The 238,771-nt window shown below is 41.7% G+C and overlaps 1 protein-coding gene across 2 annotated transcripts; it reads right to left on the bottom strand.

The window, feature by feature from the left end:
- Positions 1-1,787: 1,787 nt before the first annotated feature.
- Positions 1,788-221,364, bottom strand: REV3L (REV3 like, DNA directed polymerase zeta catalytic subunit). 2 transcript variants are annotated; one of them, XM_074990718.1, is made up of 32 exons: positions 220,957-221,358; positions 128,814-129,003; positions 116,884-116,958; positions 115,593-115,753; positions 108,768-108,864; positions 92,242-92,336; positions 91,497-91,601; positions 85,815-85,899; positions 85,559-85,707; positions 84,882-85,007; positions 80,104-80,338; positions 77,259-77,401; positions 71,766-75,972; positions 69,427-70,400; positions 68,723-68,805; positions 68,035-68,160; positions 62,745-62,937; positions 60,333-60,444; positions 49,675-49,790; positions 40,341-40,459; positions 39,839-39,957; positions 31,945-32,086; positions 30,929-31,173; positions 29,347-29,455; positions 28,298-28,504; positions 27,516-27,625; positions 25,279-25,393; positions 20,069-20,206; positions 18,914-19,104; positions 16,927-17,173; positions 14,306-14,515; positions 1,788-2,935 (listed from the first exon to the last, which is right to left on the bottom strand). In XM_074990718.1, the coding sequence occupies exons 1-32, from the start codon at positions 221,093-221,095 to the stop codon at positions 2,795-2,797; spliced, it is 9,504 nt and encodes a 3,167-aa protein (XP_074846819.1). In that variant the 5' UTR covers positions 221,096-221,358; the 3' UTR covers positions 1,788-2,794. The 2 variants fall into 2 exon arrangements, 1 of the variants encoding a protein (XP_074846819.1); XR_012645066.1 differs by lacking the exons at positions 1,788-2,935; positions 14,306-14,515; positions 16,927-17,173; positions 18,914-19,104; positions 27,516-27,625 and having other exon boundaries at positions 20,071-20,206; positions 220,957-221,364.
- Positions 221,365-238,771: the final 17,407 nt, after the last annotated feature.

Raw genomic sequence — 238,771 nt, 5'->3', positions numbered from 1 at the left:
AAGCACCAAAGTTGCCTGATACTATTTTTTTTTCCACCTACTGCTGCAGCTGGTCCTGGCCACTGGCAGGATGGATGGACATCTACTTGCAAGTTGTTTTGTTTTGTTTTGTTTGTAAAAAAGATGTCAAAAGGAACTGAACGAATACTTCCTAAGAGACTTTATGGAAGTCTTTTGCTCAAGTATACTTACTACTTTCCAAAGTAGGTCTGTGGTGAAAAGTGGGTTACAATATATTGTCTGTACTTACCTGCACACAATGAGACATTTGAATCACTGAGAATCACTCCTAATTTTGTATTGCAGGTGCATTTTGAGAAACCCAGTCTTGAATGAAACTAACACGACACCAGCAAGCTTAGTCCATTTTTGATAACTGGACTTTTTGATGCCCTTTAGGAAATGATCAATTTTTTTTTATTTTTGTACATCTTTGGTTACATTATGGCCAGAGCCATGTCTGTTTTGAAATCTGTGCTCCTCTTGCATTTTGAACAAGAGATAACAATGACTTTCAGAAAATGTTAAAAATGTCTCTCTTTGGACAGCCCTGACAAAGGATTTTAACAGTCTTCAAATATGTTAGAGATTGGTGATCAATTGTTCTTTAGGTCCACTGTAGGAAGGACAAGAAGTTTCTAATGTGAGAGTAGTTCATCTCTTCAGATACATACAGGGCCCCACTCTGCAGGCCAGGTTATTTGCAGGACATATTCTGGCAGCTGGCTAAATTGCTTTCTCCTGTCTGTGAATGTTCAGAAGGTCCCAGTTAGGCTTTTTTGTGAAAGATGGACACAAAATGCCAGTTTAACTCCGAGTCCTCTATCTTGGCAGTGTGAGGGGTCAGATGACCAGGTGAAGGCAAATCATAAGTCCTACTCTGTGGAGCTATTTCACAAACAGAACACCACTTTGTTTTAAAGCAGATGTTTGTAGGACAGCTCTATCATTTCAGAGTAAGGGGGAGAGGAGTCAGGGACATACTACAGCACCAGACCTAGGTGGCTGAAACCATCATGTTGTTTACCCAATTGGAGAGGAGGATTGTAAATCACAACAGTACGAAAATGAAAACAAAATAAAAGTTTGAAAACAAATGATTTGGAGAAACCAAACTTGTTTCACTGCAGAAGATAGAAGATATCATGGTCTGACCTGAAGGATGGACTCTTTGTCTTGGACTGGAGCCTCTAGCAGTACCTGCTGATATCCTCCACCAATGAAATTTGGAGGTAATCAACCATTAGAAATGAATGAGAGGAGAAGCTGTGCAACAGAGCGTAGTCTGAAAGACTAAGTTATACGCGAACAGAAGTTATGGATTAGATGCACAGATTACATGGTGATATTTTTTGTGACCTGGATTATACAGGTGATCAGACCAGATGCTAATAATTGTCCCTTTATAGTCTTGAAATCTATCAATCAATCTATGACTTTTCTAAGCAAGTATCTTCATAGCTAAGTACTGACACAGAAATAACATATGGTAAAATAATTATAACAGCTTCCTATCACTGCAGTACTTGTAAATAATGTACTCTTCATTACGGATTTTAGGACAGACATTAAAAATATGACCATGAGGATTTGTAAACAGCAGCTTTCTTGATTTTTCTCTAATGTAGCTAAGCATTAAAACTGTATGAAACAGTATTATTGATTTGACCCAATATAAAAAGTCAGGTCTGCTAATTACCTTGTCTCTTTCATTCAGCACATACATGTTATCAAATGATGCAATTATTTGAACTGCAAATGTGTTATGTTTAAAAAATACATATCAATTTACCATTTTGCATATTTTATTCAATTTTAATATGGTTTTCATTATTAACTCCTAAAACAAAATGATTTCCAGTTTAGAAAACAATGCACTGACCACATAATTCCTTTTTCATTTTATACAGTTATACAAATATTCTAAATACACATTTTGTCAAGATGATGGCAAATAAGATTTAACTGTACAGTACATAAGGAAAGAATATTTTAAGCATATTTAGAAGCAATAGAAATGTCTATACAAAAGAAGCAAAAATGGAATAAAATTTCTTATATTTAAAGTATTGCAACAGTCCCACAGGTTTGTAACAAAAATGTCTTTGCACAGTTCCTCACAATGCCCCATTAATAGCTAAAGCAAGACAGCAATTTATAGAAAATAATGTTTAGAAATGCTACACAATACTACTGTTTGCACAGTTTGATCAAAATAACAAATCTACTTGGAATCAAGCAAAACTTAGGAGGAAATATACCAACCAACTTTAAAATTATCTGTATAAAATTCATTGCACATTATTTTACTCAGTTGTTTGAAAAGTAAAAAAGTGTATTTACAAAATATTTTGCAGCCAAAATTATAAAGTGAATGGATATTATATCTATAAGTAACACGTCTTGATACTGACAGTTCAAGAACACACACTAATGGTTTCATTGTTTCAAGAGGTTTTCAGTGCTTCTTCCACAGCAATCCACCGGGAAGTAAACTTGACTTCTACTTTGAAATGGATTTACAGGATGTTACACATAGCTATTTCAACATCTGCATTATAAAACAGTATGTTAAAAAGGTGAAATAATGAAGGAATTTGTACATCTTAAAAAGTGAATAGATCAGTAAGTGTATTTCTCAGTTAAGGTAATTGTTCATTATTCTTCAGATAGTAAACCAACAGCTAAAATGGAAATCTTGGACTAGATGAACATTGAAAAAGCACCATGCACAACAGTTTTAGTGTAGTAAACACTGAAAAAATAGCACCTAGAATCCTGTAACACAGATCATTTAAAACTGGTCGAGTAGTTGTCGGAGATACGGAGCCTTTGATAATTCTCGACTCACTCTGGATAGCTTGAAAAGTACTGGACAGTTCAGAGAAACGCACTGGATCTGTTGATCAAAGCAACCTGTACAGTTCTTGCATATCTAGATACATTAAAGAAAACAGGTTCTTTTAAAATACATTTAATAATAAAGTGCTCTTCTAAATAAGCATAAATATGTCTCAGATGAATCTTTTCCATTTAAGTGATTTTAGTCTCAGTTACCAGCTTGAAGTCCAATCAACAGACCAGGTAAAGCTCTAGCAGAGGCAGAATCCCCAAAACACTGTTCAATTCTGACACAAAGGGATCAAGAATAGTTGTAGTCCCCATATCATCACAGTGCCTCAGATTGTCCAAGTGTCATTTGCAACAGTGATGTTGACCTCAGCATGAACTGGACTGAAACCACAATGACTAGTTACACATCTCATTTCCCAAGTTCCATTACCATCTGGCGGTACATGAGAGAATAATTAAAAATACATGACGAATTAATTTTATACTATCAGGATATGACTAACATATTTATGATGAAAAATACTCTACCAGTGAGGACTTGAGGAATATTGGAAATCGAAGTTATTTCAAACCGTGATCATATATAAATAACTATCACCCCTTTTAGTGTCTTGCTGCATAAAATACAGGTGTAATCTGAGAACAACTCTGTAACAGTAGGGGCAAGCTGCCATGGTACTGCCATGCAATCTCTTGCTAATGCTCCAATTAAAAATCTTAACTCATTCACCACTCCTGTTTCTATTAGCTGTAACCCTTCTCCTCTTCTGTCCCTGTTTCCCTAAATCTGTTTTCAAATACACATTAGCTTCCTTTTATATTTGATCCTTACTGCATTCATTTGACTCTATAATTTAAACTACTCTAAAAATCAAAGAGAAACAACTTCCTTCATTCCCAAAAATGTATTTAGCTTAATCTCTGTAGTATCACCAAGCTCAGTCATTTGTTAGGGCTATCCACCCCCACTCATGAAATTCTAAAAGAATAATAAATGTGGGTTATTTGTCTTTTGTTTTTTGAGCTTCTCAAATTCTTGTGTAAAGCTGCTCTCCATAACCTCAAGAACTAAAACATTAATTTTTTTTTTAAAGTTGATATTCTCAAATAATCACATGACTTCAGGAGGTGACACTTAAGATGACCACCAAAAATACCACCAAACTCAACAAAATCTCACAAGTGGATAAAACATGGTCTACTATAATTCACCAGTGATAGCAGCAGTTGGGACAAAGGGATGAGCCCCTATGGTGCTTGCTTACGCATCCTCCCAGAAGTCAGTTAAGTGCTTCTACACAGAACATACAGAGGACTAGATTTTTCACTCAATCCTATTAGAACTGGGAACCAGCAACCCTCTCAGGCAGGTGTGCATTAGCGGTCAAGCTCTGAGGAAAGGAAGGTAAAACAACTACAGAAACAGCTGTAAGCAAGCTGACTCAGGACATTCTCAATGTGATTTTTCAAACACAGCACTGATGTAAATCCTTAGAGATTGAGGACATTTAATACAGTGTATTAAACTGTATTAAATAGTTTTAAGATGATTCACACTAGTTCTTTATAAACACAATTTAATTGAACTCTGGACAAGAAAATAAACTATTTGAAAAACAGTCAAGCCAATTACTCATTTCAGTTTAATTATAGTTTGGATCAATGTTCTCGCTAATCTTTTCCATCCAGATGCAGAATTTATGTACACTGCAGCTTGTCTGAATATGCACCACCAGCAGAAACAAAAATCCTAGCTGTGGGTACTCTGCTAATCATCCGGACAACATTTAAATCTCTCCTCAGCGGCTGCACAAGCTTACAGGACACTGGTTTGGATATGGGCAATGGTTTTTAAACTGAATTTTATCGATTATGCTAAGGCAGTACTTCCCAAATGGTGTTCTGTGGAACCCTGGAGTTCCACAAAGTTAAAATAAAGGTTCAGCAAGAATATTATTCTGCAGCTCCCTGCCCTGTCATCTCTGAAACAGTAGAACTAAATTTAATTGTTTTAGTGGATAGCAGGGTGGTGGGAGCAATCTGGCTGTTAAACCAACTGACGTTAGTTCCATTATTTCAGCAGCAGCAGGGCAGGGAAATGCAGAGACCCCCTCACTCGCCCCACTACCTGAGCAGCCACACTCTTCCGGTGGGCATGGCTTGGTTCACTCCTCCCAGTGGAACACCTCCATGCCAGCCTTCCTTCCAATGGGAGCACAGGGCCACACAGCATAGGCTCCCCTGGCAGCTCCACAAATGGGTTACTCCCAGGGGCCAGTTTGGGGTTGAGGTGAGTTAATCCTGGGGATGGGGGTTTGGGGCTGAGAAGGGTTAAGCATGGAGGTGGTGGAGCAGGTTTGTGGGAAAGGGTGTAAAGCTTGGGGTTATGGGGGTGGATTTGGGGGTGAGGTAGGTAAAACCTGGAGGTCGGGGTGGTTTGGGGGTACAGGCTGGGAATGGGGTTCTGTAGCCAAATAAAATTGGGAATCACTGTGCTAAGGTAAGTTATGCTCCAGTCGAGTTCAGTTTTCTTGTTAGCTTTGCTATGTGTTTGTTCCTTACAGTAATAAACATTTCTGCTCTGTTGCTTATCTTCTGTCAACGACTGGAGACATTTGTGGTTAAAGTAAAAGGAATGCTCTCAAGCAGGTACAAAGTGCCGCCAAGGACCTGTCCCTCAAGGGAACCCAAGTGTTTAGTGATGTGACAGAGGAGTCCCTTTGTCCGCTAAAAGACTTCCCACCAGACACAATAATTGTCTTTCCCTACCTGGACAGTAGGCTCCTGAAGGGTCACTCATTTGTCAAGGTAGAGACAGCAACCAGCAAAACCCTATCTCTATTCCTTCCACTCACTCGGTCTCCGCCCTGTTGACTAATGTATGCTGGCTAGCATATAAATATATATCATATTAATGGTATGTATTAACCACACCATATAAATATGCATTATTCACTAATAACATTAAACACAAATATTGTTACAGTGATATAGCCTAAACTGGCTTATACAATAATTCTGTTCACTTACGCTAAGTATCTCATAACAATTTGCATTAGCTACGTCAGCATGAGGACATATAACAGGGGTGGCCAAATGTACTGGTCCACTGAGCTGCATATGATGATCTTCAGAAGTTTACAGATGGGACATGGCTGATGGAGCTCAGGGTTTTAACCCTGTGCAAAGCGCCCAGTCCTGTTGAAACTTCAATCCCCGAGTCTCTCTTCCATACCGAGCAGAACACCAGCCTTGTGTAAGACAGAGGTCCTGAGTTTGCCACACATGCAGCTCACAGCCAGTTTGCCTATCCCTAATATATAATTACTTTCTTATAGCAACAGAAAAGGAGTTACCCTCACAAACCTATGTCTCTGGGTACAGGCCTAGGAAATACCTTTGCTCCTCTTAGTGCCTGGAATGCATATGGGTCAGAACAATGGAAAAAGGGGTATACCATGCTACCAGAATCAAACCAAGTACAGTAAGGTCTCAGACTACATGAGGGTTCTGTTCCACGCACCCTCGCGTAAACCTCGATTTCACATAAGTAGGGATCCAACTTTTTCCCATGCAGAACACGTGTTCTGCAGCCAGGGAAGCAGCAGAGAGGTGAGTCCTCAGCTGGGGGTGGCAGCTGGGGAGAGTTAAGTCTGGTGGTGGGTTGGGGTTGTAGGGGGGTGAGGGGTGGAGCTGAGCTGGAGCTGTGCGCAGGTGGTGAGCTGGGCTGCAGGGGTGGGATGGGGAGTTGAGCCGGAACCAGAGCCATGAGTGGGTGGTGAGCTGGCAGGGGGGTTGCACCGGAGCTGCGCAGGGCAGAAGTGGGTGGCTGGGTTGGCGGCTTGTGAGCCAGGGGGATTGCACTGGAGCCATGCAGAGCAGTGGGAGGGAGGCAGGCGGCTTGTGAGCCACCAGGGTGATCACATCAGAGCCGCACGAGGCGGAGGGGAGTGGGGGAGGCGAGCGGGCGGCTTGTGAGCCGGTGGGTTGCACCAGAGCTGCATGGGGTGAGCGGGGAGGGGGGCTTGTGAGCCGGCAGGGGGGTTGCACTGGAGCCACGTGGGGCAGCTTCAACCAGAGCCACTTGCGGGTGGTTTAAACCGGGCTGGAGGGGTGGTGGCGGGGGGTGAACTGGAGCCATGTGAGATTGGTGGTAAGCCAGAGCCAGGCATGGGCATGTGGGGTGAGCCGGAGCTGTGTGCAGGTGGTGAGCGGAACTGGGGGGAGCTGCTCTGGGGCCATGCAGAGCTGAGGGGGGTTGAGCCCGGGCAGGGGGAGCAAGTTAAGCAGAATTGGAAATCACGGTACACGGTTTACAATAGGAATCAGGGTCAGACGTGTAAGAGCAGGGTCAGTTTGCATACTCTGAGACCTCACAATAAAAAGCTGAGTAATTGAAGCCAGTTCCGTATGACACATCTAGTACCTTTTAGTAGCAAGCAAGTAGAGCATAAAAATAGAGGAATGTAACTTGGAGGAGCACAGTTTCTGTGTATGGTGAATCTAACACCTCTGCGTAGGACTGTTCTTTGGAGACTGATACATAAAGAATCTTTTTTTTCCCTGTACCATATTAATAAACCTGACATAGGTTATTTGGTTTCCTGAGTATATTTTGCAACAAACCAAGTGTGGTCAAACAATTCAGTACACAACTGATCAAAAGCCACAACATGGGAAAGTCTAAATTCATACCCACTCAACAATTTCACTTCAGTGAGGCCACTTTCGACACTTCTACTGCCAGAGCATGCTTGCTCAAGGACATAACTTCTGTGCCAGGAAAGATAATGGAGCAGGTAATTAAAGAAATCATCTGCAAGCATTTAGAAGGTGGTAAGGTGCTAGGGAACAGCCAGCATGGCTTTGTTAAAAACAGATCATGTCAAACCAATCTAATAGCTTTCTTTGATAGAATAACGAGCCTTGTGGATAAGGGAGAAGCGGTGGATGTGGTATACCTAGACTTCAGTAAAGCATTTGACACGGTCTCACATAATACACTTATCAATAAACTATGCAAATACAACTTAGATGGGGCTACTATAAGGTGGGTGAACAACTGGCTGGATAACCGTACCCAGAGAGTAGTTATTAATGGTTTTCAATCCAGCTGGAAAAGTGTAACTAGTGGGGTTCCGCAGGGGTCTGTTTTAGGACCGGTTCTGTTCAATATCTTCATTAACGATTTAGATATTGACATAGAAAGTACACTTATTAAGTTTGCAGATGATACCAAGCTGGGAGGGGTTGCAACTTCTTTGGAGGATAGGGTCATAATTCAAAAGGATCTGGATAAACTGGAGAAATGGTCTGAGGTAAACAGGATGAAGTTTAATAAGGACAAATGCAAAGTTCTCCACTTAGGAAGGAACAATCAGTGTCACACATACAGAATGGGAAAGGACTGCCTAGGAATGAGTACAGCAGAAAGGGATCTAGGGGTTATAGTGGACCACAAGCTAAATATGAGTCAACAGTGTAATGCTGTTGCAAAAAAAGGAAACATGATTCTAGGATGCATTAACAGGCGTGTTGTGAACAAGACACAAGAAGTCATTCTCCCACTCTCCTCTGCGCTGGTTAGGCCTCAGCTAGAGTATTGTGTCCAGCTCTGGGCACCACAGTTCAGGAAGGATGTGGAGAAATTGGAGAGGGTCCAGAGGAGAGCAACGAGAATGATCAAAGGTCTAGAGAACATGACCTATGAAGAAAGGCTGAAAGAATTGGGCTTGTTTAGTTTGGAAAAGAGAAGATTGAGTGGGGACATGATAGCAGTTTTCAGGTATTTAAAAGGCTGTCATAAGGCAGAGGGAGGGAACTTGTTCTTCCTTGCCTCTGAGGATAGCGCAAGAGGCAATGGACTGAAATTGCAGCGGGGGAGGTTCAGGTTGGACATTAGTAAAAAGTTTCTAACTGTCAGGGTGATCAAACACTGGAACGAACTGCCAAGGGAGGTGGTAGAATCTCCATCACTCAGGATATTTAAGAAGAGGTTAGATAGATGGCTTTCAGGCGTGGTCTAGAAAGTGCTTGGTCCTGCCATGAGGGCAGGGGGCTGGACTTGATGGCCTCTCAAGGTCCCTTCCAGTCCTACTCTTCTATGATTCTGTGATATTCATGATAGGAGACTTCCAGGCATGCCAGAAGACTGTAGCCTAGAAGTAGTGCATGTCTACTGTGGTAACTGAGGAATGTGCAGCTATGCTAGCAATATCAAGCAAGGCCTGGAGAGATGCCTGGAAATTGTCAGGCCTTCTGTTAGGAGGACTTGAAATTGTTCCCTTTGATCCCGTGGCAGGCATTCAACGAAAGATGAAAACTGTATAACCATGGCCATCGTAGTGCTACTGGATACACTCTACGGTGCCTTTTTGGAGGAGGGCATCCACTTGCTGTTGGAGAAGACAGGATTGGCAGGGATCAGTCCTGAACGAGGGTGGTGAGTAGACAAAGACAGGAATTTCATTGAACAGAGCAAGACGGCCCCAAAAAGCAATTGTAGTGGAATCTGAAGGGCACGGGGGGGCTCATGGTTCTCATGGAAGGAGTCAAAAGTTCTAATGGAGGCTGGTTGTGGAAAGGAAGTGTGGCTGAGATAGTGGCAGTGAACTGTTGTGAGAACAGTATCAAGAGGGCTCAGATTGGTGCTGTGGGTATGGCAGGGATGGGTTAGGAAAGATGAATGGTGCCCCATGTAGGAGCATGGATATAGAGGCCCAGCAGATGAAGGGTGGCTCAAAAATCCAAAAGGGAATAGAGGAGTTCATCAGTTTTATCACTGAAGAGCTGTGGTTGTCAAAAGGGAGGTCTTCAAGTATGGTTTGGACCTTCTTCTGCAAACTACCAGATTGTAGCCAGGAGTCACAGTGGAGGCCTATTGTGGAAGCCTGGAAGGTGAAGGGCTGGGAACTAATTTGCTCTCCTTCATGAGCCACTGGAAAGCCTGTGGGCCAGAAAAGCTTGGAAGTCTGCAATCTTAGTATGGTAAAGTCATATTTTGCCAGCATGGCCTAGAAACTGGCAGTGTAGAACTGGCGGCCCATAGAAGTAGAGCCTTTGTTACAAATAAGGTCAAGTGTCTTCCCTGCCTGATCCAGGTGAAGTGGCTGATGCAGGCATGTTCTATGTTTGCCTGGACCATGAAAGAATTTGGAGGAGGATGGGAAAACAAAAAGTCCATACCCTCAGCTGGCACAAAATATCTGTGCTTAAGCTCAGGAAGCTGGAGAGCACTGGGTGGAGGAGGGCATTGTGTAGTGGCAAGGCAGCATGGGAGAGTCCAGAGGGCTGCATAACATCCAGGAACTGATCATGAGAGTCCTGTACATCTTCCACAGGGAGGATGACGGCAGCTGCCATGTGGCAGAGAAGGTTCTAATACTGGGCCATAGTGAGGTAGATGGGTGGCAACAGGGTTCTGAGTTGTCAGAACAAGTTTCTGAGAAGGCTTGGTCCTGTTTGGAAGACCTGTCAGATTCTGAAAATAGACCTGGTAGGGGCTGGGCTGTCGTTGCTGGTGGAGCCATTAGGGAGGATGGAACAATGAAGGACAGTCCACACACAGGAGGAGCTCGTGGCTGGAGATGGAGGATTAAGAATAACCTGTAGTGGGGAATGCTGAGAAGAGTCAATGAAAGGTAGCAGCTGTCTGGATTTTGGAATTGTGGGGGGACAAATGTCTCAGAGTGTGAGGGACTGAGTGTGATCAGATAGTCCCAGTGGTGCGAACAGCCCCAAAGATGACGACAGCTGTGCAGACACTGTGGCTGCAGGCAGTGCTGTCAGAGCTTATGTTTATGCTCCCAACAAAGCTTCAGAGAAGGAGTCTCAGAGTCAATGCGTGACTTCTCACCCAACGTGGCATGTCTCAGGGAGCTAATGCCGCAGTTAGCAGTGTTCCCTGTCAGGGAGCCACCCTTGTGCTCACCAGTGTGCTTCATATGCACATGATGAGATTTGGGTGAAGGTGTTTGTGCTCCTGGTAATGAGCAGGAAGGGCAGGAGAACTGTCTGCTGCTGGTGCTGGATCAGAAGACGTACACGCCTGCCTTGTTTCTTCCATGAGGAATTTAAGAAGACAAAGCTCCCAAGCCTGGGATGGAAAAGATCAGCAGATGGAGCAGTGACTGGTTAATATGAGTTTTGCCCAAGCAGTAGAGGTAATGTTGGTGCTCATCACTTTCAGAGGAGGGAGGACATGAAACAAAGTACTTAAAACCAGCCTAACCATGTATAATGCCTGGGCTGGGGGAGAGCATCTTGCAAGGGAAGAAGTCCAAAGGGTAGAAACAAAAACTACCTAAAAGCAGTTACCTACAATGATGAAAAAAATGCACAAGGCAAAAAGGAGAAAAATGCAGTACTTCTAGCAAGACAGATGCACTGGGGAACAGGAGTTCTGATTCTTGCCATGCAGCAGTGAGAGGGAACTGGTGAAGCATTGACCCATGCCGTTTTTTAAAGTCTCAGATGTGCCAGACACACAGACGGGTCAATTGACACTACTATGAACAGTTCACTCTGGCACGTATGAGGAGCCACATTTGGACTGCACATAGGGACCATCTCTCAAGGAAGAAGGTGATGTTTCTTGTTTCCCATTTGGCTCTTGCTCTTCTGTAAGGTTCTGCTGTGGAACAGAAGCTAAGGGCAGCAGTTGTTGCTCATGAAATCCCTCTTATGAGATGGGATCCTGTAGAATTAGCAGCCATAAAGGGCCCATGCATTCCAATAAGCTCAATGATAGGCAGAAATGAAGGGTAGAGAGTCCCAAGGTCTTTGCCAGGGTTGCCTTTCCTTCTAGAATATGCCTCTTCAGGATGTCCTTCAAGGAAGGGAGGAGGCAGGTGAAGGAAAGTGGAGGAAGCTTGTACAACCATCACACCGGAGTCCTCCCATAACCATTGAATGAGCAAGTGGTGCTGGTACGCATGGTCAAGTCAGTTCCAAGGCCTAAATGGCATTCTGTAATTGCGGTGGCACCAAAAGTTAGTAAGTGGATGGCTAGTGGGCTGAAGGATATTACATTAGTTCTGGTTAGAAATGTCTCTCTGCACTCTCAAGTTTGTGTGAGGCTGGTGACAATGTTGGTACTGGGGGACAAGTCACCTCTGAAGATGGTAGGATCAGAGGGTAAAGCAAAGTTTTGGGGAGGGAGTGTCCCTCAGTAACAGTGATACAGATATTCAGGATTCCAAGGAATCTGTGTAACAGACCTTAGATCAGCACAAGGGACTCTGACCTTCAAGAGTCAGTATGCTGGGTAGTGGAGATGGTACTGAAGTGTCATCAGTGTGCCCTTTGTGCCTGGCTACAGAAGACTATAACAATGACAGTTTTGGCAAGGCCCTGGAATCCTTGTGCATTGAAGGGATTGGGTCTGGTGTTTGTGCCACTCTAGATTGTTTATCTAATGGCTTCTCAATATACAGTGGGTGACCTAACGTACTCCTGTGTCCACACCCCAGAAACTACTCTGATAATCTTTGTACAAAGTATGCTTTATGAAGTATCATCTGAACATCCAATCTGCTAGTCATTACTGTCCTACAAAAATGCGCATGGCAACATTCTATGTGAAGAAGTGCATGGTGTTATTGAACTACGGTTGGCAAAGAGTTCTGTCTCAAACAAAGGAACGCGTGCTCTGTCTAATCTGAACGTAAGTAGTAAACAGAGTCATCAAGCAGAATGGAAAACAAAGGACATTTAAGTAGGTAAGGAAAAAGCAGATGGGAACATTCTTCCATACAGACTCTGTCTCCTGAACCTCAGATGGAAGTAATTCTGAAGAAAGGGACTGACACTATAAAAAGAAGGGACAAACATAACATTGCTTACTGTCACAGCAGAGACAGCTACTGGGGGTCTCTGAGCAGCTAGAGACAAAGGACAGGGGGTGAACTGGATCCTGCAGATCTCAGAGAACACTCCATGGACAGGAGTTTTAGTCTGTTCTTCTTCAATTTCTTACAGCTACTTTTAAAACCTGAGCAGATTTTTTGGAGAGGATGAGAATCTGACCCAGGCTGCAGGTGCAGCTCCAATGACTGTCACTGTGGAGGAAAGAATATGGCAGGTCCAGTGGGGTTAAAAGCCCAGGGCTCTGTACATAATCTGTTCTCGAGGCTGTGGATCAGTCAAAGGAAGAAAGGAAAGGTATCTGCCTCCTCCAGCTTGAACTGTGCTAAAACACACAATCAGTAGCAAACTGCTCAGCTAACTGTTGCACAGCATAATGCTCCATCTCAAGCTGCAGATGGCTGAGAAGGACCTGGAGTAGTGGTGGATCTGCCCCTCCCTATATGCCCTGGTACCAAGATTCAGTCATCAAAGTTCACTGTGGGATTCACTCAAATTCCTGCAGGACCACTTCATACCATGTGATTATTACTTCCCTGAATCAATGAAATTTTAATCTGGAGGATCAGGTTTTGAGGGTGAGGGAGATGGGAGGCAGAGCTTGCTCTAAGACTACCCCATGAATAATTATCACTCCCAGAGTGATCACAAATCTTAGAGCTTTCAAAATGCAATATAAAGCTCACTTTGTCGAGTAGCGTGTCTGTGGATATTCCCTGCCTGGATGTTCACAACCCTGTGCACTCTTAATTGGAGATTTTCAAGACATATTTAAATTACACTCTTCACTTCTGAGGTAAGTTAGACTGGAACTATTTGATTTACTAAATGTACCTACAAACTGAATGTTTAGTTTCATCCAAGAAACTGGATATGTTTTGCATGGGGTTCCATAAATTTTGCCATTTTCTCCGTAAAAATTCTAACATTCATGATCTTGTACAAGGAAGAATGGGGGTGAAAGACAAACTTCTTGCTGTTCTTAGCACGTTGTTCTTCTGTATTGTGCAGTGTCAGGCTACTGTCTAAAAGGGTGTTACATGGAGGAGAGAAAATACCTTAACCTCTGATAATAGGAGAAGAAGCAATGGGCTTAAATTGCATGAAGACAGATTTAGGTTGGACATTAGGAAAAAAATCCCATCAAGGTAGCTAAGCACTGGAATAAATTGTCTTGGGAAGTTGTGGAATCTCCATCTTTAACAATATTTACGAGCAGGTTAGATAAACATCTGACAGGGATGCTCTAGGTGGTGCTTGTTCCCGCTGTGAATGGAGGGGACTGGATTCAATGACTTCTCAAGGTCCCTTCCAGTTCTAGTATTCTGTGACTTTATAGTGTCAGATGCTATGTAAAAACATTAGCCAAAGAGACAACTTTGATGCAGCTGGATTGTGCTTTCTGTTTCAGTATAGTTTCAAAACTTGAGTATTTTAATGTGAAAGCACACCAACTAAAATTTTGCCCTGTGATCTTTAGACTCAGGGTAAAAGGTTCAGACATTTTTCAAGTTAATTTTGCATCTCTGTGTTGTGGGCAGCTGACCAAATGATCAATGACAGAATTCTGCATCTGCTTTATTCCTACCTTGACCAGTTGATCCTGCTTACGTTCCAGCTCTCGGATTTCTTGGTTGAGAATCACTGCTACATGCTGTGGCTGGCTTCTGCACTTATTACAAATCCCATGTTGTGTCAGTTCGTCACATATAGGACAGTGTAACGTAGTGAAATACTGGGAGATCGTGCTTTTTCGGCCTTCCAGCTCAGTGCGGGAACTGCAGGCAGCTCTCTGGATCTATAAAAAAATTTCAGAGTTGAGGAACTCTTAAGTGGGAAACTGTATTTATGCCTAAGTCATTTGTCAGATTTTTAACGTGCATAAATTTAAGCAATGTCTGCAGAGCACAGGCTCACGTGTTATTACCCAAGAAAAACTGCAACTGTGTCTCTTCATCTAAAGTATATGATTTACCGTTAATTTCTTCAATATGTGTTAAGTTACATAAACAGAGACCACCCAAGCTCAGCATGAGGCACCAGCAGACTCACTAACAGAATTACATGCTAGACATAGTCCTAGAGGCGGGGTGGGGGAAGGGACTCACATCTTGCCAACTTACATTCACAATTCATTTTAGTTTGTATCTTACAAAATTTCTTCTTAGGTGCTTGTCTCTCATGGCTGAAATTTCAATTGTTCTTATTTTACATATGAGACAGAATTTAAAACCTAACTGTAACATGTTGAATAGAAATAAATATTTTTTCCTCCTCTTCGGCGTTCTGCCTCTCCCAAGTTTAGTACCCAAGTACTAACAATGCAATTCCCTGTTATGCTGTTTTAGCCCAAACTCCCAGGGATACATTAAGAGGAAAACAGGCTATAGGCTGCACCAAGATGCTAGGTTTGCTCTTAAACATTAGTGTTGCCATGTAGCTGGCACTCTTCCACACGACAGTGGGCTGGACAGGTTCTTCTGCCTATTATAGCCCTCCCCCAAGACAGATTTCTATGGAGTTTGGTCTTCACCACCTCCCCTCACCACATATACGTAGCTCACCACTCTGAGGGAACTCCTCCCAGCCCCTCAGTCTTGAATAAAGTAAGCATGCGGCAGACAAGACTACTGCCTCTGCCGCCTCTAACCCAACCACTGACACAGAACTTATTTCTTTGTTATGGAGATAGGGAATTATTGAAAGCTGTGCTGTTCAGTATACATTAGGGTGGGATATGAAGAGGTGAACTACAGATGATCCTTGTAGTGAGTGTACTAAAAAGCCAGGAGGGAACACTTATTTACCACATGGTAGGAGAAACTAGAGTATACTGAAAAAACAAGGGGAGTTTGAATGTTTCTGGTCATGACAAGGTCTGATCTCTGGGCTCCAGACAAGGTGTAAAATGCACCAGGTGCCACAAAAGGTGAGGAGCAGCCAGTTGTTATAAGAATGAAGATCTTCCCCACTACCCAGAGAAAGCACTAGGACAAGTTTCCAAGGGCCTTCTTGTCGCTGTGGAGCCAGGAGTTCTTCTGGAGTAATCCACTGAAGGTATTAGTTTGCGTGAATCTCACAGTGAGTTAATCAGGACAAGAGAATGAAGCAGAAGAGGAAGGTCGGCTTATATGGACACGATTAGCATAAAGCACGACTCCTGCACATGTTTAATAATCATTCTATTAAGTGACAATTAAACAATACAACCCAGTACAGAGGTGAGCCTGTCTGTTTATGTTAAGGGTAAAGCTAACTTTCATATCAGCACAATTTCTTACCTTCCCTATTGTCAGCAAAAATAAAACAAATCCACCCTAAATTTCAATTACTACGTCCCAACCCAGGAGAGATTTTCTTCCCTGAATATTCCTGGGCAAATCACAAATGTTTCAGAGACATTGAAGTTAACATTTTCTGTCATTCAACTTCAAATATTTTCTTTTTTTGTATGTCATCATTCCCAAAACATATTGACGTAGAAAAATAAACTTTGCTTTCCCCAGAAAACCAGGTAAGTCTAAGAGTCTTTCATAGGTTTTGAATGAATACATGTACAGGTTGAACCTCTCTAATCTGGAACTCTCTTGTCTGGCAACATCTGTAATATGGCAGGATTTTAGTTAGCTGGATGACTACTTATAATGGGTGTGTAGCCAAGTTTTCCGTGGTCCCATAAGGTTTGTTTCCAGCCACCAGTCCTGGCTCTCAGTGTTCTGTGCTGTTATTTAGCTCTTATTTACCCCTAAATGTCTTCTAAGAGGCCAGTAAGCAGTGAAATCTTGGTAATGTGCTAGACATTATCGACCACCTGTGGGCTGGCAAATTCTCTTGTCCAGCACAGGTCAGGTTCTGAGGGTGCTGGATTAGAGAGGTTCAACCTATAAGCATTAGGAGAGAAATTTAAAGGGTGAATGCTAGACCAGATCCATATCCAGATATATTATAAATTTTGGAAGAAGCCAGGAAACACAGATAATGAAATGGATAGGACCAGTCTTGAGCACAAAAGAGTTGCAACCAAAACTAATTTTATTAAATTAAAGAACTGCAGAGAGGGATCCGTGATTTAATATATATAACCAGGCATCAAATTATTACCTTGTAAAATAAATTACCCCTGTTGTCATCTCACAGAGAGTTCTTTGTTTAAAAAAGAGTAATCAAATCCAAGTATCACACAGAATGAGTGTTATCTGACATGCTTACCCTGGGCAATTCATGATACCAGCTGAAAACATCTATGCCAATTAGCGAGAAGATTCTAGCCAGGGGTGGAAGAATTTGTTTGGTGATGTAGTAGGTGGCATTCAGCCTCAGGTTGGCATCTTGTAAGACCTCAATGGGCCGCCTCACCAATTGTATGAGAGGCAATCCTGGCATGCCATACACAATGACATAGGGTACTCTTTCCCCAACTCGTGGCTCAGAACGGCGGTCGTATGCAAGCATCCTCCTATTTTAAAAACAAAAGTCCTCACAATGTATCTTCAAAATTAAATACTCTTAAGTGAAACAAATAGGTATTTAAATCAGAACACCCAAATTTGACCCAGCCAAAGGTCATCTAGACGGCGCTCCTGAAATCTGAGTTCTGCACATAGGCAGGATAAAATTATGCTCCATGTAGATCCAAACAGCTCCACCTCCAGAATTAATAGGAGGGTGGCCACAGGTCATATTTGGTTTCCAGGTCACCTTCTGACTATCTCCTAAATTAAAGAAACACTTTACAAAAGAGCAGCAACTATACTAAAATGAGAACAAATGTCCATAATACAAACAACTTTATATTCTTGAGCTAAAAGCAGGGTTTGCTTTCAGGTATCCATTTTATTTTATGAGGAAAAATATGGCCTTAAGTTTAAGAAATATTGTGCTGAAGATTGGGAAAAATTTAAGTGTTTGGCAAAATATGTTGAATCAGTTCATATGCAGCTGACATTTAATTGACTAAAAAACCAGAATAGTAAAGTACACACTAAAAACAAGTGGCATGGCACTGATGCTTAATATCAGAATCTATGGCAGAAGAGAGGCTTGATAGTATTAAAATGAGATAATTCACTAGCAACATTTTTTCTACAAAACTAATCTACTGCTAGTGAGAGACACCAAATGAGCTCAGAGATTGAAGACCTTTACGAGCAAAATAGTCAGTAACAGCATAGGTTTCACTATACTGCCTTGATAGCAGGCCTTGGTCTTGACTTTGAGTGATAATCTCTAGTAGTTAAGAAGAAACTGAGTTTCCCTGACTATTCTGAGACCACCAACTAGGGCTAATAATAACAGTTACAGTCATCTGTGATGTAGACATCTGTAGGGTAAAAGCTTCCAATGCATATTATGGTTTGTGTTAAGACCCCCTTCACATCATTCCTAAATTTCATAGTCTGGTATGAGGCCTAACTATCTCATAACATGTATCATGGTTCACAGGCAGTCAGTGTTAGTGAAAACCTGATGTCTCTGCTCTTTATCATACATTACAGGCCTCAACAAGGCCACAAACAGAAAGGGTGCCTTATCGTCTAAAACAGATAACTAAACCAGCAGCAGCTACATTCAAGTTCTCAGAACTAGGCTAGAAGAACATTTTTTCTCTCTCTCTACCCAAACACCTCCCACTGCTGTCAGCCTGGACTCAGAGATATAAAAGTATAACAAAATATAAGAAACTCTATGCTTGCCATTTACCTTTACTTTTTTGTTTTAAATCCCTAGGTTGCATCTTTGCTCATACCTATCTGGGAAGATTCACCATCACTCCCTTGACCTCACGATTGGAATTTCATTCTTTAATTAAACCGTAAAGTAGTAGTATCTATGTGTTAGACAAACGTTATTTGAGCTCTGGATGGATTCATTTGTGTAGCCTGTTAGATTATTGGCTTATTGTGCTCATTTCGTCTTGCTGCTAGCGCCTATCCAGTTGCTTCTTTCTGCCCATTGACATCCTATATAATCAATTGTAACTAATTGCTTGACAGTGCTCCACTGAGTCCTGATAGGCAATATGGCACTACAACTGCTGTGCATAATAAACCCCCCTGCTTGCTGCATACATGGTATCCAGACTTTGTTTCCAACAACATCTGCCCTCTGAGAAGCAGGTTGAGAATCTCAACCAGATGCACAAAAGATTAAGAAAACAGGTGAATACACAATCAGCACTTTAAGGCTTCTTATTTACCTTGTTATTTCTAGGGCTGGTACGCAAGATCCAGGTCTGTAAGCAGAACTCCCTCTGTATTCTTTTGCAAAGATTAAATCTTGCATGCTGGCTTTGCCTTCTAATAATTTCATGCATTGATTCTGAACATATTGTTTGATTTGACTTATGTCACGTGTTTCAAATAGCAGCTTGATAGAACGCTCTAGTATCTTCAAAACAAAAGGAGAGACAAGAAAAATCTCTTTTCTCATTCAACATTAGTAAAAGGAGTTTGATAGGAAAAGGAATAGTTCATAACATATATTCAGTATAACTTCAAAAACATTTGTTTAAAAAGTGCCAACTTTTGTTTTTCTCTAAGAAAAACCTGAATATATTCCATCTCTTTTTTTTATTTTCAAAATCAAAGATAACCTTAAAAAGAGCACAATAATACATGGAATTTATATGACATGCAGCAAATGTCCACTACACTATTTAGAAAGATTCTTAATTTTGACATAGAATGTTACATATGACACCTTTCAGTAAGTCTCCTCTTCCACTCTTTAAAGACGGTAAAAATTGTATCATACAGACAGCTGTTTCTCAATTTATTTGAGGTTAACGGTATTTTACATACTACCTTTTCCTTTCTCCCAATACATTTTTCTTATGAAAGAATTATCCTTCACTTACAGAGTCATCAGGAAGGAGTGTGTTGTGCGAATAGACCATAAAATGTTTTGGTCTTCATCAAAAGTAGGTCATTAGAAAGATTTACAGAAATGTTCAGAGGGTAGTAGACAATATTACAAGTATTCTGTTGGAAGTGGCTACATAATTGTTTCCATTCTAAAGCCCCACCTTTAATAACAACTTTTGGTATTTTCACATTTTTAGGCACACATTTTCCATGCCTTGTATCTGTCTGAAGGTCTTTTCCCTCTAACAGCTGAAGAGCTTTTCAGTATGGAAAGAGAGAAAAAGATTCTCCCACTAACAAAAATATTCTTGACAATTTTCTCTCAGCAGCTCTACAGAAAACAACTGCTTTGGTTAAAAGATAAAATATCTCACTGAAACAACCATTACTGAGGAAGGTGTTTCCTCATTTCAGAGGAAAAGATTTTTTTTTAAGACTGCAGTGGAATAACATACTGTATTTGTAACTTAAAAGAATGGGTATTTTACCTTGGAAACAGCAGGACAAGAATCTCTTCGAACTGTCTCTATGCCTTTTGCATCAAATACTGGGTCTTTTTGCTCCAGTGTTTCATACATGTACCCCACATACCTCTTCTTGGTTTGCAAGACACAAGGCAAATACACCTGTAGTGTTAAAAACACACAGCCTCTTTATACTGTTATTTATTGGCAACGTAACAGTATTGCATGTTTAGTGGTCTTCTTAAAGGATTGTTAATTTTGACATTTTATCTTTTGTTTCCTCACAAGAGCAAATAAAGTATAAGTTAAAGGGATGTTAAAAGTCCACAGATAAAGAGCAGGTTCAGGTGGTCATTCACGCCTCTTACCTTATAGTCTGTCTAGATGTTGCCAGATGTGATATGCAAACTGAGGATTCTATAATATTCAGGCACACAAAGTCACACGCAGTATAACGATGGCAGCCAGCATCCTGAATTCTCGCTATTCTAGTCTCAAAGAAAGGTTACTTATCATGCAGTAATTGACATTCTTTGAGATGTGCAGTCCCCTGGGTATTCCATTGTGGGGTGCACGTGGTGGTGAGACTGGAAGATATTTCATTTCAACTATTTTGTGGTCTGTTCTTGTGCCCCACACTTCCTCATGCCCCAAACCAAGGCATAAGAGGAAGCACAGATGGACCGATTCTCCAGTTCCTTCTCTATTGGAAATTGCCTCAGGAAAGGTGGTGGAGAAAAGGGGAAGGATAGGTAGTGGAATACACATAGGGACCACATAACCCAAAGAACTTCAGCAATTCTACAAGGTGAGTAATCTTCCTTTCTTCTTCAACTGATGTATATCCACGGTGGATAATTCACAAGCAGCACTATTGGAAGAGGAGGAGGAGCGCACAGACTGCAAGGATGTTGTATTACAAGAAGAATTTTCTGAAGAAGTTTGTATGAGGGTACAAAGTCTAGTAAAGTGATGCATAGAATCCTACATTGCAGCTCTAGAGACCTCTAGGAGACAAACAGCCTGAGACAGTTTGAGTGGGCACTCACACTTTGAGGGATGGCATTTCTGTAAGCTCATAGTAAAGTGGGATGCGCACCAAAATCCTTTGAGAAAGTCTATGTGAAAAGATTCATCCACTCAGCAAGGAAAGGAAAAGTCTAGGAGATTTCTCCAATGGTTGTGCCCCTGTAGGTAGAAAAGTAAGATAATGGTACTTCCTGTATTCTCTGGTGATGTAAGATTTTAGGTAGGAAAAACAGTATGTATCTGATCTGATTAAAGTAGAATTTTAAGGGAAACTTTGGAATAAACTTGGGGTGTAACATCCAAAAAATCTTATTATTTTGGAAGACCATGTAGGAAAAGTCTGCCATAAGAGCTTCAAATTCACTTAATCTTCTGGCAGAGGTGACTGCGATCATGAAGACTCCTGCATAGATAGACGGAGAGGGAGCATGAGGCTAGAGGTTTGAACAGAGCATTCATGAGGGTGGACAATGCTAGATGGAGGTCTCAAGTTTGCATAGGTTTTAGTATAAGAGAAAACATTCAGACAAGGCTCTTCAGAAATCTCACACTTGTAGAGTTGGAGAGTTTCCTACTGGAGAAGGAGAGACATTAATAGATGCCAAAGGGAAACACAACAAACTGAGAGATAGACTCAAATATCTTTAGAGAGAGGAGGTTGTCCAAGATGGTGATATTCTCAATAGGTCACTAAAGGTATCTAATAATGCTGACACCAAATAGAAAATAGACATTGTAGCATAACATTTCCTCAGTGAGATTTTCCAGCTACACCTGAGCATGGAGTTTACCACCTACACGTGTCCTTACTTGTCATACACCAAATAGCAGACTATTAGACAAAAGCATGATGGGTTGGGCTGGGTGTTCTTTTATTGTCCCAAGTCATCAAGTTCAGAAATAGAAATACATGGTCAAGAAATAACTGACAGTTTGTTCTTGATTTTCTTCATGGCAAGTGGGAAACAGATGGGGAAGCATGACCCTGACCACTAGACTAGGAATGTGTCATCAAGCTGCTTAGGAACAGTAGGTTGGGCATCTCTTGTTCTCTTGGGACAAAGTTCTGTGATGGAAATCCTCACTGCTGGAAAATACAATGTAACACCAAGTTGTCAAGTTTCTACTCATGGTCTCTGGAGTAGTGCTAATGAGACTGTCCACCAAGGTGTGCATTGCTCCTGGAAGGTGAACTGCCAAGAGGGTGACTTGGTGGCTGCATATTCTAATTTGAGAGTTTGACTGCCCCTGTGCAAAGGAGTGGACTTTGATCCTCCCACTTTGGAGATGCAGTATACTGTAGTCATATTGTCTGACATAACCTGAACATGCACAACACAGATGAAAGGCAGGAACCTGTGGAAGGCCTCATGTACTCTTTGCTGTTTATATAATGGAGATACATGTCTCCTAGAACTGGAAGGGACTTCAGGAGGTCATCTAGTCCAGTCCCCTGCCCTCTTGGCAGGACCAAGCACCATCCCTGACATCTATTTGCCCCAGTCCCTAAGTGGCCTCCTCAAGGACTGAGCTCACAACCCTGGGCTTAGCAGGCCAATGCTCAAACCACTGAACTATCCCTCCCTCAATGTTTGTTGATTTGAAGCTTGGATTCTTACTGGGTCCTCAAACTTCAACCACATTTTTGTCTAGATGTGTTCCAGCCCAGAAGAGATGCATGCATAATTAATACCTTCAAGGGTGGAATGGGAAATATAGGGAACCCCAATGACAACAACTTGTTTCATCCACCACATAAAAGATGCCAGAACACGAGGGAATCAAGATTCTTCTCTTGTCTGGACTGTCTCTGCTTGGAGTGTAACCAAATATGAAGCCCCTGAAGTTGAAGCCTTGCAAAAGGTGCCACATAGGTGCAAGAAGCCTTGTGATCTAGTAGGACTGCCCTGTTGTCTGAGGCCTCAACAAAACTCAGGGCTTAGAATCCATCCTGGGGTAAGTATGCTTTGGCTGTAACTTTATCCAAATTTACTCCAATAAACCATACATAAATTATCATGGACTTTTCTGGGTTTACTTGGAGTCCTAAGGGTTAAAAAAGGCTGAGAGGGAAAGACCCACAAACTGGTATGACCAGCTTATGGGCAGCTGGTCATCAAAGTAGGGAAATACTGGGGTGCCATGGTGACACAAATATGCCACCAGCATGGATGGCACCTTTGTGAAAACCTTTGGAGTTAGAGAGCCTAAAAGTAAACACTTTGCATTGACAACTGGTTTAGACCACTTGCATAGCGCAGGAACCTCCTGTCTTCCGGGCGAATGTCTTTATAGAAATAGGAATCTTTCAAATGAAGAGCTGCCATGTTTGTTTAGAGAGGGCATTATTGAGGGCAGGGTGATCATTCTGAATCCTGATCATATGAAGATATTCAATTGTTTGAGACTCAGATTGCGTTTCCAGCCTCCCTTCTTTTTGCGAATGAAGAAATATCTTGAATAAAAGCCATCCCCACCTGGGCTGAGGATGGACTCTCTAATTACAGTTGTCAAGGAATGAGAATCTGCACCCTCAGCTGAAGCTTGCAGGGATGATCTAGCTACCATCTTATCCTGGTTGATGATGACCTGGAATTGTGTTCTGAATTTCTGGGTTAGTTTGTCAGTGAATACAGAAAAATTATAAACAATAAAAATTATGTTACACACCAAGGCTGAGAATTCACAAAGTGGAAACATATGCTAGCTGGGGTGAAATTTACAGTCATTCTCAGAGGAAGGAGACCTAGGCTGGTGCACTCTGTTATGCTCAGTGACGGCCTGATGTACTAGGGAGTTCATGTGCAAAAAATGACAGCTCACCTCTAAGATGGTGACTGTTCCCTTCTTTGCCTGGCTGGTGCTAGGGCTGGGCCAGCTCCTTCAATGATCAGTGCTTCTGGAACACTGTTGGCATCAAACAAGTTGGATCTGTGTTCCCCGTGAGCTCCTGATACATCCATACCAGAGCATGGAGTCTCACCAGATTTGAAGAGTATAAGGGAAGAAGTCTTCTTCTTAGATGAGGAGTAGAGAGGATTTTTACTGCTTTTCATGTGAGTACTTGCTTTAACCCTCCTCTCATCTGCTCAGCCTGCTAGTCCTTAGCTCTGTCCAAAGCTAGGGAGTAGTATGCTTGGTGGGGCACTTCTTGGCACCTCTGGCTGGTGTGCAGGTAGTCAGCTGGAACTTGCAAGACCGCCAGGTTCAGTGTCAAAAGGAACAACAAATATTTCACTTGCAGGGAATGTCAGACTACTCAAGCAGTATAAGCAAGTGCCATGAAAATCACCAAGCAGGAGCTAGGAGGTCAGGCTGCACAGGGCTTGAGTTTGGGACCTTAGGTATTGTATGTATCCCAAATGATGGCAGAAATCCCCCTACTTAACTACCTAGAAAATGTCAGCTCCAGGGGGGAAAAAAGACCAAATAAAACCAAAAAACAGCAGCATTTGAAGCAAGAACACTAGTAAAGCTGTGGACATGGGAGGGATTCATTCTGAGATTACAAGAGATAAACAGACATTGGAGAAGTGATTGATCCGTGCCTTCCTTTATGCCCTCAGCCTGGTGCAAAAGGAGGTGCAGGGTACTGGCACGCACAGGCACTGCTAATGAAAAATCTTCTGGTCTCAGTTGCATGGAGCACCTGTGCACCCCACAGTGAACTACGCACAGGGACCACTTGAACAACTAGACATAACATTTTACTGAACTGTGCTGTCTCTTACTCTCTAAAAATAGTTTAAAATATAAATGAAAGGACAATCTTATAGTTGCCCTTGAACTTCCAGAAGAACTCCCCATTCAAAATATCAATGCAAGTGAATGAGACACATACATGAAAACAACAAACTTCTACTAAAAACATTCTCCACTGCTCTTTCGGATGTGCAATTTTGATCCATGTTGTATTAAGGAACCAGTTCTCTATGGGTGGTTGGGTTGGGCTTTGGCTCCTACCCCCCCACTTTTTTTTTTGGGGACTCAACATGTCGAAATTTTCTCTGCAGACTTCCTCTGACAACTGCAGGACAATTAAATGCAGTTGAAAGGAATGCTGGTCATCTCCTCAAAGAAACACCCAAGATTCTGTTAAGTCACTGATCAAAATCAAAACCTTACTAAACAGCTGAACCCCTAATATGTTCAAAGCAATAACATTTTCTAGCCATATATTGGGGTAAAATGTACTTTCCTTTTACCTTTTCAAATTTCAATTTTACTGGTTTCGGGTTGGTAGCTGTTACAGCTTCAGCAATTTCTTGACCAATCTTGAAAGACTGCTCCTTAGTGGCTCCTTTCAATAGTACAAACATGCTAAAAGGATAAAAGTAGAAATAGGAAGTAAGGACACCATTCCTTCAGCATATATCCTGGAATAGGTTTATAAACTATAATATAGTTGCCAGTACAAACTGAATCCCTCTAGTCTAGCACCCTTGGGACCTGACCCGTGTCGAAGAAGAGAATTTACCAGACCATGGGAAGTCAACGCTGTTTACACATTACCAACACTTCCATTGCTTACTGGACTCTAAAAAGACATTTAGGGTAAATTACAGCTAAATAACAGCACAGGGCCGGGACGGATGTTGGATTACAGACGTTGCCAGATGAGAGAGTGCCAGATGACCTAGAGAGGTTCAACCTGTGTCTTGATTAGGAAACGGGGTATATGTGATTAACAAAATTCACTGACATTGTCCACCAGTTTACTTATTCAAACATACTCAACTTCTCACATCAGTCTCTTCTCATCCATCTTTCTTTAGAGAACTTCATTTCTTGCCTCCCTCACTTGTAGTGGTCTATGCCTCTCACTTCTTCTACTGAAGAGACTTCTACATTTCTGGCTTCAAGACATGCAACCCAGCCCCATGCACCATGACATCAGGAACACAAAATTCTACGCTGCACTTGGGATCTGAAAGGGCTAGGCTATGTGCTAGAAATAGCACATTTTATATGGAGGAGGGATAATGGTACTAAATAATTTATTCAGCTTGAATTTAGAAGAGAAGTTGCTGTGCAGAAGAGATCAAGTTGGAATGGTACTGGATGGCTTGGTGAGATAGTCCTTATATGGAGGAGGATACTTTGTGCTCCAGAAGAACTTAGCTTTTTTAAAGAAGCGAATCTCTAAGCCCTTATGGCTGTGAAAATAACTAGATTAAAAAAACTGTACACCAGATGTAAACTGATTTATTTGGGGTTGGTCCTGGTTTGAGCTGGTTGGACAAGATAGCTTCTGGAGGTCTCTTCCAACCTTAATCTTAAATGATTCTATAATGCAATATCATCTGCAGATGACCTGACACAATACACGAGCAGTATGAATGGTCATCTTTACTCAATGCTCAATCTGCAATTCATGGCATTTCATTTTGGTTTCTTGTTTCAGTGGGCAGAACTTCAGAGGGAATAAAACCTTTTACCTCCATCTGACCTTCCCTATACAGACAGAACACAAATCACCAGAATCTAAAAAAAGCAAACCATTAGGAAGAGCACCCAGATTATGGTTTGAATGCTACTGCCTTTACAAATATGCTGTTTTAAATGCCCTCAAATGCCCTGCCCTAAGTATAGTATTAGATAGATATGCTTGTAGCAGACTTTGTCTCCCTTTCCTCTAAGGAGAAAGACTGAATATTTAAAAAAGTAACAAATGCTTTAATTATAGAAAATGTGCATAATATCTTTAAATATCAGAAACACCAATACCTATATGCACGTAATAAAGAATGCCTACGATAACAAGCTAGATCATGTCTCACGCCTGCCTACAATGGCTAATGTTACTGTGCTGATCATGAGCACTATATAAAACAGGAGAAGATCAGATACTTTTTATGTACCAAACTGCAGTTTCCATCAGCGACTGGAAGGGTTATCTCCTCCTGCTCACTTTCACTGTTAAAATGAACAAAGGTCCTGAGCAGAGGACTGTCATTATTTTATATAAGAAAAGCTCCTTCAATTACCATAATGAACTTGGGCATGTTGAGAGATTTATGGCCAATTTTTCTTTATAGAAAACCAGTTAGAAAACCTACTGCTTAATGTGTGTACTAGCTAATAGGACTCATCTTAATTTGTATTTTAGTCTTGTATTATAGGACAATTAATTATGCAGTGCAAGTTGGTTTTATTTAAAAATAGAGTGGGAATACTTCATGGAGGGTAACCATTAGATTCAGATCACAGAAGCACCTCAAAGGCACATGATTCAAAGGGAGAAGCTCAGGCCTGGATAGTTTGCATTACACCAGTTAGGAGTTATATCAACAGGGCTGTGATCCTTTTAAGAGGGTGTACTCACCAATCCTGCTCTAACAGCAGTAGGTGGGAACCTGAAGACCTGTTAGCTAGATGATGGTGATAGCTTCCTCATGTGGAAAGGAAGAACATAGCATCAGAAAAATCAGCTATTAATTACCTGTCAGTATCACCATATACAACCCGAGCTCCCCACTTTTTTGTATCATTCACCAGTTTTATAGCTCGCTCCAAGGTCTCTCTGGCTTTATGGACAATACTATCCCCAACCTGCAAATAAAGATATACTGAAAATATATGTTTTCCTGCTGCATTCAAAACAACCACCATGTAAATCAGAATCACTCTGAATCCACCTCTGTATTAATGTAATTGTGCAAAATAAACAACTGCACACAATGTATTCTCAGATGCCTAGCCTAGTTTTAAATGACTCAAGAGATGGGACTTTCCCCACTTCATTGGGAGATTATTAAACAATGAATAGCCATTTCTGTGCGGTTTTCTCCTGATCCCTGTTTACATTGTCCTTAGCACACTTTTACCCCAGTACTTCAAACTGTAGCTTCTGTGAGCACTCTACGCATGCCTCCTCCTTCCTTGGTACTTAAATCTTTCAACTTACTCTAGTTTTTGGATTGCACTGTTTTGAGAGAGGCCTGAAATAGCTACATTTAATTGCTCTACTTCAATGATTTGAACTCCAGTCGAATCTATTCTTATGAAACTATTAATTTTTAGTGTTTTATCACTACAAAATGGATTTCAAAATATTAAGCTCACAAATAAAACTAAGAGTTTTTTGCATACTTTAAAATTAAGAGCAGCACATATGGTATTATGTAGATTAAAGGTATGTTTCAAGAAATTACATTATCAGGTGCTGCTTTATAAACAGCGTCTTTCCTAACTCCCGTTTCCATTTTCTCCTGCACCCCTTACCTCTATGCATGGCATTCGTCCAGAAAAGTTAGCAGCAGTGTAACCAAATGTGACATTAGCTATCAGTTTAAGACCCAGCTGACGCGCCTCGAGCATTCGAGTGATAGCTTTATCATGCTTGTAAGCCTTTATTGACTGCTTCACCATTATTCTAGTCTTCAGGATTTCTTCCAACATTCTTGGCAACACACCCTTTCTTACTGAAGGCTACCAAAAATGAATAAAAAGAAACAAAATGTTTAAAAAAATCCAAATGAAACAGAAAGCAGGAATTAACAGTTAGCTTTTGATATGAATATACATTAATAGTAAGGTGTTCCAGCCATCAATACTTTGGCTGACTTTGCCAATACACTTAATAATCTGAAAGGGAGGGAATGTTTGTTGTGGCAGTGTTCATTTTTTAAAATTGTCAGTGGACAATGTGATATTGTGCACTTGCATTTTTATTTAAAAGATTGTATTAATTGGGATGAGATTTGAATATTTAACTACCTTTATTTATTTGTGCACACATTTAAATAGTCAGAAACTCTTAAAACTTTAATAGTCATTGGAATGCTTACCACTTAACTTAAAATTTTTACATTAATTATTTTTCTTGGTGACAAGCTGAAGCACATTGAGGCCATAAGTGTACATTATCTATAGCCATCTAGGACTACAAATAAGAATGGTTGACTTCAAACTGATTACCTTAATCTCTAAAAGCACAGGCGTTTTTGAGCAGCAGCAGAACTGTTATACAAACGTAACTGTGATTCCACTATTAAGAAGTAGCATCAATAAATGACTGAATAACAGCATGGCACGATCAGCAATATAACTTCAACACTACAGGAAATGAGCCTTTCCTGAAATCCCAGTAAAAAGTAAAAATATGGCAACTATCATATTTATTTTCCTGAACACACAATCACACTGCCAACGACAGACTGACAAACAGAAAAATATCTTGTCTGTTACTAAACCAGCAGTATGTTTAATCTTGGACTAACCAACAAATTAAAAGTGAAAATGTCTGACACTGTGCAATGAAAACTTATTACCTTGACAAAAGCCACTCCATTGGGTGACACAGTGATGTCATGCCGAAGCTGATAAAGTAAGTCAGGAGGTACTCTGAGGGAGGTACAGCCAAATTTAAACTCATCAAATCTAGTAAAGAAGAAAATTGAATTAGGACACAAAACAATCAATCCATTTACATTTGAAACAAACAGAAGTATGAGCCTACACTAAAATGTTGGTAGTACCAAGTTAAATGGTACGGTGACAGTCACAGATTACTATGTACAAGCCTCCCGCAGTTTTAAGCAGGGATAGTAAAACAGTTAAATGTTAAGCGCACTGGTAAGCAGGAGTGGTATACTTAATGGGTAGTCGGCCCCCACTGCTGACCTCCAGTAGTGGCAGCCCCAGATGTGGAGGGGCCAGTGGTAGGATCCCCCTGCCACAGCAGGAGCAGGCAGCAGGCCAGACAGTGAGCCCAGAGTTAAAACAGTTAAACAACCATTTTAACACCCCCAACTTAAATAATTAGACATACACATCTCCTAGAACTGGAAGGGACCTTGGGAGGTCATCTAGTCCAGTCCCCTGCCCTCTTTGCAGGACCAAGCACCATCCCTGACATCTATTTTTCCTAGGCCCTAAATGGCCTCCAAACGGATTGAACTCACAACCCTGGGTTTAGCAGGCCAATGCTCAAACCACTGAGCTACCCCCCCACACGCTTAAAGTTCCTTAGTTACAAATGACATTCTTTCAAACCAAAGGCACAATGTAGGCTCAAATTCTACACCGAAACTAATTTATTAATTTGTTCCCATGACACCCTGGGGCCAATTTCTTATAGGCATATGATCTTGACCTAAATTCCTCCAGACATTGCCTGTACTTTATTGAAATAATCTATGTAATCTTTCTACAAATTGTTTAAGATTTCAAATTAGAAACCTGAGATATCTTATATCGCACCTGGCCATCATTTTAAATATCGCCCAAGTCTTCCAATTACTGTCCCACAAAACATTTACAATTAAAACAAGCAGTAGTTTAAAAATAATCAACCATTTTGGTTTAAGAATGAAAATATACTGTGCAGAATAATTAATAGTCCTTAGATATGGACTGGTAACATATTAGTAAAGAAAATGACTGCTTTTAAATTAATATATCACCACATATCCTCTACATAAAAAGGAGGAATATTAGCTCCATCTGAAAAATGTCTAACTTTAGATATTACCTTTTTAATTTCTCACACTAAATAAAACCTTTGACTTACAGTGAAGTATGGTGGCACAAATTTTATATTTTATGCATACATACCTATGGTTATGGCAACGTAGAGATGAGACCAACAAAATTCTATCTGCCAGCTGATTCCCCCAATACCATCAGAGCCCAATTTTCAAAGAATAACTGTTACAGCATAGTGCTCATAATTGCATAATTTAAAAAAAATTATTGGTAAAGCTTAGCACTATTTTTACTGTAACCCTTTGAGGCGCTATTCACTCTCAACTTTGATGATCTTAAATGGAAGATGAGGAGTTTCAGCACCTTACAAAAGATGCTCAATCTCTTGCAGGATCAACATTTATATAAGCAAGAAAAATAACTTACTTTCCTAAGTTCTCAATATGTCCAAGGCAGGTTGAAAAACAGTAATTATATGCTATCACAATGGAAGGGTATAGTGACTGGAAATCTAGTACAAGAACAGCGTTACTGTAGAAGCGGGACTCTGGTTCCATTATCAGAGGAATACACTGTGGGGCTCTCATTTGAGCTCGCTGCTGTACACTAGGAGTCACAGGGATATAATTCATTGGTTTAGCAATCCGCAGCATCATGGACTCCACACGATACTGCAAAACAAAATTTAATATGTGGAACAACTATAGTTAATATTGCTGAAATGAAACATACATGCTAAGTATTATATCTATATGAATATGCAGATGATCTGTGCTGCCCTTAAACCAGAGATAGCAAGTTTTCCAATAGAATACAATTAAATGTATGCTTTTCTATCATATGTTGGCATTGTTTCTTATGTTTCCATATCTTCTAGGGATAAGAACAGAAAACTCTGTACTTTTGATGTATATATGTTAGCTGCAAAATGAATGCCCAAACCAATACATAATATACACGTGGTTATGGCCACTCCTGATGTGGTTTATTTTTCTTAGGTTTAAAGACAGCTGTGCAAAAGCAACAAACAGGATGGCTCTGCAGTCACATTTATAGATAGTGTAGCACCTATTGGTGCCTAACAGTAGAACTGTCTCTAAGCAGTATCTGTTATCAGTCCTCCCTGTCCTATCAGTGTCTCTGAAGTTTTGAGGCTGTGCGTGTGTGTGTGTGGGAGTGCCATTCGCGCTGCGCCCCTCCCCCAAAGCATTGCGCTCCCCAGTTTGCATACCCCGGTCTATAAAACTTTATGTTCAGTGTGGCCCACTTAGTGCTGCTTTTGAATTTCTGTTCTTTAGTTTAATATTTCAACCACTGTAATGCACTGCATAACCTTCTGTATTTAACTAACAATCCACAACTGAAGATAAGTATACAGAAGTCACACAAGCATTATGCATAATATTTTCCTTCTCAAAGGTGTCAGGAAAGTTCAAACTTACCTGTGAACCTCTTGTTAATACATGCAAGAACTGAATTCCAAAAAGTCTTGCCATTTCACTGGTTCTACCAATCAAGTCCAGTTGTTCCAACATTTGGAGATTCCCACGTACATGGCTAATGTAGTAATCTACCATTTTCCATCTGTGAAAACAAACACCTAGTTTACAAACAGCAGGGAACTAAGAAATAATGATTATATACAATCATTGCTGTTTAACTTAAAAATGTATATGAGTGTGTGTTACAGATGGGAATCATGTTCCCTTGTTTCACATAAGACATTTATACTATTTTTTTTCAAAATCATGCAGCACACCAACTTGCTCCTATGAATTTTAAGGCTTCCATAGATTTTGGTTTTGCAAGTTGCTGCTATAAAGACAATCTCATGTTCTCTAAAAGTAGGTACATTTTTTAAAAATTATATATGCACATTATATATTTCCTTTTGCCCTGAGAGAAGAATTTTAGATTTTGCCTGGATAAATGCACGTGTTTTGTCAAGAGAAAAGAAATCAAGAGGCAGTAAACATAGCTAACCTAATTATCACCACCTTTGTTTTCGAGGCCCTGACACAACTGGGAAGTCTGGACGTCAAACTAATATTATATTTTAACAAGCACCATGTAGTTTAAAAGTAACTCTACAAGTTTACAGTGTCAATTTAATTTACAATCTACAATAAAGCTTTCTATTTCTTGCCCAACCAAAATGTAGTTAAGTTTTAAAGAAAGCATGATATGTATGTCAAGGAATACATTCAAATCAGTACCCTAAATAATATTAAGAAGTGGTTACACACTTTGTGCAGTAATTGCAATTCAAGTTGTGTACCTGTATTAGTGATCTATCACAGGTATGCATGCACCTTTCAAGCTCTTGAGTGGAGAATTCAAGTTGGCAGCATCTGTCTTACCCTGGCATGCATCTTATGCCTCTATATCCAAGAAACTGAGGCTATATGAGGGTGTGTGGGGCTGAACCACCCTCAGTGCCTTTTCCCCCCAAATCTCTCTTAAGGAAGAGTCTAAAGCAGAGTGGAAATAGGGTATGTTGCAGAGCACTCATAGGATCGCACAGTGTACTGAAGCCCACTTAGAGGTAAATATGTCAGGTACTGGTACATTTTTCAGTGACGTAAATGTTGCCTGCAGCAATGAATGCCTGTAGCATCATAACAAGTGATAATAGTCAGTAACCAGCTTAATATCTGAGTAGAGCTCGAGGACCCCATGGATCCATGAATGAAGCAAAGAGCCAAGGGCACTTCCTCAATTGTTTAGTCCTATCTAAATAAAAGGCCAACGCAATTCTAACAGCCAGGGCATGTAAACAGGATTTCTGTAGATAACTATGTGGCTTCAGGAAAAATACCGATATATGGCGGATCTGCCAAGAAGGCTCTGATTTCCCTGGTCCTGTGGGCAAACATGATGGATACTAAAAAAGACAGGTTGCACAGATAAATGTAAGAGAGAACAAATTAAAATGTCTGTTTTAGAAAGTAATCAAATGTCAGGTTGAAATCCCTGGTCAGGATAGGGTTTCTAATCTGTAGAGAAGAGATGAGATGAGAATAAATGAGCAAACACAGAGAATCCTTCTCCCAAAGGATGAAACGATGACATTGCAACCAAACTAACTTTAATTGAACTCAACGATAATCCCAATGTCTTTACATCCAACAGAGCGACTAAAAGTGGCACTAAATCAGGGATGAGGTAGCACCGATGACACCAATTGACGAATCTTTCAATTTCTGAAGTTAAATAGCGTGATTGATGTCTGTCTACCATTCAGCAACCCCTGTCATACTTCTGGAGGGCAAGAGGAACCTAACTCTGTGAACCTCTGAGAAGCCACATCTTCAGGCAGAGAATCACTAGGATGGGATATAGCACACAATCTGCATCACGTAACAGCAAACAAGAAATGATTGGACACTTGAACAAGAGTTGGACACACCGATATGCGCAGTGTAATGATAACTCTGTCTCTGTCCCATATGATATTGTTCACTACACACAGTGTCAGCAGTGCTGGAAGAAATGCATCGAATAAGCCCTTCCCCTCCAAGATAGCAGAAAGGTGTGTTCTGAGAAATGGTGGCCCATACCCCTAATTCCCTTTGAGCAGAAAGGAGGACACTTCCTGTTCCTAGATGTAGCAAAGATCCATCTCCGGCAGTCCCCGTTTTTGGTATATGATAGGGAAAACTCGAGTGCCTAGTTCTCATTTGCGGTTCTGTGAGAACTGTTTGCTGAGGACATAGGCTGTGGTGTTCTGAACTTGGGAGACTGACCAATGAAACCGAGATCTGATGAGGTATGCACCAATTCCATAGTTTCAAGGCTTCAGCATACAGGAAGTGTGAAGGTGCTCCTCACTGTCTGATAAAATACATTAACTATGGTGAGTCTGACTGATTTGCTCTGTTGAGGGGTAGGATATTCAGAAAAGCATCTGAGCCCCAACACATTGATGACAGACTGGTTTCTTGAATTGTCCATCTGACCTGAGTTATGAAGGTTTTGAGGTGGGCTCCCGAAGCGGGTCTTTGCCCACGAAAGCTTATACTCCAAAATATCTTATTCTATAAAGGTGCCACAGGACTTCTTGTTGTTCTTGAAGATACAGACTAACACGGCTACCTCTCTGATACTTGTCACCATGCAAGGCACTGCATTTAGCCGTACTGAATGGAAATCCATCAACCTCATGAAAAAACTTGCACAGATACAGACAGACATCATCTTCCTCTCCAAATACAAACAGAAGGACATCATACAAAAGGACCGACGGTGAAAAACCCACTGAAATCAACATACTACACAGATTATAGTGAGAGATTGTTGATTTATGAGGGTCTCCAGATTTGAGAGCTCTCTTTTGATGTTTTCCTGTTTGCTGTACAGGATCCTGATCAGGTGGTTCTTCAGTTTCTTAGAGTGTGTGTGGCACAATCTTCCACACAAACCTCCACATGGCTGGACTTTACTAACACAAGATAGGAGATTTGCAATGCACATTTCTCTTCTCTACAGAAGAAAAAGGACTGTAAACTATCTAAACTCCTACTTTCCACATGGGGCTACAATAGTGGTATCCCTAACTCACCCAGCAATATTGTTGATTTATCCAACTACATTCTCAGCCCAGCAGCAGAATCTGCCCTTTCTTGGAGACTCTCTTTCTGCTCCAGCACACCCACAAACTTGATACAGTTCTGTGGTGATCTGGAAGCCTACTTTTGCCATCAAGGACTACTTCCAACATGACACGGAACAGCGCACTGACCCACAGGTACCCTTCCACCTACGGTACAAGAAAAAGAATTCCTCATGGAATCCTCCTCATGGTCGAAATGACAAACTGGACCCATACATAGAATGCTTCCACCAACATGCACAGGCAGAAGTTGTAGAAAAGTGGCATTGCTTACCCCACAACCTCAGCTGTGCAGAACGCAATACCATTAACAGCCTCAGAAACAACTCTGACATTGTCCTCCAAGAGGCTGACAAAGGAGGCACTGTTGTCATCATGAATAGGACAGACTACCAAAAGGAGGCTGCCAGGCAACTCTCCAATACCACATTCTACAAGCCTCTGTCCCAGGATCCCACTGAGGAATACACAAAGAAACTACAGCATCTGCTTAAGACCCTCCCTATAAAAACACAGGAACAGATTTACACAGACACACCCCTTGAACCCAAACCAGGTTTATTCTACCTGCTACCCAAGGTCCATAAACCTAAGAATCCTGGATGCCCCATCATCTTAGGCATTGGCACCCTCACCACAGGATTGTCTGGATATGTGGACTCCCTACTTAGACCCTATGCTACCAGCACTCCCAGCTTTCTTCGAGATACCACCAACTTCCTCAGGAAACTACAATCCATTGGTGACCTTCCTGAAAACGCCATCCTGGCCACCATGGATGTAGAGACCCTGTACACCAATATTCCACATGAAGATGGACTCCAAGCTGTTAGGAACTTTATCCCTGATCAGACGAAGGCACAAATGGTGGCAGAGCTCTGTGACTTTGTCATCACCCACAACTATTTCAGATTTGAGGACAATTTACACCTTCAAATCAGTGGCACTGCTATGGTCTCCCGCATGGCCTCACAGTATGCCAACATTTTTATGGCTGACCTGGAACAATGTTCTCTCAGTTCTCATCCTCTAGTGCCCCTCCTCTACCTGCGCTACACTGATGACATCATCATCATCTGGACCCATGGGAAGGAGGCGCTTGAAGAGTTCCACCGTGATTTCAACAGTTTTCACCCCACCATCAACCTTAGCCTGGACCAGTCCACACAAGAGATCTACTTCCTGGACATGACTGTGCAGATAAGTGATGGTCACATAAATATCGCCGTATACCAAAAACCCACAGACCGCTATGCTTATCTACGTGCCTCCAGCTTCCATCCAGGGCACATTACATGACCCATTGTATATAGCCAGGCACTAAGGTACAATCGTACTTGCTCTGATCCATCAGACAGAGACAAACATCTACAAGACCTTTACCAATCTCTCCTCGAACTACAATACCCATCTAAGGAAGTGAGGAAACAGATTGACAGAGCCAGATGGGAACCCAGAAGCCACCTGCTACAAGACAGGCCTCGTGAGGAAAATAAGAGAACACCACTGGTCATCACATACAGCCCCTATCTAAGGCCTCTCCAATGCATCATCAGTGATCTGCAACCCATCCTGGAAAATGATCCTTCACTCTCACAGACCTTGGGACACAGGCCCGTCCTCACCTACAGACAGCCTGCCAACCTTAAATTCTCACCAGCAACTACATATCACAACACAGTAACTCGAAACCTGGCACCAATCCCTGCAGCAAACCTCGCTGCCAACTCTGCTCACACATCTACACCAGTGAGATCATCACAGGACCTGACATCAACCACACCATCAGGGGCTCCTTTACCTGCACATCTACTAATATAATATATGCCATCATGTACCAGCAATGCCACATTGCAATTTACACTGGCCATACTTGACAGTCTCTATGTACAAGAATAAATGGACATAAATCAGACATCATGAACAGTAATGTACAGAAACCTGTGGGAGAGCACTTCAATCTCCCTGGACACTCAGTAACAGATTTAAAAGTAGCAGTCCTAAAACAAAGAAATTTCAAAAATCAAATGGAGAGAGAAATGGCTGAGCTGCAATTTATTTGCAAATTTGACTCCATCAACCAAGGATTAAACAGAGACTGGGAGTGGCTGGCCCCTTATAAAAGCAGCTTCTCTGCCCTGGGTGTTAATATCTCCCCATTAGACTCTGACAATGGACCACATCCTCCTGTCCGATCTGACTTGTTTTTTCCTCTTTTGACACATACGACTGATAATGGGCCATTGCCACCTTGACTGAATAGACCTTGTCAGCTCTGGCCCTCCCTTTTACTGGGACCCCACTCTTTAAATAACCCTCTGAAACCCCATCTCCACTCATGCATCTGATGAAGCAGATCTTTGCCCATGAAAGCTTATGCTCCAAAATATCTGTTAGTCTATAAGAGGACTTCTTGTTGTTATCTCTGTTGCTGCTAGTCAAAGGAGAGAATTACATTCTTGTCTCAATAAAAGCTCCTGAGAGGAGTCCCTGAAAAGGGATGGTGGGATGAAAAGGGTGGGAGTGACATAAAATGGATGCAAGTATCAGAGGGGTATCCATGCTAGTTTGTATCCACAAAAACAACTAGAAGTCCCGGGGCACCCTACAGACTAACAGGTTTTTGGAGCATAAGCTTTTGTGGGCAAAGTCCCACTTCATCAGATACCTCTGATGAAGTGGGTCTTTGCCCACGAACACTTATGGTCCAAAAAATCTGTCAGTCTGTAAGGTGCCACAGGACTTCTCGATAAAATGGATGGTATATCCCAATGTGACTAGTGATTTGTAGTTATCCTCTTCCAAGCATTTTGGAAAGAGGCAAGGTAAACTCCAAAGTATGGAAACTGGGCTAATGGGCAAAGCTATAAATCCAGAACTTCTGGAAGATTTGAACCCTTAGCCAATTCATCAGAATTGTTACAGGTGAGTGGTTGTGGAAGGTGGTGCTCTTTCTTGGAAACTGATGTCTTTAGGGTGTGTGTGTGGGGGGGCTGTCATTAGATCTATGGAACTCAGAAAACTGAGCACGACATGATCTCTGGGTAGTCTGTGACCCACTAAACCTTTTCTTATTTGTAGGGGGTATATAGTCCCAGGGACTCTAAAGTAGCCATACAGTCATTTAGTGTGGTCTAGGACTCATCTGTGGTTTCTGAGAACACTTTATAACTGTAGAAGGGGAAGTCCTCTACGAGTCTCTGTGACTCTCAGAAACCACAGATATGGATCAGGCAGCAGTGTCAGAAGCATTTAAATATGTTGAAAACAAGTTCCAGTTACCAATTAGGTCTCCAAGACAACAGACTGGAATTGGTTGCTATATTCTTGTAGAATGTGCAATGAGTCTGCTAGAATTTTTAACATGACTGTCTGATCATTTGTGATCTTGAATTTCAGGGTTGCTGATGAATTCTGTTCCTTGTCATATGGGGTAGACAGAGATGTGTGGCCGACTCCACTCACCCACATCAACCATCCGTACAGTACAGTGGAGGGTGAGAGAACAAAAATGTCAGAATTTCTAGGGGACATACTTATCCTTCCATTTCTGTGATGGAAAAATAGTGGCAGCTGTCTGCCACAGTATCTTAGCTGGATCTAGATAACATCAAGCTACAAAGCATTGCTGAGTAGAGTCTACCCAGCAGTGTAAAATATGACGCCTTGCCCTCTCTGAAAGGAATTCCAAAAGCGTCAGCTACTCTCTTTGTGAAGTCTTGAAATTTCTAAAAATTATTGGCTGTGGACAATCACACAGGCAAAATCACCTCATCTCAGGATGGGGAGGAAATATTTATTTGAGAGGCAGTCTCCATATCTGCCCAAGCTTCCCGAAGCCAGCAGTACAAACACTCATGTCCAGAAGAGATGGGCATAAGAATGGAGGACACACAGAACACAAATGGCCTATCCTCCATCTCAGCTCATGCCTTCAATGACACTCCAAGAACTGAACTAAGGGGTTTTTGTAGGGGAGTCCTAACCTGAAAGGAGATCCAGCCTGTGAAGTTTACTGTAGCGTATGGTGAAGAAAACCTTTGCTTTTAAGTTTTATTTAGCTTCTGAAGTTAGATACTAGCTTGCGTTCTATATATCTTATTACTATTGCCTAACCAGCGTATCTGGATTAAAGTGTGTGGGAAACTCTGTTTGGAATAAGGCTGGTGCATGTATCACTTTCCTTTGATGAAATCATGGACTCTGAGTTTACATATTCAGTAGTGTGCTGGACTATACAACAGATTTTTGGAAAACAGGGCTGGAATCAAGAATTTTCAGGTGTTGCCCTATATACAATTCATGAATGAGTGGTCAGATCACTCAAGCATTTAGCTGGGAGTGAATCTGTATGCTAAAGGCTGTGTGAACAGATCACAAATGGATATTCTTAAAACAAAACAGTGTAAAAGGCACCCCAGGCTAGAGAATTAAAGGGACACGGTTGTTCAAAGGACCAGAGTGTACTTCAGGTAATGGCACAAGAATAAAAGCTGGTTAGCAGAGATAGTTCATTGTAAGTTTTTTAATAAACACTGTATGCTAAATTAAGCACTCTACAGTAAGCAATACAGTGCACCGCACCTATACGTATATTTCAAACTTGCAGCTCACATTGTGGTCTTACTTTTCCTAGAAACAACATAAGGAAGCCATATCACAGTAAGTTGATAACCTTGCTAACAAATATTCTCATTGAATGATCTGATGATCCATTACATTACCTGTAGATATCGGTCTTGTGGTCAAACCAATCAGACAAAACTCGAGAGGTAAACAGAGGAAAACGCTGATGAAGAACATGAAAACCCACATTTTCAAATGTGTAGTTAGTCAGAGTAACCTAGAAAACACAAGAGATTTGAGAATTATTTTATTGTTTATACAATGTTTTCCTCTCAGAAGACTCCTAAAGCTCTTCACAAACTTTAGCAATGGATTTATGAACTACAAATAGGAATTCGTTATCACAGAAATGCAGGTACCCACTAGATAAAATCCTAGGAAATGTTTTAACAGTCCCCTACAATAATATAACTATCCATGACAGAAACAGAGGAATATATTTCTGCAGATGAAAGTACAGGTGGTAAACAGACAGCAACTAACAAAATGGAACTTGCCCAGGAGTGAAGTTACAACAGGGACCTAGTGAAAAGGATAAACAGTGATGGAATATGACAGCTCAAAACAGTTTTCAAAATATATTAACTTATATTACTTTACCTCATTTCTCATCATTCTCCAAAGATTTAGGATAATTCGTCCAACAATATTTATTTCACTCATTGTATCTGACCCATATTCATCTTGCTCAGCTGCAAATCTGTTCTCTTTCTTATCATCTAATGACATGAAAAGAGGATACATTTAGACAACTTATAATATAGTCAACATGATCGTAAGCTATTTCTTTGAGATTCTAGGAGCTCCTTATGAAAACAGCATGAATGCATTTAAAGTGTGTAGTAGCAGAACTGCAGTTCAAAACCTGAGCATGTGTAGGCAAATTTTACATTATACTTTTTCATTACTAATCAAATAAAATTTTTAGTTACAAAAAAAAAATTGTTAAACCAAACTCATGTCCCCTTAATTTTTCCTCTTGTATATATGTCCATTTGAGGCAATTGCTTAGTCTACTTTTATTGAACTGACCACTGAAAGGTTTTGCTTTTAAGGAAAATACATTGGATCACAGTTGCTGAAATGTTTATTGTTTTTGATACTGTGCTATAAAAAGGAAGACCACTCCCTATCCTCCTGGGCTCGTTCCTGAGAAGAAGTCTTGTACTTGGATTGAGGGTGAGAGAGAGGAGGATAAATGAAAGCTCTTACACTGTGAAAGTGAGAAAGGAGACGTAAGACTTAGTTGTTGCAAAGGGAGGGAAAATTAAACAAAGATTGTGCAGCTATAGGAAAAGTATTTTAATTCTTCATACTGTAGTCATCACTCTATTATGGGGAGTAGTAACAGAGCAGAAGCCGTGCTAGTCTATACACTATCAAAACAAAAAGCAGTCAAGTAGCACTTTAAAGACTAGCAAAATAGTTTATTAGGTGAGCTTTTGTGGGACAGACCCACTTCTTCAGACCATAGCCAGACCAGAACAGACTCAATATTTAAGGCACAGAGAACCAAAAACAGTAAGCAAGGAGGACAAATCAGAAAAAGATAATCAAGGTGAGCAAATCAGAGAGTGGAGGGGTGGGGGGGAGGTCAAGAATTAGATTAAGCCAAGTATGCAGACGAGTCCCTACAGTGACTCAGAAAGCTCCCGCCCCGGTTTAAACCATGTGTTAATGTGCCGAATTTGAATATAAAAGCCAGCTCAGCTGCTTTCCTTTGAAGAACGGTGCAAAAGTTCTTTTTCAGTAACACGCAGTCCTTTAGGTCATTAATAGAATGCCCCATTCCATTAAAATGTTGACTAACTGGTTTGTGGATCTGGAGTGTTTTGATGTCTGTTTTGTGCCCATTGACCCTTTGTCTAAGGGAGTTAGAAGTTTGTCCAATATACAAAGCATCTGGGCATTGTTGGCACATGATGGCATATATGATGTTAGTTGAGGAGCACAAGAAAGTGCCCGTGATTCTGTGAGTAACCTGGTTAGATCCAAGGATGGTATTTCCAGAGAAGATAGGTGGACAAAGCTGGCAGCGGGCTTTGTTGCAGGGAAAGGTTCCAGGACTGGTATTCCTGGGGTATAGACTGTGGCTGTTAGTGAGGATCCTCATAAGGTTGGGAGGTTGTCTGTAGGAGAGAACAGGCATGTCACCCAGGGCCTTCTGGAGTGTGGCATCCTGATTAAGGATAGGTTATTGGTCTTTAATAATTCGTTGCAGTGGTCTGGGGAGAAAGGCAAGGTGACTGAGATAATATAGTTTATTGGACCAACTTCTGTTTGTGATGATACATATATATATATATATGAAAGATGACATCCTTACTCTTAATTTTCTTGATTCCTTGAGATGCTGCAGCATCACAGAAGAGCAGAGTGTGCTTTTTGTATCTTTTCTAGCATTCTGTTTGCTCTTTAATGGCAGGGCCATAGTTCTGGAACTTTTTTTCTAAAGGTTGTACAGGGATGTTTTGAAAGTTCATCCTAAATCATTTAGTATCTCAACAGGTAACACTATACTATATGATACAATTTGGGGAAATAGTTCTAAAAATATGAAATATTTTAAAATGGTATCTGCTCCATCTGGCCTTTTAAATTATTGCAATAGACCAAAGAGCTCTCTGGACATTTTCCCCACAGGTCTGTATGTGTGACTACCCCATTTTTAGATGTTCGTTACATAGCTCTGCCTCACACTATTAATTTATCAAAGATCGCCCTACAAAGTATCATATCAGCAAAGAAGAGAACACTTTTTGCCAAATAAAGCACACAACATTGGTATAACAATTATCAGATTTCAGCATCTATTTCCTCAAGCAGTTATAAGTTTCCCCTTGAATGACTTTCAAGAGACAATTTATTCAATATGTTCCACTTTGAACATCCAAATGTGATCATAGAGAAGACAGAAGAGAAAAATTCGTACACTCCTTCAGGGCTTCCTATAAAAACAACACAACATAAAACAACTTATTCAACTGCTCACTCTCTTCCATGTCTCATCTCACTCAGCAGAAATGCAACAAATAAAATCCACTTCCTACTGAAAAACTTATCAATAAAATCTAATTGATAAAACTTGTAAGCCACTGACAAAACTTAGTAAGTCTTTCATACACATTATCAAAATGAACGTGCTCTTTTTACTCTCTTTACTGCTTCAGACTTTTAGGGAGGAAAAATAATGATCTCCCTCGCCTGACCAATTGTACAAGAAAATTAAGGCCATACAAGCCATTAAGGTTATCGTAATTAATTTTTCTGTCCACTTATATGCAGGATTTCCACCAAAGCTAGACCATATCTAATACTTTATTGTCTAACATTTTTCTAGCAACAGAGAGGTAGCCATGTTAGTCTGTATCTTAACAAAACAAAAAAGCGGTCATGCAGCACTTTAAAGACTAACATAATTTATGGGATGATGAGCTTTCATGGGGCAGACCATTCTATTTCCAGTACAGCACCATCTTCAGATCTGAAGAAGTGGGTCTGCCCCTTGAAAGCACAACAGCTAATAAATTATTTTGTTAGTCTTTAAAGTGCTACATGACTGCTTTTTTGTTTTGTTAACATTTTTCTGTAACTATCAACATTTTACATAACATGTTCTAGTCTATTTGTTTTCTCTAAAGTCAGCCTGATCCAATAACACAGTCTCTCTCACAAGCATTATCAACATCTCTTTTGACAGGTCTGAGTCCCTCCATTTCTGCAATATGCATCAGACAACATGCTAACAATATAGAAATTTATTCTGCTGCCATGATAAAGCTACAGAAGGCTCAACAAGTGATGAGCTACAAAAGCCTACAGAACTTCCACAGCTGGCACCTAGAGAAAACCAATATGCAATGAATAAATCTCCAGTTACACATGTACCAGACTCAGTCAATGGGCAGCATCAAAAAGAGGAAAAGACATTTACCTTCTCCATAACAGGTGTCTTCCAGGCTGTCTTGCTTGTGTACGTTCCATATTTGGAGTTTGTTTGCCACATACAAAAGTGCCAGAAAATTTTTTCCTCATTCGTATCCATAGGGGACCAGCTCTGGAAAACCATGATGTGGTACCTGTATGGCATGGTATAAGAGCTGTTGCTGACTCCCCTTACACATTCAGTTCCCTCCTGGTGGAAATACTGACAGCGGGGAAAGGAAGGTGAGTCATGGAATGGACATGAACAAAGCACCTCAAAGAACACCAGTTATGAAAAAGGTAACTGTCTTTTCTTTTTGGAGCACTTGTTCATGTCCACTGCACGTTTGGTGACCCCCGAGCAGTACCAACAGAGGAGGTTAGGAGTTCTGGACATCAAGTTGATAACACAGCTCTGCCAAACCAAGCATCATCTCTGGCTTTGCTGGGTAATGGCATAGTGTGCAGTGAAAGGGTGAACCAAAGACAATGTTGTGGCTCCACAAATGGGTACATACGGCAGGTAAGTTGCCAAGGATGCCTTGCACTCTCGCTGAGTTAGCCTTTACCAGAGATGGTGGTTGGACCTGCATCAGCTCATAATAGTTCCAGATGCAGGAAGTGATCCAGCTGGAGCTCCTCTGAGAGGAGACTGGGAAGCCCTTCATCCTGTCTGCTGTTGTGATGAAGAGTTATGTCAACCTATGAAGGGTTTGGTACATTCCAGGTAAAATGGCAAGACACATTGGACATTCAGGGCATGTAGCTGCCTCTCCTCACTTGTCTTGTGTGGTTAATATGGAAGAAAGACATGATCTTCAGCAGGAAGTCAAGATGGGGTCATAAATGTACCTTGAAGAAGATTGTATACAGCAGTTCCAAGGTCAGGGCTTTGCTGACACTTGTCTGATCAACATCACCACAAAAGGAAGGCAATTTTTTCATGATAGATGAGACAGAGAACAAGAGTCCAAGGGACCTGTGAGCCTAGAGAGAACCAGACTGAAGATCCATTGTGGGACAGGATCCCTAATGGGAGAGAAGAGCCCTTCAACACCCTTGAAGAACCTGACCGACAACTTGTGTGAGAACACTGATGTACCTTCGATCAGAGGATGTAAAGCCAAGATAATAGGTAAATGAACCTTGACAGAAGAGAAGAACAGGTTCTCATTCTTCAAAAGGAGAAGATATTCCAGGACAGACTACAGAGGAGAATGTGTTGGGGAGATGCTAATCTTAGGCACCCAGTGTGAGAACCTTATCCACTTTGCCAGGAAAGCTGTGCTAGAGGAGGGTTTACTACTCTCCAAAAGGATCTGCTGTACCGCCCTGGAACAGGCTTGCTCCTCCAGGTTCAGCCATGCAGCATGATGTGAGATTGAGGGAGGCATGGCTGGAATGCACAAGGGGAGTTCCCCACATCTGGAAAAGCATCTGGGCCATTTCTGAATACATCAACAAATTTCTCATGGTGAGAGCACAGGGACCTGCTGAGGTGATCTGCCAATGTCTTCCTGATGCCAGTCAGTTGATAAGTCTCCAGATGGATTGCATGCTGGATGCAGAAGTCCCATCAGCAGAGTGCCACTTGATCAAGAGCCTCCAAGTGAGTTCCCCCTTGCCTGTTGATGTTAAACAAGACCACCACGTTATCCATCAACATGAAAACCACTCAGCTGGATAATTGTGGAAGGAAGATGGTAAAGGCTAGATGAACCATCCTGATCTCCTTGATGTTTATATGCACCATCTCTACTGTAGATCATGTACCTTGTGTCTATATCACACTTACATGCGTTTCCCACTCAAGATTTGAGGTGTCAGATATCAATGACACCAAAGGCTGCAAGCTGTCAAATGGGTCTTCATCCAGAACTATCCTCTACTGCAATGTGTTCAATATCCTTGGGGGGGAAGGGAAATGACCTTATCCACGTGATCTCTGGATGTGGCACAGATCATAGCCAGCCACTGCTGGAGGAGTCACATCTGAAGCCTCATATGGTAGATGATATATGTACACATTGTGATGTTGCCCAGCAGTCATAGGCACATGCAGGCCATTGTGAGGGGAAATGTGAAGACTCCAGCAATGAGGTTCCCCATCGTCTGAAATCTCTTGTGTGGCAGAAATGCTCTCGACCTCATGGACTTGAGGACTGCCCTGATAAACTCTAACTTTGTACAGGGACTAACATTGATTTGTCTTCTTTTAATCAACAGACCAAGACCCCTGTAGGTGGCCACTAGCAACATGATGGCATTCTGGACCTGGAGTGAACCGCGACCAGGTAGTTGTCAACAAAAGAGTAAATCAGGGTACCCTGATACCTGAAGTAAGCTGCCATTACTGATATACATTTCAGAAAACACTCTCAGTGCCACTGTCAGGGTGAAGGGAAGCAATGGAAATTGGTAGTGCACAGAGACCACCACAAAGCACAGACACTATCTATGACCTTGGAAGATTATTATATGGAACTTTGAGTTCTTCAAGTAAAGGGCAGCATATCAGTCTCCTGGACCCAACAAAGAGATGACAGGCCAGGAAGATCATGTTGAGCTTTAACTTCTTGAGGTCTTGCAGGTCCAGGATGGGCCTCAGGCCCCTTTGGCATTAGAAAATAATGTGAGTAGAACCCTTTGCCTCTAAGGTCTGGGGGAACTTCTTCAGGGCCACTGGCCTGCTTGGCTGCAAGGGCACACTGTTGGCTCGTACCCAGCCTTTCATCCACTATAATCCCTAGGTCCCTTTCCACTATTCTACTGCTTAGCCAGTTGGTCCCCAGCCTCTAACAATGCTTGGGACTCTTCCGTCCCAAGTGCAGGACTCTACACTTCTCCTTGTTGAACCGCATCAGATTTCCTTTGGCCGAATCCACCAATTTATTCAGGTCACTCTAGATCCTATCTCTACCCTCCAACATATCTACCTTTCCTCCTAGCTTGGTGTTATCTGCGAACTTGCTGAGGGTGCAATCCAGGCCTTCATCCAGGTCATTAATAAAGATGTTGAACAACACTGGCCCCAGAACCAACCCTTGGGGCACTCCACTTGAAACTGATCACCGTCCAGATATTGAGCCATTGACCACTATCTGTTGGGCCTGAGCATCAAGCCAGCTTTCTATCCATCTTATAGTCCATGTATCCAGTCCATACTTCCTTAACTTATGGACAAAACTGTTGTGAGAGACTGTATCAAAAGCTTTATTGAAGTCAAGGTATATCATATCCAGGTATATCACTTCTTCCAGGATGGCTTGGAATGACTTCCTGGGATATTCTGAGAGGGAATTAATGGATTTGGGTACAGATTTCCAAATGTCAAAATCATCCTGGCACAAGAAGGCCTGATGATTCACCACCCTTCACTGTGGGCTCAATGAAAAATAATCCTTTCTCCCAAAAAGGTCCAGTTTCTTTGCCTCCATTTTTGGGACTAGCTCCTGGCTAGCCTTGTCTTTCCCATTTCTTAACTGCACTAATGAGTTCAGAGCTGGGTGGGTACACAGATATTCATACCTACTCATGTGCACACAGTATTTGCACTCCACCCACTTTAAGATTGGAGGCAGTGATGAAGAAGCCTGTCAGAGGTTCTTGCTGATCTTAGTCACCTCATCATGAATTGGCAGTGCGATCCTAGCTGGGGCTGCTGAGCTGAGGATGTTGAAGAAAGTATCCGAGGGCTCCTCTAGCTCCTCAGTTATTAGACCCAGCTTCAAGGATCTCCCTCTCAAAGGCTCCTGGTGAGTTTTAATGTTGTACTGGGGCACTATTGGTGGACACCCCACGAAAGCCTGAAACAGGTTGAGGATAACATGCTGGTACATCAGGAGTTCTCTCCTCAGTGATTTGATTTGTCAGGCCTTCTTCCTTCATTCAAAGTATAGGGGTGGGAAGGGGTCTCTGGTACAGTGGCCTCCACTTCTGACAGATGGAAGGCTGTAGCTGAAGGTTTGTGTCCCTTGGCAGTGCTACTAGAAAGACCAGTGCCAAGAATGGAGGACCTTGACATGCCTGTAAGGGTTACTGGTTGGACTCTGAGGATTGGAATGGTAGGCCATGTTGCAGAGAAGGGATCATATCAAAATTGACCAACTGGGATTTCTAGGTGGGTGGCAACACACAGTGCTTAAAATTTGGTAGCTGGCAACAGAGTTCAGCGATTTGCGATGGTACCCTTGTGACTGACACTGAATTCTTCTTGACTGGTAATGTAGAGAGTAGTGGGAATGTAGCCAAAACCTGGATGTCGACAGTGATGCTGGTGCAGCGACCAATATTGATACGATGGAGTCCAGATGGAGATTTTTGCATGACTGGCATCAAACTGACAGGGAGCTGCAATGATGCTACTGGTACTGAGGCAGGTCTACACCACCTTGCCTGAGACTAATAATTAAAGCCCTTAGAGTGATGTCTGGAGTACAAAGATGACGGCCCTGACTAATTGGTACCCCTACACCCACAATGCATTGGCTCTGGGTGGGCACGCACTGGTAGGACATTCCCTAAGGAGGTGAGCAAAGGTGCACTGTTGTGGACAAACAGGGCAGTCTAAGGTCAGGCTTACCCCTGACTTGGTTGCTGCTATCATCAGTGTGGGCAGCATCAGGAGGAAGAGGACATCCTGCGCTGTTTACAAGGCCCCTGGGGTCAACAGCATCTCCAGGTGCTGGACTCCCAAGTCACTGACCAGGGTGGTAGGCATGTCCCACAGAGGACTAACCCACTGAAATGCAGTTGAAACCTGGGTCCCACTAAGAGGAAATGAACTGCCCTTCATGTGCCTAGGCTCACCTCCAGTCCTTTCCTTGCCTTTGTGGGCAAGAGAGAAACCTCTCCCACACTACTACTTTTTACTGGCTGGTGCTAGGGAGGCGGATCTCTGCCTATCCAATGATGACATTGGCAAAGCACTCCACATTGAAGTCACAGTGCTGTAGGTGGAGTCCAATTGTGACTGCTTTTGTGACAGGGTCAGTGTCAACTCCATAAGGAGAGCTTTAAGCCTGATGTCCCCTCTTTCATAGTGAGAGACTTAAAGCTGTTACAAATATGACACCTGTGGCTGACGTGAGGTTCCCCTATGCACTGTAAACAACTGGCACAGGGGTAACTAACTGGCTTACGTGTTTTACACCAGTCACAGTTCTTAAACCTGGGGGAGTGGAGCTTATGCTGTCCCAAGACTAAGTCCCATTCTGGGACACTAAACTTCTAACTTAAAATGCATGAAGGGAACTAATAATAACTACTTACAACAGAAATTTTGCAATGAACATCCCTGGGGAGAAAATTTTTCCAAATCAAAGAAACCTTATAGCACCATCACTAGTAATAAGGAAGAACTAAGGGTTGGGGGAGCCAGTAGTGTCTTATATACTGCATTATGTAGGGACCACTCAAGGGGGCTCTAGAGCCAGTCTCCTGCAGATACCAGTGAGGAAAAACTTCTGACATGACTGCATGAGGTGAATACACACACTTAACATACAATGGACATGAGCAAGCGCTCGAAGAACCCAGCTTTCCCCTTTGCTAGCTGAATTTATAGGAAAGGGAAGGAAGAGTTCCTGGTCCTGGAGTACATGGAATGAGGCAGAGGGTACTTGCTAGCTCTCCACTCAGTGGAGTAGAAGAGTAGGTCCTAGTGGGAGGAGTACAGACTACTGTAGACCCTGGAAACAAAAAGGAAGGGCAACACGGACAGGATGGGAGAAAACAAGTGAATACAGATGGAATCAGAACCCTGTACATTCATACAAGGGAGGACACAGAATGCTGTGGACAACATTCAACAGTATAGGGTTTGCAGGAGGTGCTTCATCTGCATAGTTATTTCCACATTTACCTCCAACTTTGGGACCAAAACCCATAATCCAAACCATCACTGAAGAAAACGAGTATTTCCCAATTTTTTAACTTTTGTGGTTGTACCTATGTACCTGCATAACAACAGAAAACCACCAAACAAAAAATAATCTCTATGATAACCTACCTGGTACACGAGAGATCATCTGGCACAAATCAACACTTAGTGCAGCAGCTCTCTGTAAAAGGTAACCCCACGAATGCATTTGGACTTCATATCCTAACATAATATCTGGGTCATATCTAAAAAAAGGGAAAATCAAAATAAGCTTCATAAGATCAATACTTTTTTTGTGGGGTGGTATGGCAACTATAGTCTTGGACCTGCTCATGAAGAAGTCAACAACAAAACCACCACTGATTTCAATATGAGCTTGGTCTGGTTCTTCACTGAACACACACAAAAATCCTAGAGCTTTAATAAGTAAAACGATTTTTATTATAAAAAATATTTTGACAAAGTAATTGCTAACAATTATTTTAAAAAAGATAAAGAACTTAATATGGATCTCACCAGGTTTTTGGTATGCAATATTCTATTTGACAGTAGGTAAAATTTGACTTCTAGGACAAGACATGATAGTAATTAAGTTGTGGCCCATTCACTTCAAGAAATTTGTTGTGAACAGTCTGACATAAACAGATGAATATGGCAAAGTGGTTCTATATTGTTTTCTTGAGAGGAAATTAATCCTGAATTGGTCTAGAATTTTGGTGCTCAGAGTAAAGGAGAGAAGGAAAGTTTTGCAGCTAAACCCCACAAAACTAGATCTTAGGAGATCAGAGTTCTATTCCAGGCTTTGCTACAAACTTCTTGTGTAAGTGTAACCTTTTGGTACCTGGAAGTTTAACCTTTCTGTACCTGTTTCCCCTTTTGCCACACGCTTCTCCCACCAGGTGCAGGCAGTCGGCACTCATGTATGTGCCCCACCTCTGGTGGGAGGAGCACCTGGCAGCTCCAGCGGTGGTGACCCCAGCTGTGTCCAGCAGCCCCTCCAGCTGCCCCAGCCATGGTGGCAGCTCCTCCAGCCCCAGCAGTGGCTCTAGTGAGTTGCCACCATTTATTTGGGGGGCAGGAGTAGCTGGGGGAGCCTGGCTGGGGAGGGCTATGGTGAATACAGTAAACCCTTCAAGATTTAACAGATTTTTGGCATTAATGGACACCCCTTCCTTCATTATTCTGTTAAACTGAGTGTTTACTGTATTTTGTTTAATTGAACTCTGAGCCAAGTCTCAACTACTTCAGTTGTGAAGAACAGTTGGATACTTCAGAAAGTTACTGCAAATCCCTTTGAAGTAATTAGTCTGAGATAACATCTGAACCTACTATCTTTGCATTTGTAAGCTTAGTTGGACTCTTATGCAAATGGCTACAAGTGCTACCTGCAATATCCTATGCATACTAGTTTTGTAAAAGCTATAACACCTGCTACATTATTCTGTACAGTGGTGACATTGATTTGATTTTGAGACAATTTATTTTAAGTTTGTATTCTTGTTTTACATTTTCTAACAGTTCAGAGGTGTGCTAAGAGTTAAGATAAGATCGTTAGCACTTTGAGATGACAGCAGTTACAGTTTGCCCCTTGTATTTAATAACTGAAAGTTCTTTGCTTTCAGACTTAGGAAAAGTGGATCAAGGTGACTGACTTCTGATCTTCTTGACTTGCGATATTTGGCTTGCAATGAGTGGTAAGAAAATAAACCTACTTGGAATTTCTGCCGAGCAAATGGGTGAAACTAGCTTGGAGTTCCTTACAAGACCAGAATCATATGGTAAATGAGTTAAGGCCATTTATTGCACTGGAGAATGTAACAATCAAGGTTCCAAAGTTGTAAATATATTCCATGTAAGCATGGGGAAAAAATATTTCTTTGCTGGTCTTAAATAATGATAAATTAAATCTTACAGAATGACCAACCTTCCAATTAATTCTTGCATTTAACTATCTCAGCAGTAGGATAATTAGTTACTTAGTCTAACAGGTTTTCTTGAAGTAACTGCGGGCAATTCATTACATTTATTTTCATATTTGAACACTGGTGTCGCATTGTTGAAACTGGGAAGGGCTATAGCTTTCACCCAAATCACTTTATGTTGTGATAAAGACAGGCTACACTGGCAGATCCATACTTGGGTGAAAAATTTCCAGGAAGCATCCAGATATTCCATTAAGTAACATTCATTTCCTCACCAGTACTGACAAATGAAGATTTCATAGATTTTTTTTCCTTGTACGAGTCAAAGTGTTACTTTCCTAACAAGTGACCCAGACAAATTTCAATGGGCCACTTACACTATTCCTGCATACACCCATCTTTTGCTACAGTCAGACACAGTATTTTTCTTAACTTTTTGTGCTAAACTGTTCAAATTTGCATACAATGTTAAAAAGCTGCTATGTGTCAATGTAGAGGAACTATCTGCATATCAAATTAAAATCAGTGCTTTGGGATCTTTCAGAATAGAAGTTGTTAAATGAAATAAGACAGTGCTAGACGTCTTTATTTCACTATGAAACTTTCATGTATGTCCCATAATTCACTAATTTTTTTAAAAAATGAATGTAGTTTTTTTTTTTTAAGTACATTTATATTACATACAAAAAGCCCTGTGTTAAAAGGCTTATTTAAGTTGGAAAGTCTAACACTCAAAAGTTAAGAAATGCCAGATTTGCTGTTATCTGTGTGACCTTAATTCTGCCCTATGGTGCATTCACAAACTGACAATGTAGATAAAATAATATGATCAAGTAACTGAAGAAAGTATCATCAACAAATGGAGGAAAGATGAAGCAGTGATTGCATTGATAGCCTGCTATTCAAGAAATCTGAATTTAAATCCCTATTTGGGCAAGTCACTTTGTGTCTCTGAAAATCAGTTCCCCCCCAGATGATGGTACTTTGCTGCCATCATGGGGTGTTGTAAGGATAGATAAATTTAAGAGTGGTAATGTGCTCAGATTCTACCCTAAGAGGGGACACAAATACCCAATATAAGTAATGCATATGAACAACAAGGCAGAATTAACTATCAGGTGAGCAACAAGCTGGCATTTCTGACCTTTTGAGTGTTTGACTTCGCAACCAAACACTGATCTTTCAAAGTAAACATATGCATGCATTTTTCTAAAAGAATATGGTAAAAACAATTTCTACTACCAAAATGCTGAATCATCAGTGCACTTCAGCATGCCTGGGTACTACCACTACATGACTACAGATCTTAACATGGAGCAGGAAAAGTCTACTACCTCAAAGGGGAAAATAGGCTGTGGTGCAGCTGGCTGGTGAGGGAGTAGCCTAGTCCAAAACTCTCAATTTTTCAGTGGAAAGACCTCTTAATGTGGAGTCCTCAAACAACAGCATGGGCTATAGGGGCTAAGTGCTGAGTCTTGGGAGAGAATAAAAGTGCTAGCTCAGTTCTCTTTTCTTACTTTTCCCCTGCTACAACTGTGCAGGCAATTCCCAGGAGTACAGTGATGGCTGCTGCCCAGCAATAGGTCTTCTGCAGAATGCTTAGGTTAGATATTATTCTCATAGTTGCCAAAATCTTCCTGATAGGTGAGGGAAGGGAAACAGACTTTTTAAGCAGTTTACATCTCAGCTCAATGGTGTTTAAGGGGAGAAAGAAGAGATATCTATCAAAGATATTATCTAAGTTATTTGATAAAAATATCAAAAGTCCGCTATAAAGAGTTGAGGAGTGAGCCCCTCACAGAAAATCCTTTATAATAGAAAGTGCTACATAACCTAGCTGTAGTGATCACTACCATGCTCCCTCCTTCAGAAAACATCTAGGCTATGTCTACACTGGAGGGTTTTGTAAACAAAACAGGCATTTTGTTGGAAAAAAACCACGGACTGCCCACACTAAAAATGCGTTCTGTTGACATACTGTTTGTGGACAGAACTCAGCACTTTTGTTGACAGCCTTCTGCCTCTCCCCCATGAGGCAGAACACATTTCCTAATAGAATTTGTCAATGAAAAAGCTGTGTGGATGCTTCGGGGCGGGGGGGGGGGGCCCTCCATTGACAGACAGGGCTTCTGGGTCACCAGGCAGCCCTGTCTGCTGTGCTTACAGTTGACTGTTCTGTCAAGAGAGCGGCTCGGCAGTCCGGCCGCTCTCTGTTGACAGAGTGGATTGCTTTTTTGATCTGCTTTGCTGTCTGGCTGTAAATCTGTCAACAGAAGTTTTGTCAGAAACATCTTACAATAGTAACTTCTGTTGACAGACCACTGTAGTGTGGACATAGCCCTAGCGTAAAAGTGATGGAATGCCAATGGATCTGTTATCTATCAAATCAGATCCTTTGGTTGCCTTCATAGGTTAAGCAGCAGAAATATTTTCTACTTCATTGACAGAGCTGAATGGTTTTTGTGGAATTCTGAAATACTCGTTCCTTTTCTGATTATTTTTAAGAGTTTAGATTCCATTTACTTTTTGAGAGATTGTGTGTACAATCAAATACCATGGCTTCCTGGCTGGCAGATTATGTTTGAGAGCTTTACTGGTTTTGCAGACAGATTAGATATTTTCGGTGTTTGGCTCAGTACGTGCCATTAGTCTGTCAACCTCATATTCACTGCACCTTAACCATTCCCTGGAAACAAAAAGTTCCTTTCATCAGCAGAGGCGCCCCTACCTACTATTTTTGGGAAAGTAGTCAAGTAATTCCTTTGATTACTGATAGAGATAAAAAGGCTGGCTATGATGCTGAAGAAAATTTCTCTCATCACATTTACAAAGAAAATAATTGAAAAAAGCGTCGCCCATAGCTCATGCTTTAATTGCTCAGTTTTACATTTCTTTTTCATCCTATTTGCTCACTGTTTCACACGGGATTTTGTCTTATAGTTTCAATTCTCAAAAACTCTTGTCTTCCTCAGTAGTCAAGCTACCTTATTAAGACACATGGTATTTGGGCCACTTCTTGCACCCTCTAAAAACTAACAAGTTACATTAATTGGAAGCTGTTGATGGGGGAAAAAGTGAATGAGATGGTCGGCATGTATGCCAGAACACATTAAATCATCTGAGGCAGGCCAGCACAGAGTAAGTTCTGGTTGATATCACTGGCAAAATAAAAAGGGGGACACCAAACCATCTTGCATGTTATTGCCAACCTTTCTGCACAGATGGAAAACAACATTTGTACTGTCAGAATTTCAAAATGAAATATTAGTAACAATCCAATCATCCTTTCTACAGAGAGAAGAAATATGATCATTTTCTTCTCAAGACAGCAATGTTTACTCTGTACTAGTTTTCCTGCTATTTCATCTCTTCTTTCTTCCCATTACGTAATAAACATTTGTCTTAGTTTCAGAGAATTATTTCTTCTCTTCCTTTTTTGGGGGTTAAGTTTTTCCTGACTGCTCTTTTTAACTCCAGCAAATACTGAAGCAAATGAAGGACAGAGTACAGGCCAGACCTACAACACAAAGAAAAAGATTGCTCTTTGGGTCTGCAAAATAGTTAGTGGACAGTAACTGCATAACTGAAAGCTCTGGGGAGCTTTTGCCAGTTATCCTTGGGCAACAAAATTCAAAACTGGTACTGGAAAGCAGAAATTATTCTTTGAGAATCAAAAGAAGTGATTTCTGTGAAGTTTCTTTAAGGCAGATGCACGGAATTTTTCCTCCTTGCAACTTGATGTTAAATCTTCTTGATCTTCTAAACTGGTGCTAAGGCCCTTACGAAAAACAAGTATAATATATGCTTAATATGAAAATTTGGTCAATTCAATATTTATGCAATCATTTACATGTAAAAGCACTATGGACAAGATTTAAGGGCTAAGAGTTACTGTTTATTACGGCAAAACCTGCCATAATTTTAAAAAGTGACTTTTCCATACAGTCTTCAAGCAGACTGAGTTCCCATATCCGGGTATATTATACTTCATACAGTCCTTCAGAAGTCACTCCCTGTTTTCTCACTCTGGGAGAGGAAGGGCGGGAGGGGCATATGGCTGGTGGATCATGCAGCAGTGAATTCACTAACTCTCTCCATGCTCCTTCCTGATTCCCTTAACTCCATGTTAGGCAGAGGAGTATGCATTCCTATGTAAACTCCCCAAATCCTCCCATGTAGCACAACAGTAACTTTTCCATTGTATTTAGGGACCTCTTTACCTGCATCAGAGAGGCAGCATTAGTCTTAAATGTGCAAGAATGAGGCCCATAACATTTACTTTCTCTTTCATGGGAATCCATTACTCCATCAGGCCTGAGAAACTTAATTTTTTTCATTTTTTCCAAGTGTTGAGGCAAAATGTCTAGCATTTTTAGCCCTCCCTTATCTTCTCTAGAAGCCTGCTTTAGAACATCTTCATGAGTTCCATAAAGTTTGGGAGGGGCTTCTTTATAGCTGATACCAGTCTTCATGGCACATTTTACTACTAAGACCTCATTTTTGCCTGAGCAGCATCTCCTCGCTATTGCAGCCAACGCGACAGGTCCAAGAGAGAATGCTCCACGTGAGAGTTCCCTCCCATCCCAAGAGTCCTCCTAGCAATCCAACGAGGTCCTTAGCAACTCCCACTGAGGTTTTTTTTTCAGTTTCACTGTGTCTATTCAGAGACAGTTTTTTGCATCTCCTGCATGCTAAATCTCATGTTATTCGATACCTTAATAACCTTTTAGAGGAGTATTTGTTGGTTCCCTTTACTCTCAAGTGCTTCCCTTTAGTTGTTGCCACAAAAAGTTAAGCCAGGCAGATACTCCTAGTTGTGAATGTTCCTACTCTCTTCAGACAGATCAAGCTCCTGCAGTCTCTGAGGACAGCAGAAGTCTGCAGTAAAAATTACATTTTGCCAAGAAAAACTCTTCTGTAGCACCCTTAACATGAAGAAACGAGTGGCTGAAGCTCAAAAAAGACATTACTTTTTGGAGGACTGTTGAGGTGAAACTTCAAGTTTCTAGAAAAAAAATTTGAAAAATGAGCCAAATGTTGATAAAATTTCACCGAGTCAATCTGTGTCTAAATGCTAGCACATGCTTCAGGTCTTTTTGCCAAAGCTTTCAGTAATACCAAAACTGTAAATAGTAGGGTGCTTTTGCCCACAGTGTCCCAAGAACAAGAATGAACAAGAGAGTGTTATGCCAGAGAGGAACCTCTCCAACACAGTGAACCCCTAGCCACTTCGAGTTTCCCTTCCCCTTGATGGAACAGTCAAGAAATTCTTTACAAACATGGGCTGGTTTCCTTGTAGACAGATGGGCTTCTCAGTATTAGGAGAAAAAAAATCTCAACACATTTTGAGTATCACTAATTTTTCTGATTTCCTTTGCCATAAGGCCTTGTGAAACCCAAAGGTATTCTAGATAGTATCTCAAAACCTCTATCTTTTGGCATAATTTCCCAGTTCTAACGAAAGAGGATTTGGTTTGTACTCCAACTTATTTGGGGTTATTGAGAATATGTGGGAATTTTCAACATAGAAACACTAGGCTCTATGATTCTAGAGAAACATCCAGAATTTCTTATACGCCATAGGCACCAAGAAGGCTTATCTTCAGAAGTCAATATGCCCTGTCCTTTTAAAACGTCAATGCTTTACCACCAAGAACAATCACTATTAATTGCAGGCAGTCCCTTTCAGCTTTTCATCTGTTCCACAAGCATTTACCAAACTGATGGCTATCTTGGTGATCAATCTGATTGAGGGTATTTAGTTCTTCCACTGCAGATGAACTATTGGCATACATGCAATTGTATGAGTCTTCAGCTCATTACAGAGGTTGAATTTTCTAGAGCAATACCTGAAATGAATCTATAAAGAGTTCCTTAATTCCATCACAAGGGCTCCTAATTCTAGGTATTGCTTTTCAAAACTGATGTTAGACTGGTGGGGTTGCCTAAAGAAAAAAACTAAAAAATATTAGGATCCAACTCATTTATTTTTCTGCATTCTATAGTTTTCAGTAAACTAATGCTTCCAACTAGTCTTCTGGGTGATGCATCACCTTCATAATTGTCTGATCAGGTAATGGAACTCTCAAAATCCATGGAAGAAATCTACTGTCAGTCTAAACTAATATATGTTGAGCTTCTTCTCCTGCTAGAGACTCCCTAGCCATTTGTTAAGGGCAAATCATTGGCAGATCCAACAGGAATCTGTATGATGAACAATTGATTGTTGAGATGGAAAAGTCAAAGGGATTTGCTTAAACAGAAAATGAATGCTCCTTTGTTCCTCCCCCAGCCCCAGGACTGCCAGCCTGGCTACAATACCACAGATCTACAAACAATAGGGAATGCCTCACCCTCCTTTGATAAGTTCTTCCTGAGTTCATAATTAATCACATGGAAAGTGATGAAGCCACCATGGCTCATTCATAATCTCCACAGCAGAACAAGAAGCAAAATCCTAAACAGAGGTCTTAAAGATTCTACTGCACTAGAAATATCTCAATATGTCAGACATCAGGAGAAAGACTAAGAAATAAGCCAGCTGATTTAGTTGCTGTGGGATAGACCTGGGAGATGGAAGTTGAATTAGTAAATTGTTGGTAAGTTGAAGATGGTTCTTTCCACAGGGAGATTTGTTTACTGTGCAGTGCACCAGGAAGTTAACACATTTTGTTCTTGACAGTGGCACCCGCAAGCCTACTGAACACATGTGCTGTAACTCCTGTTGTCAGGTCTCCAGAGTTATGCTCTTCTACAGAGATAGTCAGAAAGATCAAAAAGTCATACTGATTATTCTATTTCTGTATAAAGCACCTACAGTTACTTAGAATGATGCAAAGGTCAGTACGCCAGCCAGAGATTTTATCAGCGTCTTGGAAATTAATTCACAAAAGCCTTCTCTTTCACTCAGATCTTGAGATTCAGAATTGTCCCCTAGATCCCAAATTGGTAATGTAATATGGTCTAGTTGATTTCCTCTTCAAATCCAAGAAATCCTTCATCAGTTGATCTTGCTGAGGAGTCAACAGGAGAACTCTGAGTTTGTGGTGCACTCAGCAGAACACACTAACACTAATACATTTTGAAAAATTTCTCAGTAATAAGCATTTTCACTGAAGTTCCCTTTGCGCCCCAAGAGAAACTGGTAATCTTAGTTCACCTTCTTCTCAGTTCAGCAAGAATATTCGCTCTCAAGCACCTTCACTCCCCCCACTCAATAAAGCAATAATTCTAGAGGCCAATGACTTTGTATACAACTCTCTCCAACCCTGACTTCCATTTACTCTTATTGATATTCTGATATTCCTTCTGCCCAAAGTCTACACATGCTGAAAAACAAGAGATGCATGCAGAGGACGTATCTTCAAATTCTATTTGCTCAGAACTACACTATAGGGAATTTGATGCCTTACTAGTATAAGTTGGGGGAGGGGAGATGGGACTAAAAAGGATAGTATAAGACATCAAAGTTCTGTGTGTGTGTGTGTGTGTGTGTGTGTGTGTGTGTGTGTGTGTGTGTGTGTGTGTGTGTGTGTGTGTGTGTGTGTGTGTGTGTGTGTGTGTGTAAAAAAAATAGATGCTTTCTGAGGATAACTTGTTGGTTCCAACAGGTATACTAGCAGAGGAGAAAGTGATAGAGCTTCTTACGGAAAGATTTGCCTGGCAAATCTGGTTGTTGGCACATGCTTTCAAAAAGCATTACAAAATCAGAGTCCTTTCTTCATCCAAAGCCACTTTCAGATGTGCAAAAGTTGAGTCTTCCCTTGGTGGTGCTCTTCATGAATAAATCAAGACTGCTAACTGCAGTGTTGTCTTTGATGTGTTGTTTACATGATGCCATTTGATCTCTTTTTAAATTTCCTCCCAATTCTTTGGGGACTTTTTTGTTTTTTTAACACTTCTTGTTACTTCCAGTGGCTTCCCAAGGCAGATGGAGCACCAGATTTCCAAGAAAGATAAACATAAAATTTATTTCCTTACCAGTAATTTTGTCTTCTCTGAACAGGCATCCGCTGCTTTGTCAGGACCCACCCTATGCTGGTTGCTTTCAGCAACTCTTTTTGTATTCTGGCTTCATGGGGTTGGTCAATGTCACTCTCTTCAGAGGTTTTCTGGTTGGAGAGAGAGAGAGAATTGCAAATGTACTCTGCCTAGTACACACTTTGTCTTCAGAATGTACTCCAGCCAGATGATTCAGTGTTTAGTGTGCTAATTTTTCCTTCTGACCATGACTTTCGCAGCTTGGCAGTAGGGCTTTGCAGAAGATGTGCCTGAAGTCCCAAGGTTACACCACAAGAGGGTGCTGTAAAAACAGGCATTGAAAACTTGGAAGAGAACAACCAAGCAGTTTTCCAAGCCTAATAGATCAGAGGATTCCCATTCAGAGAAGAAAATTTATGGGTAAGGAAACTAGTCTTTACAGGTTATGCTAATCTGTCCATATAAATGTTTGTATGGAAAATATTTTGCCACAAAGAACCTCCAAAACTTCTTCCTATCTTAGGGTTTTCTATGGTTATCATCAAAGTACTAAATAATTTAAGAGTTCAAGACTGAAATGTGTACGATGAATTCTGGGATTACAAGGAAATGTTATGAATTTACAAGATTATTGATATGGGTGTTTGGGGTGGGGGTTTTAACTTAGCTTACTAAGATGCTACTTATTATGCACCTGATATAAGAGGAAAGAAAAAAACAGATGTGTTTATTCCACAGACCACCTTGTTTGTCCATTCTAGAAATAAAATTTTGGAGGGGAAAAACAACAAAAATCAATGTTTGAGCAACTGGCAAGGGCTAAAAGAACTAAATCTGTTGAACCGTGCCTCAAAAATAATATTAGATCACACAGAGATATGCTACCTTTTTACAATATTCACTACTTCCTGGAAAAGAACTTTCTCATCAGCAGCATAAGTGACTTCTAGTCCTGTAACTCCAGATCTTGTGAGCAAAGGTGCCTGGTCTCTGCTACCTAGAAAGCAAATAAAATAATCATCAATTTTTAGAATAAAGTCCACAACTCCAGTCTCTCTTATCCTTTACAATAAAACAATCATTCAAATCCATGGAATAGAGAAAAATAATTTGTCTCCATAAAGTATGTTCATATGTGTCTTAATATCAGTTAATACTACTAATGCAGTTAATCATCCTCTAGATGATTTTTGTCCTTAAACGTGGCTTTTAAGCATAATATTTCCTTTTTTTCACTTTGCAGATTGCTCTATGATGGAGAAAAAAAATTATAGAAGTCATAAAGATAAACCAATTTGACCCGAGGAAAAACATCACCATTTCATAACTACAAGTCAGGCTACGATCTATATTTGAAGAATAACGTCAAACAGCTGAATGACAGCTTATGTTCTATATTCTTCATGCAAAATATCTATATATTAATTAACTATATTACACTTGTTTAGACTGGGTCTTTACAGAGAGCTTTGAATATAAAAAGCCCTGTGCAATACAGCACACACTTTAACACACCGAACTTTCCACAGACTGTAGAAAATAAAAATAACCAATCAGAAAGGAAGTGTCATGGAGCAGATCAACAACTGTGTCTTCAAAATTCCCTGACATAACAGATCATAACATCTCTGATTAAGCGAATGAACTGGAGCTTTAAAAAGAGCTAAATACAAGTTGAATACATTAGACCACATCAGCTCAAAATAAAAATTCTGTGCATTTCAGAACTAATTAAAAATTCAGGCTGTCACTTGAAATACAATAATGTAAAATGATGTGCAGCTAAGTCTCAATTCACTCCTCAAAGAGCTCAGCAAGCTCTTCACTAAGAAAACAGTGAGAGCATTTACCAATAAAAGGAAAAAAGATTATCACAACATTTAAATGAACTATCACTAAATACATTCTGCAGATCGGGAGGTCTGATTTTCCAGCTTACTACTAGTCTTATTCACAGAGAATTTTCTTCAAAATTTTTCAGAACAGTTCCTAAGGAGCCATAACAGCTCCTTACATAACATATTCAGTACAATGATGGAGCTAATTAAAAATGCTAACAAAGAAACAAATACCAGAATAAGCTACATTAAAAGAAATATTAGGGACATCACCTAAATCTATTCCTGTAATACCTTAACAAAGAAGCAGGTGAAGGATGGAACTGTTGCCTTAAGATTAAATTTCTTCTTTATTGGCAGGTTTCAGGCTACAACTTTGGTAGACAGTATTTTGTGGTTTAATATACAGCTATATTTCTACTTTTTAAAACATTTCCCAGAATAAATCTTAAAAGAAACAGGACTTTTTTTTGATAGCCTAAACCAGTGGTACTCAACCTTTAACAGCTGGAGAGCCACTTCACCATTAAATGGAGTTGTAGAGCACCGTAAAACCAAGTACCAACATTTTGATCCTTGTGTCATGATGTATCCTAAATGTCTGATGATGATACAGTATCACATCATCAGCACATATTGACACATCATGACCTAACACATCATCCCCTCTCCCAGCAGCACACTCTCTCTCTTGATCCCCTCCAGGCTGCTTGGAAGAAGAAGTAGGGGGGATCCTTCCCCATTCTGCCCCCCGGCTGCTGGGTGGGAGGCGATCTCTACTCTTACCTGTGGGGGGATCCCAGCAGCTCCTTTTCTTTCCCCCTTTGGGAGGGAGAACTTCAGCGACTCCCACACTGCTGGTCCATTTGCTCAGTGCTCCCCGCGCTGCCTGATAGAGTGGAGCGCCGATCAGATGCCTACATTGCGAGAGCCGCCTGTAGGGCCATGAAGAGCCACATCCGGCTCTAGAGCCACAGGTTGAGTATCACTGGTCTAAACAAAGCCAAAAAGGTACAATACAATAAGGGCCCCTGTTTAGATCCTGAAAGGATCAGATAAAACCACAAATATAACCTTTAAGTAAAATATTAAACATACTGTCTTGATTTAACATTTTCTACTTGAAGCTAGCCAGAAATTTCAGCAGGACACTAAGGCAAATTTTCCTCTTTACACCTCTAGAACACTGCAGGAGCTTTGCTCACAAGTATATGAACACAGGTCTGCCGCATACATGTATCATATCTGTGGTTTACAACCCATGTGATGGATCAAAGGAAGACATAAGCAGGAAATCTCTACCTAGGCTTAACATGTCATTTCATCCAACAGTCACAAGAGGAAATTACATGAAATAAAATAATAATTTAGAACCACACTTGCATCACTGCTTGCTAATGCTTGATTTTTACAAGATACAGATTTTGATGAAGTACTCTAAGAAAAAAGAAATAGGAACCTTGGCTTGAGTTTGTTCTGTCTTTATCAATCACTATAGCACCAGTGATCTCTCTTTTATCGGTATTTGGCAGTGCTGCGTCAGATGAGATGCAGAAGAATAGAGCACAGATAGGATCAAATTCAGGGTCTGGCTCCAAGTCACGTCTGGTTCGAGCATGTAACTCCATACTCATGAGTGTAAGATTTTGGACCTACATAAAAACAAAAATGTAAAGTTTGCTCTTTGCAAACAATTACATTTCACACAGTTTACAAAGAAGCATAATTATTCATACAAATACAATCATTATTAAAAAAAGGGTCTAATACATTTATATAAACTACTTACACATGACAGGTAAAAAGAACAGCTAATCATACATTTTTAGAATAAAAAGCAGTCAAGTAGCACTTTAAAGACTAGCAAAATATTTTGCTAGTCTTTAAAGTGCTACTTGACTGCTTTTTGTTTTGATAGTGTATAGACTAGCACGGCTTCCTTTCTGTTACTATTCAACATTTTTAGAATAGTTTTTTAAATGATTGTTTTGTGCAAGATTACCTGTAGACAACTGTATTTTTAAACTTGGAATAATAATCAAATATTGTATGTTTGTTTTCTAAGAGAGATTGTCTGCTGGTCCTTTAAGCCTTAATTAAACATTTCAAGTAACACCACCAAGAACATGAAAATTACACAGTCAAGAATATTAAACTATAACACTTTTTACTTCCATGCCATTTTCCAGCAGAGAATCTCAAACAGCTTCATACATTTATCCTCAACATTTTTGTGCAAAGTACCATCTCATCTCCATTTTTAATAAACAGGGAAATGGGCATAGATAGATTAAGCTACTTGGAAAAGAATTCACATAGAAGTTCTAACAGTATGAAACAAAATGCCTGGGACCACAGGACAATCCTTCCATTCAGCAGTTCAATGGATATACACAGACTTGGTAATTCTACATTAGAACATGAATTTAGGTTTATTTCATGTAGTTTTTTTGGCATTTTCTTTGCAGAACATTTTCATTTAAATAAAAGAAAAGCAGTCTTTTTGTTAATAAATTCCTTGCTCATCCCATATAGGCAGGAATCTGGCTTTTAAAAAAGAAAACAAAGCTTAGATGTTTTGGGGAAGAAAAATACCCTTTTTATTTTTTTTCTCTAGAATGTACAACAGTTAGCATCCAAAAGACTCTCAGACTCCCCCTGCCGTGTTGCACTGGGTATACCCATGTGAGGGAGGATATGAGAAGATACTGGTAGTATTCCTTTCTTTCATAAAGGAAATTAATTTCAAGTAGTAAAAAAGTCAGTTTGATTGTTTGAAAATTAACAGGTTAAAAAACTATGTAAGCAAGAATCAGAAGACTGACTTTGAAGTGAATCTAGGAGGTATAAGAAGATCAGGACAAGGAAGCAACAAAGTATATGACGGAAGAGGCATATACTTTCAGGGGATGGGGAAGTAGCAGAAGGGTCGGAGGTAGTGGGAAGAGGGAAATCTACAACCAGAATTCTTCCTTTCTATTCTCTGTGCCTTTGAAATTAATGCACCAAGTCACACTTCTTAGCACTTAGATATAAAGATTTTAGGCTTAGCAATACCTACCTATATATACATACACACATCTGAACTAGCAGATACAACTACAGCATGTGTCTATCAGCAGACGTAGGAAAACAGTACATTTGAAATATTTTCTTCAAAAACTGAGAAATGAATTTTATTTATAAAAGTGAAGACTAAAATTAAGCTGAAATGTGGCCATGGTTTGCCAGGACAGTGCAACAGTGCTCAGGATTCCTGATGTTTCTTGAGTCCTATCTCATAAATCAGTCAACAAAAGGGAAATAATGTTTTTTTCCCCCCAGTAAGAAAGTTAAACAACCTACTGAATCAAATTGGATTGTTGATTTTATTGGTAATACTTTTTGTACAGTACAAAGTATCTAGCCCTTCAGGTTATGATCCTTCAAACTTTGAAATAAAACAGCTCTGATTTTCCAAGTAAAGATCATTTAAATGTGAAGTTTTGCCTAAGAAGATTATTAGAGTAATTTAGCATCCATCAAATGTATTTGATAAGTTTCAAAGGGTATTCCCATCAAAATAAGACTGCACGATCTGATGGTACAAATAACTGAATATTTAATTTTTTCTTTTTGACTACAACTCAACATAGGAGTTAAAAAGAACAGATTATTTGGAATTCAGAAGCTCTACTGGTGAAGATCTTGGTGACAAAATTGAACATTTTCCAAAAGTTTCCACAGAATTTATCAGATTTTTGGCAGATTTCTAGTGGTTCAGAATCATAAGGAGAATTTACACATTTTATATATATACAAAGGCAATTTACTCCTTATATAGTTAGACTTTTAAGACCAGAATGGACTATTTTGATCATCTAATCTGACATTCTATGCAATACCAATTACAGAATTTTACCCAGTAATTTCTGCATCACTCCCATCACTGATTGAACTAGAGCAAAATGAAAGGAGGAATCTTTAATGGTTAAGTATCCCTGTATTATTGTCTCTAAATTGTTAACGGGCTGGCAGTTCATTTAATTTTTGACATAGTATCTTTAGAGGACAGTAAGCTTCAGACTTTTTAGCCAAAAAATTAAAGAGTCTTTAACAGCTCTTCACTTGTGTGAGCTTTTAATTCACTCAAGACATTCCTTTACTTCCTAAAGTAATCAGCAATTTTGGATGCTGCAATTAAATATTTATTGAGTACAATATTTTTAACTAGTTGGATACTTTTTTAGATAGAACACTGATTATTTTTCAAATATTATCAAGCTGTATTTTAATTGTAACATTATTTGAATTCATACAAACAGAAGACAATTCCATCTTGACTCTGGATTGATATTTTATATATTATCATAGCATCTAGGAGCTTTAGTCATGGAGCAGGAGCCCATTGTGGTAAGTACTGTAGAACAGAAAAAAGGGACAGGTCTGGCCACAGGAAGCTTACCAACTAAGCATAAGACAACAGAGAGACACAAATGGATGAGGAACTACATGGAGGCAGCACAGTAAGCAGTGATCTCTGTATACCAGTGGTCTAACCATTAAGTTTTTCTGCAAGAATCGTGGTAAAGGGGGTTCTGAGAAAGGGTATGAAGGTAGATAATAAAGTAGTTTGAGGGATAGCATGGGAGAAAGCACGAAAGTGCTTGTTTGAAAATTTAATAAGTGGGTGATGGAGACTGGCACCAATTAGTTAATCAGAAGCAAGTGTCAATATCTCAAGAGCAAATGGGACATGATAGGGAAAGCCATGAAAGCCTGTGAAAGTGAATACAAGAAGCATATGTCTGATGGAATAATAAGGAGGAGGTGAGCAGTGAAGGAATGCAAAGAGGGGGATAATATTGGTTAAAGTGACAAGACAGAAAAATTATCTTTGCCTCACAATTCTGAATGGATATAAGCAGAGCTTGTCTGCATTTGTCAAGGCCAGACAGTAGGATGCCGTAGTCATCAAGATGCACGATGAGAACCTGGATGAGAGTGTCACTTTGTAGAAAGGCTATAGCTTGGAAATGTTATGCAGAAAAAACTGACAAACATTTAGACAATCAGGATGTGAGGACTTAGAGAGAGGTGTAAATTTAAGATGATGGGCAGGTTACAAGCTTGAATGACAGGCAGGATGGTGGTGTGGTCCACAGTAATTGAGAAAGTAGCTAGTGAGAGGACTTGGCAGGAAAGATAAGAAGGTTCTGTTTTATCCATGTTGACCTTGAGCTGATGTCTAGACATCCACCAGTAACTGTGAGACAGACTGAGACTTTAGTTTGGACAGGAGACAGGTCTGCAATAGAGGTGGTAGATTTGTGAGCCATCAGCATACAGCCAGTAGTTGAAACTGTGTTTACAGAAGATTGCTACTGAGGCAGGGGAGAAAAGAAGGATATCAAAGACAGAGCCCAGCAGAACCCCACAGAAAAGTTGGAGGTGAATAAGGACGCCATTCCTAAGGACACAATGAAGGCCATGAGGTGCAACCCACTGCAGCTGTCAAGAGATAAATGAACTATAACCTTGCACCTCCCCCACTCTCTCCAGCAACGTTTCCTGTAAACTCAGTGCTTGGGCGGCTGCCCAGGAGAGACTCAGGTGCCGCCCAGCTGATTGTCAGAGCACCCACAGTTGGCAGCATGCATTTCTATTGGTAGTGCACACCTGCACAGGCCTCAGTACAAATAATGGAGATTATGCTGAATAGGGATCTTTACCCTTTCCTTCTCACTAAGGGCCATATTAAAAAAATATTCAAGAGAGAAGTGTTATTGTTCTGCATTCTGAAACTGCTCTTCTTTGTAATCTCGGACTAGCCATAAAAGAGGAATAATTTATTTAAAAAATAAAAAAATTCTGAATTGTTTTTCTTATGTCAGAACACCTAAGATTTCTGTAACTGAATAACTATTGCCTTTACTTTGTACATTTGACAGCACTCTGTGTATTTTCTGTTAGTCAGCCTCCCTCCTGTTTTTGTGTGTGTCTTTTATAAACAACGTATAAGAGGAAAAACAGTTTTAAAAAGCGTAACAAATTCCCAGATTTGTGAAGTGTGTCTACACAAAGTTATTTTGGAATAACAGCCGCTATTCCGAACTAACTTTGTGTGCATATATACAACGCAACTGCTTTTTTGAAATAATTTCAAAATAGTGGATGTTTTATTTCGACTTTGGTAAACTTCATTCTACAAGGAATAGCTGTATTTCAGAATACGGACTTTATAGACAAGGAATGGGCCTATTTCAAAATAAGCCACAGCGTGTCCAAAGGCTCTATTGTGTTGGGACACTCTATTTCAAAATGGCTGAGCGCTATTCAATACACAATTTGAGCATGGATGCACTACTTGAAAATAAGATATTCCAGAAAATCCCTTTGATATACCTTATTTAGAAATAATGCTTCTGAGTTGATATAGCCTGAGGATGGAAGAGCTTTGCAATATTTAACACTACTTTTCATTTGTTAGTTTTCAAGTTAATAGTAGCCCTTTAAATATTTATGATTCCTCTATTGTGAAATAGGAATAATATTTTGCCAACAAGGTGTTGTGAGACTTAATTTAATGTTAGAACTTTGAGCTCCTCAGATAGAAGCTACTACAGAAGCTTTATCAAAGATTAGAAATACCATATTCTGATTAACAAGGAAAGAAGTCAACACTATTTCTTCCTTCAAATACCACCCTCCTTAAATAAAATTATAAAGAATGGATAAAGTAATGCATCTTATGTATTGGAGCAAGTTACCTCATGTAAAGCTTTTGCTTCCTGAAGGTTTTGCACACTGACTTTAAAACCATAAGAGTTGTTTAAAGATGGTCCTTCAATCTGAGAAGTTTCTTTCTTTGGGGCATTGAGAGCAGCAAATTGATTCTATTCAAAGAAACATGTAGAAAAATGATGAAAATCTACAGATTACTATATTTACTTTTCATTCTTTAGATTTCTCTTTTCCCATTTACTAACCTAAAGTTAAAAACTCCTCTACAACAGTTATAAGGAAACTTTCTCTTATTTCTTGTCAACATGACGAATTAGGGTATGGCTATAAAGTAAAAAAAAATAGAACAAAAGAAAACAAACTCTCCACAGCAGTGAGTCTCAGACCCTGAATCAACTGATTTGGGTTTGTATTATAGGGCTAACAATAATTGTATGTTTGCAGCAGGGCTGGCAAGGGCTCCAGCTCTGACCTAGCCCAAGCTTCCAGCCACTGATATGGTCCCATCCCCTGCCCTGATATTGCAGGTCCAGCCCCAGCCCCAGCCCCAGGACTTTCTGGTACTGCAACATCCGTGGTCTGGCTGTATAAGAGAGTACCGGTTTTAAGAGATTCAACCTGTATTTGCACATGGACTATTTTTGCTTACGAACTTGAAAGGGCACTTGAACATAATCTAATAAACATGAATCTTTGTTTTCAATTCTTATATACCTTCACTTGCGTTGTTAAAAGCACTCTTCTAAGAGTGTCAGAGTTACTTCCTCTCCTATGACTCAATTTCTGTATCTTTGGTTCTGCAAAAAATACAACAAATGCAAAAATTATTTAGTTTCCCTCAAATAGTCTCAGAAAACAGAACTACCTAGCAGAAAGGAGAAAACTCCTTATTGAGTATATTGGGCATAAACTGATCACCTCCAGTCCAAAAGAACAGCTCTGATAGCATAATGTGCCTTTTACAAAATATTTGGCACTGTACAAGATGAAAACTAATGGTTATGGTGATGAGACTCTTAGAATATAAATAGAGAAATATATTAAATTTTAATTTCAAAATAAGTATGTTTGAAACACACCACTTACTTAACGGCTCAAAATACTCTATAATTAATTACAATTATGTTGTTTATAATTGTTTTGTTTTAACCATGGCTTTAGAATTCAAATGCTAGCCACAGTACCACACTTAATGATATTCTAACATTCAAATCTTAATTCATAATTGAATAATTACTTTCACTGGATAAACACTGGTGAAATATAAGCCTTTCAAAATAAAAATGTCTCACTTGCCCTTCATGTAGAGAGATGGTTATCTTTCAATTATTTCTAAGTACATTAATCTCTTTCCCTATTATTTGCAGGAAATATTTTTGTGCTCTTCTTGTTGCACCTGGCTTAATTAATAAATTTACCTGTTGACAGTGGAGTAAAATCAAGAGCTTCAGCTATTCTTTCTTGACATTTTCTCTGTACAATGGGTGTGCTATGTAAGCAAACTGATTCAGAATTTCCAGCACCTTCTCTGACCACAAGTGGAGATGTGCTGAAAGGTGCCCGACCTTCATCTTTGACATGTTTCTGTATGTTTTCATTGATTGCTGCCTCATTTTTTTCCATGGGAGACAAAATTATATTCTGAGTCTGCCAGTCTGCATCTTCGAAACTAGATTGTTTTGAATCTGGGGATGCTGCTTGTTGCCAAGGAGGAAGCACTGGAGAATCTGGTGAACTATAATTGACATAATAATCATCATCCTCTTCTTCTTTATCAAGTTCTATTGCTGAAGGAGCAAGCAGCAGTATCCTGCTTTCAGATGGAGTTTTACTGAGGTCTACAGTATTTGCAGAAATTTGTACAGAGTTAATATATTTATCACAAGTTTCCTTGGTCTGTGTTAGTGTAGAATCTGCCTGTGCAACAGAAGCATCTTTTGTAGGCACAAGAGGTCTGCTATCTTGCAGGTTAGGTAAACTGAAATTCTTGGCTGCTTTTACCAGTTCAGTAGGCTGATTTTCAGGCAATGCTATTGATCTGAAATTTTCAGCTGCTTTTTCTGTATCAACAGGCTGAACCTTAGGCAACTTCTTGACATGCTCATACTCTTCTTTGGCACGAAGCCACAACTGAACTTGCTGGCGACTTGGTGCACATTTACAAGGCATAATAACTATTTTTTTATCTTCACTAGTTTTATGGCTATTACTTTCTCCTTTGTCAGCAATGGAATGACAATTACGTGGTGGTGACCCTGGTCTAGGATTTTGAGTCATTGCTGAAAATGCAGTCTTCCAGAGGCGTAATCCTTCCAATGAGAAATCTCCCTCAAACTCAGGCAGATCATTTGGAAGCCTAGTTTCTACTGTGAGAAGCCGTCCACCAATCTCCCTGTAAAGAGAATATTTTAAGCTATTATTTTGCCCTAAATTCATTCTTTCCAATGGAGGGATTGGAGTTTCTGAATTGCGCTTGGTGTTCGAATAACCTCTTCCAAATGCTACCTGCTTTAACTTTTATCTTCCATGCTACATACCTTGTGAAAATTATCAACTTTTCAACAGAGGAGTGATGTAGTTCTATCCAGAGTCTATCAAACACTCCTGAATTACCAAGAAAAATCACTACAGAATGAAGACAGTCACCTCTTTCCCTCAGACAGAGCATGCCACCTCCACACAGCTCTCAGCCCCTACTTGTTCAAGAACCTGGAAAGCAACTAGAGTCTCTAACATCATGGTGAGTAGTTCAACACAGCAAAAACCACTGAAAAGGCCATTTCCCCCCCCACACTCAAAATTAAATTTTAACTGCAAATATATTACTGCTGATGAAGACTGTAGCTTGGTGTTTTGGGGCAGAAAATATTAAAACATGATATAGTTCCAGGAAGGAAGTAGAAACCCCATTTGGTAAAAGAATCACAGCTACAAGATCACTTAACTTTCAGGTCCTGACGTAAAATGCCAATGAATTTCAGGAAGAAGCACTACTAGTATATTTAGTATAGAATTATAAAGGCAACACACATGCAACTTCAGCACTGTGAGGAAGCATCCCTTAGGACACTGTGAAGGTATGATCAGTTTCACTACTTGCAGATATCATAGAATGGTCAACAATTGTCATCAGTTAAAGGTGTGAGGTGTCTAGGCACTTGTCAGAATCACAGACAGTTCTCAAGATAAAAGCAAGGAAAAGTCCTGATGGTTACAGTTTCTAAAGCAGGGATTGACAACAAGCGGACTGTGGGCAAATTATGCACCACCAGACATCTTCAACTGGGCTGCAAAAATGTTTTTATTTATTTTGATTTACATTATTGTGAATGTGGTGAGGAAAATGTTTGGCTTCTGACCCCTGACTATCTTGATGAAGAAATTTGGACCTTGGCAAAAAAAAAAAAAAGACCAACTAGCCATGCTTTGAAGCAAATCACATGGCCAAATGTTTTCCTTCACAAAGGCAGAAAGTCAGCTCGTTCCTCCTTTGAGCATCACTGGGGACACCAAAATTGGCTTGTTGCATTAAAGTGGATGATGGTAAGGGAGGAACAATTATTTTATTTAACTGGAGATTTAAAAAAATGCTTTGAAATTTATATTTATCCTTCAAATCTTTTATACATCTGAAAATGAAAACATTTCTACATTCAGCTAAAATTATTTTTAAAAATACATAATATTAGATTTAACATAATTACAGATATAAACACACACAAAAATGCCTCGCAGAAAAAGTTTATAGACAAATTACCTGGGTTTTTCTGGTACATCAGAAGGATTGCTGCAAAATGGCTCTTGATAAATTGTTTCTGCAAGATCATGATCCAGCAAAGTTGCCATGATTTCTTCTCGACTTGGTGGGGACATGAGAGGTTTAAGAATGTGAGCAGTACGAGGGGTAAAACTTCCATTCTTTGACTGTGAGGGAGAACTAGTTGATCTTGGTGAACTATCAGGAGTTGGAGTTAACCCTTCATTGTTTCTTGAAACATACAACTCTAAATCTTCAGAAGCTGCATCTACAGGCTCACCATCCGGAGAAGACAATACGGAAGTAAAAGAGGTATTAACTGAATCAAGTGGTTGACACGCTTCAAAAGTGGATTCCTTTCTAGTGCAGCTTTGAATGAAGTCTGAACAGCTTGGCTGTGGAAGGCTAAGAAATACCTCTTTATTTACTGGATTTCTATTCAACTTGAATTTCTCATTTACATAGTCCCCTAACTGCTGCGTACAGAAAATATCAACTGACGAGTTAGTTCGAGAAACTGAAGGATGAACGTTGTTTCTCCACTGACCATGGCGATGGCTCTCATTGTTATCTATAGAGTTTTTATCAAACAGTTCAGGGCTGAGAGCACCAGATGTTATCCATGTATTTGGGTCTGAAGAAAGATGTTTTTCTCCCTCAGATATTTGGCTATTATGACTGAAAAGTTCATTTTCTGCTGTTTGTCCAGGAAAAAGATCCTGAACTGCATCACTCAAAAACTTCTGTGGCAGACTTTGATCTGCTGGGACAAACTGACTTGCAGAATACAAACTGCAAAATCCTGTCTGTGCTATGGTATTTATATCAAAATTGTAATTATGGTCTGGTGACAGACTGTCTTCAAGTGAGTAACAGCTTTCAAAGCCTGGGTCTGAAAAAATAACAGGGCTGTCATCAGATACAAGATGGTGAATCTGATTAGTGTTATGTTGGTTTGAAGAATCCACTTTTAAAGATTTGGGTGTTTTTTCTTTAGGTTTTGTATTTCTGGGAATGCGAGACTTTCTTGGTGATGTCACTGACTGTGATCTTTTAATTGCTTTATGCTGTTCAGGAGAGCTAGAAATACTTTTGTTTATCTTAGGTGTAACTGGTAATGGCTCTTGCATAATACCTGCATGTTGTGCTTTTTGCTGTCTCTTTTGTAATAACTCTTTTAGAACAGCTAACCCAGACTGTCCTTCACTGAATGCTGATGGTGTCACTACAGTCCTGTTTTTACACTGGGGGATAGTTTTTGTTTGGGAGGTGGCTTCTGACAAAGACTGATGTTTTATTTTTTCAGGTTTAAAATGAGATACACCAAAAATAAATCCTCTCTGATTTTGCTCCCATGTTAGCGGTTTCACTGGACTCCTCAAAGATGTAACAAAACAGTTCTTAGGCAACTGAAGAGACCCATGGTTTTCTTCAGATGATTTAATTATAGAAGAATAAGGATCAGCATGTTTTGACGCTTCAGGTAAGCACACAATCTGCTGCTGATTACTGTCTTTACAATGCAAAAAATTAGTGGTATGCAACTGATTTGTCTTCATTGTATCTAGGAAGTTATGAGTTTCATTTAATTTTCCAGCTGATGACAAGTAACCATTCTGGGAATTTACAGTCTCGTCTGTCTTTGTAGATGTTCTATCTTTAGACATACATACACTCTGCGTTACCTGAGATGAATGGTTAGATGGGTCAAATATATTACTCTGGATCAAACTAGATTCTTTCATTTGAAACGCAGCATTTTGACTCTTAGACCTTTGGGAGTTCATTTTTATTATTTCCTTTCCAGGTATCACAGAAGTAGAAATGATAGAGGAATGAAGATTTTCTCGTGGAGTAGACAAACCTTGTAAATCCACAGACTTATCAGTTTTCAGCAATGGATGAAAATAGCCAGATGATCCTCCTTGTACATCAGCTGTTGAGGGGAACTGTGCTGATGGTAGATGTCCTGTTGAATAGCCAGTTAGAGGAACATCTTTCCGAGTCAAAAGTGGTTGTAAGCTGCCAAAGGTGCGAGTAATTTCAGGCAGATCTTGATGTTTCCGCACAAATTTAATTTCTGCAGCGGAATCAGTATTTCCTTTTTCATCTTTAAATGTCATACATTTTCTTGATGACATTTTTTCAGCTATTTTTGGTCTCTGTTTTGTCCTAGGTTTCTTCTTTACATCATTTGCTGTTTTATTAGCCTGATTAATCTTGTTCCTTCTCTTAGTAGCTACAGTAGCAAATTTCTTTTTACATTTTTTAACCTGAGTTTTTCCTCGACTATTTTTTCCTACCTTGGAATTAAGAGTCTTGCCAATGTACATGTTAGGACCCTTAATAAGTAAAGCTTCTTTGTTTAGTTCATTTATAATCTCTTCTGCTTTTGGGTCAGTGGGAGACCAGCAGCGAGGAGGGGATGCATTTACTGGGCTTATGCTTCTCTCAGAGAGAAACCCTAATTTAGACATAACATCACTATAATGATAGTCACAGTCATCAGCGTCAGCATTATAAGATGGTGAAGGGGGAGAAAGGATTGCATGAGCTCTTTTTCTGAAAGATAAAGTTCTTTTAATATTTTTACTACTTGCTTTTTGTGGTTTTCCAACTTTTTTCTTAGCTGACTTATGCTTTGCTTTCCTTCTATGACTTTTCTTTGGTGTTAGTGGATAAATAGGATATTTGGTTGCAGGAGAATCAGGAACTTTTGGCCAAAAGTCCTTTAAAGGCGCAAGCTTTTTATATAGCTTCATTTTTTCTTCTGTAAGTATCACTTGTTCCTCACTTGAGTCTATTTTTCCTATTTTAACAAGCATATTTTTTCTCCCTCTAAATCTGTTAATGATAATATATTTGATAATAACTGGTGGCAGTTTTTTAGAGAGTTTTCTACGTTTTCGAGACTTCTGAGACCCATCCAAACTTTCACCACTTTCCATTGGCTGAGGTAGATTATGTTTTGAGTTCTGCATGACAAAACTTGATTCACTATCTTCGGTCTCATAATTCACTTTTCTTTTAGTTCGGAGTGTATATTTATTTCCACATAATCCAAATGACTGTTCTGTTTCGAGGGATCCATCTCTAAACTGGCAGTCCACACAATTAGCATTAATTGTAGGCATTTTGTTTTCAAAAGCACCATGAGGAACTTGAATTAAATCATTAGGCAGTGCACTATCTTTGTCAGGAATGCTACTGCAAGCAACATCTTGTGTATAGCAGCTTTCATTCATGGACACAATATCATTGACACCTGGAGGCTCCTGATGATTGCTAAGACCCAGTTTCTTTTTATTTAGCTTTAACCTGGATTGTCTGCTGCCTTGCTGTAATTTATATGTCACAGGAGCTAATTTTTGTGGTCGGTTGAGACAATTAGAAAGGACAACACTGGGAAAGAACATATAATGTGCTGCTTGTTGACTGAGGCTTGGTTTTTCTGTCTTATGCTCCTGAAATTCTTCATATCTAATTTTAAGTTTATTAAGGCTATCTTCTTCATCAGTGCTATTTTCAGCAGAACGCCCCACAGTTCGATTCCCTCCTGAGCAAGACACTAATTCACATTTTTCTGTTAACGCTGAAGAGAAAAAACTATTTATGCCTGTGCCGCTGGATTTTTCATTTGCTTCAGAGGACATTTTATTTTTTGAGTGGCTTAAATCTGAAAAGCTGAATGAGTTTTTACTCAACACACTATCACTAATGTGGCAGTTCATATGCATAAAAGAGGCATCTTTCTCTACCTTTCTGATGCTGGTGTACTTCCTACTTGGTATCTGTCTGTTCACTGATGAAATATCTTCTTCATATTCAAAATTATTATTTTCACATGAAGAAACTGGGAGAATATCCTTCTTATTACTTTCCTTATGAGAATTTTCAGAATGGGCACCATTGCTGAATGACGTTGGACATTTTGCAGTATACATGCTTTCTTTTGGGAGAGAATGGACTGAAAGATCAGGTCTTGTTTCAGTGTTGTTTGGTTGTGAAAGCTCTTCTACTAAATCTTCATTTTGCAAAACATGGGAAGAAAGGGCACTTGTGTGTTTACACTGAACAGTAATCTTAGCAGAAGATGGGGGTTCTAGCGTAGTGGCATCTTTGTGAAACATCGAGGTCTTTACAGACATTTTACTTGTTGCAATTATGGAGGAGTGAGTTCGAGAACTTTCATTATTCAAAGGATTGTCTGGAATGGAAGACAAGAAATAATTTTTACTTTTTTCCCCCTTCTCATACAAAATATCTGCCTTAAGATATTAGCAATTGTAAAAAGGTACTTTCCTGAAAGAAACTCCTATAAAACTCCAAATCATATTCCATTTATGGGCAAGATTACTATGACTATGATTAAAGCTATGTTTTACTTATAGGTATTTTTGGTAAAAGTCATGGACACGGGCAACGAACGAAAACTCTTCGCCTGTGGCCTGTCCATGACTTGTATTATATATATATATATCTAACTCCACTGACTAAATGCTGGGTGCATGGGGGCAGGCAGCTGGGCAGTAGTCTGGTCCTGTGCCGCTGCTGGAGGAGGGGCTGGTGAGCTACTTACTGGCTCTGTGGCTCCCTCAAAGAGGTGGTCTTTTCCTTAGCTCCTAGGTGTACGGGCGGCTGGGTGTTCCATGTACTTCTCCTGCTACAAGAGCTGGCTAGGCAACTCCTATTGGCTGAGAGTTGCAGGGGCAACACCTGCATGCCAAGACAACTTGCTGAGCCACCTGGCCATACCTTCACCTAGGAGCTGACAGACATGCTGCCACTTTCGGGGAGCTCCCTGAGGAAAGCACTGCCTTGGACCTTCATCCCTGCCTGCACCTAAACTTCCTGTCCCAAGCCCCCTCTCACATGCAAATTCCTGCTACGGATTGGCAGAAGGGGTTAGGGTATGTGCAATGATTTGAGGCTGCCCAGTCATGGCTAGTGTGGTCAACCCAGCAGCTACCTGTGCTACTTAGGTAACTCCCAGCCACACTGGTGACTGCAAAAGTCTCAGAATCCGGGAGTAAACAGGGAGTCTGGATTCTTTCACATGGTTACTAAATTCAATGTACTTAAAGTGAAATCCTGGGACAATGAAGCAGTCAAAAGAAAGCAGTAATTTCTATATTGTGCATGCACAACAAAAATTGAAATAGAAAGATCCATGTGGTAACTGGATGACCTTTACCCTCTCCATTCAGACAATTAGAAGACCCTCTTATGTTACGCAGACCATAATATAAAAGGAAAGCAGGAGAGGAAAAGGGAGGTATAGTTGGGAAAACCACAGGTCTTTTATGCTGAATCAATTTATTAGCCAATTTACAGTATTTAAAGGCCATTTCCAACAATGTGTTGAGAGCATTTCCCTCTCACTGATTTGGGAGTAGAGGGTAGTCAGATCTTCCAGGACTGACACATGGATCAGGAAACTACTTATGTTCCGAGCAGTATCTCCATTTTTCTAGGAGTCTACCATTTACTTACCACTATTTTCATCTGCAGTTCCATCTAACTGAGGTATAGAGAGATTAGCTAGAAGCAAACTGTTACCACTCCATTCCATTTCTTCGTCTGAAGATGACTCCTCCTCGTCACTTGAGCTTCGATTCATATTTTTGCTCACTGACCTAAAGAAAATGAAGCAACTCTGATAAGTGCAGCATCTTTCAAGACTGCAAAAAACCTCTAGCTATAAAGAGTTATGGTGGTGAGAATGTATTTTCAGAGATAAGAGAAAAGGCAAATAAATTTGCTGGATATTTCACTTAGTCTATTGTTCTATGGTGTTACTGTGATGTCCACTATCATACTGGCAGTCAGGAAAAGGTAGACAAGATCTGTGACACCTGAATGATAGTGTTGTATCATAATGATTCCAATTTGACAGTGCTTGACAGGAACTGAAATTCTGAAGGAAACTGAGTGGTCTGTGTGAGATGACCTAGTGCTTTGTCTAACTTTCAGGAAGCACATGCTTACATTTATGTAAAAAACCCAGCAACTTTGTTGGATTACAAACATAATTATTGGCACACTCAATGAGGTATAAGGCATGAATGGTCATGGAGACTGAACTTAATTTTATTTCTAGTCCTCACCAGAACATTATGTGGAAGACTGTATTGTCAATGCTTATGATACATGTATTAATTAATGGCTTTTTTTTGTTTTTTTAAATAAAGCCACTAAGGCTACCAAACCAGTATTTTCCCAGACCCGAAAAAGAGGTCTGTGTAGCTCAAGAACTTATTTCTTTCATCAAAAGAAGTTGGTCCAATAAAAGATATTACACCTCACCCACATTTCCTCTCTAATATCCTGGGATATTAATAAGTACTAGCATAAGTACGAGTATAAGACAAAAAAAAGATGGGGGTGGGGAAAAAGAGTCACAAACATTAAGACAGACACAGGGGGAGGGGAAATGGGAAAAATCAGAAAATAAACAACTCAAAAGCCCTATGTTAGAGAGTTTTTTTCCCTTGAAAATACAGTGGGACTGAAATGAAGAAGTTGTAGCTTAATTATATGAAATGCTATCTTGGTGGCTTCAAAACAGAAGAAAAGAAAAAATGATGACAAGCAACTTAAATTTTTATGAAAAAAAGGGATACAAAACTTACTAAAAAACCTTTTAAAATTAATGTTATATACCAGAATGGCACTATGGGTTACTAGCCTGAAAAAAGTTAAATCTGTCCACTGAATCTTTTTTTTTGGTACTAATATAACAAAGTTAAATATTTTGGATAAAAATCTTTCCTTATTTTGGATATCACTAATTTCCATTTTCCTTCTGACAATACTTTGAAGGAGCAAAAAAGCATTTGTGTCTAAAAAGTATGGGAACTGGTAGTCAGGTATTCCAAGTTTTATTCCCTTCCCTACTACAGTTGTCCTGCATGATGATAAGAAAAATCACACTCTCTTCAAGCCTCAATTCTTCCATCTTAAGGAGGGCCACATCCTCCATGACTGAACTGACCTTGTCAACTCTGGCCCTCCTCTTGACTGGGACTCCCTCCTTTTCATGATCCTATAAATTTAGGCCCTCCTCTAGACCCACTCATGCATCTGACGAAGCAGATCTTTGCCCACGAAAGCGTATGCTCCAAAATATCTGTTATAGTCTAGAAGGTGCCACAGGACTTTTTGCTGATCTTAAAAATAGGGATCTTAATTATTTCCTACCTCAGAAGATAGTTGTTAGAATTACTATATTAACGTTTAAGAAGTGTTTTGAGTTTCTTGAATGGAACTCAAACACTCAAAGGCCTGACCAGGACTTGGGTGGGAAAATGCTGGCTATAATTTCCTTTAGGAAGCAAAATAGGTCAATACAAGGTGCTCCCAGAGTCCCTTACCTTAAAAGGATCTGACTACTGCTGGTAGTCCAAAAAAGAAGTGTGAACCTTAAGATTTAATCACTGACCCCAAGATGTACGGCAACACATGGTGCTACTGCTGGACTGCCAGGTCAGTCTTTGCAAATGTATTTCCTAAACATTCACTCCAGATACATCAAATGTCAAACCTACATAGTACGGCTCTAAAGACGGATTATAAAGGAAAGAACGACAGATCAGAAACACAGAGGCTACATCTACACTTACAAAAAACTTTGAAATGGCCATGCTAATGGACAAATCAAAGAATATTAATGAGGGACAAATGAATATTCAGCGCCTCATTAGCATGCCACCAGCCTGCCGCAGTTTGCTTGCCCACAACTCATCTACATGCTGGTTCTCGAAAGGACTCTGACAACATCGAAATCTCCTTATTCCCATTAGCTGAGTAAGAATAAAGAATAGGAATAAGGGGATTTTGATGTTGGCAGTATACTTTCAAAAAGGACCTCCATGTAGATGAGGCATGGGCGAGTGAACCACAGCACTTTTGAAGTGCTGTGGCTGGTGTCATGCTAATGAGGTGCTAAATAGTCATTCTTTGATTTAGCCATTAGCATGGCCATTTTGAAGTTTTTTGTAAGTGTAGACACAGCCAGAAAGAGGAAAAACCTACCTTAAAACAGGTTCTCGAAAGCAAGATTAGAGGCTTGGCTAAAAAAAAAAACCCACATATAAAACTGATTATCAAGTTCCACTGCTTTAAGAGCCACAACTAGCCTGAGATCTGCCTGAAGCGCTCAATACTAAATAGGAGTCCCTTCTGTACGTCAAAAGTAGTATGAGAGTATTTAAACTCACTTCACTTCAGAGTTGCTCATTCATAGGATTCGAAGCCATGAAGAAATATATTTGGGAAAAAGCATAAACTTTTCTTTAAAACAAGAGGAAAAAGCCATTCTTCCATGTTAAATACACACCTTGTTGCTCCGTGTTCTTCAATGCTGCTGTCCCATCTTTGGGACATTAGCAAACTGAGTTCCATCTCCTCCTTTTCAATTTGTGGTTCATTTTCTTCATCATCACTGTTCTGAAGGTTTCTATAGCTTCCAAGAGAATGATTCTGAGATAATTTCCTGTGGCCTCCCATTTGATAGCTGTCATCCTCCAAGCCAGCCAACAGGTGTATCATGGCCTGATCAGAAATACTGTCCACTGCAAAAAAGCCCACACAAGTTTTTTCCTACATTTTACCTGTAAATAATTTTTTTAAATTTCTAATAAAATAGCTTCAGAATACAGTTCCCAACAATTTTTAATCAACTAATTAGGCAGTAATGGCAATTAGAGGAAACAAATTACAGCTCTTCTCTCAGCCACCTTATTTTCCAGTTCCCCATTTTACATCATCCTCCCTGCCTGACAGGCTTCAATCCTGCCAGCCTTATACCTGTTCCTTAGATTCCTTCCCTCCTGCTCCAATTCTACTAAGTTCACTCTCATCAATACTCCTTTCTCGCCAGTTTCTTCTGCCTTCTCACACTTGGCAAATGCTTCATTTCTGTAGCTGAAGCCAACTTTTTTTGTCTCTCCTCTAAAGTGGCTTTAACTCTCTTGCCTAGTCAATTCCCATGCCACCAACTGCAGAGATCTGTTTTCTACTATTTGCCATTAATCCCACAAGCTATTCCCTTGATCTCATTCTTCTTTCTCTCCTTCCATCCCTTGTTTTCCTTCTTATCCCATACCTTTAAATGTTCTTACACCTTTGGATGTTCTCTGCCTTCAACCACAGAATCATAAAAATGTAAAGCTAGAAGGAATCTCTAGAGGTCACCTAGTCCAGCCCTCCACACTGTGGCAAATAGTAGTATACCTAAGACCACACCTGTCAGGTGTTGTCTAACCAACCATTCTAAACTCACAACGACTGGGATTCTACTACCTCTCTTGATAACCTATTGTAGCCAGACAGAATCCCCCTGCTGTACTCCATCTTGCCCCTCTTAGGTGCCTCAGAGCACAAAGGACAAAAGGAAACAGCACAGTCTTTGATGCCTGGAAGCAGAGATGTGCTAATCTCAAGTACAGTCTTTGATGCCTCAGAGTACAGATGTGACGCCTCATCATGATCCTGGACAGAAGAATTACATAGATAAGAGGGTTAACAGGCCAGCCGATGACCACAGGGCCTCAAACTGCCCTTGGCTGGTACGCCTACACATCGTCCCAGGAGAGGAATCTCATGCCCATACAAAAAGAATGTCCTGTCTTAATGATTTAGTTATCTCTGTCTTACAAGTGTAAATTAAGTTGCAACTCCCTTGTAAGAGCTGGCGTCACAAAGGCGAACCAGTACGATTGGCATCTTTAGATAAGGAAGGGTTTACGTGACCCAAGGGGTATAAAGATGGGTCCGGCAGTCCACTCTAATTGAGCTCCAATCACCTGAACCTGCCAGTCGGGTAAGGTCATTGCCTCCCGAGGTCCCAGGGGACGCCCGCCTCGTACTCTTCTTCCTGAAGGACTGAGTGAAAGACGCTGGCTACGCCAGAGTCAGAGAACGCAGGGGTGAGAATTATACCTGCAGTGTACTTTTGTGCACATTTAATAGTAAGAGCTCTGTAAGCTAAGGTGTTTTGTCCTTAAATGTGTAACTTGCATTTGTAATCTAATTGGTATGCCATATGTATCATCCTACTAGTAGTTAAGATGATAGAGCAATAACCTTGTAACCGCTAAGATTCTTATTTCTGCCTTTTAATAAATAGTAACCATTTAAGCTTCAGCCTGACTCCTTCCAGTTACTGTAAGTCGGCCGAACACAAACAAAGAACCCTACCTGGTTTGGCTACATTAGCATGGTCAGTGGTAAGGTGCAGTAAAAGCTGAGCGCTGAGTCATGTCGCCTCCATGGGACAGACTCCTGGGGTACCTGTCAGCCACCCTGGTTGCCCGCTGCATCTAGCAGTTAAAGATTCAGGTGAATCTCTAGGGCATCCGTCAGCCACCTTGGCTGCCCGCTGCGAAGGGACTGCAGGTCCTAGCAGTTAAAGACTCAGATGTAATAAGGCTCACAGACCACTCATTACCCAGCCATCGGCTAACAGAATCTACATCCTTAACTGTTCCTATAGTGCCAGTTTTGGGACAAAATAAAACCACTTCAGTGAGAAATAAAGGACTTTTTGTGACAAAGTTAAAATGAAAAAGTATCAGCGTGGATTCTGCCATTCGTTATATCACCACAACTGGCCTCCTCCAGTATCCCACAGTGCCTGCCTTGACTGCTCTGCACACTGTTTTCAACTCATTTGCTCTGCAGGCATGTGCCCTTCCCTTTAAAGCTTCATGAAATTCTGATAGCTCAGCTTGCTTTGGGAACAAATAGCAAATCCATAATGTAGAGCTCTGGGTCTCCTGCACTACAAAAAGAGGCAGGCAGGCAGGCAGGCAGTGGGAGTGAGTGAGTGAGTGAGTGAGTGTGTGTGTGTGTGAGAGAGAGAGAGAGAGAGAGAGAGAGAGATGGGTCTCCTGCACTACAAAAAGAGGCAGGCAGGCAGGCAGGCAGTGGGAGTGAGTGAGTGAGTGAGTGAGTGAGTGAGTGAGTGAGTGAGTGAGTGTGTGTGTGTGTGTGTGTGTGTGTGTGTGTGTGTGTGTGTGTGTGTGAGAGAGAGAGAGAGAGAGAGAGAGAGAGAGAGAGAGAGAGAGAGAGAGGAACTGCTGTGCTGTGCAGAGTCAGGAAGGGAGATGGGGACTGATGTTGGAGGTGTCTCCTCCTACTACCTAAGAATTAGTTGCTTTCAGAGACTGAAACAGCATGCCAACATAATCACTCTCCGCAACACACATACTCTCTCACATACAACCCCGGCGCTGTTTCAATCTCTCCCTCTGTCCCACTCCCCACTAATCCCTGTCACTCCCTTCCTTCCCACTTCATTTGAAAATCAGTTGGCAATCCAGTAGAATCCCATGGAACAATGGGATTGAGCAACCTGCCTCAGGTGTCACTGTACCTGCCCCACCTGCACTGCTTTACGCTGATGTAGGGGATACTAGTGTGCATGCACTCTGCCAACACAAAAGCAGTTTAGTTAAAGGATTTTAAAGTGGCACAACTTTTGGTGACAAAACTTTACAGTATAAACATAGCCATAGCCTTCTTTGCAGCTGCACCACTTTGTTGATTCATATGCAGTTTGGATCCACTATAACACCCAGCTCCTTTTTAGCAATACTACCATCTGGCCCGTTATTTCCTATTATTTATAGCTGTGCATCTGATTTCATTCTTACTCAATGCTTTGCAGATGTCTGTATTGAATTTCATTTTGTTAATTTCACTTCAAATTCCTCTAATTCAGGGTTTCCCAAATTGTGTCCCCTGGAGCACTGGTGTTCCACATGATGTGAATAGGTGTTCAATGAAAAAATTTGAATGTTTTTCCTTCTAAAATATTAAATATGAAATTATATGTGTATCAAAAATAATAAGGTATTTGAATTGTATTTAGATTGTAGGGTATACTAATATTTATAATGAATTTGGAATAGTATAATTGTTGTTATGCGCCTCATGCCAAAACAATCAGCATTGCTTTGGATTGTTTCAACACAAACTGTGTTCAGAGAAAGCAGGTGATGCTGCACCTGATATGAGGATCCAACTCTCCAGCATAATTTCTAATGTTAAGCAGATTTGTGATCAAAAGATGCAAAAACACTTCCAATTTAATAAAACTATCCAATGTTACTTATTTTTATTTTCCAGTAGTTTTCTGCAAGAAAAACAAGTATATAAAAACACAAAATTTAAAAACATAACTAATCTGTTTTGCATTTCTTTTTCATAAAAATACTCTTAAGCTTTAAGGAAGGACAAACTTTGTCCTTTCTGTTTTTGTACAAAAGAATGACACTAGCCATCCTTCTTTCAGCTGTTTTGTTTTGGGTTTGTATTTAATTTTTATATAAGTAATTATAGGATTGCTAATCATCCTTCTATTAGAAAAACATGAGTTGTTCATTCAAATATTTTTCTCTTGTTAATTTTTGTTCTTTGTAAAATAAAAGACATCTAAAACCTAAATAGTTTAGATCAACTTCTGAGCATTACCTGCAGCAATTTTTCAGTATTACCCATCCTGGCAATCAGCATGTATGTGTTCCATCAACATATTCCAAGCCTAAAAGTGTTCTGCGGCCAAATTAGTTTGGAAAACATCATGTCCAATTCATCAAGGTCCTTTTATATCCACTTATATTGGGGGGAAAAAACCTGACCTCTCCATCACTTATCTTTCTGACCATCAGCCTCCAACACCTCTAGGGATCTGGCCTGTTAAAGCAGCCCATGAAGAACAGCGGGCACAAAATAGGCAAAGGAGAGAATGCACAGGTCAGCCAGACCCCTTTTTTCTCTGACCCAAATTTTGGGTCTCCAAAATCTATTTAAGCATCCCAAAACTCTTAGCAACACATGAATTAGGAACTCCTCTCAGCACCTTTAGTTTGTTGACCTGGAAGATGGCAGCTTGGATTAGACCAGCAACAGCAGCAGAGCAGTCTATACAAATCAACTGGATTGGTGAGTGATTACAGAAAGTGATACTGAAAGACAACATTCTAAACTGCAAACTGCTTCAGACAAGAAATGTGTCTTCCTCTGTGTTTGACACAGTATTAAATATGCTCAGGGAATGCAATGGTTGCCAACAAAAAAAGAATGTACTATTAATGTCTTGATTATACTCACTGAAAACAGTAGTTTGATTCAGTCTCTGAGACAGTGGATGAAAATTCTGACTATTTTCCATGATGTTTAAAATTGCTTCTTCATTAATAAATGCATCCTCTTCTTTATTCGTATAGTTATTAGGTTCTTTAAAAAAAATCACATGAAACTCAAAAGGAATAATATTACATGAATGTTTCAATATGAAAGCAAAACAACTTTAAAAAATCAGTTTGTGGCTATTAACCATTCAAGTATTTACAAATTATTGTGTAACACTTATAAAGTTTCTGTGGTTCTCACAACTATAACAATTTTGATCCACAAAATGTCTTTGTGGTGATTCAAATCCTCACATATTGGGGTCAGATTTTGTGACTTGTTTCACATTATTTGCGCTGCTCAGAGAGCACAAAAAAAAACCCCTAGCTCCCCAGTCAGGTGTATTACTGACAGTGAGTGGACTCAAGTGCATGTAGAGAGATGGCACAGCTGGCTCCTAAGGAACCCTGTTGTAGGGTTTGCTTTAATGGAGTTACACACTAAAGTAAGGAAAATATTGTTCAGTTTAGGAAGTCTATAGCCAAGAGCCAAATTCTGCTCCAGTTAGTCATATAGTAGCTTCAATAGCCCAAATACGAAGATGTGTAAGGCAAACAGGATTTGTCTCTTAAAATAACGTAACTGAAAATACTCACCTGTGTCCAGCTTCTTATCTTTGTGCACTTCCACCATATTGGCAGGTGAACATGGAACTGCTTTAGGAGAAAGAACCTCTGAATGTAGAGTTAACTCAGCAGAGAACTCCTCTGATCCATTACTGTAATCCACTGATCCTGACAATGTTCTATTTAATTAAAAAAAATAAAAAACAAACAAACAAAAAAACCTTTAAAATGACTATTCATGTTAGCCCAAAAGGTTATAAATCATGGAAAATGGGTGATCACTTACACAGAGAAGTCATTTTGCTTGAGGATTTCCTTAAGTCTCTTTTGAAAGATTTTTTCACTCTCTGTTGTTGGCACAAATCCACGATCTTTAAGATTTAAAAAAAAAAAATGCTGTTATTTGGAGGTGTTATTCTGATTTATTGACACAAACTGACTTGTGTAGGACTGCTAGGTTGATCACATATTAGCAACTGACTAAATAATCATTTGAAAAAATATATTTGCTTATAATCAGTTCAAATTTGAGTATGACAACAGTGACTAGAAGCCAAAGAAAAAGAGCACAATAATTTCCAATGCAGCCATTACCCATAGGGGAATTCTGCACCATTACACACATGCAAAATTAAGGAGCCACGCATATCTTTTATTTGTTTGCACAGAAAAAAGTTTTGCCAGAAAGTTGCAGCAGTTCTGCAGTTTTCCCCACCAGAAGATGATGATGTGGTGTTAAAACAGAGCAGCTTCCTCCCTCTCCCTTTGTCCCAGCAAAAAATAACTCTAGATGGGACAGTGGGTGCAGTTATGCCTTTTTGTATACTGGAAAGCATTGTGGCACTACAACAGAGCAACAGCTCCAAACCATCTAGGACTGAGAGCCTGCCTTCCTCAAAAGTCTGTTCAGCCAAGTGAGGAGACAGAGGTTATGGCATGGCAAGCTGCTAGTTCTGGCCTACAGAACCCTCAGCCAGTTCCCCACCTGCTCTGCCCGCATTCTGCATGCAAAAAAGCCAGCTGCTGAGTTCCGTGAACACTTTGAGTCTGGGGGAGGGGGAAGAGGCTTCTCATACTGCCCCCACACTCAGGAAAATCTTGCAGTTTACACTGGCAGTTCCTGGCCAACAGGAGCTGCCTGTTTGCAAGACACGTAGCATGTGAAATACCCTTCCCCCAATCCCACAGCCTTCAGTTTATAGCCACACATAGTCCCTGCAGCTGCTCTGAGCACGTTGGGGGAATGGAAGGCAATAACCCTAGCTAAGAAACCTGCTGGGGTGCTGACAGGGAGTTGCCCAGGTAAGTGCCTCCAAGCCAGAGGCTGTCTCTGGCATCCCAGCCCTTCCCTCCCCCTCATCCCTCTGCCCTCTTTCTTGCATCCCTACCCCACGTATCACAAACCCTCGGCACCCCTGCTTCTGCAACCACACCCCTTCCCAGACCCTGAAATCCCCTCTCACACTCCTGGTCCAGGTCACAGGCACCCTCCCAGACCCTGTACTTCCCTCCTACACCCCTACCCCAGGTCAGAATTCTCCCCTGAACTCATACAACCTTCTGGACCTAATTCATCCGAGGCTTCTGAGGGAGTTGGCGTATGTCTTTGTCAAGCCCTTGGCCATTATCTTTGAAAAGTCATGGAGATCAGGAAAGATTCCGGATGACTGGAAAAAGGCAAATGTAGTGCCCATCTTTAAAAAAGGGAAGAAGGATGATCCAGGGAACTATAGGCCGGTCAGTCTTACATCAGTCCCTAGAAAAATCATGGAGGGGCTCCTCAAGGAAGTCATTTTGAGGCACTTGGAGGAGGGGAAGTGATCAGGAATAGTCAGCATGAATTCATGAAGGGCAAGTCATGCCTGACCAATCTGATTAGTTTCTGCGATGAGATAATTCGCTCTGTGGATAGGGGAAAAATCAATGGATGTGATTTATCTTGACTTTAGCAAAGCTTTTGATACAGTCTCCCATAATACTCTTGTCAGCAAGTTAAAGGAATGTGGATTGGATAAATGGATGGTGAGATCGATAGACAGCTGGCTAGAAGGTCGGGCCCAGCGGGTAGTGATCAACGGCTCGATGTTGAGATGGCAGTCCGTTTCTGGTGGAGTGCCCCAAGGTTTGGTTCTGGGTCCTGTTCTGTTCAACATATTTATCAATGACCTGGATGAGGGGGTGGATTGCACCCTCAGCAAGTTTGCAGATGACACTAAGTTAGCGGGAGAGGTAGATATGCTGGAGGGTAGGGATAGGGTCCAGAGTGACCTAGACAAATTGGAAGACTGGGCTGCAAGAAATCTGATGAGGTTCAATAAGGACAAGTGCAGAGTCCTGCACTTGGGCTGGAAGAATCCCAAGCATTGTTACAGGCTGGGGTCTGACTGGCTCAGTAGTAGTTCTGCAGAACAGGACTGGGGAGTTGTAGTGGATGAGAAGCTGGACATGAGTTAACAGTGTGCCATTGTAGCCAAGAAGGCTAATGGCATATTAGGTTGCATCAAGAGGAGCGTTGCCAGTAGATCCAGAGAAGTGATTATTCCTCTTTATTCGGCTTTGGTGAGGCCGCATCTGGAGTACTGTGTCCAGTTCTGGGCCCCCAATTATAGGAAGGATGTGGATACACCGGAGAGGGTCCAGTGGACGGCAACCAAAATAATTAGGGGGCTGGAGCATATGACCTATGAAGAAAGGTTGAGGGAATTGGGACTGCTTAGTCTGCAGAAGAGAAGACTGAAGCGGGACTTGGTAACAGCCTTCAACTTACTGAAGGGAGGTTGCAAAGAGGCTGGAGAGAGGCTGTTCACAGTGGTCACGGATGGCAGAACCCGGAACAATGGTCTCAAGTTGAGGTTGGGAAGGTCCAGGTTGAACATTAGGAATAACTTTTTCACTAGGAGGGTGGTGAAGCATTGGAATGGTCTACCCAGGGAAGTAAAGGAGTCTCCATCCCTGGAGGTGTTTAAGTCTCATCTCGACACAGCCCTGGCTGGGCTGATTGGATGGGTTTGGTCCTGCTTAGGGCAGGGGGCTGGACTTGATGGCTTTTGTAGGTCTCTTCCAGGTCTATTGTTCTATGATTCTATGATCCCAATCTCTTTCCCCTAGCCACAACTCCCTCCTTCACCCCAACTCCATCCTGTGCCCGAATCCCTTACCCAAGTTCCCTTCTGCACCAACCTTTGTCTCAAATCCCCACCTCCTCCATTAATATAATGTAAGAGAGCAGCCCTTGACCACTTACCAAATTCTTGGTGTGCTCCCCACCAACAAAAATTATTGCTAACCCCTGTGCAATGGAGAGACAGACAGTATGGGATCGCTGTAGGTTCAGATATGGCTCACAAGGGCTAGTGGGAGGGGAGAGACTGGGGCAGGGACTGAAGAGTAGTGGAGGCACAGGACCACAGGTAGGAGGGATGTGACGGGCCACATGGTGACAGGGAAGGGAGTACAAGCCACATGGGTATGAGATGAATGGGTATCTGAGGGGGATGGAAAGAAATATGTGGACAAGGAGTACAAGGACACATAGGGGCAGAGGCAAATGTGCCTGCCTGAATGGGAGAGGCAAGGGATCAGCCATGGTTTGCACAGGAGAAGCTCCCTAACAATCTCTCTCCAAAAAACCTGTTCCAAACTTTTCCCCACTCATATCCAACAATCCTCCAAGTTCATACCCAGGGCCCTTACCAGCAATTACTTCCCACTCCCTCAGCTCCTTATTACAACCAAGTCCCCTAAGCTTTTACACTGCTTCTGCGGGGTGCAAGAAATACAGTTTTGTCTTACAGTTTAAATTATTACTCAGAGTTCTGTATTAATATATATATAGTAAGGAATCTATCTGTCAAAAAAGAAAATCCTAAATTTTTACTGTTGTTCGTATTGTTACAGATGTACTTTCTCACAAGTATTTTGAAATAAATGACCAAAAATAACTAAATAATGGTGTGATTTATATAATCTATGAAGAACTAAAATGATTAGGGAAACAAAGATACTGTCCTAGCAAATGCCATGCATTCAGCTTTGAAATAAAGATCATACAGCTGTTACTAACACTATACAGAGAAATACTTTTAACAGGTACTATTTGTAGGAAAAACTGTTTTGTATTTTTAAATGAAGTACATCTCAACTAGGGTAATTCTCCATTGGCCATATTCTCCAAGTTTACAGTTACACATCATCAGCATTGTCACAGTGTAGCAGATAATTTGAGCCTCCATTTCTCTCATTATAATAGTTCTAAAACATCACCTCCTAGAGCTATAGGGCTCTTTTCAATGTACATGTATACATAGGAAATATGTGCCAAACATACATAACTTTGGAATTTTCACCAGTTAAGCCTCCCTGCAGTTTTTAAATAAGTAATATTAATTGTTTAAAAGGGCTGTCAAAATTAAATGATAAGTAAGAACCACAAAGTCATTCTCCTTTAATTGAGGCCATTAAGGACTTTTAAACAGGCAACTTGAAAATGTTTGTTTGGAAGATGACTCTCTTTTTAGATGAGACACACATACACAAAAAGGAAAGATAGGAATACTAATAACTATCTCTAAAGTAGATTAGACATAGATGTTTTTCATTATACAATCCCCCACACCAAAAGAAAGAAAAAAAATTACAATTGCAAAGTCATGTACTCAAAAGTTAGGAAATGCTAGAATTAATAACAAGAAGGTTGTTCACGCAACCTTAATTTGAACCCCTCATGTGTATGCATTACAGTACAGTCTTTAATCACATCATAACTTTTTTTCCTATAGAAACCCCGACTCATTTAATAAACAGGTTGGAATTCTGAATTCAACTGAACTCTGAACATGATTATTTTTATCTTCCTCATTCCACAGGTGGTCCCATGCATTGTTTAACATGTCATCCAAACCCGGCACTCAATGCAAAATTATTAATTTTGTCATAAGCTTTTCTACAGTGCTTTTGCCCTTCTATCTTAGCTCTTTAATATATTCATGAAGCTTCCTTCCCAACACCATGTGAGGTCAGGTGGCATTACTGTCTATGTTTTAAACAGAGGGAACTGAACTCAGAAATTAAAACCAACATTATAAATATTTCTACTAATCTTTGGTGCCCACTTTGAGAAGTCCATGACCTAATTTTCTGTGTATTTACCATTACAATACTTTATATGCTCAGAGAACAACTCCCATAGACCTCAGTTGCAACTGTGAGTATTCAACAACTCTGCAAATCAGACCTTGTGTGTCTGAAGTCAGGCACCCAGAAGATGAGAAGTACAATTAATGGCCCTCTATAATAATGTTCATGTATGTGACTTGCCCTTTATCACATATGGCCTATATGACAGAGGCAGCTACGGAATCCATTCCTCCAGGGCAGCATTCAGTTGCCAAAACCATGAGACAGTCCCCTTCTCTTCTTGCAGTCTCGTATCTCATTCAAACACCTCAAAACTTCTGCAAAAAGGGACAGGGATTCTACAAAAAACAGTCTCAAACACTACATAACCCTGATTAATTTCAATTTTCCCTGTGTGATTAATTTTTAACATGACCAACACAATGTATTAGCCTTGTTCTGAGAAACAACTATACTTCACCAAAAATATCAGTCTTAGGCTGGGCCTAGGAAAACATCAGTCCAAATGGGCTGACAACAATATAAGCAACTGAATACACGGTATTATAAAACGGAAAGTGTCAGGCAGCCTTAACTTTATTATACACTGCATAGACAACCAACCTGTTCTGTGTAAAATACATTCTGTTGAATTAACATTTTCAGTCACGTTTTCATAGTTTAAATTAAAAATATAATCCAAGCATTGGATAATGCGCTTTCAATAAAAGGGAAACAAGAAGTCTTAAAAAAATCTAAAACTTGATACATTAACTTCAGCTCTGTATCCTACTCACTTCTCCTATAAAAATGTTCCACAGACAAATTGCACAACATTGTACACTTCGTTTACCTTGTGAATCAGATGGACTAATCTGAGAAGATTCATTCTTCTCTCTCCTGCGCTGCTTCTCATCTTCCCATATAGCCTGCAAACCAGGGTTCCTGCCAATCTGGGCTGGAAAATGCCAGAAGACATCGAGGAAAGGTTGTCAGGGCATAGAAACAAATTCCTTTAATAATTCTGACAATGACATATTTTTCTACTAATAGCTTTTGCCACATCAGTCCCCTGCTGTTCACTGCAAGTCATCCCTTGCCTAGACGTATTAGTATAATGTAAAGTTCTGGCCTAACTCCCCTATTTATTTCCTTGTAACCCTAGCTTTTGAAGACTCTTACTACTAAGTGTGTGGACAAAAAGACAGCTTCTTTTGGCATGTATGCCAATGTTAATTCAAAGGTCATCAAGCAAGAAGTGGAAGAAAAAAAAACCCTGGAATTTTACATTCCCCTCTCCCTTAAAAAAAAAAACAAACAGGCCAAAAATGCCTCCTGAGCCCCATTACCAAGATTCCCTACTAGTTGTGGGATGTTTGGCTATTCTTGTGATCACCTGCTTTGTCCTCTAATTTCTGTTTTATACGTCTTTTTTATCATAAAGTACTGCTGCAGATAATGAGAATATCTGAGAACTTCATTATTTATATTGCATGCAGTATATCAGGGTCTAAGGTTCATTGTGCTAGGCACTATAAAAACATGACAATATAAATCCTTTCCCTGTAGAGCACTATGCAGAATAATTAGCAATTCACCTTCAACATCCAATCGATTTAAAATATCAGCAGCAACTGCATCCACCTCCAATTCGCAGGTACTCTGTGGTTCAACACCTTCTAATATTAAAGAGCTGCAATGAAATAAATATCACACTATCAAACAGGTTAATTTTATAATGATTATTCTTGTGAAAGTTTTAAAATAAAACTCTCTTTCCTGGTGTGGCAAGCAAAATACTTGCAGGGAAAAATAAATATGCTAATTCAGTCCACACAACTATCAATTACTATTGTCTTTCATTATGAGCTTTTAAATCAACATACGTGTACCTATTTCTAATTTGAAGACAATCAGGTCTACAAATACAGATGCCATGTTCGGGAAGGAAGCGGAGGATGGAAGCGAAGATGTCACTTCTAAAACACTGTAGCAGTGATACATTTAAGTGGATTTCAAATGTCAAAATAACTGAGCATACAGTTGAACAGAATTTGCTTTTAACAGAATATTCTTCCTGCTAATTCCCTTCTGGGCTACAAAGGTCACCATTGTAGAATAGAAGGTAGCTTCTTTTCATATGCAGATTATTTGGCAGTGGAGCAGACAATAAGCAGCTCTCATTTTGTCACCTTTCATCTAGAGCAGGGGCAGGCAATAATTTTTGATGAGGAGGCCACTCCAAGATTTTGCTAAGTGATCAAAGGCTGCACTTTTCTATGTAGAAGGTGCGGAGTCTGGGTTGGAGGTTGGGTGCAGAAGAGTGCTCTAGGTAACAGACTGGGGTGCAGGACAGAGTGTGGGTTCTGAGATGGTGTTTGGTTGAAGGGGGTTGTCACCTAGGGAAGGGTATTGGGGCAGAGGAGGATTTTGACTTGGGGGAGGGATGTAGGAGTGGGTGCAGAGTCTGAGAGGGAGTTGTGACCTGGGGTCAGGGGAGGAGGGTGAAGAGGGTTGCTGTGGTGACCTCAAGCAAAGGATTTGTGTTCAGGGTCTTGGAGAGGATATGGGTGCAGGAGACAATTCTGTCCTGGGGGAGAGATGTAGGAGAAGTGCAGTGTCTGCGAGTGAGTTGGGATGCAGTGCCAGAAGCAGACTTTGGCTAGGAGGTGTTTATCTAAGCAGCCGCTGGCCAGCATCACCCCAAGTCAGGCTTTCTTGCCTGCCAGCAGCCCCAGTCCATTGGCTGTTCCATTTTGCCTTCATTGCCTGCACTGCTCCTGCCCCCCCCGCCCCCCAAGAAAATCTCTCAGCTCTCACTGGCCAGTTTCCATCCAATATGAGTGGAGAGATTTTGCTGTGGGCAAGGTCAGCACCCGAAGCTCTCCCCTCTCCACAGACAAAGGTCCAGCCACAGGCCAAGTTAAAAGGCTTAGTGGGCTGGATCTAGCCCGCCCCGCGCCTCTGTCATCAGTTTGGACAGAATCCATGTTGCTGTAATCTAGGACCTGGAAAGGAATTAGCAGAAAGAAAGTTCACTTTCTTGGCAACAATTCTGTACTGAAAAAAAATACATAGGGACTGGTTCAGCATTTTCCATTAAATGTAAAGAAAAACAATGCAAAAGATGGCTTACTCTCCAAACCCCATATAAATAAATTCTTTGTCTCGGTAATAACAACAGAGAGAAAGCTGTGCTAGTCTATATACTATCAAAACAAAAAAGCAGTCCAGTAGCACTTTAAAGACTAACAAAATAATTTACTAGGTGATGGGCTTTCATGGGACAGACCCACTTCTTCTGATCATAGCTATACCAGAACAGACCAATATTTAAAGCACAGAGAACCAAAAATAGTAATCAAGGTTGACAAATCAGAAAAATATTATCAAGGTGAGCAAATCAGAGAGTAGATGGGCAGAAAGTGGTAGGGGAAGTCAAGAATTAGATTAAGCCAATTATGCAAAAGAGCCCCTATAGTGACCCAGAAAATTCCCATCCCGGTTCAAACCATGTGTTAATGTGTCGAATTTGAATATAAAAGAGAGTTCACAGCCTCTCTTTCCAATCTGTTGTGAAAATTTCTCTTCAGTAAGACGCAAACCTTCATGCCATTATCAGAAAGGCCCACTCCATTAAAATGCTGACTGACCGGTTTGTGGATCAGGAGAATTTTTATGTCTGTTTTGTGCCCATTAATTCTTTGTCTAAGAGAGTTTGAAGTCTGTCCAATATTCAAAGCATCTGGGCATTGTTGGCACATGATGGCACATATGATGTTAGCTGAGGAACATGAGAATGTGCCGGTGATTCTGTGAATAACCTGGTTAGGTCCAGAGATGGTCTCTGCAGAATAGCTATGTGGACAAAGCTGGAAACGGGCCAACAATCACAGTCGATACCGCAGGAACACCAGTCCTGGAACTTTTGTTTGCAACAAAGCCCGTTGCCAGCTGCTTTGCCTTTTGGAAGAGAGGGGCTGAACTCTCCTTCAAGCTTGAACCTTTGCCCTGCCAGTGACTAAGGCAGATACCTGAGTCTGCCAATTGACCATCACCAGCAGCTGATAAAGAGAGAGGGGAAGGATCAGTGACTCTGTGAAGAGTGGCACTGGGGAGCCAGAGACTGGTGCCCTAAGCAGGAACAATCCCACACCAGAGGAATTACTGCTTGGGAGACTGCATAGGCAATAGTGGTCTGTGCTGTGGTGATCCATGGGAGGAGGCCTGATGGTACTGTGGGCATGCAGATCAGCATTGTGACTCAGGTGTACTGTGCAATGCAGGCAGGTATTTTGTCATTAAGGACCAGACTTCTAACCAGGGACCAAGACTGAAGTGATGAGGACCAGCATCTATGGTCCGGGCATTGTGTACATGCCACAATTTTAAGGGGAGGTCTCAATCAGCTTGCCCACAGATGCTGGGGCTTTGGCTGGATTTGTCACTTGACATGGCATCTGTGGTACTGGTTAAACTGCTTGGTCTTTGGCCGTCAGACCCGCTTCGGGCATGGAGTACCATACTAAGGGACTTTCAGGAGTTGCTGGTGGGTCTCAAGCTGCACCAAGAGGTCCAATGGTAGTGGTACTCTCAAGTAGCTCCAGGGTAGATATGTGGCCTGACACTAGTGGTCTGCCTGAAGCCTCTCTTTTCTGCAGTGTCAGTGAGTCCACAGCCTCCATGGTGAAGGCCCTTAAGTGGACATCCCAGTCCTGAGTTTGTGACTGAAAGGTTTTGCAGATCCTACTCATCCTTTCTGTGAGACTCCCCAAAACACTTTAAACTGCTTTTACTGGGGGTTAGTAATGGGTATCAGCCAGCTGCATGATAAACATTGCTTAAATCTAGCAGAATAGTGAAGCCCTGCTCAGTAGTGAAGTCCCAGCTGCAATTCTAACTCCCAAACTACGACTAACACTTAAATTAAAGGCATAAGTACCTATCATCTAACAATAAAGGAACCAATGGGTTGTAAGAACTGCTAACTTGCAATGCAAGACAAGGCACTCCAACCAACAGTAATGGGTCAGAAGAAAGAACTGAAAGGTCCTAAGTTAGGCAGCATCTAACATACCAGCAGCATTCAAGGATGTGCTACAGCTGACGCTATGGCTACCACTAAGGGAAAAATATGCTAAGACTATGCACGTGGCTTGCACAAATGCGCATGAACAAGTAATACAGTTACCTAAAATTTTTTTTTGAGATTTCAGCTACATGTGACGTTTATCTAGCAATTACAGAAGTGCTCTACATTTTCCCTTTAAACAGAGTGAAATAGAAATTGCAGGTCTGTAACTTCTTGTTTCAAATACAGAATTCCTAATGGTGCTGAAAAGGATGTCTTCCACACTTAAGGTCCATATCAGACTTCAGCATAATTGTTGATATCATCACTTTAACAATGCTACAATGTTAAAGATAAAAGTAATGAATGTAACATTTTCCTTCATTAATTTCACTAATATTTTAAAATGAAATGTAAATGAATTTTCACCATTTTACCTAAATTTTTGTCATGCTGATATGAGTATCAGTATCTTTTCTTATGTGGCTACTATGGATGCTAATTAACAAGTTATACTGTAGCATTCAAGATTAATGTTTCCCCACTGGATTTTTATATGAGTTGTAGTAAGTATAGCAGGACTATCAGTCTTTTCAGAACTTTGTAAATTAAATGCAACAGTCAAGTTGCCACAGATCTGTTTATTTGGTAGAAGATGAATAAAATGAAGAGGAGTGAGGAGAGACTTCCTGTGGTTTACCTAGACTTAACATCAGCGTATGCAATCCAGTTTATTCTTTCATGTTACGGTGGTTTAAATATCAAAGAAAAAAAGAGTGCTTTATTGCAATCAAATGATTTACAGTCTTCTGATTGTTAAATTATTTTAAAAGATGGAGACAGATACTTGATTGTCATACTGCCAGCATCAAAAGGGGTCTGTTTTCATTCAGCTCATTGTTGCTAATGGAAGGGGCAAAAATAATTGTTAAAAAATCTTTCCCACCTATTCTGGGATGTTGCAACTCTGAATTTTAAATTATCCCCCAATTCTATATTTAAAGTTATATGTTTTGATTATTGTGCGCATATTCTTTCAAAGCTACATATAGTAGTCAACATTTTGGTTAAGGCAAAATACAGCAGGGTCTCAACATTCGTGAGGGTTCCATATTGAGAACCCTCAAAAATGCTGCAGCTTGCGAATATGATGCCCGGCTGCCAGCACTCTTGTCCGGGGCCCTGGAGAAGCAGCAGCTGCTGGTGCTCCTGCCCAGAGCCCTCGGGGAAATGGCAGCTGCCGGCACTCCTGCCTGGGGAAGCGGAAGCTGCCAGCACTCCTGCCCGGGGCCCCAGGGAAATGGTGGCTGCTGGCACTCCTGCCCAGGGCCCCAGGGAAGTGGCTGCTCATGAATAATTCACAGATTATGAGACCCTACTGTACATCATACAGCTCTTCTAATCAGGCTGACTTTATAATCAGATATAGAAATATCCCTCATCAAAGGCTCTTAAGCAAAGTAAACACTCATGGGAAAAAAGAAAAGGTCCCCTCATGGAACAATAACTGCTTAAAAGATAGAAAACAAAATGCAGGAATAAATGCTCAGTTTTCAGAATGGGGAGAAGTAAATAGTTGTGTCCCGCAGGCACCTGTACTGGGATCAATACTCTGACATTCATAAATGATCTGGAAAAAAGTGTAAACAGTGAATGGAAAATTTGCAGATGATACAAAATTACTCAGGATAGTTAAGTCCAAAGCTGAGGACTGTGAAGGGTTACAAGAGGTCTCAGAAAACCAGGTTACTGTGCAATAAAATGGCTGAAGAAATTAAATGCTGATAAATGCACTTTGGAAAATATAATCCGAACTAAACATACATGATGGGGTCTACATTAGTTGCTACTACTGAAGGAAGAAACCTTGGGGTCCTTGTGAATAGTTTTCTAAAAATATCCACTCAGGATGCACTGGCAGTAAAAAAGCTAAGAGAATGTAGAAACATTAGGAAAATGACAGATAAGACAAAAAATATAATGCCACTATATAATTCCATGGAACATCCACACCTTGAATACCGAATGCAGCTCTCATTGCTCCACCTCAAAATAAAGGTTTAGTAGAAATGGAAAAATGCACAAAGGGCAAAGAAAATGATTAAGGGCATAGAATAACTTTTATATGAAGAGAGATTAAAAAGACGGACTGATCATTTTAGACAAGAAATGACTAAGGAGGGACATGATGGAGGTCTGTAATATCATGAAAGGTTCTGCAGAGCATGAACAGGAAAGTGTTACTTACCCCTTCACATAATAAGCCAGGAATCACACAATTAAATTAATAGGCAGTAGGTTTAAAACAAACAAAAGGAAGTTGTTTTTTTCCCTCCTCACAATGCACAGTCAACTTGTGGCATCTGTTGCCAGAAGATGTTGTGAAGGTCAAAATCATAGCAGTATTCAAAAAAAGAATTAAGTTCATGGAGGATAGGTCCATCCATGGCTATTAGCTAAGACAGTAACGGATGTAATCCCATGCTCTGGGTGTCAGAAGGTGAGAGACTGGATACCAGAGAATGGATCACTTAATAACTGTCTTGTTCTGGTCATTGCCTCTGAAGCATCAGGCACTGGCCACCACTGTTGGATGACAGCATACTGAACTAGCTAGACTGCAGCCCTGATCAAATATGGCCATTTTTATGTTCATGTTAATAAGACATACTTTCACTTGAAGGGCTAAGCACACTTTTTTGCAAGACCTGTTATACATGCAATCACTAGATGGTGAACCAAAGTAGGTCATTTATCACATTACCACTAACCCAGTAAACTGGCTATGAAATCTTTTGTCAGATAAATTTAAATGTGTGGGTAGAAGTGCTTCTTGGAATCTGAGTGTAACTCTCTAAGAAAATAATTAATACAATTGCCGCTACAGAAAAAGAACAGGAATTTCAAATTTAAGATTGATGCTCTGTCCTTAACTTGGGTTAATGGCAGGAAAGGCCCTTCAGAGTTCATAATGACGCAGAAAAGGCAGAATCAATCAATAAATATTATTGTTCTGTAATTAGAAAGAAGCTGGATGATGTATATCAACTTACAGTGATAAATGTTTCCCATTCCAAAAGTAACTAGGAAGCATGCTAATCAGAAAATGCTGAGGTTACACATTTTAAAATATGGAGAACTGAAAAACTTACACCAAGAGGTTTAAAAAGTGACTGGATAGCACATTTATCCATTGATGTTGATATTTAACGAATTTTAGAATACTTAAGTAGCTCCAGAGAGTTGGAAAAGCCTAGTATTTTGCCAACTTTTAATAGGCGTAAACAGGATACCTTGTATAACCAGGATGGATGATTTATATCAGAGTGAATAAATCATTTATTTTAATCATGAGTTCAAACAGGAAGCAGAAGGCCTTGATTCACATCATTGGTTTAAAACTTGTTTCACATTCACAGTTTTTAATTAGTTTTCTAAAGAAGTGAGAGTCTCATTGGTTGGCAAGGATGCAGGCATGCTGATTTGCCACAAATATAGTCTAAACACCTTTATTAAACAATTATGTAGTTTAACATACTTTTATTCAGACTCAATTTTTAAACCTTTTTATTATTCTAAAAATGGTCAACGGGGATTTCTTTTTACTTGTGATTTGTGTCAAGTTCTTTTTGAAAACTGAAACATACAAATGCACAAAACAATATTTAAATAAAAACTATCATAATGTGCTGGATACATAAAAAAGTTTATCAAAACATATTTTACTTTTAAAGCTAACATTTCTTAAACAATTGAGGTAACATATGTAGTTAATTTACTGAACTGCAGATACAGAGTGCTATGAGAGCCTCAACTGAGAGACTGTTCTTCATTGCCATTGCCATGTTTCCTGTTGGCAAAAAAGTGTCTTCTCCCTTAGTATATAAGATAAAAATTTGAAGTAGGCCATGATATTGCTAAGAACCACTGTTCCAAAATGGAGTCTGGTAAGTCCCCCCCAACCCCAGCCATCTGGGGAGGGCATCCCAGTTGATGTACAAGTCCCGAGGCAGCCACATTCTGGGAAGGGACTCTGTGGGGAGGGGAACTGGACTATAGTTAAAGAGTTACTGACACAATTCTTTCACTAACTTTTGCTTCGATCCTGTATTGCCCACTTGCTTTGACTCTGTAGAGATAACATGAGTGATCATGTCCCTATGAAGATTACATCAGGATGCCAGACAAGACATCACTGCTCTACCCATCAGTGTATTACAGACGAGATATCACTTTATACATCGATGTTGGGGACTGCATTCTTCAAAAGGACTTGTTGTTTGTAGATAAAATGTTCTGTAAACTGTGCACAGAAATTCTTTGTAACTCCCAGATTGTTTGTTAATTCACATGGATTGCTCATTGATTGGTCATTGATTATGCTCATTTCCTTACTGTCTGCTCCTATCCTTTCCTCTGTCTATCAGATCTATATATAACCAATCACAACTTGATGCCTGTCAGGGCATTCTGAAACTCAACCAAGTTCAGAATCACTCTGCCAGCTGGTTGTAATAAACCTTTGTTGCTTCACATACAGTATCCAGACTTTATTCCAACAAGTAAAAGTGAAGTCTTTGAAACAAAAAAAAGACAGTTCTCTGTTCTGTAACTGTTCTTCAACATGTGTCCATTCCACATTAGGCACACGAGCTGATCACATTCACTGGTGCTGGAAGATTTTCCCCCTGGAGTGGCACCAATATGGCACAGTATAAAGAGGTGCCACACACTCCTTCAGTCCTCAGTACTAATTATCTAGGCTAAGCAACATGTTCCACATTATATTTAGCTGTTATAGTCAAAGTACCTTTCCTAGACCTGAAGAACAGCTCTGTTTAACTAGAAAGCATCTCTCTCTCATGTATGGCAGCTGAGCTAATAAAAGATATTGTCTCACCTACCTTGTCTTCCTAATATCGGGAACCAACATCATTGCATAAAAGCTATTTAGCACATCAGCAAACTGTGGTTCCAGCTAACCACTCAGCTAATGGCTTCCACCAGTTCAATGACTGGACTCTACAAAACTGTGACAGAAAATGTATTGTTTGGGGTTTTTTATTTAATTTAACATATTTTAATAAATTATTGTGTGGAGTTTAGGCCTTAATACAGGTTATCATCATTTCAAAATTAATTTTAAATAGATTTTTGAAAAGAAAAATGCAATTATTTGAATTTAAACAAAATTTAAAAGTAATGAATTTTTATCATTCCTGTGAGTAATGATAGGCTCATTAGCTTGACATTAATCTCAAGAAAAGCATGGAAAAATTGATAAGATATGTAGTCAGTAAAGAATTTCAGGTTGGCAGAATAATTCATGACAATCAATGCAGTTTAATGGAAAATATGTCTCACCAGACAAACCTGATATCACTTTCTGAAATTGTAAAGTTGGCCAAAAATCATTTATTTAGACTTCTTGAAGGCATTTGATTTACTACTTAAAAAACTAAAAGCATACAAAAATCAATGCAGTGCAAATTAAATTTATTTTGACTGGTTAAGTGAAATTGATTGGAACAAGGTACATAGAAATGTTTTGGATTCACTATCACTTAAAGTCTTTAAATCAGGCATGTCCAACCCGCAGCCCGCATGCGGCCCTGGACAGCTAGTAATGCGGCCCCACAAGATCGTAAACTTTTATTATGTGATTTATATACATTAACTATATTATATATTTTATATGAGGCCCCAGACAATTCCTCTTCACTCAGTGCGGCCCAGGCAACCCAAAAGGTTGGACACCCATGCTTTAAATCAAGACTGGATGGCTTCCTATATAGATATACTTCAGTTCAACCACAGTTTCTGTGTTTGATGTAGCTATCACATGATAAAATTCTGTAACTTGTATTATGCAGGCCACAAGAGATGATTGTAATATTCCCTTTAGATCTTAAACTCTATGAACCTGTGTGAAGAATAGAAGGTTTGACCTTATTATGGATTTTTGTGGCTGTTTCCATCAGAAGAATTTTTAAATGGAAAAATTTGCTATTTACCTTCATGCCACTCTGGGTGCTCAAAATAACTCAGTAATCCCTGTCCAACTGAGATTCCCAATGAGAGTCTTGGGAAGAAGGAATATAAAGAACTAACAGTAAATGGTAAACCAAGTTGAGATGAACAGTTTCAGTTTCCAAATATTTTAAACTTTAAAATGACAGCCTGGTGCTGCATGTTACACCATAAGGGAGCCAAAATTCATATAGTTAGCAGAGAGTTTGTTACAGACAGAAGATAAGCAACAGCTAAATCTTCAGAATTCCATGATGAATCTAGGTTGCCTTCTGTGCCTCAATTTTATTTAAGCATGACTTTCTAGTCTAAAGCAGTGGCTATGTATCACAGACCATGGCATTTCCATCTTTTCTATACTTCAGTGTATGTTCTAGGGATGTAAAATCCCATTTAATTAGTTAACCGGTTAAACATTAAGTTTTACTGGTTAACGGATTAAATGGAGGGTGGGAGCCGATGAGGCTCCATCCCCCATAGTCTAACTGTAACCAGTAAGCCTCACCTGTTTAGGGTGAGGCTTACCAGTTAACCTTTAACTTCCCTAGTATGCGCATAGATAAAGGAGAGCACCCTAACTTTAATGGGATACTAAAAGCTTTATACTATCCTCACAAATAAATCCCATTCAACATACCTGGATCAGTCTGTGATTATCTGGACTGACACAAGATTATCACAATTTATATTAAACTCAAAGCTGTAAAACAATTTTCCAGATACTTACACTTCCAGAAAAATTAGAAGTCCAGGGACAATTGTTATTTATCTATTATCATCCACACACACAGCCAGCAGCAAGGACTGAAAATGCTCGCTGATCACTCATTCAGAACCACTGCTTAGAAAACTTCATTAGGTATTGAAGCATACATAATGGATTGGCAAACTTTTTCCAGTTACAGTAGGTTGTGAAATATTGGATCCTAACATATTTCTGCATCTTCTATTTCCATTTCTCTTTTTCAAAATGTACAGCATTGTTGGCTGCCAGTTAAATTAAGCTTCAATATATTAACATTTTAAAGAGAGGATGCGTGTCTTTGCACTAGTTCCCCTGGCATAAAGTCTAAAGGTTTCTCAAGTCTATTGCTGCTGTGACTGTACACAATTCCTGCTTCCATAAGAAACATTACAACAGTGCACCTAAATTAAGTGGAGAATATATCTAACTATTCTTTTCTCTCCAAATCTCTCCACATTACACAAATAGGACTTTGTAGTAACTTATTCTTCATGAGGCATCAACAGAAGCATGAGCCTCAAAGCATCCCCTCAAATGACACTAGTCTTCTGTCACAGTTCCCACATCTACCAAATACTAACTTAAAATCTTGTTGAAAAACTGTTACGTTTCAGTAGATGACATTCCATAACAATTTTTCAGCATCTTTAGCAATATCCATCCTTTAAAATAAAATTATTCTGATCAATACAGTGTGAAAGACATAACTTTTCTGAAATAAGTTGAACATCTCTAATCTGGAACTCTCTTGTCTGGCAGACAAACATTTGTCACATGGGCAGCCAAGTTTTCCGAGGTCCTATAAAATTTGTTTATGGCCACCAGTTCTGGCTCTCAGTGTTCTGTGCTGTTATTTAGTGCTAAATTACCCTTAAATTTCTTCTAAGAGCCCAGTAAGCAGTGAAAGTGTTGGTAATGCTGCTAGACAATATTGACTAGCTGTGGTTCTGGCAAATTCTCTGGTTTGGCACTGGACAGGCCAGATGAGAAATTCTACCTGTAATAAACTTCCACAAAACCCTGGAATTTGAGATTAATGTTTTACCACTGTTTGAAATCTAGGTGTCTATATATTTTAAAATGGCATACAGTTTTAGCAGTAACAATAATCAGGATAGATAGTGTCCATGATAATTTGAAGGGGAGGCTAATTTATGATAGAGACCAGTGTGACACTGTTTAATCTCTCTCAAACTATCAGAACTAGAAAGTTAAAAACTAGTTGTGTAAAGCAGCACTTCTCAGCCAGGAGTGGGGAAATGGCAAAATGAAGGGAAATAAGGGAAAAGCAAAACCTGTAATATCTTCATTGGGTTCACATATTATGCCCTCTGTTGTCAGTTGGAGACATTATTATAGCAAACAGTTCTGCTTTAAAACTAAAGAAAGAAATTTGTTCCACCAGCATGAGGAGTACTTTGGAAAAACTACATCTGGAGCAGAGAATTCACCTTTTTTTGGCCATTTGTAGACTTCTGATAGCTGAAGCCCCCCATGTTTTAAATGCCACATTTCTTGGACAGACTGACTGATGATTAAAACCAGGAACTACTTCATTTCATTTTCCTGTGGCTCAGAAAATGTGAAGAGCTTCGAGACGCCTTTCCAATCAATTCGCCAAATTTCTGGAAGAAATGAGGTTCTCTCTCGTGCCAGCTACAAATCAGGACTGTCAGTTCCCTGGGTTCCTGAAGTTCGGATTCCTCTGTAACCTTCTTGAAGGTATCCCACTTGGGCCTGAGGGTTCTAACAGTCAGCTTTCTTCAGACAGGTTCCCACAGTCCTCTCACTTCAAATAAGGGACTTAGGCTGCTGAATCCTGCAATTCCCTGCAATTATCTCTGCAGGCCTGACTGCAGCACAGATCTTTATTTCAGAACCAACATTTCTGTTCTGTTTAGGGCAATGACATAGTTAGCCCATGATCAGCTAGCTTTCATAAAGCAAATTATTATTTTTACAGACCAAAGCATTTGAAAGATAATGGTTTAAAAAAAAAACAGCTTATACAGGCATAGATTATTGCCAGTCATCCATCTTCCATATGGAAACTTAGGCAGGATTTAAACTACTTTACATGGCCTGCTTCTCTTGGTCATAAGTCTAATGTAACAAAACAAAGCAGCAGAAATGCAGCAATTTAAAGACTAACAAAATAATTTATTCGGTAATGAGCTTTCGTGGGACAGACCCACTTCGTCCATCCCACGAAAGCTCATCACTGAATAAATCATTGTTAGTCTTTAAAAGTGCTACATTTCTGCTGCTTTGTTTTGTTGGAGTACAGACTAACACGGCTACCTCTCTGCTACTAAGCTTAATTAAAGTTCTTGGATTGAGGATGTGTGAGCCTCTTCCTGAAGAGGGCAGTCTCTTCACATAGGTTACAGTGCTTTGTATACAGGCCTCCTGAACCAAGTCCAACCAGTATATGCTATTTCTACCAGGGTGTAAGGAAAGGGCAGGAGTGACACTTCCACAAACATGTTAAATATATGTGGGATTGTGCATTAATTATCCAGCCAGTGCTGCAGGAAACCTTTTAGCTCTCCTATTTACTCAAGAATACAATCACAAAATAAAGATACATTTAATATTTATAAAATGATACAATAAGTATTAAATATTCCATGTCTCTACAGCAGTGGTGGGTAACCTGCAGCCTCTCAGGGTTCTATGTGTGGCCTGAGTGACATTTTTATTGCAACTGCCATACGCAAGGTTGCCAGATTACACTGGTTTCTATCCACAGTTTTTTTTAAGTAGTGTTATTATGAAAGTGACATGCATGTAAAGCAAGGGCATGTGGAATGAGGTGCGTGCTGACTGCACACAACACAGACTGTGAGAGCCGTGTGCCCCCTCTGATCCAATCAAAGGGCTGCTACGGTTCAATTGGCACACCCCACAAATTCTAGGCATGCAAGCAGTTAGCAAAACTACCTTATCCCAGAAGAATGTCTGGGTTATGACAATCTTGTAGCCCACTCTTGTGTCTCACACACTAGCTTAGGTTGTTTTCATCTAATGTACCTGTCAAATGGACAATGATTTAGGCTGCAATCTGATTAAAATGTATAAGAATGGATTCACAAGAAACAAGCTGAACTGGCTGAGAACTTTCCCATTGCTCTCAATTTATAAATGTGTGCCTATAACAACTTTAAATCTGGATATAGCCACTCAAACCAAGTCTGTTTCTGGATGTTAAATTTGAACCTGGAGGCCATACAAAGCAAGACAACAGTCACCTTTGCAATCCATTTCACATTCAAAAGTAGTAGTCTTCTGAAACGGGAGTGGTGTTTTTGTACTTCCAACACTGGGATTCTGGGTCTGCTCTTGAATTTGCCATGGAGTTCTCGTGTTACATAGACAAGTCAATTAATCTCTCTCTGCTTCAATTCCCTGTCTGTAAAATAGTGATACTACTTCTGCCTGCCTGAAGAAATGTGATGTACTCCACTATTTTAGACTATGGATGTCCTAGAATTCTCAGACAAAGACTACAATTGACAGCTATGCTGTTCTGGCATAATGGAACTCCCTGCAATGGATGGAGCTCATCTGTACAAGAGACAGAGGTTTTTTGGGACAATCACAACACCGCTGCAAGCGCAAGGCAACTTTCTTTTACCTTGCCTTCACTCTAAAAATAAACTTACAGTAATGTTTCTATTTAAGAAAAATCAAAACCTGAAACCCCACCAGATCAAGACACTTCATTGTACACCATTCTCCTCCAAGGGAAACTATGAGAGAACAAACATGACAGATATTATCATGCTGTTTAATGCACTACTGGAAAGTGCTCAGATACTACAGTGATAAGTGCATGCTGATGACCAAGAAAAACTTATGGACTGGTTCGTGCCCTGTATCTCACTACCACTCATGACTGAAGCTATAATTGCAAGGAATGGTAACACCAGAAAAGTGGAAAAGAAAGCAAGAGGTCAACATTTGAACATAGGCTCCATGAGTTTTGTAAGGAAAAAATAACAATTACCTCCCATCTCTGAGGCAGAAGAGCCAGTAGTTTGAAAAACAGGACTTTCAGTTGTAAGGATCAGAATCACGAAGTCACGTACAACACCGTATTTGTGGATTGAGGTATTGATAACAACTTGTCTTCGTTCTGACTGACTCATGGAAAGACTTACTAAATTAATGCTCTTTTAAAACATATGGAATAACTCTTAAACCTAGTCTCATAAATGAATGTGTCACTGGAATTGGATCTCACTCATTTCTGGACTAAACATCGAGACAACGAGCAATAGCTTTGCCTTTCAGCACTCTCTTGCTAAGGGTTCTGCCTTTAGCTTGGAGCAATGAAGTGGCAGACCCAACACAAAGGAGGAGTATTTCTCTCCTGTTGGAAATCAGTGAGAGCTACTTCTGTACCAACTCTCAGAGAGATTTACTGACCTACCACCAGGACAGCAGTATGTCTCACATGAGGAAGTTGTATTTTCAACAATGCTTTATAGCTGGCAAATCTGATATGCCAAATGACTAAGGAATAAACCTTATGTTTCACATGACTGGGGTCTAATTTTAAGTGTAAATGCATAGGTTCTAGTCTTGCAATGTTGGCTAACATCACATATAAAAGCCTTGCAGCACCAATGATTCCTTGGTACTGACTGCCCAGATACATGTCCACTCCATAACAGAACCACACTTCAAGTGGATCCAGAAAACTCCTTTTTGGCCTAGTACTGAAAGTTAGTTTTGTAGTAGGTCAGTAATTCAAAGTGTCATCTAGGAGCAAGACAGATCACCAAGACAGGAAATTGGATGAAGTTCATGCTGTTATGAGGTAAAAACCCAAGTTGAAGTCTTTGGCACACAAGCGGGAATAAGCCAAGTCACTGAGAAATCCCAGTATGGACCTCAACAGCCATCCAGGTACAGAGCCATTCTGACCTTAGATTTAATTGTGAATCCCTGATGATGCTTAACACAGACTTGCTTTAGGAAGACATTTTTCAACTGACAACGCTAGACTCATAGTACCACAATTGGGTGGCAGCACATGGTTCACCAAAGTCAAGGAAACCGTTAGTACTGAACTTGGGTCAAACAGGACTAATATAGTGTCTGTTGTGCAAACTTAACCCAGGCAAGTAAAAGTCATACAGAGAATGGATCTCTAAAGTTGATGTTGGACTTACAGGTGGCCAGTGTTACTCAGCAAAACCTAAGAAAGCTCATACATCAACAGGAATGTGCGGTGACTTCCACTTAACTCTGAGGCTGTACAGATAGCCACCTTTCTTCTAGAAGGAAAGCTGGCTAACTATAGATAAAAATATCCCTCAAATGTAGAAAAAATAAAATACGATGAGACAAGTATTGAGAACACCACATCTGATTTCAGCTCATTGTGCCTTAAGCGATTAGAAGGAACTGAAGAGAGGTTAATGCCACTCCTTTATACCATCAAAATCCTTCATCTAGTGAGGAGAGAGGGATGAGTGGTACCAAAACAGTTCTCACCAGAAGATTTTGAAGCTCACAGCACATGTACCTTGATCCACAAGAGTGGCAATATGCAGAAGCCACTCAAAGAGGACTGAAAGAAAAGGAATTACCTCAAAATGTGAGCAGATAAAGACCCGTGAAATAACTGAAGGTGGCTGAGAGAATGAACCTACATTACATAGCTCTAAAGTACAAGGTATTTTCCACACTCTTTCATCTTCCTTTCTTGGAGAACACACAAATACACACATTCCTGCAAAGCTTTTGCAACCATTTTTACCACCGACAAAAACTGAGAAACTCATGGAAGACTGAAAAAGAGTGCAAGAGATTTTAAAGCTGTGAATGGTTGCTGCTGTCTACAGGAAACAGAAGGTTAGTGTAGTCTGATAGTCCACTGTTCACATTACTAGAGTGGCTATTACAAAATTTGGATTTGTCAATGTAGAAGTAAACACTCTCTGAAGCAACTTGTTTTTATTTGCTCTTTAATCAAATGCCAATAGCAGGAAAGTTTAAATTAAATTACATCTAAACTTCATATATGTATTTCAAGTTTCATGCTACAGTGAGTTTTTATAACCAAGTAGCAGAATCCTGAAAGACGGGATGGTTAAATGAGTCCTCTTCATGAAATATTAAAAGTAACACATAATTACTAATTTCTGCATTCTGAGATAGTGCTGGAATTCAGAGGTTATTCATAGATTAATGCATTTAACTGCCTATACTTTTCTGTCTTCTCTACAGAGTGGTATATTTAAAAAAAATTGTTTAAAAATGCTGACCTTGGTATTTCATCCTCTTCCCAGCGAAAAAAGGTTCCAGTAATGGAATTTTCTGGCAAATGATCTTTGTAACATCCAATTCTATTTAAAGTATTACCTAAAATATAAACATACAATGAAGCATGTGAGTTTTTAAATATTTCATATTTTTATTTGGACACTCAATTACCCTTTAAAAGTTATAGGTTTGCACTAAGAATACAAATGCTATAAATGAAGGAAAGAATGCTTTATGACATGTGTGACATAGGCTTCAGAAAAGAACTATAATACCTTTTAACTTACTAATAATTTCTCTATGCATAGATTCATGTGCACACCCCCCCCCAAAAAAAAAAACAGCATTCAGAGCATACAATAACATCATTAAAATTAAAAATGTAAATAACTTTTTTCTTTTTAAGTGAGCTTCAAGGGAAATTATTTGTCATCTCTGATCTAACCTCCCTAAGGATCCCCAAGAGCCTGGGGCCTCAGTCAAGCTCCCAATAGAAATCAGATACTAGATAAAACTCTAAACATTACTTAACACTTTTCATCTTTCTTATTCCCTGAACTGAAAGAGAATACACAATGTCTTCCAGATGTGGCTTCCATAACAGTAAGTAGAAATCTGCAGTGAAAGCAGATGGTGTAAGACCTGCAGATAAAGAAAGGCCTGTATAAGTCTGTACAAAGGTTTCAGTTTAAGGAACTGTGCTCTAGGGTCAAGCTGGGGAAGTCTCCTCTGAAGATTTACTACCTCCCCTGTGGTCTCCTTTTGGAGCTTAACTCTTCGGAGGAAAGAAAGATGAAGCATACATAGGCAGTGCCACTAGAAGAAAGGAGCCTAAAAACAGCAAAAACAAACTCCAAAAAGGTATGTTAGTGATCCAGGAAACAAATGTCAGTCCCTTGGCTAAATGAATATAAATACCTTTGCCCCTCAAAAAATTAGCTTAATATTCACCATGCATCATTCAGAAACAGCTTAATACACATTTTTGAATACACACACACAATAGGACTCAATAAGCATTTGTGTGTTTTAAAGGTATAGTGCTGAACCTGGTAAATAACTATTGAATAAACTTTTTACTTGTAGAGCAGGTACAGGTTGAATATCCCAAAACTGGGATTCTTTGATCTGGGCTGGGAGACTATTAAGCAGAGGGACGGTGGCTGGGAGTCCTGCTAGGCAGGAGCCTACCAGCCCTACACAGGGAAGCTCGGCAGGGCCTTTGTCCGTGGGGCCGAGGCCACATTAGCAGCCCAACCAGGGCCACACTGGCAGCTCAAGAAGAGCTGAAGCTGGCGCCCCCGGGGGCAAGACTGGGGTCACATCCAGCCACAGCTAGAGCCAGTGTTCCCTGGGCTGGGACCAAGTCTAACAGCCTGGCTTACAGATGGAGCTGGGGCTGCGGCCAGAAGCGGCTGGAGCCAAGGTCGGGGCTGCATCCAGAAGCTCAGCCATGGCTGAAGCCAGTGACTCCAGGACCGGGCCAGGGATGTGTCCAGCTGCCTGGCAGGAGCTGGAGTGGACCTCTTCAGGGCTGATAGCTGGGGAGGCACTCCAGGTTACGTCCGTGGTCTGGGGCCAGGAACTTGGCAGGGGGTATGAGGCCTGCTGGGGTTGAAGATGGGGAGGCTGGAGGAGAGGGAGCCAGCAGGTAAGAAGCAGAGCTGGCTGCATTATGGAGAAGCAGGCTCAAGGGCTGGAGACAGGGACCTCCCTTCATCCAGCAAATTCCCTCGTTTGGGACTGGTTAGGTCCTGAGGGTGCTGGATGTGGGAGATGCAACCTGTGCTAGGAAAAACAGTATATTATTTTTAAAAGGGCTCCCCAATCACCTCTTACCACTCCTGGAATAAAGTCTACCCCCTACAGCAATGCCAGAGAGTAAACCCCTAGGTTTCATGGCAAACACGTAACTCAACAGTTGATATGACATGGAGTACCTTCTCCCTGCCACCACAATATACCCATCTGAGAAGGAGGGAACAGACATACATGCTTCCGCTAGACATACGCAGGCAAGATCTGAGAATATCATCACATTGCCCTGCACCATGGAGCTATATTTAGCAATCAAACATCCAAAATGGCACAGTTGCCTGAGGTGCAGCAAGACTGCCTGTGTACTTCACCCATCTTGGTTTGATCCACGATTAGGTACAGGACTGACACTGTATTCACTACTCCCTGTCAGGACTATTCTCTGTAGTACTACCCACAGGGGACAAAGAAACAGGCATGTGCTTCATTTGCCCACACCCACTCCCCGCCAGCAGCCTGTCGGCATTCAGGAAGTAGATCTCTCACATTTCAAGGTAGGAGTAAGATTAAGAGGATAGCCAGACAGTCATTTTTGTTCACCATTCCAAGTGATTGATTAAAAAGAGCAGACATGGTAAGGAGCTGAGAGGTTAGGCAGAGCCTGTCTGAAGCAAGAGACAGAGAAAGATCAGAGCCCAGAAAACTTGCTTCCACAGGCCATAAATCTTTCAAGCCCCATTACGAGCCAGTTGAGACACATGCACAGCTGCTAATGTGATACATGCCATGAAGTGCCATCAATGTCCCTCTGCCATTTATATTGGCCAGACCAGGCAATCTCCAAGCCCAAGGATAAGTGGACACAGATCAGACATCAGGAGTGGTAACATACATAAACCTGTAGCGGAATAGTAACAGAGAGAAAGCCGTGCTAGTCTATATACTATCAAAACAAAAAAGCAGTCACGTAGCACTTTAAAGACTAACAAAATGATTTATTAGATGAGCTTTCGTGGGACAGGCCCACTTCTTCAGATCATAGCCTTACCAGAACAGACTTAATATTTAAGGCACAGAGAACCAAAAATAATAATCAAGGTTAACAAACCAGAAAAAAATTATCAAGGTGAGCAAATCAGAGAGTAGAGAGGCAGAAGGTGGGGTGGGGGGAGTCAAGAACTAGATTAAGCCAAATATGCAAAAGAACCTCTGGACATTCTGGAGACACCATCACTGGACCTAACCGGGTTATTCACAGAATCACAGGCACATTCTCATGTTCCTCAACTAACATCATATATGCCATCATGTGCCAACAATGCCCAGATGCTTTGTATATTGGACAGACTTCAGACTCACTTAGACAAAGAGATAATGGGCATAAAACAGACATAAAAACACTCCTGATCCACAAACTGGTCAGCCAGCATTTTAATAGAGTGGGCCATTCTGTCAATGACAAAAAAGTCCATATCTTACTGAAGAGGAATTTTCACAACAGATTGGAAACAGAGCTTGCTGAACTCTCTTTTATATTCAAATTTGACACATTAACACACGGTTTGAACCGCCGTGGGAATTTTCTAGGTCACTATAGGGGCTCTTTTGCATAATTGGCTTAATCTAATTCTTGACTCCCCTTCTCCACTCTACTCTCTGATTTGCTCACCTTGACAATTTTTTTCTGATTTGTCAACCTTTATTACTATTTTTGGTTCTCTGTGCCTTAAATATTGAATCTGTTCTGGTATGGCTATGATCTGAAGAAGTGAGTCTGTCCCACAAAAGCTAACATAATATATCATTTTGTTAGTCTTTAAAGTGCCATGACTGCTTTTTTGTTCTGTAGCAGAATATTTTAACTTCCCTGCACATTCAATAATGGCTACTTTTGACTCCATTCTTCCACAAAATAATTTTATCACCCAATTAGAGAGGGAAACATCTGAACAAGAATTGAATTACAAATTTAGCATGATTAATATAGGCTTGAATAAAGATCTTAACTGGTTAATGCATTACAAGAGCAATTTCCTCACCTTTGGTATTCACATTTCTATATCATATTCTATGAATGAGGCACATCCACCTTAATTCACTTCATTAGCTGGTCCTACTAATGATAAATACCATTTTTTTTTCTCCTGCTGCTATATATACCCTGGATCAATGTTCCCTCTAATTTATTCCATTGAGGAGTGGAATAAATTTTGTTATGTGCACCAAGGCATGTGCAGATGTGCACCACCAGGAGCAATACATGCTGCTGGCTGTGGGAACTCTGCTAATCAGCTGGGTGGCACTTGAATCTGTTCTGGGTGGCAGTTCAAGAGCTCATCTTACAGGCAACACTGCCCTGGATTCTGTAGTTTCCATTCCCACTCATCTGATGAAGTAGGTTTCACTCATGAAAGCTCATAGCCTAAAAAATTTGTTAAGTCTCTAACATGCCATAGGACTGCTTGTTGTTCACGAGATCTGAATCATTATGTCTACACAGCGGCATTATTTTGGAATAAGCTATTCCAGAAGAGATTTTCCAGAATACCTTATTTTCAAATAGCATGTCTATACACAAAGGCTGTGTCTACACTACATTCCCGAAGGGGAATGCAAATGCAGCCAATCAGAAACGCAAATGAGGCACTGATTTACATATGTGCCTCATTTGCATAATGGCTACCACTCGCTATTCTAGAACAACAGTTTTGGGGCAAAAAACAGAGTAGATGGGGTTTATTCAAAAACAAACCCCATTTTTGAAAGAACCCTTCTTTCTGAAAAATATGAGGAAAAAGGGTTCTTTCTAAAACGGGGTTTGTTTTCAAATGAACGCCATCCACACTGCTTGGTTTTTTCTACAAAAAGATCACTTCCATAACAGTGAGTGGCTACCGTTATGCAAATGAGGCACATGCTATGTAAATCAGTGCCTCATTTGCATTTCTGATCGGTTACACTTGCATTCCTCTTCTGACGGGAATGTAGCGTATAAGCAGCCAAAATGCATCTTGAAATTGTGCTCAGCTATTTTGAAAGAGCATGTGCACTAATAGGATACACTGGGTAGGGCTGGATCCTCCTATTTTGAAAAAACCCCTAGTCCCTGTCAATACAGCCCCTATTCCAAAATAGCTATTTTGGAATAGGTGATATTCCGCATAGAATGAGATTTACAGAACTCTAAATAAGCGGCCCAATATTTCAAAATTATTTTGATATAGTGGTTCTTCTGTGCAGATGCTTTCAAAGTTATTTCAGAATAGCATCTGTTATGCTGAAATAACGTTGCTGCGTAGACACATCCAGTGTGATTCTTCTCCCGCACACACACACATTTAGACAGGTAAAAGGGAGGATGGAAGATGACTGTACTCCTTGCAACATAGTTGCCTGCCTCTAAGAAACTCTTTTGCTCTTTCAGAAGAAAGACACTGCCTGATCCTGCTTCTCCCCTATACCTACCAATGACTGGATATAGGGCCCCAAAGATTTCTTCCCTGAAAGAGTTTTTCTCCTTAAATGACCTGCAGTCCCCTGACCTTCCATTGCTCCAGACACATAGAAGAGCAAGAGGGTAGAATTATTCCTGAGCATGGAAAGGCTAACTGGGTCACAAGAGCTTTTTAGATATATTTAAAACACATGTCTATAAGGGACCTCGGGGGGAGGGGGAGAGTGAGAGAGAGAGAGTGTGTGCGCGCGCGGTGCTCTCTCACTCTCTGAGGGTGGATAAGTGATGTGCTTTTTTAAAAAAATATTTTTATTTAAAATTTTATGTTGTTATTTAAACCATGATTTTGCTTTTAAAAATAAACTAATTTAAAGTTAAAGCATAATTTCATACAAAATATGTCCAGGCCTAAATTCATTATGCTCTCTTAAAACATTCAAATAAAGAATATATAGGCTGAATCAAAGAGCCTTTAATCAAATGTTTGGAGTTAAAAGCTGCTTTTAAATATACAGAAAAAATCAAAATACTGAACTTTTAAGGTCAATCTTCATAAATACAGCACAATAGGTCATGTACTATATCAAGGCTTGTTTTCTTTAACAAAAATGCATTTTACATACTGTTTTGTGTATTTAATTAAATTCAAATTACCATTCTATTGCAGCTTGATATAAATCATGAGCAAAAAGTTAATTGTGTAGTAAATAAGCAACATATCATTCACTACTTTCTAGCATTCTAAAATGTATAATGAATAATAATCTGAAAATATTAAGCTATATAACTATAAAAGCTATATAACCTTTTCAGTATAATAAGATGTACCAAATCTTGTGTAAAGGCTCGATTCAGTTGTAAATGAACACATTTTAATCGCTATATTAACTAATGAGACTGTGTGTTTCTTTAGAAAATAACTGAAGTACAAAGAAAAGAATGACCTGAATTATTTAAATAGAGGTTTTCTACTTAATGATTTTAAATGCTTTGATTTAAAAATTATTTAAAATTTATCCAAGTGTGTGCATGTGTGTGTAAAAATAAAAATGGAACAATGATTTAAAAATCACATGGTTGTCTATTTATCATTTCTGATGCTAATAATCTGTAATATCTCTTTTCACTCATTATTTTGTCACTGACAGATAAACATACAACTCTACATTTTTGTTTACGTAATGCACTAAATATGGACAGTATTTATTTTGCTACATGGCACAATACCGCTGTCATTTTGTTCCTCCTCTTCTGCATCCTCATTAAAATACTAAAATTGTTTCTATCACATCATGTATTAATCACTTGCAAATTATACTTTTATGTCACAGGAATTCAAAGTTACAATAAAGTACAACATGGCAAACAGATCTTTCAAAAGGAGAGTTGGAATTATCTCCCTTTCTCAGATATCTCTGTCACATTTCAATCTGGAGAAAAGAGCAGTGATATAATCCTCCACGTTATAAAAAATTCATTAAATTTTTTGTCAGAGAATAACAACGTAGCCTATCTATAACTTCATGAATGGGCACTACAATAAAGAATAAACCACAGAGGTTTGAACCTACAAAACAATTATTTATGATCTAGCCTTGAGAAATAAACACCTTACTTCTTCTCTTTGCCTTTCTGAATTTGACGGCAGCCAGGTTTATTAAATTCATTCCATACAGGTTGTAGTCTATGAACAGCTGCAGGAGGTAGGGAATATGGGCTTCATGAGGCTGGTAAAATTTATTCATTATGGCTCCACCTTGTAGAAGCTCACACACTCTAAAAACAAATTGAAATATGTTGAAAAGTTTATATCATTTTATTGTTTTTTTATCAATTAAAATCACGATAAATATTTACGAGTTCTACAATATATTTGATTTTACTAACATTATAAAAGCCACAAACATCTAAGTTTTAACAAATGTCACTAAGAAAACTGGTCTGCCCTAATAACAATTTGGTATCTAAAAGTAAGTGCAGAGGGGCTGTATCCATCCAATTATAAAAATCTCTATAGAAATTTATAACAGCAATGAACGGTCCCGTGGCACCTTATAGACTAACAGAAAAGTTTTGAGCGCGAGCTTTCGTGAGCACAGACTCTGTGCTCATGAAAGCTCATGCTCAAAACTTCTCTGTTAGTCTATAAGGTGCCACAGGACCCTTCATTGCTGTTACAGATCCAGACAAACACGGCTACCCCTCCAATATAGAGATTTAGTATCCTAGCACACAGCAATAGTTATGTAGACTGATCAAAGGCCCAAAAGTCCATGTAAAGCTTTCTATTGACCTCAGGGGCCCAAGGACAATTGGATACCAACTCATACCTTAGATTTTAAGAAGGCTAATATGTAATACCAAATATTGCATAGGTCAAAGGGATTTTGGTTATACTATAAAGTTGAATTTTCTGGGGTTTGTTCAATTGATCTCAATCTTAATGTTGCACTAACTGGTCTTTGCATCTAAGCACGTTACGTAACTGGGTTATACCAAATTATCTGACTTTTCCAGACTTTCAATTCCAGAATTTAAAACTTCACATCAAGCATCATGTATGAAAATTCAGCTGAAAGAGCATTACGTTAAATTCAACCCTGTTTAAGCATAGATACAACTAGGATGATTTTGACTGACTATATTTAAGTCTGCCTAAACAATTAATTTCAGCTACTTTTCTTGTTTTATTTCCCTTGAATAAGCTATTCTTCAAAACGACACCCATGCTTAAAATTAGATATATGCTTACATACTTTGCTGAATTGGGGTAATAATCATATTCTTATTAGCTTAAATTCACATGCTTCTTTCAAATGAAAATACAGGGACGTTCTCTCACCTCCCTTTGTCATTCATAACCCACACTGAAAGCTGCTGATAGTTCTATGTTACTATAGACTCACCTTTTCACCATTGCAGGATTGTACAGATAGATCTTCATAAACTTTCCTTCTTTTTCATGATAACCATAAAAAGGCCTGCAGAGCAATAAAACAAACAAAAAAGATTACTGACTATATTGTAGCAATATGCACACATAAAATCCTTTTCCTAGTTTGTTTTCCTTTTTCCACTACAGAAGATACACATCTTACATTTTACATGTCTGCTGTTTTAGTCACAACCTATGTGTATTTATTTACACTTCTGAAACTAAGCAAAATTTTCATTTAGAATTAAGATTAGTCAAGTGCAAACACTGCCAAAACAATTACTAAAATCCAGAAAACTGATAGTTAAGATAATATTTGCACCCGGGACAATCAATAGTCATGAGTCCTGACTGCTCAAAAACCATTTTAATCCCTGAACTAAGCATTGTGTTTCAGCTCCAACACACAGTAATCCCTATGGGACACAACAATTTCTCAAAATCTTCATTCCAGCTTAATATTTTAGGTTCCTAAATTGAAACTATGTTGATCTTTAAAATATCTGACTCCTGCTGAGGTTAGAGTTAGGGTGCGTGAGAAAGGGGAGAGGATTAAAGATGTAAAAGAGAAGTGGCACATATCATCCCAAACAGCAATTTGAATCCAACAAACTTGGTTAGGTTGGTCAACCTAGAAATCCTGTTCCGTTTGCCAGAAAGAGAAGCTGCCAGCTTTGGTTTTGAAGCACTTTGGATGGCAAGTGCCTCTTCCTCTCCGCTTTTTGGGGAAGGAAGAAAGGGAAACAATACTGGGAGGCAGACTGGGAGCTTTATTTATTTATTTTTTAGTTGTGGGTAGGTTACACAGGAAGCTCAGGGAAGATGGAAGACTGAGAATGGATGAAGAGCCCAACAGTTGAGGGGACAGGGACAGAACACACTGGGACTGATAACTCTAGGAGACTGGGAGGCAGGATACTGAGACAGGAAGCCCCAAGAGAGAAACTGGGATTGAGACACACAGTGTCAGGGGGCAGGAGGGGGAAGACTGGCACTCTGAAAAATAGACCAAGACTGACTGGGTAAGGGATATGGGGAATAGGATGAAAAATCTGAGATGGAAAAATAGAGACTGGGACTGTCTGCGTGAGGGAACAGGAAGAAAAGGCTGGACAGAGAGAATTGAGATGGGACACAGGTAGGAGGGATTGTTGGCACAACAGCACACTATTAATCCAGAACCGAGAACTGAACACAATATTCCATAATATCAACATTCCTTTGCTATCAACATATAGCTGTGAAACAAACAGGGGAAGTGTGTCTTTGACCCCCTGTAGTATAAGCCGTCCAACAGATGGTAACGTATTACTTCTTTCTGTTACTCTGTTTCCTCAAGTGAGAGAGGTCTGTGGGATGAATTCTAAAGGTTCCAATCCTGTTCATGACCTATTTGGATGTCAACAGGACCCCACATGATGGATTTGGAGTTTTTCTTCAGGTTTGTTTTTTTTTTAATAAAACTTAGAGAATTACATTCAAAAATTAAACTGATATTGCAAAATTAAGCACTGAGACATTAGGAAATGCCTGAATTAATGTCACCTGTGCAATTTTTATGTGGCCTTAGTGTGTGTATGCATTATGATACAGTTTTACTCACACAATCACATTGTATTTTTCTCCACAGCACTCCTGTCTCATCCAACATACAAAATAGATCATGCTTAGAGGAGGAGTTAGACTTGTGGAGTGAAGGAGGCTGCTGTCTGAAGGAACCCTGCATCACCAGGTGCAGAAATTGGTGAAGGTGTGCAGTGGATGAGATAGGGCAAGGTTTCCCAAACTTTATATAGTTGGGACCTGTTTTTTTTCCAATATCTTTTTTTGCAGCCCAAAAATATAAACACATAAAAAAGAATGAAAAATGAATAAATTTTCACTGTTCATTATTTGTTCATAATAATAATAATAGTACATAGTGATAATTTGTATTTTCAAAGGACTGGTATTTCTTTTCCCCCAGGGACCAGTACTGGGCCGCAGACCACACTTTGGGAAATGCTAAGATAGGGAATATCTGTAAGAGAAAAGATGGTTCATGGTTAAGGAAGTTGAATGCCACCATGGGAAAAATGGATTCTATTCCTCCCTTTACCAGTTCTTGTGATGTTATGCAAATGATGACTTTTCATAAGTGACCACCTCCAGTGTATGCCTTATTTTTGGGGTGCCCAACTTGCAACTCTGGGGCCTAACTTGCTGGAGGCCTCAGCACTCAAAAATGCAACTTAAGTCAATGAAGCTGTAAGTGCTACATAATGTTTACACGCTCTGAAAAAGCAGATCCTCAGCATTTCTAATTTTGTACACAAACTTAGAGGACACTTTTCACCTTAAATGCTCTGTGCCTCAGTTGCCCATCTGTAAACCTTGGGCTAATATTGCATAATCTCACTAAAGTGTTGTGAAAATAAATTATTAATGTTTGTGATGTACTCATTGAATACTCACATTGCATTGTAAATCTGGCTAACTTGTCCATAGTGCACTACACAGACCTTCCAACTCAAATCTATGGCTTTAGTTACAATGCAAAACGACAAGGCTTGGAACCAAATCTCTGTGGGACTTGGGTTCTGACTCCTTCCACCTAGGCCCTGAGTGGTTCTTGACACAAGTCAGACTAATTTGTGCATGGACAGAACAACAGCTTGAGCTCAAACCTGAATCAGAGCCCAGGTTTATTGTGAAGTGTTGTCATACGCTAACAATTCTGTTTTCTGAGCAGGGTGTGATCTCTGCAGGGTAATAACTTGGACCACATACTGAACAATGAAAAAAACACCAGATTGACAACAAATACTTTTTTAGTAAACACCATCCATCCGGTACACTGAATAAGGCCAGGATCCTATGGAAGAACTAGAACTAGAACTAGATCACATAATTTAATCTTGTTGAAGGAACAAACAAGAGAACTCAAAAACTATCCTCAAATCACTTGTTATACAAAAGGGCCAGTTTCTTCAAGGACACAACAAACTTCTTCCAGAAACTCTGCAACATTAACAAACTCCCTCAGAACAGTATTCTTGCCACTATGGATGTTATCTCCCTAAACGCCAACATCCCTCACGGCAGCATCACTACTTGCCTTGAACATCTACAAGACAATGAACAACATATAGGTGTCCATCCCAGACATTTCCAAATCATCCATTTAATCTTCTCACATAACTTTACATTTAACAACAAACACTTTATCCAAACAATGCTAAAGGCTGTCATTACTAGGATGGCTCCCCATTATGCCAAGCTCCTCATGGGCTACCTTGAAGAAGAATTTCAGGAAATATGGACCATAAAACCAATAATACACCTGAGATAAATTGATATTTCCATCCTCTAAACCAGGGGTCAGCAACCAAAACAGCAAGAAGAGTCATTTTTTCCTATTAGGTTAAAAACTCAATAATGCAAGAGCTGCAATGCATGTGAATAAGAGACCATCCTTAATAAATAATGTAAAACCATAATTTTTATAATCCTTATTTTAAGAACAGTGCACACACAATGATTTGTAATGCAATACGTGTTTACTGCAGGACATTCACAAACTTTTTACTATTCTATATCCTCACACTTTACATGTGTGTGTTTGTACCGTCTTCCTGATTTTCACTCCCAAACAAACCTTCTCTCTCTGGAGGACACTAGGGGGAGTTACCCAATGTTTTGACATCATATATTGTTTGATATGTTTAGATATGGCTTTTTCATTTTTGGTCTATTAGAGGGTCACCATTTATCAAAAAGAATCAGGAGGGGCTTTTGTTTTTCTTTATCTCCCCCTACCACCCACACTTTGCAATTTTAGCACTGGGAGGCACAAAGAAGCCCTGAAAGAGCAGAATGCAGCTACGGAGCCGCAGGTTGCAGATCCATGTTCTAGACAGATGTCCTCATCTACTTCATGCACTTCTACTCCAACCAGCACCTTCCATCCCTTAAAATCTCCCTAAAACATTCCCACAAGAGCATTAATTTCCTGGACACTATGGTCAACTTCAGCAATGGAATTCTACAGGCAACTATATACAAAAAAATATATCATCATGCTCACCTCCAGAGATCCAGTAATTTCCCTAGACACAGAAATAAATTATCTACAGCCAGGCATTCAGATACTATAAAATATGGTCCCAGGACAAAGTCTGAAATACATATCAAAGACCATCTTCACAAAAGAAGGGCATTTCAGAATAGCAGAGCATAGAATGGTCCATGCAAACACTGTGAGGGAACTTAGTTCAGTACAGGGTAAAAAAAAGCCCACCAATTGCACAGCTGTAATTGCCACCTAGCACCCCATTTTGGAACCCATACAGGCTACGAAACAACTACAACCCACACTTGTCAGGTATCACGTCCTGAAACAGCCCACCAACCACATCATCCAGCTCCCCACAGGCCAGGATATTCCAACTCAAACAGCACCAGACCCCAGAGGCTACTCCTGGGGAAATCTACACCACTGTGCATGTTTGGTCATGGAGCTAAGTTATGAGAGACAGATCAGGGCATATGGAGCTGGTGGAGGGTCAGAAGGGCTAGTAGGGTGACAGCACTGAGCCAGGGGCTCAATGAGAGAGGTGCTACAATGCCTCAAAAGGGCGGGGGAGGTGCTACAGGGCTATACGGGAACAGTGGATTGAGGGTTTAAGAGGCACATGTGCCTGACTGAATGGGAGACACTGAGGATCAACCAGGCCAAGGTTTGTCTGGGAAGGCACCCCAACATCTCCTTCCCTCGTCTCCCCCCACCTGAACTAAATAACCTGCCATGTTAACTCCTGGGTTCCTTCCCTCGTCCTAAGCTCCCTGTCATTACCTTGACTCCTCTAAGGCTTTGCACTGCTTCTGAGGAGTGTGGAAAATAATAAGTTCTTGTATTGTAGTCTAAATGAATGATTCAAACATTTGTATTAGTGTGTCTAGTAAGGAATCCACTTGTAAAAAATCTTTTTTTTGTCTGTATTGTTACACACATACTTGCCAACAGGTATTTTGAAAGTGGAAATTGGCATGATTTTTTTTCAAATAAAATACGTTATGAAGAATTGTAAAATAGTGTACACAGACTTTTTAATATTTTGGTGAAGTCCCCCAAGGAGTAAGCTGCAAAACCTGAAGACACGTCTCCACTGCAATGATGGATCAATACTTCCCAAAGCATAACTATCAAAGTCCATGAGTCCTACCATACCTATTATAACAAATGATATATTGCAATCAGTGCACCAAATGCCCAAAACACTACAAAACCACACAGACAATCATTACACTCCCAAATGAACTCTCACAGAGAAATGATAAAAGAGAAAAATACCCTCTCACATGTGGATGAACATTTTTCACAAAGCAATCATTTCATCTCTGACCTCTTAGTATCTGTCCTCAAAGGAAATCCACACAACAATTTTAAAGGGTGAGGCTGAGAACTTAAATTTGTAACTCTCGTACTAGGCAGTAACAACCATGGATTCAGACACACTGATTTTATGACATTATAATACTCTGTAATGTATTAACTCTCCTTCTTTCTGTGATTGCAGAGGTGTTAATTGCCCGTTTCACTTTGCATGGTTTCTCGGTAAATGTGTTAACTCATTATGTTAATTAGTTCCACCCTGTATTTGTAGGCATGCAGCAATTCTCCACACAGGAACATATTTCTGGAATTTAAAAGTACTGCCCCTAAACACACCCACATCATATAAAGCTGATTTCAGGAACGTTTGCATGAGGTATGATGTGCTGCTGTCAAATGTTGCCAAAAGCCTCCAGGGGAGGTACAACAACAGTACCAAAATAAGAGCATCATTTTTTGCAGAGTTTCAGAAACGCTGCAACATTACTATGACTTCCTGTTTTAAGCTAATTTCAACATTTTCAGTGGGCATTTATTGGTAAAAGCTACCAATATATTAAATGTACTAAAAGATTTGTATTCTTTTGGAAGAGCGAGCTTTTATTTTCCCCACCAGAAATGAGGAAGCTGTTTAGCTTGTGACAGAAGTGAAGAATATTAACATTCTGAATTTTACTAATTTGAAATTTTTCACATTGCATATTACTAATTTTCAAAATATATCATAACTGATGTAAGTTTTTTAAATATTTTTCAATTGAATTTTGGTAATCCGACCACTGTCTCATTGAAGATTCTGCGCCAGGAGCAGGAGACTGTGTGCCTACAGCTTGTGCCTCATAGGGGGTAGATATAAACATGAATTCCTACTGTAATATTTCTTTATCTATAAGCTTTCGTACTTATAATGTACCATATAGTCTGCACAGTAGAAGGCTTTAATTTATAATTGCCTAGGCACGCAGTACTAGCCTTTGCAATATTCTAACCTTAAAAAAACCCTGAACTAGATTTTTACTTTCAATGACACTTATATGCAGGTCAGCATTAGGGTTAGAGATGGCAATATACACCTTCCTATTATAAATATTCAAATGCTATGAGACAAGGAAGTGACCTATAAAGTAATGAAGATGAAGTCCTTAAACTAGTCCTTGCCTTCAGGGTAAGGGCTGAAGGGCGTGTTACAGCTCTTACCAACCATGTTACCTGCAATATGACAAACCCATTTGACCCCAATATACACCTAAAGGTGCTTATCAGTAAGACTGCAAGTCTGTCAGAGAAGTCAAGGATTCCATGACTGTCCAGAACCTATGTGACTGCTACATCATCAACCCAGCTGATCCAAGAGGTGCCCCAGCCTGGGGCCAACTGCACTGACCTCTGCTCAGCAACCCCAGACAACTTGATATGGCATACACAAGGACAGCAACAGTCCTGGGTGCTGTCCCAGAGCAATGCATTCTAGCAGCCACAGCATGCCAGGCCACCTCTGGCCCCCAAGAGCAGCTCTAGTGCCTCTGTCTGCCTTCCTCTTCTGCAAGCAGCAGTGGGGCAACATGCCACTCTTCTCACCACTCAAGCAAAACAGCACCATGGAGCATTTCCTCACTGTCCAAAACTGCAGCAAGGTCCTGGAGTTGCCTAAGCACCTAAGATTTGACCAGGAGTACTTAGAGCACAAGTGGTCAGGTCACAGGCTGTGAATTTTTGTTTATTGCCCATGACTTTTATTAAAAATACTCATGACTAAAACATAGTTTTACTTGTCAGCATATCTATTGTCTTGCATGAAAACGTTAGCTGCATAAGCAGCTCTCTGAAAATAATATATGTTAATGAAGAACAAATAAAGAAATTTATGATCAGGTGAACTTGATCATGAAGAGACACATAGGTTCTTCTGCCTAGTCCAAAAATTTGGCATCAAAACATTTGCTGTGATGGCCATCATCAAAATTATAGTATGAAAAGGGAAGGACAAACACAGCAATTGTTAGCGCAGACACTGTTTCCCACACAGCATTGTCCTTAATAAGATACTGCTAGGTTGGGCAACGTGATTACTGCCCTTCATCATCCAATAGGACCTGTGCTGAAGAAAAGAAAGCTGAATTCTGGCATCAGCCAAAAGTTCAAGTTGGAAGAGTCCATGAGTTAGCTAGGAGCATGCAACAAAGAAACCACAGTGTGAATCACAGATGCCATTTGTCATACAAATGAGAACTAGAGACAAATTCCACACATTTGATACCAGAGGCAGCTAATTTTGTAATCAAAGTCTTGAAAAGTATGACAACAGTAACTGCAAAAACTGCAGAGACAGTGCCTGACTGGATCTGAGCCTTAATGCAAAAAAAACAGGATTTTTGGTGGACATCCAGTACCTACCTGAAAAAAGTTTCTAAATGTGGCATCCAACCAGAAGTCACCTGCAAAATTCTTCTGTGACTATACGGTTCAAAATGTAACTGAGTGGACCTCAATCAACACAAACTTTTTATTGGAGGCTTTTCCAACAGCGAAGAAGTAGTCTATCACCAGTAGAGATGCTGAAGTCACCAACATGCTACTACATTCTGTATGTACTAGTGTGCCTTTTGAATCTCTTGGTAGCAAAGGAACTACAACAATTAGGTTCCCTGATACAGATATATTGGTCCCTGCTGTTCACTACTTTCCAAAAATGGAAAATACAGATAACCCATGGGTTGAAAGAGGCACTATTACCAGATGTCACTTCACGCATTTGCTTGCAATTTGTAATGCACCCCACCTGCCTGACTTTAATATAATTCCTGCTAGACATGCATTAACAGGATATGCCTCTGTCCCATCCCTATTTGTTAGTTGTGCTTAATGTTGACATCTAATAAATTATATTGCTAATCTTTAAGATGCTATAGGGCTCCTTTTTTGTTTTGTGAACATACAGATTAACACAGCTACCTCTGTCTAAAATAAAGTTAATTGATTCACAGATCTTGCCAAAATTGGGAGAGAGCAATGGACATGCTGCTGTTTCCTACAAGGAAACTGGCAGCAGTGCACTATGACAAGAAAGAGATAAAAGGAGCTCTACATAGACCAGAACCGGTTTTGATTCAATATGGCCATCAAAAAGGACAAGTCACCAGCCAAATCCCACCATGTGAGGTCAGTTTTGAAGAGCATGTCAAAAGAGCATCTTTGCAAACAAAGATATGGTTGTCTTCAAATATAAGTAAATCAGATACTGGATCACAATTGCAACTTGGATTGAAAGATGTGATTGTGAACTATGCCCTGTATTCTTTAAAGGCATACTTTGATCTGAACTTCTAGAAGTTCTTAGTTGTCCCTGTATCTTTAGGGGTCATTTCACAATCATGTGGATTCAGAACACCCTGTACTCCACAGAACTGTGTACCTGGCAAAGTAAGCCTGGTAAACAGATGCGCTCTCAAGAGAAATCTTAATGATGAACAAGATGATTATAATGTTGACTAGAAATGTCAACAGGACTAGACCATTTCAATGATAGCAGTACAAATTTATTATTAGATTTTGTGTTATGCTTTAGATTGATGTGATACTTTAGAGGTCACAAAAATGTCCAATGTTATGTCTTAAAAGAAAATAAAATCTTTAAAACACTAGACATGAACGCAGACATTGCAAAGTGGTCAATTAACATGGTGGTAGTAGCGCTGTTTAACACCATTTCTACAGTGACAGCACCATTTGACAGCTCCACCTCATATCACATCTTAAAGTAGGCAAAACAAGCTTTAAAATAGGTCCAACTTACATGTGCGTAGAGAGGGCACATGAATAAGTATAAGATGAGAAAATTGAAACTAGCTTAAGTTTGGTTAAATAAATATGTGTCAAAGAATGTAACGTGTTTTAATGCCAGAAGGAATAGAGTACTGAGAATGTCTGGTTGAAAAATAATTAATGAGAGAAAATTTCCTTAAAACGGTCTAACTGATAATGATGACTGCAGATGGTTTTAAATAAAACAAAAAGAAGCTGTCATAAAAAGAGTCAACATGAACCTTCCTATTCCACATACCACCGCTAAAAAAATTAACCCTGTGTGAACTCAGGTGCAATGAAAAAGTGTTGCTCAGCAAGCAGGACGAGACTCAGGCCTTGGGAAGAGAGGAAGTTTTAACTCACATGGATTAATACTGGCTTTTTTTCTTTTTTCTGATTTCAGTAATTGGCAATCACCTCACATGTTTCTTAAAGGTTTATTAAAGGTTATAAATGTTAAACTCTAAAAGGGTTCAACACTAATACCTGCCAAACCAAGCTGAAGCCAACCAATATGTGCCTAAATACTTCTGATATTAGCCTATTTGTGTTTTGATCAACAGCTTCTAATGGCTTAGTTACTGTTTGGATATAATGAATTGCTTATTATTGGTCTGTATTGGAAATGAGATTGATCTGATGAAGTGGCTCTGTCCCGTGAAAGCTCATCACTGAATAAATCATTTTGTTAGTCTTTAAAGGGCCACACTTCTGCTACTTTGTTTTGCTTATTATTTAGGCTTTTTATACATGCTCTGAACAACTGCAAAAATATCATTCAGCCTCTGAAATTAATAAATTAATTAACAGTTGAATCAGTGGTGTGGTAATGTCTTGAATAAATAATAACTCCAACAGTACATTATATTAACCAAATCAGTGGTGTCTGCGACCTACCCGTTATCTGACACAGCAGACCTGAAGAAGAGCTTGGTGAAGCTCAAAAGCTTGTCACTTCTATCAACAGAAGTTGGTCCAATATATTACCTCCTGAATCTTGTCTCAATCGTGTAACTGAAGACTGTTTCACAATGCCTAAACTCAAGGAGCCAAACTGTCTTCACTAAGCTACTCTGCTCAGTTTTCAGCTTTGGCTCCTACTCTCCAGTGATTGCCTTCTGCTGAAGAAACCACAGATAATTTGATCCTTTTCTATTTATAGTTTCACTGCAGCTCACAACTTTCTCACAGCAACAGATTTAGTTCTACTGCAGCCTACGTAAGCTCTGAGCGGCAACAAAGGCACTCTACCCAGTCTGCAGAAGAAACCTCTGAAATTGTCAACACGGGGAAGATTATTTTCATAAGTATAACTGCTATGAACTAGATATTGTCAAAACTGCACATCACTGGCTGGCAAGGTTAGTGTTGAACACTTTCAAAAATTCTGTCTTTTGTAAGATTAAAGCACAGATTATACATAAACTTCATATGTTCATCCACAAAATCTTCCTGTTCATTATAGATGAGCAAATTTTTCAATCCCTGCTTATGCATGTCAAATAAATAGTAAGAGAATCCTTAAAATGTTAACATCTGATGACAATATTCCTAGCAATTCTTGTAGCAGCAAAAACCTGCACTAAACACAGAGAAAGCAAACGCTGTTATCCTGGGCCATATATCGATGTCCCAGGACTCTGTTTCAAGGCTTGGGCCAGCTTCTATGTCTGATGATCAAGCATAACATTATTAAAGAGTTATGTTTTCTGCAAGAGGAAGCCTATGCAGTGCAAAGAGGAGAAGCCTGAAGAACTGCTCCTGCAAAAGACCTATTGCCAGAGGAGATACAGGAAGAGACTCTCAATATCAACTGGATGGAAAGGCCTGGTTGAAGAAACCTAATATAAAAGGGAAAAACCCAGAAACCTATGGGGATACCAAACTTATATCTATATATGATCCACAAACATGGTCCATACATATCCACAGATTTGCAGGGCTGGAAATTTAAAATTTGGATCTGCATCCATCCATGATCCACAATTATGACCACCTGATATAAAGTAGATATGTGCAGATATGCAGGGGCCTAGAAAAGAGCAAGAGACCTAAGGGTTGTCTTTACAGAAACCCCACATAGATGGACTTAAGTTCTGATAAGAAACTAGAACTACTGAGCCCAGCAGGAGGTTGAAGGAACAGCAGCATTTGGAAAATACTGGCTTAAAAAAAAAACCCAACCAAATACAATACTGCTAAACAATACTGCTAAACTGTTAAACTGCTAAAACAATAAAGGGAAAGTTTTCTAAAAAGCAAGAAGGTGACTGTTTCTGTGCTGGTTTCATTTAAATTAAGATCATTAACGGCAGCAAATATAGCACAGTCCTTTGGGGGTGGAAGGGAAGGAAAGCAGCATTTTTCTTCTCCATAGTATAGTTTCAAAGCTATATTAAGTCAATGTTCCGTTGTAAACTTTTGAAAGAACCTTTACATTTTCTTCGGTTATGAACATTTAATAGTTACAAATAACTTCCATTCCTAAGGTGTTCATAAATTAAGTTCCACTGTATGCTAACATTAAATTGTTATTTTATTACAGTTATGTTATTTTAATAAACTAGACCCAAAGAAGGAGTATTCTTAGATGTATATAAGCATGTGTAGTTAATGGTGAGTTCAAGGACAAACTAAGGCAGTGGACCCGCCCAAGACCAAACCAGATACTTTGAGCCTTTTACACAAATAAAATTAACAATAACATATTGAAAGTCACTTACATTCCAGATACTAATGACACTTTGAACACATGTTGAACAGTAGAAGATGGATTGCCTAAAGCCACATTGAGTGCTCGGTCAATGCTGAATGCCACCTGATGAAGATAGTGTTCTGATGGCTTCCCATAAGCATCATATGGCACATAAAGATAAGGAAAGATACCATGTAAATGGAGACAAGTCTTCTGACCTAGGAAGAAAAGGAAAGTCAAATTTAAAAGCTTTTACATGTAATAACAGATGTAAAAATATTCTGCGCAATAATCCAACTAACATGATTATGAAATCCAAACACTTGGGTTATCAGATGTCTCAAATGAAATCAAAGCTATAATGTAATGTAAGTCTGGATTTGCAGCATCTGTCTGTTTAATAATCAATAAATGGGGAACCTTCTGCTTAAAAAATAACTTACTAACTGTAAATTGAGAATTTTTTTGGAAAACAGTTAGCTATCAATTAAACATTCTGTTCCACATCATTGTTCAGGAAGGTATGGGTTCTCCAATGAGGAAAGAATATTTTTCCTGGGCTTTCAGGAAGAATTATTTGACAAGATAAACTCAGAGAAGCTAAAAATAAATTCTTATATTGACTGTCTCTATAATTAGTATTTTTCCCGAAGAGTACTACAAAATATTCAAACACACCTGGAACTTGATGCAGACAAAAAAAAGACAGCAATTCAACCATCATAAGGTATAAACTCTTTTAGAGATATCACAATGTTAAACAAGTAACCAAAGAAAAATCAATCATGGTGAGGCTAGCAACACAAAAGTATTTCCACTGAGAGATCTTCACATGACCAAAAATCCAATGAAAACTCTACTTAAATATTCCAGATTTGTTTCTCCAAAAAAAAGAGTGTTCATTAATCTTCTCTAGTATCAATATTAATTAAGTCATATAACTGATAAGAAATTTTTGAAAGCTCTGAAAACAAAAAAATTGAGCCTTGTTGAAAGCTGTAAAAATCTCTCTTTTCCTCAAATGATTCAAAGGTTAGATGATAAAATATTGCCATTTGAGAACCTATAAAGCCACATCTGATTATAAAGTTCTGAAACTCATTCTGTGGGTTTGAGTTTCTCTCTAAAATAAAAAAGTAAATCTCTCATATCTAACCCTTGCATACACTTTAAGTTATTCGCCATTTATTTTTAACATTGTACGTTAAAAAAAAAAAACTTTCTACAAACCTATGTATTTGCCCCTCCTTTATCGAAAAATAGAACAAGCAGTAGACAAACAATAGTTCTCTGCTTCTCAGAGTGGAATACTATAACATGAGGATAAAAGATGTCTGTCAGTGTAACTCTATACTGTTTTGTTGGTATCACTTCTGTGGAAAGCAATAAACCCTATGCCCCTTCATAGATTTTTTTTTCCTTCATATCAAGATTGCTAACAAAGATTTATATTAAAGCTAGTTGTGATGTTAACATTGAAATGTAACTGTAATTAGAAAATGGATGCAAACAAATTATTTGTTTCACAATCTTCTCAACAGCCATAACAACTGTGGGAAACGTCTCAATTGGGCTGGATTTGACTCTATCATCTTCAGATGAAACACTCTTTATCCCCTTACTGATTTTTTTTTAATTTACATTAACATGATTAGCTCCACTATTCAGGATTTGTTTTTATAAAGTCAACTTATTTATTAAAGTAAAGCAAGAGCAATACAGAAGAGATTAAGTAATATGAGGAATGTCAGCTATATTACACATACATTCGAGGACTAAATTCTGCTGTTACATTGGTGTAATCCTGAGGATTTTCTTGGTAGCAACAGAGCAAAATTACAACTGTGAGCAGAATTTTATACGCTACTCGTGTATTCTCAATGCCCACACATCACTGTGATTTGTATGCAATGTACTCAGGTGTCAACTGTCCTACCATATGAATACAGCAAGATAATACTCAAAAGAATAAGTAATACCAACATTATTACAACAAAAGATCTCAATATCCCACGCACCCTCGCATAATCCAAATTTCACGTAAGTCGGGGTGGTGGTGGTGGTGCTTTTTTCGCCAGTGGAATCAGGTTCTGCAGCCAGGGAAGCAAGAGGAGCACCTGGAGCTCCTTTTTGAATGATAAGTCCTGGGGTTGGGGGCGGGGGGTAAGCTGGGGAGGATGAAGCCTGGTGGTAGGCTGGGGGCATAGGATGGGGGGCAGGGGGGTTAAGCCTGGGGTTAGGGCTAAGGCTGCAGCTGTGGCTGAACTGGAGCCATGTGCAGGGGGATTGAACTGGAGCCACACGCTGAGGGTTTGAACCAGGGCTGGGAGCACCCGCAACTGCCGCTTCCCCAGGGCTTTGGGCAGGGAGTGCCCCCAGCTGCCTCTTCACCAGGGCTCCAGGGCCAGGAGCAGCCATGGCTGCTGCTTCCCTGGGGCTCTGGGGCTGGGAGCGTCTGTAGGTGCCACTTCCCTGGGGCTTGATTGCAGCGGAGAGGAGCTGCCCCCCTGATGGGGGGTGAGCCAGAGCTGTGTGCAGATGGTGAGAAGGGTGGGCGGGGGGGAGGTGAGATTCTGAATCACACTTAACTCACGTTAATGTGAGTTAGGTGCAACTCGAAATTGCGCATTTCAAGGGTTTCCTGTATTGAATTTGGTCCATCCTGGTAAACTATCTGAACATCTTTAAAAAGAATGTGTTTAATTTTTGATTTCTGTATAATATGCTTAGTATTAAATAGTACCACCACAGCAGTGGAAACAGAAAATAAATAATCCTATTTACTAACCCTAACTCAGAATTTTTCAGATCTGAAGAAGTGGGTCTGTCCCACAAAAGCTCATCACCTAATAAATTATTTTGTTAGCCTTAAAGTGCTACAGAACTGCTTTTTTGGTTGGTTGTTTTCTGCAGATACAGGCTAGCACTGCTACCTCTCTGTGCCTACAAACTTTGTGGAAAATAAAAAGGATGTTATAAATATTTTCAAGTGGAAAAATTCACTGCTCTGTATTTTGGGGTAGAAGTAATTATTAGCAGGGCATGCACTATGCGGGGGGGATGATGCTCATGTACATGACTGTAGTTGACCTGGGCTTTAGAATGTTGTAAATACATGTTTGTTTGTTTTCTTCACTTGATAGGACAGATCTTGGACTTGGTGGTGAATATGGGGACTAGAACTATCCAGACGTATGTAGGGAAAAACAAACACAGCAGGGCACAGATTATCAAATAAATTGCTGAATGTACTGGAGACATTTTTTTTAATTCCAGAAGATGGAGAATGCTTCAAGGGGAGAGGCTTCTTCCATATTTGATTTTGACAGATAGGGAGGAACTGGTTGAAAATTAAAAAATGGAAGGCAGCTTGGGTGAAAGTAACCATGAAATGACAGAACACATGATTCTAAGGACAGGTATCAGGGACAACAGCAAAATAAAAACAATGGACTTCAGGAATGCAAACTTCAGCAAACTCAGGAAGTTGGTAGATAAGATTCCCTGGGAAACAAGTCTAAAAGGAAAAGCAATTGAAGGCAGATGGCAGTTTTTCAAAAGAGAAATTATTACAACTATGAGAACAATTTATTCCACTGCATAGGAAACGTAGGCAGTAGGGAAAGAAACCACCGCAGCAAAATGAAGAGATCTTTGATTACCTAAAAAGTAATAATAAGAATAATAATAATACAAAAAGTGGAAACTAGGTCAAAATTACAAATAAGTATGTAAGGGCCAAATTAGAAATGCAATGGCAAAAAAATGAGTTGAATCTAGCTAAAGACAAAAGACAATAAGAAAATATTCTACAAATACATTAGAAGAAAGAGAAGAATCAAGAACAGGGTATGCCAGTTACTTAATAAAGTTTGCCTTCCTGAAATCCATTGTTTTTATTTTACTGTTACCCCTCCAGGTCACTGTTACACAAAGTAATTAGATTCCCTAGAAAGCAGTTCCTAGAAAAAATACAATCTATAAAATCTTTCTTTGGGCAACTGGATGGGAACCAGGAAAGTCTGATAAAAGTAGGCCAGATATTGATAGGGCACTCAAGTAGTCTCCCAAAAGCATATGAGAAAACCAGAACACTTGAACAGCTAAAAAAGCTATTATGTTCAGATATGATCTCGTAAGAATGGGCTATCCACAACATGGGTTATCCATGAACTTCTTGTTAAAGATTGATCTTCAAAAAATATTACTGGACTGGGTTTGAGACTTGGTCCACATTGTTGAGAAGCATAGGAAAGCACTGGCAGAACTATTAAATTAGCACATGGAGGGAGAAAACTTACAATCTTTGGGAAGCCCTCTGCTAGTATTTAGAGCCAATTTATCTGATGTGTGTTTTAAAATATGATTTGGAAGGCTTGAAAACTTTGAAAGAATGCTCTGTTCCAACAGGTCTAAGATTTTTTGAGGGATTTTTTTTCCCTTTCACTTGTCTCCAGCATCTTTTCCACTGTATTCATGAATGCAGCCTGTTTTTTGGTCACAATACACAGCACATTAATAAAGGCTTGAACTAAGCCCCTCAGACACTGAAGAGCAACCCTAGCCTCATAAGATACTTCTCAGCCTCAGTTATAAAACTACAACTTCTGCAGCAATAGCCTTCTTGCCACCCATTCAATTATTTGTCCTTTAAAGCAGTGGTGAGCAAACCTTTTACACTGGGCCCCACTTTTCATCCCTGCAATTAGCAGGGCTCTCCCAACCCCTCTAATGTAATCCAAACCAACGGAAATTTCAGTTATGTGCATATGAAACAAAACCCCTTTAGTATGTGTAAGAGAATAAGTATGTAGAATGTAAAAACTTCATCAATCAATATATAAATGTCAATACACATACACAAAACAGGAACATATTTCAACATTTTTAATGAGATGGATGAGCCTGAGACCCAGCAGCCATTCGTGCTGCGCCCCGCCCTTATGAACTTTCACACACACCCCCCCAAGGGGACCACCCCTGACTTTGCTGATCCCTGCTTTAAATGAATGTTTATACAGGTTGCACCTCCAAAAACAGGCAGTTCCTGGTCTGGCAACATCCCTTGTCTGGTAGGATGAGAGATGCTCCTGGACCAGGGGCTGCGGCAGGAGCGCAACCCAAGCTGGCCTCCTGGCAGCTCCACAGTGGACAGAGGGCCATATCCAAATGTGGCATCCCCCAGAAGCACTGCAGGCAGCCATGGTCGGGTAGCCAGCAAATCAGCGTCCCCTGGCAGCCTCGTATAGAGCTGGAGTTGTAGTGATGGCATCCCTTGGCTGCCCTGCGCAAAGCCAGAGCCAGTGCTGCAGTGATGGCATTCCCTGGCAGCCCCACATGGAGCCAAAGCCAGAGCCTGGGCACCCATGTCCCCTGGCAGCCCTGTGCTGAGCCAAGCCAGGGCTGCAGTGCTGGTGTCCCCCAGCTGCCGGGCACACAGCTGAGTCCAGAGAGCCTGCTGCTGCAAGACAGCGGGAGCAGCCAGGGATTGTGGGGTGGAAAGCATTCACCTCCCCTGGTCCAGCAAAATCCCTTGTCTGGGACCACTTATGTCCCAAGGGTGCCAGTCCAGGGAGGTATAACCTGTACTGCGATTTAAAATGCGTGGGTCTGGCCTGTGCCAGACGACTCAAGCTAAAAGTGACCGAGATGTTCAGACTTGTTCAGATGTTAATTGTGACCGAGATGTTCAGACTTGCACTGGAGCCCAGATTCTAGGACCCTGTGACGTGGGAGAGTCTCAGGGCCTAGGATCAAGCCCAAAGGCCTACATTGCTAATAAACAGCTTGTTAGCCTGAGGCAACTGACATGGACCAGCCACAAGTAACAAAAATGCAGACTTATTCCAAGAGACATGTAAATAACGTTTTTCACGTATTTATTTTTAAGTGCATGTACAGAAGCAAGGAATAAAGAGTGGTAGTCTGGGAGAAGAGTAGTGGTGGGAGTGAGCGTGAAACCTCTTGATTGAGAAATAATGCTTTCTCAGGCTGAAAGTGCCACAGAATCCATCTACATTCTGTGGTCTGTTGGTACATGCTGATTAACTACATACACTAGACTGCTCAGCTGCGTTGGTAAGAAAAACAACCAGAAGCTTTGACAAAGGCGGGCTAAATTAGCCTACTCCGGCCTAAGGAAGGCCAAATAGAAAACAGGCCATCTGGTACCAATAAACTACAGTATGGGGCTAAATCACTCTGTTGCATTCCATGAAAAAGCAAAAAGAGGAACTTCATTAGGACACATGGAGGAGTCAGAGGAATGAAGGATTAACTAGCACAAGTGGGTCAGATCATTCTGCTGAGAAAATGGAAATGGAAGAAGGAAGAGTTGGAAAATAGCAGGCTAGGCCACAGAGCACAAACCCACACCTGAAAGCGAGCGAGAGAACAGGGACTGTGCACAGATGTAACGGTAAGTATGGAGAAGATGAGCCATTTGAGCATTTTTTTTAAACTGTGCTTTTGGTTTAAGAACCTGTGGGAGTAAAAGCTGCCCTGAGAGGTAGCATGACTGACAGAACCTTACTGGAGCAATTTGGGCAAAAAATAGTAGATTACTGCGGCACTCTGAAAGGGGTGAAGGTGGTTAGAGTCCTGCACCATGTTTTTTCTTTTTCCCTGCCTTTCTGATTTACCAGTCTCCTGGAGGCAGAGCTGGATGCCATATTTCACCGCAGTCAAAACAGGAAAAAAAAGCCAAGGAATCAGACCTCTGTTGCATCCTAAACTGGATAGTTAAGTCCAAAGCAGACTGTAAAGAGCTCCAAAAGGATCTCATAAAACTAGGAGAAAGGGCAACAAAATGGCAGATGAAATTCAATTTTGAGAAATGCAAAGTAATGCCTACTGGAAAACAGAATCCCAACTACATGTATAAAGTGAAGGGGTAAACTAGCTGTTATCACTCAAGAGAGATCTTGGTGTCATTGTGAATAGTTCTCTGAAAACATCCACTCAGCTTGCAACAGCAGTCGAAAGGGCAAACAATATTGGGAATCATTAAGAAAAGGGTACAGAATAAGACAGAGAATATTTTATCACCTCTATATAAATCCTTGGTACACAGCACCTCTTTTATACTGTGCGCAGATGTGGTTACCTCATCTCAAAGAAGATTCCTATTAAAGTAACCTTCCTTTACAAACAATTCTCCACTCAGTATTATTTCCCCTTGTTGTAGGCTGATGCATTAATTCCTTATCTTCAGATTGAAAATATGTACCTTTGCTTTTGTTATCTGGTTTATTTTCTGCCATATCTTTCTTACACCCCAGGGAAAGGTATATCTTTTAAATGAAGACTGGTGCACATACCTTCTAAAGGAGAAAATAATTTTATCCAAGTTAAATGACCACCCTGAAATGGAATTGACAGTATAGCTTAAACTGATGACCAGCAAGAAATAAATAGTAATCAATGTATGCAGTCAAAATATACTTACTGCTCCTGTGTATGTTACGGCAGGCTAAAGTTTTTTTCATGCTGTTGGTTGAAAGCACACAAATATTCCACCCAGGTACTGAGTGAAAACTGCAGGATGGAGGGGCAAGAAAACTTTCAATAAGATCAATTTATTATTTAAAAGTGGCAAAAAAATGACAGGATGCTATAAATATCAAGACAAGTTAATTATTTTTTAAATTATTTTGTTAATATTACCACATATAGTTTTCAATCTGCTTTAGAGATTTGGACATGTAGCCCCTCCACCACGTAATTCTTTGCTGCATCATGCAAAACACTCCACCTATGGGTAAGTGATTGTGCACATAGAAGAGCAGCACATACATTTATACATATGATTAGGGGTATTACACTGAGCAAGTGGTATATTGTAATATAAAATTGTCTCTAAAACCAAAATAACCTAAACTAATAAAATCAGTAACTGTACATTTTATTTTGTTTTCCTACCCCAAGTCCTCCTGGCAGGAGGCACTAATCACCTGAACATTTCTTGGAGTACAAGAATCTTCTTACTTTCCCTTAAACATACTCTACTCTCAGATCACTGAATCAAACCTACTATCTTTCTGGCTGATGAGGATGGGACATTTTGTGCACAGTCAATCATTGCTCTTAAGACAAACAGAAGTTAATTTGAGAGAGAGCTTAGCTCCATATCAGGAGCTGCCTCTGCGGCCCTCCATATGACCTGTGAAGGAGTAGACGCGAAGAAGAAAGAATGGATAGGAAACAAATGTTGAGTATTGATTTTCCACAAAGTAGCAAATTGTATTGCTACTGGACAAACAGATTTCCCTCGTTTTTGTATTTTAAAAATTTGGAAATGTACAATACTGCAACTTAAAATGCAAAACCATACTTCCATCTTTTCTCCCTTCCTTTTTATTACATTTGGGAGTGAGGTATTGTTTTAAAGGCAGCAGAAGTCAAGAAGCAGTTTCAAATTTTGAATGTCCTGAAAGCAGTAGAGTTAAACTAATAGCAGGATAGATAATACTAGGAAACAGAGTAGGCACTTTGATGCATCATCATCCAGTCAGTTACAGATACATATTCAGAAAATACCTTTCAAAAAAAGGAAGGAAGGAAGGAAGGAAGGATGCAGTGGCTCAAGAGCATGGATACCAATCTCAAAGTAGACTCCTCAAGAAGCAGGGCATAAGCCACAAATTGGCTGCAAGATTAGATTTCATCAAGCAATTATAAATACCCAACAGCTTTAGCATGGAATCACACACAATCTCCCCTAGTTGGGTACTCCCATTTGTCTTGCCAAATGAGCATATCTGTAAAACAGATGGTCCCTTACACCAAGGATTACACCAATATTCAGGTTACACCCACTCCCAAAGAATGAGACGCTTCAAGCAAATTGCACTTTAGATCTCACGCTCTAGACAATGCAGATAGCCACTGTCCTCATAAACTAACAACATTTATTTACTAAGTTAAAACTGATAAACATATATATACACAAATTAGTTCCAATCTTAAATTTAAAAAAGTAACAGAAGCTTCTAAATTAAACAAGCAGTGTCTCTCCTTCCAAGGTAAGCAGAGGAGATCTTTTGCTTTTGCCTAGTAATCCCTACCTCTCAGAGTCCAAGCAGCATCAAGACAAAGTTGTTCAATATTATTGCGGGAGGGGGTTACTTCCTTCCCTTCTTTCCTGCAAGATTAGCTGATGGGAGGAGGGAGAATAAACAACAACGTTTTGTTCTCTTTTATATTCCACTCTAGTTGGTCTGGTGTTGATGGGCCTTCCTTGTCAGACAGGACATAGCCCCTTTCCTTCAAGACCAGCATGCTATAATAGTTAATTTGTCCCCCTCCTGGCTGGTAATTTACAGTTACAGAGCCTTACAATGCAAACGTTCAAATATTTCACAATATGAGATACAGATGTTCTAAGTGAGATTAATATATACAACTCACAAGCATTCAATAAAGCCTAAATACTAAACATAGTCTTATAATTCTTGTACCTGTTTCAATAATATTCACACACAGGTGAGCCAGCTTGATTCCAACTATTATTTGTCTGTATTCCATGGAGGCACAGGGCCTTGGCATGAGCCAGAACCTGATCTGCCAGCATCACACAAAGTTATAAATGCAACATTGTTGCAAATGAAATGCCATGTGGGCTCAGTCCCAGGTCTGAGTTAATGGCTAAATCAAAGACAACCAAATGAAAACAGCTGTACGCATGAAACAAACATTGTACCTCTGCTTCTTATGCAGCGTTAGAAAATTGTAAAAGCTTTAATCCAACACCTAGACAGAAACATCTTGCAATTTATTAAGTAAAGAACTAGAACAAGGAGTTTGCATTTTCAGTTAGTGACTATGTAAAGAGTCCAAGATAAGTGTGCTACAAAGAACACCATTCTTTGAAAAAAGAAAGACCAGAACAGGCAAAATGCCATGAACTCCTTCAAGTGCTACCAAAATGCAGACTTCACAGAAGATGAAAAGACGGGGAATGGATACATGATTCAAGGTGAGAAAATGGAACATCATATTCAAAAATTAACCAAGAGATGAAAAAGGTAGGAATTCAGCAGGATCGCAAAATGTAAAGAATAAAATAGGAACACTAACTGTATTACTAAAAGCCAGCTTCAAATGCATTCATTTACACATTTTCAATGTTAACAAGGCATTAAAATGAAATTTGAAGTGGGAGATACATTTTAACATTAGTCATTGTAAAGACAGACGATTTCCATTTTTGGAAACAAATGTTAATTTTCAAAGGGGCTGAGCATGCACACCATCAGTGCAGGGAGGGATTTTTCTTCTGGAATGGGCATGAGGGTCTTTAAAAGCTCAAAAAGGGAAAGAACTGGGTGGAGCCTAGAGGATCTTACTCAATGAAAGATGAAGACATGAAGGTATGTGGGAAGAGATAAACACTAGAAAAACACAAAAATAACCTGTTGGATGAAAACAAAATTGAATAACAATACTGCGCCCCCCTCATCATGCTGGGGTTGTAGATATTACCACTACAAATCTTTTGACTAAGAAGCCTGCTAATGAATAATTAAATGGGCGCCAAAATAAAACATTAAATTAAAATATGATTTATAATCTCCCTTCTCTCTGAGGGGGAAAAAAGAGAAGAAGAATCATATTAAATAAAAAGGTAAAAAGTGTACATAAAATGCAGTAACTCCAAACTTCGCACCCTCCTACTTTGCGTTGTACCTGTGTTACACCTCTGCTCCATTAAAAGAACATGCTTGTTTAAAGTTGAGCAATGCTCCCTTATAACTCATTGCTCTCTCCACTGACTGCAGAATTCTCCAGAAAAGCAGTGACTTTGTAATGGAGCTCTGAACTTGTAACCAGGAGAGAGGGGCAACAGCCAACTCATCAGCTCCCCTACAACCCCAGTGGACCTCACAGATCAAATCCTCCTAATTCCTTACTCCTCCCTGCCTCCTGGGGCAGCAATCAGCTGCCCAACATTCAGGGGGCTAAGGAGGGAGTGGGGAAGAGGGAGGATTCAATATGCTCTGGAGAAGTAGAGCAGAGGTAGGAAAATATAGGCCTGGAGTGAAGCGCGGACAGGGGCTGAGCACTTGTCTGCAAAGTCTGCAGCAGAGCCTGTTCTTGTGAGGGAAAGCTGTTGCAGGTGTTGCTCAAGACACTTCCTAGCCTCTTTGCCTGACACAGTGGGTTGTGTCTGTGTGGGGTAAGGCAGGGGCAACTAACAGCTACGGTATGTTTGTAATCATACCACAATACCTACCCCCCAGTAACTGACAACTGATTTGTGGCCCAGCTTCCATCCTCCTCCCTGCTTTGGAATAATCACTACTACGATGCTTGCAGGGCCATCAGCCACCTGTAAAGCAGCTGTGGGAGGTGTGCAGCAGTGGCCCTGCCTTGCTGTCTTGCAGCTGAACACAGTTTTGTACACAATGTTCCATTCCTTCCTCTCTCCCACTCTCTTGTTTGAGGGGAATAAGAACACAGGAGATGGCAGCCCATGAAAAGCAAGTTACAGTAGCCAGTAGTGGAAAGAGAAACTCCTTCGCCAACTACATGAGTGCCTGGCAAACAGGCAGCAGGGTCGCTGTCTGGGTTACTGACCTGCTACAGGCTGCCACTGGCTGCCAGACGGGGGCTCAAACATGGGGAAGCTCATTAGGGCTGGATTCAAAGCAGCACTTAGCACAGATGCTTCCTCAAAGCAACTGGGATTACAAAGATAGGCTGGGTGCCCTGAGCAGAAGCACACTGCTGGGGCAGTGCCCACACGGGGTGATGCTCACATACCAGGGACAGCTGGGAAGGCACCTCCCCTGACCAGAGGCTTGGCTAGGTGGGAGGGCATGCTGTTGCATCTGCCTCTGAGAAGCTGCTTGAGGTTATTCATTAGGCTTAACTGGGTGTACCCTGCCTCAAGAACTTGCAGTAGCTACAGCAGGAGTGGGGCACCTTGACCTCCTCCATGCTCCTCCATCCCACTTCCCCTGTGGCAGGGTCCACACACTGGGTTGTCCGGCAACAAGTGTGCTGCAGTTCTGGTTCTGTACGGCTGTCATAGGCCAAGTTCCTGCCTGGGGCAGTACCCTCAGCTAGATCCCAACAATATACCTGATAATGAACTGCAATCACCTTACATTCCCCTATGCCTCTTCATGCACTCAGCAGGGGGAAGGGCGGCACAGCCCTAAGAACATTATCCTCCTCCTCTTGCTACTGTATTATATTGTTTAAAACATTATTTGTATTAAACTGCTTGTTTAAATTGTTTCTAACTTACACTGTTAATGTATGTAACACTTTTTGTCTTGCAAAAAAAGTTTCTTGGAACCTAATACCCCTCCCCACTTTTACATTAATATTTATGGAAAAATTGGAGTAAGGGGACTTCGAAGTTGCCCCAGCACTTCGAAGTACCAGCAGGTGCGCTGCAGCTAGACATGTGCTGGTACTTCAAAGTTGCTGCGGGGGGGAATGTTCTTAATGAAGTGTTGCCTATGCATGGCAGCACTTCATTAGTAAACTCCCAACACCCTAATTACCATCCTTCCTTTGAAGGAAGGTGGTAGTTTAGACAAGCCCTTATAGTCACATATTTCAGGAATGCATCTACAACACTGAGGAGTAACTGTACCTTGTAATCTAATTTTTTTCAATAACATACTCCTATGTTTCCACTGCAGATGGAAACAAATATTTTGCTTCTATAACACCTTTCACCCAAGGGTGATAAATGCTTTAAAACTGTTAATCCTCAATAGCCGTTGGAGATATATACAATAACCATTGAGCACTCCTACAGATGGAAAGTTTATGTTTAAATCCATTCATGTTACATTAAAAAGGGATGAAAGGAGAGGAAGTTACTCACCTCGTTCAGTAATGATGGTTCTTCAAGATGTCTCCCCCCATGAGTGCACCACTCTGGGTGACTATAAAGCAGTAGTCACACTTTGCAGGTGGGTTTGGAGCCCAGTAGCAATTATAGTCCACAGACCTGCTTGAATGGAGGAAGCAATAGAAGATGAAAGAGCATAGTGCTGTGCAAAGGTGTTGCTGGAAGATCATGTCACCACCTTGCAAATGTCCATAAGGGGTACGTTCTTGAGGAAGGTGGTGGCAGAATGTACAGTCCTGGTAAAATGGGCAGTGACAGCACACGGAAGGTCTTTCTGGTGAAGAGCGTAAGAAGTGTGTATGCAGCTGGACATCCACTTGGACAGCCATTGAGATGAAATGGGATGGCACTTGGATCACTCCACAAAGGAGAGGAAGAGCCCAGGAGACTTGCGCCAAGGCTTGTGTGATTGATGTAGAAGGCCGATACTCGATGAATGTCCAGAGCATGCCACGATGCATGCGCAGGATCAGAGTGCAGCTTTGGGAAGACTACAGGGAAGTGAATCGTTTCATTGACATGAAATAGAGAGGGAATCTTAGATAGGGCCTTAGGATGAGGGCAAAGAGTGATCCTATCCTTGGTAAACACCATATAAGGAGGTTCAGCCCTGACCCTACTGGCCAATGTGATGGCGACTAAAAATCAGACCTTTAATGACAGATGGAGCCAGGAACACATTGCCGGAGGTTTAAAGGGTGGCTTCATTAGGCAGTTGAGTACATGGTTAAGTCCCAGAAAGGGACTGGAGGGTGTACTGATGGAAAGGTGTTTTGCAGACCTGTCAGAAAGCATTGGTGATAGGACGCATGAGGCAAGAGATCCCAGCCTCCACTCAGTGGAAGGCTGCTAGTGCTGTGGCATGCACCCTGACAGTAGTGAGGGCTAGGCCTGACTCACACAGGTACAGTACGTAGGACCAGAAGGCAGAAAGGGGTGCTATGTGAGATGGCATAGTGTGATTAGCACCCAGCTACTGAAAGAACTGTGTCTAGTCCCAGAGGTTGGACTTATGGGTTGACTCCCATTTGCTGTTAACAAGAACCCTTTTTACTCCCTCAGAGCATGCAGTTTTGTCATCCTGGAACCATGAAGCAGCCACACATGGAGGTGCAGCCTGAGTGGATTGGGGTGAAGGGCTCAGCGGGGGGGAAAGGGATACAGAGTCATCACTGACAACCTGTAAAGGTAAGGATACCATATTTATCTTGGCCACATCAGGGCCATCAGGAAGAGATGAGCCTGAACCAGCTTGACCTTGACCAGAAGCTTGTGAATTAAGAGAAGCAGAGGAAATGCGTAGAGGAATGGCATGTTGCATTTGATGGAGAAAATGTCCCCGAGGGAGTGCCTCCCCAGACCCAGGTCGCAAACAGGTCTATGCAATGCTGGCCCCAAAGCTGGAACACATGATTGAGGGCTACTGTGTTTCTCTCTCACTTGTGGTGTTCGCTGAACAAGCAGCTGAGGACATCTGTGGTCATGTTCGGTACCCCAGGAGGTATGTAGCCACCAAAGTGATATGGTGCCAAAGACAACAGGTCCACAGGGATGGAGACCAAACCCCACCATTACGGTTGATGTCATACATGTAGATGATGTTGTCTGTCAGGACACTGACAGCCCTGTGAGCAAGGTGCTGACAGAAATGATGGCAAGCACGGCAGACTGCCCTGAGCTGCAGTAGATTTATTGGGAGTGCTTTCTTGGTGAAGAACCACTTGCCCTAGACCCTAAGGGAACCCAAATAGGCCCTGCCTCACATAAAGAAGGCATCCATGGTCAGGGTAATAGAAGGGGGCAGTTAGTGGAACAGCACCCCAGCGAGAACATTGTCCAGACATATCCACCACTAGAGGGAGGCGAAAATGCGCAGCAGAATGGCTACTGGTTTGAACAGCGGGTCCCTGGCCAGGGCACAACATGTGGCCAGTCAGGACTGGAGACATTGCATGTGTAGTCTAGACAGCTCGACCAAATAGGTGGTGGCAAGCATGCGATCCAGAGACTTTAGGCACACACACACACCGTGATGGTGGCAGACAGTTGCACCACCAGGATGAGGTTGAGCAGGGCTTGGAATCTTGGAACAGGAAAAGTGGCCTTGGTGGTAATAGTGTTTGTGTGGGCCCCGATGAACTTTAGAGATTGCAAGGGTTGAAGCATGGACTTCTTGTAATTTATGTGGAAGCAAAGGCTGAGTAGTAAAACCGTTATGACCTGTACCATGCAAAGTGCCTCTGGAAATAAGGCAGTTGTCCAGATCCGGGAAGACAAATAAGCCTGTGATGTCATAGGTGGGCAGCCACAACCACCAGAGTTTTGGAAAACCCCCTGGGTGCAGCTGAAAGACCAAATGGAAGGAACGAGTACTGGCAGTGGCAGGACCCCACAGTGAAATGAAGAAAGGCCACCATGAGCAACACAGAAGTAAGGGTCGCAATACTCCATATAACAACATTATGATGCCCCTGTTCCTTTTTGGGTCAGGACCCCTGCAATAACAACACTGTGAAATTTCAGATTTAAATAGCTGAAATCATCAATTCGACAATTTTTAAAATCCTATGATCATGAAATTGACCATAATGGTGTGTGAATTTGTTAGGACCATACTTACAGGAGAATTAGGTTTCAGTATTTTCCATATAAATGATTAAATATGAGATTATGGCATCTAAATACATTACTGCTAACAGAAAATTTCAAAGGCTACTTTGCAGAAGCAGATCTTTTACACACTAAGGCTCTGGATCCTATGTGCTTAATGCATCTGCTGAGAGTTGTCCCACTGAAGCCAATACTGTGGACAGGTAAAGATGTGTGCGTAAGACTTAACAGGATAAGAGTCTAACTGGATCTTCTATGTTGATACTTGTCAGTGTCTGCCCATGTCTGATCCATTAACATTTTTGATATCAGTTAGCTTACTACTCAGAAAATTAATTCCTGCTTCTATTTAATATTTACCATGTGAAAGTAAGAATACCAGTAACTTTCTTTGCAAAAGACAGAAGACTCCCTAAAAGAAATAGCTTTTCCTTTTCTTAATGTCTTCAATCCATTCGCTTATCTCTAAACCTCTATTAAATATGTGTCTCCTGTAGGACATTAATGGTCCCTAACTCACATTAATGCACTCAGGGACTAATCAAAATAAGGCATAACTTGCCTTCCTGAAAGCTGAATATAAATCAGCCACATTAACAGTACTCTCTCAGTTGCAGACAAAACAAGGACAGAAGTTTTACTTTTAAGTTTGTATCTGCTACCTCAATAACACCAATTGCAAAATAATGAGTATTTCCCTTCTGCTCTTGACTAACAGCTAGCATTAATAACGCAAAAGTTGCTAAGAGAAGAACCAGTCTAATATCTCTTGCTAACTTTTATATCTATTTTAACAACAAACTGAAATGAAGATTATTTGTATAACTACAAATAGTAACAGAACACAATTTTTTTTATTTGAGTATGTGGGAACTTCGAAGTTTAACTGAAATTTCAACAAATATTTTGAAATTTTAAGTCTTCAGGACGGTCATTCTAACATGTAAATAAAGCATGAAATGCAAATTAACATGCAAAATTACCATTTCTGTTTCTTTACTTTTATTACGCCAGAAGAGATGGGATCCTACTTTTCAAGCCTTGAACTCTGGGCATTAGAGACAAATTTTTTCTAATCCAGTCTATAAAAATGATTCTAAGAACTCTGGGACCAAAGGACTGATCCACTGAAGTCTAGTAGCTACTTACTACATGTTGGGAGCAGAAATGAAGATCAGACCAAAAAAAATCAGTCCTCTGCACTTCCTTTGCATCATCTGACCTTTGAAAAGCATTATGGCTGATAGAATGTTTTTCCTAAATAGCTGGGCTCTCCAACTCAAATCACTTAAAGGCCTATGAAGTGATCTTCTCTTCTGTGTGAAAGTGGTTATCCAAAAGCATAAATAATTTAGCCTACAGGCCTGAAAGATTTAATTACAGATGGAGCTGGTATCTAAGCCTATAATTAAAGTTTGCCTAACACTTTCATGACAAGTGCTTACAACTCTGTCACAAAAAAACTTTCCAACCACCAGGTGACTGCCTCAGGCTATTTAAAAAACAAAACAAAAAAAGTTTAGGTGTAAAAGATTCAGCCATTTCTAAGAACAAGAATTAGGGAAAATATGATTGTTTTGCCCACATTAAAAAAACTCAAAATCATTTTGAGAAACTCTAGCACTTCCATGCATTGGAGCAGAGACTAGAGGTTTAGCTGGGATGTGCTTTTGGCCATTGGACTGCACATATATCAAACCCACAGAATGACTGAGCATGCCCCATTAGCATGCTGCAGAGGCACAGAAGGATCTTTCCCGTAATTGTTCTTGCCAGCTCCTGGAGAACAATGCAGAGCTGACCATCAGAACTAAGAACAGGGAAACTCTCTCTTGTGTTCCCAGTAGCCCCATGCTGGTATGTAAGTAGCATGGTAAAGGAATAAGTCTTAAGCCCTAAATATCTGAATTCAACATAGTTTTCTATTATTTACGTAAGTAGCTGCAATGAAATGTAAAAAGTAAAATCATTCTTTTAGAAAAAGGAACTCAGCTGTAACTTTAGGGTCATGTCTACACTACAAGGCTACGGCCACACTATGAAATAAAGTTAAATTTATTAAAGTCGACTTTGTAACACTGAGTTTTATAAAATCAAAGTTGAGTATCTGCACCTCCCCACAAAGTCAACTTAGTGCATCCCCACTAAATTACCAAAGTTCAACTGTTGCAGCAGTGCATCGTATGAACCTACCCAACAGTTCTCTCAGCCCCATTGCTTTCTGGGGTTTTTTGCTGGTGCTCTATGGAGGAAAAAAATGCCCCATAAGTGGTTGTGTGATGTCATCTTCCCACACTGCACTGACCTCATTCTCTTCCCTTTGAAAACCAAATAGCCATTGTTCAGAAGTCTCTTTCCGTGATGAAACTGTTTGAGTTATTCACATTATGAACCTTTAAACCAAATGTGTCCTGAGAGCACACACTGTCATCTTCCCAGACTGCATTGCTTTCAACAGGAGGGGAATGGGGGCAAACAGCCATTTTTCAGAAGGTACTAAGGGAAAGCAGGGAATCCCATGGGAAAGAAAAACATGACTAAGCCATGTCAACAGGTGTTCAACTAGTTTTCCCTGCCAGTGAAAGAACACCAAACACTGAAGAATCTGGATCCATGTGAATGAGGAAAGACTTAATATTCACAGAGAAGGAAAGTAGGGAATCCCAAGGGAAAGAAAGCCAAACAGGTGGTGGGCTTCAGAAGCTCAAGCACTCTTTGAAAATGTGCTTTGGGAGCACATAGCTGACTGTGCCACGTGAACAGGCACCTCTCTGTTTCCCCTGGTGAAAGAACACCGTTCACAAGGCAAGGAACCTTCAATCCCACATGGTTATGATAACTGTGGATTAAAATCAGATCACATGAAGAAAGGTGGGGGTGGAATCATGTCAACAGGTACCTCAGTGTTCCCACAGTAAAAATGCAGCAAACAGGCCACTGTTGAGACTGTGGCTTCCCGAGTGGCACGCTTTGGGAAGGGAGAGTACTGGAGCAGTGTGTCTAGGTGTGCGTGGGTTAAGCTCCCAAAATAGGTGCACCCAGGGGCCAGACCCCTAACTAAACTCAGCTGGCAGGGGTGAGCTAAGGCTCCCGTTCACATGGTGCAGTCACCTGGTTCCTGATTAGTCATCCCCACTGGCGTGTGTGGCCTTACAGGGGCCAGCCAGCCCCCGAAAATCTCTGCTGCAGGAGAAGCCATGCCCCTGAAGACAGCCCCCAAAAATATTTCGCACTGTGGTGGAACAGGGTCTAGCCACGTGGTGTGGTGGGGCAGGAGCTAGCTTACTATCTGCATGGTGCCTGTGGGGGGAGGGAGGCTGCCCTGTATAAATGTGAATCACAGAAAAGAAGTTTTTCGGCCTCTCCTACAAGCATGACTCCCACAGCCCAGCCACTGCGTGGTGTGGTGGTGCAGAGGCTGACCCGCCGGCTGCATGGTGCCTGGGGATGGGTGGGGGGCATGGACATGCATTAGGAGAAGCATGTCCAGCAGATCTAGAGAAGTTATTATTCCCCTCTACTCGGCACTGGTGAGAACACATCTGCTCTCACATTGTGCTGTCCCAGGGGAGGCCCCTGCACTCATCAGAAATGGTGCAGTGTGGTGCTGTTGGTGAGTGCAAGGGGGATATGGCTACACTGGGGTGTGTGCTACGCGTCTTTTATGTAATCAGGACTACATTAACACTAACTAGGTATCCTTAACCGGTGTCATGAGTGTCCACAGCTGGCAGCTAGACAGCAACACTTTGGTACACTGCAGTTCGCACCCCACACCCTGAGACAACCGAAAGAAAACAAGCTCCCTTAAACAAGCTTCCAGTGTATGTGGGTTCCAGTGTACTTGCAACAAGTTTATTAAACAATGACCTGCCATGTAAAAGGCTTAAGTGCTCCTGCAGAGACAACTGAGATTAATTAACTAATAATTAACACCTGTACTCAAATAGAAGGCATATCTTAAGGGATATGTATTACAAAATATACATTGGAAAATCAAGTGTCTTCATTTTTGTTAATCAACAACTTTTTCTTAATTTCATTTGCAGCTGATTTAATCAAAATAAATAAAACTAGCACTACTCAATAGTACTACTAATCTAATACTACTAACAGAGTTAGAAAGGCTTATAAAGATTAGATGTCCTCCTTCCATTCAACTGACACCAGCAAACAAAGACCTTTAGACATCTGCACTTTTTTTTTGTTTTTTTGTTTTTTTGTTTTTGCAAGTACTTGGATCCTGAAACAACTGCCAACACCAAGTTCTAGGCTTCCCATGAGGTCATATACACAGATTTCTGGACTTCTTTGCCCTCTGATGAGAGGAACACATCTAGTCTCAACTCCTCAGTAGTGACTGGAATATTAAATTTACTTGTGGATATCAGAACAAATACAAATGATGGGCTTCCAGTGCCAGAGGCCAAGCCAAAGAGCTGTGTGGATCCATAAAAATATAAAGGATAGCACCATTACTTCTATCAACATACCCGTTTACATGCACCTCCAATTACTTTTGCCCAAGAGACCACCAGAGATAGATGTCTGATCAGAAGCTGAAAGGACAGCAGTACATATCTGAGCCAAATCACATCTTTTCTATGCCAGAGTACTAAATGGATAGCCAAGAAGCAACAGAAAATAATGATGAGATATTATCCAGTGAGATTTTGGTGCTATATTAATCAAGCTACCTTATTTGTGCAGAATAGAAGCCTGGGGAATTTTCTTTTGTATTCTGATTGAATGCTGCCATGTCTGTCTGGTAGCTTTTATGCAACACCTTGTATGTCTGACAAGTCATCATTCTTCCTCCCTCCCACCTTTCTCTGCTAAACTGAGCTCTAAAAATACCTGAATACCTAATACATCACAGCCCCCAAGACACATGGGTTAGTCTCAGTCACACCACCACATGGCCAGGCACAAAAAAGATGTGCACACGACCAGAAATGTTACAATCAGCACTACATCATATTAGAAGCATGTATATTGATAGAGAAAATGTGGAAGTATATCCCTAACAAAGGCATTTAGTTACAATTTGATCATTGCACTGAAAAGCCTGTAATATTTCAAGCACTGCATCACATGTAATACTAACAAAAAGGTAACTCAGGTTATACATCTGCCACTGAAAGCATATCAAACTCCAGAACGGGTACATAACACATGCACTGCATTGAAGGCTATAGATAGTACATATTTTTTAACTGTGAAATGCTATTTACTTGAAGATGTGCTTTTTGAACATCAGGTGAAATAACAGCAGCTCTTTGGTAACAGACTGTAGTCAAGTCTGGTGCACAGCTTACAAGACAAAGCAAGTTTCCCTGAGACCATAACACTAAGATTTCCTTCCATTCTAGCAACCTCTCTGGTAGAACCATCCTGGAAAACAACACTGTTGCATATTTCTGTGTAGCTTAACCATCAACATCTTGAACTTTAGGGTGGTTATCCTCCAAAGTTGGGAACTGTTGCTAACATGTAACTGCAGTTAGTAAAGTGCCCTACGCAGTCTAAACAATCTCCTACCCCACAAGCAATCAAAAAAGGAATTAGAAAAGATTCGTTACACATCCTATTTATTTAGGAATTAATTTTAAATTTATGCTAAGATAATTAGGGAAATAAGTTATTAAAATGGAGAAAACTGGTGAGAAGAGCATTTTCTTCTGTTGTCATGGTGGTCACATTTGCCATTAGAAGTTATACTAAGGCTCCTCTGTTTTATAACACCTGCCTGTTTTAGAGTTGCTATCTACTGCTGAATTCCTTGCCAATTTTGGTAGGAGAAAAAAAGAGTAAGGAGGAAATGTTCAGTAAATTCATGTTTGGATCTAAGCAGTCTGCCAAGAACACATATGAATGGAGAAAACTGTTCATTGCCCATATGCAGGCGCGCGCGCACACACACACGCACACAAAGACAGAGCAAAGATAGAAGTTGGCAAGGAAGTAAATTGATCAAACACAAAAAGAAAAAAAGATATGGAAATGAAGCAGAAGGGACTGAATATGAAGAAGTAGTAGGCTATTTTGGTAAATAATGCTGTAGCTTATTTCTCTCCTATCCCAACTCGATTAAAACCAGGTGCTGCATCCAGTGAACAGAGTACTGAGAGCCCTGTATCACTCTCACAATCACAAGGGAAAGGTTGTTCCTCCCACACAATTCCATTCCCCAAGGTAAGGAATACTTTGTATGACAACCTACAGCACAGAACTACCCCAGCACACACATTTGGGCCAAACCAAATGTACTTGGGGGGTGGGGGTTGACTCAAGTTGGGCCAAACCACGTTTGCTGGGGGGGAGGGGTTGACAAAGGAACCTGCTTTTGTTTGTGGTCTTTTAGGCATGCCATAACTTGGAAATTGTTTCAGGTCCTGACTTTGCCTCCATGTGAATATGTCTTGCATCTCTCTGCTAAATACACTGTGCAGATGATGACTCCTGGAGTGAGAGGCATTCATTGGTAGAGTACTCCAGGAAGCAGGTAAAAGAGCTGAAGGCAGCATAGTGTGCAGGAATATGTGGACTTAACCAACAGAATGGAGGACCTTAAAAGTCTAGAGAAGACTATAGGGGCACTGGAGAACTGAAAAGAAAAAGCAGCTGCTCTTTCGGGAAAAGAAGGGCTGTTTGTAGTGGCTCTCCACTTCTCACCTAGAACCCATTTCTATCCAAGAACTTGTACTGGCAACAGGAGGAAAAGAATGCACCCCAATAGTTTATGAATAGGAGCCGCCTGCCCTCAAGATTGGCAAGCTCACAGCCATGACCCCCATGAGGAGGTGATAAAGGACTGTGGTGATTGGGGACTCCTTTCTTTTGGATAGAGGGGCATCCATGTGTGGACTTGACCTCATGACCTGGGAAGCACGCTGTGTGCCAGAAATCTGCATAAGAGACATTACAGAAAGGTTGTCAATGCTTATCCCACCCTATGCCCGCTATCTCATGCTGCTCATCCACGTGGGCACTACAGTTACTAACAGGTATGACTGAGCAGATCAGCAGTAACAGGGCTCTGGAAGTGAGGGCAAAGGAGTCAGGGTTCAAGCTGTGTTCTCTTACATCTTCCTGGCTAAAAGACTAGGCAGGAGCAAACACATATCAGAGATTAATGCTTGGCTGCTCAGATGGGAAGACTCTGATTTCCTCAACTACTGGATAGTCTACTAGGAGGACTGCTGGCAAGAGTTGGACATCCACTTGCCAACCTAGTGAGGATGTTTTTAAATGGATTAAAGAGGGCAGATGACAAAAACCCAGAGGAAGGTATGTAAAAAGGTGACATTAATAGGGGGCTGGATGTTGGGGGATGAAGGGGAAGGGGAAGGGGAATGTTACAATAAGGATCTTAAGACCAGAGTGAAGACAGTGAGGGAATCTACTCAACATCTTAGATGTCTAGATATAAATAGTGGCAGTATGCAGACTAAACAAGAACTGGAAAAAAAAGTTAGTGGTCAATAACTGTTCTTTGAGGTGTGCCACATTTGTGTATTTCAATTTACGTGCCTGTGCACCAGTCCACCAAGCACTTTTACCCAAAGCAGCTGTTGGGATGGCGCATGTAACCCTGCATGCTTACTCTACATGTCTAAAGCATGAAAGGGAGCAGCTCCCCAACCTTCATCAGTTCCTTCGGGACAGAAGGCAGCACATGGAATGACTCTGAAACAAAGAAGAAAGTAGGTGGGTAATGAAATGAACAGCCATTACTGAACAGGAACATAACAGCTTTTTGTATTTCTCATAGTTGTATAAGTCTATTGCACTTTATGCGACTCATGAGCAGTCCCAGCTGCAGTAGGGTATGAGTCAGCCTAAATAAGGACTGCAGCATTACTTTCCCATACTGAGTATCTTCTCTAGAGACCTGGGAGAGTGTGTAATGGGCAGTGAAAATATAAACGAAAGACCAAGTGACAGCTGTGCAAATGTCAGCAATGGGAACATGACCCAGGAAAGCAACTGAAGCTGCTTCCTCTTGATGAATGCATTAAAACCCTTTTGGACAGAGTACTGTAGCAATGCCCACAGCATAAATGAATGCAGGAGGAGATGTAGGAAGATATCTTCTCAGAGGTAATGGATGTTCCCTTCACTCTATCAGCAACACTGTTAAATAACTGAAAACTATTCTAAACGCCTTGGCACTCCTCAGGTGAAATACCAGTGTTCTGCAGACAACCAAAGCATAAGGTTTCTTCTTAACTTCGTGAGAGTGAGATTCAAAACAAAGGTTAGTGAAGTATACAGTCTCATTCACATAAAATCTGAAACCACGTAGGTAAGAAATTTTGGGGTGAGGAGACAAGACAACTTTGTCCCTGTGAGACTCTGTAATGAGAGTCACACATCAAAGCCTGATAGTCTAATTCTTCAACCAAAAGTAATAGCTACTAAGAATGCTAACCTCACTGAGAGATGAGACAAGCACAAAGTCATAGGTCAACATGGGAGTCCCATTAACACCAGGAGAACCACATTTAGATCCCATGATGGCACTGGATCTCACAGGTAGGAGAAGTCTGCCATGACCCTAATAGGCATAGGGGTTGCAGAAGCCTGGAATGTTAAAGTGTCAGCCAACTGTGAACCTAAAAAGTCCACTTTTTATTAGCTGAAGCAAATAATTCCAAATAAACTGAACAGAAGGACCTGAAAAGGAGATATCCCTTTCTTGGGACCACACTGAAAACACATTCCATTATATAATCTAAGCACATTTGGTGCAGGACCTTCTGCTATTCAAAATGACATTCTGTCCTGCAGCAAAACAAACAGGTTCCTGACCATTTAATCATTGAACAACCAACCAGTAAGGTGCAATCTAAAAGGGTCAAGATGCAGAGTCTGCCCATCATTTGTGAAACTATGTCCTAGACCTGAGCAGGATTGTTGGATATCAAATAGAGAGGTTCAAGAGCTCCAAAAGCCAATGTTGATGAGACCAGGCTGGTAATCATGGAATCATAGAACACTAGGACCGGAAGGGGCCTCGAGAGGCCATCGAGTCCAGTCCCCTGCCCCGACGGCAGGACCGACCACTATCTACACCATCCCTGATAGACATCTATCTAATCTGTTCTTAAATATCTCCAGCGAGGGAGATTCCACAACCTCCCTTGGCAACTTATTCCAGTACTTGACCACCCTGACAGTTAGGAACCTTTTCCTAATGTCCAACCTAAACTTCCCTTGCTGCAGCTTAAGGCCATTGCCTCTTGTTCTCTCCTCAGAGGCCAAGAAGAACAAGTTTTCTCCCTCCTCCTTATGACACCCTTTAAGATATCTGAAAACCGCTATCATGTCCCCCCTCAATCTTCTTTTTTCCAAGCTAAACAAGCCCAATTCTTTCAGCCTTTCTTCATAAGTCACATTCTCCAGACCTTTTATCATTCTAGTTGCTCTTCTCTGGACCTTCTCTAATTTCTCCACATCTTTCTTGAATTGGGGTGCCCAGAACTGGACACAATATTCCAGCTGAGGCCTAACCAGTGCAGAGTAGAGCGGTAGAATGATTTCTCGTGTCTTGTTCACAACACACCTGCTAATGCATCCCAGAATCATGTTTGCTTTTTTTGCAACAGCATCACACTGTTGACTCATATTTAACTTGTGATCTACTAGAACCCCTAGATTCCTTTCTGCTGTACTCCTTCCTAGACAGTCTTTTCCCATTCTGTATGTGTGAAACAGATTATTCCTTCCTAAGTGCAGCACCTTACATTTATCTTTATTAAACTTCATCCTGTTTACTTCAGACCATTTCTCCAATTTATCTAGATCACTCTGAATTATGACCCTATCCTCCAAGGTAGTTGCAACCACTCCCAGCTTGGTATCATCTGCAAACTTAATAAGCGTACTTTCTATGCCAATACCCAAATCATTAATGAAGATATTGAACAGAACTGGTCCCAAAACAGACCCCTGCGGAACCCCACTTGTTATGCTTTTCCAGCAGGATTGAGCACCATTAACAACTACTCTCTGGGTACGATTAGCCAGCCAGTTATGCACCCACCTTATTGCAGCCCCATTTAAGTTGGACTTGCCTAGTTTGTCAATAAGAATATTATGCGAGACCGTACCAAATGCTTTACTAAAGTCTAGGTATACCACATCCACTGCTTCTCCCTTATCTACGAGTCTCGTTATCGTCTCAAAAAAAGCTGTCAGGTTGGTTTGACATGATTTGTTTTTTTACCAAACCATGCTGGCTGTTCCCTATCACTTTACTACCTTCCAAGTGCTTGCAGATGACTTCCTTAACTACCTGCTCCATTACCTTTCCTGGCACAGACGTTAAGCTGACTGGCCTGTAATTTCCTGGGTTGTTCTTATTCCCCTTTTTGTAGATGGGCACTATATTTGCCCTCTTCCAGTCTTCTGGAATCTCTCCTCTCTCCCATGACTTTCCAAAAATGAGAGCTAACGGCTCAGCTACCTCTTCTATCAGCTCCTTGAGGATTCTAGGATGCATTTCATCAGGCCCTGGTGACTTGCAGACATCTAATTTTTCCAAATGGTTTTTAACTTCTTCTTTTTTTATTTCAAAAACTAACTCTACCCCTTTTCCACCAGCATTCACTATGTCAGGCATTCCTTCAGACTTCTCTGTGAAGACCGAAACAAAGAAGTCATTAAGCATCTCTGCCATTTCCAAGTTCCCCGTTACAGTTTCTCCCTCCTCACTGAGCAATGGCCCTACCCTGTCCCTGGTCTTCCTCTTGTTTCTAATATATTTGTAAAAGGCCTTCTTGCTACCCTCTATGCCTGTAGCTAGTTGAAGCTCATTTTGTGCCTTAGCCTTTCTAATTTTACTCCTGCATTCCTGTGTTATTTGCCTATGTTCACTCTTTGTAATTTGTCCTAGTTTCCATTTTTTATAGGATTCTTTTTTTAGTTTGAGATCATGCAGGATCTCCTTGTTAAGCCAAGGCGGTCTTTGCCCATATTTACTATCTTTCCTACACAGGGGAATAGCTTGTTTTTGGGCCCTTAATAATATCTCTTTGAAAAACTGCCAACTCTCCTCAGTTGTTTTTCCCCTCAGTTTTTCCTCCCATGGGATCTTACCTACCACCTCTCTGAGTTTACCAAAATCTGCCTTCCCGAAATCCATCATCTCTATTTTGCTATTTTCCCTCCTACCAGTCCTTAGAATTGTGAATTCTACGATTTCATGATCACTTTCACCCAAGCAGCCTCCCACATTCAAATTCTCGACCAAAATTAAAACTGCACAATCTAGTCTGAGCTTGTCCACCAACCTCGGTACCATAATAAAGTGGGGAGGGCATAGAAAGTAACAGTAGAAAGGCATCCATTGCAGACCCTGGACTGTGACCTGCCCTGGAACAGAACAGAAAATGTCTCCGGTTCCATTTTTGGCACTCCCTGAAAACAGCTTTATTATAGCTGGTTTTGGGGCACATTTGTGACCTCTACTGTATACTCTGCTGTGATGGTCTTTTAGGAGGTTCTGAGAACCAGGGAGACAAAGTTCTTTAAGGGAAATTTTGTTCTTGACACAGAAAGACCAGAAAAGTTCATACTTTTGTTGGCAAAGAGGGTCTGGCTCTGATTGATGAGGTAACACCCTGCAGCCAGCAGTGCTCTTCATAAGCGCGTGTACAGAACAGCCTGTGATGTTGAGAAGAAACACTCAACATACCAGCTCTCTTACACTTATGTGGAGGGAAAGCTGATGATCTAATCAGACACCTTTAATGAGAAAGTTCCCTACGTAGGCTAGTCAGACAAGAAATAAATCAAGTCAGGCTTGAGCAAAGGGAACTCTGCTGAAAACAGTGGCACGGCACATCTACTAGACCAGGGAGACTACAGACAAAGGTATATATGTCAACATGTCCCATGGATGATTAAACAGACTTTTGACAGATGTTAGCCAGCTCTTCATGACTCCAAGGTGAAGTCCGAAATGACATGTCATCTAAGCAAACTGCTAAGGAGTTTCACGAACTCCTTGCCAGAGGACATTGTGAAGGCCAAGACTATAACAGGGTTCGAAACAGAGCTAGATAAATTCAAAGAGGTTAAGTCTACCAATGATTATTAGCCAGGATTGATAGGGATGGTGTCCCTAGCTTCTGTTTGTTAGAAGCTGAGATGGGGCAAAAGGGACTGGATCACTTGATGATTACCTGTTCTGCTTATTCCCCCGGGACACCTGGCACTGGCCACCGTGAGAAGGCAGGATACTGACCTTATATTAAATGGTTAACTATGTCTAGTTGTTCAAATGAGGTGAAAGTCTCTTCACCTCTTCTTACCTATCACAACTGAGAACCTCACCTTTGCTCTCATACATTAAGAGCTGGTAACATGAGGCACTCAGAAGCCTCAAGTAATTTCATCCAAATGCATACTCTACAGACTGTAATGCTATTCAGGGCAAAGTTAAAGTTCCTTTCTCCTGTCCAAATCCCTATGCAAGCTTCATAATGCAGGAGAACAGAAGGAATGATAGATTGTCTAAAATGAGTTGGCACCTCAATGCCACTAATGTGTACATGTGACTGGGAGCAAAAGCACTTGTACTCTAGAGCCATGGCATATCTCCACTATGAATAGCCCCTGCTGGGGATTTTCCAGTACCAAAAACTCTTGAGCCACTGACTGGTAGTAACAGGAGAGGACAAGGTTTTAGATGTCAAGCAGCTTGTATTCTCCACAGGGGGACTCTCCTTTCGGTGGTCTGGCACTGCATCAGTGGATGAAGTCTGAATAGGCATTTGAAAAAATGGCTTTCCACGTGCTTAAGGGCTGCAGTCACTGTTGGTCAGCCCAGCTTTGAATCACCTATTTCAACAGTCCATGCTATTTGGATGAGGTTAGAAGCAGAACTCCAGCAAGTTAAGATACTTAAAGAACAGGTCATACAGGAACAACTGTTTACAATCCTGCTCTGCTTCCTGGAATAGCTGCATAAAGATCACACTGACTTTGGTTCTCCACAGTGTGATTCAGGAATGCTTGGAAGCATGCACTCCACTGCACTAGTATCAAGTTATTCATATCAAGGGTAGACTGGATTTCAGCATACGTCTGTATTGCCATGTTGGCAGACAGCTCTGTGTAAATGGCATAGACTAGCAAGAACCAGATAAGTTATGGGATATAGAGGGAAGACTCAAGGTATTTAACCTTAAATTGTCACAATTTCCCTGCGTTAACATCCCATATTATCCAAAATAAGCATATAGTCAAGTAGCAGTACTTACCACCTGATATCCACTCAAAATGCAATGCTCTTCTACCAATAAAACACAGTATTGTGTAAAACACAAATGACGTACAAGCAAAGTAGTTTAATCCTGTGTACGCACAGTTATGTAGCTTCACCATCTCTTTTGTTAAATAGATTTTAATACCAGAAGGAGTCATCAGATCTCCTGACCTACTATATAATGAAATTTCATCCAGTTACTTCTGTACTGAGCCTAATAATTTGTGGTTGACTAAACCAAATTCCAGAAAGAGAACCAGTCTGTCTTGTTTAAACAACAAGTTTAAAAAACATCAAGTGATGGAAAATCTACCATTATCTTTAGTCATTTGTTTCAACAGTTGATACCTTCACTATTTAAAATATATACCCTTTGCTAATGTGACTGCTCTGGTTTTAACTTCCTGACATTGGTTCTTGTTCTGCTTTACTCTGCTAAAGCACCCTTTAGCACCTGGTATAGCTTCCTGTGAAGATACTTACACTCCATAATCAAACTATCTCACCATGTCTCTTTGATAAACTAAACAAATGGAGCTCAAGTCTCGTGCTGTAAAGCATTTTCTTTGTCCTCCAAGTAATTTTATGGCGCTTTTCCACAGTTTCAAAAAATAGGGCCATCAAATTTGGTATTCAGCATCCTTTAACAAATGTGGATAGCAGAACTGTACACAGTAGTCCTATATCAGACTCAACAATGCTGTATATAGAGGAAGACTATCGCCCGCTTATACATTAAATAAGCCTTTTTTGTTGCAGCACTGTACTAAAAGCTCACTTCAGTTACTTACCCCTATGTTTCCTAAATCTTTTTCAGTCATTGCTTTCAAGGATTCACCACTTCATGCTGTATATATGGCTTGTATCCTTTGTTCCTAGATGTATGACCTTGTATTTGACTACATTAAAAGAAAGGTTACTCACCGTAGTAATGGTGGTTCTTCGAGATGTGTCCCCGTGGGTGCTCCACATTAAGTGTCCCCGTGGGTGCTCCACATTAGGTGTCGGGCTCGCCCGGCGCCGCAGATCGGATCTTCCAAGCAGTTTCTGCCAGACCGCGCATGCGCCGGTGCGCGTCGCTCCCTTGCGCGCTCCTGGCCACGTGCGCGATCCGGTCCCCGCCAGTTCCTTGACCAACCGCCTTGGATGCTCCTGCAAAACACTAAACAGAGATCCGAAGCGGGGAGGATGGGCAGGTAGTGGAGCACCCACGGGGACACATCTCGAAGAACCACCGTTACTACGGTGAGTAACTTTTCTTTCTTCTTCGAGTGTCCCCGTGGGTGCTCCACATTAGGTGACTACCCAGCAGTAACCCAAGATAGGAGGTGGCTAATCGGATTATGTGCAGCTTGTCCCCGAGAGGACCGCTGTCGAGAGACAGGTATCCTCTTGGAATACCCTGTGAAGGGCGTAATGTTTGGCGAAGGTGTCATAGGATGACCAGGTCGCCGCTCTGCAAATGTCTTTTAGCGCAACGCCCTTGAAAAAGGCTGTTGAAGCCACCACCGCCCTAGTGGAATAAGCCCTGGGCGTGGCCAGTAAAGGAGTCTTTTTGAGTTCATAGCACATTTTTATGCAGGACACGATGTGCTTCGAGATTCTCTGCGAAGAGAGACCTTCTCCTTTCGATTTGGGAGCGATAGAGACTAGGAGTCTATCCGTTTTCCGGAAGGACTTGGTCCTGTCTATATAGAAGGCTAGCACCCTCCTCACGTCCAGGAGGTGTAGGCGCGCCTCTTTGTTAGAGTTATGAGGCTTTGGATAAAACGAGGGTAAAATGATAGGTTCGTTAATATGAACTCAGAAGAAACTTTAGGAACAAAGGCTGGATGCAGCCGTATGGTTACCGCCTCCTTGGAAAAAACAGTGCAGGGTGGCGTTGCCATAACTGCCGCAAGCTCGCTCACCCTGCGAGCTGACGTGATTGCGAGAAGAAAGGTCGTCTTTATCATAAGGAAGCGGAGGGAAACCGTGGCCAAAGGCTCGAACGGTGGTCCCGTTATCGCATTAAGCACCAGGTCCAAGTTCCACGAAGGTGGAAGCGGTGTCCGAGGGGGGTATAGGTTTACCAACCCTTTGAGGAACCTGGTAACCATGGGATGGGCGAACACCCTGTGCCCTTCCTCTTCGTATCTGAATGCCGAAAAGGCGGCAAGGTGGACCTTTAACGAGGATAGTGAGAGTCCTCCTCTCTTGAGGTCCAGTAAATACTCTAATATCACAGGCATAGGCACCGAAAGGGGGGCTAGCTGTTTGGTAGAACACCATGCCATGAAGCGAGTCCATTTCTGCTTGTAAGTCTTCCTGGTGGAAGTCCTCCTGCTACTTTCTAGGACTTGCTGCACTTCCTCCGTACATGTGCTCTCTAGGGAGCTGAGCCGTGGATTAACCACGCTTGTAGTCGCAGGCCTTGGGGGTGCGGATGCACTATGGACCCCTGGGCTTGCGTAAGCAGATCCGGCGCCACCAGAAGGGGCATCGGTGGCCAGTCCGACATGCGCAGGAGTAGGGGGAACCATTGCTGTCGATCCCACGTTGGGACTACTAGGATCATTCGGGCTCCTTCCCTCCTGGCTTTCTGCAAAACTTTGTGGATCAGCACTGTGGGAGGAAAAGCGTAAAGCAGGGGGCCCCTCCAGGAGATCGCGAATGAGTCCCCCAGGGACCCCCGTCCCAGTCCTGCCCTGGAGCAGAATTGTGGGCACTTCTTGTTGTGTTGAGTAGCAAACAGGTCTATCTGGGGAAAACCCCATGCGTGAAAAATCGGTCGTAGGAGATTGGGACGGATCTGCCACTCGTGCATGAGTGCAAAACGCCTGCTCAGCTGGTCTGCCTTCACATTGTGAGCGCCTGGTAAGTACGAGGCTTTCAAGGTTATATTGTTGGCAATGCACCAGTTCCACAACCGGACTGCTTCCGCACATAAAGCACGGGACCGAGCTCCTCCTTGCCGATTTATATAAAACATGGTGGAGGTATTGTCTGTACTGATCCCGACTACTTTGCCTTGTATATGGTCTCTAAAGTGTCTGCAGGCGTTGAACACTGCTCTGAGCTCCAGTATATTTATGTGCAGCGATCGCTCCGTGGAGGACCACAGCCCTTGCGTCACCTCTTTGCCCATGTGTGCTCCCCACCCTATGAGGGAGGCATCTGTAGTAAGAAAAACCGATATTTGTGGTTGGTGGAAGGGTACCCCTGTTAGCAGGTTCTTGGGGTTTATCCACCATTGCAGGGATCTGCGCACCTCTGTTGTGGGCGACACCACCCTGTGAACGGTGTGTGCTGCCGGTTTGTATACGCTCGCCAGCCAGTGCTGCATGCTGCGCATGTGTAACCTGGCGTTCTGTACTACGAACGTCGCCGCTGCCATGTGGCCCAGCAGCTGTAAGCACGTCAGAACCGGCACCGTAGGGCTGAAGGTGATGACTTGCACAAGGGAGCCGATGGCCCGAAAGCGAGTCTCTGGTAGATACACTCTCGCTGTAATAGAATTTATGCGTGCCCCTATGAACTCTATGTCCTGTGTGGGGTCTATCTTTGATTTTGCCAGATTGATAACCAGGCCGAGCAAAGAGAACGTGCCTGCTATGACGCGTATCATGCGTAGTACCTCCTCCTTCGAGGCCCCTTCGAGTAGGCAGTCGTCCAGATACGGGAATATAAATACCCCCTGTCTGTGCAGGTAGGCTGACACCACTGCCAAGGTCTTGGTGAAGACTCTGGGGGCCGAGGAGAGGCCAAACGGTAGGACCTTGTATTGAAAATGTTCTTTGCCTACCATGAACCGGACGAATCATCGGTGAGCCGGATGGACAGTTATGTGAAGATACGCGTCTTGTAAGTCGAGGGCTGCGAACCAATCTCCATCGTCTAGTGCCGTAAGGATGGAGGCGATTGTGATCATCCGAAAGCGTTGCTTGCGCAGGTACCGGTTGAGGCCTCGAAGATCTAAGATGGGCCTCCAGCCTCCTGTCTTTTTCTCCATGAGGAAGTACCTCGAGTAGGACCCTCTCCCTTGCAGTTGCTCCGGCACTCTTTCCACTGCCCCTATGAGCATGAGATGGTCTACCTCCTGCTTGAGCCTCGCTATGTGGGAGGCCTCGGCGGTGGGAGCGACTGGAAGGGGATGGCGTACCCCGTGGCTATGATCTCGAACACCCATTTATCTGTGGTGATCCTTTGCCACTGGTCATAGAATGGTCAGAGGCGATGGTGGAATAACCGCTTCGGATGACCTTGTGCGATGGTAGTGATGGCGCAGCCCTGGATCTGTGTGTCAAACTTGTGGCCTTTGGCCCTGCCCCGAAGACGCACGGCTCTGTTGGGAACATCGCCTGGGAGTTCTGTACTGCTGGTGCTGTTGATGTCGCCCTTGCTCGTAACCCCTGAGGTACTGGGGACGCTGTTGCTGGTACTGGTACCGTCTTTGTTGAGGGTAGTACTTTTTCTTTCTGTATGGAGGGGTGTAAATCCCCAGGTCCTAAGTGTGGCTCTTGAATCTTTACTGGAATGAAGGACCGAGTCAGTTGATTCAGCAAACAGCTTCTGCGAGTCGAAGGGAAGATCGACTACATTTGCCTGCAGGTCCCTCAGTATACCCGAAGTCTGGAGCCAGGACTCCCTTCGCATCACCACTGCCATAGCTGTGGAGCGTGCTGCTGTGTCCGCAACATCCAGGGCGATCTGAACTCCCGTCCTCGAGGCCGCGTAGCCTTCTTGCACGATGTCCTTGAGCACCGGTTTCTTGCCCTCTGGAAGTGAGTCCATGAGGGAGGTTAACCTAGTGTAGTTGTCAAAATTATGGTTCGCTAGATGCGCTGCGTAATTTGCCATTCGCAACAGTAGAGTGGAGGATGAGTAGACCTTTCTGCCGAACAGCTCTAGCTTCTTGGCATATTTGTCTGTTCCCCCTGTCTTGAATTGAGATGTCTTGGATCTTTGTTGCGACGACTCCACCACCAAGGAATTTGGTTGTGGGTGGCTGAACAGGAACTCCATGCCCTTCGCCGGCACAAAGTATTTTTTTTATCCGCTCTCTTGTGGACAGGCAGAATAGTCGCAAGGGTCTGCCATATCTTAGTGGCGGACTCCAAGATTGCATTATCAAGCGGTATTGCTATTTTGGAGGAGGCCGGAGGTCTCAGATTTTTGAGGAGCTTATGGTGTTTCTCTTGCACCTTTGCTGTCTGGATGCCTTGCGTGAAGGCCACCCTCTTAAACAGCTCTTGGAACTGTTTGAGATCGTCCGGAGGATGGACGTCCCCCGGGGCCGTAGCCTCATCCGGGGAGGAGAGCGAGGAACCACTAGGGTACGCCTCTCTGGACCCTTCCGGTTCCTGTTGGTGATGGTACATCCGCTCTCTGGAAGCTTGCAAGGGAAAAATCTCGGGGTTCCATAACGAGTTCCCCCTGAGATACTTGAGTCTCTGTCCCCGTTCGCGATTGCCCTCAGGGATACGGGATCGTCTGTGGGGATCTTTCCCTGGTAGATTGCTGGTGGTGTCTATGCCCTGCATGATAGGGGCGACCATGGCAGCATGGGCACTGCTCTTGGGAAGGTGACCTAGACCACTCCCTTGGTGCATACCCTCTGCAGCTGGGGGAGCGAGATCGTCGAGAGACCTGGGACACTGGAGAGAGCGATTTGTGATAGTACTCCAGCGGCTCAAACCCCAGGAAGGGTTAAGGTGGTCCCAGCCAGGGTGAGGCTGGTTGTAAAAATGGAGACGGGGGCTCCGGGTAGGCTAGGGGGGACCCCTGCCTCCTAGTTGGAGTCTGCAGCATGAGCGGAGGGCTGAGAGAAAGCACTCTGCAGCCCTGTCTGGAGAGGGGCTGCGGTGCCTTGTTTTGTGTGCAGCCTTCCCCCTCACTTGAGGGGGTAGCTCCGCCCCCCGACGTGTAGGGGATCTCGGCCCTGTCTGCGCTGTGCTCGGCACGCTTGTGGGCGGTGCCGCACGGGCGGTGTCCTCCGGTGCCTGCAGGCTGCGTGCCTGCGCGCTCTGCACCGCCGGTTCCCCGGGGTCGGTGCCGCTGCTTGCGGTGCCGCCGGTACCGGCGCTTGTTTAGCCGCCGCCCTGCCTGCGGTGCGGGGCGGCTATTTGATTATCGGAGGCTGAGCCGCCTCCACGCGGCTCTCCATGCCGCCGCCGATCAGCTGTTGCTGCGGCTGGGGGCTGTGCGCTCCTCCCGTCCCGCTCGCTGTTGCTGCCGGCAGGGATCGGGCTGGGGAGACTTTCCTCCGTTTTTGCGCTGATGGGGTGAGGGAGGCGGCTTTCCTTTTATGGGCCCCGGAGGGTCCCTCCTGCTGCAGCCGCTCCGGCACGTCTGGCTGGAGGGCCTTGTCAAAGAGCAGCATTTTAAGCCGCATCTCCCTGTCCTTCCTTGCTCTGGCTGTTAATTCTGCACAGAAGGAGCATTTCTGCGTGACATGGGACTCCCTCAGGCACATTATGCAGTGACTGTGCCCATCAGACGCTGGCATTGCCTCTCGGCAAGACTCACATTCCTTGAATCCTGAATAGGACATTGTTGGTGAGTCTTTCAGTTGTTAATGGGGGTACTTAGCACCTTCTCTGTGCTGTTTTCCCCCCTCTCCGATAGCCTGCCGCGGCAGGAGGGCTAATGGCCCTAGGCTCCTGGCCTCCGGTGCTCCGCTTGTTACTAGGACTGGACTGAATGCCATCCCGCTTGTTGTTTCTTTTTTTTTTTTTTTTTTTGAAAATAACAACTGGCTAACTTAACAGTAGCCTAAGAACTTGAAAACTTTAAAGAAAAACAGTTAAAACCATTGAATAAGCTAACCTGGCCGTAGCCTAGTCGGATTCCGTCTGCAGCCGACGGTGGTTAAGAGGAACTGGCGGGGACCGGATCACGCACGTGGCCAGGAGCGCGCAAGGGAGCGGCGCGCACCGGCACATGCGCGGTCCGGCAGAAACTGCTTGGAAGATCCGATCTGCGGCGCCGGGCAAGCCCGACACCTAATGTGGAGCACCCACGGGGACACTCGAAGAAGAAGGTCCCTTCCAGTTCTATGAAATGCGTGTACATCCACATGTATGTTTCTCTTTCTTCAGTGATAACAGCCAATTTTTTGTTTTTGTCTGTAGAGTTGGTATTATGTTTTCCACTATGCAATTCTTTGTGTTTATCAGTCATATATAACTTGTTTTATTAAGAAAACACAATACACTGCATGAGATGTATGTAGTATGAGAACTGCCTGTTGATGTAAGATTCTGTATCAGTTTAGAAGATATGCACAACACACACACCCCTCCTCTGCCACTGTGTACAGGGGCTGCCCCAGACAGGCTGGAACCCCTCACCCAGCCACCTCCCCTTTAAGTGGCTGGTTAATTAAACAGGATTTTACATCCTTAGTAAACACAGAGTCATAGAATATTAGACCTGGAAGGGACATCAAGAGGTCATCAAGTCCAGTCCCCTGCACTCACGGCAGGACCAAGCACCATTCCAGATCATCCCTTACAGACGTTTATCTAACCTGATCTCAAATATCTCCAGCGATGGAGTTTCTACAAGAGTGGTGGGCAGTCTGCATATGCGGCACACTGGGGCTTCCCCTGCAGCTCATGGACCCTTGGCTGACTCCCCACCCCCACACACCTCTTATGCACCAGGACACCAAAGCCCCACCACTTTCTTGCTCCACCTCTGCCTCCCCCAACACTTTGGGAGCACAGGAATCACCTGATTCATGCTCCATACCACCTGTTCCCTCTCGCTTCCTCAGCTGGAATTCTGCAAATCATCTGTTTATGGCTGTTCCAGCTCTGGGAGGGAGGTGGAAGAGCAGGTCAGTGTAAGGCTCTGGTGTCCCATGGCATGACAGGCATGTGGGGCAGAGGGAGGCATGGAGCTGCAAGTGGAACCCCAGTGGGCCACAGGCTGCTGCTGCCCACTGTGGTGAAGGAGAACTACTTATGCAGCCCACTCATGATTGCTGATTGTATGTCACTGTTCTACAACCTCCATCAGCAATTTATTCCAGTGCTTAACCACACTGACAGGTAGGAAGTTTTTGCTAATATCTAAACTAAATCCCCCATGCTCACAGACTCCGTTCCTTCAACACCTGGTGCTGGACTATGCATGTGAACATCTTCACAACTCTCTTCTATTTCTGTGGCAGATCTATCTGGAAAGAATGGCAGAGTTTAGCAGCAGAGAACCTCCCTCTTGGCAGTCACTCAGTAACAAGTAAGACACAGTCATGTCACCTTCCTATTTGTGAGTCTGTTGAAAGCTGATCAACCCAACTCCAGAGCTGTAGATCTTATCACAGAAGGAGCAAATGCTGGTAGCTGTAGGAGGGGCACAACGCAGTTTTTGATGCTCCTTTCTCCTTCTCCACCTCTCCTTGTCTGCACTGCAGCAGGACCTTTCAAACTGCTCCACACCCTCATGGATTACCCTTCCCCCACTTGAGATGATCTTGGGAAAGGTTCCCCAAGTGTTGACACCGATACTGCACTTTTTTCTGTGTGTGCCTTCAGTATGTTCTTATATCACTTCTGCTGGCCCCCGACGCTCCTCTGTCCTTCCTCCAACTCAGAAAACAGAATCTGTTTTGGGAGATGCTGATTAGACATCCAAACCATGTGGCCAGTCCAATGAAGCTGATGACGAATGATAATATTCGACTCTTCCAGTATGCTAATGTTCACATGCCTTTCCTCTCAAGAGATATTTAGGATTCTCCTGAGGCAGTGTTGATGATATTATTCACGTACCTTCAAATGATGCTTGTATGTTGTCCAGGTTTCACATGCATACAGTAGTGCTTGAACAAACATGACATGTTATACAAGGAGCTTTGTCTTGGGATAAATATCCCAGTTCTTGAAGGCCCTTTGTCTCAGGCAGGCAAAAACAGAACTTGCATGGGTCAGATGATGCTGGATTTTCACATCAGTGTCGACTTTAGTGGAAAGATGGCTCCCAAAGTATGGGAAGTGCTCCACATTTTCCAGCAGCTCTCCATTGACTTCAATAGAAGGTACATGAGATTATCCCATCAGCAAGGGTTGGTACAGCACCTTGGTCTTTTTGATATTTAGTTCCTGAGATTGAAAAGCTTCCTGTTCATTCTAGAGACAATCTTCACACAATCTGGAAGCTTGCCATCAATGAGGTAAAAGGTCATGGGGATGAAGATGAAGAAAACTGATAGGACAATGATGCAGTATTGTTTGACCCCCACTTTTTACCTCAAAGGGGTTGCTTTGGGATCCGTTGTTGCTCACTACAGTGGCAGTCATGTTGTCGTGAAGCAACCTCAAGATGCTAATTAATTTTTGGGGCAGCTGACCTTTGAGAGGATGGTCCACAGGGTGCTACATTTGACTAAGTCAAATGTTTTGGTCAGGTCAATGAAACATATATAAGGCTTGGTTTTGTTCATGACATTTTTCTTGAAGTTGCCAGGTGGTGAAGACCACGTTCTCTGTTCCCTGGAATGGTCGGAAGCCACACTGGAATTCTGGGAGAATTCTTCTGAGTGTGCAAACACTGCAAATAGGGATGTAAAATCCTGTTTAATTAGTTAACTGGTTAAACATTAAGTTTAACAGGTTAAGTAATTAAATAGAGGGGAGAGCGTGCAGGTAGGGGCTGCTCTGTTTTGAGCACTCCAGACACTGCCCGGCCGCACTGGAGCAGACTACTCCAACCCACTTCAATTCGTCATAAACAGTAAGTCTCATCCATTTAGGGGGAGTCTTACCAGTTAACCGTTAATATCCCTAACTGCAAACTGTTATGCGGGACCAATGATTAGTAACCCTCTGATTGTCAGGAGGCAGAGTGCCCTTATGGCTTTGGTAATTATTCTCTTTGCACACACTTCCATCAACATTCTCTCAAGCTTTTTTATCCCAAAGCATATGGAACATTGTAAGAGATCGTCATTTCAGCCGTTCTTAGAGACGTCCTCATTTACTATTCTACAGATTTGTTTTTGCTGCATTTAACCTCAGTCTAGATGCCTGGGCTAGCTTATATCAAATGTGAGTACCCACACTGCAAAGCCATACACGCTCCTTACCAGAGCTGTTGCTACATAATAAGTGCTGCATTTAAATATGTAGCCATAAAGACTTCCCAATGTTCTCGGAACAGCTCATTTTAATGCCATTAATCAGTTGTTTTGCAATGGATTGTGAGAGAACTCACCTGCCCTTTACCAGGTCACTGTCTGGAAGTGATCTTACTCCAATAACTCAGTAAATCAAACCACTTCTGTCTTAGCATGGTCTCTGGATATCTGTCCATGCCTATCTGTTCCAGCCATGACAAGATATAGATCCAAGTCAGGACAATTATCTGTTCCAGCTGTTGGCATTAATGTAACTTATTTCAGCAACAGGAAGCAGATGCAAGGCATGAGACATGAGAGAATTTCAGCAGAAACTCGTTGCCTGAAGAGACAGTGGCAGGTCTTTCTGAGGAGACCACACAAGTCGCATATGGTCATGCAAAAGCGGGGACAGCTGATCAGGTATTAATAGCTGCAGAGTCTCCCAGGCAGCTCTGGGAAGGGACCACAACGCATTCTGGTGGATTACGTAATCACACAGATTTGATATGACCAGCACTGGGTCCAAAATTTCATGCAGAGATAGGCCATCTTTGTGAAGCTGTGCTCAGCCCTTCAGCACCAGAACACACAGTCACCATTCCAGAAACAGATTGTTACAGCCACGTAGAAGCTATCTACTACAGGAGGATGGCTGATCAGTTCAGTTTTCACAAGTTAAATGTCAGTGCTGTGGTGATGGAGGTTTGCAAGGCAATTATTGCTATTTTCTCATGTGTGGTGAACATTGCTACTGTCCTCAAATTGCAGGTTTTGAGTGGATGGGGTTCCTAAACTGTGCTGGGGCCACCAATCGTGCCCACTGTCTCCTCCATCTCCCTCCTCACCTGAAAGGATAGAGGACATACTTCCACTCTGCAGAAGCAACTGGTAACAAATGGGGCCACAAATCTAGCACCCGTCAGTCCTAGTTATAGATTCTCCAGCAAAAAGAAAAGAAGCTAAAGTATGGTCCATAGTTAGTTTTTGCATCTGGTTAATATTTTTATGCTGCTTCATTATTTAGTATGACTATGTATTATGATATTGCTTTTATATTTAGTGTATTTAAGTATTTACCAAAAGTTCCTAATGTTTCATAAATCTAAAGAAATGAAATACAAACTTGTGTTTAGTTTCAACTTAGCAGATGACGGCCAGCAACCAACAGCAGCCCACCTTGTAGGCAAGGAATACTGAAATTTGCACCTGTTGGACTTACCAGTTTCAAGTAGGGGCAAATGCAACAGGTGAAATAGTATTTTTTTTCCTATCTACAGTTGTGATTTCCACAAGTACAATTACACTGATAGCAGAATTTCAAAGTATACACAGAGCCCAAATCTGGTATATTAGAAATTGACCAAGTTGTTTTGTAAACAAGAGGTGTAGCTGAACCTGCTTTATCTAATGCTTGCTGCTAAACCATATTTAGCACTGGTTCAGCTTCACTCATCCTAACTGACAGCCACTATCAACATACAGTAATTTTCCCAGTATTAACAAACTCAGAGCATACAGGCTGCAACAGCTGTTGCTGTGCACCTCTTTTCTTACCTGAACATTGGAGACATTATACTGGGAATGGAAGGAAGGAGAAAAAAAAAAAACATGTTACAGCTCTGAAGTGAAGGGAGAATGACAATAGCAGAAACAAAAAGAGAAGGAATTGCCTGCTAAAGTTTTGGAAGCATATCACCACGCCCTTCCATTTTTAACTCCCAGGATGCACGGCCATAGTCCCAGGGACTTCTTATGATAACTTTCCTTCAAAGAAGAGTTGGATGTGACAATGTGGAATTGGTTAATTCTGCTCTGAGCTAGCTAAGGGGTGGGGGAGTGGAATCAAACATTACATAGAGCTTTTTTAATCACAAGTTTAACGAAAGACAAAGCCCTAGATTTATTAATTATAGCTTTGAAAGTGGTTCAGAATCCCAAAAATTATCTTATGCAGCTTCCCCTCCCTACCTGACCAAAACACTGGCCTACCCTATCTACATAATGCCGAAACATCTCAGAATCTATTTAAGGGGGAAAAAAAAATCTCGGATACCATCCAAAGAGAGATGGCTGTCCATCGTGATTTTTGGTACAGATGCTGATGTACGAGAAGCAAAAACACCACACCAAGCTACAAGATACCAGGTGTATTCTTCAGAGCTGACCGGAAAAAAATCTATCTTCTTACTTGTAAGATGACCAAGCTTGAAGTGGCTTAAACTAAACCCCAGTTGCGTGTCTTTTTTTTTTTTTTTTTTTAAAATCACTCTTCAGTTTACAACACAAAAATTATAGACACAGTTGAGACACTGGTTTTATGTCTCAGTATAAGAATCTAAGACTATGTCTACACTTACCGGGAATTTCGACGACTGCTACACAATTTTAGGTACATCAACTGACTGCCTAAAATCAATTTTGCAGCCATCGACATAGGTCCCTGCCCTTACTGCAGAATATCAACGGGAGCACTCCTCCCACTGACATTCCTTAATCCTTGTGGCTTGCAATGAGTTCTGGGTTTGATATTGGTCCTGGAAAGTGCCGTTTCATGCATGCACAAAACGTCGTCCCAGAAGATCGAATGCTATATCTCACTAACCCTCATCCCTTTGTCCTGTGGCTGTGTGAACATTAATTGTACGCTTTACCATGGTTTCTGGCAACATCCGTTAATGCCTTATGTTTAACAATCTGTTCCAGCTTGCATTTAGCAGGGACACTCTGCTGATAGTTGGGTTTCTTGTTTGTGTCTTAGTTAACTCACTTTAAGCTTGTTCATCTTACAAGTAAAAAGATGGAACTTACTGCAGAAGTATTCATGATATAGCACTCCAAGTACAAGAGAGTACAAGTATGCTGAGAGACTACTGTCTCTGCTTGCTGCAATATTTGACCTTTGCCCTCTGACTAAATGTCACATCAAAAGATGTGCATAAGCGTCTGCACAACTAGACAGGCTGTTGTGTGTTTCAATCATCCCCTGATCTCCACTCCCCTGCAATGTCTTCTCTTAAAACGCTGTGTCCCACCAGTGTGTGCTGATTTCAAGGCTCCAGAAGCGGCTCTCCAGTGCAGCCAGCAACTCTGCATTCCTACTCTCCAATCCTTCTGTGCGCTCCAAATCAGGATCTTCTCCTCCTCCCAGTTGCTTTGTCTAATAAAATACTGCAGAACACTTCTTGAAGTGGCCATAACACATTGTGCAACAGCTTTAAGCTCCTCCAGATCCATGCTAGTCCCTTGTAATGGCAAGCATCAGAGGCAGGCTTTGGAAAATGACACCAAAATTCCTTTGTCAGTTTTTTAAACTGGGTGGGAAGTGAGGGCATTGTACTCCACGATGATGACCTCAGACACCCATAACCACTTGCGGATCATTTTTTCCCCCATAAAACACAGGCACAGAAACCCAAAATGTAAAGGGGCTCCAGGAACTGTGGGATAAGTACCCACAATGCACTGATGACATAGTCGAACTTAGCAAAGGTAATGCAGACACACTATGTTGACTTTCTGGACATGCGTGGACATTCACCATTTACTTTAGATTTTAATAAACTGAACTTCATTTCCTAGTGTAGATATGCCCTTAGTTGCTGAGAGCTCTTCTACAGGACATACTGCAGCAAGCACCAGAGATCAACTATTGTCTTGCTTCCAGTGCTGCTGCTGTGGCACTGAGCTGCAGAATTAGTGCTGGGTGGACTCTACGTCCAAAGTCCTTCCTTGGCCCTACTTCCCTAATGGAGGCCAGAGTGCTCCACACCATTGAGCTTGGCACCAGGTTCTGCCATCATGAGATAAGTTGTGATCTCAGTGCAACCTCTGAAAGGAGCTCTTTCAAATCAAAGTCACACTCCCTTTTTGTCCTGGGACACAATTCTTTGTAAATCTTGCACCGTTCAGTCTGATATACCTCCCCCAGACACTTGAGACAAGTGCTGTACAGGTCACCCACAGGCATGAGCTTATGGAGAGACGTACAGAGTTTGAAGCCTTAGTATTGAGGCATACCCTGAGGCCCCCCCCCGGGGGGGGGGAAAAGAAAATTAGGGTGGAAGAGACTCTCCCCAACTCTTAAGTAAGCTAAAAACTATGCGAAACACTTAAAAGCTATCAGCACTAAACTATCTATAGGTTAGGACAGTGGTTCTTAACCTGGGGTGCATGCACCCCTTGGGGGTACTTGATGCCCTTTCTGAGAGCGTGAGACATGCCAGATTTTCTTAGAAGGCAAATCATCAAAAACAAATTAAGCACAAGCATGTAATTACAATTACTTTGTTTCATCAAACCTATGTATGACTTCAGTTAGCCGTTAACTGTTAGTGTGGCGGTTACAGTTTACTTCCACAGCATAACTCAGCAACTCTCTCTGAGTAGTACTTGAGTATTTTTGTATGCCTACTGTACTATTATTTGTGGTGAGCAATAACAAAACTATTTTACATATATTTCATATACATTTAAAATTGTATATGCCCCATCTCCATTTTTTATTTCTGATAAGGGGTGCAAGAACATATTTTGAGAACCAAAGAGGTGCAGGCGACAGTAAAGGATAAGAACCACTGGGCTAGGAGAACAAGGCAAGTATCTGCAAGAACAAGCCAGCACAACTCCAATGAGCATCACTGGCAATGGACTGAGGAGGCATGAGGTTGGCAGGACCACATAGTGGACGTCAGTAAGGCGCCACTCCTGGGAGCTCCACAGCCAACCCTATGGGTGCTGCTAGGAGAAAAACTTTTTGACGACTGTGTGCGTAACACACACAACTAACTGGAATCCAGCATGAGCAAGTACTCAAAGAACGTTCAGTTCTGGTGTGAAAATCAAAAATGCATCTCATTATTCAGCTAGTGTGTCTCAGATACAATATTTTCCTTGTGTCTGGGGGAAGGATTTTGTCCTTAGGAGCAGCAGAAAAAATGGGATGACAGGCAGCAGTGATCTTATTCAGCTTTGCAAGAGGTAGTTCATAACTTCATAACCCAAGCCCTGAAAAAGAAAGGGCTCAGGGCACGTTATTTATTGTTTACAGCTATGAAGAAGTCAGTCACCAGTTCACCAAATTATACTTCATAAATCTTGGATTCCATTTCTCTTCAGGCAGATTATATACAATGATAGGACGCTAGTCTTTATGAAAACCCCATCAGACATGTCACTATCAGGACATGTATGTTGGCCATAGATGAAACATGGCTCTGAGCCCCCAGTGGATCATTTTATTCCAGCTGGTGGATGCTGAACTCCCTCTCTATTTCTAGTATCCATTCCCTGAACTGAATTAGGAAGCTACATTTAAATATGTTTTTCTGTATTTACCGGTTGAGACAGCATGAAACATACAAAGTAGAGATAGATTTCTGCCAATCGATGAGATACAGTGAGATTTGATGCATATACCAGAAATTACTAAAGCAGTCTCATGTGACCTATAGCTATACAGATCAGAATTTCCTAATGGGAAATAAGAGCTGAATTTTTGATTTTGTGACCTCATTTGTTTTCCATTATGGTCATCATCTACTGCCTTTAATTTTTTTTTTAACTGAGATTTTTTATCTGACGATACTGATTCTCAGCCCCAGATTTATTATTTACTTTTCTATCACCATCTATATGTCCTTAATCTAAGATACTCCGGAAACAATACCGCTCCGTTTACTTCAGTATTAAACCCTGGTCAAAAACTTGTCCAGAAAAAGATACCTATATTTTCTCCCATTTTTCCTTAAAACAAGTATTACTACTATGAGCCTGGAAGAGACCTTGGGAGCACATAAAATCAAATAATAATGATCTAAACTGGAAAAAGAAAACCTGACATTTACATGCAAAACAAAAATATTTTCTGTGGGACAGTCAAAATGCAAACATTTTGAAGGTAAATATACTTTAAGAGTTTCAGATACAACCATCCCTTTGTCCTTGATTTTCTGAGATTAGAAACAGAATGGGGAGTAAGGCAGGGGTGTTATATTGCCTCCCAGCAGAAGTAGATAGGAATTTTCAGTCATGTCATGGCATTTCTGCTATTGCTGGGACTGGGGCAACACTTATAATTCTGGTATAGGTAACTCTTTTGCTCAGAAACTGTAGTAGCATGGCATTACTTGGGTTGGCTGTGAGTTCTGCAGATAGCTAAGGCAACAGAGGACAGTTCCTAATCTCACTTTAGCACCCTGTCTTTGTTCTACTTTCTACACACAAAGAGGTATTTTCTCCTATTATACTTTAAAGATTGTTTTAACTTGCCATATTGAATTCCCTTCTATGGTCTGTGTCAGAAGGTGGAGTTTAAATTAACTTTTCCAATGATTCTGAATAGGCTCAGCTTTCCATAAAGTTTTTCACTGTATTGTTAAGATAACTAGGAATTTATATGCCTGAACATATAATGTCAAGGGTAAAATTCTACGTATTTACATGAAATATATCTGTATCCCACTTTCTTTTTCAGAGAGAAGTCCCCCATTCCCAGCCCCACTGCAGAACGCACACTCCCAGCCAGAGGCCTCACCCTCCCTACAGCACACCCCCTTGGCCCAGCCTGGAGACCCCTTCTGAATCCCTAACCCTTCACCCCCATCCTCACCCCTACCAAGAGCCCCCCACCTCTCCCAAACTGGAGCCATCTCCTGTACCACAAATCCATTAGCTCTACCCCAGAGCCCATACCCAAACCAGAGGCCTCAATCTCCTGCCCCAGCCTGGTACACTCTCCTGCACCCTGAACACCTCATTTCTGACTCTACCCAGAGCACAAACCCTCAGTCAAGAGTCTATGCCCCCTCCTGTGACCCAAGACCTGGCCCCAGGCTGCTGAAAGTGAGGGAGTGAGGGGAAGAGTGAACAAAGGAAGAAGAGGGGGTTGCAGGGGAGCTCACAGAAGGAGCAATGCAGGGATGTTAGGTTTTGTGGGATTACAAAGGTGACAACTCAGCTAGAAACGTCAAGTCCCTGGCCACCTGAGAAAATATCACTACAGAAGGAAAATGCAGGTATGAGGTTAAATTAGCACTGGAAACTTCTGGCCTTATAAAATGGAGGCTGGCAGGGTGGGGCAGGAAATAAATTAAATGGCAGGACAAGTCAAGAAGTTGTTGACTGCCTGCCTATTCTTCCGTGTCTGGACTGCTGTCACTTTCAACCTTCCACAACTATCTCCTGAATGTACAGGGAAAGTGGTCAGGGAGGATGTGAAGGCGAGGTATGGCCTGGCAACCTGAAACAGAAGCTGTAAACAATAATAATAACCTGGACATTAGAAAGCAACAGCTGGCAATGACAGCCCAGTAGTTAGGACAGGAGTCAGCAACCTGTGGCTCTGGAGCCACATGCAGCTCCAAGAGCTGCCACCACTAACTTGTCTTGCGGCTACGGAGGCTGCTGCCGCTTAAACAAAAAACTAAATTCAGTTGCCCACCACTGAACAAACTGAATTTAGTTTTTTATTTAAGCGGTGGCAGCCAGAGCCGCTCAGCAGTTTAAGTTTAATCTCAGCAGTTTTGTTTAAGCTGTGTCAGGGAGCCCGGAAGAGAAAGCTGGTTGGGCAGAGAGCTGCCTCATGTGGGTGGAAGTCTAAGCTGAAAGGAGAGTTGTGGGAAGGGTGGCCAAGCCTATCCCTGCCGGAGCCATGCAACCGTGTCGAGGAGGAGGAGGAGACAGCAGGGACAGGGGGCCACAGGCACTACAGCACTGCGCGCACTGAGGCACAATAAGCCTGGGGGGGGGGTTGAAGCTCAGAGGGGCTAAGCCTAGGAGAGGGAGGAGAGTCTGGGGTTCAGAGGGGTTAATCCTGGGGTGGAGGGCAGATTTGGGGCCGAGGCAGGTAAAGCCTGGAGGTGGGGTAACAACTTTCTAACTGGTGCAAATCATTGTATGTGCACTGTCTTTAAAATATGCGTGATAAGCACTGCTTTGACTTCATTTATTGAGGACTGTCTCATGCTCATGTGCACTGCGGCTCTTGAAGGATTGATTTTGTAACTGAATTTGAAAAAATGGCTCTTCTCGCTATTTAGGGTGCAGACCCCGGAATTAGAACATTGCAATCCACAACAGCAGCTGGTAACAACAGCTCAACATTTTCCAGTCTTTTAGAGTGATAGGAAATCTCCAACCCTCTGTTATGGCTTCCCAGAGCATATGAAGAGGTATATATAATCTTTCTAGGGCAGCTGCACATCTCCTATGAATAATTTCACAAAATTCAGTACCCACTGCCTGAAAGTCTGTCTTCCGTGTGTGTTTTTTCTGATATATATTTTATTATTTGATACACCCTCTTTGATTTGGAGTGCCGGCCTTCCTCCCCACTAAGAAAGAATTCCATGTATATGTGCATGTGCAGCTACCTAGGGGAATAAGCACAAGTTTGGGCTTTTCTGCACTTAAGTGCCAGATTGCACTCTGTTGTGGCGAGCAGGGGAACAAAACTGAGGTTTATCTGTAGGGCTTACTAAATTCACAACCATACAAAATGTGTCATGAATCATAATATCTGGTCTCCCACCATAAAATCTCTTCTTTTGTGAGCTTTCAACCTATACTATGCAAATTTCACAAGGGAGACCAATATTTCTCAAATTGGGGGTCCTGATCCAAACAAGTTGTAGGAGCCTACAATATCATTTTACATGGGAGGGTCACAGTATTGCCACACCTATTTCTGTGCTGCCTTCAGAGTTAGGTGGCCAGAGATCAGTGGCTGTTGGCCATGTCACCAGCTATGAAGGCAGTGCCCTGGCAAAAGCAGTATAGAAGTAAGAGAGGCCACAGGGGTGGGAAGGAGCTTGGCCACTGCTGCCCCCTGTGCCAGCCCTGTTGGTAGTCTCTGAGGCTGCGTCCCTCAGAGGGACAGGGTGCCAATGGCGGGAGAGGATAACTGTACTTTTATCCTGTACAATCCAGCCAGAGTGTAACTCAATTTATGGTAAATTTCAGTTAGCCAGAATTGAAAGTAATTACTACCACATACATGAACAGTGGATGGGTTCAGATGTGTCAGGTTCTTTTTGGTGGCCATTTTTATGAAGAGGTTGGTAGTTTGTTATAGGTGTTATGAATTCTGTAACTTCTGTACGACACTGTGTAATTTAAATCAGCTCGCAGATTCTGGGATGGAAACAAAAATGTAAATCAAAATTATTCAGTGTAATCCCAACTAAAAAAACAAACAAACAAACAAAAACCCCACCATATGAATTCAGAGGCATGAAAAACAGCACTATGTAATAGTCACTGTCACAAAGAACTTCCTAATAAATTGAAAAGTCTTATTAGGGGCTCCAATCCTGAGATTCCAGTCTCTCCAGAATGTAGCTCCCACTGACACAGAGATCAATACACATATGAAGGTACCATGTCCATACTTGATCTTAAAATTATAGTAATAAAATGGGGCTTCTGTAACACATTTGTAGAAAATATGACAGATGGTTCAAATTTTGGAGGTGCATCCAAAGACCCAGCCTTCCAACAGAGTTGTGGTTGCTCATTACCTCTGGAAAAAATCAGACTCTGAACTTCTAGAATCACGGTAATAACTTTTAGATGGTCAGTGGAACAACACACTTATTTACATTAACCAAGGTATATTTAAAAATAGTCTCCAAACCATCAAGAATTATACCTGCTAACAAAGAATGCCTTACATACAAAAGAATCAGACCATTTAGAAATTGTCTCAGCCTTAAGATTATTTTAATGAAGTTTCTTGTTTTTGCTGCTGTTTAATATCAAGGGATCAGGATTTCTCAGTTCAAACAACAAAAACAAATACCTTTTCTCCCACTGGAAAAACCAAGAAAATTACATCCATTTCTAGATAAATATTAATGTATTTCTTGTCTTGCTTCTATGGTGAAGAGCTCATTTTCCTTTCCTTTTTATTTAATACTGTCAGAGTTTGCGGCTTTTAAACAGATACTGAGTTCCCCTCTCTCATGTCAGGCTATTTCCTCAAAAATAAACCTGCAAATGCTGAATTTTACTCATTATTTTCCATGCTGTATACTATATTTTAAATCATTCACCAGAAGGTTGTTTATTTACATAACTATTTTGTTTTATACTTTTTATAATAGAAGATGAAATATAACCAAAAATTCTACGCATTACAAGCCCCTTTGGAAATAGTGTTTTGTCTAAGTCTGGATCCCATTACCTGGAAATAACACTAAACTTGCAAAACAATGATAAATGCAAGTGTCAGCAAGAAACAAGAAAACCGCTCTCATTCTTTATGCTTAATTTCAGATGTAAAAAAGTTCAGGAGTGACAGACAATATAGTGTCCAACTGCAACTCAGCAATTTGGAAAGCATTTGCATTTCCTGAATAGAAAAGGAACCACTGATTCCACTATACAATGGCAGTATTTTTCACAACAGATCTGAATTTGCTATGTTCTTGAGTAACTCAGAATTTAACATACTAACCAAGAAAGTACCCCAACCAGATTTACTTCTAATTTTCATATGAGTGTACCCAGAAACTATCTGCCAGAAAAACAACTGGATCATGCTACTGGCTCCTCCTTATCCTTTTGTCTGGCTGTTCTCCAGTATCAACTGAGAGATTTTCCTGTTCCAAAAGCTGGTAGCTGGTCAAACGTGAGGTCAATGAACAAAACACTTTCTTCCCTGTAAAAGTGTATTGTACCATTTTGAACGATTCTGTCGATCGACAGAGATCATCATAAAGCATCCACAATGACCTAGTTTCTACTCTCTATATACACCCATATTCCTCATGTTTCAGCTTCTGAATTAAGAGTGCCAGGCTGAACACAGACTACATCTTTAAACTGTGTGCTTTTAATGGGATGCATGCAGTATAAAGCCCCTAGTAGTAATTTTCAGCACTAATGCAAGGTTTTCAGATTCCAGTCTACAGAGCAAAAAGCCCAACCACAGTCTATTCATGGACTGTGAAACTACTACAGATTGAACCTCTGTAGTCCGGCACCCTCAAGACATAACAGGTGCCAAATGAGAGAATTTGTCGGACCACAGGAGGTCAGTACTGTCTAGCTTCATTCTAAGGAGACATTGAAGGTTAAATTACAGCTAAAGAGCAACACAGCACACTGAGAGCCAGGACTGGTGAATGTAACTAACCTTATGGGACCACAGGAAACTTGGCCACACCCAGGGGTCAGCAACCAAAAGAACAAGAACCACCATTTTTTTATAATTGGTAAAAAATCCAGTAATTCAAGAGCTGCAACGCTTGTGAATACAAGACAATCCTTAATAGATAATGTCAAACCATACTTTATGTAGCCCCTATTTTAAGAACAATGTGCACACATATTCCACAATGCATTGCACATAAAGGAGGAATTATCCAACATTTAGAGATCACATATTTGCTATTTAGATATGAGTTGTTCATTGTTGGGCTTTTAGACATTCACTGAAATATCAAAAATAATCAAAAGGTTTTCTCTACTTTGCAGTTACAGCGTCAGGAACCACAAAGAAGTTCTCAATAAGATGCATGTGGCTCTGGAGACAGGTTGCAGACCACTGGCCACACCCATGATAAGTGGACATTCAGCTAACTAAAATCATGCTGGATTATGGATGTTGACAGATAAGAAAATTTTAGCTTAAAGTTGCTGCTAAAGCAAAGTAGTTTTAAATGCAGCCAATACACCGCTCTTTTAGGTTATCCCAGAGGGGACAAGTATAATGAAAATCTTTAGGTGTCAAAATGCAGACTTCCAGCATTCCTTACTGTACAAATTTCCAAAATGAATTTCTTCACTGTTGCCTTGTTTTTAAGACTCTCAAAAGAGGACTAAAAGACGCAGCCAATTTTCAACTTTCTACCTTTATATACTGAGTTTGCAAGTGAAAAAATCCCAATCATATCACAAATGAAAAATATTTCCACATGCACATTTGGTTAAGTCAGATGGCTAAAACATTTTTACTGGAAAAAATATCTTTGGGCAAAGTTTCAGACCAAGAGGAGTTTGAGAAACTTACAAGCAACTAGATAAGTGATATTGCAAAGGAAACCGTAAATCAACCACCAGGCCCCTAAACTGAAGACGTTCACCGCTGATTCAGTACCCACCAGAACTCCAACCTTTCCAGTAACACATCACACTTCAAGGAGACAAAATTCCACGGCAAGCCTCTTTTCTCAAACGAATCGATTGCTCATAAAATGTAACATTTACTTACATTTGCTACAGTTAGAGTCTTACTAGAAAGGTTTGCAACATAGTATACTCACCTCTCCCTATACGAACACAATTGGTTTTCAACTTTCTGTCCATAGGCAAAAACTCATAAGAGGGACACTAAATTCCCATTAAAATACATGTAAAAGTCTCTGATTCATTCCAAGTACTCGTAATTCAGTAGAGAGGAGAGGCAGTGTGCTGTGCTTCTTTTGAAAGGTAAGTGAACTTTGGGTTGGGGAGCGTGGAGTAGGAAAGGGTTAAAGACTGGGGCAGTTTGAGGCCATGAGCAGGTGGGAGGGTTAAAACCTGGTGGTGGGTGGGTCTGTGGGGCAGGTGGGGGGTTAAGGTTGCTGCAGATTGGGTCTGTAGGGTGGATGCTTAAGTCTGCAGCAGGTTGGGTCTGTGAGGCCGGCAGGGCTTCAGGCTGGAGCGGGTTGGGGCCGCGGGGCAGGCTGGGGGGAGAGGGTTAAAGCTGCAGCAGACTGGGTCTGTGGGACCAGTTGAAGGGGGGGTTCAGGCTGCGGCAGCTTAGGTCTGCGGGGCCAGCGGGGTTTCAGGCTGCGGCAGGTTGGGTCTGCAGGGCCAGCGGGGGAGTTCAGGTTGCTGCAGGTTAGGTCTGCGAGGTTGTCAGGGTTGGTCTGCAGGGTGGGGAATAAGGCTCATATTAGCCGGGGGAGTTCACTCGTCTAGTGAACAAAGGCAGGTATGTGTATCCCTCATTTTAGCACGTACTCATAAGTAAAGTACTCATTTAACAAGGGATAAGTGTAGTGCATGCAACAAGCTAAGCAAGGATCAAATGCATTGTTTCAAATCCACCACAGAATATACCATCTTAGACACTGAGCATAGATCCGTTTTCAAAATCTGCTCAACACTACGGTAGGGATGTTGAGTAAATGAGTAACTACCCAAAACAGGGTCCCCTCCCCGCCAGCCCACTGGAGACAGAACACAGCATTTAAGTTGGTGTCCCAGATCCAACAGGCTCCCTCCGTCCTGCTTGCCACATCAGGAAGTGGGGACAGGCTCCCCACTAGCTCACTTGGGCCAGGAAGGAGCATTTCAGCTGCCTCCTGGTGTGAATGGAGTCCTGGGGAGCTCTGCAAAGAGCTACAGAGAGGGGAAATGGACAAAATTTCACAGCACACTTGGGCAGTTCTTATGCCACACTGGTTGAAAACCACTACTCTACCCTGTCCTACTGAAGTCTTTCCTATAATTGCAACTTCTTCTGAAAAAAGTCCTCTCATTGTAGAGAGAACATAAAATGAAAAAAGTACAATTTGTTTTTATTTGTTTTCTAAGTGGTAGTATGATATTTGCTAACTACACTGCTCACTAGGCTATGTCTACACAGCAGCATTATTTCAAAATAACTATTCTGGAAGAGATCTTCCGATATAGTTTATTTCCAAATAGTACATCTACATACAAAATGCATATTGAAATAGCACTCAGCTATTCTGAAATAGAGCATCCACACACAATAAAGCCTAGTTCAGAAAGAGGTTCCCGGATTTTGAAGTAAGCTGTCCAGTATTCCAAATTTATTTCAAAATACCGGTTTTGCTGTGTAGGCACTCGCAAAGTTATTTTGGAATAGTGGACCTCAGGCCTCATCTAAACTAGGAAAACAGACAGCATTTGAAAACAATGGCCCTAGCTTTACTGAGTGCTGCAGGTGAAGTTAACCATTACAGTGCTAAAAACAACAAAAAGTCTTGTGGCACCTTACAGACTAACAGATATTTTGGAGCATAAGCTTTCGTGGGCAAAGACCCGCTTCTTCAGATGCATGAGTGTGTGTGTGGGGGTGCTTTCAGAGGGGTATTTAAAGAGTGGGGTCCCAGTAAAGGGGGAGGGCCAGAGCTGACAAGGTCTATTCAGCAAGGTAAAAACATTGATGACACTACTGTGATATTGATAGAATGAGAAGAATAGGGCTATTCTTTAGGTTATTATAGAGAGTAATTGTTAGACTAGTGGACAATACTTTCAGATATAGTATCAGAGAGGTAGCGATGTTAGTCTGTAGCTTCGAGAACAAAAAGAAGTCTTGTGGCACCTTATAGACTAATGGACATTTTGGAGCATAAGCTTTTGTGGGCAAAGACTTCCATCTCCTTGGACACTCAGGCCGTGTCTACACTAGCCAAAAACTTTGAAATGGACATGCAAATGGCCATTTCAAAGTTTACTAATGAAGCGCTGAAATACATATTCAGCGCCTCAATAGCATGCGGGCGGCTGCAGCACTTTGAAATTGACACAGCTTGCTGTCGCACGGCTCATCCAGACGGGGCTCCTTTTCGAAAGGACCCCGCCTACTTTGAAGTCCCCTTATTCCTATGAGCAGATGGGAATAAGGGGACTTTGAAGTAGCTGGGGTCCTTTCGAAAAAGAGCCCCGTCTGGACGAGCCGCGTCAATTTCGAAGTGCTGCAGCTGCCCACATGCTAATGATGCGCTGAATATGTATTTCAGTGCTTCATTAGTAAACTTCAAAATGGCCATTTCGATGGCAATTTCAAAGTTTTTGGCTAGTGTAGACGTAGCCTCAGTAGCAGATTTAAGGGCAGTAGTCCTGAAACAAAGAAATTTCAGAAATCAAATGAAGAGAGAAATCTCTGAGCTGAAATTTATTTGCAAATTTGACTCCATTAACCAAGAATTAAACAGAGTCTGGGAGTGGCTTGCAGCTTACTAAGGCAGCTTCTCTGCCCTGGGTGTTAATATCTCCCCATTAGACTCTGACAATGGCTCATATCCCCCTGTCTGATCTGACTTGTTTTTTCCTCTTTTGATACCCACTATTAATAATGGGCCATTTCCACCTTGCTGAATACACTTGTCACTCTGGCCCTCCCTTTTTCTGGGACCTCATTCTTTAAATACCCCTCTGAAACTACCCCCTCACTCATGCATCTGATGAAGTGGGTCTTTGCCCACGAAAGCTTATGCTCCAAAATATCTGTTAGTCTGTCAGGTGCCACAAGACTCCTTGCTACTTTCAGACACAGTAATTTCCCTTTCTTCTGTCTAGGTGCATTACATAACACATGAGCTACTTTATCCTAGTGGAGGGTCTCAAACTCATGGTCCGAAGGCCATCTGTGGCTCAGCCAGTTCTGCAATCTGTCCCTCATGCAGCTGCCAGCATGAAAGTTCCTCAAGCTCTGGGATGGCGTGGTCTGTATCCTTCCCCCAAGCCTAGTCAATGCTCTGCCCCACCTCTTCCGACCCACTCTTACCTCTTCCCTCCATCCACTGCATCCTTTTCCCAGGCCTCCTCCCACAGGGGACACAGCCTTGATGGACTACTGCGGGGGCCTGGCTTCTGACCCAAACAAGATTTGTAGTGGGGGCAGGGGGCAGTACTGCTACCTTATTTCTGTACTGTTGCTGGTAATGGCACTGCCTTCAAAGGTGACCAACTGGACAGCTGCTGGGCAGGAGCCTGGTTCCAAAAGCAGTGCCATCCTTATTTCTGCGCTGATGGTGGCATTCTGTGGTGGTGCCACCCTTATTTCCGCTCTGCTGCTAAAGCAGCACTGCCTTCAGGTTCTGAGCACCTGGCCAACAGCTGCCGCTCTCCAAGCAGTGCAGAAATATGGTGGCAACACCACACGATTCCTAAAAATAACTCTGCGACCTCTCTGCAGCTCTTTTTTCAGTCAGGACCCCTAATTAAGAAACACTGGTCTCCCCCATGAAATCTGTATACAGTAAACCCCTGCTTTATCCAAATTTGGCAACTGGGGTAAGCCAGGGGGACACTGCTGCTAGGGAGAGGGTGGCAGGGAAGCCCCTCAGTCCCCAGGAACACACCTGGTCAGTTTCCTGGCTCTGGCAAACAGCAGAGAGCCAGGAAACCGACCAGATGCTGCTATCCCTGGATCCCAACTCCCCATGGCTGAGTGGGAGCCTGGAAAGTGATCAGGTGCTGCTGTGCCTGGCTCCAGGCTCCCAGGGTCCCGGAGGAGGTGGAGGGAGAGGTCCTCCTCCCCCGACTTACATGAAATTTGACTTATGTGGGGGCTGCGAGGAATGCAACCCCGCATAACTCCAGGTTTTACTGTAGTATAGAGTAAAAGCTCACAAAAGATCACATTTCACGAACTGTAGTTGCCCTACACATGCACATCGGGGGAAATTCAGGGGAAGAGTCAATTGCAGTAGATGAACAGAAGCTAGGAGGAACAGACACAAACAGCCTCAAGCAGTACTGCAGCAGGGACCACTGGATAACAACAAAGTTAGTGGTTTTTACAGTTTTGATCTGACATTTTCTCCTGTGTTACCTGGCTGTTTGTTCCAACTCTACTCTGCAGGCTTTACCTTAGCTTCACACCAGCTGCCCTTTATCCTCCTTTTCTCCCTGCATTCCCATGCCCTATCCACTGTACATACCACTCCTTTCAGTATGTTGTTCCCATTTCTTTGTTTTTAGCTAATCCCTCATATCAAAACCCCAACCAAAAATTTCAGAGCTAGCATAATGTTTACAAGCCATCACTTTATTCACTTTACTTATTTGTTAACTATCAGAGAGGTAGCCATGTCAGTCTGTATCTTCAAACACAACAAGAAGTCCTGCGGCACCTTATAGACTAACAGATATTTTGGAGCATAAGCTTTTGTGGGCAAAGACCCGCTTCATCAGATGCATCGTCTTTGCCCACGAAAGCTTATGCTCCAAAATATCTGTAACTTATTTGTTGTACAGTAAACTCTTTGTCTTTGTCCACATTACAGCATAAATTCAAATCTAAGGCACTTAGCTCGATTTGAAATCATTACTGTTCCCACAGCAATACCATTACTTCAATATTAGGGAGCACTACAGTCGATATTCTTATTCCAACACAACCCAAGTGAGTAATGGGAAGTTCGAATGTAAGCATTCAAATTAATGGTTGTGTGGAAACTGATTCAGCTTAACTGGTTTTATTGGCCTCCAGAGGAGTCCCACAGTCGTCCGTTCTTCCCACTTTCAGCACCAGTGCTCTCCAGGTATGCAGGAAGTAGGTAACAGGAAGCCTGCGAATTTCAATTTGAACAGTATAGGAATGGAAATTCATTTTCTTTCTGACCAGTATGGACCGCACACATCAGCCATCCATTGCATCCAGCCATCATGAGTACTCAGGGTTCTCTAAATTTGAGTTCTCCAGGGGTTGCAAAAGAGCTGCAGCATGGACTCAATGAGATCCTGGATCTCATTTCTACGTGGGGAGAAGAATCAGTAATAAGCAGACTCTGAGTGTGCAAGTAAAATGCAACCATTTAGAAGAAAGTTTTGGACGGCATGATTACTAAAGGTTACAGTTGGGACACTGAACAATGTCAGGTGAAAGTAAAGGAGCTCCGGCAGAGCTAGCATAAAGTCAGAAAAGACAACGAGTGATCAGGATCTTCTCCCAAGATGCGCTGATACCACAAGCACCTGGACAGAATTCTTGGGACTGACCCAACCACAGTCCCAGAAGCTAACAGGGACTCTTCAGGAAACCCTCCTGAGGACTCCAGTGTGAGCTGAGAGTGGGAGCACGAGCAGGAGGCCAATGAAGAGGAGGCCACTGATGTTCAGCTGACGCCCATGCAAACTGATCCTGGCAGTCCAAGCTCTTCACTCTGGACCTCGAGCCAGTACCCTCCTCATTGACACATGAAGCTATGGTGTCCATGGAGTTTAGCAACAGTGCTCTGTGGAGCTCTTTGGGTGAGTATTTTTTGTAATGCTACAAGCTGGCTGAGTTTGGGGTATGGGTTTACTTTTGTGGAGCACATTTTTTTTAAACGCTACTATAAGCAGGTTGATGCTCAGGCGTGCACAGTGACTCAATGCCCCTTTTTTATAAGAGAGTGTCTTAATATTTGTAGGGACTGAATGCTCATCCTCTTTGGAGATCTCCACTAAGATCTCATCTAAGTACTCTAATTTTTTACACAGAGTTTTTGGTGAGGCCTGACTTATTGCAGCTTCCACAAAAGCACACTTTGCCACACCAGGCAACCACTAAGTTATCTGGTATCAGGCACCACACCATATATTGGCAAATTTTCCAGCCTTATGACGCACAGTCTGAACATACTTTCTTTTTCAGTCTCAGTTATTCTTAGGAGGCTGATGTCTCTTTTTGTGACCTAGAAGAAGCACAGTAATTTGATTTCAAATACATATCTACAATTTGACCTTCACTGCCTTCCACTGTCTTACATGGGGGAGACCAGGTTGATACGATGAGGAGGAAGAAGAGATCCAAGCAGGACCTCATCTTGAAACAACTAGAAAAGGCAGACAGGGAGTCAGCCAGAGCCACTGATAACCAAAGGTGAACACAGCAGTGATGACAAAGCATGCTCCAGTACAGGAGCAAGGACTTGCAAGACCTCCTGACAGTAGTCAAGGAGCAAACAGAGATCCTGCATTCCATGCTGGAGTTGCAGAGGGATGCCCTCCAATGCAGGACTAATTATGTAGACTCAGACTCAGCTCCCTGTTGCTCCCACTCCTCTTGATATGTCTCCCCCCTGCCCATTATCGGGGTCCCCAAATGCAGAGATAGGGGCTGGACAAGGACAGTGTCCTGCTCCACCACCATGACCTCTCTCCAAAGCAAAAGGCTCACATTCCACCACACGTGATGCCTTTTGATTTTCCCTTTCTTTTCCTATATACCCCTTAACCATCCCCCTTTGAACAAACAGAACCCTTTTTTTAATTTTTTTTAAATATAGTCTAGTTTATTGGTTCACATGTTGTAGGGTACACTTGGAGGTGCTTTCAGAAAGGTCAAGCACACATCGTGCGGATTGCAGGTGGTGTCAATAGTTAGAAGCAGCAGATTCATGTGGCTGTGTGCTCATTCATAAATCTGTTTTTCAAAGCCTCCATGATTGCTGTTGCTTCTGCATGTGCATTCAGAAATGCCCTTGGGTCCACCTGTGCATAAACCTTGCTCATGGCATCTGCTTCAGTAACCCAGGCTTGCATGAAACTTTCCAACTTCAATCTGCACATGTTATGCAGAATACAACACATTGCAACCACGGTGGGGATGTTGATTTGGGAAAGGTCCAAACAGGTCAAAAGTCAATGGCATTTGGCTTTTAAATGGCCAAAGGCACGTTCTATCACCATTCTGCACTTGCTCAGTCCATAGTTGAAGCACTCCAGGCTGCTGTCCAGGGTGCCAGTATATGGCTTCAGGAGCCAAGGGAGCAGAGAATAAGCAGGGTCATCCAGTATCACAATGGGCATCTCCACATCGCCAATCTTGATTTTCTGGGTTGGGGAAGAAAGTCTCATCCCGGAGCTTTCTATACAGACCAAAATTTCTACAGATGCATGCATCATGAACTGTCCTACCCATCCCACGTATATGTTGGTGAAACGATTTTTGTGATCTACCATAGCCTGCAACACCATTGAAAAGTACCCCTTGCAGTTTATGTACTCAGAGACCAGGTGATCTGGGGCCAGGATGGGGATGTGAGTCCTATCTATTGCTCCATTGCAGTATCGCAGTTAGGAAACCCCTTGGCAGCAAAGCCATCCACTATGTGCTGCACGTTTCCCAGAGTCACAGTCTTCTTCATCAGGAGGTCATAGATTACAGTGGCTACCTGCATCACTGCAGCCCCCACAGTGAATCTACCCAGCCTGAATTGATTTCCCACTGACCAATAGCTGTTGGGCATTACAAACTTACAAAGAGCAATAGCCACTTGCTTGTGAACTGTTAAAGCAGGTCTCATTTTCATATCACTGTGCTTCAGGGTGAGGTCAGCAAGTCACAAAGCTCCATGGAAGTGGCCTTGTGTAAGCAGAAGTTCTGAAACCACTGCTGGTTGTCACATACTTCTAAAATGATGTGCTCCCAGCAGGGTGTGCTGATTTCACATTTCCAGAAATGGTGCTCCGCTGTAAGTACAGCATCCAGGGCAGCCAACAACTCTGCATTCCTGTTCTCCAGTTCCTCCATACCATCACCTGATAGGCAGGCATCTATCATATTATTCCACTCATTTTTAACAATAAAATGATGCACGAGAGATTGGGTAGTGGACATTATGTACTGTGCAATGGCTATAGGCTGTTCTGTATCCATGATCGCACTGTGTAGTAGCATTAGCCCAGGGAAGACTTTCTTAAAAAGTGCCCGAAAAATGGCACAAAATTCCTTTGACTGGTCCTTTGTTTTCCAGCAGTAGCAGGGGTGGTGGGTGCACTGCAGTCTGGGATGACAATGACTTCAGGCACCCACCCCCCACCAGACTGTGTGGCTGCTCCATCCCATTTGGCTGGGCTGTGGGAGTCGTGCAGGACACGTAGCAGAAGAGGCTGAGAAACATTTGTTGTGCAATTTACATCTCCACAGAGCAGCCCTCCCCCCATCCCCATGGGAAGACGGTGGGCTAGACCACGCAACTCCATACCACATGGCTAGACCTCTCCCCACCACTCCACATGACGGCAGCGCAGTATGGACCATGCTTGCAGACAGCAGTGTATCGTGGCCTGAGCTGGGTGAAGGATTCTGTTTGTGGGAGTTCACCAAGCGCAGGTGGCTGGCTCCCCCAGAGGCAGATATTTTCTGGGGCTGCATGGCCCCGCACAACACCACGAGCCAGGGAGCTTGCTCTCTGTTCCGCCAACGGCAAATATTGCCAGGGGCTGGCTGGCCCCTTATGGGGAACACAAGCCGTGGGGCCGTGAGGGAAGGGGCGGCTGGCATAAACCAGGTGAAGGGACCATGTCAACTGGTTCCTCAACGCTTGCCTCCCACAAAACATGAGTCACCTACCCTCCTCCTCAGTCAATGATATTTGGGGCTTTCACCCCCACCTTATTATACGTACAGTGACATTCTCTGTTATTGTGTTTTGTTCCAAAACTACCCTTAGCAGAGGTTCTTCCGGAGACATCTTTTACAGAAGACACATTCTTTAAATAGCTCTCATCCTCTATATTATTTTCTCTCTTATGTAAACATTTTTGCCAAATTTGACAGTCTCGCCTCCTTTTCAGCTACTTTGCCATTCTGCCCAGGGGTGGTTTCAAGATGAGACAAAGTAACTGATGGACCAGCTGACATGGCACAGTCAGCTAGGTCATCCCAGAGCACATACTCATTGTGGCACGTGGGTATGACAGTTCCCTGGAGCGCTAGTTGGCTGACCAGGCAAAAGTTGCACTTAAACGGAATAATGCAAAGGTGTTCTTTCCATGGAGGAAAAGCAGCTGAGCGATCAGCTTACATGGCTCAGTCATCTTGTGAAGCCAACATATGTGATTTTCTTTTGCCTGGGATTCCCTACTTTTCCTTCTGAAAAAATGGTCATTTGCTTTCCACAAGAGGGGAATGAGGGCAATGCAATGTGGGAAGATATCATCACAGACCCACAAGAACTTGCGGGGCAATTTTTTTTTAATATACTGCACCAGCAAAAAAACCCAGAGTGCTAAAGGGCTGAGGGAACTGTGGGATTGGTTCACACAATGCACTGCTGGGACAGTTGATCTTTGGTGATTTAGTGTTCCAGCACTAACTCGAATTTGTGGGGATTTTGTGGGGAGACGAGGACACTCAAATTTTAATTTATAAAACCCAGTGTTACAAAATCAAATTTAATAAATTCCAATTTGTCACATAGTATAGACATACCCTTTCATATCAGGCAGCCCCAGGACCAGGAGGTTGCCAGATATGCAAATATTCTGGATAACTGACAGGTATACCCAGAAATGTATAATACTAAAGAAAAACAAGATTAGATATTAAGAAACAAACAAAAATGTATGCAAAGTACTTTATTTACCAACAACAGTAGTATTGCACACTGATACCGTATTTGCTGTATTTATTTTTATTTACTTTCACTATACTATACTTATGGAAAATGTAACTAAGATTCACTTATGGTTAAAATGCTGGTTATTTGAGAGTTCTGGATAATACAATGGCGGATATGAAAAAGTTTATGGTATCCACTTGTTCTAATCTTTTTCTGTCTTGTCTATTTAAGTTATGAGCTCTTTGGGATAGGAACTGTCTAGAATTCTCTTAACTAGTGGACGACAACCTGCAACCCTTTGGAGTTCGATGTATGGCCCACAAGACATTTTGTTTACCATTGCTCATGCACAGAGTTGCCAGATTCTGCTGGTTTTATTCCCCATCATTTTTTCCTATCAGTATTACAAAAGTGATATCCATTTAAAGCAAGCACGTGACATGAGCTGCATGTTGATTATGCACAACATTGTGAGTGCCCTGTATTCCCTCTGCACCCAAAGTCCTGTTACAGGTCACTGAGCACACCCTGCTAATTCTATGTACATAAGCATAGTTAGCAAAATTACCCTATCCTGGGAGACTGTCTTGGTTATTGCAATTTTGTGACGCACTGAAATGAAGAAAGGCCACTGATGCAGCCCAATCACTAGCCTAGGTTGCTGCTCTTAACAGTAGCTAAAACAATAGGGTTTAATTCTCATTCAGTTTCCTGGCAGTACTGTAATAAAAAAAAAATACAGATGAAAAACCATTTATTCTTTTGTTAGGCTTCCACCCTTTGGCATCAGCACAAAAGCTCATCAAAATTTTGGGTACCAGCATATGTAGCTACAAATGCCTTGGCGATCCTGTTCCTCCCTCCCCATCCAACCTGGACTTTTTATTTTTTTAAATACTATATTCAAGGTTTAGAAATTCAGCTTCTAAATGCAATAGAGAGATAAAACAGAGCAGGTAATATCTCTTTATTAAAGTAGAGCTATTTGTAGCTTGAAAGCTTCTCTCTTTAACCAAGAGAAGTTGGTCTAATAAAATTATACACTACTAATTTTTGTCTAATATTCTGGCACCAACACAGCTACAATATTAAATATATTAGGGCTATCTTCGATTAGAAATTAAGCATACTCTAACTAAATTTTTAGAGCAGTTGCATTTTTGTAACAGAAATTAAACAAAAACTACAAATTAGCAGACTGTGAGCAAAATATCATTTTTAAAGTTTATCTTGAACATGAGAGTTCACAAATTTCTTTCCAAATCATGTACTGGTAAAAAGAATGGATTGAATTACTGGAGCAAGTCCAATTATTTTATTCACAACATATGTTATGGGGTTTTTTTAAGTCTGGAAAGTACTGTAGAGTTTTAAAATTACATTTCTCACACTAACTATTTGATTTTATGAAAACAAAAAAGCAGTCTAGTACCACTTTAAAGACTAACAAAATAAATTATTAGGTGACAAGCTTTCGTGGGACAGACCCACATCTTCAGATCATAGCCATACCAGAACAGACTCAATATTCAAGGCACAGAGAACCAAAAATAGTAATCGAGGTTGACAAATCAGAAAAATATTATCAAGGTGAGCAAATCACAGAGTAGAGGGGCAGAAGGTGGGGGGGCGTCAAGAATTAGATTAAGCCAAGTATGCAAAAGAGACCCTATAATGACCTAAAAAATTCCCATCTCAGTTCAAAACACGTGTTAATGTGTCTAATTTGAATATATCATATTCAAATATAATATTCAGATACAATATATGCAAATTTGCCACATTAACACGGGATGGGAATTTTTTAAGGTCATTGTAGGGGCTCTTTTGCATACTTGGCTTAATTTAATTCTTGACTCCCCCGCCCCCCCTTCTGCTCCTCTACTTTCTGATTTGCTCACCTTGATAATATTTTTCTGATTTGTCAACCTTGATTACTATTTTTGGTTCTCTGTGCCTTAAATGTTGAGTCTGTTCTGGTATGGCTATGGGCTGAAGAAGTGGGTCTCTCTCATGAAAGCTCATCACCTAATAAATCATTTTGTTAGTCTTTAAAGTGCTACTGGACTGCTTTTTTGTTTTCATAGTATATAGACTAGCACTGCTTTCCTTCTGTTACTATTTGATTTTATAAGTCACACTATGGCTTTATTTTTAAAGTTGCTTCTATATTTTCAATTAAATCTAATCTACTCGTAGAAGATGTAGCGCATATAGATCCAAGTATTCTAGACACTGATTGCCTTTACATACTTATGCTACATTTGAGCACATAACCCACCTCAAGTGATTGTGCATATAGTAGTCAGGTGAAATTTCTTCTCTTATCCCTAGAAATATATGTTTTCAGAGCAGCATTTGAAAAACACTCCAAGCTTTTGTAATTGGTACTCTGGGCTCCTCCTTTCTACATTAAGGACCCATCCTGCTTCCAGTGAAATCAAACACAAAACTAGTGAACTGAATTAACCTCACTTTGAATCCATGAAAAAGATGTTTGAAACTGGCAATGCTCTCTTTTTGCACCTCTCAAACCCAATCTCAAATCTCGAAACCACACATGTTGCTGGAAAAAAAGAGTACAGGTTTAGGGCTGGTGCTGACAGACGGAGCCCCTGCCTGCCCAATGGCAGCATGGAGGGCCAGAGCCCACTGGCAGCCCTGCAGCAGGTCGAGGGGAAGGTGGGGGGGAGCTCCAAGACAGCACCAGAAGCCCTGGCTGGGGCTGGAGTCCCAGAGGAGGAAGGCTGGGGATCCGGGGATGCAGCAGCCCTGGAGCACAAGGCTGTGGATGCAGAAGCCTTGGTCCTCCCCTGGCTCAGCATATTCTTTTGTTTGGGACCTGTCAAGTCCCAAGTATGCCAGATAAGAGAGGTGTAACCTGTAGAATAGAACTGACTGGCAAGTGGCAGGTATAAGTAAACTCTTTCATATCTGACAGCCCCGGGACCGGGAGGTTGCTGGATAGTCAAATATTCTGGATAATAGAGAGGTATTCCTAGCAAGGCATTACACTAAAGAAAAATAAGATTAGATATTGAGAAACAAACAAAAAATGCATGCCAAGTACTTTATTTAGCAACTCTAATATTGTATACTGTAAACTTATACTGTATTTGTTGTATTTATTTGTATTTACCTTCACTATACCATACTTATGGAAAATATAACTAAAATTCACTTATGGTTAAAATGTCAGTTATTTGAGAGTTCCAGATAATAGACATATGCCAGATATAAAAGTTTACTGTATATGCTCGTAGAGCTGATGTTTTTAGGTGGTAAATTATGGCTCAAACAAATCAGCAACCATTGTTTAAAAGTTAGTCACTAGTTTTAAAATTTTCTAGTAACCACTGATCTTTCTACCTATCTGAATTACATTTAGAGCCACTCTTTGGGCTTGCATATTTGAACATTTAGTTCATAGCAAGTTGGAGTGCAAACCTATCGCACATCAGTTTACCATATGCTAAGTGTCTATGTGGATGCTGATGATGTGCACCAGTGGGTTTGATCTACTCTGCTTCGAAACAGCAGTTCCAAATGCATTAGGGAACTATTGGTGCATGGCAACAAGAGTCCACTTCAGATAGCGCATGGCAGGCAAGCGTGAGGTAGACTTACACCCATTTGCTGCAAAATAAGTGTGCAGGCCTGTCTTTTATTAACTCAGTTCAAAATTATTTTATGTATAACATTTCAAAAAGGTAACTATCAGAAACACCACCCACATGCCTGTCATATAGAGCACTTTAATTAATGATGTTTTCACATCTACTGTGTCAATAATCCTGTTTGTTTTCAGATAGGTTATTCCTATGAGTAGAGGGAAAGGTTTTCTTTAACATACAGACTTTGGGGCAGTACAGTTGCACTAAAAATACTTTCTCCCCCCCTTGATAATTCCTTGACAATGTACTTTTATGTATCAATTCCTTTTTAACTATTAACTCTCCGAATACCAGATATTTTATTTCCTATGAAAACTGAGAATGATTTAACATAAGCCTTGGTATAAATCTGTGTATTGTCAGATGTGTTTAACAGGACAGGACTAGACTTATGGTAAAAACAAAGGATCGAATACATCTTGATCTGCTTAGAGTAATCCAAATGAAACTCTTGCATTTATAAGGCATGCTCCGCAAAATGGGGAAACTGAGGTTGTAGGGATAAGTGATTTCAGTATGGTAGCATAGCCAAGAAAAGAACCCAGATCTCCCAATTCAGCATCTTATGCTTTAGGCCACAAATCCTCCAGCCAACAAGCCTGCCAAGAGAGAAGGTAAGTAGAATGTAGCCAAAAGTTTTCTCCACAACTCCTACGGCAGGGGTGTGCAACCAAAAGAGCGAGAAGAGCCATTTCTTCAAATTCAGTTACAAAATCATCCTTCAAGAGCCGCAATGCACATGAATACGAGATGGTCCTTCATAAATAACGTCAAACCATACTTTCTGTCACCTCTCTTTTAAAGGACAGTGCACAATGATTTGTATCAGTTAGAAAGTTAAGCTACCCCCATCTGTAGGCTTTACCTGGCTCAACACCCAAATCCTCCCCCCCATTCCCCAGCTTTATCCCCATCCCACAAACCTGCCCCCCAAGCCCAGGTTTAACCCTTTCAGCCACAAACCACCACCCCCCAACACCCGGTTTAACTCCTTTAGCCCCAAACCACCACCCCCAACCTCAGGTTTAACCCCTTCAGCCCCAACCCCACTCCCCCCGGGTTAACCTCTTGAGACCCAAGCCTCCGCCGATGAGCTCCACACACTGCCACTGATTCCCCCACCCCGCCCCGCCTCCACCACCTCAGCACAGCTGTGCAGTTCCAGCAGCATAGGCTTGGCTGCCCCTCCCCCCAGCTCTCCTGCAAACCAATTTCCTACACATGGAGCCCTGTTGGCTTAAGCTTCCGGGGCTCCCTGCCCTGCTGACTCCCCCACTGCCTCAGCTGACCAGTCAGCAACTCCAGAGCCTGCTGCTGCTTAAACAAAAACTAAGTGGCAGCAGCCTCCTGAGCTGCAAGTGGAGTCAGCAGTGGCAGTGCTCAAAGCAAGAGCTGCACGCATCTCTGGACCTGCAGGTTGACGACTCCTGTCCTAAGGGAAGTAAATATTCTCACCAATGTTCCATTAGCCCCTACTTACGTGCAAAGAAACAGCATCCTGATGGAGGCCTACTTCTTGACCTTGGTGGTAATCAGGTGGTCAGGGGTAAGCTCTTGCTGGTAGTATTTTCAGACATGAAGCAGTTTTAGTAGTAGTAGTAGTAGTAGTACTAGTAATAATAATAAAAAGCATGTTCCAACCCCAACATAAAGTCACAAGATTAAAGGCACTACTCGTTTTTTCCTCCCCTTGCCTACAGTTTTGACCAAACCACTAAGAAACTTCTCACAATAATTGTGTGAGGCGTGAAAGGAGACAAGGGAATAAGCAAACAAATGTGACTAGAAGCAACTTTGTGTTGAGGGAACATTAATTTTCATATGAATTCTGCTCCCTTTTGTAGTTATCGGCCAAATGCCTAATGAAAATTATTGGAGCAGGATTGCTTGATTGTTGTCACTATGGTGCCAAAAGTACAACAAAGTATCAACCATATTTACAAAGGTCACTCAGGCAGAAAAGGGGACCAAACGAAAAAGAGGACTTTGTATCAATGTCAAGAACTTATATTTTAGTTTTATTTCAGTTCAAGAAAAGGCTACAATCTCCTTTCAAAGTGAAAGTGTGTGAATTCCCTGACAAAGGATAAGTTAACACTGATCCACACAGAAGTCTGAAAGGAAGGACAAATGTATTGGGAGTACACTGATGTAAATCACCTAATATGTAACTGGCCTTAAAAAGTTGTTTTTTAAAAGAAACTTAAGAAGGTGCCACATTGATTATCTTGAAAAATTACCTCTCTAGCCACAGAGCAGAGCCAGCATAGGAAGTAAAAAAAAAAAAATTTCCAATGTCTTGCTAAAATACCACGCTGTTCTGGAAGCAACAACCTTTATAAGTGAAGGTACTGTACTTTTATCCATTGTCCATTTGATCCTTGATTCCATGGTGCCAAAAACTGCCCAACAGAAAACCCCATTTTTAAAGAAGTCAATTAATTTCATATATGTCACTGAAGAGCTAAGAAGAAATATTTTTGTCTTCTTCTGACTTGAACCAATGACCTAAAAATGAAAGACGTGATACGCTAAAATAGAGAACAAACTGTGTGAAGCCACTGTTTGGGAAACCTGCATTATGCACCTGCTCTAGGGAGTAATGCTAGATATTTTAGGTTAGATGCAACAGTCCATAGGCTCTGCAACTCTTCCACGAAATGCTGTATTTAGGACATCAGCTCTCAAAGAGATTGCAATGAATCACTTGTTTAATTATATTGGTATACGGTAAAGCATTTCAATTTTCTGGTGATAAATCCCATCTATAGTTAAATCCTGCTGATTCTTTCTGTTCACTTTTAGGGCCCTTCAAGTTAATCTAAGACCCTTCATAGCATTCCTCGTTAGCTACAGAGTTGCCAGTCCTTGCCTTTGATCGACATATTAATGAAAGCCTCCATCATTCATTCATTAAATTTACAAATCGGCATCTTTATGCTTTCTGCTGTGTTGTCTATCACACTTGGGAGGTGAACCCCACAAACAACCACAAAGGTACTACATGATGCACCTTCATGTCCCCCCTTCATTGTCGTGCTTAGAAAAGCCTGTCGTTTGCTGAGATGACTACCTACCCTGCTACACAACCTTCTTGTTTCCTTGTATGACCGTCTGGCTGTATCCAACTATTGTCTCTTGTCTTATACTTAGATTGCAAGATCTTGGGGGAACAGACCATCTGTTTGTTGTACAGCACTCAGCACACTTAGTGCCAGGTCAATGACTAGAGCTTTTAGGTGTACTGGCATATGAATACAGGTTGAACCACCCAAAAATGGCGCATTCTGGTATGGCAACATTCACTTTCTAGCAGGACTACAGATGTTACTGGACCAGAGACCCAGATTGGGAGGCTAGCAGGAGCAGCCCAGGCCTTGGACAGGGTAGCCTGGCCACAGCTGGAGCTGCACTGGTGCTTGTGCTTCCAATCCAACCCTCTGTCCAGTCTATTTAAATGAGCTACGGGCAACCCAAAATAGGGAGTGGACCACAAGTGGCTCATCCTCACCTCAACAGTCCGCAGCTAACCATGGCCCACTGAAGTTCAACTTGTGCCCAAGGTCTCTTGCCTGCTTCCCACTCCCACACACCTCTTGTGCACCAGAGTACTGCACTGCCTATGGCTCCCTCTCCCTCCCAGAGCTTTAGGACCTATGGAGCACCTGATTCACACTCCATCCTCAGTCCTTCCCTTTCCTCTCAGAGCTGAAATGCCATGAAATCAGCTGTTTGTGATTAAAAAGGGGGAGGGGTGGGGGGCACTGGAGAAGAGGAAAGAAAAAATATCCTGAGGTTACTTAAAAAAAAAAAAAAAAAAAGCCCACACTGTTATTTAGAACATTAATGATATAACTCAAACACCTAAAATCAAGCTTGGAATAAACCTATTAGGTGAAATTCTTACTCCTACTCTGCCTTCGTTGTTCCACATAAAAGGTCTGAGGTTTTAAAAAACCTTGTTTCTGGCCCAATGAAGAATTTCACCAATGCCAGAAATGTGGCAGTGAACGATAAGGCTGATTTCCAAGCACAACTTCACAACCCATGCAGCAGGAAACACACTAAAGTAGGATGTGAACGCGACATATGGCAGAAGGGGCTGAAGCGCACAGTGCTCAGGAGACGCGGGACAGCACAGAGCTGACAGGGTAGTCTAAGCAGGTTTCTGAAACATACACATTCGTGAGTGTCCAAATTATGCAGGGTAGCCCAGGCTCAGAAGGACCCCGAGGTGGCTTAAAGCCACCCATATCCAACCCTCCCACTTAGACTGAGAATTCTGTCCTATCCTTAATTCAGACCCAAAGTAAGTTTCATTCTGGAATCTACAGTCACAAAATACAAAATCACAAAAACCAGTTAGAAAAAAGAAAAAATGTACATTTTAGCCTCAGATATATTTGATTACATGTTTTTATATTTTCCCTATTACAATACATATACTACATTCTCATATATATAGAAATACTCTCAGACACACAGTTATCTATATCTGCATAAGCATAAAACCAATCATTGGGCAGTGTAACAGTTTTGCATTATGAGGAAGCCTAAGTCTCATTATCACCTTATAAAAATGAAATGTTTATTACATGAGCAGTAAAAGATTTGAGACATCCAATACTGTTTATTTTTCAACGTCTGAGTTTTTCAAATAAGGTGATAACTGTATTATTATTTGGCAACCTTAACTAGTTTTGAAGTTTATTAGCACTAAATCTACCCTCATCATTTGCAACGACTAACTTATTTCCTTTCAGGTCTTTCTGAAGTTTGGTTCTGTCCCCTTATGCATCTAATTGATACTTATTTTGTTGATGTACACTTCAGAAATACCTAATAAAGCAGTCACACATGCTATTTTTTAAGATGTGAGTGTATCTAGACAGCACACTAAATCTGGTTGTGCATGACCCACATCTGCAGACTCAGTATTTGCAAGCGGGCAAAGAACATCCACGCTGCAATGAAAACATGAACCTTACAACCAAGGTGGATTGATTTAAATATCAGTGATTTCAATAATTGATTTATATCAGCAAGAAAAAAAAAATCACTAATTTAAATATGGATACAGGTTGAAGCGGTCTACTACAGAATCCTCAAGACCGCACAGGTGCCAAATGAGATAATTTGGTACTGTCAGTACTGTCTAGCATTAGAACCAACAATTCCATGTTTTACTGGGCTCTTAGAAGAAATTTAGGGTTAAATTACAGCTAAATAGCAGCACAGAGCACTAAGAGCCAGGACTGGTGGCTATAAACAAACTTTATGGGACCACAGGAAAACTTGGCCACACCCATGATAAGTGGACATCTGGCTATGTAAAATCATGCTGGATTAGGGATGTTGCCAGAAAGGAGTGCTCCAGATTAGAGAGGTTCAACCTGTATTTCACATATTTCCTAAAAACAGTGCAGACCTCATCACCAAATCACTAATTTGCAACACAGTATGGCATTTTACAACATCAAAGAAGGTATACTTTGCAGGTTTTTTTTGGACAATTTGATTTTTATTAATTCAGGAAACAGTACCTAATACTCATTACTTGTGTCAACCTGCAGATGTAACAGAAGTACATTAGGAATGGTAAGAACTAAGTTACATAAACACACTTAACACTTATATTTTAATAAAACTAAAATTTACATAAATGATTCATCTTTGGAATTGTAGCAGTCACCTAAGTTGCTGGCTGACGGCTGTCCTTGAATCCTTTTCATAAATTTTCAAATTGTATTAACTTTAACAGACAAGATGGTAATTTGTAAAACTTCTACAACTAGCTCCCATCTTCCCCACTCCCGTTATCATTTTGATTCATAGACAAACAGAAATAAGAGTTTTCCTGCCTTTTCAACTCCCAATTGATTTTAGATGTGTGTGAATAATACCAAATGATGAAAATATTCACTATGCCTGCAGAGGAAGCTACTGCTGTAAAAAGTTGGCTTAGCAACTGAAAGAACTCTGTTTCAAGGTGTCTGGCCAATGATTCCCACCAATTCAGGGGAGTGACTTTGTTCAAAGCATCAGTAAATATGTTCTCATTCTAAGGTTTCTCTCCAGGCTTGAAATTAATTATAACTGATTATTATTTTTACTGAGATGCCAATGTCATGACAGCAGCAGTGTCCTCAGACGTTAGGCATATACCTTTATATGTAGGGTTAAAAATGCTCACAAGAAAAGGAGGAAGAATTACTGTTTGATCTTCGTTGCCTGCAATTTCACTTTCTGCTGAAATATTTCTTTCCTTGATGTCTCTTGAAGTGCCTTCCAAATTTCAACAGCATCAGCAATCCAGAAGCAATTTTAAGTTTAAGGTCTGTATAATAGATTTCAGTGTACTGAGCACATCCGCTACATCCCCCGCTAATCCAATGTTAGATACTTTGAATGAGACATCGCCATCTAATTAATCACAGTTTCCTTCAAAGTTTTATGAGAATAGGCCAATTCTTAATAAATTGTTTAAAACTAACAACCACAGAATTCCATTGAACACTTTGAGGGAGAATTAGTTTGGAGCCTTATGCTCTCTTTAGTGAAGCTGAAGCAAAATTGTTGTTACAGAAGTATTTTATGACTTCAACAATGTTTTCTTTTATTCCTGAAAATGACATATTTTCTGGCTAAAAGCTGCATTAAATGGACATTGCAGCCATATGTTATCAAGAAGCATACTTCCATTTCTTCTTCTAAGGGTACAGCTATACTTACTAGATCAACCCAGTAAGGGTTGATCTTCCAGGGTTTGATTTGGCATGCTTAGTGGGGATACATTAAAACAAACCATCAGGGTTTGACCACCAACCCTGGTCCTCCTCATTCCCACAAGGAGTAAGGGAGGTCGAAGGAGAGTTTCTCCCATCAACCTTCCTCTGTGAGCAGCCTGATAAATTTATCTTAGATTCAACTATTCCAGCTATGCAATTGTCATAGCTGCAATTGCATATCTAAAATGGACTTTCTGGTCAAACGTACACCTGCTGTCTGTATTGTCCCATATTTGCAACATTGCTTGTCACAAAACTGGACACGTGGCAGCTGAATTTTTGTTCAGTTTATTACATCTTTCACTGCCTCTTCTTTTAAATATTCTGTTGTGTGGGTATTTACCAATGTATATATTGTTTCTGAAGAATATCCAACCCTACCTTCTGTTGTCACACAGACACATATTGCTGGATTATTGTGTACACTGCTCCACCCATCAAGGTTTAAATCATCAAAATTTCCCCTCAGTACTTCTTCCACTCAGTTCAAATTACTTCCTCATACACTACATCTAGTAATCTTCCCCCAACATCTGTTCTCCCAGGTGGAGTGTAACCTAAGGTCTTAACCACGTCAATAAAGGTGAAAAATGCAAAAAAGAGAATTTGTGACAAATAGAGCAATCTTTTCATCTATGGTATCTTGCTGATATTTGCTGGTCCTCACTATAATCTATACGTGGTGGTCATTTGTTTGCTGCTCATACTTTGTTGTCTGAAATGTGTTTAGTTGCAGCACTGCTGCTAAAAATACCAATGAAGCATGCTGAGATTGTTGCAAAAAGTCTGTGTCTACACTAGCTCCCAGCTTTGAAGGGAGCATAGTAAGTAGGGTGTTGAGAGGTTACTCATGAAGTGCTGCGATGCATATGCAGCACTTCATTACGCTAATTCTCCCCTGCAGAAACTTCAAAGCGGCAAACTTCAAAGTGCTGGCTTGCATGTAACCGAGGAGTAAAGGGACTTCACAGTAGCCAGAGCACTTCAAAGTATCCGCGAGTTAGCTGCGGCTACATGCAAGCTGGCACTTCAAAATTGCCGCGGGGGAGAATTAGCTTAATGAAGTGCTGCATCTGCACCACAGCACTTCCATCAGTAATCTCCCAACGCCCTACTTACCATGCTCCCTTTGAAGTTGGGAGCTAGTGTAGACACAGCCTAAGTCTCTCATGCTTAAATGGGATCATGAAACAAGTTCAAAAATTATTCTGAATTATCATTTTTCTCACTGTTATTCAATTAATCATTTACAATTTTTTCAGCAAGCATGCAGATCAAAAACCTAAGACTGACTACACTTAGAATGCACTTAATTGTGGATGACGTCCCATTGAACTAACCGGCACTTCGGTTTTTTTGAGAGAACAAGTATAGGATGGAGTTTCCTTGGGAAAGCTGAGTTATGCTGAAGTAAAATAGGGACGAGACTTATGGCATGACTTTTCTGGCCTATGGCAATGCTGCTCCAAATTAAGAGGCATGTATTATGCAATATAAGAAAAATGACTCAGTGATAACTGGCAACTCTAGATTTCTCCTACTGCACCTCTCTGCACTGTACATTTGGGTGATGGACTCTAAATCTAGTTAATTAAACAAATCATAAGGATTAGCTAAACTAAACTTCTTTTTCTAGCAACATCCAACATAAGTAACAGTCAGGGAATTTATTTGTTAAATCACACTTCTACTAAAATGCATATCAAGAATCTTGAAGAATCACAGAATACTAGAACTGGAAGGGACTTTGAGAGGTCATCAAGTCCAGTCCCCTGGCTTTCACAGCAGGCCCAAGCACCATCTAGATCAGGGATGAGCCAACTTTTATGTTGGGCCCCACTTTTGGTTCTTATAATTAGCAGGGCTCTCACAAACTACCCAAAGGAATGAATATTTATGTTCATACGAAAAAGTAAACCTTTTGGCATGTGCAAGAAAATAAGGATGTAGAACATAAAAAACATTATTAATTGGCATATAAATATGAATACACATACATAAAAACAGTAACATGTCAACATTTTTAATGATAGATGAGCCTGAGACCTAGCAGCTGATCATACTGCACCCGCCCCTTATAAAATTTCACCCCACTATAAGCAGTCCACCCTCCACTTTGCACACCTCTGATCAAGATCATCCCTGAGAGATGTTAATCTAACCTGATTTTAAATATCTCCAATGATGGAGATTCTACAACAGTGGTGGGCAACCTGCAACCCACAGACCCCCTGGCAGTTCCTCTCCTCCCCCTGCACCTTCCCCTACTTCCTTGGCATTGCAAAGTGAATTATTTAAGTTACTAACCAGTTGATCCACATTGTTTTTCAGACACGTCCACATCATTTTCTCCCAACAAACAGTTTTTCTTCTTGCAACTGGGCCCTGCATCATCTTTTTGCACTGCTTACACTTGACAAGTTTTTCTTTTTTACCAAGGGGACACATTTCTTCAAAATATTCCCAGATAGGGTGTCTCTTACACCCCAAAGCCACGACAGTTTTTCTGTGTCTATGTCTTAACTAGCTATGTATTTAGCTAGCTCTTCTGCCAGGCTTGGCCCAGGTCCACCATCACATAAGCACAGAACGAAAACAACTCTATTCAGCCTTTGTTTTTCATTGAACATGTTGCTTTAGTCTTCCAAGAAACAGGAATTGAAAGCCCAAAAGAAACAAGACCTGGTAGTTAATGGCTCTAGTTTGTTCAGCCTAATTAATTTTTATGAGGTTGTATGTGTAAGTGTAGCAAGACTGTGATGAGACTTAATTGTAACGATCATTTTTAAACAATAAATCTAGTGTTTTATTGATGGCTTTTAAAATAATTAAAAAATCTGATTTAAATAAAAAGACTGATTTGATTTTTTTAAATAATTGATGTTTATCCACCCTGCTTACAAATGTGCTGACACATTCATTCATACTCCACTATGAGGATCTGACTCAGAAATTCAGCTTTGTAGTTACATATTAATCTCGAGATTCTTAGGACCGCATCTCCATTTGAAACAGCTTGAGGACTTGTTTCATAATTTGTCGTCCAATCAACTCCCACTGAATGGACAGTGTTTTGAGTGGTTTTAGTTTATGAATACATCCAGTCAAGCTACTTTGTTTCCACATATTCCCAGCAGCCAGAACCAACACAAATATCCAAGCCACTAGAAGAACTTCACCATCTCATGCTCTCAGTTCTATTTCAAGGTAGAAGTGGAGCATCTCCAAGATACTGGCTTACATTTTGGTGGCAGATTCTGAATAGCCAATAACACCTACCATGCCAGCTGTGAAGCAGGTGATGTGGCTCACGCTGTCGCCTTGGCCACAGATTCTCTCTTAATCAACCAGTGCTTCTGGAGCAGGACCAAATCATAGAATGGTGGTATCACATTGTCATACACACAAGTGATGATCAACATGGGAACTTTTGCATGAAATATATGTTCCAAGAGATTTTTGACCATCTTGTCCCTATCCTCCAGCACCATGACATCCACATAAGGGAACCATGCTGATCCAGAAGTGAGTCATTACAGTCATCTGGAAGCTGCCTAAGCCAGACAACTACAAGTCCATGACTAACCAGTTTGGTGTTCACAAATCAGATGCAGGGTTTGTTGTAGCAGAGAATCAATCAGGACGGTGATGTACCTAAAGGCGGTGGACATAACAAATTTTCCTGAAATAACGGATTGTTATTGGACCAACAGTTCTCAACCAGTTTATCAGTGTGAGCTGAATATGAGGCCCCGAATGTGCTATGTGGGTTGCAGGCTGAGAACATCCCCTTTTATCCCCCATAATCTCCTACGCCTAATGGTCCCAACCAGATGGAGACTAGGAGCAGGGCACTGGGCCAGGCAGCCATGACCTAGATCTCCCTGAGGGACTGGCCAGCTAGACACCGGAGAGAGGCCAGACACCTCATCCTTGCACAGAGCCAGACCACAGGTCACACACACCCCCTGTGGAGGGCCAAGCAGTCTGACCTGGGCCATGCAATGGAGGGCAGGATGGCTAGCCCCCCCCAGAAGTTCTGCCACTCAGGGGCTACGTCTACACTAGCCTCAAACTTCGAAATGGCCATGCAAATGGCCATTTCGAAGTTTACTAATGAAGCACTGAAATGCATATTCAGCGCTTCATTAGCACGCGGGCGGCCGCGGCACTTTGAAATTGACGCACCTCGCTGCCACGCGGCTCGTCCCGACAGCGCTCCTTTTCTAAAGGACCCCACCTACTTCGAAGTCCCCTTATTCCCATGAGCAGATGGGATTAAGGGGACTTCGAAGTAGGCGGGGTCCTTTCATAAAAGGAGCCCTGTCGGGATGAGCCGTGCTGTGGCGAGCCGTGTCAATTTCGAAGTGCCGTGGCCACCCGCATGCTAATGAAGCGCTGAATATGCATTTCAGCGCTTCATTAGTAAACTTTGAAATGGCCATTTGTGTGGCCATTTCGAAGTTTGGGGCTCGTGTAGACACGGCCAGGGAGGGATAGATAGACCCTGGACACCTTCCATTCCAACACACACAAGTCCAGATTGCTAGATTCTGCTGCATGGGGCTGGAGGGCCATGTGGAACCAGGTGGCCCACAGACAGGCCTGGACTCTGGGTAGCCAGATCCTGGAGTGGAGTCCCATCTAAACTCTGGGGATGCTGCAGCACACTGGCAAAACCCAGTCCCAGAGCCACCCTCCAAAACCTACCCACTTTCTCTCTCTCTCTGTAACACTCAGCAGCTGCAATGGTAGTAGCACTGTTGCAGGCAACCTTATTCTCTCTTCCCTCAGCCAGCCCTGCCCTCCTGCATGACCAGCAGACCAAATTTTGTTTTTTATTTTTCTTAAGCCTAGTGCTAATTGGGTCACATACACCCACAGTTCAGAACTTCTGCTTTAGAGTGTGGGTTCTCCATACTGCCCCAGTACACTCACATGTCTATAGTTTGCCTTGTGTAAGAAGCACATGAGTACATAAACTTCAAAGGGTACTATTCCATTGTTATGCTGGCCCTGGTTAACCACAGAAGCAAATTCAGACACACCAACATATGACACACTGGCTCAGTGCATGATACCAGGATATTCTAGAGACTGGGATTTTCCCTTCCAGGACAAGTTGAGATACCATTCCCACCTAACAACGTTATTATAAATGTTGTCACTGTCCCTACTGTAATGCTGAGGGATTCTGCTTACATCCTATTGCCGCAGCTTATGAAACTATATACTCATTTCGGAAGACTTGGCAAAGAGTTTAACTACACACTTCGTAACTGTAGGAGAGTGCACAAATATGCACTTGGCAGACTAAAATTCCATTGGCACTGGCTTCAAAAACATTTGGATGCCAAGATCATCAATGTATGCTGCCTCACTGCTGCCTGATGCATTCTGCACAATATCTGAGAAGATGGGAAACCTTTTTGTTAGAAAGGGACTCCAGACACTACTAGATATCTGAACTGGTACATGCAGACAAACAGTGCACCTCTCTCAGCTAGCAGCAACGAAGGGTCCTGTGGCACCTTATAGACTAACAGAAAAGTTTAGAGCATGAGCTTTCGTGAGTTAACTCACTTCTTCAGATGCATCTGAAGAAGTGAGTTAACTCACGAAAGCTCATGCTCAAAACTTTTCTGTTAGTCTATAAGGTGCCACAGGACCCTTCATTGCTGCTACAGATCCAGACTAACACGGCTACCCCTCTGATACTCTCTCAGCTAGTGCTGGATGTATAACAGAAATCACACTCACATTGCACACTCACATAATGGGTTTGCATGGCCCCACGCATGATGGGGAATTAAATGGTATTCAAGATTGTGCTGTGTGTTGGTGTGGAGCAGCTGTGGGAAGATATTTAATACATTTGTTGGTATTGTGTATTATGAATTTTCTGTACCCTTTCATTAAGGGTATGGAGATGTTATTCACTTTATCAATACTGGTCAAGAACTGCAATTTACACTGTATGGATTGCTGAAATGACAGTTTGTAAATATTTTGGAAAGTAACAGAGAGGTAGCTGTGTCAGTCTGTACTCCAACAAAACAAACCAGCAGAAACGTAGCACTTTAAAGACTAACAAAATGATTTATTTTGTGACGAGCTTTCGTGAGACAGATCCACTTCATTTCCAATACAGACTGACATTTATAAGAATAGAGCACAAAAAAATTGCAGTAAAAAAACTGACAAATCAAGTAAGAGAGAAGGAAGGGGGTGGGGATGTTAATTGTCCTGTCTAAGATAATTACGCGCATCAAAGGAAGGGAAGCAGTCCTTGTAAACCATGAGGCAGTTGATGTCTCTGTTCATATCATGTGTTAATGTGTCGAATTTGAATACGAATTCCACTCCAGTTCACAACTTTCTTACTGTAATCAGTTTTTAAATTCTTTTTGTCTCAGGACACAAGTTCTCAGGTCTTCACCAGAATGGCCGACTCCATTGCATTGAAAACAAAAAGCAGTCAAGTAGCACTTTAAAGACTAGCTAAATGGTTTATTAGGTGAGCTTTCGTGGGACAGACCCACTTCTTCAGACCATAGCCAGACCAGAACAGACTCTATATTTAAGGCACAGAGAACCAAAAACAGTAAGCAAGGAGGACAAATCAGAAAAAGATGATCAAGGTGAGCAAATCAAAGAGTGGAGGGGTGGGGGGGAAGGTCAAGAATTAGATTGAGCCAAGTATGCAGACAAGCCCCTATAGTGACTCAGAAAGTTCCCATCACAATTTAAACCATGTGCTAATGTGCCAAATTTGAATATAAAAGCCAGCTCAGTGAAAGTCTGGACTTCTACGTACAGTGCTTCCGCAACCATGCTCAGGCTGACATTATACACAAACAATGCCAAATGAGACATAATCTGAACTATGCTGAACGCCATGCTGTCCAGAGTCTCAAAAATAACCCAGACATCATAATCAAACCAGCTGACAAAGGGGGTGCTGTTGTCATCCTGAATAGGTCAGACTATGAACAGGAGGCAGCCAGACAACTCTCCAATACCACATTTTACAGACCTCTCTCTCCGCTGATCCCACTTTGGAATTCCAAAGGAAATTACAACAACTACTGAAGGAACTCCCCGCTGCTACTCAGGACCTCATTAACTCAGACACACAATCTGAGCCGCAGCCTGGATTATTCTATTTACTTCCCAAAATCCACAAACCTGGAAACCCTGGACGCCCTATCATTTCAGGTATTGGCACCCTTACCACCGGACTATCCAGTTACGTGGACTCCCTCCTCAAACCCTATGCCATCAATGCTCCCAGCTATATCCGAGATATCACTGACTTCCTGAGGAAATTACAAAACATCGGAAAAGTTCCTGATAACACCATCCTTGCCACAATGGATGTAGAGGCTCTGTACGCTAATATTCCACATAAAGACGATTACAAGCAATCAGGAATACCATCCCTGATGCCACCACAGCCAATCTGGTATCTGACCTCTGTAACTTTGTTCTCACACACAATTATTTCCGTTTTGGGGACAATTTATACCTCCAGATTAGTGGACCTGCTATGGGTATGTGCATGGCCCCACAATATGCTAATATATTTATGGCTGACCTGGAACAACGATTCCTCAGCTCTCGTCCCCTATTACCACTCCTCTACTTAAGATACATTGATGACATCTTTATGATTTGGACCCATGGTACAGAGGCTCTAGAAGAATTCCACAGAGACTTTAACAATCTACACCCCACCATCAACTTATGCCTCGATTACAACATGCAAGAGATACATTTCCTGGACACTACAGTACTAATCAAGGATGGCCTGATCAGCACCACACTGTACCGAAAACCTACTGATCGCTATACTTATCTACACACTTCTAGTTTCCATCCTGCACACGTGACTAGATCCATTGTTTACAGTCAAGCTCTTAGGTACAATTGCATTTGCTCTGATCCAACTGACAGAGACCAAAAACTACAAGAACTTTACCAAATATTCATAAACCTGAATTACCCACCAGGAGAAGTAAAAAAACAAAATCGACAGGGCCAGACGCATACCCAGAGACCAGCTACTCCAAGATCGGCCCAAAAAAGCCAAGAACAGAACACCACTGGTCATCACCTACAGCCCCCAACTCAGACCACTGCAACAAATTATTAAAGACCTACAACCTATTCTTAATCAGAATGCTACACTCCAGAAGGCCCTGGGTGACATGCCTGTTCCTCCCAACCTCATGAGGATCCTTACTAACAGCCACAGCCTATACCCCAGGAACACCAGTTCTGGAACCTTTCCCTGCAACAAAGCCCGCTGCCAGCTTTGTCCACATATCTTCTCTGGAAATACCATCACTGGACCTAACCAGGTTACTCACAGAATCACGGGCACTTTCTCATGCTCCTCTACTAACATCATATATTCCATCACGTGCCAACAATGCCCAGATGCTTTGTATATTGGACAGACTTCTAACTCCCTTAGACAAAGGGTCAACGGGCACAAAACAGACATCAAAACACTCCAGATCCACAAACCAGTTAGTCAACATTTTAATGGAATGGGGCATTCTGTCAATGACCTCAAGGTATGTGTGTTACTGAAGAGACATTATCGCACCGTTTTAGAGAGAGAAGTGGATGAGCTGACTTTTATATTCAAATTCGGCACATTAACACATGGTTTAAATCGTGATGGGAACTTTCTGAGTCACTATAGGGGCTTGTCTGCATACTTGGCTCAATCTAATTCTTGACCTTTCCCCCACCCCTCCACTCTCTGATTTGCTCACCTTGATTATCTTTTTCTGATTTGTCCTCCTTGCTCACTGTTTTTGGTTCTCTGTGCCTTAAATATTGAGTCTGTTCTGGTCTGGCTATGGTCTGAAGAAGTGGGTCTGTCCCACTAAAGCTCACCTAATAAACCATTTTGCTAGTCTTTAAAGTGCTACTTGACTGCTTTTTGTTTTGATAGCGTATAGACTAGCATGGCTTCCTCTTTGTTTCCATTGAATTGTTCACTGGCCAGCTTATGTGTATTGAGTTTCCTGATATCTGCTCCGTGCCCACTTATTCTCTAGCGAAGGTTTTGTCCAGTCTGTCAAATGTACATAGTGTTAGGGCATTGTTGGCACATAATAGCAGATATAATGTTGCTGGAAGTTCAGGAGAATGTGCCTTTGATCTTGTAACTTGATCTGATGAAGTCAGTCTGTCCCAGGAACGCTCATCACTGAATAAATCATTTTGTTAGTCTTTAAAGTGCTACATTTCTGTTGCTTTGATTTACTATGAAATGTATAGGAACTGGGACATGCTAGCATTCGTTCATTCAAGTCTGAACCACTCATACCATTACATAATAAAATTTGCTATTGTAGCCTTGTGTGGAAATTCAACATTTTATTTTACACATGTATTTACGTGCTACCGTAAAAACCAGAAAGTCAAGCCAGCTGCCATTAAAGCATGCAGCACACTAAAACTCAGTGCAAAAGCAGGCATTGGTCCATGTGCCCAATCCAAAAAATTTTGGGTGTCTAACCCTCTGTTCTCTTTAGCCTTTCCGGCAAATTTTACACATGCAGGACAGGACTGGATAAGAATCAATGAATGCCTAGGATACACCAGTTCCTTCCACGTACAGGTTGAACCTCTCTAACCCAGCATGTCTGGGACCCAACTGGTGCTGGACAAGAGAATTTGCCAGACCACAGGAGGTCAATATTGTCTAGAAGCACTACCAACACTTTCACTGTTTACTGAGCTCTTAGAAGACATTTAGGAATAAATTACAGCTAAATAACAGCACATAAAACAGAGAGCTAGGACAGGAGGCTAGAAACAAACTTTGTGAGACCATGGGAAATTTGGTCACATCCTTTATAAGCAGACATCCAGCTAACTAAAATCATGCCAGATTATGGATGTTCCTACATGAGAGAGAGTTCTGAATTAGAGAGGTTCAACCTGTATTACAGTTCATTGCTCAAGACATGGTCCAGATATCTCCTGAACTGTCCAAAGAACGCATACAGTAAAACCCCAAGATGCAGGGGGGAGAGGGGGGTTGTGTTCCTGCAACCCCCGTGTAACTGAAATTTCCACACAAGTTGGGGGAGAGATGGGAACCAGGCTACAGACTGGTTCGGGGCTCCCCTGGGCTTGCAGCAGCCGGGAAACTGACCAGCTCACCAGGGCTGGTCAGTTTTCTGGCTCCCAGAGTGGCAGGAAGCCAGAAACCAGGCAGCAGCCTGGTCACCATCTCCCTGCCATTTGTGGGACTCGAGGAAACTGACCAGCCATGAGCTGGTCAGTTTCCTGGGTCCCACAAGCAATCAGGAGACAGGAACCAGGTCACGGCTGGCCAGTTTCCTGGGTCCCACAAGTGGCAGGGAGCTGGGAACCAAGCAGCGGCCTGGCTCCTGGACCCTTCTGCTTGCAAAGCCAAGAAACTGACCAGGGCAGCAGCCTTGGTCAGTTTCCTGGCTCCAGCCAGTAGAGAGGAGCTGAGAATCAGGGGCGGCCTGGGTCCTGGCTCCTCTCCACTCCTTGGCCAGGTTCCCAGCTCCCCGCCACTCCCCAGATTGAGAAACCACTCCTGTGAGGGACGGCAGCCAAGAGTCAGGCTGCCGCCCCTGATAGGAGCACTTTCCCCACTCCCGTCAGAGATGGTAGCCTGACTCTTGCTGTTGCCACTGACAGGAGCGGGACGCCTCTCCTGTCAGGAGCAGTGGTCGTGTTAAGACGAGATACACACTGAGTTGCGCATATCTTGGGGATTTACTGTACTCTGCGCAAAACAAAACAAAACAAAAACAACTAAGCAGTCCTGTAGCACCTTAAAGACTAACAATTTTATTAGGTAATGAGCTTTCCTGGTCACATATTTAGACTATACAGCAAGAGCTGACAACAGCACGGGAACCTGGAACCTTGTAGCCATGCCCTTAAAGTGATCACTCAAAAGGTTCTTTCCAACGTTCTCTCTTATTCCTTCAAGAATCTGTACAAAATGAAGAGAAACTGGAGGACAGACTCTCTCTTTCTACTCTTTGCACATTCTTATTTATATGAAACTCTTGTTGGTACTGTTGGAACTCTAACTCCCAATTACTTTTATCTAGGTGCTCACTCATCAACTTATCTAAGACTCTCTGCTCAGGGTAGATTGGTTCTAACTCCCAGGCTCCTGGTACCATATATTTGCCCTTGTGAAGATGGAAGGGCTTTGAAAAAGGGCATGCCAGAGTGTATCTGTGTCTAAGCCTGGCAAGTTAAATTACTAGCCCCATAAAAAGGGTTGCTTTAATACAAAATCTAAGGATCACACTTTTTTATTAATGGGGGTGTATTTACAGAGAAAACACTGTCTACTTCAGATATCCTTTGGAGCAGCACTGAAAACCATCATACATCATAGTAAGGGGACATCTGCGAGTGGTCTAGTCAATATCCATGATTTTTCATTCCTCTCAAGAAAGGACCATCCTGAAAAACATTGATAATCTGGAGGTAACCAAGGAGAAGTATGAATTTCTGTTCTAGGCCAATGGAAGACAGCCACCTTTGTATGCTAAGTTGATATTCATGCACTTAGGTGACCAACCAACACACCTCAGAATGGAAGGTGCTTGTGAGTTAACAAAGGTAGCCCTAATAGCTATGTCCTGTCCCACATCATAGCAGACCATATGGAAGTTCTTAGAGAATTGCACTTTCCTCCCCAGCCAACAATGGATAACAATTTGCTGTAAAAATAAGAACAAAACAAAACAAAACAAAAACACTGATTTAACATGGAGATACCATACATCCTCCTTACTAGCATCCTGTATCCACACACACGAATGTCCTACTAGCCATGTGGATTCAGCGTGGATGAACTACCACCATCCACTGTAATTTGGATTTGCATGCTGAAGTTACTAATGTACCAATTAAAATTCTGCTTGTATTTGCACTAACAACCACTTTTTAAAAACAATTCAGTTCACAGGCAGTCTGGTACAGTGCTGATATAGTTGATTTATATGCACACTATTTTGTGCACAAGGGTATGTTGAGTTTGTTTATGGTAAAATATTATCCATATTTATAACAAACATCAAGTAACTACTATAGATTTCATGACAACTGTTTGCTAACTTTTTCCTTTTTTCCTCATTGCAAATCCCACATGGCATTGGGGCAAAGCATCACGGAAACAGTGTGAGTTCCACCCTGAACAGTAGTACACTAAAACCCAACTTATGTTAATAACTTAACAGATCTTTAAGCCAAAAATCTCTCCCATCTATATGTTAATATAAACAAATGGTGGCAGAAACATACCAGACTGGCTTCAGCATGTGTTCTGATACCAGTTCTTCAGTGGATTATTCCTTAGGACCATCCTCAAGAACTGTTCCAAATATGGACCCAGCACATACTGCAGTTGCTCCAGGTTACCAACAGTACCAGGGTCACTTCTGGCAAAGGCCCTAAGAAATTCACAGCAATGCAAAACACCTTATGGACCATGAACTCTGGGCTTGTGTGTGCTCTTACCTATACTATACCAATTTCATGGGAGGAGACCAGCATTTCTCCAGTTGGAGGTCCAGACCCAAAACAGAATTGGAGGGGGAAATCACAAGGTTATTTTAAGAGCATCAAGGTATTCCCACCCTTACTTCTGTGCTTACTTCAGAGCTGCAGGGCTGGAGAGCAGTGCTTGTAATGTTGGCCAGGTGCCCAATTCTGAAGGCAGTGCCCTGCCAGGAGCAGTGCAGAAATAAGGATGGCAATACCACACCCATGTTGCCCTTACTTCCTTACCACTTTCAGATCTGGGGCAACAAGAGAGTGACAGCTGCTGACTAACAGCCCAGCTCTGCAGACGGTAGCACAAAAGAAAGAGTGGCAATATCATATAACGTCATCCTTACGGCTGAGACACCTTCAGAACTCAATTCTTGGCCAGCAGTCACCACTCTCCAGCCGCTCAGCTCTGAAGGCAATGCTGCTGCCAGCACATGCACAAATATAAGGGTAGTAATACTGCAACCCATGCACCACACCTTTTTGGGGCAGGACCAGCGTTCCCTCTTTTTTTAATCCACGGGCAGAATAAATTTTGTTACATGCACCATGGCATGTGCAGATGTGCACCACTGGTAGAAAAACATGCTGCCTGCTGCGGGTGGTTGTGGACACTCTGCTAATCAGTTGGATGGCACCTGACTCTGTCATGGGCAACCACGTAAGCACTCAGCTTACAGGAAACACTGATCAGAACGTCCTATAATTACAACACTATGAAATTCATATTTAAATACCTGAAATAAGGAAATTTACCATTTTTAAAATTCTCTGACCATTAAGTTGACCAAAATTGATCATGAATTTGGTAGGGCCCTACTTAGGGCCCTTCACTCAATGTTGGCTCTCCTCTGGCAGTGCCTGTGATGGGGTCAGAGAAGTTGCAACGGTGACATCCCTGCTCAGCAGACTATCATGCACCATTCAGTGCTTGTTAAAGTTCTCTGTACCCTCCTGGTTTTCCTCATAAAAAAGGAAAAGCATTCCCAAAAAAGTCCAGTAACATTCTTGACTTTGCAGTACTCTCTCTTCCACTGTTTGAGTCGCTCTTTTTATTGTTCTGCTGTCCAGTCCATACCTATTTGCTACCAGCCACTCAGACATAATTTTGTAGATGATCACCTATTATGCTCTTACTGAAGTTACATCTTGAATGTCTCATACCAGGGGTTAACCGCAATCTATTTGTGTTCTTCTAGCCAGCTAGCATCATGCTTGATGCAGGACATCTTCTTAGTGCTGGCCATGGTAATGCACATCCACACAGACGGTGTTTCCAGTTGGGCAGTCTGCACAGAAATGAAGAGTTAAACACAGAATAGCTGCCTTTGAACAGGGAAGTTGCATTCTGTTCTTGGAAAGCATGTGAGATGTTTGGAACTAACGACCGCGAATGACTGCAGTCATGCCTTTTGAACCTTATTTTTGATTTAGGACTTGTAACAGGGCTGGTCCCTGTCTCTTGCAAGCATCCCTTCTGGTTGGGTATGTCTGCATTCTTCCAGTTAATTTTCAGTGGAGCAGTACCCTTCTGGCCAATGCAGCTCTTGCCAGGTCTTCAATCACTCAGTATTCACTATGAGCCACGTGCACTGGCCCTGTAGCCATTCCCAGAAGCCAGTCCTCAGTCTGATCAACAAGGCCGAAGTACTCTAGTTGGCAAGCTTACATGTGACGTTTCCTGCTTTGGGGTGGATTAACACCATACCAGGGCTTCCTCCTTTGGGGCTCTTCACGTGCCCTTTAGTCCTATCACCCCCAGCTAGCTCTCCAGCTGTATCACCACTTCTGAGGAGCAACAGCTCCGCAGACAGTCCCATTCCTAGGCCTGTCTTCAGTGAGTCCTGGCAGCCAGCCAGAAGCCATTCCCTCACTTCCCTGGTCACTTGCCTTAGCCCTTTCAGCTCATTTTATATGAGCCTGGTAAGCCCTCACTGGCTGCTGCTTGCAGCCTCTCTGATTGACTGTTTCCTCTGTAGTTACTCCAGCTTGCTTGGAGGACCTGTCCTCTGCTGGTTTCTTGGAATGGCTGTGGCTGCAAAGCACCCCAGTTCACTCTATCACAGGATCCAAAAAGATTACCATGTCTGCTCAGATGTAATGTGCTCAAAAGCTACCCTTCAAATGTCCATAGCAATGATGTCACTACAAATAAGCTCCAGAAATCCATTTTTAAAAGCCATTAAAAGGCAGTAATTTTTTTTGAAACCAGAAAGTGTATCTGGGCACAAACTTTTTTATCTCTGCAATTTGCCACCCCCAGACAAAATAGTTTGCATGATTACTTGCAAAACAATCAATTCATGATAAACACCTATGAATAAAACAATGTACAGTAATACAGAACGCCTTCCACATTCATCTGGTTATTTGAACATTATCTCCCATCACAAGAGAAGGACCAACAGTCAAATCCCATGAATTCCCACAGATACTAGAATACATAAAATGTGGTGCAGCTAGGACTCCAACTTCTAGACTCGAAAAAACAATTGACTGATATATGAAAATGGATTAATCTCCCCTGGCTCAGACGATGGGACTTGGAGCCTGCTTTTTAACACACAACACTTAAATTAGCTGTGCAGTACACTATGACTGTTTCATTTTAAATATACTAAGATTAACACAGAGACAACCAAACCAAAGGTACAAGCCATCTATACCAGTATAGTGGCTAGTTGCTGTGCAAGTGTTGCAACCTGCACTTTTTCTTCCAGGCTGACAAGAATATATATTAACTGCAATTAGAAAAGCTAATTGCTTTCATGCAAGCTTATAAAAATACCAAACATTATGCTGCTTAAGATTTGAGCTGTACACCAGTATCTTATAAAGCCCTCAGAAAAACCAACCTTGTTTTTTTAAATTAATTTCACAGGACATGCATGGCCATCAAGTCTCTCCCTAAAACTTTATAATTTTTTCCAACCCTGGGATGGCAGAAGGAGGCATCTCCACTTCTGCCTCCTCACTGAGGCTGCAGCTGCTCGTGGAGTCTAGCAGATTAGCTCCGTCTCAGACAGATGTGGTGGTATAGTCCTATTCCCTGGAGTTTATGGGTGTTAGAGGAGTTCCTCATTGATGGCCAAAATGACAAAAGCCACCTGGATGAAGAACAGTCTCAGAGAGGTAGCTGTATTAGTCTGCATCTTCACAAAACAAAGAAAGCACTCCTGTAGCACCTTAAAGACTAACAATATTATTTATTGGGTAATGAGCTTTTGTGGGAAAGACACACATCTTCAGATTCTGGTGCAGAACTCAGAGGAAAACTGATGAGTCAGCTAAATATGAAAAATTACAAGGAGGGAAAAGGCAGGAGAGGAAAGAGTGGGAAAAGGAGGAAAAAAATCCTCTGGGAATTCCCAATTAAGTTAAGTGGGATGTCTGATGTCCCTGCAAATATCAAAGGTCAGGAAATTGTTCTTGTAATGGGTAAGGTGACTGAGATCTTTGCTGAGTCCAGGATGATAAGTATCAAACTTGTAAATGAATTCCAATTCAGATGGCTCCCTTTGTATTCTTGTGTTAAATGATGAGCAATGAGCGCCAATTCAACAATTAAACAAACCACACAGCACAAGCCAGTCTAGCCCGAGGAAGAATCAGGGACCAGCTGACTCCATACTCAGATCCAATCCAGGCCTCTACTTCTGTTTCATGTCCAACCAGCAGAGACAGGGGAACTGTACTGACAACATATCGAATAGTAACAGAGAGGAAGCCATGCTAGTCTATACACTATCAAAACAAAAAGCAGTCAAGTAGCACTTTAAAGACTAGCAAAATAGTTTATTAGGTGAGCTTTCGTGGGACAGACCCACTTCTTCAGACCATAGCCAGACCAGAACAGACTCAATATTTAAGGCACAGAGAACCAAAAACAGTAAGCAAGGAGGACAAATCAGAAAAAGATAATCAAGGTGAGCAAATCAGAGAGTGGAGGGGTGGGGGGGGGGAAGGTCAAGAATTAGACAGAGCCAAGTATGCAGACGAGCCCCTATAGTGACTCAGAAAGTTCCCATCACGATTTAAACCATGTGTTAATGTGCCGAATTTGAATATAAAAGCCAGCTCGGCTGCTTCTCTTTCCAGAACGGTGCAATAATTCTTCTTCAGTAACACACATACCTTGAGGTCATTGACAGAATGTCCCATTTCATTAAAATGTCGACTAACTGGTTTGTGGATCTGGAGTGTTTTGATGTCTATTTTGTGCCCATTGACCCTTTGTCTAAGGGAGTTAGAAGTCTGTCCAATATACAAAGCACCTGGGCATCGATGGCACATGATGGAATATATGATGTTAGTAGAGGAGCATGAGAAAGTGCCCGTGATTCTGTGAGTAACCTGGTTAGGTCCAGTGGTGGTATTTCCAGAGAAGATACAAAGCCCGCTGCCAGCTTTGTCCACATATCTTCTCTGGAAATACCACCACTGGACCTAACCAGGTTACTCACAGAATCACGGGCACTTTCTCATGCTCCTCTACTAACATCATATATTCCATCATGTGCCATCGATGCCCAGGTGCTTTGTATATTGGACAGACTTCTAACTCCCTTAGACAAAGGGTCAATGGGCACAAAATAGACATCAAAACACTCCAGATCCACAAACCAGTTAGTCGACATTTTAATGAAATGGGACATTCTGTCAATGACCTCAAGGTATGTGTGTTACTGAAGAAGAATTATTGCACCGTTCTGGAAAGAGAAGCAGCCGAGCTGGCTTTTATATTCAAATTCGGCACATTAACACATGGTTTAAATCGTGATGGGAACTTTCTGAGTCACTATAGGGGCTCGTCTGCATACTTGGCTCTGTCTAATTCTTGACCTTCCCCCCCCCCACCCCTCCACTCTCTGATTTGCTCACCTTGATTATCTTTTTCTGATTTGTCCTCCTTGCTTACTGTTTTTGGTTCTCTGTGCCTTAAATATTGAGTCTGTTCTGGTCTGGCTATGGTCTGAAGAAGTGGGTCTGTCCCACGAAAGCTCACCTAATAAACTATTTTGCTAGTCTTTAAAGTGCTACTTGACTGCTTTTTGTTTTGACAACATATCAGTTGACACCAGCAGCTTGCTCCATGGCAGCCCTCGTAGCTCCACAGCAGACACCACAGAACCAGCTTGCAAGGAACTGAGACCCATCCAACGCACACAGCTGCCATGGCTTGGAACTCAAGTTACCTGGAGGGTACTGTCCCCGTGCATGTGTGAAACTGAGGTATGCAGAATGGTGCCCAGTTTCAGCTTCTCACCAGTCAGTACTCAAATGTCTCCCATAGATGTGCGGGAACTTCTGTGAGAAGAGGTGGACCAAGATGTCTTACTGCCACATCATCAGTGCCCCCATCTCACAGGATGCAGCAGTGTTGGCCTAAGTCAGGGCTGTTCCACTACTCTTCCACCCCAAACCTGCCAGGAACATCCACAGTGTCAGTGGGATGTTTCTACCTTCCTGCTATTGAGGGGTAGGGGAGGGAAGAATAGCAGTACTGGGCTAAATTAACAATTTCCATAGATTCTATGAAATCATCATTTACACAGAGCTTTACATCTACAACAGAAGTCTATTTACTGATTCTAAATCACATATAGCCAATACCCTAATCAATTTCAAAATCAAATCTTCTCCCATTTAAAAAAAGAAATCACTATATTTCTAAAAGATGTTATTTAGTCTCATTTTTAGTTGCAGAGTTCACTGTGCCAAGTCATTTAACTATATTAACTTTTACAATGAGGTCCTAATAATTGTTTATTTCCAACAACACTCACTCAAAAAACCTCAGTTCCATCTGTTTTTACAATTTAAAGACAAGCAGAGCTACAAAACATATTTCTCAAGTCTTATCAGCAAAAATTATAAAAAGAATGGAAAGAACAATAAAGGCAAGTTACTTTTTCTTTATGGCAAAAAGTAAGATGGAAATAGGTAATTAAAGCATTCTTCATCTGCAAAAGCCAGAAAAAAAATCATCAATAACCAAGCTGAATTAGAATAGTTCTGCTATGCAAACACATAGCAAAGTTTGTGACAGGGAAGCAAAAAGGATTTCCCAGTATGCTCTGAGTCACTGGACAAAGTGAAGTACTCTACTGTTTGTTTTTTACATGACATATTCCTAACACTGCAAATACTCAACATCTTCTTAAAGAAACTGTATCTGTCTTCTCTTACACATTTAAAAAAATTAGTGTTCCTTACAACAACCTCAGGCTCTAAAATTTATGAATAATGAAACAAACTACTCATATGATTACATAATTATTTTTCTCAAAAGTTTTTTTCCCTCTAACATATGTACCTTTAAAACCACTAAAATGTACCATGTTTAACAGACTTTATGATGAAAAAAGATGAAAGCACAAATATATGCCCAACACAAACTATAACAGAAGTGGCATGGCCATTTTTATCAGCTTATTTGTGTGTTAACTCAACCTTTTTACTTGACATTTTTGAGCTTTAGATGCACCAATCTGTATCTGCTTTGATTTCCTTACCTTTCCCTGCACTTGAAGAGTGTACAGAAGAGATAGCACTGAAATTTCACGTATGAATAAAGATTACTATATTATACTAATGGAGGGAAGACAGCTTTACTGTGCACTTTTACAGCAGTTTCTCCCCTCCCTAATGATAACAGTATATATTAAATTATTCTGCTTATCGCACAAAAATCTATAAAAACACAGAAATACATTAGTTTCCAAAATCAGCACCATAGAACACAAACACCTATTTCAATGTTCTCTAAGACAGTGGGTTCTTAAACTGCATTGCACTGCAACCCCCTTCTGACAACAAAAATTACTACGCACTCCCAGGAGGAGAGACCAAAACCTGAACCCCACCGTCCTGAACAGTGAGGGAAAAACCCAAAGCCCCACTGCTTCAGGTGGAGGGCCAAAGCTGAAGTCCCAGCTCTTCAGCCCCAGGCAGTTGGGTTCAGACCCCAGATTTGGGTTGCCATTCCTGGCAACCCTATTAAAATGGGGACACAACTCACTTTTGAGTCTCAACCCTCACTTGGAGAGCTGGTGTTTTAACATTTTGAATAACTGATGGAAAGGAAGCCTTTTTTCATCATTAGTGTGTTATAATATATGGAGATACACATCTCATACAACTGGAAGGGACCTTGGGAGGTCATCAAGTCCAGTCCCCTACCCTCTTGGCAGGACCAAGCACCATCCCTGATTTTCATTTTTTTTTTTAAATCTATGTGCCCCAGACCTCTAAATGGCCTCCTCAAGGACTGAACTCAAAACCCTGAGTTTAGCAGGCCACTGCTCAAAGCCTTGAGCTACCACTCCCCTGCACTAAATGTTACCCGTATTTTTAAAAAATGGTAACAGAGAGAAAGCCTTGCTAGTCTATATACCAAAGGTTACTGTTAAACAGAATTTGGTATTTGGTAGAAATACTTTGAAATTACATGACTGTAAGTACAACAATAAGAAGCATAGCTGAAGGCCAAGGAAGAATAAATAGGATATTATATTAGGACGCCTGAGTGGCCAACATGTGGACTAGTAGTTAGAATGTCGCCTTCTGCAGTGCAGCACAATTGCCTATTGGTCCAAGCAACTTACAATATAAATATACTAGGATAATAGTGATATAAAGAACAACCACTTCCTAAGTCTCGCCGAAGTCCCACGTATGGAATTCCGCACTGGGGGCTCTTTGAAGATAAATAAACTAACTAGTCACCTCGTCTTCAATGATACGTATGATTTTTTGCCCTATCCATTTACACGCAAACGCCGCGTCTCTTTCTTTAAAGAGGCAAAGGCCACCAGCTCACGGCCTATCCGGAGCACAACCGCCCCACGGTGTTTTTACAGCTGTGTTTAGTTGTGGTTCGCGAGCCTGTGTGGGGGCAGCTTCCCCTGTGAGCGGCGCGAATGCAGCGATTTCCTACGCTCCCCGGGCACACGCCTGCCCGCTCATCCTCGCACCTGCAGATCCCGATCCTGCCCCCCAGAGCACTCTCCCCAACCACCCACCAGGCAGTCTGGAGGGGGCCACACGGGCGCCGCGGTCTGCGGAGACCCAGCCTTCCCCGCCGGCTTCAGGCAGGTATCACCCGGCACAGCTCCCGAGCGGTCCGGGCGGGGGAGGGGCGAGGCCGCCGGCGGCAGGTGAGGCGCACGCCGCGGATGAATCACAAAGTGAGCCCTACGGCTGGCTGGCTCGGGCCCGGGCCTAGCGCCCGCGGGGGGCAGAGGGTCCCTTACCTGCAGGGGTGGCGCCGAAGACTCTCACCACAGGCACCTTCTTGGCCGGGGCCTCTCTGAAGCGGGACTGGCTGGGGTCCAGGCCGGGCAGCGGGCTGCCCATGTAGTAGTCGGCGGTCACGATCCTCACTGAGAACATGTTCGCCGCCGCTGTCGAGAGCGACCCACGCACTGAGCGAGCGCGGAGCCCACACGGCTGCCCCGCCGCCGCCGCCGCGAGCGCAGCGTCCACCCGCCGCTCCCCGCGCGCGCACAGACGCACGCGCGCACTGAGGCAGCCCTAGCTGGCTCTAAAGCCTGGCCGGCCGCGAGCGCCTCATGGGCACAGCAGCCCCTTTCCTCGGCAGCGCGGACGCCTTGGCGGCGGTGGCTCCTCGGCTCCAGCTGTTGTTGCCATGATGATGATGTCACGGACGCAACCACTGGGGGGAGTGGGGGCGGGCGGGAGGGGGGAGAACGTGTTTCTCCCGTTCTGCGCTCCAGTACAGGGTGTTTTTTCCGCTCCCTGGGCAGTGGAATGGAAGCTGTGCGCTATCGCCTGCTCGACAATCGACCTTGGCGGCTGGGCGAGGCTACGGAGCGCCGAGTCATGGATCGGGCTGGGGACTTCGGGGCTAGGATTGGGTTAGGCTGGGTCGAGCCGCCATTTTGGATGCTGAGGCGTCTCGCTGCGGGAAGGTGAGTCGCCGCCCGCTGCGGGGGGAAGGGAGAGTCTCAAGCTGCTGTCACGCGGGAAACGGGGGGCGGGGGAGGTGAAGCGGGAGTTCTCAGGTAACGTTTCAGCCGGGGCGGGCGCCCCCTTCGGCTATAACGGTCGCTGCGCGCGGCCCGCCGGCGGCGGGAGGGGGGGCGGGGGAGCGAGCGCAATTCTGTGCCTATAAAAGGGCGGCGGCAGCAGCAGCGGTTGAACGTGCCGCTGGCGGTGGGGAGGAGCTGTGCTGCGGCTGCACGTTGGGGCGGAGTGACAGGCTGGGCTGAGCCTCGGCGCCGCCGCCTCTGCCTAACGCAGCCAGCGGCGTTCCCTGCCCCATAGCCCGGTCCCGGCCGCCGCCGCCTGGGGAAGCAGTTGCCTACCCCGCTGCAGCCGGGGGAGCTGTTCTCAGGTCCGCGGGCGGTGTGGCCTCTGTGGTTGGTGCGAGTGCCTCGGGGAACGGTCTCTCTTTGCTCTGTGGTGGCGGGACTGCAGGGCGGCCCGCAGCTCCCTGACCTCCAGGGGCGCCCAGTGCCACCTTCAATCAGCTGCCAGCACCTCTGAGCCCACCAGGAGTGTCTTACCCGGGCGGAAACCAGTTCTAGGGAGCAGCCTTCCGCAGTGGGAAAGAGAGAGAGGCCCCCAGAGTGAAACCACTATTGGCGCCCTCAGTGATAGTGAGAGTGGCATAAAAGTCATGAGGGTTTTTCCCTTTATAACATTTGGACTCGTTTTATTTGCCTTCTGTTTCCCCAGCCCTTAAGCTGCATTTGGGCACAACTGAGAGCTAAAAAGGTAGTGGGAGACTTAAATGATTTTTTTTTCCAAACAATCTCTTTGCCACAGCTGGGGCGTCAGGAAAAAACATCAATTTTCTGAAGATTAGTTGACTGTCCTCGAGGTTAGTGTTCCCTATAAATCAGCCGTGGGCAATCTAGGTTGGAAAGTGGGTCCTGTGGGTGGCCCTCGTTCATCTTAATAGGCTGCAAGACAATCATAACTAAAATGGCCTCCTGGGATAGGGTAGCTTTGCTCGCTGCACTTATACGTGGAATTTCTGGAGTGTGCTTACTGAACTGTAGCAGTGTTTCCATTGGATGCGGAGGGACTTAATGGCTTTTACAGTTGTATGTAATATGCAGCGTGCTCACTTCATGTGTTCTTGCTTTATGTTAGTTTCACTTTAGTAATACTGTAGGGGGAGATACACATGGACAGAACAGCGAAATCTGGCAAACAGTAAACATGGGCAACAGTAAACAAAATGTTTTGGGAGGGGTCACATGTAGATCCCAGATAGACCACAGACTGGCCATCGCTGCTCTGAGCTCAGGAGAGATTCAGATGTTGCATAGGTGATTAACAGAGCACCCACAGCTAGGTTTTTTGTTTCTAACTGGTAAGGCACCTTTGCATGTGCCTTGATGCACATTTAAAAAAAAATCCCCACAAAGATGGAAAAAAATCTGTGCATGGATGGAAGAAAAATAGAGGGAACACTGCTCAAGATATTATGTAAAAAGTTTTTTTGTTTTAGACATATTTTTGTCTTTATGTGTAGACTGAAAGAGAGGAACTGTACAATTTTATAAAATCAGACATATCAAGTATGTAAAATATATGCTTCCCACTGAACCTGGATATGTTTTGTAGTAACAGAGAGTGAGCCGTGCTAGTCTATACACTATCAAAACAAAAAGCAGTCAAGTAGCACTTTAAAGACTAGCAAAATAGTTTATTAGGTGAGCTTTCGTGGGACAGACCCACTTTGTCAGACCATAGCCAGACCAGTACTGAGTCTGTTCTGGTCTGGCTATGGTCTGACAAAGTGGGTCTGTCCCACGAAAGCTCACCTAATAAACTATTTTGCTAGTCTTTAAAGTGCTACTTGACTGCTTTTTGTTTTGATTGTGTATGTTTTGGTTTGAGAGAGAGACAAAATAGCAGGGTGATTCCTCCCTTAATTTGTGCTGAGGTTCATGTATCTTGATTGGATTTTTAAGTCTGTTTCTGTATTGTTTCTTGGGGGTGGATCACATAATTGATTACCTGTTCTTTTCATTCCCTCTGAGCCACCTGGCATTGCCTGGACAGTTTCCAATATATAATAATATGCTTGGTTGAAGTATGCTGTCTTGTTCCTGAAAATTCTGATCATCACAGGGCAGTTGGTTCCAAATGGTAATAGTGTGACTGGAGAAGCCTCTGCCAACTCCCCACTTCAACCTCATTCTCTAGAGTCTGAAGGATATTCTCCCCAAGGCCATCTCCAGTTTTCCAGTCTAAAGCAAGTCATGTCCTGTGTCTGCTCTTCCAGAGTTATCTTCTATGGTTGCTAGGCAGCAAATGTGCACCTGACCAACCACACACACATTTGTGTGAAAATAAGAGACTTGAATATTCAACTACCACAAATCAAAGACAGCTGAGCAATCAGTTTTAGAAATACTACTCCTAATAAATAGTATAGACTCTCACTAACTGCCATCTTTAAAGCTAGAATTAACAGAAGAAATTAAAGGTAGCTGTTTATTTTTATATTTGACCAAAAGACAGGTCAGGAAATAATTCACCTTTTCTTTTTCCCAATTACTATTTGTATAAAAGTCTGTAAGTGCACATGCAGATAGCAGTAGAATGCTTGTCTATACTGCCAGTGCTATCCAAAATTCAGGCTGGAAAAAAATGGTCTACACTTGAAATGTTGACATAGTGATGTCACTCAGAGGTAATTTGAGTTATGCAGCTGTAACTCCTACTGGACAGGTCTACAGTATTAGGATAAATCTATCTAAACTATGTAGTTTGAGTTACATTAGTGTAACACAAGCTGACATATCTTAGATCTACTTACCAGGGTGTCCACATCACACTGGATTGATGAGACTCCTTACTGTTCCCATTCTGGTCAAGTACCAAGAGCTTGATGCTGTAAATGTTGGGATTAATTGCAAAGCTCCTACTGATTTCAGTGTTGAAGGATTAGTCCCTAAAGACTGAGGATAATTTTTTTTAAAAATCTAAATTATTTGGGAGCTTAGGCCTGTGCTCACAAAGGAACATAGGTGTTGCAATCCTGAATGAGTTCTGTGATATTTTGATGTGGGTCTTCCTCGGTCTCATCTATTGAAACTGGTCCACTTTATGTAATTCAAGATACATTGAGCCAGAGAGAACGAGAATGACTATGATTCAATAGCTAGGACATTCATGTGGGAGGAGGGAAACCAGGGTCACCTACTTCCTCTTCGTCAGGCAGGAGGAACCAGCATCTTCTAAATTTCTGTACTACTGGGTTAGTGATTACTGCTGCCATTGTTTCTCTTCCCACCTACTAATTTTGTGTGGAATGAAACATGCTTTCAGAATGTCCCCTGATCTGCTCTTGCAAGCAAAATGGGGATTGCCCTGCCCAGGGGTCTGCAACCTGTGGCTACGGAGCCACATGTGGCTCTTTAAGGAATTCTTCGTGGCTCCTGACACTATAATTGCAAATTAAAAAAAACAAACTGATTATTTACAATAAACAGTGAAGGTCCAAAAGACCAACAATGAACAACTCATACCTAAATAGCAAACTATATGTGATCTGGAAGTGTTGGATAACTCCCCCTTTAATATGTGCAATGCATTATGAGATATGATACTGTATCTATGTTTTGATTGTGTCTTGATTTTGAAATGGAAAAGAAAGCTTGCGGCATTCCTACTGTGAAGGGCAACACACATTTTAAGAAAGAAAACTGAAATTAAACATGAAGTAAAACTGGCATAATTCAAGTGGATTCAGGAGTGAAAGTCAGGAGATAGTAGTAGAAACACACACATGCAAAGTGCGAGGAAACAATATCTAAAAAGTTTGTGAGCATCCTGCAATAAACATATATTGCATTACAAATCATTGTGTGTGCACTGGTCTTTAAATAGAGGTTACAAAAAGTATGGTTTAACATTATTTGTTGAGGACTGTTTTATATTCACAGGCATTGTGGCTCTTGAATTATTGAGTTTTTACCAAATTTGAAAAAAAAAGGGCTCCTCTTGCTATTTTGATTGCTGACCCCTGGCCTTTCCTGTCTTCCCCTGAGGTAAAGATTGCACTGTGGCTTAGGAGTGTATCCCAGCAAGTACCTGTACAGAGACGTGTGTACATCCAACATTAAAAGCTTAGGTAATTAATAGACTTGTATAGTGAAATCTAGTCTGAGAGACTATAGATGCCTCCAGAGTTAGACCATGTCTGAGGCTTAATCTACACTTCCATGAAAGATGGACATGCTCAAGGTTGATCTTCCAGGGTTTGATTTCACACATGCGTGAAAGTTGACCCCTGTGCTGCTTGTGAGAGGTGGTGATTAAGAAAGGTCAAAAGAGAAATGCTCCTGTTGACCTTTCCCTGTTAAAATGGACAAGTTAGCTGAATGTAGATACATCGATTTTAGCTGCACAATTGGCGTAGCTAAAATTGTGTCTCTCTGGACAACTTCTGATATAGACATAGTCTACCAGGTGCCTTTTGAACCATTTGGACCTATTACAAAGCCAACATCCCAGCGTGCTGTATTCTCCATAAAATTTGAAAATCAAGGGGGGAAGAATTTCATGCCAGCCTCGATGGCAGAGGCAGATGCCATGGGCAGTGTTTATGAACAGCTGGACAGAAGAGAAATCATCAATTCACAGAGAGAAGCAACAAAAATCAGGGAGGCTTTGAAAAATAGTTTTATGAAAGAGCAGACAGCCATGTCAATCTGCTGCACTTCACTGTTGTGATACCACTTCCAACCCTCACAATTTTGTGTGCTTGACCTTTATTAAAGCATCTCCAACTGAACCCTGCCACTTGTTAACAAATAAACAACACTGGTTTTCACAACAGCATTTTTATGTAGGGAGGCGAGGGTTAAGGAGTGGGAAAAAGAAAGGGAATCCTGCCATCATGTGCTCTGTGGTCAGTGGCCCTCTGCAATTCCAGCATGGACCATAGGATGTCGGTCTGCTCCTTGACAGCTGTCAGGAACTCTGCCAAATTCTGATTCCTGTGCTGGAGCATGATTTGCTGCCACTGCTGGGTTCACTTTCTATCAGCAGCAGCTTGGGTTTGCTCCTTCTGGGTCTTTTGCAGCTGCTGCAGATTGAGGTCCTGTTTTATTCATTTCTTCCTATGGGTCACACTGACCTTTTCACCCCCACTCATGCTGCCTGTGGAAGACAGTAAAGGTCAAAATTTAGATACAATTTTTAAACGTGACACAACGCACTGATCTGTACAATGATTGGGCGTCTGTTTGACAGTCACTGCAACTTTTATTTTCCAAGGCAACTTTCGGCTTCTTAAGGATGACAATCAATCTCTGCATAACAGAAACGACAACTTGCCCAGACTATTTCGTTGCAGACACAGTAAGATCCTGGCTGCTGGGGGGGCAGAGGGTATTGAAACAAAGTCTTATAAAATGTAAAACCCAGGAAAAAAAAATTGTTTTTTTTTCCTGCCATTTAAAGTATGTAAAGCCTGTTCTGGACCTGCCAGTGTCTGGTAGCATAGTCCACACAGGCTAGCAGCCACGTGGTGGGGGAGAGGGGCTGAGCTTGCCAGCCGCATGGCAAGTTTTGGGGGGCACACCTGTAGATTGTAAAGCCCTGAAAAAAACCCAAACCTTTCTCAGTGTCTCCACCTGTGCAGGGGGAAAGCCCACACTGAACATGCTGGTGTCTGGAAGCAGGGTCTGTACAGCTCAGCAGCTACATGGAGTTGGGGGGAGGTGTTGAGCCTGCTGGCCACGTGGGGGATGGGGGGAGGGGCAGCCCTAAACAGGTTAAAACACAGAAAAAAATTTCTTGGCAGCTCCTTGTCAATCCTTTGCAGCCATGTGGTTGCAGTGTGGGACCCAGGAGAGCCCACCAGTTGCATGGAGGAGCGGGGAGAGAGAGAGCCTGCCTGCCATATAGTGTGGTAGGGCAGTCCTGGGAAATTTAAATGGCCAGGGAGCAGTGCGATAATTTTAAAGGGACAATCTCTCATGAAACTTCCCATGCTGCTTCTAGGTTGCAAAAAGAGACATCAGCCTCCTAAAAACAACAGAGAGTGGGGTGAGGGGGGCAGGGAAAGCAGCTGGGCCTCTGTGAGCACAGGGCTGGAAAACTTGCAAGAATTCTGTGTGGTGCCAGGATGTCAGATTACTTACTGGTGGCTTGGCGTGGCAAGATGTGCTATCATGTAAGCCAGAATAAATCAGGCCTCTCCACAGCCTTGTGAAAAAAAGAAGAGTACCTGGCTGAGACATTTATGGAGATCTCCAAAACAAGGATAAGCACTCCATACCCAGAAATATTAACAATGCAGTTCTAAAGCACAGATCCACTTCACTCTACCTGCAACCCACTTGTAGCAGTTTGAGTAAATATGCTCAACAGAAGTAAACACATACCCCACCTCAGCCACAACCTGCTTGTAGCAGTTTAAAACATACGCTTATCAGAAGAGCCCTGCCCAACATTGCTGGGCTCTGGAGCATCCTGCATTGATGAAGGGACTGGCTCCATGGTCAAGAAGAATTCCTGGCTGGCAGGATCAGCTTCCTCGGCCATCTGCTGAATTGCTTGACTGGAAGTGTCATCCTCCCCATTGGCCTCCATCTCCTCACTCTTGCTGCTCTCAGCAGAAAGCAGAGCATTGTCTCCTGGGAAGTCTGTGCAATTCTTGGCGGTCATGGTTGGGTCCTTCCCAAGAATCGCATCAAGCTGCTTATAAAAGCAACATGTTTTGGGAGATGTCCCAGATCACCTGTTGGCTTCTTCCACCTTCTGATAATTCTGCCTGAGCTCCTTGATTTTGACCCAGCATTGCTGAGCATCCCTGGTGTACATTTTGTCCATCATGCCCTCGGAAATCTTCCCATAAATGTCCGCATTTCTTTTGCTGGTTCACAGTTTGTTCAGTGCTGATCCACCGCTTCACACAGAAATGAGATCCTGCATCTCCTTATGGCTCTGCGCTGGGGCTCTTTTGTGACCCTGAGAACTTTGATCAGAACTAGAACTCTGAGAACTCATGATGGCTAGATACAGTCACTCCTGGGGTGTGCTAGCCATGCAGGTCAGAAGGAGAATGAATTCAAATTCCTGGGCTCTCTGTTACCTACTCCGTGTTCACATGGAGAGCAGCGGAGGTAAAAGTGGCCAGAACAGACATACGTGGGGCATTGTGGGATACCTCTGGGATACCCCTGGAGGCCAATAAAGTTGATTTGAAGTAACACTGTTTCCACACTAGAATTAATTTGACCTTTTAAATTTGAACTTGGCGTGATACCACCTGGGAGGGGTGGAGTGAGAAAGTCAACCTTAGCACCCCTTAAAATCGACCTAATGGTATTTGCAGTGAAGACAGTCACATTGTAAAATCGAGCTCAGTGCCTTAAAATAAACTATGTGCTGTAGTGTAGACACAGCTTTAGTCAATTCTGAAGATTTTATCTTGCCACTGTACCCTGACGTACAAATCAGAAGACAAGATCAGGAACATCACCTGATCTTAGCAATCATGGTATTATATTGAGAGCGAGGTCCTCTGCTTAGGTCCCATATATTGAGACTGTACAGCAGTTGGTTTCTGCTGTAGAAAACAATGTAATTGTTAATATTAACTATACAAAATGGTTTTCAACACTATAACAGAAAATGTGATAGAGGCTGGTGGATCATGGTATATGTGTCACATTCTGTAAAGAGTCCTCTCTGTTATATAAATACAACTATGTCTGGGGATCAGAAAGTAATGGTTTTATGCCCTAACTAGTTACCAACATCCACTGCTCTTCTCGTGTTGGTATTGAGAACCAGCACGTCAGCATCCCGAGCCATGGGATTGGCTGGGGGGAAGAGCCAGGGAGCCAGCTGAGTACCAGCACCTCTTCATTTTTTTTTTTTTTTTTTTACAAAAATGGTACTGCCAATATGTATACACCCCAGCAGTTTAGGTACATGTGAATATTTACTTGTTTGTACATGTGAATATTTGCATTTGTTTGGATTTTCATTTAGCAACATTTACTCTGATTTCAAAATAAATACAGTTTAACTTCTAGATCCACGTGAGTTACAGTTCTTTTCCTTTAACGTTTTCAGGTCCTATCTCTTCCTGCTCCCTCAAACATCCATGTCAGTGAACCTATGTGTGTGTAAGCACATAATATTCACACAAATATCACCACCTGAAATGGAGAAAAAGTGAAATTTGAAATTCAGAAAACATAATGTTTCCTTTTATTTAGAAGCATCTGAATTTTAGACACATGTTGGTATGAGGGAACTGATTGATATAGTAAACTAGAGAGGAAAACCATAAATTATTATATATTAACACATGTTGTAAAAGTAGTATAGCAAGAAAGCACACATTATACCTCACAGTATAGTGACACCAATGTCTATGGACCAGGCCTGCCATTGGGGGGCAAAGAGGACAGTTGCCCTGGGGCCCAGGATTTCGAAGGGGCCTGTAGCTCTGGCCACCACTGCTGCTACTTTGGCTGTAGCAGCAACCAGACCTCCAAGCCCTTTGCAGTGCTGGCAGTGCTACCCCAGTTGGTATGAGGGAGTGGGGCCCTCCCTGCTGAGTCCCTAGGCTCCACCCCTGAGGATCACAGAGTATTAGATATGGAAAAGTACTAGCAGGTTGCTGCTGAATGTTCTGAAATGGTATTGCGAACTTTTAGTTATTACTCTGCCAAACTGTACTTAGCTTTTTAATCTTTCCCCTGAGTCAGTCACTCCAACCTCCAAATAATTTTTTGTTACTTTTATCTGCACTCCTTCCAGTTTGCAGAGATATTTCTGGTAGAGTGCCCAGAACCTAGTTCAGAATTCCAGGTATGGTCACACCAGAACCATGTCCAGTAGAACTGTTTCTTTCCTGCTCTGTGACATTGTGCTTTTAAGGGCTTGTCTATACTGTGATGTAGGGTGCTGCAAACAAAGCACTCTAGTCTGCTGTATATTAAGTGGCTGTGAGGATCCTTCTGCCACACATTAACAGTTTCATAGTACACTTTGATCTTCTTGCCCTTTGAAACATCAATAGATCAGAGGACACTATTAAGGAACTAACAGTGTGCAGCAGTATGGTCTACAAGGCCATTTTGTGCATGGCAGGCTGGAACGCTATCAAATCACATTTCAGCTTGCTAAATCACTATATAGACAAGCCCTAACTGTGCAGCTGAAAACCGTGTTGTCCTTTTTGGTAATACCACATTTCAAACTTACATGTAATTTGCTGTTCATTATTATGTTTAGGATTTTAGCAACATTTTGTCTTTCAGATTAATCCCTCCCATTGAATATTAGTGTTACAAATTATATTTGTAATATGTTGTGTTTTTCTGAGCTGAATCTTATTTTGTTTTCTGCCTGTATTTTAAAAGCTATGCGATGTTTTGTACTGTATTACTATCTTCAGTGGTGTCTGCATCATAACTTTTTCCAGACCAGTAATAAAGAGGGCAAATGAAATGAAGCTTCACACCAAAGCCTGTGTATTCCAGAAATAGCTACAGGACTGTATATCATTACCCTTGATTATTGTCCGTCAGTCAGCTTTCATTTTACATTTTCCAATTGGAGTAATCTTTAGAGCAAGATTTCATGAGATGCTGCCTAAATCCAAACATATAATATCTACAGTATTTCCTTTAACCACGCATTTTATAACTTTTTAAAAAAAAAAAAAAGCAGGATCCTCTGATGAGATCTTTTCTTTATAAACACAGACTGCTTATTGCCTAGATTCTGTTATACTTCAGGGTCAAAATTTTCAAATATGGCTGACCTAAAGCTAGGTCAAGCTTAGGTGCCTAAGTTACCGGCCTTATCTGGGCATGTAAAAAGAGATTTAGCTAAATTTTCACTTACGTTTATGTTCCGTGTTTCCATTTTTTAATTAAGAATGTAAATTAGACACAATATATTTGCACACAGCTCATACCTACATTAGCGCTAGTATAGCACCTACCTCAATGGATTATTATCCATCTTAAGGACTTTTTGATGTTATCATGGTACAAATAGTAATAATTGGCAGTACAAGTAGACTTATCTTTTTTGGAGATAGATACCATATTTTTTTCTTGTAATTTTTACAGTACTTCCTTAGTTCTTCATGAGTTTTTCCAAATTAATATCTTGCAGGAGAGTCAGAAGTGATTGGTTAGTAAGAGATATCTTTGAAAAGGTAAAGGTACATTTACAGTTCAAAAGCAAAACCCCAAAACCCTGACTGAAGCAAATCTCAGAGCCGGGTATACAGATTCTGGTATACTATACTGAGCTAAAAATAACAGCGTAACACTCTTGTTTGACGTCTAAGATACGCCACCACCATCACCACATGCTGACACGATTTTAGAGCCTGAGTGCCACCCCAACTCAAAACACATAGATGGCAGTTTTTAATGCTGTAGCATGAGCCCCACAAGCCCAAATCTGTAGATCTTGGCTCTGACACTCACTGTCATGGGAGTTATTTTTGCAGTGTAGACATAACCTTAGTTTATATGATATAACATTTTCACAGGTGACAAGTTACCTAAGGATTTGCTCCCTACTGTTCATATCTTCATTTGAATATAGAGTGAAGCAGTGGTGCCCAACCTTTCAAGGTGGCGACCCATTTGGACAATTCAGTAAGACTTTGTGATCAAAAGCAATTCAAAAACGAGCTGTGCAGGAGCGAAACATGGCAATTTTGAAGTTCCATGGCCGGCAGTATGCTAATGAGGCGCTGAATATGCATTTCAGCGCCTCATTAGCATTCTTTAATATGGCCATTAGCATGGCCATTTTGATGTTTTTGGTGAGCATAGATGTAGCCCCTATGAATGACTGCATGTGTAAGAATTTACCATGCTGGTCTCCCAAGCCTCATATACTTCCTTCAACAGTGGTTATTGATATAGATGATTTTGAAAAATGCCATCCCATCAACTTTTATAATCCATCTCTCCAACAATTTTTGTGTATGAAAACTTCTTTCTTCATCAATGTAGCAATCACTGTATATTGCAAAGCATGAGATTTTTATTAAACCCCTTTCTTGGGATGTCTAAATAGTTGTAGAGTGGAAAGGGAGGTCTGTTGGTCAGAGCTGGGCAGCTCTTCATAGGTGTAAGAGGAGAATGTGGTCTAGCAGTTGGAGCAGCAGCTATTGTAATCAAGCACACAGAGTAGACATTCATTCTGAGAGCTATGCAGTTACGTGAGACTTCATCAGTAAAATTGGGTTCTTCTCCCATTTCTGTCTTTAGCTACCTTGGTCAACCTTTAAGTTATCTTATTGGCAAAACAGATCATTTATATATAGATACAGCTCTCAGAATGAGAGTACTGGTACTCATCCATAAGAAAGAATAGGGAAGAGTTGTGTTCCAATATAATTTAGAAATAGCTTCTTAGACATTCCCAGAGAGAAGGGAGCTTTCCAAGAAGTGATCACATTCTCATGCTCGGGCAACTTTGAACATTTTTTATCTTTAAAAGGAAACGAAACAGAATCATTCAGTAAATCAAAAGGACTCCTGGTCTTGGCTGCTGTAATCTTTTAGCACAAAAGCATAATGTTGTAAAATCAGGCATTAGGTATGGATATTTGAAACAGGAACCATCATGGCTGAAACCCGTTCTGTGTGTACAGAATAGTGGGTAAAAGACCGCATGTTTTATAAGATAAGACAATACCTTTCCCACACTTCATGTTTTTTTTTCTTTTTTAGTTTTTAAAGACAGCTGTTGTGGTGGCTGTTCTTTGGAAGCTTTAGATACATAGCATTAGTCAGATCATATTTCATTTATTGTATACAGTCATACCCTCTCCCATAATCACTGCACACTTTCTTTTTGTGTTTATTTATAAAAATAGAGATAGTGTATCTTGCCAAAAATTCCCATCTCATTTTAGTCGTAGTATGTGTGCAATGAAATATCTAAGTAGTATGTACTTAATGCAACTTTTTAAAAACACTAGTATCAGTTTAATGGATGGTAAACAAAACCATCCATCACCTTTGCCAGAATTATAATTTGGTCAGTACCCTAGTTCCAACTTCCTCTTCCTTACACAGAATTGTTATTTGCATGGAAAAATTCTGAAACGGATTCATTTTTAGTAATATATAGAATTTAGAAATCAATTAAAAAATAAGATTTATTTCGGAGGAACATGCTTAACAGTCCCCATTTTCCAGTTTCAGGGTCATATTCAAAGGCTTTATATGGATTTAGCTTTCAGTAACAAGCTATTAAGATGGGTTTTTATGTTAAAAGGTTTATTTTTGAAGTAAATTCCACCCAGGTGGAGAAAAGAAATTGAGAGAATAACTGTTAAAATGCCATTAAGGGCACCTTCTGGAAATAACCTTTTCTCTTGAATATTTATGTGGTGGGAGAGAGTTGAAGGGCATGGCAAGGGTACAACAACTCTGTAAACTTACTGATTTTTACTCTACTAATATCATAGTTTTCTATATCAAACATGAATTAAAACAGATTGCTGGTTAAAGAATCGGAAGGGTAGCTATGTTAGTCTGTGTCCGCAAAAACATTGAGAAGTCCTGTGGCACCTTGCAGACTAACTGATATTTTGGAGCATAAGCTTTCATGGACAAAGACCTGCTTCGTCCCACAAAAGCTTATGCTCCAAAATATCCATTGGTCTATAAGATGCCACAGGACTTCTTGCTGGTTAAACAGTGTTATTATGGTTGCAAAGTCAAGCACTTAAAAATACCAGAAACAAAATTAGTGCAACCATTATTTGGCTCCCTTATGCATATGCATCATGACACAGTCTTTAATCATATGATCACTTGCTATTTTTTTTCCCACAGGATCCACTACCTTATTCAGTTTACAGGATAGGCAATGCTTTCTTGCTGAGTAGCTGTTCAACATTTTTTCTCCTTATTCTTCTCTGTTTGGTCTGAGAATGTTAAAAGTTAACAGGATAACTGGTAAGTCTCATCCTAAATGCATGAGGCTTACTGGTAGAATGGTTTACTAGCTATGGTTAACCCGTACAGGCTAGAGCAGCTCCCTGGCCGCTGCAAGCAGGAGGTTGCTCTAGCCCTGCAGGGCCACCAGGGACCGGGGCAGTCCAGCTGTGCCAGAGCCCTGTCTGTGGCAGCCCTGCAGGGGATGGGTGGCTAGGGAGACCGCTCCAGCCTTGCTGGGCTAGAGTAGACCCCTGCAACGGACAGGCCACAGTACTCCTGGGCCAGGTCACTGCAGACAGGGGCTGCTGTGGCTGTGCTGGTGCACCCCCCTCCCCATCCACAGCAGCGCCACAAGTAGGGACACTCCAGCCAGGCCAAAACAGCCCCGGTCCCCTGTGCTCCACAAGAGGGGGCACTGCAGCCCAGCTCGACAAGCCCCTGTCCAGGGTGGGGGACTGCTCCAGCCCAGCTGGGCTGGTGCAGCCTCCCAAGCTGCCCTCCTAACTCACTTAATCGGTTAACCAGGTGAACATAGTGTTTCACTAGTTAACCAATTAAATGAGATTTTTACATCACTAGTGTGGTCTAGTGGCTTATTTACTGCATGTTATTCAGACTCTGCTCTGAAGATAGATTTATAATTTCCTCCTGGATCTGTCTATGGCCAACATCACCATAGTATGTGAGTATTTCACAAATACTAATTAATTAATTTTTAAAACACTGCTATGTGGTGAGCAGGTATTATTAATCACATCTTTTAAGTGGGGAATTGAAACACTGTACAATTAAGGTCAAAAGTGTCCACTAATTTTGCATGCACAACTTGAAGAGCCTAGAGTCTTTTTTTTTCCCCAGAGTACTTATCATTATAGAGTACTTAATATCAGGGTTGCAGAAAGTGGAGAAGCAGACCCTCTTGGGGTGTGTGAAATTTTGTGAGTTGGGGGGCACAGCACGATCAGTTGCTAGGTCTTAGACTCATCCATCTAATTAAAAATGTTGAAATATATTACTGTTTTTATGTATATGTATTCACATTTATATGGCCATTCATAAAGTTTTTCCATTCTGCATACTTATTTTCAATGTTTTTTTGTAAGAAAAGAGGAGCCAGTACACAGCCTGCCCCCTGCTCCTGGGGCTGCTAGTGGGGCTCTGCACCCTGTCCAGCTCCTGCCCTGGGGCTGCTGGGGTTTCTCCAGCCCAGCTGGGCGCACACACCAGCTGGCTCCCAGCCATGGGGATCCTGGGGCTGCGGAGGTGCTGGTACACTGTACTGGCACAAAAAATCCCTGTTTATTTTCTTGCAAGTGCCAAAAGGTGGTGGTGGTGGTGTTGTTTTCATATGAACATAAGTGAAATTTTCATCAGTTTGGATTATGTTAGACAGGTTGGTGGGGGGGTATGAATTGCAAGGATGAAAAATGGGGCTCAACAAAAAGTTTGTTCACTCCACTTTATATGTTTAAGTATTGCTCTCATTGTCTTCAGTTGCAGCTGTGAGTGTTCAGCACTTGTGCAAGTCCGACTCTGGAATATCAAGACAGGCACCTACTAAACGAGCATGCACAATTTTTGACTGCCTCCGGAAGGTTTGATTTAAGTGACTTGCCTAGCACCACACAGGAACTCTGTGGCAAAGACGGGAATTAGATTCAGAATTCCATTGCAACATTCAACTGCCTTAGCAATGAGACTTTTCCTGATCTTCCTGCCTCATTTACTACACCCTGCCACCTGGCTCGTGGCTCCCCTCTGCTCACTGGAGCCAGTAAACTGACCAGGGCTGCTGCCCCATTCAGTTTCCCTGCTCCTGTTAGTGGCAGCAGCTGAGATCCTGACTTTTGGCTGCCGCCACTGACAGGAGCAGCTGCAGCCCCTGACAGGAGTGGAGAAACCTGTCAGCGGCAGCAGCCTCCCTGCACCTGTCAGGAGCAACAGCCTGACTCTTGGCTGCCCCCCAAGAAGAGTGGGGAAACTGACTAGCACATCAGTGCTGGTCAGTTTCCCCTGTCCTGTTGGTGGCAGGCAGCCCAGAGCCAGGCTCTGGGCTGCCCACCACTCACAGGAGACAGGAAACTGACCAGTGCTGCTGCACTGGTCAGTTTCCTGGCTGCCTGGAGTTGTGCGAATTATGACTTATACAGCATTGCACAAGTACACAACCCCGCATAAGTCAGGGGTCTGCTGTAGTCCTTAGCCATGTAAGTAACTTGCAACACAAATATTGTTGTAATAATAAAACTTCTCTCTTTTTCTTTTTTTTAACCTGGTATTGGTTAATGTTTGTGTCCTGGTTTTTACTTTTGGAGCTAAGATTCCCCAAGTGGTCTCTCCCTGGTTTCCTTATTATTACTTGGGTGGTGGCAGTGAATTTTATCCCCAAAATCTAAGGTTTTTAGGATTTTTGCGGGGAAGTTTAGACCAAAACCTGGTAAATAAGGTTTTGGAGGTACTTTTGCTGGCCCCCACTTCTGCATATATCTTGCTAAAGTGGGGAAGAAGCCATGACAAGGCCTAGTGAAGTCAGTGTGATTTCAATGAATGAATAAGGAGTGCAGTCTCAGGCCTCATAACAATTATGTTTTAAGCATCCTTAATCAAGGACTTCATGGCCGTGTCTACACTAGCCCCAAACTTTGAAATGGCCATGCAAATGGCCATTTCAAAGTTTACTAATGAAGCACTGAAATGCATATTCAGCGCTTCATTAGCATGCGGGCGGCCACGGCGCTTCGAAATTGACGTGCCTCGCCGCCGCGCGGCTCGTCCCGACGGTGCTCCTTTTCGACAGGACCCCGCCTATTTCGAAGTCCCCTTATTCCCATCAGCCCATGGGAATAAGGGGACTTCGAAGTAGGTGGGGTCCTTTCGAAAAGGAGCCCTGTTGGGACGAGCCGCGCGGCAGCGAGGCGCATCAATTTCAAAGTGCCGCGGCCGCCCGCATGCTAATGAAGTGCTGAATATGCATTTCAGCGCTTCATTAGTAAACTTCAAAATGGCCATTTGCGTGGCCATTTCAAAGTTTGGGGCTAGTGTAGACGTGGCCCATGAGTCAGATCTTTCTGGGATGAGGGCAACCTTCCCTGATACAAGAGTGTCTTAAGACAGCCCACTTAATACCTGGAAGGAGCTCCTGTACATAGCAGGATGCTTGAATGATAGTCACTGTAGCATCATCCATCCATCACCCAGTGAGGTGGTACTAGAAGCATTGCCACAGGGGCAAGAAGGTATGTTCTGATAATCGTATGTCTTAGAACAGCCATTTGATCAGCCAGTGCAAGTTAGAGCAAGCTGAAGACTGCTCTAAAGTTCAGCACAGAACTGTCTCAACACCAGATTGGCTCAGGATCAAGGAGCAACAAAGGTGCGCTTCACAGGCAGCACGTGTAATAGACCAGTACAGCTGCTGGTAAAACCCATTGCTGGACCTCCTGGCTGTGGTAGCCTACCAATGCTCTACCCCATCTCCCCAGCTCCTGCCCCCAGCTGCTGCCTGGTTGAGTCTCTCTTCTCCTCCACTCCACTGCCCCTGAGGTCTCCACTGTTCTCCATGGCTCTCTTCTTCTTCCCAGCAAGCCCCCTGCCCTTGCTGTAGTCCTGCTTTGCAGGGGAGGGAGGGAGGATAGGAGAAAAAGAGTGAGTTATAGGTGCAGGGCCTGGAGCAGGGGTGGGGCTGTGCGCAGAAGAGGCAGGACATGCAGCAATCATTTGCCCATGTGCAAAATGCAGGTAAAGCTATTAGCCAGTGGGAGTAGCAGTGGTTTATAATAACTTTGTATAGGTATAAATGAACACACAAACCACAAAGCTGTATAAAATCAGGTCAACAACTTTTATATCTCTAGTATATCAAATAAGGTGTCTGATCCTCTGAACACTGAAACATATGAAGAACTATACACATATAGCTTCTGTGGGACATTTAAGTAATTGAAATGATGGGTATAATTCTTTGCAGATCAAGTACTGTGTAGTCATTTTAGATTATTGTCCCTTTTCATACTATTGCTACAATTCATGTGCCTCTGATGTTATCCTTTGTTCCATATGGGTATTTTACTATATATGAAATAGAATATGGTTACTGGCTTGCACTCCATTCCCATCCCTAATCAGCATCTAACCC

This window comes from Carettochelys insculpta, chromosome 3, assembly GCF_033958435.1.
Source record: "Carettochelys insculpta isolate YL-2023 chromosome 3, ASM3395843v1, whole genome shotgun sequence".
Taxonomy (NCBI): Eukaryota; Metazoa; Chordata; order Testudines; family Carettochelyidae; genus Carettochelys; species Carettochelys insculpta.
Note: the sequence above shows the minus strand (reverse complement) of the source record. Positions and strands in the feature narration are given on the sequence as shown.

Bases quoted from the DNA above. Each gene is read 5' to 3' on its own strand.
- REV3L (XM_074990718.1), bottom strand. From the start codon at position 221,095: ATGTTCTCAGTGAGGATCGTGACCGCCGACTACTACATGGGCAGCCCG. The intron at 115,754-116,883 runs GTGAGTCTATAG...ATTTGTTTTTAG, and splicing joins AATCCTGCAATGGTGAAAAG to AGTGTGTGAGCTTCTACAAG. The intron at 19,105-20,068 runs GTAAAATACCCA...TTTGTTTTGAAG, and splicing joins CTTGTCCTGCTGTTTCCAAG to ATACTAGAGCGTTCTATCAA.